Source organism: Maylandia zebra, linkage group LG7 (assembly GCF_041146795.1).
Source record: "Maylandia zebra isolate NMK-2024a linkage group LG7, Mzebra_GT3a, whole genome shotgun sequence".
NCBI lineage: Eukaryota > Metazoa > Chordata > Actinopteri > Cichliformes > Cichlidae > Maylandia > Maylandia zebra.
Window position 1 is genome coordinate 25547275 of NC_135173.1, and position 288358 is coordinate 25835632.

General features: G+C 41.7%; 10 protein-coding genes across 14 annotated transcripts; 4 read left to right on the plus strand and 6 right to left on the minus strand.

Annotated features, from left to right (window-relative positions):
- Window positions 1-1247: 1247 nt before the first annotated feature.
- LOC143419665 (uncharacterized) lies at window positions 1248-4530 on the minus strand. The gene is made up of 3 exons (XM_076887055.1): window positions 4256-4530; window positions 3630-3910; window positions 1248-3192 (listed from the first exon to the last, which is right to left on the minus strand). Exons 1-3 carry the CDS (start codon window positions 4350-4352, stop codon window positions 2674-2676), a joined length of 897 nt encoding a protein of 298 aa, XP_076743170.1. The 5' UTR covers window positions 4353-4530; the 3' UTR covers window positions 1248-2673.
- Window positions 4531-43919: 39389 nt separating this feature from the next.
- dusp6 (dual specificity phosphatase 6) lies at window positions 43920-48721 on the minus strand. Its single transcript, XM_004556325.5, has 3 exons — window positions 47687-48721; window positions 46917-47351; window positions 43920-45619 (listed from the first exon to the last, which is right to left on the minus strand). Exons 1-3 carry the CDS (start codon window positions 48087-48089, stop codon window positions 45306-45308), a joined length of 1152 nt encoding a protein of 383 aa, XP_004556382.1. The 5' UTR covers window positions 48090-48721; the 3' UTR covers window positions 43920-45305.
- A 37404-nt stretch (window positions 48722-86125) lies between these two features.
- On the minus strand, window positions 86126-141384 carry poc1b (POC1 centriolar protein B). Of its 4 annotated transcripts, none has more exons than XM_004556324.6 (12): window positions 140965-141232; window positions 140285-140369; window positions 139710-139766; window positions 139377-139556; window positions 138072-138179; window positions 137589-137704; window positions 137262-137395; window positions 137109-137177; window positions 136847-136999; window positions 136598-136675; window positions 92852-93160; window positions 89634-92109 (listed from the first exon to the last, which is right to left on the minus strand). In XM_004556324.6, coding segments are annotated over exons 3-12 (1308 nt in total). In that variant the 5' UTR covers window positions 139712-139766; window positions 140285-140369; window positions 140965-141232; the 3' UTR covers window positions 89634-91950. The 4 variants fall into 4 exon arrangements, with proteins under 4 accessions (XP_004556380.1, XP_004556381.1, XP_076742252.1 ...); XM_076886137.1 differs by having other exon boundaries at window positions 89636-92109; window positions 139710-139881; window positions 140965-141231; XM_004556322.5 differs by having other exon boundaries at window positions 89637-92109; window positions 139710-139881; window positions 140898-141232.
- LOC112435094 (sterile alpha motif domain-containing protein 3-like) lies at window positions 126542-132937 on the minus strand. The gene is made up of 4 exons (XM_076887019.1): window positions 131417-132937; window positions 131158-131313; window positions 126806-126895; window positions 126542-126721 (listed from the first exon to the last, which is right to left on the minus strand). The coding sequence occupies exons 1-4, from the start codon at window positions 132485-132487 to the stop codon at window positions 126542-126544; spliced, it is 1497 nt and encodes a 498-aa protein (XP_076743134.1). The 5' UTR covers window positions 132488-132937.
- Window positions 141385-141629: 245 nt separating the features above from the next.
- Window positions 141630-149813, plus strand: cep41 (centrosomal protein 41). Of its 2 annotated transcripts, none has more exons than XM_004556321.5 (11): window positions 141630-141783; window positions 142098-142161; window positions 142264-142311; window positions 145052-145113; window positions 145363-145432; window positions 145525-145660; window positions 147316-147482; window positions 147566-147633; window positions 147744-147858; window positions 148113-148328; window positions 148685-149813. In XM_004556321.5, exons 1-11 carry the CDS (start codon window positions 141751-141753, stop codon window positions 148801-148803), a joined length of 1098 nt encoding a protein of 365 aa, XP_004556378.1. In that variant the 5' UTR covers window positions 141630-141750; the 3' UTR covers window positions 148804-149813. The 2 variants fall into 2 exon arrangements, with proteins under 2 accessions (XP_004556378.1, XP_004556377.1); XM_004556320.5 differs by lacking the exon at window positions 141630-141783 and adding an exon at window positions 141873-142017.
- A 4014-nt stretch (window positions 149814-153827) lies between these two features.
- On the minus strand, window positions 153828-171402 carry LOC101466908 (carboxypeptidase A1). Its single transcript, XM_004556319.4, has 11 exons — window positions 171272-171402; window positions 170594-170675; window positions 170284-170418; window positions 170070-170177; window positions 167516-167617; window positions 167125-167226; window positions 166887-166997; window positions 164525-164615; window positions 154629-154825; window positions 154386-154470; window positions 153828-154134 (listed from the first exon to the last, which is right to left on the minus strand). The coding sequence occupies exons 1-11, from the start codon at window positions 171346-171348 to the stop codon at window positions 153947-153949; spliced, it is 1278 nt and encodes a 425-aa protein (XP_004556376.1). The 5' UTR covers window positions 171349-171402; the 3' UTR covers window positions 153828-153946.
- Window positions 171403-172483: 1081 nt separating this feature from the next.
- On the minus strand, window positions 172484-178607 carry LOC101466641 (carboxypeptidase A1). Its single transcript, XM_004556318.6, has 11 exons — window positions 178426-178607; window positions 177485-177566; window positions 177151-177285; window positions 176955-177056; window positions 174779-174880; window positions 174504-174605; window positions 174260-174370; window positions 173916-174006; window positions 173481-173680; window positions 173270-173354; window positions 172484-172819 (listed from the first exon to the last, which is right to left on the minus strand). Exons 1-11 carry the CDS (start codon window positions 178491-178493, stop codon window positions 172632-172634), a joined length of 1266 nt encoding a protein of 421 aa, XP_004556375.1. The 5' UTR covers window positions 178494-178607; the 3' UTR covers window positions 172484-172631.
- A 5388-nt stretch (window positions 178608-183995) lies between these two features.
- tes (testis derived transcript (3 LIM domains)) lies at window positions 183996-196761 on the plus strand. Its single transcript, XM_024803367.2, has 7 exons — window positions 183996-184203; window positions 188460-188545; window positions 190786-191362; window positions 192330-193088; window positions 194335-194550; window positions 194692-194850; window positions 195974-196761. The coding sequence occupies exons 1-7, from the start codon at window positions 184177-184179 to the stop codon at window positions 196163-196165; spliced, it is 2016 nt and encodes a 671-aa protein (XP_024659135.2). The 5' UTR covers window positions 183996-184176; the 3' UTR covers window positions 196166-196761.
- Window positions 196762-264646: 67885 nt separating this feature from the next.
- cav2 (caveolin 2) lies at window positions 264647-269528 on the plus strand. Its single transcript, XM_004556317.5, has 3 exons — window positions 264647-265004; window positions 265261-265448; window positions 266485-269528. The coding sequence occupies exons 1-3, from the start codon at window positions 264855-264857 to the stop codon at window positions 266633-266635; spliced, it is 489 nt and encodes a 162-aa protein (XP_004556374.1). The 5' UTR covers window positions 264647-264854; the 3' UTR covers window positions 266636-269528.
- A 3956-nt stretch (window positions 269529-273484) lies between these two features.
- On the plus strand, window positions 273485-282413 carry cav1 (caveolin 1). The gene is made up of 3 exons (XM_004556316.5): window positions 273485-273812; window positions 274772-274939; window positions 280390-282413. Exons 1-3 carry the CDS (start codon window positions 273777-273779, stop codon window positions 280729-280731), a joined length of 546 nt encoding a protein of 181 aa, XP_004556373.1. The 5' UTR covers window positions 273485-273776; the 3' UTR covers window positions 280732-282413.
- The last annotated feature ends 5945 nt before the right edge of the window (window positions 282414-288358 follow it).

Here is a 288358-nt window from a genome sequence, read left to right on the forward strand (position 1 = left end):
AGACTTAGACTGGATGACTTATTCAATTCCTTTTGAAAAATCCCTCAAATCTTTTTGGAAAAGATTCAAAAAGATTTGAATTGAAAATCTTTTTGAATCTTTTTCAAACTTTATAGATTGAAAAGATCTCAGCTGTGTATATCAGCCAGGCATTTTCCTGAAGCCACTGCAGTATTGTCTTTGACTATATACTGTGCTGAAAGGTGAATCATCTCCAGTTCTAAAGCTCTATGGAGTTCTCAGTGAACAAGGACAACTTAGGTCCAACTCTAGGATGTGTCGTTGTGACTTTATATTTATTTTATTTTATATTTATTGACTCATTGTGCTTCTGATAGCACAACTTTAGAAATAGATCAAATTTTAAAAAGATCCACTCCCATCAGTAACATTATCCAATTATAAAGCTCTGCAGCTAATAAAAATCCATGACTTTTCATGCTAACAGCAGGTTTTATCCAGGCTGAGTAACACAGGGTAGAATAACCCAATCGTGAAGTATCCAAAGTCAAGCTACCAGCCAATTACCTACCTCTTCATGACATGGAAGCTCCTCTCAGGTTTCACTGCAACCAAGCTGATCAGGCACATGAGTCAATACACAAGCACAGCTCAGAAGGACATTGGGAATAACACTAAAAGGCAAAAACACCAGCCCCTGGTTAATAGAGCAGTACACCAGGACTAAGATCAGGAAAATCAACCTTAGTCCTGCCTGCAATGACTACAAGAAAGCCTCCAGCTCATTGTCCCACACATGGATACTAGAATGCTTGGTACTGTATAAGGCTAACAGTGCATTAATAACATTTATCGGGAACTCAGTGGGACTGTGGAAAACGACATTAGATGGCTGCTCTAAGGCAATCGGACCATCAAGTGCCTGACCAGGATTCCCAGCAATGATATCAAGATATTACTTTGACGAGATAAGTGTGGCCAAATGGTTGCAAAGAGAGGGATGGTGATGTGGAGTGAATGTGTGGAATTGCTAGAAGGCAAAATGGTAGACGTAAAACAGCTACAAGTACCCGAGTTTCCCACAGGCCAATGGGAATCATGATAAAGATGCACAAAGGCCACAGCCAAATACCTCCAGAAGGCAGGCTTGTACTAAGAGGTCAGCTGGTATAAGACCTAACACCTGCGCCTGCATTAACACATATGCCATTTAGCCATCAGATACCCAGATTCAGTTCAATTCAATTTTTGAATTCAGTTTTATTTATATAGCGCCAAATCACGACAACAGTTGCCTCAAGGCACATTATGTTGTAAGGTAAAGACCCTACAATAATACAAAGTAACAAACAGAAGAGTAATAAGTTAGCTACTGGAGGAGATAAGTCCCGCTAATGTTAATACAGGCTCTGTGAGCATAGAGAAAGAGGGAGAGTGAGGATTACTTAGTTTCAGACTCACAAACAAACAAGTAGCATATGTGAATGCATCAGAGACACTCATACCAACCCCTAGGGGGTGACACGCACACTGTTTGACTCTACTGAAATTGCTAGCCATATTACATCTTTTCAGCAGAGCCCAAATTAGTTAAGAACAGTATGTTCAGTCTACTTGTCATATGGACAGAATGTTGGCTATTGTGATAAATGTCAATTTCCAATGATTTGTGCATGAGATGTACAAGTGGCTCTTTATGGCCTGAGTATGTCCTTCACTGTAAAATCTAACATTGTGTTTAATTAAAAATATTAAATAGGCTGAACTCAATTTTTATTTTTATAAACTTGAAAAGCAGAAATTTTTAAAAACTGTTTTTGTTGATATGTATTTATTGGTCTCTGCTTTTGATTTGCCTTGCTGAAATATGTGAAATATGAGGACATGGACAAGCATGTGACCAGAAAAGACATTTCTGGCACAAGCTTGTATTTGCGTTTGCTCACAAGCTTGTAGAGTAGATCAGTTCACACCATATATGTATGCAAATAAATATCGAGGTTGTACCATATTTCCTCTGGCGCGGGGGGGTAAAAAGAGCAGGGAATGGAAAACGATGGCTCACTATTCTGCATTGTCCTGCTCTAATCCCCCCTATTTCACAGAATAAAAAAAAGAAAAGAAAAACATTTGACACCTTTCACAGGCTTGGCCAACACTTCCAGTTCCTCCTACACACTTAAGGTTACACAAACTCACACAACACTTGGAACATTCACAGGTTTCAAGTGTTTCCTTACTCTGTTCTCTCAGCATGAAATCAGCTTTTCATTAAAGGTTGGGGGTTCTTGTCAGTCACAGCCCCACTTCTCCCCCACCTCATCTCTTTCATCCATTCTTTATGGCTCCTCCTCCTTTTGGCACCCCATACGGCCTTTGTAAAAATTCATGCCCTGTGCCTAGCAAGGAAGTGGGGTTACATAGATCTTGTAGCAATAAAGAATACAATAAGATTTGATCAAACTTCTTTTTGTTTCCTGTAGCTAACTAGACAATCTGTAATTTACAGGCTCATGAACTCATGAATGAAATATTAAAATTGGAAAAAAAACCTATACTTTAATCTTAATAACTGTACAGTACTCTGTTTTTGTAACTATTGTCCATGATGTAAATATTTTTTCTGTAAAAGTTGTGTGTGTTTCTGTTCTGTGTCCTGTTCTATTTGTATACGTGCTTTTATTCTGCTGCTGTCACAAACAGGACTATGGACTATGCGTCCATAGCATGGAGCAGGGACGGCTGATCCTGAGCATGATGCTCATACACTCTCCACCTCCAAGCAGAGAAAAACTCCTCTATCGGATTGAGGAAAGGAGAGTAAGGTGGTAGGAACCCCATGACCATCCTTGGATGCATTGCAAACCATCCCCTGATGAGTGGGCTATGGTGGAAATTGACGTTGTCCCACACAATTACATAAATGGGTAGGTGAGGCCCTATGAGACCTCTCTCATTTTCAGGGATAAAATTGGTATAAAGGCAATCCAAGAAGATGAGGAGCTTGTGTGTGTTGTATGGGCCAAGACTGGGGATGCGACTGGCCACACCATTTTCAGAAATGGCAGCACACATAGTTATATTGCCCCCTCGCTGACCTGGGACATCCACTGTGGCCCGGTGGCCAATAATATTACGGCCACGTCTTCGGCCCTTGGCCAGGTTGAAGCCAGCTTCATCCACGAACACCAGGATGTGAGGGGTCTCATGTCCTTCCAATGCCATTATTCTCTAAAATAGAGTAAAGAACATAAAATCAGTCATACAGAAGAGTCATATACTACAGTTAGACAATTACATGTTCTCCCCAACAGGTTCAATATACTACAGGCCACTACTCCAGTGGTTCTAAACTAGTGATAGGCCTGAGGAAGTACTGCAGGGGTATTTGATAGAAAGGGGAGTGGGAAATACTGATGATTTACTGAGATGTTACAGTAAAACCTACAGTATTAGATAGATTTGATTGGGAGACAACAAAATAAGGATTATAATGAGAATCGTATCATACAGTAAACTGCAGTTTTCTGTTGAAATTGTTGAAGTCAGATGAAGCAAATACTGATTCTGAAATCAGGTAAAGGAGGTATTGAAACCAAATAAGTGAACTACTGCTTACTGTGATTACAGGTAAGGTTATAATGAGAGACAACCAGTAACTGACTTACATTTACATACTGGTAGCGCAGCTCCTTCACTCTGTCAGAGTTCCTCTCAAATGGTACCCTGTAGATTTGTTTCATTGTCATCTGATGCTTCTTCAAAACCCGGTTTATTGTGGAGAAGCTTATTGTGTTTATATTCTGGAATATATGATTGTCCTGAAGGATGGCATCACGGATCTGTCTCAATGTGATGGCATTATTTGCCATCACCATGTTACAAATCTCTTTCCTGTTGTTCATTGAGCAGTTTTCCTCTGCCACCCACGTGAGGTTGTCGTCCAATCCTACACAAAGAACAGAATACAGTTAGTTACCAGTGTAATTGTATTATTGTTTTACTCAGAGTAACTTCACCACAATCCTAATGCAACATTGCACAGTGACTGGAATACTACTCTAAACTGTATAAATTATGTAATTCCATAGTTTACAGTAATTTGTTCAATATATTTCTTATCATATTTAGTATCACAACATTCCACTAGTCCTCTCCACCTGCTAGTATAGACCTACTACTGTAGGCAGATGCACACAAAATCTCTACAGTAAGTTATACATTTTTTGCCTCACACACAGTGCCCTGTCCTATACAACATATAACTCCATCATAGATTACATAGAGTACATACCTGTTTTCCCTGCGAAAGGTTTGGATGATGGAGGAGACTGTAGAGCAAGGCACATTAGGCTGCACTCGACGACCTGCCTCTGCCATTGTGAGGCCATGGTTTATGACATGGTCTATAATTGTGGCCCGAATTTCATTCGGGACAGCACAGTGTCTTCGCGCACCTCGGCCTCTTCCCCCTATTCCTCCACCACGCATTCTCAGTCCTCCTCCTATTCTTCTTCTTCTTCTTCTTCCTCCTCTTCCTTGAGGAAGAGCTTCCCCTTGTCCGTTTGCTTGGCCTTGTCTATCCATGTTCAGAGATCGGACTGGCTGTGGTCAAGCTCTATATATCTGTGTTTGGCAGCACACAATCATGGAACACACCTGTGTGTGACACTCCCCCTTCGTTAGTCTAGTTTCACCTGACTGTCAATGACTGTCATCAATTTATCAAATATTCAAAGAAATTCATATATGGTATTCATGGTATTATGTTCTTGACCAATTTTGACAATTGAACAGACAGTTGTGCATGCGAGTACTTATACAATGAAATCATGCTGATATGTTTTGGGGGGAATGATCATTAGACTGAGAATCAACTAATCAGTTTAGATCTACAAGATCTATTCATTTGGAAAATGTGCTAAATGTGGGCTAACTGTATAACTGTAGGCTACTTGTACTTAATCATTTGCAAAGATGCACTGAGACAATTGAGACATGTACTAAGGCATTTGCCATTTGATAAAATGAATGAGAAATGCCATTCTGTTGTGAACATTTGCCAAGAGGTTTGGAGGTTTGTCCATGTTATTTTGAGAATGTAATTTCTGTTTCAAGAAATGAGCCAAACCAATGGAGAAAAACTGTAATCACATGATTATTGTGAATATGCATCTTGATGCATGCCCAATTATCCAAGTAAGGATATCACAGAAAGTTAATTCTGTTGATCCGGATGTAACGTCTTCAAGTGTGACAAACTCTTTTAAATTCAGTCTCCCATTTTAAAACACTGAAGGTGTTTTGTTGTTTTACATAAATGTAAAATTGAGTTCCTGCTTATTTGACCCCCTCAGTAATTAACATTATCCTGCTATTTTCACATCTTCTCCAGTGGGCGTGGTAGTTTTTGCAGGTGACGTGTGACCTCAACGACCTTTTGACTGACTCCATCCCCCATCCCCTACTCATGTGGAAAGAATTTATTTTCAGCTTCTTAGTTCCTTTTCACTGCCCCTTTCTCCTGCAGACCCACCCTTTCTATGCTTCCTCCTGGGGCACTGAGAGTGCAGCTGTTGCTCTCAGCCCTCTATTATCCACCCGGAAGGGGTGAGTAGGCCAGGGCAGAGAAGGGTAGAGGACTAGAGCTGTGGAAGGAAAAAAAAGAAATTAAAAAAAATGCAGAGGAAAGTATGAGATGATATGTTCACATTTCTGGGAAGCAGTGGGTGTAGTCCTGGATTACTTGAACAGGTGTTACCCCAGTTTCTTTTATGCTTTGCTCTCCTCTGCTTCCTTAGAAAAACAATAAAATATGCTGGAGTAAAATCCTACAAATGTAATGGATAAAAAGGGGAAACCATTCACTTTGCCTGCAATTTTGGAACAGTGTTATATATATATATATATCACTTGTTTCCGTAGTGACACAAAATAAAATTCAGCTTTTGTGTAATAAACCATATGTTCAGAATTAACTTCCTTTTTTACTGTAAATCTTTATTACTGTGCTTAATATTTAACATACCACTACAATAACCCAACCTTTTTTAGTTAAAACATTAACTATCCAAATCATACTTTATACATCACTGTTAAATACTTGGATACAACAATATCAAGTATCTTTGAAGTCTTTGAAGTCCGTTTTTTAATAATAAACATTAAAAACAACCTGTACCTTCTGTCTTTATTATAGTAAGTAACTATAAGCACAAGTAATCAATATTAGTAATGAATTTAGATGAAATGGTTGTCAAGTTAGTATAGGTAGACTTTTTGATAAAAAGTAAGGAGGTAATGTCATTAAAGTGTCTTAAAAATGAAGAAAAATACTACTTTAAATTCAGGAACTCTGTGGAAAGTGACATATTTGGAGTCATTTTGGAAGGAAAACGTGACTGGCACACACTGTGCATACAGGCGACATGGGGGTTATGCTGCAGAAGCTTCAGGGAAGACAGTTTTCTTTGAAAAAGTCTGAAACTTCTTTAAACACAGCCTGGAACTCGTGAAATCTGTTGGTAACTTTCTGGTTTTGCAGATTCATGTAAACCACAATTCTTCTCAGTGGAGAATAAAAATGTGAACATTTCATAGTCAATTTTTAAAAAGCAATCTTTAACCAATAGCTTGATTTTGGCTTTAAACAGAAAAGGAGGAGAGAAAGAGAGAAAAGGAATACTGTATGACTTCTAACAGTTCACTCTTCGGTCAACCAGTTACTCCATTAAAACATAAAGTTGGTGACAGCAGGCTAGTGTGACTGATATTCACTCCACTAACCAGCTACTTTACCTTGACCAGAAGGAAGCCACCATGTAAACTGAACTCTGTTCCCCCATCAGTCAGTTGACTCACTCGCCATCCTATCCATCTCACTCCTCAGGATCAATTTGGCTGAGTTGAATGGGGGGTCAAGGCAATTTAATGCTCCTCCTGCATTGTAAAACAGGAGAGGAAGGGGTCAGGGACAGGCAGGTGGCAGTCAACTTTGTGTGGGCTGTCTGCATTCCTCTGTGTAAGTGTGTGCATGCTGGGTGATTGGAGGCAAGAGGGTTGACAGGAAGCAGACCACTGCCAGTGGTAAACGCCATCATAAAATGGATTGTTTTGTGTGTGGGACAGTGTGTCTGTACATTTGTGTTAGAGAGTCAGATTCCTCCAGCTCTGAGAGTGAGAACTTGTTTTTGATTTGGGAATAATAGTCAAAAGTCTTAATCGTGCTGCAGTCCAGTTAGAAAATTGGAGCTTAACCAATTGGCACCACAATCTTTAATAATTAGGGCCAGAGGCTTTTCTCTTCTTCTCTTTACTGTTAGAGACATATGTCAAAATGGTCATAATTCTGTGACTGCACTTAGTAACACCAGACATAGTAACACTTGCTTATCACTTTCAACCTAGTAAGTCCACTAGGCTGGACTATAGATTGGTTTTGTGACCCTTAGGAGAAAGTGATCCAGATGATCTTTCAAACATTAGGTAAACATGTTAAGATTAATGAAAGCAACTGATATGTCTGAAATGCGTTCAATACATTGCTGATCAGAATTTTTGGAGGCAAGAAAAACATAGTTAAATGTCCACATTACCTTTTAAAATGTTGTTAAAAAGCAGAAATTCTTGCACAAATTGACAGTTAAACTGGGGAGCTACATGAAATATACTGGCCGATACATGTCTGCAGAATACTCTAAAGTTATCCACTGAGGGTTTTTTGTTTGTTTGTTTGTTTGTCTTGTTTTTAATAAATGTTAATTTTCTTATTTATTACACTGACTGGTCTTGAAATTTTCACAAAGATAAAACTAAGTGATAAAGATAAAATAAACCTAAACATTCCACTGGCAACTTGATGGATGTTTATAGAATTAGAACTTACCTAGTATTCACTAATTTACATTAATTAAAAATATTATTTATGTTATAATGAAGCTCTGTATCTTTGGATATTGTATGAACTTCAAATCACATTTACATCTTTGGTATTGTGGTTGTTGTTGTCTATGTTGTCTAGATGAGTTTCAGTAGGTAAGAAGGCTCTGGATTCAAATCCACCAGCCAGCCAGAGCTTTTCTGTGTGGAGTTAGCATGTTCTCCCTGTGTCTGCATGAGTTCTCACTGAACACCTTTGATCCCACTATAAAAAGACATGGAAATTAGATGATTTGGTGATTATAAATTAAGCATAGATGTGAATGTGAGTGTGAAAGCTGGTCGCCTTGTGCTAGCAGTAGTGACCTATTCAGGGTGGACCTTCACTCCACCATCAAGTGAAGTAGTTAGGAGAATGAATGCATGAATGAATGAGTTTCCAGTATATTAACAGCAAATTTAAATATATACTTTTTGAGGATGCTATATTATTTGCATGCAGATTTTGCAAGTGTGTATTTTAGTCAGTAGTGTTGGTTTCCAGGGAGCAAGGAAGCAATGAGGGGCTGGCCTTCTGGGGTTTCATAGCAATCACCAGTTCAGGTATGAACATAACATCCTACACAGTGCAAAAATTCACAAAAGAGCCTAACCTTAACCAAGCTGGATTAAGGTCTCTTGTCTTTATTTCTGTTGCCTGTTGCCATTTTCCTTTCACAGGGTCACCAGATAACATGTGGGGGTTGGGAAGTTCACATCCACCAGCAAACATCAGCGCTGCAGACAAACGCATGATTTCTGAGCCATTGTTGTTTCCTAGTGTGACAGATGGCTCTACCCACTTACTTCCCCTTTACTGGATATTTATTATCTTGTCATATGGCTGCTACATGACTGCTACACGGTCTGACTCACGATTCTCCGTTTTCTATTAACCAGATGTTAAATAGATAGACTGGCATAAAGGGTTGTAAATGGGAGAAACAGCTAGTCTCGTTAATGTGTACACCTTTAAACCGCAAACTGCAACAAACATTTTTTTAACCTTTTTAAGCTACGGTGTATAATACTAATGATTATAGGTTATTGAAGGAGTACTGAAGTTTGAAGAGAGCTCAGCTAGTTGTTTAACCTTCCTCCTTGTTTGTATGATAAGTTAGTTTAGCTTATCTCTCAAAATGTTAACCAGTTTTGTTTATAGAGGTAGTTATTAGAGCAAAGTCCTGCTTATGTAGCAGACACTGCATACAAAACCAATGCAAAGAAGAACAAGTGTAGCTAAATTTCACGTGCCCTTGGCATAGAAAAGAAATTAGCCAGTTTGATTTATTTATTACCAACGAGATTAATGGTTCAATGCAAAGCTTATTAATGAGCATCAATCAGAAAAAGATCATTCTAGGTCCCTTTGCCTCCTTTTTGTGGAAGCTCAACTTGAACTAACTTGAAAAGCAGAAATCTTTTAACGGAGTCTTCATTAATCCCATGCAAACGTACACCTATCTGGAATAACCCTGACATATTACAAAACAATAATATGATTAATTTCCCAGAATGGAGTTGTAAAGGAATTAAATACTTAGAACATATATTAGAGGGAACAGAATTTATTCCATTTGACAGACTAGTTGCACAATATGGGATCAACAAGACAAGATTTTTAGAATATCAACAAATTAAATCCATAGTAAAAAAGAAATTTAACCTCAGTCAAGTTGAATTACAAACACCACTAAGTGCGGCACATTTTCTTACTCTTAAATCCCCCAAATTATTATCTAAAATATACAGAACACTTTCTAAATTAGATGAATCAATATCCCTTCCTATTGCAAAGTGGGAAGCAGATTTATCAGTCAGCTTAGACCAAAACTTCTGGTCTCAGATTTGCTTAAAAACCTTTAAATTAATTAAAAATCCCAGTCTGCAATTAATACAATACAAAATACTACATAGAGTGCACTATACAGGTCATCGGATGTTCAAGATGGGCTTTACATCTTCCAACAACTGCTCACACTGTCAAGGCAATACACCAGACAATTACATCCACGCTCTTTGGTTCTGTCCACCAGTGCAAAAGTTTTGGCGCGAGATATGTGAAGACTTATCAAAGTGTCTGAAACCTCCCCCCTTAGTGTGTTTACTGGGCAGCTTAGATAATGTCACTTCAGAAAAGAATATAGCCCATATGATTTTCACTGCCCTATGCATAGCCAAGAAAACAGTCCTCATGAACTGGAAAAATAAAAATAATCTTAATTCTAACCAATATAGAAATTATCTATTAGATTACATTAGTCTTGATACAGCCTCTGCCACCACATCAGATCAATTGCTCTGGACTCCTTTTATCAGCTCCATCACCTAGTGGGGGTGGGGGGTCATAATTTGGTCCCGCCTTCACTGTTGTGATTGGTGTGGGGGTAGGGACAGGCTTAGGGCGTCGGGGGGTTCCCCGGAGGCATCTTCCTTGGGGTGCTCAACCCGGGGTAGCGGTCATGTCCGGTTGGGGGCTCTGTTGGCTCTCAGGTGACTGTTTCCTCGCGGCTGCGTGCAGCGGGGCTAGGGGAGGGTCTGTGCTGACGGACGTGGGTTACTGACCTGGTAGCCTGGCTGGCCCTGGGTGGGTCCGGGATGGGCGTGAGGTTCTGGGGGCGCTCCGTCTCTGGGCTGGGGCCCGGGCCGGGCCTCGGGGGCTTGGATCCTGGTGGGTGTGTTGCCGGGGTTGTGGGCTGGTGGGTGCATGGGGGCCCGGCCCTGGAGCGGGGTGCCGCCGGTGCGTCGAACCACCTGGGGGGCTCTTCAACTGGTGGGGGAGATGGTCACATCTTGCAGGAGCTTTCCTCTCTTCAGGAACTCTCTCTGCAGGAGGGGGAGATACAGGAGAGGTGGAGGAAGATCTCAGCCTGGGCGTTTACTGTCTTATGTAGTCTGGAAGATGAGTGGATGGTGGGGTGGGTGCAGTTTTCTCTGTGGTGGGGTTGGGTGGACTGTCCCGGGCTCTGTGGGGCCGGGAGGCGCTGCTGCACTGGGCCACGGTCTGGATGGGCCTGGGCCCCCTTTCCCTGGCGGGTCGCGGAGTGTGGGAGTGCCTACTGGGGTCAGCGGGGGAGCTGGCCCCAGGGAGGGGTTACCTGCCCCTCCCTTCCTTCCCTCCCCATCTCCAGCTGCCTCTCTCTTCCCGCTCCACCACAACCACCCACACATGCAGGGCCTTGGAGTAGGGGTATGTCACCAGGGTGCAGAGGAGGCTACCCCCCCCTCTGTCCCCTTCTGGCTGCCTCTGCCTCAATTTTATCCCACAACTTAGACATTCACATTATTCACACTCTCATTACACATACATATAGGATCTTGGGGGTGGGCACAATCACGGAGTCCAAATTACCATCAGGGTGTACACCTCACCCCTGGCGTCGTTGCCCACCTCTCGATTTTAAATACACTTAGACATTGAGGGCTATCAGGAGGGACTATGCGCTTACCTGCTGCTCCTTGGCAGGTAGCTCCATGCCCTCCTGGGTTTTAATTGCACCTTAGAACACACATGCATTAACACTACAATGAGCGGGTGGAGGGAGGTTTGGAGTCTTCTCCCACCCCCATTCTCTGCGGCCTGCTGGAGCGGGAGGGCTAGGTGGAGTTGGCCGTCCGACTGCGGTCTGGAGTGTGGGGCCTCCCTGCTGCTACGGAGTCGGGGTGGTCTGCCTCTCCCCACCGCAGGGAAAAGGGTAACACCACCTGGGTCTGGGTGCAGTTCCCCCCTCCAGGAGCAAGGGTACCTAGACCCGGTTTGTAGAGTACGCTTGGGGAGTGTGATCGTGTGTACAGCGTCTCTTTATGTCTGTCTCCACGTTGGTTGAGTGTGGAGTGAGTGCATATGAGAGCATGAGGGGGGGAATGGATGTTTGTGTCTGTGTGTGCCTGTATGTCTGTGTCTATATGTCAGGTTGGGTATCAGACGCCACCTCTCTGGGGACACCTCAGGCCCTCCAAGGTTTGGAGGCCTATCTCCACCTACCACCACTTCCCCTGCCAGTGGCGGACTCCCTCAGGTGTCGGTGCGTTGGTGGTTCTTTGTGTCTGGGGGTGGGCGTCCAGGTACACACCGGCTCACTCCTTGGCGGCCGCTTATCGGGGCCTGGAGCCTGGGGCTCGCTCGGGCCCCTTCGGGGGTGGGGTGCCCCCGGCCTCTCGGCCTGGGGCTCGGTCACTCAGGCACAGCTGGCGGCTGGCGGAGCTCACGGGCGCTCACTGCAACTCCCCCTGGCTTCTGCTCCGCGGCTGCTGAGTGAACCCTCATCTGGGACTCTCCTCAGCTCTTACTGGAACAGTGGCGCGGCTGCCCCTCTGTTGGTCTTCCATGGTTTCTTGTGTTCTGGGGGCCTATGGATGTCTGGAGTTTTGATCTCCTCCATACCTGCTTCACACCCTGGAGGACGGGGCTGTGGCCCCCCCACACTCCCTAGCAGATCGTTACATGGAGAAACCTTTGGAATACAAGCGCGCTGATCCACACAGGTATGCACACGGGTGTTCACTGCTCGTAGACCCAAATTACACCTTTCTTGGCTGCTACTTCGAAGCACATCTGTCCTGCGTGCTGCACAACAACATTGAATATTTAGTATTTACTGCTGTTTACACTTAGCTAGATTAATGCGATGGTGTTGTGTTTAGTGTGTTGCTTTGTTTTTTGTTTTTTTTTGTCTTTTTTTGCTTGTTTTCTATTCTTCTCTCAACAGGTGATCCAGGAGATTTTTTATTTTTTTTCTCCCCCCCTTTCTCACTGTCCCTCTCCCCTTCTGTTTTTCCTTTCCTTCCTCTTTCTTTCTCCCTTTTCTATCTCTCACTCATGTCTGTCCCGTCTGTAACATCTGAAAATAAAATATAATAAATAATAAAAACAAAGATCGACCAAATGGACCAATACGGCAATGCCACGATGATCCATTTGGCAAAGTAAATCCATTGGGTATCCTTGTTGGTCTTCAGACAACAATTCTGATGGCTAAAGAACCAAATGGGACAGGCGAAAAAAAAAAAAAAAAAAAAAAAAAGAAAAGAAAAGCAGAAATCGATTGCATTCATTTCCTCTAAGATGATTCTATATGGTGTGTGCATTTTTCTTTTCTTTCTTTTTTTTAAAAAACTGGTCGTAGTTTTCTGGTAAGCTGATGTTACCTGAGAGCTCTTTCCATCAGCATACTGTAACAGCTCTTTGCTAAATCTGTTTAAATCCCTCTTTGCTCGATGGTTTAACATATCTGGATTCTGGCAGATGAGGTGATGCTGTTGACATAAAGAGCATATTTATTTCAGGGAGTTTCTCACCTTACACCTAAGTGTCACTCAAAGAGACAGAGCCTGAGGCTTGGTGATGGTGCCAGGCCTCAGACTTTATGCAACTTCTAAAGACAAGTAGTACATCAGAAGTTGTTTGTTCTTTGTTAAAAGTCAGGAGTCAGTGTGTCTGGTTGATGAAGATAAAGCCTCAAAATTGTAAAACTGCATTTAGGAAAATATACCTGAATTTAATTCATGGTGTGTTTGGAATCACTCTTGCACACACAGTGATATGTACATATTTGGTTACTAAGTGTAGTACATGGAAACAATGCTCAATTAAAATGTTTCCTTGAGGAATAATTTATATTTTCGCCTTTGGACAAGCTGTTCTTTTGGACATAGTCTTGTAAAACTGTGAATTTATATTACTAGAATTTGCTTTGAATTTGCAAATTCTGGCTCTTGTTTTGATCACTTTTATATTAAAAATATTTAAAATTTAAAATTCTGTAACCATTTTTGTTTTGTTTTGGGCTCCAGATGTTTTGCTCATACTTCATGCAAAATGATTTTGGCAAAACCATTTTTGCTCTCACTGGGCCTGAGTATATTTCACCCTGCAGGTACAAACAAATTATATCTGATAAGAAAACTGCATTATTCTTAACAGAAAAGTCCCATTAAAAATAGTCTATAAAAAAACATTCTAACACAAAAATATTTTTACTGCAGTAAACCTGAAAATGAGAAAAAGCTTTATGTGGTGTGTCACTTCTTAAAACAACTCAACTTCATTGGATAAGCTGAAATTATACTTTTGATACAATTTAAAACTTACAACTTCAGGAATGCAATTTTATATGTGACCCTGACCTCTGACCTTTCTCCTTCAGGAGTCAACCATCAAATATTATAAAATGAGGTAAGTAGTTAAAGTTGACTGTTGCATGACTCTTGTGGGGTAGGAGTGAAAGGCGGAAGGTGGACACAGCCTGAGTAAACATTACATTAGGCACACTAAAATATTTACAAGGCTCCATCAGCTCCTGTGCCTCCAGCCGTTGTCAAGTATCAGGGCTCTTGCCATCCGGTGTGGCCCCTCGTATTTACTAATGGACCTCCTCCCCAGGTTTAACAGGAGGAAGTTGTTAGTATTTCAGTTCTGGCTTTCCAGAATGGATAGAGAAGGGTATGCAAAGAATAACACATTTGGAAGTGTTTTATTCAAGCCTGGATTAGTGACACGAGGGAAAGAATGGCTGCATGATTCATTTTATTGCCACGTTGTTGCCATTATATGTGAAAAACTGTGCTATAAAGACACTATGGAACAATGATAGAGATAAATAAACATAAAAGAAATGTAAACTGACATTTATGCAGAGTGAGGAAAGTGCAGGCACAGCTGTGTTAAAGCCATATAAGGGATTTATATTTTTGTCTTTGTTATTTTTAGATAGAAAGATTGGCATTCAGCAGTTAAACTCTACTGTTTTGCAGTAGAGCTGCCCATCTTAAAAGCATGTGTAAAATATGTCTGCTTACATTTAGTTAGCTCCATATAGCTTGTACAGTGGCAGACTTATTGCTGTCTTAGTGGTTTCCAAAACATAATTCTTGTTATATGATAATTACGGGCTTTAAGTACAGGATGCATTTATTTGAGGGTCTGAGCGAAAATATTCACACAAGCACCAGTATTTTATAGTCAGCACAAGCAGCATTTGACCCTTGACTTTAGAATGGGAAACCTCAGGAAGACTGGATAGTGCAGTCACGGTTGTTTGGTGATCGTATTTATATTATTGGATATCTGATGATAACCTTTGACTTCTGTGATGACAGGTTGGACTCGTTTCAAAACATAACTGATAAATCATTTTTCAAAAACCTACAAGAGAAAAAATTATGTTGACAGCACCACTACGATATGTCATCTACTGTATATTTGGGAGAGAAAACATTACATCTTTAGAAAGAAGCCTGTTTCTCATTTGTCGGCAACTCAGTGTAGGGTATATAAATCTCTTTATCAGTGCCACTGACCTACATTTTACAATGCCTTTTCTATAAAGGACAATCCAATAACAGCTCCTATTCTCCTCTTTCTTTTCCTATTCACAGGCAGCAACCAAAGGTTGTTTCAGACCAAGGATAAGGTTTTTTTTTTCAATACACTAGTATTTTTTGTGTGTGTTCTACTTTAAGCCATTGTTAGCTAATGGCCAAATATGATGTGTGACTTATTTATATCAGCAGAGATCCACAACATTTAATGGGGAATAGGCACCAAAGAGACGAAACAAGGTGCCTTTTATTTACCTGTTTTTCACCGGATGAGGAGGATACTCAGCTGCAGAGATACAGACAAGAATCTGTCAAAAAGAAAAGTCTTGGTACAGATCTCCTTACCATGTTGGATGGGAAGTCAGAGTCAAGCTGCAAAAACATCATTAAGAGTGTTTGCTATAATAAAACAGTAAAAAGTTAACAATTTCCCTCTACTTGCCTAAGTCCATTTTACTTAAGTAATCATCCTATACGGAGTAAATAAATGAGTTGTATAACGTATATGTAAAGGGAGATTGTCGGTCAAAATATTGCTCTTTTCAGTCTAACATAAAAGTTATACCTTCTTGAAAAATTAATAGTTTAATGGAAAGAATCAGTCTGTTAAAATTCCGAATTTCATTTACAACTTTGGTATTTGTAATTATACACTACATCTTACTCCCCATACTTTCCTCGAAGATGTGGTTCCCTTTCACTTATGCTTTTTTGTTCTAGTAGCCCACCTCTCATGAGGCAGGTGTTCCTCAACACCACCTGACATGGACCTTAAATTGGGCAAAGGGCAACGTCCAAACTGGTATGGCTTCATTTATCCAGTCTTTAAGTCTGGGGTTATTAGCTAATTTTCCGGGTCCAAACTCTGCTTCAGTTCCCATCAAATGAACACTACAGCAGTGAGAGTTACAAACTGTCTAAATTCTTTCATCTTTAATAAAATGAACAGTGTGCCTGCTCTACCAGGTGTAACAATTAAGTTTAAAATCCAGGCATGAAAACAGGATTTATGAAATTTAACGGAGTTAGAAGATAGCAGGGAGTTAGCTCACTAGTTTCCACCAAAACATAATATAGCATGTTCTGACTGAAGGATTTCTGAAAAAATTAAAACGTACAGCTCTGCTATCATTTCCGACATAAATGAAGACAGAAAACTAAACAGTAGTGACGTTTGTAGGGTTACTGAACTTGGGCTAGCTGGTATATAATGATGTGGCTAGCTATGCAGCTATGGTGAGCGTAATATGAACACATTGAAGCAGGAGGATGAATGCTAACTTTTTTCCACTCAATAAAAGTTAACGCGAGGGTTCCCGATGGTTAGGAACAGAGATGGGCAGTAACGCGTTACTTGTAACGCGTTACTGTAATCTGATTACTTTTTTCAAGTAACGAGTAAAGTAAGGGATTACTATTGCAAAAACGGTAATTAGATTACCGTTACTTTCCCATAGGAACGCTGCGTTACTGCGTTACTAAAACCGTGATTTTTTGCGAGAATGTCTCATGACAGTGACGTAAGCGAGTGCACTGTTAGTGACAACAGCTGTGTGCAGATCAACAATGGATCACATATCGATTGTGGGAGAGAGTATGAGCGTGCAGCGTTTAAAGCTTGGAAGTACTGACCTTACTTTGAGTTCCATAAAAAGTGACAAAAACATTAGCGTCCATCGTGCGTGGGAAGAAAACTTCTTTTTACAGCGAAAAAAACCCCTAAACTTCCAAGCAAGCACCGAGTGCGCTATGACGTAATGGGAAACTCACAGAGAAACTCGCGGATTCTTCCATTGACCGCGGCACACCTGCACCAGCGTAAACCTCCGCCTACCACAGTCCTGCTTTACAGGTGAAAATAGAGCAACAGGACCGCTGAGTCTTTGACTTTATTTATTTTCTGCTGTTTTACTTGCATCTATTTGAAAGAGTGAGTGTAAACACAAAAAAAAATTATTTTATGTGCTGGAATGTGCAGAAAATAGGTTTAAATGTTAAACTAATTTATTCAAGTCAGAGAATGTTGCATATAATTAAATTTTTGCTTGATGCATAAAGTTAAAAGATTAAAACTGATAAAACAAGTTTTAAAAAGAGATTTTTCCATTTGATTACATTTTGTATGATGGATTATGTAGAAAAAGTAGAATTGGGCTGAAAGATCTATCGTTTTATCACCTCTTCAGGTTGTAAATCGTGTTTTTAAAAAGTAACTAAGTAACTAAGTAATTAATTACTTTTGAAAATGAGTAATCAGTAAAGTAACGGGATTACTTTTGGGGGGAAGTAATCAGTAATTAGTTACTGATTACTTTTTTCAAGTAACTTGACCAACACTGGTTAGGAACAAATGCAATCACATGGCAGGATGATGTAGTTACATTGTAAGGTTTTAAAAACAGCTTTTAAATGAATTGTGGTAATAAAAAACAAGGGAGGCCGAAGGTGATCACTGCCTTATTTTAGGGGCTTGTTCAGATTAAATAGAACAAGATACAAAGCATTAAAACATGTTAAAAACACAACAGCTCTGAGTATTTTGGACCTGGAAGCAGGGTTCATACATCATCACTTAAGGACCGGATGTGCTTCTCGCTCGTATTCCAAGGTAGCCTGGAAATTGGCCAAGGAATTACTTTTTCTTTGTATTTGTGCTGTTTTGTTTGTCCTGTTTTGGGTTGTTTTTTTGTTTGTTTGTTTTTTTCTATGGAGTCTCAAATAAAATAGAAAACCTACTTGATTCTGATTCATACTTCCTTAAAATTAGATGTATAATTTGGTGCGGTCAACAGCCATGAGTAGTGATTATTATAGTAGCTCCATGGTATAGTATTTTTTTAAGATTTTGACTTTTCATCAAATTACTTTTCGTTCCTGAAATAACAACCAGAATAACAACCAAGCTGTAATGAGCCAGGAATATCCACAGCATGTGAAATGAGCACAGGTACAGTGGACTCATGTATGAAGTAAATACTGCGTCTATTTTGGTAGATGTCAACAGTTCTGTAAAGGGTTCAGGTCGTCAATCAATACTTGGTGAAGCGTGCTAGGATGTTGAAGTGGTGAATTGATAATTCCTCCCACTGTGTCCCTTATTAGCTCTTTGTCTCCTGCTCTGTCGCTGAAGTGGCACAGTTGTGTCAGCAATGTTACTCATACCTGGGCTGGATACACTTGGCAGCCAGGTCTGGATCTGCCTTAATCACCAATTTCCACTTCCTATTCTTTGCTGTGCCTACAGCCAGCCGTGGGTGGACACTGATGACGGGAAACAGCACAGTCAAACTGCAGCGAAACAGGAGGTAGCACTTCACTAGGATATTATTATAGTTTCGCTAATATAGGGCCAGCAAAGTGGGAATAACAGTGCAAAGGATGCAAAAATCAACACACTGTAAGAACACATACACACATAGCTAAAGGAAGCCATTCTTACGGATTCAAGCATCAGAAAGGCTGCAAAGAAAAAGAGTAGTGCATGATGACCACATGTCACAGTATGCAAACTTAAAGTAAGCAAATTATTTACAGACATTCTTGCTTGTCGACAATTTCATACGGGATGAAAGACATTCCATATTGTTGAACAAGAAGTATATTGATTGAACTGTGTGAAAAGGAAGAAAATTCTGGCTTTGTTATTCTTTATGTAATCTTTTATTTGGGCCAAAATCTAGATTTAAAAAATTGCTTTAAAAAGAATATTCTGCCTGACAGTAGAGAAGAAAAGCAACATGTTGATCGTTTGTTGATATATTCCTGCATTACTGTCAGACTGGCACCAGACAGGTGTTGGACACAACTGACACTATGCAGAAAGTGTAAATGGAGGCCAACAGACATCTCAGTGAAAAAAGAAATCAGCAGCAGTTAAGTGGGACTCATGGCAGGTCTGCATGTGTGGGCAGGATGTGATGTTTGCTCGCCTTGTTTCTTTCATTTTGTAATTTTCAAACCGGCTTTTAAATGATAATGACTATTTATACTCCTCTCGACTTGGCTGCGTGGGCTCGATGGAGACAGCGTGCATGATTCACAGCCGTTAGAGATCGCCTTTTGTCAACCACAGCTTCTCTTTTCTGTGACTTTTCTTCTCTTTCGCTGCCTGATTCTTTCTCTTTATATCTCAGTCCCTTTCTCCTGTAGAGCAATAATAGAAAGATCATTGTTCAGGCAGTGGCTGCATGGGCGGAAGGACACAGTTATTCAAGGTTTATGAAGGAGCCAAAGATAGTTTTTCAAGAAAACATTTCATAAGTCTCTGGAACTCACAAAGAATTTCAAATGGTGTGAGGTGTGTTGGTATTTTCTTTCTAACCTCAGTTTGAATTCATTCAGCATGATTTTTGAAAACATACTGAAATCTGAACACATTCAGTGTGCATTGTAAGGTTATCAGTGTTTGTTTGTAAAAGTGTGGCCTGGGTTAAAACATAGATTAAAATAAAAACATACTAAGGTATGTTACGGGTGGGGGTGAGGGCGGGGGGGCTTTTGTGGATAGTGACGGTGGAGAGATGGACAGGAAAGTGCAGAGCAAAAGAGCAAAAGGCCCTGGGTCAGGCTCAGAACCCAGGCTACAGCTCTTGGGCCATGTGGTATGCGGTTGGCTGCTCATCCACTGAGCTAAGCTAGCACCTGTGAAGTTGATCAGTGTTCTTTTGGTGAGAGTTATTTCTTGATGATGCTTTGGCTGTGTCATGCCTCAGTCTCTGTGGCTTTTAGGCTGTGAAAACCAGAACAATAAGATCCTAACTTGCATATTTGACTGATTTTTGGGGTCTTGGTTTTAATGTGATGCTAAATTTAAAAGGAAAAAGAAAAAAGGAAAATAAAAGCTTGTGGATTACCAGAACTGGAACCAACAATCAAACGTCCACTCTAGCCACCCAGGCTGGTTCTGCCCAGATGCTTACAACGGTAAAAGCCTATTAGGGTGTAAACCGTGAAAATCGCCTGTTTCCTCCATTGCTTTGCCTGTATCTAGGACAGCTGACAGTGGCACGTGCAGCAGACAGCTATATCAGCACCCTGCAAATCCATCTGATGTGCACATGGATCACAGTGGGAGATGGGTGATGAAGGCACTGCAGGAACAGGAAGGTGAATGCTATGAAGTTTGTGCAAATATATCGAAATTATACAGAGACAGTAGCTGGTCAGTTTTTGCCAGCAACTGCGGCACCTGGGTTAAAATGGTTAACTCAGGAGCCTTTTTTCTACACCACTCTGTATTTTTTTATATCCTTTTGCAACCAATGTTTTCCATGTGCAGACCAGAGGATTGTGCTAGTTACTAACTGACATGGTTATAGACTGATTGTCTGCACTGCAGACAAGAAAGGCAGCAGGCCCAGACAAGGTGTGTCCTAGGATGCTAAAGGCGTGTGCTGCTGAACTTGGGGAGCCGCTACAACGAGTCTTCAACCTCAGTCTGCGACTGGGGAGAGTGCCCGCCCTATGGAAGACATCCTGCATCGTCCCGGTCCCCAAAAAGAACCGGCCCAATGAGCTGAATGACTTCCGACCGGTGGCACTGACGTCACATCTTATGAAGACTCTAGAGCGGCTCTTCCTCAACTTCCTCCGACCACAGGTACAACATGCCCAGGACCCACTACAGTTTGCATACAAGGCGGGTGTCGGAGTGGAGGATGCCATCCTGTACCTCCTACACAGAGCCCACTCACACCTGGATGGGGGAAAAGGCACGGTCAGGATACTGTTTCTTGACTTTTCCAGTGCCTTTAATACCATCCGGCCCTGTATGCTTCAGGAAAAACTGAACAGGATGGAGGTGGACCCCTGCCTGGTGGCTTGGATCTCCGACTACCTCACCAACAGACCACAGTACGTCAGGCTGAAGGACATCACGTCTGACACTGTGGTCAGCAGCACAGGAGCACCACAGGGAACTGTGCTGTCCCCTCTTCTCTTCACCCTGTACACCTCTGACTTCTGCTACAACTCTGAATTATGCCATATTCAGATGTTTGCAGATGACACGGCCATCATGGGGTGTATCTGGGATGATCAGGAAGAGGAGTACAGAAGTCTGGTGAGGAACTTTGTCGCATGGAGTCACACAAACCACCTGCAACTCAACACCTCAAAGACTAAGGAACTGGTTGTGGACTTCGGGAGGTCCAGAGAAGGTCCACTGCCGGTTCAGATAGAGGGGGAGGAGGTGGAGGTGGTCAACAAGTACAAGTACCTCGGGCTGTGGGTGGACAATAAACTGGACTGGTCATGCAACACAGAGCACCTGTATAAAAAAGCCCAAAGCCGACTGTACTTCCTCAGGAGGCTGAGGTCTTTTAACATCTGCAGGAAGCTCCTGAGGATGTTTTACCAGTCGGTGGTTGCTGGAGTACTTTTCTATGCTGTGGTGTGCTGGGGGAGCAGCACAGCAAAGAGGGACTCATCCAGGCTGGAGAAACTGATCAGGAAGGCTAGCTCTGTGGTCGGCATGAAGCTGGACACTCTGGTGACAGTGGCAGAGAAAAGGACATTAAAGAAACTGATGGACATTATGAACAATGCTGGGCATCCTCTGCACACGGCCATAAACAATCAGAAGAGTCTGTTCAGTGACAGGTTGCTTCTCCCCAAGACAAGAACTAACAGACTTAAAAACTCCTTTGTCCCACACGCCATCAAACTGTTTAACTCCTCTCTGGAGGGGAGAGGGAGGGGAAACTGGAGGACAAAGGAGGGGGGAACAACTAAGCTGTAGTGCCTCTTCACCTCACTGTACAATACCTTGTGCAATACTTTTTGTAAATAGTCAACAGTGCAATAGACTCAATACTTGAAATGTGCAATTCACTTGTATTTTATTTTTTATTCCTATTTATTCTATTTATCCCCTTTGTATATTTTATTTATATTTGTCTCTGTATTTATATATGTGTGTGTGTGTGTGTGTGTGTGTGTGTGTGTGTGTGTGTGTATATATATATATATATATATATATAACAATTCTGTAACTGTAACTTCGGTCGTTGCTGTGCTTTTTGGAAGTCGAATTTCCCAGAGGAACCCACCCGAGGGATTAATAAAGTTCTATCTTATCTTATCTTAAGAAGAATAAGGTTTATGCTGCTGGTGGTTTCCTTCCTTAATACACCATCTTCCTGTTTCCCAGTTATAAGTCTTATGTTTTATGATTCTACAAAAGTGAGTAAATAAAAAAAGTGTTTAAAAACAATTAAAAACCATGTCCTCAGATGAAGTCAGCAGCATCCCACCCCACTGTAGACTGTGGGAGTAGAGTTTCCGAACTCTTCACAGATCCGAGTTTTTGCTTCAGCTATTTCCCAAGCTGCGTTTCGCTTGCCTGCCGGGACCCTTCAGCTACTTCCAAAGCCCCAACCAAGCCCAATAGCACCTTATATTCAAATATGGTGGATGTTTTGAACAAACTGTTATTTGCACAGAAGTCAAATAACAGAACAGCACTCAGATTCAGATCAGGCAGGTCGTTCTCCCCAATCATACCCCCTGCCTCCAGGTCTTACTATCATTGCTTATGTGACTACTGAAAACTCAGAGTTAAACAACTGAGTCACCAGATGGGGCATCCTCGAGCACCCCACTTAGTGACTCCAAAAAGCTCGGGTACTCTGAACTGTCCCTGACCCAAAGGTGCAAGAAAAAAACCCTCTCCACGAGCAAAATCACCAATGTACATGCAGCAAATAAAGGGGATACAAGAATACAGTTGTGTTTGTTTGTTTTTTCTTAATGTGCTGTTGAACAGATTTTGTAGATGGAGGATGACACATGTCTATCAGTAACACATGAATCTATATCTTGTTTGATTTTACATATTTTTCTGTGCTCTAGAGAAACAGTCTCAATAGGATTGTGAACAAAAAAGAGGAAAGAGCTGCCTTACTGAGGAAAATTGCGTGGGCTAAATGGCTGCGACACAGAACACTGTATTATCCTGTACACACAAGACCACACACTCTCTCTCCCCCTCTCTCTCACACACACACACACACACACACACACAAACATACAGAAAGATAGAGAGAGAGCAAAATACTTTGTCTGAAAAGAATTCTCTTTTTTTCTGACTCTACCCCCTACTCCAGACATTCTTTCCCAGAATTCCACGGTGCGTGGGTGGGATCAAAGGTCCCAGTTACACAAGTACTGAGTCTAAATGAGGGGAGTATTTTAATGAAACTCACACATGTATCTGTGCTCTGTATTTATAAGAAGCTTCAGTGACTTAATTGCTTTCCTCCGTCTCCAGTCTTAGCCTTAGCCTGATTCTAACTTTAACCATACACATGGTCCCTAAACCCTTTAAATTAACATGGTAAGAAATAGGCAGAATCCAGAATCTGAAAGTCATTTTTAGAGTTGATTGTAAATTATTTTTTGAGCAATTATTGATGGTGTTGCTTATGGCTCAGTCGCAATGGAGTAACAGCAAGAATCGCAACCTTGACTATACAACACCCTCAACCTCTGGGCAACTACTTTCAAGTGCAAGGCAGGTCAGACGCAACCGGTCTCCAAACAGTGACAGTCCAACTCGACAGGACCAAAGTCCTTAAGGTTGGCAAATTATTCATAATACAAATTAATAAATTCAGACAAACACTTTCAAATGCAGACACCATTTGCAACAAATGACTTCGCTCAATTCCTTGTCAACTAATTGTCAACTAATTGCTATTTAAAAGCATCGCTGTTAAGCACCTATGATGTTTTTCAGTTAAATCTATGTCCATACAGCAGCTACATTACTGTTTGTGGAGATATTTAAGTTTCGGGGTCAACTCTGAATGTACTGTGAGTAGTTAATGTGAATTTCCATGTATGTAGACAGGAAAGGATTTCCAATGTTTCATCACAGTTAATCACTATTTTATTAAAAATAAATCAATAAAAAAAAACTGTATATATATATATATATATATATATATATATATATATATATATATATATATATATATATATATATATATAAAATTGTCAGCTTGATCTCATTCAATTACAGATAATAGCAGACTGAGCAATCTTGGTGTCTTATCACAGCTTTGGTGCACAAAAGTTACTTTGAAGATGGCAACTAACAGCAGCTGGTGAACAACCTGCTCTCTGTCATTGCAGCAAACATTTCAAAGGCAGCGAGATTGCAAGTTCGTTGTCTGGCAGTCACCGTAATTTTGTTTGTACCACAGTCTCCATTCACATTTTTCCCTACTGTAACTGTAGCTTTACATGTGATATTTCCAATTTGGGGGGGGGGGGGAAATGATTTTTTTTTAGACCTCATGAATGAACAGTGAAGAAAATCCTGAAGTACTGGACATAAAACTATAAAATGTGTTTGTCTTGTGTTTGTTGTGTTTGTTGAAATAAGAAATAAGGAATCCATGTTTGCATGGGAAAAAAACAACTAGAACTGTGTGGTAAACATCCAGTTAAATCTATCTTAAAAGAAATAAAAGAATAAAGAGATGAAAATATAAATATAGACTGGAGGAATATTATGTTAACTATTTTTAGAGTTCAGTCAAGCCCCAGTCAAGTCATTTACACAGTGAGTTATTAACAAGTGATAATTGACTGTGCCTTCAGAAATAGAATGGTAATAGCAAATTCAGCATACTTTTAATGGCTTCTATTTGGCAAAACACAAAAAAGCTTAGAACCATTGTAAAAAGAAAAAGGAAAGGGCCTCGGCAATCCTGGCTCAGTAAAGCAATTTAGGAGCACAAATCTGAAGGCAACAGATAATAAGCAGGGACTGTGTAATACACATGTTAGCAACAGACAAGGGGACTCTGTTGGCAATTTAGGCCATTCTGCATTCCAGTTAACAGACTGAGTCACAATAAAGCAACATAGCTTGGTTGCGTGCGTGTGACCTCACACTTATGATCAGTTGGCAAAGACGCAACAGGTTAGACAGGCAGAAGTATCAGGTGGCCTACGTGAGCAGGAAACTGAAGAAGGCGGGAGAGTGGAGACAGCCATGGCCAATATGATAGCACCTGTAGTGTTAGACGTTTACACATTAACATTATTGGCACAGCAGTATTTGTACAAGACAAGAAAAAGGGATGTGTTGCAATGTGTTTTTATTTTATTTTATCGTGTTTACCATGTTTGTATATTTTCCTTCAAAGGGCTCAGAGCCAACCTCTGATGTAACCTCACCCCACCTTCAGTCCATTTGTCATTCCTACCTATACCTACCTCACCAGTGTCTCAGGTCCATTTACATGTCCAGCACCAAGCTCACACTCTTCTCTGCCCCTCTTGACTCGCTCATATCCCAAAGTAAATATCGAAATTGTTGTGCTATTTTTAAACATGAAGTCACACTGCCGCTCATTGTCTTCTTAACCTAGCTTCAACAACTCTTTCCCATCATACATGCATCATATATATTCCATCATATCACCATGATATGGCTGATCAGCTTTATCCCTCTACAACTCTGCACATCAATAATTAAATTTCTGGACAGGTATAACAGAGTTTTGGATAAACCCATGAATTTATAATGAAGAAAAAGATGCTTCACATACACACTCAAACACACACTGCTAGCAGCTGTGAAAAGAAGCTCCAATTTGCTTTTTAATTAGCAGAGTGCCCACTGCCGAGTTGGAAGAAATTATCACCTGTGGACTTGCAGATCTGCAGAATATGAATGAGAATATATATATATATATATATATATATATATATATATATATATATATATATATATATATATATATATATATATATATATATATATACACTGCTGTCCATACCTGAGGCCTTGGAAACTGCCAAGCAAAGACTCACAGCCTTGGCCAGCCGCTTGAGGAGGTACACCAGAGAGATAGAAGGCGGGAGAATAAACCAGCTGTTCTCCACAGAACCAGCAAAGGTGTACTCTCAGTGGCAAGGGAACAATAAGAGAACAGCACCACCAAGGCTGGAGACGGAGCAATACTGGAAGAGCATATGGGAGAAGGATGCAACCCATAACGGCAATGCTCAGTGGCTAGAGGATCTGAGGGCAGACCACAGCGACCTCCCTGAACAGGGTCCAGTAACCATCACAGTGGCAGATATCCAAGAAAGGGTCTCCAGTATGAAGAGTTGGACAGCACCAGGGCCCGACATGGTTCACGCCTACTGGCTGAAGAAGCTGACTGCACTCCACGAGCGTCTGGCAGCACAAATGAACCAGCTGCTAGTTAACGAGAGACACCCGGAATGGCTAACTGAAGGCCGGACGGTCCTGATCCCCAAGGACCCCAAGAAGGGACCGGTCCCCTCCAACTACCGACCAATAACCTGCCTCAGTACTACATGGAAGCTCCTGTCAGGCATCATATCGGCTAAGATGAACAGGCACATGGGTCAATACATGAGCGGGACACAGAAAGGAATTGGCAAGAATACCAGAGGCGCAAAACACCAGCTACTGGTAGACAGAACAATCAGCCGAGACTGCAAGACCAGACTGACCAACCTGTGCACTGCCTGGATTGATTACAAGAAGGCCTATGACTCAATGCCCCACAGCTGGATACTGGAATGCCTAGAATTGTACAAGATCAATGGGACCCTAAGAGCCTTCATCAGGAACTCAATGGGGATGTGGCGTACAACACTAGAGGCCAACTCCAAGCCCATAGCACAAGTCACCATCAAGTGCGGGATCTACCAAGGAGATGCTCTGTCCCCACTGCTGTTCTGCATAGGCCTGAACCCCCTCAGTGAGATCATTAACAAGACTGGCTACGGATACCGACTACGGAACGGAGCAGTTGTCAGCCACCTCCTGTACATGGATGACATCAAGCTGTATGCCAAGAGTGAACGAGACATCGATTCACTGATCCACACTACCAGGCTATACAGCAATGACATTGGAATGTCGTTCGGACTGGAGAAGTGTAGTCGGATGGTAACAAAGAGAGGGAAGGTAGTCAGAACTGAGGGGATTGAACTACCAGAAGGCAACATTGCAGACATAGAGGACAGTTACAAGTACTTGGGGATCCCACAGGCGAATGGGAACCATGAAGAGGCCGCTAGAAAAGCTGCAACCACCAAGTACCTGCAGAGGGTCAGGCAAGTCCTGAGGAGTCAGCTGAATGGTAAGAACAAGATCCGGGCCATCAACACGTACGCCCTGCCCGTGATCAGGTACCCTGCTGGGGTAATAGGCTGGCCAAAGGAGGAGATAGAAGCCACTGACATAAAGACAAGAAAGCTCCTTACCATGCATGGAGGGTTTCACCCCAAATCCAGCACCCTGAGGCTGTACGCTAAGCGGAAGGAAGGGGGCCGGGGACTGGTGAGTGTCAGCACCACAGTCCAGGATGAGACAACGAACATCCAAGAATACATTGGGAAGATGGCCCCAACTGACCGAGTGCTCAGTGAATACCTCAGGCAGCAGAAACCCAAGAAAGAGGAGGGAGACGAGGAACCATCATGGAAGGACAGGCCCCTGCACGGTATGTACCACCGGCAGATAGAGGAGGTGGCTGATATCCAGAAATCCTACCAGTGGCTGGACAAAGCTGGACTGAAAGACAGCACAGAAGCACTAATCATGGCAGCACAAGAACAAGCTCTGAGCACAAGATCCATAGAGGCTGGGGTCTATCACACCAGGCAAGACCCCAGGTGCAGGCTGTGTAAAGATGCCCCAGAGACAATCCAGCACATAACAGCAGGGTGCAAGATGCTAGCAGGCAAGGCATACATGGAACGCCCGCAGGGGCGTGCTGGGTGTTATAGCTAGCAGCTGGATAGCGTAGTGGTTAGACTACACGCCTTTGGAACAGAGGATCGCAAGTTCGATTCCTGCCTGGGGCGTCTGTATCCAGTAAGGGTCCTAAGGCTAGACCCCCTATGCTAAGCAAGCCTACCGCAGACATGAGCGAGACAGATAAATATGAAGGTATGCCGGCTCGGACGTCGCCCGGATCAACAAGGTCCGCGTCAGGTGTTGAGGAACCAGGGCACCCTGACAAAAAGTGGGCTACTGGAACAAGAAGGCATCAGTGGGCAAGAGACGAAAACAGGGCGTTGTTGGAATGCTACTACGCAAGTAACCCCGGCGGAAGGGGCTACATGAATAGGATGAGGGACCTATGGATTCTTCGATACCCAACATCCACAATGATGGCGAAACAACTAGTAGCTCAGTGTTCCAACATTTGAAAGAAGGGACTGCTTTCACAGCTAGAGATTGACGAGGTACAACACAAATGCTACGGCAAGGAGTGTCAGCAAGGAGGAGTCAGGACGCCAGGTCAGGGCGCCAGACCTGAAAAATAGGATCATGGCCAAGCTTGAAACCTGGATCCCCCGTAGCCGGTTACCAAGATTACGTGAAGTACCCTCAGAAGGTCTGCTAGATGATGTTAATGCAGCACTACGGGCAATACCTACAACCACGATTACCGACACTAACAAGCTGATCTACAATACGGCAGCAGTGATCAGTGAGATGCTTGGCTACAAGTTGAACAGCGACAAGGGGCAGTACCCTCCATGGAGAAGGAGGCTAGAGGGCAAGATCAAAGTAGCACGGAGGGAGGTTAGCCAACTAACGGAGTTGCAGCAAGGTGCGACAAATAAGGTGCCTAAGAAATACAGCAAGCTGTCCATACCTGAGGCCTTGGAAACTGCCAAGCAAAGACTCACAGCCTTGGCCAGCCGCCAGAGAGATAGAAGGCAGGAGAATAAACCAGCTGTTCTCCACAGAACCAGCAAAGGTGTACTCCCAGTGGCAAGGGAACAATAAGAGAACAGCACCACCAAGGCTGGAGACGGAGCAATACTGGAAGAGCATATGGGAGAAGGATGCAACCCATAACGGCAATGCTCAGTGGCTAGAGGATCTGAGGGCAGACCACAGCGACCTCCCTGAACAGTGGCAGATATCCAAGAAAGGGTCTCCAGTATGAAGAGTTGGACAGCACCAGGGCCCGACATGGTTCACGCCTACTGGCTGAAGAAGCTGACTGCACTCCACGAGCGTCTGGCAGCACAAATGAACCAGCTGCTAGTTAACGAGAGACACCCGGAATGGCTAACCGAAGGTCGGACGGTCCTGATCCCCAAGGACCCCAAGAAGGGACCGGTCCCCTCCAACTACCGACCAATAACCTGCCTCAGTACTACATGGAAGCTCCTGTCAGGCATCATATCGGCTAAGATGAACAGGCACATGGGTCAATACATGAGCGGGACACAGAAAGGAATTGGCAAGAATACCAGAGGCGCAAAACACCAGCTACTGGTAGACAGAACAATCAGCCGAGACTGCAAGACCAGACTGACAAACCTGTGCACTGCCTGGATTGATTATGACTCAATGCCCCACAGCTGGATACTGGAATGCCTAGAATTGTACAAGATCAATGGGACCCTAAGAGCCTTCATCAGGAACTCAATGGGGATGTGGCGTACAACACTAGAGGCCAACTCCAAGCCCATAGCACAAGTCACCATCAAGTGCGGGATCTACCAAGGAGATGCTCTGTCCCCACTGCTGTTCTGCATAGGCCTGAACCCCCTCAGTGAGATCATTAACAAGACTGGCTACTAGGGCTGCTCGATTATGGCAAAAATGATAATCACGATTATTTTCACTGAAATTGAGATCACGATTATTTGACGATATTTATTTAACCCTTTAAGACCTACTATAGAACCAAGTCCGCCAGAGCTTATATTATTTTTTTACATGTTGTAGTGCCATTTATGGGAGCATTTCAAGTTGCTATACAACTGTTATAGCCCATATTTTAATAATATGTATGCATTAAGTCCATAGTAACTACATTAATTGCAAAAAAGTGCAATAAACTACAAAAAAAAATTGAAAATCGTTTTTGTTTGTTTTTTTACATATATTTCTACTTGGAGAAATTTAAGAGGTTTATCCCTCAAAACTTTAAATACAAAAAAGTTGCAAAAAATAGTTTACAACAACAGGAAACTTATTTTGAGTGTGTTCATAGTTTTATTTTGGAGATACACCAATTTTTATATACTGCAGGAAAAACAAAAAAACAATCCTATGATGCAAATTTTCAAAGAAAACAGCAGGTGCATCAAAATAAACTATTTCCAGCAGTGCAATTCGAGTTCTAAGCATCCCAGAAACTATTCAGAAAAGTCAAACATGACCAGTATAGGCCTTTAAGGCCTACAAGTAAAAAAAACTACATTTCCGCGAAAATGACGTCACTTCCGGTTTCGGCCAGGAAATGGCGGACATGTGATAGTTCGCGCTGACGCCTGTTTCACTGTGGGAAGTGTTACGAACAGCTGATCGGATCAGCGAAGCGTGTTTCTGGAATATTATGTTTTTGTTCCTGCAAGCGCTTTTTATGCAATTTTTGCAAAGCTATATGTGGAAGGAAACCGTGACCGAGGACAAGCTGATGGCATCAGATGTAAGTACAACTCCTCTGGTTTCATATGCAAAACAAATTATTGCGCTAGCTTACATGGTCCAGGTTCTACAGGGATTTAAAAATAGTTACACAAAACGGAGCGTGCTGCTCTGACGGCTTTAAAGGGTTAACAATGACTTTAAAAAATAATATAAAATAGTGTGCAACACCATTGAAGTTTTTTTTTTTTTACCTCTCTTTTCAACCAACGGCAGTCACTCTCCTCTCCAAATAACTTCTGCTTAGCTTTCCGAGCTTCCCTCGGGTCCTCTTAATCAGCGGTCTCCAACCTTTTTTGCACCACGGACCGGTTTATGCCCGACAATATTTTCACGGACCGGCCTTTAAGGTGTCGCGGATAAACGAGGGAGGGGCTAATAATCGGCTCAGTCATTTTTAATGATCGTTGAAAGCCCAGATCGTAATCGTGATTAAAATTCGATTAATTAAGCAGCCCTACTGGCTACGGATACCGACTACGGAACGGAGCAGTTGTCAGCCACCTCCTGTACATGGATGACATCAAGCTGTATGCCAAGAGTGAACGAGACATCGATTCACTGATCCACACTACCAGGCTATACAGCAATGACATTGGAATGTCGTTCGGACTGGAGAAGTGTAGTCGGATGGTAACAAAGAGAGGGAAGGTAGTCAGAACTGAGGGGATTGAACTACCAGAAGGCAACATTGCAGACATAGAGGACAGTTACAAGTACCTGGGGATCCCGCAGGCAAATGGGAACCATGAAGAGGCCGCTAGAAAGGCTGCAACCACCAAGTACCTGCAGAGGGTCAGGCAAGTCCTGAGGAGTCAGCTGAATGGTAAGAACAAGATCCGGGCCATCAACACGTACGCCCTGCCCGTGATCAGGTACCCTGCTTATGTAATAGGCTGGCCAAAGGAGGAGATAGAAGCCACTGACATAAAGACAAGAAAGCTCCTTACCATGCATGGAGGGTTTCACCCCAAGTCCAGCACCCTGAGGCTGTACGCTAAGCGGAAGGAAGGGGGCCGGGGACTGGTGAGTGTCAGCACCACAGTCCAGGATGAGACAAGGAAAATCCAAGAATACATTGGGAAGATGGCCCCAACTGACCGAGTGCTCAGTGAATACCTCAGGCAGCAGAAACCCAAGAAAGACGAGGGAGACGAGGAACCATCATGGAAGGACAGGCCCCTGCACGTATGTACCACCGGCAGATAGAGGAGGATAAACTGCCCGCAGGGGCGTGCTGGTTGTTGGTTATATATATATATATATATATATATATATATATTTATTGAGCAGCACACACACTCTAGTCCAAACTCTTCATAAACTTTCAAACACAAAAACACTCACTCTTATGACACACTCACAACATCATAACTCTTCACCAGAGAAGTGTTGATAGGCCTATGTGTGAGAGAGTGTGCATGAGCAAATCTGTGAGACAGGAAGTATTTAGGGGTTTGGGTTTTTTTTGGGAGCTGGTCCATCTGTTGCTTCCAACAAGGTTTTGGTCACAACCTGTTCCCTGAGCTGGATTAATAATCTCATCAGAAAGAGGGGAAGGGTGAGCATACAGAAAATGAGAGCGCTGGGAAGTGTGATGTTGTAAGCAAAGAGACTGTGAGGATTGGCGGGGCATTGGAAATGATAGCATGACTAGCATACAAGAGACTGTGTGTTTGCATGTGAGCGTGTTTGTGCCCTTTTATGTCTATGCGTATTGAGTACGAGCCTCCGGTCTACGCGTGTGTGTGCGTGCGCGTGCGTGCGTGTGTGTGTGTGTGTGTGGTTTTGCCGTTTTGGAGCTTGCAACATGATCTGTGAGGGCAACAGGAAATTGCTGGAGTGGATGAGAGGGAAGCAATGTGACATGAGACAGGTGGGTGGGAGGCTGTTGGGGGAGTGGGGGGTGGAATGATGGAAGGGAGATATGAAGAGTGGTGGAGGCTGCTGTCAACACGCTGTCGCTTGAGGGTAAGGGGGACAGGAACCGTTAGCAGAGGATTAACAGGCGCGCCAAGTTTAGCCCAACAACCTCTTGCCTTTATTTTCACAGCCAAAAAGCCAGTGGGAACTGGGACAGTGGCGTTCTATACTCAGCACACAGCCGGATGTTATGTCCATGTTGAATCATAAATTGAATGTGGCATTTTATACACTTTAAGATGTTTCACTTAAACACGTGTTTAGCAAAAACAACCAAAACATGGGGTTTGAGGCTGAGCTACACACAGACTTTGAGTAAGCTGGAGGTGCTATCAGTGCTAGTACAATTGGGTAATTGTGAAGTTCCAGATTTAAAACTTTAAAAAGTTAATTTTAAGTAATTTTTGGTCCATGCTTTGTTTAAGCATAAAAATTCCCCTTACTGGCAAATTAAAGGACATCAAAAGGACAATGGCATTGTCAGCAAGTTACCTGAAGTTGTGACAGATTTCTGTTGCAAATGCTGAATATTCTTATTCTCCAGCCAAAACAACAGTTAAGGTGTGATTATTTCAATGAAGGTATCTGGATCTAACTTCAATTTTATTCTACACTGCAGTGTAAAAAATATGTGTGCAGGTGGAAAGAAACATTTCTGCCACAGCCCCTCCTGGTGACAAGAGAGGTCAGTGTTGAATTGACATTGATAACAAATTGTTATCAGCTATACAGCACGTGATGCTGGAGCTTAATCATTTTCTTTGCATGCCTCTTATGTTTGTCTCTCTTTTTTTAAGTGTAAACACATGCCTTTGCTATGCTTTATGGATTATTGTATGTTGCTTCAACTTAAAAAGGCAAATCTATGTGAACCTATCAGAGGTTTAGCAGCTCAGAGTTGTCTTATGACAGATTTTGCTTTTCATGTATTTTCTTATCTGGGGGAGTTCAAGTCTCTCTGATGTGGCTGCTGTTGGAGCTACTTTGTACCAAAACTGGCCTGAGGATGGCGAGGCTGCACCTAGTGACCACATTAAATTATTTATATGAGAGTGGAGGCTGGATTTTTAAACAGTCGTGTGATGAGCCTAAAATTTAGACTTCCTGAACTAGTACCTTCATCAACACATCCACACCAATGCAACTAATTCTAGTATGGACTTCTGCCTACTTCCACTGCCCTGTACATTTAACTCCTGGCCTATCAGTAATCCAACTAAATGTCTGCATGTTGACCAGCCTGACAGCCCTCACCACTACCCCGCCATATGTGTTTTTAAAAATCCCTGTATGGTCTCCCCTGTCACAGTGGTGATGAATGTGCTGATGGGGGTCAGCCAAACCTATCTACATGCCAGTCTAAAATTAACCCTAGTAGTTTCCTGTACCCTTTAATCCTTAGCTTTAAAGCCACCAATGGCCAAGCCGCAGGAAGAGCAGCCATCAGGGCCCCTCTGTAGCTCTGCATGCCACAGATACCATTGAGCCTATCTGTCAATCATAGTCCTGCCAGCAGCCAATTCTAAGAATAAAAGCTTCCCAGGATAGGTTGTGTTTGATGGATGTTATCCAGTTTGATGGATGTTATCCAGACAATTGAAGGAACTTACACCTTCACCCACAGTTTCACAGGTTTCTCTTCCCAGTCTGCCACAGTTTTCTTGAAAAAACATACTCCTTTGAGGGCATCACTCCTAAAGCCTTTTTGTGTGCTCCTATGTCTCTAATGATATGTAGACTGATAATTGAGTCACACCCTAAATAGTTAATTGTCTGGATAATTGAATCATGGGTTGGATACTTATGGGAACCTTGAGGTAAGGTTATCAGAGGAAATAAATTAAAATGAGCTTTTGCAAGATTGTTACAATACTCACTAGAAAGAGTGTAAATAAGGTATAAAAAAAAAATGCTAAATATCAGTCTGGTGCTGCTCAGAAATCCTAACCCTTTTTAGTTTTATGATTTAATCGTGACTTGATAAAATATAAAAAGAATCTAGTCTTTTTCCCATTATTACTATCCAATTATTCGAGTTACACTGCTATGAATTTATATAGAAAAGATATAATCATCAAATAGGAACTATTTGATATCATAAAATAAAGAAATGGACTAATGCATAATAATGTCAGACCCTGTGGCCACTGTAAGTGTCAGGGCTCTGTGTGCGGGCAGGCAGAGATGAGGATCCAAATGCAGGACTCGGAAAATGGAATGTAACTCAAAAAAAACCTCAGCTTTACTGCTGGCAGGAAAACAGACATGAAGTGAGGACGGAACACTGAGACCAAGAACACACAGGCATAAACTGATGGTACGACGCGACACTGAGCATGGGAAAACACAGGGCTTATATACACAGGGTAGTAACGGGGAAATCGGCAACAGGAGGGAGACACAGCTGGGAGAGATCAGGGCTAACGAGACAGGGGGAACAAAGCTGCACATACTAACATCAGACAGGAACAAGAACCTTCAAAGTAAAACAGGAAACAAAACACACTTTACTAAGACACAGACTAGACAGAGACAGATTTGACACTGACCAAAGGCTACTAAATGATAATCATAATCACAACAGTATCAGATCATAAATCATAATATAGAAAAACACCAAGATAACTGAAACACCAAGTACCAGAGAAACATAAAGGAAAATCCATGATGCAAAAGTACCAAAACATAATGAACTCAAAATACTGGGTCCAACGGACCCAGAACCGTGACAGTACCCCCCCCCTCCAAGGGCTGACTCCCGACAGCCCCAAACAAAAAAAGCACAACAAAGCACCAGGCCAGGGCGGGCGGAGGGGGTCCAGGATGGAGGGACAGAGCCCAAACAAAAAAAACAAGGAGCACCAGAGTCCAAAAAATGCAGGAAAGCATATCAAAAACAAAACGAAACCAGAGCTCACCAAGAGTCTACAAAAAGTCCAGGGGGCCGACCGTGCACACGGCAACGGTGGCGACGTGCGAACAGTTCTGGAGGCCGACCGTGCACACGGCGACGGCGGGCAAACAGTTCTGGAGGCCGACCGTGCGGACGGCAACGGCGGCGAGGAAGCAGTTCTGGGGGCCGACCGTGCGGACGGCAACGGCGGCGAGGAAGCAGTTCTGGGGCCCGACCGTGCGGACGGCAACGGCGGCGGGAATGCAAGCCTGGAGGCCGGCCACGCAGAAGGCAGTGGCGGCAACAGAAGTCCGGAGGGCGGCCACGGTGGTGATGATGCCCAACAAGCGGCCTGGCAGATGACCGACAATGTGGAGGTGGTAGGAGGGGACCCGAAGGCTGCGTGGCCCCTGCAGCCCCAGGCGAAGCGGAGGTTGGATCAGATGAGGCAGAGGCTGAAGCCGAAGCTGGGCCAGGCGACGCTGAAGCGAATGCGGAGGCTGAACCAGGTGAGGCTGATGCAGAGGCGGGGCCAAACGAAGCTGGTGATGCGGGAGCTGGACCAGATGAGGATGAGGACGCGGGAGCTGGACCAGACGACGCTGAAGCGGATGCGGAGCCTGGACCAGACGACGCTGAAGCGGATGCGGAGGCTGGACCCGGCGAAGCGAATGAAGCTGAAGCCGAAGCTGGACCAGGCGAAGCTGAAGGCAAAGCTGAAGGCGAAGCCGGACCAGGCGAAGATGAAGGCGGAGCCGGACCAGGCGTGGGTGATGCTGAAGCCGGAGCCGAGCCAGGCGTGGGTGATGCTGAAGCCGGAGCCGAGCCAGGCGACGGCGTGGACGAAGACACGGAGGCTGCTGCAGCTGGCGTGGACGAAGACACGGAGGCTGCAGCTGGCGTGGATGAAGAGACGGAGGCTGCAGCTAGCGGCGGCGTGGAAGCTGGAGACGGAGGCGCTGCAGCAGGCGGCGGCATGGATGAAACTGCCGCTGCAAGCGTGGATGAGGTTGCTGGTTGAGCAGCTGGTGGCTGGACGGGCTCCTCGGGCCCCCCAGCTGACGAGGAAGGAGGCTGGACGGGCTCCTCGGGCCCTCCAGCGAGAACAGTCTCAGGACCAGTGGGCACAGGGGCCCCTGGAACACACAGGACAAAACCAGCAGGCGCACGGGCCTCTGGCAGGGACAGAACAGGACCAGCAGGCGCACGGGCCTCTGGCAGGGACAGAACAGGACCAGCAGGCGCACGGGCCTCTGGCAGGGACAGAACAGGACCAGCAGGCTTCAGCCGCCCAGAGCATTGACTCTGCTCAGGCAGTGACAGCCGGGTGCAGTCCTCAGCTGGGTTCCTAGCCTCCAGGGGTCCAGAGTAGGCTGAGGGCTGAAACTCAGCCTCTGGGGAGGCCCTGGAGCGCGTCACAGTCTCTGAACTGGCCAGCTTTTTAGGAATGATTACATTATCATGAGGTTTGTTGCTCTGCTTAGAACAAACTGATGAAACACAGTTCCTTTTAGATTGATTTGACTGAGCTTGTTGTACCGGGGTAGCAAGTGACACAGGGTGCAGGGCTAGTGGCTGCTGAACAGGAGGCTGAACTGAGGGTGACTGAAACAATGGTTGGGATGACGACGGTGGTGGAATTGGAGACTGAGCTTGAGGCCGGGCGGCTAACTGAGCTTGAGGCCGGGCGGCTAACTGAGCTTGAGGCGAAAGTGGTGGTGGTGGAGTTGGTGACTGGGCTACAGGCGGCTTCTGAGCAGGAAACACAGGACACTGAGCTACAGGTGGCTGCCGAGCAGGTGACACTGGAGACTGAGCTACAGGTGGCTGCCGAGCAGGGGACACTGGAGACTGAGCTACAGACGGCTGCCGAGCAGGGGACACTGGAGACTGAGCTACAGACGGCTGCCGAGCAGGGGACACTGGAGCTGAAAGCGGACGGGCAGCTGACTGAATAAACATAGCTCCAGAATAAACAGATCCAGACGGAACAGTCTTAACTCCTGGATCTGAAAAAACATTAGGCGCACAGTCTTCTGAACCAATGGGAAAATAGTCATTCTTAAAACAAAAACTTTTATTTTCCCGAACCGGAGAAACACGAGCTGTAGTGTTCATGTAGCTGGCGTTCGCAGCTTTGGGGGAAACAGTCTGTCTATCCCTTGACAAAAAAGGCGAATGAAGGGAGACTCTATCACTCACCCTAGGCGGTTGTTTGAGCTGAATCCCAGGCTCCTGCTGGAGCTGTGAGTGCTGGCTGCGTGTTCGCTGCCTCCCTGTTGAAGAGGGAGCGGCGCTGGCGGAATGTGACGAGGGAGGACTCTGCTGTGGCTGCTCCTGCTGTGATGTGGAAATGCTGGGTGAGTCAGATGGCACGATAATAATCCCTAACATCTTGTAAAAGGCTTGTGCAGGCGTGAGCTGATTGCTTGCAGGCTCGTAGTAATCCTCCCGGGACCGGCTGGAGCATTTTCTGCGAGACCTGGGCGTCTGCGGGGAGGAAGCAGACGAGTGGGCCGAAGGGTAGGCTGCCAGCGAGGAACGGCAGCACGGAGGCCCTCCAAGCGCTAGCCGAGTCCCGTCAAAACGGGAGCTGCGCTTCCACGGTGAGTCCGCTGGATCCATTACTGGTCGCGTCGTTCTGTCAGGGCTCTGTGAGCGGGCAGGCAGAGATGAGGATCCAAATGCAGGACTCGGAAAATGGAATGTAACTCAAAAAAACCTCAGCTTTACTGCTGGCAGGAAAACAAACATGAAGTGAGGATGGAACACTGAGACCAAGAACACACAGGCATAAACTGATGGTACGACGCGACACTGAGCATGGGAAAACACAGGGCTTATATACACAGGGTAGTAACGGGGAAATCGGCAACAGGAGGGAGACACAGCTGGGAGAGATCAGGGCTAACGAGACAGGGGGAACAAAGCTGCACATACTAACATCAGACAGGAACAAGAACCTTCAAAGTAAAACAGGAAACAAAACACACTTTACTAAGACACAGACTAGACAGAGACAGATTTGACACTGACCAAAGGCTACTAAATGATAATCATAATCACAACAGTATCAGATCATAAATCATAATATAGAAAAACACCAAGATAACTGAAACACCAAGTACCAGAGAAACATAAAGGAAAATCCATGATGCAAAAGTACCAAAACATAATGAACTCAAAATACTGGGTCCAACGGACCCAGAACCGTGACAGTAAGTTTTAATACTTCAAATACATGTTTGCTGATAATACCACTATAGTTGAATTCAGGAAGTTTACTTGTATATTTATAACCTCTTTTTTTTTTTGTTGCTTCTTGGATTATGCAAACTCTCCTAGATTGCAAAGAGGCCAATGCCCCACAAAGAAGAAGTGCCTTGATAACAGAGAGCTCCAAAGCAGGACAAGATTTTTAGACAAGGGTTCATTAAAAGAGGTTGGATCAGGATATACTAATACTGGTCAGGTCGCAAAGCTGAAAGGAAGGCAGGTGTTGTATTTAAATCATACAATCATATTGTAAATCATATTGCTCAACATGGTATCCGTAATGAGAACTCAAATGGCGAACTTCTGCTTTCATTATGCTCCCGACACAATCTCTCGATTGCAAATACATTCCTTCAAGTGAGAGACACTTACAAAACCACCGGGACGCACCCAAAGTCAAAGCACTGGCAAAAATTAGACTTCACCTGCAGACAACATGATTCTATGACTTTCATATCACTAGAGAAAGAGAGGTCTGAATCCTCAACAGACTATCTTCTCCTCAGATCCAAGGTAAATCTCCAGGTGAATACAAAAAAAATGCCCCAAGGCAAGAAAGCATCCTCCTCAAATAATGTCAAGCTCTTCTACTCCAGCCTGAGGTATATAGGCCACAACAGGGAAGTGCAGCCCACACCCCGAAACCTGACAAATCACCCATGAAAGATGAGGTGACAGAAGCAATTCCATCATAAATTTTTAAAGCAGGTGGTCAGCCACTGGTACAGATGTTTACTGAATTCCTTTGTATGTGCTGAGAAGACAGCTGTTTACCTGAAGATCGAAAGATATTAATATCTACATTCTCACATCTACATTCTCACTAAGGGTTTTCAAGAGAAAGGATGTGTTCTTGCTCCAACACTCTTCAGATTCCTTTTTAGTGTGATTCTTCAAAGACAGATCGAGGCATCCAGATCATATACAGGACACATGGAGGATATTTAATACTGAGTGACTAAAAGCAAAGACAAAAGTGATGAAATCACTTATTTGTGATGTTCTTTATTGTGATGATTGTGCTGTTGTCACCCATGCGGTGGATGACCTTCAAAGACTGACAGATCCCCTGTCTGTGACCACTAAGCACTTTTGGACTTACAATAAGCACCAAAAGACTGAAGTGATGTTTCAATCTACAAAGGGATCAACAGCAAACATGCCTGAAACAAAGATCAATTGCAAGGTATCTTGATGTCGAGGTATCCAAAACTAGGTTTGAGTATGGAGACAAAATGCGCAGTATTCAGAACAGTAGTCCTAACTGCATTGCTGTATGGTTTCAAGTCATGGGATCTCTGCTCTAGGCATGTTCAAAGTCAAAGTAAACTTTATTGTCATCTCTGCTATATACAGTACAGTATATAGAGAGACGAAATGACAAGGCTCCAGATCCATTCAGTGCAAAAGACTAACAATAAATATAAGAATAGTAAGCATGGTAGAGTAATGTTGGTGTCATTCGGTATAACTATGTCTATCGTCTTTCAGTGGAAGAAACGTTTCTCCCACTGAAAATGCTACGTCCAGATGAACAGAATCAACTTTTGGAGAACTATGTCTATCACTACGGCCGTCTTCCTCTGCTTGTCCACTCCTGGTGAGGCGAGCTACCGTCTGTCCCAGTCCCTGCCTCTCGGCGGCGGCGCCCCCTTGATGCTCTTAGCGGAGTGTCCCGCGGGTTCCGAAGTGTTTACTTTGAAAAAATTAGAGTTTTCAAAGCAGGCCCGGTCGCCTGAATACCGCAACTACGAATAATGGAATAGTACTCCGGTTCTATTTTGTGGGTTTTCTGTCTGAACTGGGGCCGTGATTAAGAGGGACGCCCGGGGGCATTCGTATTCTGCCGCTAGAGGTGAAATTCTTGGACCGGCGCAAGACAGACGAAAGAGAAAGCATTTGTCAAGAATGTTTTCATTAATGTTGGGTTGATTAACCATCACCAGTTTGTCCGTCTGTATCTGGAAGTCCCATATAATCTTAGCTTGGTTATTCTCAACCATCCTGGGGTGTCTATCATTTTGACCTCGGGACTTCCAAGCCATACTCCGCACAGATGTTTCTGGCCTTCCACTTGCTTATGGCGTTCCATGTATGCCCTGCCTGCTAGTATCTTGCACCCTGCTGTTATGTGCTGGATTATCTAAGGCGCATCTTTAAACAGCCTGCACCTGGGGTCTTGCCAGCCTCTCTGGATCTTGTGCTCAAAAGTTGTTCCTGTGCTGCCATGATTAGGGCCTCTGTGTTGTCTTTCATTCCAGCTTTGTCCAGCCACTGGTAGGATTTCTGGATGTCATCCACTTCGTTTATCTGCTGGTGGTACATACAATGCAGGGGCCTGTCCTTCCATTATGGTTCCTCCTCTATTTCTTGGGCTTCTGCTGCCTGAAGTATTCAGTAAACATGCGGTCGGTTGTGAACATCTTCCTGATTTACTCATGGATGTTCGTTGTTTCATCCTGCACTGTGGTACCAACCCTCCATGCATGGTTAAGAGCTTTCTTGTTTTTATGTCAGTGGCTTCTATCTCCTCCTTCTGCCAGCTTATTATCCCAGCAGGGTACCAGATCACCAGCAGGGCATAGGTTTTGATAGCCCAGATCTTGTCCTTCCCGTTCAACTGCTCCTCAGGACTTTCCTTGGTGGCTGCAGCTTTAAGCAGCCTCTTGTGGTTCCCATTGACCTGTGGGATTCCCAGGTACTTGTACCTGTCCTCAATGTCTGCAATGTTGCATTTCGGTAGTGTGGTCCCCTCAGTTCTGACTACCTTCCCTCGCTTCGTTACCACCCTACTACACTTCTCCAGTCCCAGTGACATTCAGATATTGTTGCTGTATATCCTTGGGGTGTTGATCAGTGTCTCGTTCACTCTTGCCATACAGCTTGATGTCATCCATGTAGAGGAGGTGGCTGATGATTACGTCATTCCATTGTCAGTATCAGTAGCCAGTCTTGTTAATGATCTCACTGAGGGGGTTCAGGCCTGTGTAAAACAGCAGTGGGGGCAGCGCATCTTCTTGGTAGATCCCACACTTGATGGCGACTTGTGCTATGAGCTTATAGTTGGCCTCTAGTGTTGTTTACCAAATACCCATTAAGTTCATGATAAAGGTTCTTAGGGGCCTGTAGATCTTGTACAATTCTAGGAATTCCAGTGTGGGGCACTGAGTCATAGGCCTTCTTGTAGTCCAGTGATTTTGGTACAGACAACTATGAAACACAATCTTATTCTCCCTTTTAATGTGGAGTATGCATGTTCACTCAACGTTCCCATGACCTTCCTACTACAATTTAGATGGTAGGATAAGACTAAGCATATGTGTATGGATAGTCTGAAGTACCTCTGCTTTCATCATGTGACAAATGGGTGACTTTTGCATTCAATGCACCAGCAGAGTCATAGGAAACTAAATGGATGAATGGTGACCCTGCTAATAATAAGCATGACACCTCAGGGAGATTTGCCTATTTATCGTGAAGTCACTATGACTCTCTGTGAAAAAAGAAATCTCTATATGCATATAGAATATAGAGTCCTATCTTAGAATAGAATAGAATTCAACTTTATTGTTATTACACATGTCACAAGTACAAGGCAACAAAATGCAGTACAGCTACACGTGGACACCCACTTTTTATGGGCAACACGACAAATTTAGAACTAAAAAGGAAAAACATAATATAGTGACTTTGAACCAGTGTTTCTCATTAGTGTGCAGGCTTTGCTGCCATAGTTCGATCAGTGGTATCTCATCATTATTGTTATGATTATAAGTGGCTACCCAACAAAAGAAAAAGATTCCCTGAAATGGAAAGTGGGAAAAGCAGAGAGAGCTGGCACCTCTTGAAATATGAGTCTTTTTATAAATCACTTGCGTCAGGACATGAATGTGGAGGTCTCACTCTTTATTACATAGCCAGTGATTCACACACTTTGTACAGCTACGCGCTGGGTTGAATTTCCAATTTAAAAAAAGGAAATAAAACATAAAAAAGAGAGATGCCTTACAATTTATTTTGTTCATCTTTACACAATACATATTATTGATAATAAAATCTGTTAATTGCTTTTTTAAGATAATTCTCTTTCTCTATTGTATGCTGTCTTCTGTTAAGATCTATGTTTTATGTATGCTTATTTGCTTATTCTATAGTAAAAGAAAATACTTACAATTCATGTTTTCCATTGTTTACTTTTGATATGGATTATATATTGCATGCTGTGTTTTATTGTAGTTATGTAAAATTGTAGCTGGTTGCTAATACGTTTTGCATTGCTTACATCTTTATTTTGACCAACTCTTAGCAGTAAGAGTTAGGTAAGGATTGTGTCTACTTACACAGTGGAATCTTTCGTGTGTGGGCTTTTACACTGTGTCATACATGCACATCAAGAACTTAGTTGACAAAAATGCTGCATACAAGTCACTGTTTCCATATCCTTTATTGTTAACAATCCTAGCTCTGTCACGATCAAACCTTGTGGTACTGCTTGGCTTGCTCATTTCCACATAGTCCACACACACACAGCAGCTGGTGTTGATGTGGGAATAGTCTCTTCAAACTGTGAAACAAGTTGCTGCTCGCTTGAGAACACGACACCTAAGCTACACCGTCGAGATTATCTCCTGAGTCTCCAGTTCTCAGGGAGTAAACGCCACTGCTCTTCCTATCAAATCATACTTTATCTCTGTACTTTATGCTTCCCTTGATGGTTGAGTGCTGAGGAGCTGCCTTCACAAGTTAACCAAGGGAATGTTTGTTTTGAACCCAAAGACCTCATGGTAGACTAGCACCTGGTAAAACCAGCTGGGCTAGTTACAGCAGGACTGGAATCACTTTGCACCTGCTGGGTAGCTTATTGTAGTTTCTTATTGTCACAGCAGAACAGAGTGTGCACAGTGCTATCTTACACAAGCATCATGTAACAGGACATGCTAACTCTGTACTGGAAAGTAAAGTGGGAAATGTTCCAAGTGCTGTAGTTAATGGAAAACAAGAACTCTGTGAACAGCCTCGTGATTCATTGCGACTCTTTTTTGTCGTGACTTGGCCAGCTGGTTAACACTCAACTGTACTGCAGGTGAGGAGACACTTACATAAATGTGTTACTGTAAGTGGAGACAAAACACCAACGAATGTGTCAATGGAAAAACAAGCAGAAGAAGCGGAACGTGTAGACAAAATAGCAATTTATTAATAACTTATATTTCCTTTACATTCGTAAGAGAGGAGTTTGGAAGGAGTGAATAGAGGGCAACATAGTGGTTTCCTCTACGGGGGGTGTGGGGGCAACTCTCCGAAGTTCTGGATTTAATTTTGTCTCGTCTTGTCAAGTGAAAACTGCATTTCACAGAATTTTCCCTGAAGAAGCGAAGCAAACACAGCTCCCTGCTTTTTCCACACATCGGAAATATTTAACCCACAGATCATGATTTCTTAAATTAACCTTCAGAGACATCCAGTAAATTCCACCTTTGGCCATTTGAACTGCTTGAGTTCTTAAGCATGGAGCCCAATTTATAAACTTCAGCAATAATCGTTCTAGGTTTGGTTGGGGTTTTTTGTAAGAAAACAAAACAAATCTATCTGGGATACTGTAACCAAAAAAAGTACATTTCTCTGAAGGTTAATGTGCAAAAAAAAGGGGAAAGAAATCTTCCAAGCTCAAAAGTAAGGCAAATGGCCAAGGTGACTTTGATTTGTGGGAGGACAGGTGCAAAAAGAAAAGGCCAGCCACAAAGCGCTTATTGAATATATTACACATGTACACAATTCTTGGAAAGCCTACTTGATTTTTGGCATAATCAACTCAAACATATTGATCAATACGCAGTTTGTATGCTTACATAAAAGTAGAATATGAAACAAAGCAAATCTTCAGTACCCACTTGTGCCAAAGGGTATATACTACTAGAGCAAGGCTTTTACCGTATTGTCTTTTATATTAAGATATATACACACCGTATAAATGTTTGAAAAGACTCCACAAATGTAAAATAAAGTCCATTATATTGTGTGCCTTCTAAAGCCAGGGTAGTTGAGCCCCATGCAGGCAAGTCTTCACAGAAGATGAAGGAGACAATGCACCCTGATGTCATGGAGGAACTAGTAATAGACCCCAAAACAAATATACAAAAGGATTTCATTTATCTGTCCACTTTGAACAATCAGGTCTCTTTGGCACACCAGCCTTTGAACTTTGAAGCATAACATACAGCTGTCCAATCAATCACTTTAGGCTTCCTTAGACACACTGAAAAAATACGAAAAAAAAGACCAGAGTCTTACAGCAAAATCTGATTGTAGTAAGTATCTGCACACTTTAAATGATTCGCTTCCTGTCTCTTGTACTGTCTCTCCTCATTTAGTCAACAGCAGCTGCGCTTCGGTCAGACAGCTATGGCCCTTCAGTAACCACACTCAGCAGCTGTCGCCTCAGACCAGCTGTATCAATAATGTCGCACAGCAGACGACGGAAAAAAGAGAAAACATTTTGCAGCTTTTCCAATAGGAGGCCCACAAAACCCCCAATGAGAAGAGGAGTGGTGACAGCAGACCTCACGTGGACTCCAGGGGGTCCAGCTGGAAGACGTTGTGGTTGGTCGGGGTGGTGAAGTAGAGCTGCTGGCTTGGTGGTGCCATGCGGTTATCACATGGACTCTTCAGACCCAGTGTGCGCTCAAAGTCCAAAAGCTGACCCATGAAGTTGAAATTGGGTGAGATGTTGGATTTTTTCATCTTGACAATGTCGTAAGCATCGTTCATGGACAGGTTGAGCTTCTGCATCAAATAGGCCACCGTCACTGTGACAGAGCGGCTAATGCCTGCAAGGCAATGGACCAGGACGCCGCATTTCTGTCCCCGAGCTTCATCTGGTGGAAGAAAAGAAAGGGGTGGAAATTTTGTATCATAAATAAACAACATCTTTAGAGCTTTTCATCATTCCAGATAACTAGGAAAGAGTAGATATCCCAGTTTATTGTTTTGTTACTCTCACAGTCCAAAGACCAAAGATTTAGTCTGCATGGATACTGATCAGAAGAAAAAACATTCCTGACATCTGAAAAGCACAAAGCAGAGAAGCTCTCATTGTTTATGCTTCTTTTAGGCAACTAATCAATAATCAAATCTTTGTGATTTTAAAGTCACGCTTTGTTGGAAATTGAAGCAGGTCCAGGAACTTATTATCCTATCTCCCAGCCATGTCAGTAATTAAACAGGGGCTATGACAGTATTGCACATAAACAGAGCTCACATTCTTTGGTTTCTTTTGGCCTAGAGTAGCCGGCTGGGAAATTGACTATTACGGTCTATTAAACCATTCTTCCGCTTGCTAGGGTTACTCTGACAATGGTGCCATTTGGGCGTGTAAATGTAGGAGTCATGAGGGCACCCTGTCAAGGCGAACAGGATGTCATCAGGCCGTAAATGGCTCCTTTTGTAATGTGGCGGGAGGAGGAGGGGAGGGGGGGCAATGCCATGTCCTAGATTACTTTCAATGCCACTTCCTTCCTGTTGCGCTTGAATTACCGCCCTCCCCTCGCTCACTCTCCCCTTTCTCCAGTTTCAACATCGCCCTTTGTGCTGCAATTTCACAAGCCCTGGGACAAGAGATAGGGCCAGAATGTCTTCCACTGAAGTCAAACCAAGTGCATTTTGCCTGTGCACCATTGGAGGCAGACTTGTGTTCCTCTGCCTCTACACAATGCCTTAATCTGCCTGCTCTGTGTGTCCCTGTCTGATTGACTGATAAGACCACAGCCAGGGACACTTCATCTAATCTCAATTGCACAATAACAACCTAAGAACTTCCTGCCAGTGATAATATATATCACATTTAATACGTTTATGCCCCCAGCTATCTGTTTTTGCCCCTTTACTCTGCCTGCATGCATGTCATAAAGTAGGGAACAAGAACAATACTAATCAAACACCCAACTTTTGAGTTGAATCCTTCTTCAAAATTGTGAGGACTTGATGGTTTTTTTTTCTCTATGTTCTATATTTTGCAGACTGACGCAGTATTACTATTTATGGTCTCACAAACTCAAAAGCTAATTTTGGAGTTTAAATAATTATAAGCAGTACTAAAAAATGAATAAGCATGTACACAACCTAACCAACAAGATTTAATCTGCAGAGCGTTTCCAGTTCTGCGAGATTACTTACCAATAAAGCTGATGGCTTCGGGAAAGAACTGAGAGAGATTCTGGCTCCAGTGATCCGAGATTGGGATCTGCTTGTACTTAAACTCTCCTGCGTTCTCAAAGAGGTTGGGGAGATTGGGAGTCACGTTGAGGATATACTTGATCCCGTACTCCTCCAGCACATCAAGGTTAGTGGAGTCCTTGGCACAGCCCAGGTAAAGGTGCGGCAAGATCTCTACAGGGAAGGAGGGATGCGGGTTGGATAACGGGCTGCCGTCCGAGTCTGTGGCGCTGCTCGGATCCCGGTCGATATCAGACTCGATGTCCGAGGAGTCAGAGCTGATGCGCAGCCCACCGAGGCCCAGCACCTGGGCAGTAGGGGAACTGCTGTGGGACGAGCCATCCAGGTTGGTTTCGCACAGAGCCGGACACTCGGCCTGGAATTTACTGAAGCCACCTGGAAATATATAAAACAGATGCAATGAACACACAGTTTCTGCCTGCCACACAGCAGGCATACGTTGCACACTGCAGACGGCAAATTATTATTTTCTGAGAAAGAAAAAAAGAAGCTTAATACACATAAAATCTGGTTACGCGTCTCTTCGAAGTAAATTAAGACCCTCTTCAGTAATTACTGACGTGCGAGGAGTCAAGTGTAACCTAACCTTAGAGTGATGACTATATATTTCTTTAATCAAAACGCCAGAAATCTACGTCTGCGCGAAAATCTAGCCTGTGAATGAACAGCGGCAGCCGCCGTGCCCGAAAATGTGAATGAATTCCACTCACCCTCCAGATAATATGCCTTATAGCCCTCGTCCTTCATTTTCCTCAGCAGTAAACCCAACACGGAGCCCCCGTCCACGTTCTCGTTCCACTCTCGGCTGTACTCGTCGTACAGCAGGATGGCGTCCGTCTTGCACCTCCGCACAAACCTGTCTCGATCCTCTCCGTTGGAGAGCAGAGAGCGCACGGGCAGATTGCCTTTCTTAAGCCGGCGAAGCATGAGGCTGGGTATGGCCACGTTGATGGCAGTCTCGACGTGAGACGACTCGTAGAGCTCCTGAGCCCGACAGTCCATCACAAGCAGGCCGTCCCTGCGCGTCTCCAGCTGCTCTCGGAGCCAGCCCACCGTCTTGCTGATCGCCATAACCGAGTCAAGCTGGACGACGGGCTTGAGCTTGTCAAGCATTTATAAGCAGGAGTTAAAAAAAGGGGGAAAAAAGGTGTCGAGGAAAAGCGGGGAGCTTCTCGGCTTCAGCAGCAGGCACAAATATCTGTCTGGAATTTCGTTTTCAGTCTGATCTGCTGCTGAGAGGGCCCTCGGCAACACAACTCTGAGAACAACGGCTTAAAAAACTAAATAACGAGTCAAAATAAAAACCGTCACGCTTGTCAAGACTCACTCCAAACGTTCTTTTGGATCCAGTGTGTTGCGGGACGTAGGAATTCCTGTTCCCTTCAGAGATCTCCCGAGAGTAGGTTGCCCACACTGTTCCTCATTCATGCATCTGGTTGGAGAGAGCCTGAGTTATTTATCAATGAGTCATACCGGCCCTGCGACGAGGCTGAAGCTTCCTCTCTTCTTATATAACTCCACGGCTGCTCTTCCACCTCTCTTTCTCTCTGTGCGTATACAGGCTGTGTATCTAATATTTTTATGGAGATCCAGAGCAGAAAGGCGGATTTGTTGCTGTGAAGCATGCGGGGTATGCACCCGTCTCTGCCTGCTGTTGCAGCCTGTCTGTGCTGTAGATCGTTTCTCTGCAGGTTCTGACTCTCTGCGCTCTCTGCGGCGCCAGGCTGCTGAATGGCTACAAACAGGAGGCGTTCCATTGGATACGTTTTGTGGGGCGACCAATCAGAAGCGCGGCAGCAGCGGTCGCCTTAGAAACGGGGGCCGGATAGAGCGGCCTGTGTTGATGAATCGTTAATGAGTTTGTCATTCACAAAAACGGAGAGGAATTTCCGCTCCGGATCAAGTGTGTGCAAACAAACACAAGAACTGCAGGGGGAAGGAAGGAAGACGGAGAGGGCGGGAGCGGCCTCAGCTCACAGTTACACACACACACACACACGAGTTTCAAATAAAGAGCGTTGCGATAATTAGGCTACAACGCAAGTCTGCAACAATGCGGTGTGCGTTTTTCAACATGCTGGAAGTTTTAATTCACTTAGAGCTGTTTGAACCGCTCTAATGCATGCACTATATTGAAAGTCTTACCATTAACCATCATAATATAATAAGTATAATAAGAACCATATTTTTTTTTTTTCAAAAAACATATTACACTGTAATAGCGCGACAGTAAAACCATGCTCAATGTGGGCTTTACAGGCAGAACGCCTTTGGTGCAATTTCATTTTCTTCCTCACTCCGGAAACACAGCTGATCTGCATCCAGTGAGGTCTGGCACATCTGACAGAGGATCAGCGCCCTGTTGAGAGATATGACCTGTAACCTTTGTCTGTTTTTCTAAAAAAAAAAAAAAAGTCTTGTCTTTCAATGCTAACTACCCCACCCTGTGTGATCACTTAGATTGTTTCCACTGGTTTCTGTGGGCATGAATTTAGGATTAAATACAGTGGTGCGCTCTCATGGAAGGAAATTATTATTTCTTTTTCCATAAAAATAAATGTCAAACTCGAAAAACTCAAGCTCCATAAATTTCTGCTACAAATATATATTCTCGGTAGAATAAAGCAGCAGCCAGTTGCTATGTGACAACAAAAAAGTGGCCTTCTGCAATTCACGTTTTTTTCCTGCCCACTTGATGGAAGGCCGCTGAAATCACCTCAGATGAAAAAAAATGTTTCTCTGCGATATTGTGAGCACACAACGGCACTGGAGCTATTTCTGTCTGTGCAGCCTTCACTGGAATGAAGAGGTTTGTTTGTGTGGGTGATGCTGGTTCAATGTCACCGTCTCTTTTTTCTGTCTCGCACTAACTAGCCCGACAGTCCTGTGAAACTGCTGCATGTTCCGAAGATGTCACGTTATCTTATGTAACCCCTGGTGGTATTGTCTTTGTTTTTTCTTCTGAATCATACATTGTCCCAATAATACTACATTTTAGTATCTGTTTGTTTCCCATAATCCAAAGTGCATGAAGCCTAGCCAGTGGCATAGACTGAAATGTTGGACCATTTCACTTTAATCAGACGGATCATTTGACTGTCTTAACCCTCTTTCAGCGCTGACAGACTCACTGTTTCAGGGTTATGTGAAGCCACGAGGGTCGCAGATCGCACACACAAAGGCTTTTAATAGACTACCTGTTAATTTGCACGACCTGTCCAGGCTCAGTGGGGTCCAATTAACATCACACTGTAACAGCAACTTGACACTTTTATCATATAAGAGGAGCTGAAGCCTCGAGCGGAAGCCATGCTACAGCGATATTATTAAAGGACCCAGCAGGAAAACACAAACATGCACAAATCTGCAGTATTACATCTTATAAGGCATTGATGGATTCATTTGAAGACTGATTTGGAAATAAATCTGGATACACTTATGTGGCGAAAATGAACAACACAAATATTTAATTTCTTATTGTTGGCATGAATGTATGATTTAGTGAGGCTCTGGACAAGTCAGTGGAAACGTAATTAACATGGGTGAATATCCCAGCAGTAACTGAAGTGCATCTTTGATAATTAAGGCTAAAAGTGTTATCAGTTTATATGCATGACACTATGGCTCATGACAAACAGGGGAACTATTTACTGAACATTTAATTAGATATGATAATCCTTTAAAGAGCTCAGTGCACTTAAAAAAGACAGTGTGATTTTCTTGTTTCCTGTTTAAATATAGTTGTGTTGTGATAGTGTGTTTATCTCTGTTGCTTCCTGTCTTCCTGACACCTCAGAGAGTAATAAGATAGAATCACTGTGAAGGAGGAGTTTATCAATCAACAAGAGAAACAAGCTGAGTGACTGGACAGCAGATGACTCAGTATTTTTCCATTCGATTCCAGTCTTGGATACTCGAAAAAAGTTTTTGTTGCTTTGTTTTTGGGTTTTCTTTTTTTTTTTCATTGTTGTTGTTCTCTGTGAAAGGATTCATGCCAGCATGTTCACAGTCCCCCACTTTGCAAGATTATACGTACTGTATTCTGCTATACAGTACATGGTTGTTTATATCAAACAGCATGAAATCTGTAAAAGTAGCGACATTGCTCTAAAGACCGTGTGAGTGAAAACTATGATTTTTTTCGGTTTAGTGGAATATACAATAGTATGCTCATGTTTTAAAAATCCTCTTACAATAATGATTCATTTGTTGTCTGGAGATTGTGTTTTATGTATTGTGATCAAGGAGGGACTCCAAAAAGTTGATTCTGTTCATCTGACAGGACCTCTCTCAAATACACTCTATGAGCAGTAAGCAAAAAAATTTGGCTTAAAGTAAAATGGAGCATGTATGCGTTTAGTCTTTAGTGAGTTTCAGTCGTACATAACACTTCCTGTTATGTCAAATATGGCTCATGGGTGTGCCTGTGTTGTGGCTCCCCAGCAGTGTCTCTGCATATGAAGTGTGTAATAGCTCCAGTGTTCATTTTGGCCCAAAGACTTCTGCACACCCCTCCACCTCCTGCAGCCCCCTAGGCATGACAGAAGCCCCTGTGAAAGAAGCCACGCTGTTACTATTCACCTTCAAATGAATTCTATTCTCTTTCAGTGCTCCCTCCTCCTCCTCTCTGGGTTTCACCCTCTTCAGTACCTCTACCTCTTCCCTGCTGCTCACCCCATTCTTCTCCCTCTGCCCCCCTTTTTTTGCCCTTGGCCCCCTTTTTTGCCATTGCCCCTCTCTCCCTTCTTCTTTCACCCTTTACATTTCATTTGTCTGCGTACATGCACATAAAGCACATCAAACATGCCTGAAACCACTAATTTGGGCCAGACATATATAAACGCAGTATGTCAAGACTTTGTGATGTCATTTTCAGACTTGCTCTGATCAGCCTGAATGAAGTGTTTTTAAAAACTTTAATGAGTTAATGTACGAGTCTTTTCTGGCTGGCCAGGTTATTTTCAAAAAGCTCGGTTTTGCTAGCTCAGTCGATTTCACGATGCAAATTCAAAATGACAAGAAGAAGATGCATTTCTAAAATAAACTCATTTGCCTCACTTAGGCACAGTCTCGGCACATAACTGGGCCGCTACACTGTTTTAACTGACATGAAAACACTGTTTATATGCTGAAATTTAATATGAGAGCTTTCATATTTTTTACACTGTCCGTCCTGATCACAACAACATATAAACAGTGTATAAAGGATGGCGTTAGCATCACCTAAATGAGGGCAAAATATGCAGTGGGGGCTGTGCTTTGCAGTGGTGAATGTGTATGTACGCAAAGTATCCAGGTGCCGACTCATTTCTAGCCTTTGATACTAAGCTATGGGCACACACAACCCATGAAGATGAAAGTAGTTCCAATGTTGCTGACTGGCATGAAAACTAAAGTGATCAACCATAAATACAGAGAAAATAAGCTTTGAAGACAAATTGTGGCAGATAATGAAGTTCAAATTGTGTGTCCTCACTTGTGTGTTTTGTGCAGAGAGCACGACACGGGCCATCGTCTCCACGCCTTAATCACTGTTACAGTGTAGGCTGTGGTTGCAAATTGCATTACCAGCACAAGAACCAGTAGCCGTAAAGATAGGGATGACTTCATTTTCAGGCCAACCTGTAAGTTATTGCAACATGGTAGACTAATGTGCCTGTGTTAATTCAGCTCCATATTATTGTGTGAAGTTGCACTGGGTTGGGAGTGGTTTTGTGTGTGTGTGTGTGTGTGTGTGTGTGTCACATTTTTGGTGAGCCAATGGCTGGAATGGGGTTGGACTAATTAGAGGCAGGTGTACTTGATTGCACTGATACACTGGTCTACTTATAGCCCACACTACAAACACTGCTGTGTCATTTTGTCTCTCTGTGCAGGTATGTAATGTGATGAAATCAGATATGTTTGGGATGGATGGGCTTTGCGCTATGAATTTTATACTGAAGGTGTCATTTTGTCTCTCTGTGCAGGCCAGGGCCTATTATATGCCACAGCCTAAAGGTAGCAGAGTTGCAGAGGCTGGAGTGACCACTGGCTATATGCTTGCAGGGTGGTGGGTCTCCAAGGACAACTTCTAACCCTGTTAAAGGCAACACGTGGAGTGCAACTGGTCGTGTGGCATAGCTGGCTCTGGCCTTGGGACTGTGTGTTTTTATACGATTCATAAATGGGACACTGGAGTGTTTTATCTTTTATCTCTTGATATTTTTTGTCAATAAATTATCTTTTAGAATTTTATTGACTGTTATCTTTTTGCCCACGACAGAGACGGTTGGTCAGACCTAGAATCTTTCTTTGGGTGTGTTACATTATCACTGCTCAGTTTACTTTGATTAAAAAGTCAATAGAATTATTCCCATGGGGCAACTGAAGGTTTGTGATACTTGTTTTGTTTAGCAAGATAATCTTCATAAACTGATGTCACTTTTTTTTTTTTTTCTTCAAGCATAAATGCAATGGCCAGAAATGCAGTGTTACCTTTGAACTTCACTATGGTCACGTGACCACCACACCAAGCCTGCTGATGATATCTCTGTGACGAATTCTGGAGTCTAATTTTGCCACTTGTTAACAAATATTGTCTCTGATATGTGTAATAGCTGTCCAAGCTAACCACTAAATAACTTGTTCCTTTCTCAACTCAAGTCATTCATTAACTGTTTACATGCTTAGTCTCGCCTTGTTTGTTACTCATTTCTTTGTTTTGTACTGCTGGAAAATCCCCTGACTCGCCTTGTCAGCTTGTTTCACTCCACTCATTTCCTACAGACCTACACAGACTTATTACACGTCCACTTTGTGGTGTCATGATCTTATCTCTACTATTTACAGTCAGTTGGTTTACATTTCCACACTGAGTGACTTAATGGAGGTCTTACTGATTGTCTTAGAGACTGTAAAGGCAGTGGTAAGATGTTTAAATCACTATACCGGAGACAGGGAGTTTGAAGGTCAGTGACTTCCTTGATTTAATATCTCCTACTTTATTGACGCTAGTGTGCAACTTAAAATTAAGATTTGCACTGTGTATTTTCTTTGCTTTCTTTTTGAATGATGCCAATTGAAACACCTGCAGTGTTGTAGCTTCTGTTTCTCTGGGTGTTTTCCACCATCAGGCTCCCCCACGTCAATCCCAACCCCCTCCACATACACACCACACCACCAACAACAGCAGCCACTCCTTCAACCTCAAACCTCTTTTCTCATTCAGCAACTAATCTTTCCCTCCTTGTTTCTTTGCCACCGGCTGCTCGTCTCAGACGAGGAAATCCTTTGTCCACAAACAAAGACCGTGCACTAATCAGGTCTGGAGTCTCTGCATGGGTGTGTGTGTGTGTGTGTGTGTGTGTGTGTGTGTGAGATGTATGCACATGACACATACTCAGGAAGTAATGTCTTATTGGTGCCTGAGAATGACATGGAGAAAAACTGAGACAAACAGTGAGAAAGTGTCTGCATTTATTACTGCACTGCAAAAAAACTGAAGTTAGCCTATGACACATAAGAAGTCTGCATTTGAACTTGAACAAGGAACTTCTGTTGAGTATTAAAAGAGATACTTACTTGGACAAAAATGCAAAGAAAAAATTTCAAGAATTCAAGAATTAGAAGTCAATAGAAGACTAATTTGGGGTAATTGCTTTTAAATAACTTATATTTTTTTGCTGATTAAAAACAAAGGAAGAGAAACATGACAGCTATGGAAAAAATGGACTGTGGGTGTGGGTGAACCTACAGACTTCCAGAAATAAATGCGTGTTGAAACCAAAAGTCATGTGATCCACAAACTTAAGCAAACAATGCCTTTCGATGCTCAGCTCGAAAGGCAAACAAACAACACACAAATGCAAAAAGTTAATGGAAAAATGTAATGAGGACCTCTATTCAGTTCAATTTATTGTCATTATACTGAGAATGGGTGCTTGTGTTCAGATGCTGAAGCACACTTATGTTTTAAAAAAAATATGAGTGGGTGGTCAATTATAGTGGTATGTTCAGAAAAATATATACCATATTTATATGATGTGTTCAGTAGAGTCTAAGCACACTCACACGACAAAGTACCACGGTGCAAAATGGTCAAAATGCAGCACACTCCAAAGGCAGGCCAACCCTCTGTGAAAGCTGAAGAGCACAGCATTGAACAACAGAAACGCCGTGCATCATGAAGACACGATGAGGATTCTTCTGAAGGCTTTGAGCTGTGGTGGAGGCTCAGATCAGCAAAGAAAAAAAAAAAAGCCAGGAGGCGCTGCCAGGTTTCTGCTAACAGATAACAAGTGCATGGTTTCCTCCCTTATCCACTCTATCTGTACAGGGGCACCAAAGTAACACACAAACACGCAAACTCATAGGTAAACGGCATGCAATGCCAATACATCCTGTTCTCTTGTTCTTTCTATTTTTTTTTACCTTTTGAAGGCAGATGCATTTCTCAAACAACTGTGTATGATAGCAGCTTGTTAGGTTTTTTTTATGCTGGCTATGATGATTGACTCCATGAAAAATGGATTGATGGTTTTGTCTGTAAGAAGAAAATGCAATAATAAAAGAGTCCTCCTTTAATTTAAACGAGGTTCTCTAAAATCCAAATGAGAAAGCTTTATGCTTTATTAGCTGTTGTTGTGAAAGTATGTGTTGGTTTAGGGTCCTATGTTTTTCCTACCCATAATCCATTTCTAAAATCTGTCCTTTGTATGATTTGTGGAAGGGAAAAAAAGGTGAAAAGTGCATTCTCAGATACAGGACACACTCACACTTTGATATCCAGGGAGGTTCCCTCGAGCTGTTTCGTGACAACTCCAGACACACACACAGACACACACCCTAGTCTGAGCTCTGTAAAAGACAATGCTGGCTCCAGTGTTATCAGCAGCTCCATCGCTTTGTCTCTGCTCTGCACCTTGTCACTGCTGTCCTGTTTCTGCATCTGCGTGTGTGTGCGTGCATGTGCGTATGTGTGTGTTAAAACAGACGGGATGGGCTAGGGATTGCGCAATGAGCTCGGTTACCTTCGGCGAAGTGTCACATTCACATGCTACTTGTGTGAGAGACCCACAGAGAGGATTTCCCCTTCACTGTGTGTCCACTTCCCTCTGTGTTTGGTCCAGTTATGTCCGTCACTCTGCATTCAGTCACTTGGATTCAAACCGGTTTTATTTCCTCTCATTCCACAGCTTCAGAAGTACATTTAGAAAGTGATTTATATATCACCTTAAGCTCGACGGCGAAGGTTGCTCCGTGAGGAAACGGGAGCTGCCTCATTACATTCATTATTGTTTGTTCAGAAGGGAATTATGCTGTATATTTATCTGATTCACATGGGCCACACCTAGCCTGCATTCAACCGCCATCAGTGGTGCGCTCGCTACTTTCTGTGGCACAACCAGGATTTCTGAAATTCAGAATGGCAGAAAAGAAAATACCCACATCCTCTACATACTGATTTAACCCTGCTAAAAATTCTATTCAGTCCAATTTATTGTCATTATACTGAGCAGAGCCAGTGTAGAACTAAGGTAGAATAGTGTGGAAATTGGCACATTAGATAGGGTACAGAAAGGCTACTGTACCCTATCTGGTACAGAGTTTGTTTGTTTGTTTGTTTGTTTGTTTGTTTGTTTGTTTGTTTGTTTGTTTGTTTTTCTTACTGATGGACACATGATCAGTGGACATGTTTGGGATTTTTTGGGGTTTATATTTTTAACCAAGGTTACACTTTGATCACCTGATACCATAGTACTTCCTCTCTCTTTTTCTACCAACTCTTAATGGGGGGGAGGGGTGTCAACATAGGAAGTAATTTGTAGTGATGTAGCAATGAAGAGACCACAGAAAGTCAATGACAGTCAGTGACTTCAAGCAGTTTCATCGGAAATATCACATGTAATGCAAACTTTACATTTTCTCAACTTTCAGATGAGCAATTGAAGCGATGACCAATAAGAGTGCAGGATATTGCTGACTAACATATGGCACTGTGGTAAATACATTGCATTTACAGCCTGTTACTACTGTACAGTGTCAAGCTGTAGCATCTTTCCCTGTGCAGATGCCACTTTAAGGGAAACATCAGCTCTTATCAGGTAATCCCCAACTGTGTCTGTCAGCAGTTTGATGTTTTTTAGAGATACAGTATAGTGTGTTGTTATTATTATTATTATCATTATTGAATAATTATGTTGAAAACTTTGAGAGCAATGAGAATGACTAATAACATTGCAAGGAGCTGTATCTTTATTTGGAAATGAGCTTTAAGTTATCACTGAGAGTTCTTTCATTCAAAATGTTATAACTGTAAATGGTTAAATGAGCTAAAGATCATCTGATATACATTAGGCAACAATTCAGATAAATGTCTTCACCATTCAATATTAGATTTGATCTCTAAGATAACCTTGTTATACCTTAATTCGCCCTGGAAAGACCTGATTCCAAAGGTTTTTCCCAAGGTTTATAAATACTCCGGTCTCTTTATCCCATCACATAGGCTTGTCAACCTACCACTCTTTTTTTTTTTTTTTTTGCCTGTCCTGTTTGGCTCTTTTGCCATCAGAATTATTGTCTAAAGGCAAAGAAAGATGCCCAACGGATTTACTTTACCAAATAGACCATCACAGCCTTGCCGTAATGGTCCATTTGATTCACCTTTTATTGTTTATTTTATTTTCACTTGCTGAATACGGGACAGACTTGACTGGGGGAAAGAAGGGGAGAAAGAAAGAGGGAAAGAGAAACAGCTGAGAAGAGGGACGGGGGAGAAGGGCAAAAAACAAAAACCAACAGAATGGGCAGGAAAAAAAATGCATATATCAATCACCTGGATCACCTGTTGAGAAAGAAAAAAGAAAACAAGCAGAAGAGAACAAGAGTAATAGAATAAACAACATCACAATGATATATGGGAATATGACAGTAAATACTAAATATTAAACATTATTGTGCAGTACATAAGATCAACAGAACACAGTGTGCTTTGAGGTAGGAGCCAAAAAGGGTGTAGTTTGTGGGTGTGATCACCCGTGTGTACACCTGTGAGCATGGACGCGCTTGTTTTTTTTTTTAAAAGGTTCCTTCATGTAATGATCTGCTAGAGGGTGTGGGGGGGCCACAGCCCCGTCCTCCAGGGCATGAAGCAGGTATGGAGGAGATCAAAACTCCAGACATCCAGAGGCCCCCAGAACACAAGAGACCAAGGAAGACCAACAGAGGGGCAGCCGCGCCACTGTCCCGGAAAGAGCTGAGGAGAGTCCCAGATGAGGGCTCACTCAGCAGCCGTGGAGTAGAAGCCAGGGGGGGTTGCAGTGACGTGCCCGTGAGCTCCGCCGGCAGCCAGCTGTGCCTGAGTGACCGAGCCCCAGGCCGAGAGGCCGGGGGCATCCCACCTCCAAAGTGGCCCAAGCGAGCCCCAGGCTCCAGGCCCCAATAAGCGGCCGCCAAGGAGTGAGCCGGTGTGTACCTGGACGCCCATCCCCAGACACAAAGTACCATCAACGCACCGATGTCTGAGGGAGTCCGCCACTGGCAGGGGAAGTGGTGATGGGGGGGAGATAGGCCTCCAAACCTTGGAGGGCCTGAGATGTCCCCAGAGAGGTGGCGTCTGATACCCAACCTGACATATAGACACAGACATACAGGCACACACAGATACAAACATCCATTCCCACCCTCATGCTCTCATATGCACTTACTCCACACTCAACCAATGTGGAGACAGACATAAAGAGACGCTGTACACACGATCACACTCCCCAAGCGTACTCTAAGCCCCGGGTCTAGGTACCCTTGCCCCTGGAGGGGGGAACTGCACCCAGACCCAGGTGGTGTCAACCTACCACTCTTAATTCTGAAAAGGTTATGACAAGAGAGCAAAATGTCATTATGAAGTCGTGTCCTAAAATGTGTAAATGAGTTTAAGAAATGGTAGTGATGACAGAGGTTAAGGTCTGAAAGACCAAGAAAAGCCTCAGAAAGAACTAATCAAAAGATTTCTACAAAGGCAGGTTGAAAAATTTTGTCTGGAAAAGATGTTCAGGATGATTCAGTAGAGTGAAGGTGGACTGTTTTTGTAACTGCTCCTGAAGGTTTTTCATGTTCGAAGTAGAATAAAGGGCCATGCTCCAACTGATGTTCAGCCAGTATTTTAATCTTCTTTTCACCAGCAAACACCGTGAAAAACTATGGTGAAATGATCAATGAAAAACACGGATATTACATCAGCAGAACAAAAATTACAACTCAAATAAAACATACACACAAAGTAAATGCACCAACATACCGTGTGCGCCTTTCTACTGAACATTCATGAGCAATTGTAGTCCATATCGTCTATATTTCCACCCTTTGCACAGGCTAGCATTCTCTTTCTGGCTCGAGCCTTCAGTCTCTGGTGACACGTGCGCTTAATTGAGCCTCACCCCAAAGCATGCGCACCACAAAGCGCCACACTCAGGCCCACCAGTAGGTGGCGACAACACAACATGAATCCAGATTAAACACCAAATTTTGAACATTGCAATCACATAATAATTACATTTCAATGCGACGGCTACAGTTTTACTGTCATTAAAAATAATAATGAAATCTCATGGGGGTAGGATGGAGTTTCATAATGGTGAGTAGTGAAAGTGTGTGTCCATATATGTATTTTTATTCTGTTAAAGAAGAAGAGGGAAAAGAATCTCAAAAAGAAGACAAACAACTGACCCTCCAAAGCTCGCAAAAATATGGAAAGATGTGCATGTTTTTATTTTAATGGCATCATTACACACTTTCTAATATTTGTAAGGATGATCAAATTCTCAAATTTTCCAGGAGCCTTTTATCCACCAAGCTTGATTTTTTATTTCACTTTATATTCATGGGGTGATTATTGACTTAATCTTTTTTTTCTTTTTCTTTTTTACGTCAATGTGAATTTTTTGATATTTAAAGTTTAACATTAATTCTCCGCTGTGATATTTTTGCAGCTGACACTGTTTTGGCACATAAACGCAACAGTAATGCCAGTTTCATCTCACAACACTGACAGCTGTCCAGCAGCAAACATGACATGTTTACTGCTGCACCAGCACCAAGCTCTAGTATATTTTGGTAACAGAAGCATATCAACTGTTGCCGGCAGAGAGAGGTAATGTAAAACACAAAAAGGATGTTTACAATGTCAACAACGATCCTCCTGAGTTATGTAGTGTAGTATAGTATGTAACCTTTGAGGAGTGAAATTACACTATGTTTACCATGAGCTCATAATAGAAAAACCTGTGTTTAAGTGCCAGCGTACTATGTATCTACCGCCGTGCATTCTTTAATTCTGTGTTCTAGTGAAAACAGGAAGAGTCACACTAAAGGGAGTCCTTCGAGAGCATGTGTGCAAACAAACAGACTTGCTGGAAACAGACAGTCATGAGGAAAACAGGAAACACGCATGGGGAGGGTATGGAGACTCAATGCTGAGCTGTGAAAGTGTGTGCTTTGTTTTGGTGGCATTTCCATTTAATTCCATATATTTTGTGATTCCATTAAAGAGAACGAAAGACAAGAATCTGGAAAAAAGAGAAAAAGCAAAAACAAAGGAAGAAGGAAGGATTCTGACAGAATAAATGAAACAGTATGGGAGAAAAACTATGCACTCGAATAAGAATTTTTCCAAAAAAAAAGGCCATCACTCCTGCATAGATCCACTTTTTGTCTCTTAAATATCACTCACATTCTTTTCTTTTTTTTTTGGCCCACTTGAAGGAAGAGGGTCTGTTTTACTTTCTAAGCAGTTGGATAGGCATTTAAAGTATAGCTGTAAGCAGTCTACCATCAAAACACCTTTATGCAGTCAGCCTATGGGCAAGTAAAAGCTCTAAAACTTCTTCTACAGTCACATGGTCCCCTGGTCCCCTGGGTAGGAAAGCATTAACTAGCAATCTGTAACATTTGCACCACAATGCTTCACAGTTGCTATGAGTTTCCTCTTCTGAAAAAGTGTCCTTATATGTACTATGTACAAGGATGTGGGTAAATTCCTTTCTGAAACAACTTCACTCCTGATTCCAACCATTCCTAAACACCTGGGATATCATTCATAAAACAGACTCATGAAAACCACCTCATTTGGTTGCTGCACACAGGGAGCACAAATAAAACAGAATGCACTGTTCTACAAAGAGCATTTAAGAAAAAATGAGGTAATCATCCCTATTCTTGTTTCAGTCTTCCTTTACATTGCTGTGTTCTTGTCTTTAAAAAACAATCTATACTAGTGTTGCAAAGATTTTGGTCAAATCCCCTTTTAGATTATCTGAAATTAAATAATAAACTAATTTTATTAAATTATACTATATACTATAGAACCAAAGAGAGCACCAGGCCATCCATGCAGATATCTGCAGAGATCTAATGTTATGTATAATGTCTACATATGATCTACGGGTTAACTTGCCTTTTTTTAAAAATTGCAAAACATAAATACAAAATGACGATTTTATGTGTTAAAATATTAAGTGCAAAAAAAGCCAAAAAGCCAGCAACTATCATGGGAGGCATTGCTATACGGCTATACATACATACAGTTAAACTCCACATGACAGCAGTTGAGGAGATCTGAGCTTCTTGGTATCCAGCACCACATGGCCTCCTCTCACCTTTCACAGTATCCCAGAAATCTCTCCCCACAAAGAAAAGCAACTGCACGTCAGGAAATGAGTTGAGACACACAAGTTCAGACAGGACCTTTCAGTCTGTAACAGCTGTTTCAGTCCTATATACAAACATAGACAGATACTGTCGCGTTGGTCTGGAGCTTCCCATGCAAGTAAGGCTAAAGTATGGGAGGAATGTGGTAAACACTGAGAAAGGAAGAGGCCCTGAAGCACCGTCAGTAATGACCCTACAGAGCAGAGGATGACGGGATGGTGAGCAGGATAAGAGTAATTATGTGGTTGCTTGTTGGTAATTTGCTGGTTGCTGTGTGACCTTAAGTGAGGAGGCCCCTGTAATTGGGCTCCCATTACAGTTATTACCATCAGAGTCAGGGAAACCGGCGTGAGGACTGCGTGCATTTAGAAGTAAGCTCATATGGATTTGAAAAGAAGTCAGAGTTGGAATTTGAAACCAGATGTTATGCTAGTATGAAATATGCACCTTCAAATTCAACTTTCATTTTAGTTTCTCTTTTTTGCTTATCATATAGGGTTTCCCCAAGCAGCACTCTGAAGACTGTTAGGGTTTGGGCACACCTGTAAGCCTCCATTCACAGAATAAATAAATAAATTCTGTCTCACTTCCTCCTAAGATCAACACTTTTAATATTTCAGTCAGCTTGGGATTTTTCAAATCCTATAATTATCATAAACCAGGTGTAACATTGTTTTTAATTTTGGTCTAATTAAATTTTGTTACAATATGAATTAATGTTGAATTTATTTATTTATTTTAAATATTGTTTTATGACTTTCCACTACTGAGTTTGTTACTCAGTTAATTACTTCAACATACTTCTTTCTAATTTTATATGTAACATTTAAGTTACTTAACATAGTCCTTATAGCTGCTACCTGCAAGCTTTAATGGTGGTTAATGTTCTGAGTAACATGTGCATTAAGGAAAGCTGAGCACACACTCAGTGCACACACACTGTCCTGTCGTGGTGGTGTTTTATTGGCCCTTCTATTGTGTTGGACTCATTTTCAGTGTTTATCAAAATATATTTTTTTAAAGATTTATTATTATTTCAGCCTGAGACTCCTTGTCTGTGGCTCTTAAAATAACATGTTGTCACTGACTTCAACCTGTAATGACACTTACCATCTGTGAGCTCCAAAACAAATCCTTAGAGGACAAAAAAGAGGAAAAAACACTATCACCCAACATCCATAACCAACCACTAGTGAATGGATGTAATCTCGTGGAGCCAGATTAAGTTAGATGTTCAGCAGTTGAATATGGGTGTAATAATCAGGTGTCCACATATTTTGTGTCATGTAGCTTTCACAGAATGTGGATTTGACTTGCAAATCTGTAGTTTTGATTTCATTTTCAGCTCAGGCTCTGAGAAGAATAGTAGGTCTTTCGAAGCTGAATAATGTAAAAATTTCCCATGGCCAGGTTTGTTTGTTTGTTTTTTTAATTCCTTTTCAGCACTCATTGTATGCCTGTCAGCTACAGGCAAGTGACGTCGAATTATACACAACATAGCCATTTGTTATAGTTTGATTTGCACAAGATCAATAACAAAAATTATGGCCTATTAATACTGGTTCATTGGGATAAAGTAAGAGAATCGCCACAACAGAGCTGTCAGAATATGTATGCAAGATATGCAAGATATAAAGATCATTAGGAGTGGTGAACTAAACCTCTTTCAACACTACGTCGAGCTCCAGGATTTCCAACTTAAAACTAATTTGTGTATATGTGTACTCCCCTCTCACCCCTGTGGGCGGTCTATCCTTCAAGCTCGGGTCCTCTACCAGAGGCCTGGAAGCCTGAGGGTCCTGCGCAGTATCTTAGCTGTTCCTAGGACTGCGCTCTTCTGGACAGAGATCTCCGATGTTGTTCCTGGGATCTGCTGGAGCCACTCACCTATCTTGGTAGTCACCGCACCTAGTGCTCCGATTACCACTGGGACCACTGTTACCTTCACCCTCCACATCCTCTCCAGCTCTTCTCTGAGCTCTTGGTATTGGATGTCGCTGTCATTTGGAACCGCTACATCGATCACTACGGCCGTCTTCTTCTGTTTGTCTACCACCACTATGTCCAGTTGGTTAGCCACCACCATTTTGTCCGTCTGTATCTGGAAGTCCCACAGGATCTCCCATTTTGACCTCGGGACTTCCACGCCATGCTCGGCACAGATGTTTCTGTATACTATGCCTGCCACTTGGTTATGGCGTTCAATTTATGCCCTGCCAGCTAGTATCTTGGACCCTGCTGTTATGTGCTGGATTGTCTCAGGGGCATCTTTACACAGCCTGCACCTGGGGTCTTTCCTGGTCTGATAGACTTCTTTCTTGGGTTTCTGCTGCCTGGGGCATTCACTGAGCATGTGGTCGGTTGGGGCCATTTTCCTGATGTATTCGTGGATGTTCGCACCTCATCCTGGACTGTGGTGCTGACATTCACCAGTCTCCAGCCTCCTTCCTTCTGTGTAGCATACAGCCTCAGGGTGCTGGATTTGGGGTGAAACCCTCCATTCATGATCAGGAGCTTCCTGGTCTTGATGTCAGTGGCTTCTATCTCCTCCTTTGGCCAACTTATTATATATATATATATATATATATATATATATATATTTTGTTTGCCTGTCCCGTTTGGCTCTTTTGCCATCAGAATTGTTGTCTAAAGGCAAAGAAAGATGCCCAACGGATTTACTTTACCAAATTGACCATCCCAGCTTTGCCGTAATGGTCCATTTGATTCACCTTTTATTGTTCATTTTATTTTCACTTACTGAATACGGGACAGACTTGACTGGGGGAAAGAAGGGGAGAAAGAAAGAGGGAAAGAGCTGAGAAGAGGGACGGGGGAGAAGGGCAAAAGACAAAAACCAACAGAACGGGCAGAAAAAAAAAAGAAAAAAAAATGCATATATCAATCACCTGGGTCACCTGCTGAGAAAGAAAAAAGAAAACAAGCAGAAGAGAACAAGAGTAATAGAATAAACAACATCACAATGATATATGGGAATATGACAGTAAATACTAAATATTAAACATTATTGTGCAGCACATAAGATCAACAGAACACAGTGTGCTTTGAGGTAGGAGCCAAAAAGGGTGTAGTTTGTGGGTGTGAGCATGGACGCGCTTGTTTGTTTGTTTTTTTAAAAGGTTCCTTCATGTAATGATCTGCTAGAGGGTGTGAGGGGGCCACAGCCCCGTCCTCCAGGGCATGAAGCAGGTATGGAGGAGATCAAAACTCCAGACATCCAGAGGCCCCCAGAACACAAGAGACCAAGGAAGACCAACAGAGGGGCAGCCGCGCCACTGTCCCAGAAAGAGCTGAGGAGAGTCCCAGATGAGGGCTCACTCAGCAGCCGCGGAGCAGAAGCCAGGGGGAGTTGCAGTGACGCGCCCGTGAGCTCCGCCGGCAGCCAGCCGTGCCTGAGTGACCGAGCCCCAGGCCGAGAGGCCGGGGGCACCCCACCTCCGAAGTGGCCCGAGCGAGCCCCAGGCTCCGGGCCCCGATAAGCGGCCGCCAAGGAGTGAGCCGGTGTGTAACTGGACGCCCATCCCCGGACACAAAGAACCACCAACGCACCGACACCTGAGGGAGTCCGCCACTGGCAGGGGAAGTGGTGGTAGGGGGAGATAGGCCTCCAAACCTTGGAGGGCCTAAGATGTCCCCAGAGAGGTGGCGCCTGACACCCAACCTGACATATAGACACAGACATACAGGCACACACAGATACAAACATCCATTCCCACCCTCATGCTCTCATATGCACTTACTCCACACTCAACCAACGTGGAGACAGACATAAAGAGACGCTGTACACACGATCACACTCCCCAAGCGTACTCTACGAACCGGGTCTAGGTACCCTTGCCCCTGGAGGGGGGAACTGCACCCAGACCCAGGTGGTGTTACCCTTTTCCCTGCGGTGGGGGGAGGCAGACCGCCCCGACTCTGCAGCAGCAGAGATGATCTACTACAACTAAGCCGTGGAGATCTTCAACTAACATCCGAGTATCTCATCCCCCCGGAGATCGTTAAGCAAGCCCCGGGGCTACCCGCAACAGCAAGCCGCAGGAGGAGACGTTGCGAGCGGAGGCAGAAGAGAGGCAAGCGGGGAGGCCTGTGGGCACGGCTAAAGACTAGTCCGTTTAAACCACCACTCCCGATCATATTCCTCTCCAACGCCCGTTCAATCCGTTACAAACTGGATGAAATACAACTGCAGATCGCCACTCGACGGACTTTTAATAACTGTTCGTGCATGATTTTCACTGAAACCTGGCTGGACAGCGCCATTCCCGATGCGGCTATCGATCTAGCAGGCCGCACCGCCTATCGAGCCGACAGGTCTGCGGACTCGGGTAAGAAGACTGGCGGGGGGCTGTGCATCTATATTAACAACCTTTGGTGCACGAACGTCACGGTAACGGAAAAACTGTGCAGTACAGAGGTAGAACTGTTGGTGTTAAAGTGCCGTCCATTCTATCTCCCTCGGGAATTTTCTGCCGTTTACATCTGCGCTGTTTACATTCCACCAGATGCTAATGCTAAGCTAGCGTTAGCACAATTGAGCAGCAGCATCAATAACAGCCTGGTAGCACACCCGGACAGTGTCTTTATTGCGGCTGGGGATTTTAACCACGCGGACCTGAAATCTGTACTTCACAATTTCCACCGTAATGTGAAGTGTGCTACCAGAGGAGATAGAACGTTGGACCAGGTGTACACCAACATGGCGAATGCGTACAGAGCCCAGGCTTATCCCCACCTGGGTCTGTCAGACCATCTCTCCCTTCTGCTACACCCAATATACACACAAAAGATCAAGAGCACTGGGATTACAACCAAAACCGTGAGAACATGGCCGCAGGATGCTATTCCGATGCTTCAGGACTGTTTCCACTGCACAGACTGGGATGTATTCAAGGTGCAGGACACTGACAATCGTGTCGCATTGGACAGTTACACCTCCACTGTCTTGGACTACATCTGTTTCTGTGTGGACAATGTAACAACTTGGAAACGATTCCGTGTGTTCCCTAATAATCCACCCTGGATGACACACGGAGTTCAACAACTTATTCGAACAAGGAACAACGCTTTCAAATCCGGGGACCAGGAGGCATACAGTGCTGGCAGGGCCAACCTGAGAAGAGGCATCCAGACTGCCAAGCAGCAGCACAGGAGGCGTATCGAGGCCAGGTTTGAGAACAACACAAACCCAAGGCAGGTCTGGGAGGGCATCAGGGCTATCACGGACTACAAAAGAAGAACACCATCACCCTCAGCCGACAGTTCTACTCTGGCTGAGGATCTAAATCTCTTTTATGCCCGTTTTGACAGGGAGAACACCGACCCTGTCCTGTCCCCTCTCCCCTCAACCGACCCTGCTCCGGTCCTGAGCACTCATGAGCTGAGGCGTGTGTTCCGGAGCATTAACACCAGGAAGGCGGCCGGGCCGGATGGAGTGCTGGGCCGGGTGCTAAAAGACTGTGCTGCGGACCTGGCGGACGTCTTCACCTCTATATATAACACCTCGTTGTCCTGTTCACTGGTACCATCCTGTTTCAAAGCAGCAACCATCATTCCCATCCCAAAACAGTCAAATGTCACATGTCTGAACGATTTCAGACCTGTGGCACTCACCCCCATTCCCGCCAAATGCCTGGAGAGACTGGTCATTAAACACATCAGAGCTGCTTTTCCACCATCCCTGGACTCGCACCAGTTTGCATACAGGGAGAACCGGTCAACCGAGGATGCGATCGCCACAGTGCTGCACACATTACTGAAGCACTTGGAACACAGGAACACCTATGCATGGCTCCTCTTTGTAGACTACAGCTCGGCTTTTAATACCATCCGGCCATACAAACTCCGTCCCAAACTCCACCAACTGGGACTTAACTCCTCTCTGTGCAACTGGATTGTGGACTTCCTCACTAACCGTAGACAGAGTGTCAGAGTGGGTAAGAACACCTCTTCCACCCTTGTGGTCAACACCGGTGCCCCTCAGGGGTGTGTTCTGAGCCCTCTGCTATACACTCTCTTCACCCATGACTGTATTTCCTCCTGCGCGTCCAATCTCATTGTTAAGTTTGCAGATGACACCACAGTGCTCGGACTTATATCCAACAATAAACTATAGGACAGAGGTGCAACAACTAGAGTCATGGTGCCACGACAATAACTTGGTCTTAAACACCAAAAAGACCAAGGAGATCATTGTAGATTTCCGGAAGAGGGGTCATAACAACCATCTGCCTCTCTTCATTGGCAGTGAGGCGGTGGAGAGGGTGAGCAGTTTTAAATTCTTGGGGGTAACTGTGACCGAGGACCTGTCCTGGGGCAACCATATCACCTCAGTTGTACGGAAGGCCCAACAGCGCCTCTACTACCTGAGGAGACTGCGGAGCGCACACATTCCCAGATCTCTGATGTTGAACTTCTACAACTGTGCCATCAGCAGCGTTCTGACGTATGGATTTCTAGTGTGGTTCCCAAGCTGCATCAAGGCCGATCAGCAAGCACTCCAGCGGGTGGTGAAAGAAGCTGGCAGAATTATTGGAACAAGTCTGCCAGAGATCAGTAATATCTTCCCCACTCGCTGTCTGAGGAGGGTGCACAGTATCCTGCGGGACCAACATCACCCTGCGCGCCACCTTTTCCATCTGCTGCCCTCAGGGAGAAGGTACAGGTCTATACAGGCCAGAACATCCAGACTGGCCAACAGCTTGTATCCACAGGCTGTGAGGCTCCTGAACTCTCTGCCCCCCTCTCACGGACAATAACCATATCCAACTTCTTAATAGCAATGAACTGGTCTGCATTGGTGCATCATATCTTTATTCTCTTCCCCCTCCTGCCCCCCCCCCCCCCCCCTCTTTCTTAAATAGATAACTATCATATCTGATATCATATCTCACAGTACAATAATATTGAATGGGTTGCATTGTTGTATTTTGTCATGTTTCTCAGGTCTTTGTCTGAATTTCTACGAACATTATTGCTAAGGATTGTCTTATTGCATTGGAGTCACACTGGGTTAAATATGTACACTTGGGTTTTAAGGGGTATTTATTATTTTCTTCTTTTTTTTGGGTTGTATGGAAGCCCCAAACGCAATTTCATTGTTCTTGACAATGACAATAAATAAATAAATACTAAATACAGGGAGGCCCCACACTCCAGACCGCAGTCGGACGGCCAACTCCTCCTCCTAGCCCCCCCACTCCAGCAGGTCGCAGAGAATGGGGGTGAGAGAAGACTCCAAACCTCCCTCCACCCGCTCATTGTAGTGTTGATGCATGTGTGTTCTAAGGTGCATTTAAAACCCAGGAGGGCATGGAGCTACCTGCCAGAGAGCAGCAGGTAAGCGCATGGTCCCTCCTGTTAGCCCTCAATGTCTATGTGTATTTAACATTGAGAGGTGGGCAACGACGCCAGGGGTGGGGTGTACACCCTGATGGTAATTTGGATTCCGTGTATCGTGCCCACCCCCAAGATCCTATATGTATGTGTAATGAGAGTGTGAGTAATGTGAATGTCTAAGTTGTGGGATAAAATTGAGGCAGAGGCAGCCAGAAGGGGACGGGGGGGGGGGGGGGGGGGGGGGGGGGTTGGCCTCCTCTGCACCCTGGTGTCATACCCCTACTCCAAGGTCCTGCATGTGTGGGTGGTTGTGGTGGAGCGGGAAAAGGGAGGCAGCTGGAGATGGGGAGGGAAGGAAGGCAGGGGCAAGTGACCCCTCCCTGGGGCCAGCTCCCCCGCTGACCCCAGTAGGCACCCCCACACTCCGCGACCCGCCAGGGAAAGGGGCCCAGCGCAGCAGTGCCTCCCGGCCCGACAGAGCCCGGGACAGTCCACCCAACCCCACCACAGAGAAAACTGCACCCACCCCACCATCCACTCTTCTTCCAGACTACATAAGACAATAAACACCCAGGCTGAGATCTTCCTCCACCTCTCCTGTATCTCCCCCTCCTGCAGAGAGAGCCCCTGAGGAGAGGAAAGCTCCTGCAAGATGTGACAATCTTCCCCACCAGTTGAAGAGCCCCCCAGGTGGCTCGATGCACCGGCGGCACCCTGCTCCAGGGCCGGGCCCCCATGCACCCACCTGCCCACAACCCCGGCAACCCACCAACCAGGACCCAAGCCCCCGAGGCCCGGGGCCCAGCCCAGAGACGGAGCGCCCCCCACACCAATCACAACAGTGAAGGCGGGACCAAACTATGACCCCCCACCCCCACTAGGTGATGGAGCTGATCAAAGGAGCCCAGAGCAATTGATCTGATGTGGTGGCAGAGGCTGTATCAAGACTAATGTAATCTAATAGATAATTTCTATATTGGTTAGAATTAAGATTATTTTTATTTTTCCAGTTCATGAGGACTGTTTTCTTGGCTATGCATAGGGCAGTGAAAATCATATGGACTATATTCTTTTCTGAAGTGACATTATCTAAGCTGCCCAACAAACACACTAAGGGGGAAGTTGGAATGTTACATTTCAGACACTTTGATAAGTCTTCACATATCTCGCGCCAAAACTTCTGAACTGGTGGACAGAACCAAAGAGCGTGGATATAATTGTCCGGTGAATTGGTTTGGCAGTGTGAGCAGTTGTTGGTAGACGTAAAGCCCATCTTGAACATCCGATGACCTGTATAGTGCACTCTATGTAATATTTTGTATTGAATTAATTGAAGACTGGGATTTCTAATTAGATGAAAGGTTTTTAAGCAAATCTGAGACCAGAAGTTTAGGTCTAAGTTAACTGATAAATCCGCTTCCCATTTTGCAATAGGAAGTGATATTGATTCATCTGTTTTAGAAAGCATTCTGTATATTTTGGATAGTAATTTGGGGGTTTTAAGAGTAAGAAATTGAACCACACTTGGTGGTGTTTGTAGTTCAACTTGACCCGGTTTAAATTTCTTTTTTACTATGGATTTAATTTGTTGATATTCTAAAAATCTTTTCTTGTTGATCCCATATTGTGTAACTAGTCCGTCAAATGAAATAAATTCTGTTCCTTCTAGTATATGTTCTAAATATTCGATTCCTTTACCACTCCAATCTGAAAAGTTTATCATATTATTGTTTTGTAATATGTCAGGGTTGTTCCAGATAGGTGTACGTTTGCATGGGATTAATGAAGACGCCGTCAATTTTAGAAACTCCCACCATGCTGTCAGAGAAGAGCTGATGTTGATGCTTTTAAAGCATTCATGTTGTTGGATGTTTGAGCTGATAAATGGTAGGTCTGAGATCTCTAGATTATTGCAAAGTGCTTGTTCTACATCTAGCCAAGGTTCATCTAAGAGGGTATGTTTTAGCCATCCTGAGATAAACTGAAGCCTGTTGGCTAAGAAGTAGTGCTGAAAGTTAGGCAGTTCTAGTCCTCCTTTATCCTTGGTCTTTTGTAGTGTTTTTAAGCTTATACGTGGGGGTTTATTTTTCCAAAGGAATTTGGACCAACTTATTATCCCAGCAGGGTACCTGATCACAGGCAGGGTGTAGGTGTTGATAGCCCGAATATTGTTCTTACCAAGGCTGTGAGTCTTTGCTTGGGGGTTTCCAGGGCCTCAGGTATGTACAGCTTGCTATACTTGTTAGGTACCTTTTTTGTCGCAACTTTCTGCAGCTCCAATAGTTGGCTAACTCCCTCCATGCTACTTTGATCTTGGTCTCTAGTCTCCTTGTGGCTGTTCAACTTGTTCACAAAAACTGTAACTATTAGAGAATCAGATATTCACAACCTGTGCCATTAAATACAGCAACTTTAATAACTGCTGTTATTTACTTTTTCCTATTTATCTTTGAGTTAATTTCAATAATGCTTTCGTCTAAATTATCAATATGCCTTTTAGACCCACTTAACAAGTATTGCTTAAATAAGTTAAAACATTAATTAATGCATCACATTTAAATATGATGAATCTCTCTTCAAACCACATACCACAGGCTTTTAAGGTGCTCATGATTAACCATTACTTAAAAAGCTCTTACTTGATCAGAAAGACAGAAAGAGAAAGAGAGAGAGCAAGCATGCGAATGTCTTAAGGCAGAGAGAGCAGGTAAATGGCCTGTATTTGTATAGTGCTTTTCTAGTCCCCAAGGACCCCAAGGGTTTTAAACATCCAGTCATCCACCCATACATTCACACACTGGTGATGGCAAGCTACATTGTAGCCACAGCCACCCTGGGGCGCACTGACAGACACTGGCGACACCGGGCCCTCTGACCACCACCAGTAGGCTACAGGTGAAGTGTCTTGCCCAAGGACACAACGACTGAGACTGTCCAATCTTCCGATTACAAGGCGAACTCCCAACTCTTGAGCCACAATCGCCCGTGACTCAGGTGACATGAAGGTGAGTGAGAAAAGGAAATCATTGTTAAAAGCAGTAAAACAAGAAGAGATCAGTTAGTCAAGGGCAACCCCAAAGCCCAGACACTCAAATATATGGTCTTGGTAGATTATACCAAGGCCATATATTTATTATTCGAGCATATGTGTTTTCACAACTAGTATGTGAAAAATCTTACACATGCTTCATATTTATATATTTCACAGTTGGCAAACTCCAGAGTGCACTCAACTGTCCAGTGACCCTTGACAAGAGTCTCAGGATGGTATTGGGTACTCTGCAAATATTAGCAAAAAAAGCAGGGGACTGCTCTGCACACCAAAACAAGAACACACACACACCAGCACCACCACCACCACCACCCACCCTTCCAGTGTAGTGCGGCTGTGGACCACCCAGACTGTCACACACACAGACATACACATACACTGGCTCACTATTGTTCAGATGTCTGGAGTCGATCCAGGAAAACAGGCCTCGCTCCACTCCACCTCCTTTGGAATAATTAGCACAAGGAATGACCTTTGACCCACTGAGCAATAGGGAAGAACTGACCTTTGAGGGACACACAGGATCACGAAGCCCTGAATTGTACATGCCTCTGAAGATAAACAATAACTCGGGTTTTAAAGAAAGTGGTTAATTAGCTTCTGAAAAGTAAATAACTGATCTCCATTTAACTATATCAAAGAAGGCATTGGAATATTTTTAGTGAGAAGCTGAACTTTGAACAACTTGTATTGGGAAATCTTTGTTCAAAAGACAGCAGTACTGTCAACAACTTTATTTATGAGGGTTATCATAAACTGTTCTTCGCTGTCATTTTGTGGTGGTATTAGTCTGCTGGTATGTTTAAGTTATTAACTACACGTTCTCAGTTAAATAATGTTTGAATGAAATAATGCAAATTGTGAAAGTTTTTCATGAGTAATGTGAAGACTGTAATCTAAGATACTGAATAGTTTAATTAAATAAATTGACCTTTGTCATTCTTTGCATAATATAATGTGGATTATCACACATATCAAGCATGAAAAGAGGAATTTAAAGAAACTTCACATTTGAAAACTATTTTAAAAATTAGGTTGGGTTCACCTTAGGCTGCACTTTCTATCACAGCTTAATAATGTGGAAATTAAAAACAAAACAAACCGGTAATAATATGGAAGTTTATCAGTGATGGATAAACCATTTTACTGGCAAAATGTATCTATTTTAAAAAAGCACCTTATGTGCTCAAGTGCTCTGGCTTAAAGACTCACCAGTTTGGCTTTGAGTCATTTTATCAGCTGAGACCTGCAGTATGGTCAGTTTAAATCAGCTGACAGATTTTCTTTCAGTGCTTCACCAGCTGTGACAGTGACACAGAGTGACAGTGAGCAGACGGACGCTTTACGCAAAGAGCAGATAGCTGTTAGCCAACAGCCTGGGATACAGCGATTACCGCTGTCACTGCTCCACAACCTGGGCCACCAACTGTCACTATATTGAGCTACATCACACACAAGGCAAGGCGGCACGTGCCTAGTTACACATGCCAATCTGCAAAGACCTACGATATACAGCCCCTCGTTACATTCTTTACATTAAACCCAAACGGAGCATTTTTTCATATATTGTACCATATGGATGGAGAACATGTACCATATTCTTTAATCCAAGGACAGCCATGTACTTGATTTCCTCTCTACATCTTTTGATAAACACACTCCCACTCCTGTCCTCATCTGTGGTGCCGTCTGACCCAGCCATTCTTGATAATGATGATATAAACATGGAGCAAGTCAGTGTTGGTAATGCTGACAGACCAAGTCAGCACCCACACATCCAGTTGCTCACTTTACTCTCCACTTCGCAAATCCCAATACAAACTAACCCCCACCATAGCCAGCACTCCCTGGCTCCCTCAATCCCATCATCCCTGCGTAGGGCCGGCTGCCCACAGGTCTCGTGCATGGCTATGCCGTCTTAAAGGATCTCCCTACCGTTAATGCCACTTAAGCACAAAGCACTTCAGCTGAGGAAGGCTCAGCGCCGACAGTGCCTCCCTGTAGATCAAACATCACCATCCCACAGCCGGCTGTGTGCTGGCTGGCCCTTTTCCGGCTCAGCATGCTACAGCAAGCTGCTGGAACAGGAAGGGTGGGGGTTACTGTACCACAGCCTGCAATGACTGTAAGGGCTGTGGGAGTTTGCCAGCAGCAGAAAGAACAAGGGAAAGACTGAAAGTTAATGGGATTTGATGTGACCACACAGAGATCACACAGAGGTCCACCTGCTTCTTTTGACTGATGTATATGCACCTTTAAACATTTCTGGAAATCACGTTAAATGCTGATTTAAGAATATGGTGGCTATGTAGTATTCGTTGTGACAGCGTTACACACAATGTCAGGTAATGCAGCCCAAGTAACTAGACATGTTACACAGAATATCAACTTAAAACAAATTTAAACGATATTATAAATAACCTGTAATATTACTCTGTTCTATTACAATACAATGGCAGATTAAGCCAGATATCCGCTGACTGGCTGATACCTCAGAGTTAGGTGTTAAATATTACTGTATGGCAGCTATCTAGCTGACATAATGTCAACATATCATGCATGTGCACTGTTTTAAAACTAACAGCTTTCCAAGGTTTGTGCCATTGCTGCTCTGATTCAGTACAGCGATAAACGGGAGGAACAACTGGCTCACTGAGGTGGGAGAAGTGGACTGTCTGGAACAGCAAAGCAACTGTGTGGTTGCAAATGGCAGTGCCAGTCACCCAGGAGCGCCTGCAAGTCACCATAGCAACAGGAACTGCATCTCTGAGGTATATCTGTGGACTGATTTTCAGTCATTACATTTTGTTAAATTTGGTTCATAAACTGGTGACAAGATATTTTGCGCCCTCCTTCAAACAATTAAAAAATGCTGTGTTCAAATGAAATTAGTGATTACAACATGTGGAATCTTGTACGCTAGCACTCAAATAAAAATTCTAAATTGTGAAGAGCTCAATAAATCAAAACCTAATGTTATAGCATAAGGAGCTTAATTTTAAAATGAATGTAGGTATTATTATATGTTCCTCTCCCAAAGTGATTTTGAGCAGTTGGTCCACGCTTTTATGCCAAGCAGGTTAGACTACAGAATCACTATTCCTTCGGTTAGTTCATAAAGCAGATTCTGTCCCCAGAATTGAGGGAGTTTTCAATTACTGTGGATTCTCTGGAACAAGCTGTCTGCTGACCTGAGGTCAGATACAACAGTGTCTACATTCAAAAACAGACATGAAACCTTTTGAATCTCATAAGCCTACACTTATTTGCTAAGTGTGTATGTTATCTTGTACTTTTTTGAAAAGTTTTTCCATTTTCATTATAAACCTAAATATGTTTTTGTCGTCTGTGTTAAGCACATTAAACACACAGAGTTTGAGTACAATGAAATGTGCTATATAAATAAAATTGCCATTGCAATGAAGTGGTAAAATAATTGTCCTCAGGTAAGCTAAGCTGAAAAAACAAAAACAAATGGCCTGTATTTGTATAGCGCTTTTCTAGTCCCTAAGGACCCCAAAGCGCTTCACACAACCAGTCATCCACCCATTCACACACACATTCACACACTGGTGATGGCAAGCTACATTGTAGCCACAGCCACCCTGGGGCGCACTGACAGAGGCGATAGGCAAACTGTCCAGCTGCATGTCCATTAACCTGTCTTTTTGTTAGTGCCACTGTCTCCAAACAATACATCATAGCAGATCTGACTAACGTCTTATAAACTTTCCCTTTTCACGCTTGCTGCTGTCTTTTTGTCCCAAATCACCCCTTGTCTCCACCCACTCTACTCTGGCTGTACTCCCTTTTTCTTGGGTGGTTGACCCCAGGTATTTAAAGTAACTACCTCTCTTCCTTGCAGCTTCACCATTACACCTTTCTCTCATTCACGTGCATGTATTCTGGCTTGCTTCTGCTGAGTTTTAATGCTGCTGTTTTTTTCCAACATGACAGCTGCACCTTCAAACTCCAAATGTTTTGACAAATTTCAAAGGTTACTCAGTGTTCCTCTGTGTTTTCAGGTCTGACACTCTCTCACAGCATGATAAAGAAGATATGGAAATCACTTCAGTTTGTCATCCAGTAAAAGTGAAATTCACTTCACTGACTGAATAAGAAATTTTACTGATACACAGCAAAAGAAGAGCAGCTGATCAGTATTTACAATGTTTATTTACATATATATTACACATAACATTATGAGTACTGATGTGTGAAGTGAAAAACAATGATTATCTCTTCAACATGGCACCTGTTAGTGGGTGGAATAGAATAACATGGAGGAAGTGAACATTTTGTCCTTAAAGTTGACGTGTTAAAAGCAGGACAATGGACAAGCAAAAGGTTTTCAGCAAGTTTGACAAGTTTCAAATTGTGATGGCTAGATGACATGTTTAGAATACCACCAAAATTGCAGCTCTTGTGGAGTGTACCCAGTCTGCAGTGGTCAGCATCTAATAAAAGTGATCCAAGGAAGAAACAGTGGTGAACCAACAACCGGTGGTGGGTGGCCAAAACTCACTAATGCACGCGGACAGTGAAGGCTGGATCTTGTGGTCCAGTCCAACAGATTGGTTACTGTAGCTCAAATTGAAAAGGTTCATACTGGTTCTGGTAGAAAGGTGTCAGAAGACACAGTGCATCACAGTTTGTTGTGCATGGGGCTGCATAGCTGGAGACCATTCAAGGCCCCCGTGCTGACCTCTGTCATGAATAAGGCATGGTCTGATGAATCATGTTTTATACCACGTCGTTGGCCGGGTGCGTTCATTGCTTACTTGGGGAACACATGGCACCAGGAAGCACTATGGAAAGAAAGCAAGCCAGCGGAGGTACTGAGACGCTTTGGAACAATCTTCTCTATTTATTTAGTTGCGCTGCAGGCTGCATGATGTAACTTTGAAGATAAAGTTTGGGGCTTGGGTGGATATTCACAGTGACTAGAGCTCATCAGAACTGCTGTGAAAATTATTGTTACATGCTTGTCTTTATTTTTTTTGCCTCTTTATTTCGTTTATGTGAGCAAGCAGTTGTACAACTTGCTTCAAAAGTACAGAATCTTTAGTGTTTATGTAAAAAAAACACTTCCTGCCTTCCTGGCGCCTGCTCCTGACTTAGCCACAACACAGCGCCCCCCCCCCCTTCACTGCTTAGGAAAACCGTCTGTGAGGTCATGGGGCTACAGTGTGTTTAGCAGAGGGGCAGTCCACAGAGACTTAACTGAGCACTTCTGATAGAGCATGACAAATTTTTCACAAGTTTAGATCCAATACTGCAAGCTAAAAATGAAAAATGAAAACTCTTATATGGACATAAAACAAGATTCCAAGAAAGAAGAACAATGTTGAACCACCTCTGAGTTCACAAAACAAGAAAATAATGACAATTTTAAAAGGTAAAAGGTGAAAGGTAAGGGGCGAGGCACAGCTGTTGATGGAATGGAGAGCAGACTTAATGAAATCAATCAGTTTACCAAAGAGGGATTCCCCTCTTTTAGTCACTACACTGATAGCTTTCCAAATGGGTGGAATCTGTTTTGTGCTATTAATCTCTGATTGATCTGTGGACCAGCTCTTTGAACTAAAGAACAAAGGCTTCCTATGGGGTTACACAGGTCAAGATTAATGATGCGTGAAATCAAGGCTTCAAAGCGGTAAACCAGGAGAAGACACTTATTATCCCATGGGAAGATTGATGTTTCTCCAATTCATATCTGTCTACAAAATTTCTATGGAATTTTGACAACCTTTTTGTCTAAAAATAATAGAAAATAATCAGGTAAAAACTGAACTTCAACGCAGAGTCCAAGGTTTAGGTTCCTCTGTTGTTGACTAAGCAAGAACAAAGGTTTTTCCTGCATATTTAGGGCACCTGACATTTACAACTTCAGTCATTAATCGGTACAGGAATTATACAGTAATATTTCTGACAACACAATTTGCTCCTTGCTTTCTGTTGTCTGTGACCACTTTCTTCTTGGTCACAGACAACAGAGGAGAGACATTGACAAATGGATGGAGAATAATTGGATGTAGAAGCGGGAGGGAAACAGGAGTGCGGAGTGGAGAGTGGAGAGAGAAAGATGAACCCAGAGGGAAGGAAGCCACAAAAGAGACTATTTCAATTCAATTCAATTTATATAACACAAAATTGTAACTAAACAACCCTCACTTCCAGGCTGTTTAAATTGTATATTGTATGGTAAAGTCCATAATAATATTAGCATAAAACCCCAGTAGTCAGACGACTGCCTACATGCAAGCAAAAGGGGACGGGAAAAACTCCCATTTAACAGGAAGAAACGTATTGAAGAGCAGCCATCTGCTGTAACCATCTCGGGGTTAGGGGAAAGTTAAGAGAGCAAAGAGAGACCGGACAAATATATGGGAGAAAGCCAGAGTTTAATGTTAATTACAAATGATAAAATAGTGGTGTAAAAACATAAAGAAGGAAAAGAGGTGAGTGAAGAAGAAAAAGCCATAAGCTTCTTGGATAGATGAAGCTGTGTATCATCTGCATAGCAATGAAAATATACGCTTGGTTAAGTAAAGGCCTTTTAAGTGGTGGTTTAAACACTGCCACCTTAAAACCCTGTGGTACGTAGCCAAATATGTTGATGGAATTACTGAATACAAGTTAACTCAGAAAGATCAATTGGAGATAAAGAGTCTACATAAATATAAGTGGTTTTAAAGGTTGATATGTGTGTCTGATAATAATGGTCTGTCTGAGGAATGGCTGTGAAATTTTTTTCCACTCCTCTTAAAATTTTATTAAGGACGTCATTTAACTTCTTTAAAAAAAATTAAACTAGTTTATGCTAGTTTAGGTTAAACTCAGCTCAACAGAGCTTTGACTCGATTCAGTGTGGGTACGGTGTTGAATTACACCCAGAGAAAATTATAAACTTTGACATTGTTTGGCAAAATTGCAAACTGACTCAACTGTGTGTCGTTACTGCTCAGATGAATTATGATCTTACCAAATCCACATTTATCCCTAGCCACCAGTTTCAGACCAGTGTCACCTGCTCTGGCCCCAGCAATATAATTAACTAGACAGATACCCTAGAGACACCCACTGGTGATATCTCTAGTTTCAGTTTTTTTGAGTCACCAGTGACCAGATTTTTGTCCTTGTAAGTAGTGTCACAAATGTGAACATATCAGTGGTGTATCGGGCACTTCAGTTTCAGTCAAGCCTCCTTTCACCCAGCTAGGTCTGGCTTCCCAGCTGCTTTCAAACATCTACAAGGGCCTAGCTACCTAGAGGGTTATTTTCAAAGGTGTGGAGCTGTGTCTCCAAAGAACCAAGTCTGGCCTCTAAATTTATAACCTGGCAACATTTATTACAAGTTCCATTAACATTAAAGGAGACAGAGGAGTAACTAAACATTTGACAACCTGAGCAGGAACATGCCGGTGAGACAGTTGCTTGTGCAATGCTGCGGGTGTTTCGATTAGGATCTAAGCTAATAGCTACGCTAAGCTAGTGAATCCCTAAAGACAAAATGAGTGAGTATGTATATAATTTGCTGGGGACTTAAAATAAAGTGAGCACTATTTAAAAGTTAGCAAGTTGTTTAGCAAGCTACACAAATTTCACTATTAAAGTAAAGTGTTTCCTACCGCATCAGGAAACACTTCCAATATAGTAGCGCAGTTAGAGCACCACCGAGCCACATTAGCAACTAAAAATGAAAATAGTGTTTCTTCTTGGAGGCAGTAGAGTAGTCTGCAGTGTGTGGGCCTTCACCAACACCTGGTAGGGATTAGATGAAGGATGATGGGTGGGACTAAAGGAAAGACTCTATTGTTTTGGCAGGTTGCAGATAAGTGTTTGTGGGGAAGAAGGGTTTTTCCAAAACACTTGCTTTGAAGTTTCTATTTCTTAAATAAGATTATCTTAACTTAAACCCCAAATGAACAAACACACTCACACCTATATCTATATGTGGGACTTAAACTTGAGTTTTATGGGGTTTAAGATATTTAGAAGAGAAAACCTTTCAAGTTTAAGCAGAAAATTAGGAGCAACTTTGCTATTTGACATTTAGTGAAAAGGTAAAAAGAAAACAGTGGCATGACACTAGGGCTTGCTTATTAAAATCTTTCCCTTGAGTATTTAACTCTGGCAGGCTAAATCAAAGGGTGAAAAAACATGTGAGCTATAAAAGTGTGTCCAACACTTGCATTTCTGCTTTTGTGCAGATGGTTTGTTATTCATGTGCAGCTGTTTCTCTAAGTTTTGTGCAACAGGGGAAAGGCTTTAATTGCAGGGCTGACAGCTAGTATGACAGGATTAAACTGCCTTATTCGTTATTATTATAATAATAATTATTATTAATATTGTTGTTGTTATTGTTCTTGTTGTATTTTTAGTCATTATGAACTGTCAGCCTGAGTTTTACATTATGTAAAGTTCCCCAACTTTGTGGGTTTTTGTTTGCCGTATTAACACATGTGAATCACATCCAGACCTTTTAAGACAAAAGCTCTGACTGAGCAATGATGTCTAGTTTCTTGGTTATGACAGTGTCAGGGATGTTTATAAATGTAAATCACTTCACCCTTATTTTTGTGTTAACCCATATTTATACTGTATGTAAGAGTATAGTGTAAGTGTAACAATGAACAGTAGCAAAAGTGGTGCATCAACAGCAGGTTGAAAGGCAGGCAGGTGCTATGTAAATCCGGTGAGTAAATATAACGAGGGTGGAAGGATAAGATAGGGTGAAAGGGATCAGAGGAATGGAGTCAGGAGACATCATTGTCACGTACTAGGAAGTGGGCAACACAGTGGTGCATTGTGGGAGTTGACACAGAGGCTCAAAAATGCTGAATAAAGAGCTTTGGTTTGGTGCTGTGTTGAAAGCACTAGAATGTAAAAAGAGGCCAGAAGCATCCATTCAGAATAAAAAAAAACTTTTACTCTGTCCTATTAAATGCTTTAATTTTGCACTCTTAAATCTTATTGACTGATTTTTCTGCCCCTATGTAAGCATGGAAATTTAAATAAAAGTGCATACATTACGATTATTTTGTTAATTATTGATGGTCTAAGATGACAACTTGCTAAAGTCTTAGCTGCTTGTCAAGATTGCTGAAAAACTACATTTTTCTATATGTTTTAGTGTAATTTGGGGGATATTTTTGAACATGTTTTCTACTGAGGATTTACATTTTGTACTGCAACCTTTTAAATTCAAATTCAAATTCAAATTCAAATTTTATTTGTCACGTACACAGTCATACACAGTACGATATGTAGTGAAATGCTTGGACAACTGCTCGTGACCTAAAGAAAACAAAAAAGGAAAAGGCTATGAATAAGATAGGAAATAAATATGAAAAATTTAAAAGGGTAAATTTAACTAGGAAGGAATAAAATATAAATTAAGGTTAAAAATGAAATAACTGTACAACACAAATTAGAATGAAGGGTAAATTTAACTGGGAGAATAAGATAAAATATATAAATTAAAGTTGAAAATAAAATAACTGTACAACAAAATACACAATACACAATATAGAACTATATAAGAATGTATGAAGAAATCTAAATATAAATAAATATATACACAATAACAGCAGCTGTACAAGTATTAACCGGAAATGAAGAATATAGTGACCAGTGTTGTGCAAAACCAAAGTCCAGAAAGTCCAGTGTGTGTGTAAGAACTGTATGTGTGGGTCAGTACTGTGTGGTGGTGTGATTGAGAGACCGTATCGCCTGCGGGAAGAAGCTCCTCCTCAGTCTCTCTGTGTTGGTCTTCAGGGAGCGGAATCGCTTTCCTGACCTCAACAGAGAGAACAGTCTGTTGTTGGGATGGCTGAGGTCCTTCACCATCTTCCTGGCCTTGGTCCAGCACCGCCTGCTGTAGATTGAGTGCAGGTCAGGGAGCTCAGAGCGGATGGTGCGCTCAGCTGACCGCACAACCCTCTGTAGAGCTCGTCTGTCCTGCATGGTGCTGTTCCCGAACCAGGTTAAGATGTTTCCCGCCAGGATGCTCTCTATGGTGCACGAGTAAAAGTTCCTGAGCACCTTGGAGGGCAGTTGGAAGTCTCTCAAGCGTCTGAGGTGGTAGAGACGCTGTCGGGCCTTTTTCACCACGGTGTTGATGTGACAGGACCATGACAGGTCCTGCGTGATGTGAACTCCGAGGTATTTGAAGCTGTCCACTCTCTCCACTGGGCACTCGTTGATGACGGGGGTCTGGTAGTTCCTCTCCTGCTTAGTGCTGAAGTCCACTATCAGCTCCTTTGTCTTACTGACGTTTAGAAGGAGGTTGTTCCTCTGGCACCAGTTCTCCAGATTCCTAATCTCCTTCAGGTAGGCCGTCTCGTTGTTATCAGAGATCAGGCCCACCACGACGGTGTAGTCAGCAAACTTGATGATGGTGGTGGAGCTGGTAGTGGCCACACAGTCATATGTGTACAAAGAGTACAGCAGGGGGCTCAGAACACACCCCTGGGGGGCTCCAGTGCTGAGAGTGGTGGAGGCTGAGACATGTCCGCCCATCCTTACTGCCTGTGGTCTGCCAGTTAGGAAGTTGGAGATCCACTGACACATAGATGAGCTGAGTCCCAGATGCTCCAGCTTGGTGGTGAGTGTGGAGGGAATTATGGTGTTAAATGCAGAGCTGTAGTCTATGAAGAGCATTTTAACATAATTCCCCCTTCTAGTGTCCAAGTGAGTGAGTGATGTGTGGAGGAGATGAGAGATGGCATCGTCTGTGGAACGATTTGGACGGTAAGCGAACTGTAGTGGGTCCAGTGTGTCTGGTAGTGAAGAAATGATGAAGTCTCTGACCAGGCGTTCAAAGCACTTCATCACTACTGAGGTGAGGGCTACAGGGCAATAGTCATTGAGAGAAGCAGGGTGGGGTTTCTTCGGGACAGGAACAATGATGGACTCTTTGAAGCATGTGGGGATCACCGACTGAGATAAAGAGATGTTGAATATCTCAGTGAACACAGGAGCTAGCTGGTATGCGCAGTCTCTTAGGATACGACCTGGGATGCCGTCTGGGCCTGCTGCTTTCCTGGTGTTCACTCTCTTGAAGGCTCTCCTTACTTCATGCTCGGAGATGACGAGCACGTTTCCGGTGCTGGCAGTATCTTCCTGTCTGCAGCCGTTAGCGCCGCTAACACTAGCATTGTTGGAGACCTTAGCTGCAGCCTCGAAGCGAGCATAGAAAGTGTTCAGCTCGTCTGCCAGAGTCACGGCCGCGTTCGTCATACCGGTTGTTGGTGCTTTATAGTCCGTTATTGTCCTTAGTCCCCACCACAGGCTCCTAGAGTCACTCTGTTGGAGTTGTGACTCTAGTTTCCTCCCGTAGCGCTGCTTCGCCTCTTTCACCGCCCTCCGCACGTTATATGACGCGGCTTTGTACGGGTCCATGTCCCCCGTCATGAGTCCCGTGTTGTAGGCAGCGGTGCGGGATCTCAGAGCGTCGCGGATGGTTTTATCCACCCACGGCTTCTGGTTGGGAAACGTTGTGATAGTCTTTGTCTCCACGGTATCATCCGCTAGTTTCCCGATGAATCCCACAACCGCTTCCGTAAACACGTTGACGTCATCGTCGGAGCTGTTTCTGAACATGCCCCAGTCTGCGTCATCGAGTGCGTCCTGTAACGCGGCCACCGATTGATCCGTCCAGCGCGCGACCTTCCTCTGAACCGGAACTTCCTGTTTCAGCCTTTGTTTGTATTTTGGCATGAGGAAGATGGCGGCGTGATCAGATTTGCCAAACGGGGCGCGGGATTGTGCCTTGTAGCCGTCCTTGACCGTAGTGTAGCAGTGGTCCAGTGTCCTTTCACCCCTGGTGGGGCAGGTGATGTGTTGATAAAAGTTCGGCGCTGCGCGTTTGAGGTTGGCGCTATTAAAGTCCCCCGTCACAATAAGCGCAGCGTCCCGGTGTTGTGTCTGGTGCTGTGTGAGTGCCTCATGCAGCTTGCATAAGGCGGTGACCGTGTCCGCTTGTGGTGGAATATAAACGGCACTTACAATGACCGATGTAAATTCCCGAGGTAGATAAAAAGGACGACACATGATGGACAGTAGTTCCAGATTTGGTGTGCAGGAGCGTGTGAGAGGAACAACGTTCGCACTGTTGCACCAGTTGTTGTTCACCATTAAACACACGCCGCCTCCCCTTGACTTCCCCGAGTCCCGTGTCCTGTCCATGCGGTGAACCGAGAAGAACTCGGCCGGCTGGATGGCGTGGTCCAGCACCGCTGGGTTCAGCCATGTCTCGGTGAAGCAGAGGAGATTGCAGTCCCGAATGTCTCTCTGGAACTTTATCCTGGCCCTGAGGTCGTCAAGCTTGTTCTCCAGTGACTGGACGTTGGCGAGCAGGATGCTAGGCAGAGGTGTGCGGTGTGCACGAGCTCTCAGCCTGTTCCTGACGCCGGCTCGCTTCCCTCTAGGCCGCCGCCGCTTCCCTTTGTTCTCCCTCGAGATCTCACTCGGCCAGCTCGGATCCGGAGTTAAAAACTTCGAATTGTGAGTACATTGTATACCAATAGAAACAAGAGTGTCACTGTCATACCTAATGTACCCAATGGTGATGATTTTGCCGATTTAGAAACGCTGAAAACTAACTTAAAAAACAAAGACAAAGAAAAAGTGGTCGGAGCAGTCGTGACGGCAGCCGACCTCACTGGCGATGTGTTTATGTATAATCACACTATCACTGTATGTTTAAACCAAAAATGATTGCCATTATACAGGAAACATTTGGCCTTAAAATTATTACAGGTTGGTACTATAGTAAATTTCCCCCACAAAATGTATTCCATTAGCTTTGATAAGAAACTTGTTGTAAATGATGAAATTTTAATTCCACCAAGCCACTTCAGTTGAAAGGTTTAAGTTGTGTTTTTCATGTACTTTCTTGCACTGTTTTGTCATGCCTCATGTTAACTTTCACACACTGAATCAAATGTGAAGCTTGAGAGAACTTGACCCAGTGTGACAGGGAATGTGGGATGTCCTGGCATCTTCAGGGCCCGGCTGTGACAACAGGCTTAGAGAAAACACTATTAACCAGGAAAGGATTCTTGAGTCGCGAGCCAAACACATGACTAAAGAGACACATGGAGAGCTGATAGGAAAGGAGTAGTGACACAGTTACCACATGAAGAGAGCGTATCACACTTTCAGGATCTGCTAAGCTGTCTGTCAATCTCAAAGATAAAGGCAACATGTGAGCTGTTTGCTTAAAAACTTAAAACAAGAAGCTTTTAATTACACTGGCAGTGTTAAAAATCTTGTCCTTTAACTTGTAATTCACAAGGTAATTAACTGCATAAGCATTGCTTCTACTATTCAGCCATATAAATAAAATAAATATTACACTACCAAATCAGGAGTAACACAGACTGTGTTTTCTCTGGCAGATAGTAGCTAGCTGAAATGGCAAAGGGTGGAACAACCAAAATAATTGTAGAAACTCTGTGTGGTAAAACAATAGGGAAAAGATGAAGGAGGAGAGACCAAGTAAATCACGAGTAAACCTCAGACAAGTATTCATTTGGAAGGAGCTTCAGATTCAAAAGCAACATTTGGTTTCTTATATTTAAATGTAACTCAGCCTACCTAGATAACTACAACTGGGTAACCGTCACAACTTTCTGTATTTGGCAGTGTTACAAGTACCAGCATGTTTGAGATTATCAATGGCAAGGTGCTAAGCATGTCTACCTGACCCGTTAAGCTTCTTATGACATCTGTCAGCTAACAGAATGTGTTCCTGGAGTGCTGTAAATCACTAGTTTAGGGCTGCATGTGGGGATTCTTTTAACTATGGCTTTCTTTCTTTCTTTTTTTAAGTAAAGCAAAAGTCAGAAAATCCTGAAAAATCCACAACTAAAGATTATATATATATATATATATATATATATATATATATATATATATATATATATATATATATAGAGTTAGTTGCTGCTTAAGTGTGCTCACCTTCAAGAAAACTGCAAATCTGGCGTTAAGGTCTTTGAATATTCTTCTGAAACACTGACAAAGTGCAGTGCTTTTCAATAGGTGTGTTTTTCCTTATCAAAAACATTAATGTAGAGGTTGAGATATGAAAAAATCCTGCCAGGAGGCTGAAAAAGTCAATCAATGTTGCATTTTTAAATCATTTTTATTAGTTTAGACATATGAGACGAGAAAGGGAGGAAGAAAAATCTACTACAGCTACAGTGTTGTTTCACTGAGATCAAACTGACATCAGCAGAATACATCATGGTGGAAATAAACTGTTACACTTGGCCACAGCAGCACTGGTAGATATTGGCAGGTATTAGAGACATTTCAGGCTAATGATTCATGCAGAGAGGCAACATTGCCCATTTATGGTAAGATTGTGAGAGAGATTGTGTAAATTGAGTTTTGGCCCAGTCTGTGTTTGTCCCTTACATTGTGGTGTATCTAAATCAGCCTGTAAAAGACTAAACTCCTAATATACTGTATGGATCATTCCTCGCAAGGTGAATAACAGCCAGAAAATTATTGTATTTAGTGTGTGTGTGTGTGTGTGTGTGTGTGTGTGTGTGTGTGTGTGTGTGTGTGTGAGAGAGAGAGAGGGAGAGAGAGAGAGAGAGAGAGAAGGGTTAATAGGATATAGCAGTCAGAGCTGCTACCCACAGCCCAGATGGCACTTCCCATAAATCTGTGTTCCTCTGCATGCGTGCGTACACACACACACACACACACACACACACACACACAGTTTGGAGCAAGTCGCTGCTTAAGTGTGCTCACCAGAACGGCAAATAGTAAGTCAAAAGACAAAGTGGTTTCAGATCAAATGTACTCTGGAGGCTCACCAAGTCGGTTGAGGCAAAGCAGGAAGGATGCGTGTCCCACTAGAATGACCTTCAACCCACATGGCCCAGGAGCAATAACACCCCATGATGTCAGGAAGTCCACCGCTTCCTTATCTGAGGAACTGAGACGACCTGTTCCCACATTGTGTCCCTTACTCCAAAGAAAAAAGAACAGGGGGGAAAAAAACGCTGAAACGGAGCCACATCGGAAGTCCAGCAGGATTTGTGGGAAGGGAGTTGGAGAGATTTATATTCTGCTTTGTTTTATGTTTTTTTTTCTTTCGTTTTCTGGGAAGTCAAAAAAAAGAAAGCTGAGTTTGAGATTAGCCTGATAAGGCAACTGTGAGGTATTCAGGGTCTTCGTCTCAAATTATGATTCCTGTACTTTACAATGTTGAAAAAAATCTTCCTTCGCACTGCCAGAAAGTAGATCTAACAAAATGATGTTAGTCCTGTGTTTTTACAGTCATGCACACACAATATTGAGATTAAGGTTGCATTTGGAAGTCATAGCTTTTTTAAATAGATGAAAACAAACGTTCTAAGCTGAAATATTCCTATAAAGTTTACTTCTTTTAACTTTGCATTATCAGCTATTTAAGAGAGCTGTTCCTCTTTTTAGCTGCACAATGTGTTTACAGGCAGAAAAAAAAGAAGACAACTCCTGTTTAGCAGTTAAATTGAAAGTCTTAACCCAATCTGTGCAAGCAGGAAGCCTTAGGAAGTGCTTAAGACTTGATTATTATGTTTTTCTCTCAAAAACAGCCATAAGAGCTTTCATTATAATTGCATTGTAAAAGCACTGCTGAAATAGTCACCTGTATTAAATATGGGATAAAAATATGTCATGTAAGCACAACTATTTAGGATTCGATACACACTGTGCCCAGGATACAGGAAGTCTGAGGAGAAACAAATTCCATTTTATTGGCACAAAAAGGGATGGAAAAGGCTGAACCTTGTGTACATGCATCTGCGCTTCTCGTAAGTGAAAAAGAGGAACAGGAAGGCTAAAAGACAGACGGAGAGAAACTTAGCTTAGGGATCAAATGACAACAAACAGATCTACAGGTTGCTTTGAACCTTCTCAGTGCGGAAGTAAACTGTTTTTTTTTTTCTTCTGAGCTCTCTTTTTTCATTACGTTTCTTTTTGCCCCCCTTTCTACCGGAGATAAGCTTTAACATGCTAAACCCTGTAAAAACAGGCCTAAGTGTTTAAGCTGAGACCATTCTGCAAAGATATCCTAATTTGTGATGCTGCATCAAGCTGCTGTAGTGTGTGGCACAGGGGGGAGATTCCTAGTTGCATGGCAGAGTTAGACTGCAAATACACATGGCCTTGTTTAAAAAGATGACGGCCCCAAAGGTTGGAGCTCACACTGGAATTACTTTTATAATCAAATTTTACTTGTGGCTTTATTTCCATCATTCCAATGTCTCTGTTGTGACCTCCAGCGTAAGCAACCACTTAAGATAACTTCTTTGCGTATCTGTATTGCCAAGACATATTCCCAAATATTTATGATTCCTTATAAATAAAATAATGAAAATAAACAATTAGTTAAGGTCAGTTCAGAGAATCTTTTCAACACTGTTTTTAAAAACATTTTTTTCATCTTCCTACCAGCAACATGTGTCCTCATTTTTAGATGCTGAACCAAAGGCAGTGATTAAGGGCTGTACAAGTGTCACATCATACAGTAAATGAAGTAGCATGAATATCTTTCTGTGCATGTGCATCTTAAATAAAGTACAATCAGTAACTGTTAAAGCCATATGCTGAGACCAGTGAGAGCCAGTACTATACTGCAACTTAATAGGCGTGGGTGGAGGGCCTCCTTCTCCCCCGCAGTCTTTCTTCTTTTTCCCCTCCTTTCTCTTTTTTTTCTGGCCTCCATTTATCACCTCATCCACCTCGCATGGGTTACCATGGAATGTCTGAAAAGACAATCCCATGTTTTTTTTAGAAATGGTGTAGGAGCAGTAAAATAATAAGAGAAGTTGTTCAGTTGGGCACTAAAGGCGTTTGCTTTCCAGCTTGTGCTGGGTTTGGGGCAACAAGCAGGTAAAATAATATTACATGAAAAAAGGTTTGTGGCAAAGATTAGCATCTGAAAACAGAAGAGTTATTTTAACAGCAGGGCATATTTTAAAGCAAAAACAGAATTATCTTCTTGACATTCTTGAAAAACCTGTGAAACACAGGTTTTCACACATTTGATCTGTTAAACTGCAGGAGAATTTTAAAAACTTTGTGTTTTATTGATTTTTCTTAATGTTAAAGAAAATAAGTGAAGTGAAAACTGTATGTTAGATGTTTCTTAATGTCAGCTTTCAGTGCTGTAAACTTAACGCCTCTGTTGTGCTGGGGTTGACAGTTTATCTCTTAAATTCTGCACAAATAAAGACACCAGCTTTTTTCTATTTTTCTTTTGGGGATTTGGGTTGACAGAACCTTAAAAAGATCAAATCTGAAGGATAAAGATTTACATCCCCGTTTTAAATTAGCTTTACATCCTTTTTTTCTTGACCGGCCACCATATTTACAGCAGACAAAGTAGAGCAGATAAGGCTCATTTAATAATATAGTCAATACTGGTTTGACAAGTCCTTCAAATAGGCATCAGAGCATTGCTTCCGCAAATAATTCCATGTTTAATTAACTGAAGTACATATGCGTACACACACACAATCATCATTCAGTAGTAAACTGTGACCGTGCAATTGCCTGGTGGCAAGTCCGGTTGTTACAGCTCCTTCCTCAATATAAACAGGAAGCCCCTCCTCTAGGAAGCTATTAACATGTTATGGGATCATGTTCACAATGCACTAACAACACACACAGCGCTTATGCTCACTGTAAAGCAAGTTCTGTGTGCACTTAACGAGATCTAAGTGGAAGTGAAGGGGGAAGCTGGTCATTAAATGTTTGCATGTGAGTCTCCTGCTTCAGTGCACAAAAGATTTTGTGACTGCGTTTGTTGGTTTGTGTGTTTTCACTTATACAAAGTAATGAGAGTTGCAGGCTGTGAGAGCAAATTTTAGCAAAGTGAAGTAATTTTCATCAGCCCTCTGGTTCAGTTTAGAGTTACATTCAGTGTTAGGCATCTGTTTAAGACCTAATGCATTTCAAAGGAATCACCACTCAAGAGCCACTTTCTTGCAGTTCAGGAGCTCTTGATCATATTTCACCGTCTTCATTTTCCATTTTTAGCCGTCATGAAACTGAAGATTATTTTAAGGGACTTAAACATTCATCTTCTTGATGAATCACACACTTTTCACAAATGTGTCAGTGAAGGAGATCGGTGAGTGTATAAATAGGGATTTTTACTGGTGAGTGCAAAAGGACATTTGAGAAATTTACAGGTGGAGAAGTACTGAGCAAACCTGGAAGATTTTTCATGTAGAAGTCATTTTACTTCAGATTTCATCAGCACCTATGATACAACAGGATTGAACAACAGGATTTTGACCACTGCAACACTTCACTGTGCTTCAGGTAAAGTGGACCTGGGTTTCTCAGCAGCCTGAACCGCGTTATGTAACTGGAAAGGAGAACAAGGAGCAGGAGGATGAACACCAATGAAGCCAAAGAGGAAGCAAAGGATGTGGTGGAGGGAGCAAATGGCAGCCTCTGATAGCTCCCTCTTTGTGTGGCTTTTTTTTTTTTTTTTTTTTACTGCTTCCTCCCGTCCCAGCCGCATCGCTCACCGCATGGCCTCCGCTGGAACAACATAAACAGCTAGAGACCATAGACTGGGCGAGAGCAAGCCAGAACATTTCAGGCACAGTGGCACATAGAAACAAAATACAGGAAGGGCTTGCTGAACTGAAAGTAAATTATTTTTCAGATACAAGGTTAAAATTGATTAATTATGAGTATATTAATTCAAAAACTTTCAATAGTAAGAAAATACTAATAAAAAATCTTACTGGTTACATATAAATTATTGCTATTTAATATTTGGTAGTACTACGAATGCATGTAGTTGACAAGCCTGAAAGTTCTTAAGTGGCATACTTTTTGAATAGTATGACTGTGTACAGTCTATAGCTGGTAAATATACATTTTAGTCAAGCTGTTAAAGATGTCTTGTGAAATTATATACTAATCCACCAATAGGCCAAATATCCCAGCTTTCCACTAACAATTGAATGCACCATGCATTTGAGGACTTGTTGCTAAGACAGTAAAGAATCAGCACAAATGTATCATCCATAGAGACATATCAAGTACACCTACATTTCATGATGAAAACGAGAGGAACGATTAAAAAAAAGAAGTATGCACGGGAAGCATTTTTGAAAGTGAAACAATCAGTTTCTTTGACACATTTAAAATGTGCATCTAAACATTTATAGACTTTTATTTGCCTATGGAAAACAGTTTAACACATATCCCAACTGTCGGATATTTGAATGGAGATTCAACTCAAAATTGAGCACATCATGTTATATTTTGGTCATCTCAGTTTTTATTTTTGACCATTTTGAGGTTCTCTCAGTACAAGGCTGTCTCCTTTTGTCTGGATACAGTAAGTAATAACCAATTAGTACACCCTGTTGCACTATCTATTCATAAAAATTAAATTTATATTACATGTATTTTAGGAAAAATGCACACAACTTGGGGTTTAAAATGGCATGGCATAGCATTTACAATCAAAACAGATGTTATTCTTGAAGCAGTGAACTGCTAAAACACCTGCAAATGAACAGGTAAATACACACAGCAGACAAGCACTTTTTTTTTTTTTTTTTAATACATATATATATATTCAGCTGCAGCTCTTCTGTGCAGCTGGATGTCTTTAAGAGGTACCGAAAGGCATGGAAAAACTATGTTGGTACTACACACATACAAGCACGCAGTCAGACACAAACTCACTGCAACCACTGATCGAATCCTGATTGACCTATGAGAAAGACCACCATGGAGGGCATTTAAATTGACACACACATCTGGCAATCTGGGGGCTTAGCAGAACAACACACTTCATGTCTTTGTGCTGCTGTCTGAGACGAGGCAAAGTTGTCCTCAAGTGGAATGAACAGAAGATTCATCTGTCCCTTCACTCTCTGTCCTCCGCCTCGTTCTAGATGCTCGCAGGTCTTTCAGAATCTGAGACTGATGGCTTAGACACTCCTTCAACTTGTCCTCAGTCAGGGTGAGACGCTCTTCCAGCACTGAAACAGTCTGCATGAGGTGAAGCGGTGGGGGTGGGAAAGCATGATAATTACAGAGAAGTCAGAGAATAATTATAGATGTAGAAACTAAGCAGAGCAAAGTTCAGTCTGAAATCAATCCTTTCCCAATGTAGAAAAAAACAAAACAAAACACAAAAGTAAATGAGAAATCGTCATGGCTTTCAAATTATCATCATTATTATTATTATTCATTTTGGCCTTGATGCATGAGATAGTCGAGATAGTAGAGACAGCAGAAGTGATTTAAATTTAAATATTTATATTACAAAGATTATTTAATAGTTCATTAGGTGTCATTTGTTTCTGGGAATCAGAAAATGCACCAAATATTTCTTATAGATGATAATGTCTGTGAAACAAAGTACATTCAGCAGCACATTTTTTATTTCTGGAGACAATTCTCATAAAACTGCAGAACTGAAAATGTGTTCAATTTTTTTCTTCTCTGTCTGCAAATGTCATAAAACATAAAATGAGGAAATGTCTCTGTCCATCTAATGGTGACACTTCTCAAACAGACAAAGAAGTGGGCAGCTAAATCAAATATTCTCACTCCACCGTTTGCTTTTCTTTACCTTTTATTAGACCTGTGCAACATAGCAATGTTGAATAGTAAACAACCTGATGCTGGGCTTAAACACTTCAGAGGGAAAAAATTGTCCTCCTTCAATGTTTTTCCACTGCTGTCGATATTGTGAGTTGATATATATAAGCTTTGCCTGATAACTGACCTGTGTGAGAATATCCAGCTGTTGAACAATGTGCCGCAGGGTAGAGCTCACACTTGATGGATGACCAGAGAGAACTTCCAGTGGGTGTGTCTGCGACATCTCTACTTCTTCCTCTCGTCTTCCTTTTCCTTCTTTTCTGTTAGCCCTCGTTTCATTCTCAGCAGTCGATTCTGCCCTACTTGCACTTCCACCCTCGATCCATCCGTCCAGTCTTGAATTGGCAACATGACATGCTGGCAAACCGTTATAGTGGTGACTGTTAGCAGCAGCAGACTGCATGGGTGTCAAGCGGGGCCAACTGTTTAAGAGCTGGAGATGAAAGCAGGAGAAAACGCAAACTGTGTGGATATTGTTTTGTTCCATTTATGTTCCAAATGCACTGTATCACACGAGAAACCCATTTTAAATCAAATCACTCATTGTGACTCTCTGACATTTAATTCAGAACAGGCCACTGAAAACAAAGAACTCTTAAAAAATACAAGGTGTTTCCAAGTGCTTGCTTCAGCATCCTGCTGGAACAGCAAAGGAGTCAGAAAGAAATAGAAAACAGTAGAAGAAACATCTGAATGACGTTAAATGTCAAACTGTTAAAGGAATTAAAGTTTCAGTTTGCAGTGAAATGACTGATTAAGTCACTTTTATTTTTAAGTCTGACATGTAAGCTGAAATCTACCTGATTTTAAAAAAAAAAAAAAAAAAAAAAAAAAAAAAAAATAGGTTCAGGCTGAAATGAAAGTCTTGAAAAATAAAGGCTCGGCCTCCTGTAACTAATTTCATGTGGGAAATTAATTTTTAAGTTGAGAGTTGATAAGATACCTTTGTATCACTCAATCCTCATAGTAAGAATAAAGTTCAACCAGACAAAAGTTTGTGGCACAGGGGATGGTTTAACATTAGTTACAGTGGGCCTTATCTGGGATGCATCAGCGCACTCAAAGAATACTATAAATCATGTCAGAATTACATTCTCTTCCATTATCTGACATCATACACAACGTGCCAAAAGGAGTGCTCTTTCAAGCAAATTAACATTTGGTCTTCGTTAGTCTTGGCAGTCCATGGAGCAGCTTCCCCCCCTTATTTTTGTCTTTTCCAAACACTGTTGGTACCTGGCATCTTCTTAATGACGCTGAACTCATGGCAGAAATCAACTGGAATATGAATTGAAGTATTGGATGTTACCAAAGTATCAACTGGAGTTTAATTGTAACTACTTTTTGAACTTAAAGTTCTACTATACTAGTAGATTACCGTGTTTGAAATATACATGTATCAAACAGTGACAGAAAGAATACATCAGAGGCTTTCATGATCCTGGATGATATGCAATCATAATACATAACACTATGCAGAGATAGCCAACATGCTTGCTATCTCACTGTTCTGTCAGTGAAGGAGGCCTTGAGCCTGTTGCAACTTGGCAGACTGAAGTAGGTGGATGACTCACACTACTGGATTACTGACTGAAAGGCAGACTTTGTGACCACCTGACTACCTTGCTAGCTAAAGACAAGTTCATAGGCTGTTTGCACTGAAGAGCTACAGATACAGAGCAAAGCAGAAAAAAAACTATTTTGTATTTAATGCGACCTTTGATTTTGTATGCAATGTTTGTTTGTTTTTCCTTTCACAAGAAGAACATAACAAGGGAAAGTGAACAATGGAACAATGAGAGAGAGAAAAGAAGGGGGGGGGGGGGGGTCATTATATTCAGTGTAATCAGAGTTAGAGACAGTGCATTCATTACAGCAGAGGCATTTAACACAGTAGCTATACAGCAGATAAATATCTATTCTAAAGAACCAATCATTGCTCAAGGGCAACTATCCTAACTTTTAGGAGGTCGGGATTCAAACTAGCATGTTTTAGTTTTCAAAAGCTTTTGCTTAAAAACCACCATAGCTCCGTAACCTCTTTCCAAACATTACTGTAATTCTGCAGATCACATGCCTTAAGGGGCTAGCAGTGACATTTAGTAACATCAAGTGATGACGGGCAAAATAGCCTGAAGTGAAGTGGGCAGGTCCCTAGTTACAAAATTCAGACGCAAACAACTGAAGCAAATACCAATTAGAACGAAGGATTATGTTAATTTGCCTCGTAACAATGAACCATCAGTGACCCGGGGCAAGCGAATTGTTTCCTGTTTGGATGATTATTCCATTATTTTTCAATAAATCAACTAATTTTAAATAAAATGTCCATACCTCAATCCATATTCTGAATCACTTATCTAGTTCAAGGTCACAGGGGGAATGAAGCCTATCCTACAAGTCACAAAGAAGAGGCTGATGTTACACCGTCAACAAGTTGCCAGTCTAACACAGGGCTTTAAAAAACAAACAAACAAAACACAACAACAACAACCAATAGTTAAAGTTAAGTTCACTCCACAACTAAAACTACAGCAGTGGCATCTTAAAACTGTTTGGTCTTGACAACCAACAGCTTTGGCTAAATAAATATATGAACTGATTTGTTGTTGGTCCAAACAGTTATGTTGTAGAATGGTTATTGCTTAGCCAATCACATTATAATAAAAGAAAAACAATAATCCAGACAAAAATGATGAGAAGTTAAATTGTACTCAATAATAATGTGATGCATGGGTTGCACCAAAGAGAACAAAAGGAGGGGGACGGGGAAGGCAAGGGGATAAATGAGAGATGTTTTAGGAAGATCAAGACAGGCAGGAAGAGGAGGGTTAAGAGGAGGAGGAGGATGTCACACATTCCTAGCCTAATGCATGGAGCAATCGATTCCGGCTTACTTCCTGCATACTGTCCTCACTTCAAAGAGAGTATGGGGACGCAGGAGAGGGTGGAGGGAAGAGAGGAAGAATATACCAGGATGTCTAAAGAAAGAGAGGGTGGGTTAGGATCGACTGCTGGGAGGAGGTGAACATAGCTGTCAGTGTGTGGATGGTGAGTCTCGTGGAGTCTTGAACACCTTTTCACTCCTCGTTGATACATCTTGTCAACATCTGCTCAGCTCATTTACAGTTAACATCCCTCCACCCCCTCCCCCACCAGGCAGTTTGGATACAATTAACGTTTAACAGGCAAGGCACTCCAGTGTGCCAGTCAAAAAACACGCACACACACGCACACACACACACACAGGAAATTTCTTCTAACTATAATTTGTTAGAAGCATGTTAAAAGATGGTGCACGGCATTATCAGGTATATAAAAGATATACAAAATCACGGAAATATGGATTGTTTAATGTAGAGGGGTCAGTGGAGCTAAAAACTCACAGTTTACGATAAGGATAATTTCAGAGATTAAATCGTGTCTACTACGCTTTATGTCAGAGGTCAGTCATGGCAGGAATGTTGCAACAGTTCTGCTGGCAGTGTTTTTTGCTTGATAGGAGTAGCTGGTTGGGTTTGGTTGGTTGAGCCAAGCAGAGCAGGGGAAAAACTAGACACTATGATAATGAGGTGGCAGACTGTGTGAGCTGAGTGTGCTCAAGTGTTGATAGGAAGGCAAGAATATCAACACAGCCTGTACTCAAAGTACATGTGCTTGTCCAATCTATGAAGTGCTTCCTAATTTGGCCACAGTTTACTCCACAAGTAATGAGATACATTTGTGTCTTTTATATTGCGAGTGTCTAATGGCAAACCAGCACTATTAAATGCTAATCATTGATTATTCAACGATATTGTTGATAACTTGACTGCAGCAGATTTACTTAAAAAGGGAAGTTCATTAGAACCACAATCCAGGTTAAAATGCTAACGGCGGCTGTGATGTTTACGATCAAAAGGATCCCCAGGAGAAAACAGATCACAAATAGCCTCACCTCCGCTTCTAAATCAAATCACAGATGTCTGATCAAAAACATCATTTCCATGAGCACCAGAATTAGCTGCGCTCTCTATTGTTGGCAGGAAACCTCGGGCATTGTGACCCTTGTATAACAAGCCATTCAATCCACCAGACAGTTTCATAATAGCTGGAAAAGCACTAGCTAACCTCTTCCTCATTAAGGCTCACTGCTGCATCGTCATCACACAGATGCAGGCATTTACACCTGCTGTTAAAGCGCAAGAAGCCGCTGCGTTACTCTCCTAAACGATAAGTGAAGCCACTCAGATAATATCGCAGCAAACGCACGGATACGGAGGAGAAGACAAAACCAGAAGCCAAGACACTGAAAACATGATTTTTTTAAAGAACTTTGGGGAAAACAAACAAACAAAAAACAAACAAACAAAAAAACAACAACACTTGACAAACAGTTGCAACATCTCCCTCTGTGTCTGTCTCTAAGATGGTGGTAAAAACTGGCATAATCTTACACTCGTGTCTTCAATCCAGGTATGACAGGGGTTGCCGCAAAAATTCCCCCCCAAAAAACCAAGGAGGCGCACAACTGGCTGACGTGCCACAAAGATTGTGTCTCATGACACATGGATGTGAAAATTGTCAGGCAAGACCAGCGATGGACGAGCATAAAAACAACATTAGGATCCCGTTTGGTTCATGGCTCCATTCTTCAAATTTGCCAAGCATGACACATTCACTGGCATTAGTGCGCCTAACATCAATGCTGAATTTGTTGCACACGCATCAAGTTTTACAAGAGTTTCAACATCATCTGCATCTCTCTCATTAGTTTACGACTGCTGTTTTGCATGTACACACTCTCGTACTATATATTAGGGCTGGGCGATATATCGAGTTTTTTAAAAATATCGATATATTTTCATACGAGATATAAGATGTGACAATATCGTTTATATCGATATAGTTTATGTTACGTTAGAATTATACTTGTGGAGCCGCAGGTTTGCCTCTCTTTCGTCCACTTTTGTCTCTACGCAACGTTACTCGGCCTCGCCTCTCCTTCACTGAACCCAACTCCCCCTCCCCCATAACTTCACCTGCAGGCAATGACAAGATAAAAGCGGAAAATCTCCGTTAGCGAGTTACCGTGCGTGGGGCTGGACGGCGTCAACATGTTAGCGAGCTAACCGCGCTAACGAGCTAACCGCGCTAACGACATGCAGCCCGGAGGGGCTGCACGGCCTAAAATCCTTTCCTTTTCTCAAAAATCGACAGTGCGCCTTATGTATGAATTCTGGTTGTGCTTACTGACCGCGAACCGATTTTATGTGGTACACAGCGCTCAGCAATCTGTCAAAAAATGTTTTAATATGACTTTGCTAAGCTACGGAGCTGCACCGCTTGATGGATTGTCGGAGGATTACGGCTACCGAGGAGGAGCCTCGCGGAGTGATACGTACTGTGTGTGTATAAGGACCACAAATGGCACCTGTTCAGAGACGTGGTGCAGCTGTGAAATCTGTCTCTTTGTTATTATGCTCAGCGTCTATTAGTTTACATTTTGACTGCACAATTGTGAGCTTTTTGTTATGCACAAAAACAACATTGTTTTCTTTTATTTATGGACCATGATTATTTAATAAATGCTGATAATTTATTTTTGAGTAATATCTACGCTGTATGTAAATAAAAGTGCCCGTGTGACATCTGGGACACAGTGTGACTAAGAACTCTCTTTTTGTTCTTAACTTATGGCTTTAAAAAAAAAAAAAATCGAGATATATATCTTATATCGCTATCCAGCTAAAAAATATCGAGATAGGAATTTTGGGTCATATCGCCCAGCCCTACTATATATAGCATAACATGTGAAGTTGGGTTTTAAACTGACTGTACATTTGTAGTTATTAAAGCTTTTATCACCAAGCTGAGAAATTTTAGGAAAATTGTAGACAATGAGAAAAAGTTAAACTATACACAAAGCTTTTTGTCAGCCTTTACAAATCTTAAAGAAAAAAAATACAAAGTCTTACTACGTGACATCCCACAGAGTACATCAGTACCCATCATGTAACATTGGCACGCCTTTCCTGTATCACACAGTTTATGAACCACCGATATTTTTCCTGTAATGGGAAGAGAACATTCTGTAGTCACAGGATGCCATGTAATGCAGTTAATAAAGCAGACTCCATGGCAGGAGGAAATCCTTAACCCCCCTCTTACCGTCCTCCACCCTGGTTTCACTTTTTTCACTTTCACACACAAGCAAATGTTTTGCCTCTGGATGCATTATAGGTGGCACGTACACACATGTAGGCCAGCAACTGTTACCAACTCACGAAGATACAGTCACTGTCCAGAAGTCTTCCCTTGACTGTTAACGTTCCTGAAATCCTTGAAATGCAGTGGCGTTGGCACATTGCTATATATAATCAGAATCCTGATTATGGTTTGATATACTCAAGACAGCTAAAAACAACACTATATATTGGGACCAAAGCCAAAACAAATGTACATCTTTTATTGTAGAATGATAAATGTTAATTGTGGTACAAATCCATGATTCAATGGACTGACTCCGTTTAAACGAAGAGGCTTTGTTTATTTTATCTTTTATTTTTTTGTGTCAGATTGCTGCTGGCCTGAATGTGGCCTTAGCCCTGTGTGAAAATCTCATCTTCTTCATTTGAATGAGGCCAGCACATTGACACAGTGAATGCCAAGGATGATTAGCTTTTTCAATAATGACATGAAAATACACACACAAAATAACTCAGTGAAAGGGCGCTGAACTAGCTAATCAAATATGTGGAATTACTACAATTTTGGTTGTTCTTTAATGTGAAGGCTATATGACTCCAAGACAACTGTGAAACCTCTTTCCAGTGATTTGGTTTCTAACGAGCCTTTAAAGTCAGACTAACGATAGTTATTGCATCAGATTTAGTACTGATTGCTGAAAGTGATATGAAATTATTGATTTTTTTCCCCCTCACAAAAAAGAAAACCACTTTTTTAGAGATTCCTCTAAAACTCTTCCCATCTGCCCCTAACATTTAACCTGGCAGGTCATCTGAAGCCTCCATTTCATGTTGGTCCAAGACATCACAGCAGACGACTCATTGTCCTTTCATCTCTGTCACCCCTAACTGTCATCTGACAAGGTGCTCTATACCACACCCACAAAACAAAATTGTGCCTTCTCAAACAAAATTAATGAAATGAATGAATAAAAAAAAAAAAACCCCACAACAGTTAAGTACGTTCACATCCACCTATGAACACACAGTGACGTGTCAAAAAACACACAGAGAAAATAGGCAAAGCACACAGTCACATGAATTAGCACAGATGTTTGTCAAAGGTGTGGCGACACTGATGTTTTTAAAGCACAGATGAGCAGGAAACAAGAGGACATTCATGTGGCTTTGAGGAAGTGCATATATCCACTTGATTTCTCACCCTCCCCCCCCCCCCCTCTCTCTCCTCTGTCTGCCTCGAACATCCGCACAGAAGCCACCCACACACAAACGAAAATATCCTGCTTGCCATTAGATGCAGTGTTTTCTGTCCACATCACACACGCATAAATGGAACTGTAAACACCTCAACCACAGCTAATAGAAAAACCGTAGCTTCCTGCCATGTTTCAGTGGCAGATGACCCAGACACACAGAAGCTAAAAGCACTTGAACACACAAAGCGGGGTAATGTGAAGAAAAAAAGGAATAGTTATGCTGTTACAAATGAAAGCATAGTCATTCTCAGAAGACCACACACACAGAATAACATGGTTAGACCCATAACACCACACAGAATGCACTAAACAGCAGCTTGAAACCTGCCTCACACCAACACATATCTTAAATAGAAATGTGTGATATACACACGGAAGTGATTCTTACAAGAAATGCTCCATGTCATAGCTCAAGCATACAGTACAAGAAAAACAAATTTGATATAATCGTTCTCACACACACACACATACATTGTGTTATTAAAACTGGTGCTGAAATGAATGTGTGCTGCTTTTAAATAAGGTGTGCAGTCCCTTCAAATGCAGAAGTGAGAAAAAAAAAAAAGGAAAGAAAAAAAAATCATCAGTAAGAGAAAAGGAAATAAAGTGAAACACACAAAAAAGGTGAACAGTTCTGGCTGAATGCTCCTGATAAAGAATAAACAGTTTAAGAGTAACCAGTATAAATAAAATGCTAGACTGGCTGAATTTATGATGTATTATTTATGGAATAGCAGAGTCCTTAATAGAGCTATCAAGATCTTTGAAGCTGCACAGACAGAACTGACATGGAACAAGCAGTTCTGGGATCAGATTTCTCTCAGAACTTGATAAAGATCAAAACTGAACAAAAAAGGAGGATGAAAAAAAAAAAGTAAAGGAGGATGAAAGGATCTCAGAAACATGGCACGACATGTGTTGATATTGCTTCACTTCAGCTTACATACTCACAAAACCGTTAATAAGGCAATATTACAAAAACATTGCAACGAAAATGTATTGCAATGCCCACAGTGGACAAGAAAAACAAAAAGAAAAACAAAAAGAAAAACAGAGTTGAGCTAATTAAGAAAAAAAAAAAAAACTAACCTCACCAGCTCATGAAAATCTCACAAATATTATGCAATCCAAACCTTCTGTCACTTATAAGTTGTGGATAGTGTTTGAATAGGGTTTGAGAAGTTTTAGCTTTGTTAAATGTGAAATATGTAGGAGTTGCTTAATGGGTAAAGCACAGCACTCACATGAATAGTGTTTATAGGTTACCACTCATGCTAAAAGTGGATACAGTGGTATCAGAGGACTTTTCATGAAAGCCTCTACCAAAAAAGGTTGTTCAGTGTTCATTAAATATGGTCAAGCACTTGCAGCGTAGGTGTGGAAACAGGCTTTGCACATCATGAAGCAGATGGTTTTTTTTTTTAAACCACAGCACAACAGCAGCTTTGTCACCTGATGTCTTCATTTTTAAGGGTAATGAGTCACAGAGTAAAGCCCTCATTATCATTATCATTAGTCGTGTGGTTCGAACATAAATAACTAATTACTTGATGAATGGACTAAAAACCCTTGACTGGCTTTATTAAAGATGTGTCACAGCAGCAACTCAGAGACAACCTGCAATTTTGTGTTTCAGTGGCAGTGGTTACATGTAATCCTTTGTCTGCCATGTTTTTAAAATATAGTGCTCAAAAACATATACAGTGGGGCAAAAAAGTATTTAGTCAGCCACCGATTGTGCAAGTTCCCCCACCTAAAATGATGACAGAGGTCAGTAATTTGCACCAGAGGTACACTTCAACTGTGAGAGACAGAATGTGAAAAAAAAATCCATGAATTCACATGGTAGGATTTGTAAAGAATTTATTCGTAAATCAGGGTGGAAAATAAGTATTTGGTCAATAACAAAAATACAACTCAATACTTTGCAACATAACCTTTGTTGGCAATAACAGAGGTCAAACGTTTACTATAGGTCTTTACCAGGTTTGCACACACAGTAGCTGGTATTTTGACCCATTCCTCCATGCAGATCTTCTCGAGAGCAGTGATGTTTTGGGGCTGTCGCCGAGCAACACGGACTTTCAACTCCCGCCACAGATTTTCTATGGGGTTGAGGTCTGGAGACTGGCTAGGCCACTCCAGGACTTTCAAATGCTTCTTACGGAGCCACTCCTTTGTTGCCCGGGCGGTGTGTTTTGGATCATTGTCATGTTGGAAGACCCAGCCTCGTTTCATCTTCAAAGTTCTCACTGATGGAAGGAGGTTTTGGCTCAAAATCTCACGATACATGGCCCCATTCATTCTGTCCTTAACACGGATCAGTCGTCCTGTCCCCTTGGCAGAAAAACAGCCCCATAGCATGATGTTTCCACCCCCATGCTTCACAGTAGGTATGGTGTTCTTGGGATGCAACTCAGTATTCTTCGTCCTCCAAACACGACGAGTTGAGTTTATACCAAAAAGTTCTACTTTGGTTTCATCTGACCACATGACATTCTCCCAATCCTCTGCTGTATCATCCATGTGCTCTCTGGCAAACTTCAGACGGGCCTGGACATGCACTGGCTTCAGCAGCGGAACACGTCTGGCACTGCGGGATTTGATTCCCTGCCGTTGTAGTGTGTTACTGATGGTGACCTTTGTTACTTTGGTCCCAGCTCTCTGCAGGTCATTCACCAGGTCCCCCCGTGTGGTTCTGGGATCTTTGCTCACCGTTCTCATGATCATTTTGACCCCACGGGATGAGATCTTGCGTGGAGCCCCAGATCGAGGGAGATTATCAGTGGTCTTGTATGTCTTCCATTTTCTGATGATTGCTCCCACAGTTGATTTTTTCACACCAAGCTGCTTGCCTATTGTAGATTCACTCTTCCCAGTCTGGTGCAGGTCTACAATACTTTTCCTGGTGTCCTTCGAAAGCTCTTTGGTCTTGGCCATGGCGGAGTTTGGAGTCTGACTGTTTGAGGCTGTGGACAGGTGTCTTTTATACAGATGATGAGTTCAAACAGGTGCCATTCATACAGGTAACGAGTGGGGGACAGAAAAGCTTCTTACAGAAGACGTTACAGGTCTGTGAGAGCCAGAGATCTTCCTTGTTTGAGGTGACCAAATACTTATTTTCCACCCTGATTTACGAATAAATTCTTTACAAATCCTACCATGTGAATTCATGGATTTTTTTTTCACATTCTGTCTCTCACAGTTGAAGTGTACCTCTGGTGCAAATTACTGACCTCTGTCATCATTTTAAGTGGGGGAACTTGCACAATCGGTGGCTGACTAAATACTTTTTTGCCCCACTGTACATAGAGTAGCAAATGGGATTATAAATCAGTTAATTACATTAACAGGTACACTAGAAGGGCAACAATGAAACAAGGAATGGTTTTACAGGAAGAGGCCACTGAGATTTTTTTTCCTCTCCTCATTTTTTCTGATTGCTTTTTTCCCCCCACACTAGTTTTACATTTGGCTAGGATCAGTATCACTACTGGCAGCGTAAGGCAATACTTGGAACCTACAGAAGTGTAAAAACCAGTCTAACTCATCCAGGATGGCACATCAATACATGCCATTGCCAGAAGGTTTGCCATGTCTCCCAGGAAAGTCTTCAGACCATGGAGATTGAAAGAGACAGACAGTTACTGTAGGAAAGTCTGACCAGGTCATTGAAGGATGAGCACAGCCAGATCCCATAAAAATGACCTCCAGCAGCCCACTGGTGTCAATGTTCCTGAACAAGCAGTAAGAACATGAGGGTGGGCTGAGGACCCGACATCCTCTAGTGGGCTCTGTCCTCACTGCGGAGCACCATTAAGGTTGACTGGCATTTGCCATAGATTACCAGAGTTGACATGTCTACCATTTGCGCACTGTGCTTTTTACAGGTGAGAAATTAATCTGACGTGAGACAGATGTGAAAGGGCCTGAAGAAGCCATGGCCACGTCACTACTAGCTCCTTCCTGTGTGGGTCCTGTATGATTTTACAGTCACCATAATGTTCTTCTTGGCTTCTCCAGACCTTTTCACATCTGTTACATCTGCTCAGGGTGAACCTGGTATCATCAGTGAAAAACAAAGTGCACCAGTAGTAGGTTTTGATGGTGGGTCAGTGATGGTCTAGGAAAGCATATCCATACAGCGATGCTAAGACCTCTACAGGCTACGCAATGGCACCCTGCTTGACATTAGGGTTCAGGATGAAATCTTTGGACCCACTGTGGGACCCATTATGAGACTCAAGGCAGGCAGTTCCTGGAGGATGAATGAACTCATTCCACTGACTAACCCCAATGTTCACCTGACCTAAATCAAATACACAGCTCTTGGACTGATCCTTGACTGTCTGGACATGGAACTACACCTCTGGTGGGGAAGGAACTCGGGCTAGTGTGTGAGATTGAGAGATACGAACTAGATATAGTCAATCTTACCTCAATGCGCAGCTTGAGTAATGGTACCAGTGTCCTGGACAGGGGCTAGACTCTGTTCCAGTCTGGAGTTGCCCTCAGTAAGAGGCTGCGAGCAGGGGTGAGTATTATATCACCTCGGTTTGCTTCCTGTAAAACGACGCGTTTGCAGCTGAACCTGAGCGGTATTCTGTTACTGGATTTCTATGCAAACACTTTGTCCATAACAAACACCATGTTCGAATATAAGGATCTCCATAAGTGCACGTGGCACGAGGACCCCCTAGGTTGTAGGATGATGATCAGTTTTGTAATTGTATCTTTGGATCTGTGGTTCTGGACATTTGGGTGACAAGAGGAGCTATGCTGTCAACTGATCAGCACGTGGTGGGGATTTTGATCAGGTGGCACGATGAAGGATGCCAGACAGCCCTGGCACACCAAAATGTATTGTGAGGGTGCGCTGCAAAGCTCAGCCAATCTATGTCTCCCCTCTCCTCTGGTCATGAGCACTGGGTAGTGACTGAAAGAATGAAATCACAACTACAAACAAATGAGCTTTCTCCAAAGAGCAGCTGGCATCTCCCTTAAAGATAAGGTGAGGAGCTCAGCACCTGAGAGGGGCTCAGAGTAGAGTCACTACTCCTCTACATCAAAAGGAGCTGGCTGACGTGGTTCAGGCATTTTATAAAAGCGACTCCTGGATGAGTTTTATCAGGCATGTCCCACTGGGGAAGACCCACGACAAGCTGTAGAGATGACATCTCTGGCTGGCCTGATAATGCCTTGGTGTTTCCTTGGATAAGCTGGACGAGGTGGCTGGGGAAAGGGAGGTCTGTGTCTTTGGTTAGGCTACAACACCTGTAGTAGCAGCCTCAGATAGGCTGAAGGATGGATGGACGGACGGAAGGATCTAGACAGTTTTGGTCATTCGTCATATTAGCTGTGGAACTTTAAACCATTAGTGACGCCAAAGAAACATGCTGAAAGAAGCTGGTACTTATTCAGAGGCTGCCCATGAGCTGAAGCAATCCAAGTACCCTGACCTGGCAGCTGAGTGCAGGTAGGCCGGCTGTAATGCTGTAGTATTCCCAGTGGAACTGCGGTGTCGGGCTTCGTCACCTTCTCAACTTCAAATCTACTCCACTTCACAGAAGCAGGACACAGAAGAGTAACCAAGGAACTGGCGGAGGAAGCAGGAAAAGCTAGTTTCTGGTTGTGTTTAAAGAGATGTGGGTACCAAAAAAAACCCCTAAGGCAGCAACAAGGGGTGCCAGGAAAAGATCCTGGTCATCACTCTACCACCAGGAGATGTACTGAGGTTAAAGCAAATCGTAATCGACTGGTGGTCCTCAGCTGATGACCCAATCAAGGCCCTATAGGTGTTTACCGTGGCTCCCCCAGGGTAGTCCCGTCAAAGAGCACTGTTGGAGGTGCATCAGGTAGTGGGTAGTGCTCTGCACTACCCGACTCACTGGACCCTCTACAGTTTGCATACCGCCACAACAGGTCCACTGATGATGCCATAGCCCTGACACCAAACACTGCCCTGTCACACCTGGAGAAGAGAGACACGTATGTGAGGATGCTGTTTGTAGATTACAGCTCAGCATTCAATACCATCGTTCCCTCGAAGCTGGACAGGAAACTGCAGGATCTAGGACTGAGCAGCTCCCTCTGCAGCTGGATCCTTAGCTTCCTGTCTGACAGACGCCAGGTGGTCAGACTGGGCAGCATCACCTCATCCCCCATCACACTGAACACTGGTGCTCCACAGGGGTGTGTACTGAGCCCTCTCCTGTACTCACTCTACACCTACGACTGCACAGCCACTAACAGCTCCAACATCATTGTGAAGTTTGCGGTCGACACTACAGTGGTGGGTCTTATCACCAACGGTGATGAGACGGCTTACAGGGAGGAGGTCAGTGCCCTGACCCACTGGTGTCAAGACAACCATCTCACCCTCAACGTCGCAAAGACAAAGGAGTTGATAGTGGACTTCCGGAGGTGCAGAGAAGTACACACCCCCATCACCATCAACGGCGCTGCTGTGGAGAGAGTGAGCAGCTTCCGGTTCCTTGGAGTACACCTGGCTGAGGATCTTACGTGGTCAGTACACACAAACAAAACAGTGAAGAAGGCACAGCAGCGCCTCTTCTTTCTCAGGAGACTGAAAAGATTCGGCATGAGCCCCCGCATCCTCAGGACCTTCTATCACTGTGCCATTGAGAGCATCCTCACTGGATGCATCACCACCTGGTATGGCAACAGCACCGCCTACAACTGCAAAGCTCTCCAGCGAGTAGTGCGGTGCTCTGAACGGATAATTGGAGGTGAGCTTCCCTCCCTCCAAGACATCTACAGGAAGCGCTGCCTGAGGAAAGCGGGGAGGATCATCAAGGACTCCAGTCACCCCAGCCATAAACTGTTCAGACTGCTTCCATCAGGAAGGAGGTTCTGCAGCATCCGGTCCCGAACCAGCAGACTGAGAGACAGCTTTTTCCATCAGGCCATCAGACTGCTGAACACGTCATAGACACCTCAGCTTCACTACTGGAACTTCAACATTATGTACTCCACACTGTATATAAATGCCACTTGTTTTGCACATATTCAACTCTGTATATTTTATATATTTTATTATTATTATTATTATTATTATTATTATTATTTTATTTTATTTTATTTTTTTACTATTTAATTTGTAAAAATGTGTACACACACACACACACACACACACGTAGGAAAATATTTAGTATACACATCCAGAAATGCATACACTATTATATATTGTACATATATTTATTAGTTTCAGGTTGGCCATTCTTGTATTTTGCTCGTTTGTGTTGTTGTGTTTGCACATCTCTGTTGCTTGTGGGGCTCGCACACAAGAATTTCACTCGCATGTGCTGTGCCAGTGTGCCTGCACATGTGATGTGACAATAAAAGTGATTTGATTTGATTTGAAATGTCCAGCAGGCGTGACACCATCTTGTGTGTTGATCTGTTTGTATTTTCTATCTAGATATAAAGAGCAATGTACCCAAATTTTGTCCTGTAATTAAAGGTTTTTTGTTTTGTTTTAATTGGTCTCATCTAATCAAAGTACTCTATTGTAGAGGTTTTGCGATTTGTTCAGAAGAAAATTTGAAATGCTAAGCCATGCTGTTCTATTTGGAGAGTAGCAGCTTTCTCCTGGATTTTTTTCACCTGGATTTTCCTGCAGTTTCTCCAAGCAATGTACAGGGAGTGCAGAATTATTAGGCAAATGAGTATTTTGTCCACATCATCCTCTTCGTGCATGTTGTCTTACTCCAAGCTGTATAGGCTCGAAAACCTACTACCAATTAAGCATTTTAGGTGATGTGCATCTCTGTAATGAGAAGGGGTGTGGTCTAATGACATCAACACCCTATATCAGGTGTGCATAATTATTAGGCAACGTCCTTTCCCTTGGCAAAATGGGTCAAAAGAAGGACTTGACAGGCTCAGAAAAGTCAAAAATAGTGAGATATCTTGCAGAGGGATGCAGCAGTTTCAAAATTGCAAAGCTTCTGAAGCATGATCATCGAACAATCAAGCGTTTCATTCAAAATAGTCAACACGGTCGCAAGAAGCGTGTGGAAAAACCAAGGCGCAAAATAACTGCCCATGAACTGAGAAAAGTCAAGCGTGCAGCTGCCAAGATGCCACTTGCCACCAGTTTGGCCATATTTCAGAGCTGCAACATCACTGGAGTGCCCAAAAGCACAAGGTGTGCAATACTCAGACACATGGCCAAGGTAAGAAAGGCTGAAAGACGACCACCACTGAACAAGACACACAAGCTGAAACATCAAGACTGGGCCAAGAAATATCTCAAGACTGGTTTTTCTAGGGTTTTATGGACTGATGAAATGAGAGTGAGTCTTGATGGGCCAGACGGATGGGCCCGTGGCTGGATTGGTAAAGGGCAGAGAGCTCCAGTCCGACTCAGACGCCAGCAAGGTGGAGGTGGAGTACTGGTTTGGGCTGGTATCATCAAAGATGAGCTTGTGGGGCCTTTTCGGGTTGAGGATGGAGTCAAGCTCAACTCCCAGTCCTACTGCCAGTTTCTGGAAGACACCTTCTTCAAGCAGTGGTACAGGAAGAAGTCTGCATCCTTCAAGAAAAACATGATTTTCATGCAGGACAATGCTCCATCACACGCGTCCAAGTACTCCACAGCGTGGCTGGCAAGAAAGGGTATAAAAGAAGAAAAACTAATGACATGGCCACCTTGTTCACCTGATCTGAACCCCATTGAGAACCTGTGGTCCATCATCAAATGTGAGATTTACAAGGAGGGAAAACCGTACACCTCTCTGAACAGTGTCTGGGAGGCTGTGGTTGCTGCTGCATGCAATGTTGATGGTGAACAGATCAAAACACTGACAGAATCCATGGATGGCAGGCTTTTGAGTGTCCTTGCAAAGAAAGGTGGCTATATTGGTCGCTGATTTGTTTTTGTTTTGTTTTTGAATGTCAGAAATGTATATTTGTGAATGTGGAGATGTTATATTGCTTTCACTGGTGAAAATAAATAATTGAAATGGGTATATATTTGTTTTTTGTTAAGTTGCCTAATAATTATGCACAGTAATAGTCACCTGCACACACAGATATCCCCCTAAAATAGCTAAAACTAAAAACAAACTAAAAACTACTTCCAAAAACATTCAGCTTTGATATTAATGAGTTTTTTGGGTTCATTGAGAACATGGTTGTTGTTCAATAATAAAATTATTTCTCAAAAATACAACTTGCCTAATCATTCTGCACTCCCTATGGTCTGACCTTGGGGTGAATTTCACACGACTGTATACAGTCGGTTATTTAATGAATGTATTTCAAAGATGAATATATTCACCTGTCAAAGGAAAGAAATTCTTGTCATGTAACTGGTATATGTGTGTGTTTGTCTGTGTCCATATTCTTGTCACCCATGTACCGGTAATACAAGGGTGGCATGCTGTGGCGGAAATAGACAAGCACGAGTGGCAGCCTGGCTACAATGCATGCGAGCAGGAAGCTATTAACATGGCATTACAAGACAACCAAGGGGCAGGAAATTTAATTTTGCTGCCTCTGAGAAGGTCATGTCCAAGCCCTCCCTTACTGTGGATAACTGATTATTAGTTAGTTTTCTATCCACAGCTGTTCTACCTCTATGTGTTTTTATGCATTCCTTTGAACATTCCAAGTTCCCTACATTTTTAATAAAATACCTATTCATCCTCAAGTTTTGAGTATAAAACAACTCTCGCTCTGTTTATGGTCTGTATTAAAAGGTTTCTACAAATTGAACAGTTAGCAAGCAGATAGTGTTAGTGTTACAGGTGTTACAGTGTAAATAATTTCACTTTCTAGTTAAATAGAGGTTTAAAAAAAAAAGTGTAAAAAGGAAAAAATATATAAGTGTAACATTAAATAGCACCACACTGCCCTAAAAACTGCTGGTTGACTGGGCCTAATGGTTTCCCTGATGAAAACCCTTCCTACTGCGTAAATAATGTTTAACATGAATCTTGTTAATCATTAATGCCGAACACCATTTGGTTCCTGCCACGACTTTCTTCACACTAAGATAAGACGACAAAGTCAACATGTCCTCCACTCAACTGAATTATGATGGCAACAACAGAAGGGCACTAAAGGTTTTACACCAAACAGTGTTGATTTTAATCTACTGAGTCAAGGTCATAACAACATAAAAAACACTGGGTCTGTTTTGGTTTTGCTCTTGTGGAGACGACCTCCAATTTATGCTATGATGAAGACAGGCAGGAACATGTTTTCTTGACATGGCTGTAATTCACTCTCAAATGCCCACACAGTAAACATGAATCTGAAATGAGCAGGACTCGCGCACCATTTGTGATGCTTTCAAAATTGAGGCATCAATGGACAGAATCATAAATGATCACACCCATGCAAATACGCCCACACACCATTTCAGTTCTTGTCTTCATGCCAGCAATTGTTATTGCTGTCGGATATGAAGGCACTTTTTCACTTAATAAGTCAGTTTTTTTGTAATGGCTGAATAAGCTCACCCATTACATAACACCTGTAAACATGGTTGAGAGAATTTTTGTCAGTCCATATATTGCCACTTGATGATGAGCAAACTAATCAGAGACTAAATATCAAATTAAGAGACCGACTGATAGCTATAATACAAAAAAAACCTCCAAAATTGACAAGACAACATAACAATTTTAAGACAGAGTCACTGAGAGTTTAAATATATTAGTTGTATGAGCCCAAGTTTTCTATGAATCCCAAGGGATTCACCACAACTGAAGCTTCTAGATTACAACTGACGCTCAGTCAGTGGCCTTTCCGAGACCTCAATATTCATCTCTATTAAATCACCAAAGATCAATTAGTAATAAGTCTTTTTTTTTTTTGTTTTCCCTAGCCGTTGCATACTGTTCTCATTTATGTCAATTTGAAAAGCAAAATCCTTTTTTGAAACTGCTTCCCCTCAGGAGATTTGAAGTAAGAGCCAACAGCAGTACCCATGGGGAAAAAATTTTAAAAAAAATAAAAATCACCACTTGGCTTAAGGACACTTCTGGAGGATGTTTACCGTCATGAGGGCCTGAACATGAAACATAGCTCTCTGGGTTCACTTGTAGACAGATTTAATCAATGCTGCACATGCGGATATCATTAAACAGAGATCTTTTTGCCAAAACCTGAGCTAACAATGCATCGCCGGGCTGAACAGGAGGTACCAACATAACCCGAGGCACACTCATTTAACTAAATCAAATTACAAAAAAACCAAAAAAAAACCCCCAAAACTATTTACGTCATTGATGTCAATGCCAGGGAACAAAGTCAGTTTTCTACTTTTGTTTTACTCCCAGTTCCTTACTTTTCATTGGGTCTTGTAGATCCTATGTATGGGGTGGAGGTGGGGGGGGGGGGGTTGTGTTGTTTTTTTTTTCTTTTTTTAAACTGGATTTCCTCTTTATACTTCCACTTTTCTCTCCGTTACGTGCCAAATGGCAGAGTCTCTGCTATCTGATTATATTGGTACACCCTGTACAAAGATCTGACTAAACAGTGCAGACACTAAAAAGGACCACAAACAGAAATAGTGAGCGCTGTCTGTTTTGACAGTTTCATTGCAGCAGTCAATGGTATCTTGAAAAAAATCTTTGTATGCTATGATTCATCACCATCTTAAGTTTTGAGTTGACTCTAAACCTATATTATTTTAATGCCAAAAATAACATTAGATAAAAATAAAATAACAAATCTAGGAAAATCTCTTTGCAAACCAATCTGAAAACTTTCCATCCTGATGACATACACCTGCAGCTTTCATTTAAATGGCTTTGAATAGGTATACATCACAGCAAAGGTTCCTAAGAAAGACTCTTGTTAGAGAGGAAATTAGCCTTTCACTGAGAAGTTTAGAAACTCATATCCTAACCAGAGGATTGCCTTTGGTTTCTTTCCCACCAAAGTCTCAAGAGGAGGCGAGTGCTTTCACAGCGAGGAAGTGAATGAGCGTCATTGTGGCTTTGCACAGGATTAGCCCATTTTAAAGCCCCTTAGTAAGATTTAACCACATTATTCACATTTTAATGGCCATTCCCACCCACACATACACATGCCGGCTAAAATCACAAATCCATAGGAATGAAATAAGAGCAGAGGTGTAATGCAAAGGAGGAAATACCAATGTTCATTGATCTTACTCAAGTGTAAGTATTGTGTAATTGAAATTATAGCAGTGAAATGATCAAAATGGAGAGGTGTATAAATATTGCAACTACTTTAATCAGAAAGCATAACCATAACAAATGCAGAGTAAACACCAGAGCAATCATTCAGGAAGTGAGCGCACATAAGGTCCTTGGTTAAACTGAATGACCTTCTACAATGGCAGACACCCTCCCCACATGCAGATGGCCTTTCCACAGAAATTCAAAGGATGTGACGTTCATGCTCTTGGCGCTCTTCTGCTCCCTTACAGTAATCCATTAACAGTCACAAATGAGTGGCTGACGGCACAACAGAGAATTCACTCAAGAGTAAAAAAGACAAAAACTTAAACTGAATGTGGCTTCAAATAATACTGACAATAAAGTGTATTGTACTGGCAACAAAAAAATAAATAAAACAATAAAAATTTCATTAAAAATGCATCATGTTGAAAAACAGTTATTTAAAAAACCCCGATTTTAAGTATAAAGCTCTGAGTTTATTTGTACATCCATGCTACATGGAACAGCTGCTGAACAGAAAAAAAAAAAAATCCTGCCCATTACCAGTAATGCAACTGATTACAGTTGCTTCAGTTACAATCACAGATGACAAAGCACAGGACAGTATTCAACAAGGCTATGCAAAGACTTGACATTCACCTGAAGTACTGCTATACTTCACTGAAGCAGCAGTGTTAGGTGAGGATATAAAATTTAATGGTGCTGTGAAAATAAAACCTAACGTAATCTAATATAGTTCAAAATATCGGGCTTCCTTATTGAAATGTCAACAATAATTCACATACAGCTCTAACACTATCTACCCCCTCCAAAATGCCAACCTGTGGGAAACACTGATAGCAGGTGGCTAAATGAATGACAAGAAAGGCCAGCTGATTGTGCTGGAGAGGTCCTCAAAGAGGAAGCAGCTAGTGCTTCCATCAATGTGGAGCAACAGAGGGAGCACTCAAAGAAGGTGGTAGAGCTAGACTGTTTGACTGACTGCTGCAGCAGCAGGGGGTTAGAGGCCGTGCTGTGCCTCTGCCCTTAACGGTACAGGCAGGAGGGAGCAGAGCACTTCCCCCAGGCACCGGCAGCCACAGGTGGGCATTGTGGTTTGTCTTCATGAGCCCTGTAGCACCCAGCTGCCTGTCAACCCTCTATCAAAGAGACAAACAACAAGCAGGCCTTTTCTGTCCACACATGTGTCCATGTATTAGTCAGTGTGTGCATCTTCACAGCAGTCTTTCTTTAAAGATTAAAATTAGCTTCAGTTTTTAGGTAGATGCTCAATTTTTTTGACAGTGCACCAGAAGATCAGCAGCTTTAAGACAACAAACCAGGATTTGAAAAGGTGGAGGAGGGACACATTAAGGTGAACACAGTAAGCAAATAGTGTATGTGTAAATTTGCCGTACATCTTCAGCTATCTGTTCAGGCTAAAGTCCTTTGTAGACATATTTAGGCTGATTTTTGGCTCACACAAAAGCTACATGTTCCATACTGTTTCACTATTCATGTACAGTATATGGACTTATACAGGATCCTGTTCTAACCCTAACCCAATATGCTATACAAACATTAGCTATCTCATACAGCCATTCAGCTAACACAACGTTTAATAGGGAAAATGATTTTTGATTGTTTTAAAACCAACAACATTTGAAAGTAAACTGTGTTAGTTTGTAACATTTTCTATGTTCTTCAGCTTTAAGAACTTTTTACTAAAGTACTAAAACATTCAAGGTTTTTATTATTTAAAACAACTTTAACAAAAAGTTATCAGACACCCTGTGACCTAAAATAAATAAATACTCACTTCCTGGAAAATATTAAACTTCAGATCCCAGTTCAAATAAAACTTCCTCCTCTTTAACAATATTTAATCTGATTAATTTGTCTGTAGTTTTTTAATGAAGCTCTGTCTGCCAGCTGGTAAGCCTGCATTCTATGTGTTTTAAAAGGTTGCCAAATCACAGATTAGTAACTTGGTAGTGTTCCCAAAGCTGATTAAATTCAACAGCAAACATACTGCCTATTTTTCTAAGTAGAACATCGCTTCCGATTCCTCCAGCTACTCCAGACAAACTGAATGGTATAAAACTCAAAACTTCCCAAGAAGTGAGCTATGTATTAATTTCTCAAAAGCAGGAGCAGTATCACAATTGTGTAGACAAATGTATAGGTGTGCTCCGAGTCGAACGGACCTTAATGTGGGTGGAGGAGGTGGGTGAGCAATAAGAATGTGCTTCTTGAATTTCTGAAGATGTGACAGGATTTGTTGGCAGCAGACATGCTTATTTAGTAACCCCAATGACATTCCTGGGTTCACCCAACTCCTCTTAACATCAAAGCCAGGTTTTTATGTAGGCGTCCAGTCTAAATACCAGAGCGGATGGTTACATCAGATTCTGTGTGTCTTGCTAAAATGTCTCGTCCACTTCTGCCTATAAGGCCAGAACAAAAGGTTCTCAGGGTTAGCCTGGTTCTCTGCAAATTTAAGCCTTGGCAATTTCTAAATCACTATTTGATGAGAAATTAATCATTTGACCATTTAAAGTGTGAGTTTGAGTGTGAGTAATAATAACAATGTAATTTTTTTATTTTAGGAGGTACCAGTTATTCTGCCAGAAGGTACGCAAATATAGGGCTTCATCCATTGCAGAGGAGTTAAATGACTCCAGAGGTAGGAACGGTAGGGACAAGGAAAAATTGTAGACAGTTGATTCTTTCTTGTGATTTTATTGTACCACCTCCACATGGGTCAAATGTTAATGTCAAACTAGCCAAACCTTTCAGCCCACTCTCTCCTGCGAAAGGTGATTGTGGAGACCATCAAGTGTTTCCTCCTGTGCAATCCCAAACACCAAAGCTATTGTGTTCTGCAGTGAGTGGTAGGAACAAAGGAAACATGGTGTATTGCCAAGTTAAAAAAAATAAAATCAAACAAAATCAAACTGCGTCAGGCAACGAAAAGCAGGAGAGATATTTTCAGAGAAGAAAAGGACAGGAGCAACGAATGGACTGATTTCTGCACTGCTGAGAGTGAACCCAAACGTGCCACAATTTCTCCATCCGTACAGTTTGTCCAGTCTAACTACGTAAAGCAGTTACTACAGTAAGAAGCCTGGATACCTTTACACAAATAACTCACAGCTATACTAGATAGTTTAACTTTGTAGTTTTGACTGAAGCAAAACCACAAAATCATTTTTCAAAAACAGTTAATCTTCTAACTGTAGATTAACAGACTTTATTCACAACCCCATCAATCCACCTACCCACGCTGCTGCCACTGTACCAGGCAGCAGTACTGACACCATAATTACTATCACTGCAACTGTGGTGCTGCTCAAAGATGGAGCACACAAGTCAGCTGATGTGTCTATACCGCATAAGTTTACCTGGTGCTGATGGTAGTTAACAAGCCTTAGAACATAAAACACACAACCCTACATGAATTCAAGCGGATTTGTAAAGCATTTTGTTTTTGAGGAGACTTCTTGTCAATTGGCTTCACATGAGCTTTTCCAAACATAGCTACTGATGTGTGTCACAAGATGTTCTTGACAAGGGTCCTGGATGTCAGTTTAGACTGGGGCATTTGAAGTGGTGCAGCATTGGGACTTTCTAAGAATAACTAACTGTGGAGAGGAAATAAATGGGCAACTTCCCTTCATTAGGCTCACTTATGAGTCCATATATAGCTGGTCACAAGGGGACTTGCAACCAAAAAGGTGGCATGTGGACAAAATGAGGACATCTATGCTTTTGCTCAAATTAAACAGTTTTATAGACTCTTTTTAATATGGCATTTGTTCATAGATCATGAATTCTATGACACTGGAAGGCTAAATTTGAGGATGTTCTAAAAGAACTCTGAAAAGCAGTTTTAAATTACTGCTATAAAAATGTGGAAACCATGACGCCATGAGTAACTTTAGATCCCAATTTTGTTGAATAACACACACTAAAAATAAATTATAGTTTGGATGTGCCTGCTGTTATGTCACAGAACCCGATTTCAACTATAAGACCACCTCACCACCTTACCATCCCAAGAGATTTTCATTTCTTCTCTCCCTTGCATTACTGAATCTCAGCAACAACAAAATTCCTGAAATATCACAGAAGACAACTAAGTTGTCCCATTAATTTTGAACTTCTGAAAAGAAAAAAAAAAGGGGGGGGGGGGCACTTTTAAGAATTATAACAATGTTTGGACAAACAGTTTATGCAAACTTTTTATAAAACCCCTTGAAATGATGCCCCAAAATCTGCACTTTAATCGCATATTGATTGTTTAATTTGGAATCTGCTGGAGCACAGAGAAAAACCAAAAACATTGGTACTGTGTCCCATAATTGCACTATAGACTATAAGTTCAACAAGCAGCTCAGCAAGCAGTTAATTTAACATCTGTGTTATAGCTGAGAACATCAAACACTGGAATCTGAAAACACCAAAATGGATGAAAAGCCAAGTAAAAAAAAATATGAGAAAACTAAGAAACATTTTCTAAGACGCTTCATAGCATCACTTAAACTTCAGCAGTTACATATTGCTTGCATGTAATCATGCCACATATCCCACTATATATCCTTTTACATCTTAGAAAGTCAACTATGCAGTTGAAAGTTAGAAACCCTGGAGCACTGAATGCTAAAAGCATCATACTGCTAAACACAATTCACACAACTATTACAACTGACGTTTCAAAAGCTACAACTCGCACAGAAACAGCATCGATGGATGTCCACGAGAAAGATTTGATTGAACTGCCTTGCCACATAAATGCCTGCTAATCAGCTTTAGCTCTTAAGCTAATACCAAAAGGACTGCAAAAGCACCTGTGGGAAAGGCATTTGCCATTCAGAACAACCTCACAGCCAATTGCTCATAGTCTCGTTGTAAAACAATGCAACCTCTCAGACTATAGTGGCGACCTAACCTTTCCTATGTTCCCACACATACTGTGTGCTAAGCCTCCACAAAATACTTAAGCGTCTTTAACCAAAATCCCTGCATCTAAACTGTGGCAAACAATTAAAGAAAAATAATAAGATAAATAATACAGTAAAACACACAATTCAACAATATCACTAATAATCACTCTAAAGAAACCACACAGTCACAGCTTTTAGCACAAAAGCTTCATTATGTTTCCTTGCTGTTTGGGTTTAAATTTGATTAAGGCATGACTTTCTCAAAGGATCAAACAGGTATCCCCCCAAAGTCTGGAGACAAAGAGCCAAACAATCATGTGCAACGTGACTGCTGCGAGTGAAAAACTTTGTAGCAAAACGTGACCGGAACGGACGGCAGCAAAAGTTGAGTTAGAATCATCCTGATTACTGGACAAATCCCTGAACCATTTGTCTCTCTGAGGTTTTAATGGAAATCTAATCCATTTCCATTTTTTTAACATGTTTTCTGAGTGAATTCTGGAGTCAGTGCTTGTTTTCCTAAAAACACCCACTATTTTGCACTGTGGTGTGCATGCTTAAAGACATTCTACCTCACATTATTTGATTAGACAGAAGTGGGGGGGAAAATGTCAATGTATAATGTGCGTGAAGATGACTTAAGAGGAAACTGGACTTATGCAACAGATGTGAAAGCTCAATGTATGAAATGTCCATGGAAGACTGAGAAAAAAAACCCCGACATGTGTAGAACAGTAGTACATGGAATAGTTTATAACAGAAGTATTTATAACAGAAGTATTAAGATCTGAGATTAGGTCTGGAAAAGAAAGAGGAAGAGAAGGGTTACATCAAACAATAAAAGCCCATTATTGGCATCAGGGCAACTGTGGCCAGACTAGGGGGATCCACTTATCCCTCTCCTGGGAGCAGAGAGATGAATGACTTCCTCACAGGTGGACTATGAGCTTAACAGGAGGGGGGTAGCAGTGAGAGATGGTGGGGTTTAACCTGGGAGTGACGAGGTATTGGGTTACAGCTGCACCTCCGGAGAGAAACCGTGACCAGTGGCTTTCTCATCTCACAGGAAATGGATTTATTTTCTGAGCCCTTTCCATTAATCCTCCCTTGCAGACATATGCATGGGTGTGCAAAAAATTGCACAGGGGTTCGCATATACAGAGTAATGCGCATACACACCCATGTGTGAATAAAAGACTGGCGCACAGCCACTTTTACAAACATGTCATTCCAAGTTTTAGAATGTTTCCGAAGAACTAGTGACGTTTGTTAGGAATCACTACACTTCCACTGCAGGGATCAAGCTCCAGGTGAATTATTTTTTCCACCAAAAAGTCCTGAACTGAAAGTCCTTATGTGTAGGGCTGATTCTGAGTCGTGCAGTAGCCAGCTTACAACATTTTAGTCATTTCTGCAATAGCTGGTGAAAACCAGTTTACTTACTGAGGTATACTGCATAATTGTGTGTGAGAGAAACAGAGAGAAAGTTATAGCAGTAGAATGAGCAACTAAGTTATCTAAGAGGATGAGGCATTAATGAAAACAGAAAGGTAAATAAGAAAATGTTCTACTGGTATATTTTATAAACCACCCTAGAAGGTACATTTTCTTTGAGACTGTTGTAAACAAAATCAGGCTTCACAAAAACACACCATACGGATTCAGTTAGAGCATTATATTGGGTTTTATCTAAGCAGCCAGTGCCTAACACATTTAAAACTCAATTTCTTAGAGTCCATTCAAAGCACAGTCCTGTTTTAGCTAACCTTGCCCCTAGTCACTCAAGGTCGGCAGGTAGGCCTCTCAATGGGAAGAAGAAAAAAAAAAAGAAAAGAATATAAAAAACTGTTCAGGAGAAGAAGAAGAAAAAAATCAATGTCCACTTTTTCTGCAAGCCTAGATGAGTTATACAGAAATAGACTCGGCCAGCAGCAGAGCCATGAGGCGTCTGATCTGCCTACACAGTTCACCAGGCCACATCCTCTCTGCCTCCACTCAGGGAGAAAATAGCATCAACGTGCAACACAGCCAAACATTAAGGTAGCCTGTTATTTCCACAGACATATGCACTGGTTCTCTTAAATGGGTTAGCTGCAGTTGAGTCCACCACTGTTAGATGAACTTAAATATATTAGATACATTTGTAGCCTGTATTTTCAGTTAAAGCAAATGTGTGAGTGCACATTAGATTCAAGTCAAAGTATATTTCTAAAAATCAGAAATTATTAAACTTTAAATCAATTTTAAATCAAAATACCAATACAATAATCACCTACAACATTAAAACTACCCACTTGATACATCTAGTGAAAAAACATTTTTCACTAGTCTGTGCATCAGCACATTGGTAGTGGATTGCTTGTTCCTCGCATTCCAGGGACACCTGACCGGATCAAGTGACAGCTGTATAGATTCCAGTTCATGGCCTTAAGTTTTTGTTAATTTCCCTAAAGCTGTTTTACAATGTCTTGCTGCTGCCGTAGATAGTGTGCTGGTCAAAGCAATACCAATGTCAAGGAAAACCCACATGAATGCCTGGACCCAAGGTTTCCCAGCAAAACACTGCACTGCAATAAAATATATTCAACAAACTGTGAATGAATCCTTCCCTATTTAGAATTAGCAAGTTTGGAATTATTAAAAAACAAACAAAAAATAAACATAAAGCCTAATAAAAAGTGTAATTAAAGTGCAACTAATGTTTCAATATGTGTTTCCTTCTCCCTTCTGGCCAGATTCTCATTGGAAGGATGACATCATTATCAAATTTGTCCTTCTTTGTCTCATCCAAGTTCTATTTTTATCTCTCACCTTAGCCTCCATTTAATTCTCACAACAAGCAGGAAAATAAAATGCAACACATCTTTGCCTTTCAGGTGTCCTGGTAATACTTGTAATAGACCTCACAGTCTATTCTTAGCTTACTGCAAGGACCGACTGTCAGCACATTCCTACCAGTGGCACCTGAGGATACTGGTGTAACCTTCAGAGAGCATTAAGAAAGCAGAGAGTTAGTCAAACGTGAAGAACTGTTTGAGGTAGGTGGCAGAAAATAAGATGTTTCAAATGACAAAAATGAAAGTTCAGAAATAGTTGTATTGTCCTTGTGGAAAAATGACAATTATAGAATTACAGTTAATTTAATAATAGCAATTTGTACTACATGGATTCTACACAAAATCACCCTTGAAAACGATTATACTGAGAGCAGATATAAACTAGCAATTTACAGATGTTGGCATTGGAAGTAACAGGTTTGTGCAGGGAGTCATCTTTTTAAAAATGGATCTATATCCAGGATGTAGTTGTGCTGTATTGGTATCATACCTTCATCGTACAAATTCATCTTGAACAAAATTAGCCGCATAACACGGTGCACAACCATATTATGAGTTGTTTCATAGTTTGTCCACCAGAGGGCACTCTGCAATGTTTGTGTTGGCAAAAGGTTAAGAAAGCCACAAACAAAACAACCAGCTGATCCAAACAGTGTTGGCAAGTCAACCCAGCGGTTACATTTCTTTGGAGGTGAACCTCAGGTTACGTAGAAGACAACGGCGTAGGGTACAGTGTTCCGGTTATAGTGCAAGTTACAACGTAGATCTGACACAGAAGTGAAAAAATCCAATCAGAAGGACACCTTATTTAATTCAGATGATAAATTAATGATCTACAAGAAAAACCTTTTGCCCTGGTAAGAATCTGAAAAGTCAGTGCCTCGAAAAAAAATGAAACTGTCAATAAAATAAACCTAAAGTAAGTCTAAATACCAAGTAATCGATAATGTCCCAAGCAATATCTAACAATGAAAAATCTTATGCAATTAGTAAGGCAGATATCAAACTTCCTCACTAAACTCCTATGACACATACCGCAACTAAATGACCCATCCAATCAATGAAAAGCACACAGAGCTGAAAATTATCTGACGTAAGAGTACAAAGACATATATTTAAAAAAAAGAAGAAAAAAAAAAAGTATGTTGATTTCTTCATTGAAACCTACAGGAGGCAAAGTGTCAAAAAAAAAGTTCACATTGTAAGAGTAAAGTGTTAATGTCTGTACATGCTCAGCCACATAGTGATTCACATAGTGTGGCACTATGTGAATCACTATCTGTCAAACTGCTCATGTTGGAAAACAACTGTTTGACAAACAGCAGTAAACTGATCATTACATAAGTAGACAGGTTTTAGAGAACGTCAAGTTAAAGCGTGAGCAGACCGTTTACACAGTGGCCTTTTTGACAAAAGCATGTAAATGCTATCCGTAATTGTGGTTATGCAACATATTTAATCTAAGAAACAGAGAAGCAACACCATTTTTATACACAGCAATCAAGAGTTACAAAAAAATGTTTCTTTGTTTGGAGGACACCACAAAGTGCTTCCTGTAAGTCGGTGTTGCGCAAGGTTGAGATTAAAGGCAAGCAGAAAAAGGAAAGAGGGAGGAGGGAAAGAGGAGAGGAGGGGAAAAAGACGTGAACTTGAAGAGAGAACCTTGTGAATTAGTAATAAGGCTTGCCTTTCTCTTGTATTTTTGATGAGGAGGATCAAGTTTTGGGACACTTACATGCAAGCATCGGATAGACTGGAAGCGCCATGGGGAGTCTCGCAGCATTATGTGACGTGTACAGTGTCTGAAGAAGGGGTTCCGCTGTGACTGCATGGAGTCGTCATATGCTCAGGAAGCCTTAAGTAATATTTCACTTGCACAGACTGTGCTCCACTCTGTGAGCTGCATTAGGGAAACTGCTGCCCATATTTGGCCTCTCAAGGCTAAATATGTGACTCCTTAATTTTATGACTATTAATGGTTTACTGACTAGAAGACAGAACAGCATTTAAAAACAAAACATATAAATTAATAAATAAAATAAAAATTAATAAACACAAAACAGGTCAGTATACGATTTTAAATCTTTTTAGCTCATCTCTTAAGAGGAATGCTCCTGTATACATTATGTATTTAAAAACACTGGACACTGGTTTCATTTTAAACACAGTGCTAGTTTACATATGAATAGTGCTTTGTAAAAATGTGAAAACTGCAACCTAAGGGGCAAAAATTTGCACACCTGTAAAGTTCTTAAATTACATAAAATCACACAAATCAAATAATCATTACATGTAAATTTATATTAGGTGCATAAATGTTCTATATTCCTGCATTTTTATCAGTATATCCCTTCATAACCATGTGAGTAAAACACAGTGTGAACCAAACAGACTATGGGAGGATATAGTATGAATGAAAGTGCTTGGACCAAGTGTACAAGAGCACGTTTGCCCAAGTGCAGCAGTGTGTATTTGTGTGTGGGTATGTGTGAATGTGAGGCTGTTATGCAGCCTCTGGGAGTCTGTGTCCTGGTGGAAAGTGAACCCCTCCTCCACCCATTACTATCTTTAGCTCATTTCCGTCGTGTCTTGTCACTCGTGTTCTCCTCTACAGCACTTAAATCTGGTATCTAAACCTCCGGGCCATCCAATATCCTGTACTTCCCCTGCACAGAAAGCCAGAGAGGACTGTAGAGAGGCAGGGTCTTCTGTGTTCTATGCAATCACACAAATGCACATGGCCAACATGTTGAGAATTGACAGATGTTCCTTATAAATTAACATACTATCAATACTGCACACTTATTCACATAGAAGTGTACCATACATGGCTACAAAAGAGGCACATTCCCACACAGATGGTAGGCGGCCTGTTAGTAGAGGACACCTTGTCTGTTTAAACTGGTATTGCTAACGTCTGCAGGAACACTAGAATTGGCACAAGTAACCAAATCAAACCTTCTGCTTTCGATTAACTAATAATAGGGGTGGGGGAAAAAAATCGATACTGTGTAGTATCGTGATATTTTGTTTGCTAATAATGTATCGATACAGGGACAGCAGAAATCGATATTTTGTTACAAAAAAAGTTTTTGTGCTCTGACTTCAGAGCATGTTGATCAGCTCCTTTTTCTGAGCAAGAATCCTGACATTCCTTCACTGTCCAAATGTGTTTAACTTGTTTTTTGGCAGCAATAAACATGACAGTTTACTTATTTTAATTTAAGACATGTTTTATTTTAATTAAGTTTAAAACTTTTTTATTTAATGTAAAATTATATTTTGTTTTAATTTACTTTCAAATTCTTCAGTTGCTGAATGGGCTGCATAGTTTTCATAAATTGCATAGTTCAGAATAGCTATACCAGATGGCTGCATTCAGTTAAGTTGGACTAGACTGTAATACAAACCGTTCAGTTTGTCAACAATAAAACTGACTGAAATGAGAGAAAGACTGAGTGCGAGACTTTGATATTAGATAAAATGAATATTGATAAAGTTTACCTTTATGTACAGAATCTGAATATCGCAGATATTTAAAAAAGAAATCGCAATAATATCGTATCGTGCATTAAGTATTGTGATAATATCGTATCGTGGGATGTATGGTGATTCCCACCTCTAACTAATAAAACATTTGCCATTCATTGTATTTCTTTTACTGCTGACTGGAATCTGTTCAATGGGATGGTAAAACTCTCCATGTAATATCTTGCGCTGTATTTCCACTTAACTATAAGAGACGCAAGGAGGGACTGTGCTACATTTAAAGAAACGTAGAAATATACAGCTGCACCATGCAAGGTAGTTGCATGGTGCAGCTGTATATTTCAAACAACAAAACCAGAGGCCTCTTAGTGACCTCTCTAAAAAATGTTTTGTTGGCTTAACTTAAAAAAATTGAGGTAACAATTTCCACTCAGCTTTTTAAGTTACAAATTTTGCATATTATTAAGTAAATCTAGCAAGAAATTTTTAGGTTTGGCTAACTCAACTGGTTCAACAAACCAACATGATTTACTTTGACCTGCAAACATAGCCATTTAAATTATTCCAACTGATGAAACAGTTTATTGCATAACATTTTCGAAGAAATACACTTCTGTGTCATACAACATAAATCAAACATTACAGCAGCCCTGTAATTATAAATGAGTGGGCAAAAACAATGTATTTCAGTACAATTCCTCCACAAACAACCTCAGCAACAAAAGAAAATGTCCAGGTAATAAACATGTTACAAGGTTGAATCAGAAGCTAAAACATGCCAATTTACTTCGTTTTTCTTACTCCACAATGGTGTCTACAACTTCTGATTAACTGAACACACCATCCAATCAACAGTGTTTAGTTATTAATAGAAACAAGTAGAGCAGTGGGGCCTGATGACTGACTTTGAGAACCACTATAAAGATTTGTAAAGGTATATTAAATAAAGCAGCAAATATATATTTATAAAATCTTCCAAATAACAATAATTTTAAATCACACCCTTCTAAAATACCTCAGAAAACAAACATTGCAACGTAAGGCAATTTGTTTTTGCAAATCTGCTTATTATTAAACATTAACTTTAACCTATCAACTTGGTAAATATCATAGAATCAAGAAAATTACAAAACATTTTAATATTTAACAACGCAACAATCCAAAGGTAAGGTTATACGCATTATGAACTCTCAAAACTACACTTGTCTAAGACTGCATAAAAAACACAAGCATCAGCACATCTGAATATTGCAGCCTAAATTACATTTGTTTTATGACAGAAGTTTGTACTTAAGAGACATTACCCGTGGGCTGGCTTTAAGCCCATCAAGTTCCAGAAACACCTGGAATACCTCTAGAGTGTTCTTTACTTGTTTGGGGTAGCTCAGATTGAGAGCGTATATACAGTGGGGCAAAAAAGTATTTAGTCAGCCACCGATTGTGCAAGTTCCCCCACCTGAAATGATGACAGAGGTCAGTAATTTGCACCAGAGGTACACTTCAACTGTGAGAGACAGAATGTGAAAAAAAAAATCCATGAATCCACATGGTAGGATTTGTAAAGAATTTATTCGTAAATCAGGGTGGAAAATAAGTATTTGGTCAATAACAAAAATACAACTCAATACTTTGTAACATAACCTTTGTTGGCAATAACAGAGGTCAAACGTTTACTATAGGTCTTTACCAGGTTTGCACACACAGTAGCTGGTATTTTGGCCCATTCCTCCATGCAGATCTTCTCGAGAGCAGTGATGTTTTGGGGCTGTCGCCGAGCAACACGGACTTTCAACTCCTGCCACAGATTTTCTATGGGGTTGAGGTCTGGAGACTGGCTAGGCCACTCCAGGACTTTCAAATGCTTCTTACGGAGCCACTCCTTTGTTGCCCGGGCGGTGTGTTTTGGATCATTGTCATGTTGGAAGACCCAGCCTCGTTTCATCTTCAAAGTTCTCACTGATGGAAGGAGGTTTTGGCTCAAAATCTCACGATACATGGCCCCATTCATTCTGTCCTTAACACGGATCAGTCGTCCTGTCCCCTTGGCAGAAAAACAGCCCCATAGCATGATGTTTCCACCCCCATGCTTCACAGTAGGTATGGTGTTCTTGGGATGCAACTCAGTATTCTTCTTCCTCCAAACACGATGAGTTGAGTTTATACCAAAAAGTTCTACTTTGGTTTCATCTGACCACATGACATTCTCCCAATCCTCTGCTGTATCATCCATGTGCTCTCTGGCAAACTTCAGACGGGCCTGGACATGCACTGGCTTCAGCAGCGGAACACGTCTGGCACTGCGGGATTTGATTCCCTGCCGTTGTAGTGTGTTACTGATGGTGACCTTTGTTACTTTGGTCCCAGCTCTCTGCAGGTCATTCACCAGGTCCCCCCGTGTGGTTCTGGGATCTTTGCTCACCGTTCTCATGATCATTTTGACCCCACGGGATGAGATCTTGCGTGGAGCCCCAGATCGAGGGAGATTATCAGTGGTCTTGTATGTCTTCCATTTTCTGATGATTGCTCCCACAATTGATTTTTTCCACACCCAGCTGCTTGCCTATTGTAGATTCACTCTTCCCAGTCTGGTGCAGGTCTACAATACTTTTCCTGGTGTCCTTCGAAAGCTCTTTGGTCTTGGCCATGGCGGAGTTTGGAGTCTGACTGTTCGAGGCTGTGGACAGGTGTCTTTTATACAGAAAAGCTTCTTACAGAAGACGTTACAGGTCTGTGAGAGCCAGAGATTTTCCTTGTTTGAGGTGACCAAATACTTATTTTCCACCCTAATTTATGAATAAATTCTTTACAAATCCTACCATGTGGATTCATGGATTTTTTTTTCACATTCTGTCTCTCACAGTTGAAGTGTACCTCTGGTGCAAATTACTGACCTCTGTCATCATTTTAAGTGGGGGAACTTGCACAATCGGTAGCTGACTAAATACTTTTTTGCCCCACTGTAAGTCCCATCATTAAGGCACACGCTCTGGGCACATCAAGGTCTTCCAGGACAGCTGTTCCTTCAATCACAATTTTAGCGACGGCTGGAAGAGACACTGCTGCACGTCTGGTGACTACGATCTTTACCACTTCTTCTGGGAACTGTTCTTCACCATCCTGGCAAGTAGGTTAAAAAGAAACATGTCGGTATTTTATGTGCTATTTAAAAATATAACACAAAACAATGTGATATTTACCTACCAGCTGTTCTCTGAAGAGATCCTCTTCTTTCTCTTTCAGATACACCATCAGGCAACGGATTGCGACCCCTCTTCTTGTTTCCACCAAACTCTGGAGAATAAAAAAAGTTTACTAGGCGAAAAGTCAAACATATTACATTTATAGGACTAGCGTTTTGCTAATTATTGATTTCATTTTTGTTTTTAACAAATACCCCTCCTTGAATCGCTACCTTATCGTGGTGGAGGGGTTTGTGTGTCACAGGGATCCCAGGGGCTATGTTGTCTGGGGGCTTTTGCCCCCTGGTAGGGTCTCCCATGGCAAATTGGCCCTGGGTGAGGGACCAGACAAAGAGCGATTCATAAGACCCTTATGAAAAGGACATCGAGGGAACAGTTTACCCTGCCCGGGATAGGGTTACCGGGGCCCCGCCCTGGAGCCAGGCCCGGGGAGGGTGCCCAAGGGCGAGCGTCTGGTGGCCGGGCCTTAGTCCATGGGGCCCGGCCGGGCACAGCCCGAAGAGGAGACATGGGCCCATCCTCCCGCAGGCCCACCACCCGCAGGAGGCGCCATAGGGGTCGGGTGCATTGTGTGCCGGGTGGCGGCCAGGAGCGGAGGCCCTGGCGGACTGACCCCCGGCTGCCAAGACTGGCAATAGGGACATGGAATGTCACCTCTCTGGTGGGGAAGGTGCCTGAGTTAGTGCGTGAGGTTGAGAGGTACCGCCTAGATATAGTCGGGCTCACCTCTACACATGGCTTGGGCTCTGGAACCAGTCTCCTGGAGAGGGGCTGGACTCTGTCTCAGTCTGGAGTTGCCCCTGGTGAGAGGCGGCGGGCTGGGGTGGGTATCCTAATATCCCCTCGGCTTGCTGCCGGTACGTTGGGGTTTTTCCCGGTGGACGAGAGGGTTTGTTCCCTGCGCCTTAGGGTCGGGGAACGGGTCCTGACTGTCATCTGCGCTTATGCGCCGAGTGGCAGTTCAGAGTACCCAGCCTTCTTAGAGTCCCTGGGGGGGGGGGGGGGGGTGCTGGTGGGTGCTCCACCTGGAGACTCTGTTGTCCTGCTGGGGGACTTCGAAGCTCACGTGGGTAACGACAGCGAGACCTGGAGGGGCGTGATTGGGAGGAACGGCCTCCCTGATCTGAACCCGAGCGGTGCTCTGTTATTGGACTTCTGTGCTAATCACAGTTTGGCCATAACGAACACCCTGTTCGAACATAAGAGTGTCCATAAGTGCACGTGGCACCAGGATGCTCTAGGCCGTAGGTCGATGATCGATTTTGTAATCGTATCAGCAGACCTGCGACCATATGTTCTGGACACTCGGGTAAAGAGAGGGGCTGAGCTGTCAACTGATCACCACCTGGTGGTGAGTTGGATCAGGTGGCGGGGGAAGACGCTGGACAGACCTGGTGCACCTAAACGCGTAGTGAGGGTGTGCTGGGAACGTCTAGCAGAGGCCCCAGTCCGCGAGATCTTCAACGCACACCTCCGGCAGAGCTTCAACAGCATTCCGAGGGAGACTGGGGACATTGAGTCCGAATGGACCATGTTCAGCGTCTCCATTGCCGAAGCTGCTGCATTGAGCTGCGGCCGCAAGGTGGTTGATGCCTGCCGTGGTGGTAATCCCCGAACCAAATGGTGGACACCAGAGGTGAAGGGAGCCACCAGGCTGAAGAAGGAGTCCTATCGGGCTTGGTTAGCCTGTGGGACTCCGGAGGCAGCCGACAGGTATCGACAGGCCAAGCGGAATGCGGCTCGGGCAGTGGCTGAAGCAAAAACTCGGGTGTGGGAGGAGTTCGGAGAGGCCATGGAAAAAGACTTTCGGACTGCCTCGAAGAGATTCTGGCAAACCGTCAGACGTCTCAGGAGGGGAAAGCGGTGCTCTACCTGCACTGTGTATAGTGCTGGCGGAGCGCTGCTGACGTCGACTGAGAAAATTGTCAGGCGGTGGAAGGAATACTTCGAGGACCTCCTTAATCCCACTGACACGTCTTCCGAGGAGGAAGCAGAGTCTGGGGATGAGGGGAATGACCCGCCAATTTCCGGGGGCGAGGTCACTGAGGCAGTTAAACAACTCCTTGGTGGCAGAGCCCCTGGTGTTGATGAGGTCCGCCCCGAGTTCCTGAAGGCTCTGGACGTTGTAGGGCTGTCCTGGTTGACACGCCTCTGCAATGTTGCGTGGAGATCAGGGGCAGTACCTGTGGACTGGCAGACCGGGGTGGTGCTCCCCATCTTCAAGAAAGGGGACCGGAGGGTGTGTTCCAACTACAGGGGGATCACACTCCTCAGCCTCCCTGGGAAAGTCTATGCCAGGGTGCTGGAAAGGAGAGTTCGTCCGTTAGTCGAACCTCGGATACAGGAGGAACAATGCGGTTTTCGTCCTGGTCGCGGAACACTGGACCACCTCTTTATCCTCTCCAGGATACTTGAGGGTGCATGGGAGTTTGCCCAACCAGTCTACATGCGTTTTGTGGACTTGGAGAAGGCATTCGACCGTGTCCCTCGGGGTGTCCTGTGGGAGGTGTTGCGGGAATATGGGGTGTCTGGCCCATTGCTACGGGCCATTCGATCCCTATACAACCGTTGCAAGAGCTTGGTTCGCATTGCCGGCAATAAGTCGGACTCGTTCCCGGTGGGTGATGGGCTCCGCCAGGGCTGCCCTTTGTCTCCGGTTCTGTTCATAATTTTTATGGACAGGATTTCTAGGCGCAGCCAAGTGGCGGAGGGCTTTCGCTTTGGTGGCCTCAGAATCTCATCTCTGATTTTTGCAGATGATGTGGTTCTGTTGGCTTCATCGGGTGAGGGCCTCCAGCTCGCACTGGAGCGGTTCGCAGCCGAGTGTGAAGCAGCGGGAATGAGGATCAGCACCTCCAAATCTGAGGCCATGGTTCTCAGCCGGAAAAGGGTGGAGTGCCCACTCCGGGTCGGGGATGAGTTCCTGCCCCAAGTGGAGGAGTTCAAGTATCTCGGGGTCTTGTTCGCGAGTGATGGGAGAAGGGAGCCGGAGATCGACAGACGGATTGGGGCTGCAGCTGCAGTAATGCGGACGCTGCACCGGTCCGTCGTGGTGAAGAGGGAGCTGAGTGTAAAAGCGAAGCTCTCAATTTACCGGTCGATCTACGTCCCTACCCTCACCTATGGCCACGAGCTGTGGGTAGTGACCGAAAGAACGAGATCGCGGATACAAGCGGCAGAAATGAGCTTCCTCCGAAGGGTGGCTGGCCTCTCCCTTAGAGATAGGGTGAGAAGTTCGGCCATCTGGGAGGGGCTCAGAGTAGAGCAGCTGCTGCTCCACATCGAAAGGAGCCAGCTGAGGTGGTTCGGGCATCTGACAAGGATGCCCCCTGGGCGCCTCCTGGGTGAGGTGTTCCAGGCATGTCCCACCGGGACCCAGGACACGCTGGAGAGATTATATCTCTCGGCTGGCCTGGGAACGCCTTGGTATTCCCCCGGATAAGCTGGAGGAGGTGGCTGGGGAGAGGGAGGTCTGGGCCTCTTTGCTTAGGCTGCTGCCCCCGCGACCCGGCCCCGGACAAAGCGGATGAAAATGGATGGATGGATGGATGAATTTTTAACAAATAAACAATTTAATTTTTATAACTTTAATTTAATCTGTTACATACTGCCCTGCTTTCAATGCACCCTTTGCTAGCAGTAGGATAAGGTGAGTGAAAGTAAATATAACCTAGATTTGGAGACTATTTCAAACAGTTTTTGTTGAGTTCTATGGATTCAACTATAATAGTTATATGTGAGATATGTGATGCAGAACTGGAAAAAGCCACCTGTGGACAAGTCTTGTAATGATGTGATTAAAACATTAAAAGCTCCTATCTACCCTCTTTAATGTATTTGTGTAACTTGTCTTCCTCATAAACGTTTATTGTGCAGTTGATGAAGATACTTGTAACACTCCAAATTATTACCTCAGTTTTTTCTCCTCACATTATTTGTAATATGACCCATACTTACCTTAATGTATTGTCAAGTTACATGTGACATGGAAAGTACCTATTTAAATTTACCCACCTCAGTTTGCAATTATGTGACCAAAAGTTACATTAATGTCTTTTCATCTCACTTATGAGGTGCAAAATACTTATGCATCTGAGTTTTACTTTTTCTCTTCAATCTGAGTTTCCAAGTTACAAATACATCACTATAGCCTTGACTCTTACAACAAAGAAAACAGACAAATATATTTTGAGTAATGTTTTCTTTAGCAAATTTTTACTCTGTCCACCTCTGATGTTCACTTTTTCACTCTTCAGTAAAAGATAGCCAACAATGCTCCTGCGATAATGAATTAGATAATTAACTTTTAAGGTGTGTAAGATTATCAATTATATTCAGCTTCTTTTTTTTTACCTCTTGCAACATGTTCCTGATGCGCTCAATCTTAATTTTTGCAGCACCGCCTTTTGAAGAGACCAGGGACATTATTCTTGTGGAATACTGGTCCAGTTTTGCCATGAATGTTGTTTCCAAGTTAACAGTGGTGATCCTTTGGAATTCATCATTTATCTGTAAAAAATAAAAAAAAAGACACAATTAAAAGCACAATGTGTTAATGTAATGCACAATGTCACAATTATAAGTTATCCTATAAATTATTTAATAAAATCACCTGTGCTGCATCAAAAAGCGCAGGCCATCTACTTCTGAAATCATTCACAGGTAGTGCCAGATTAACAACTTCCTGTCTGCGATTCGAGAATGTTTTGGCCATTTTTTCACTGATGATCCGATAGTTGTTCCTCTTCTTCACTTCATCAAGAAGTTCCAATCTTTCCTTTTCCAAGCTTTCCTCTGTTTCTCCTTGTGGGTGAGGTGGCAAATAGTTCACCTCAGCCTTTCTTGGCTTTTTGAGATTCTTTGAAGGTGTCTTCTCATGTGCTTGCTTTCTTTTGAGAGAGTTCACATCCAGCTCAGGGCACCCAAGCCCTCTGAGTTTACTTCTGTAATTGCCCATTTTATATTTCAGTCTTTGTTGCCATCCATAGCATCCATTATAGGATCCCGGTTCTTTAAGGCAAGGATGTTGTTGAACAAGTGCTTCAGCTACATCTGCTAATTGTGCAGATGTTGGGTAGGCAACATACTGAAAGATCGTTTCAGCCAGTTTCTCAAGGATGTCTGGAAGAAGTGGAGTAAAGTTAAGTTTAGTTCCATCCTTTTTGAAAGTTTCATTTCCTGAAGCAAGTAAAAGCTCTGTGTCATAAGCAAAGCGAGGAACAGAAAAATTGGTAGGCCAGCGCTGTAAACGCCGACTCAAATGTTCAGGTGAGGAAAGAATGACTGTATCCTGAGATCCAGATGAGCAACTGGTGCCACAGGACACACTTGATGTCTCTGAGACTGATGTCTCTGAAATTGCTGAAGCATTGACCAAGGTCTCTGATGCAGATTTGAAGGAACTGTCTACATCACTAAATGTCAGAGTAATTGTGAGAGGTTCAATAATCTGAACCACCTTAAGTGTGTCCTTGTCCTTGATATCACCTGTTGATGTCAGAGAAAAATATTCTTCTCCAAAGTCAGCATCCTTATAGTGCAAAGTAAACTTCCCATCAATCTCAAAAGTCTCTTTCACAATAGATTCAAGTTCTTCCACTGTTCCAGGGATTCCATGTGGTAAGTCCAGTTTTCGAATGTTATGCTCTTTGAGTATGATCCGAAGTTTAGCAGGATGAGACATTGAGGTACCTATATAAAAAGGAAACCAAAAAAACAAAACAGAATTTAGCTTTTGAATTTTACTCGTGGTGGAATATACCTCCTACCTCCTTGATAAATGGGTTCGCAAGCTATTCCATGTTTTAAATGAGCAGTAACAATCCCAGTATAGACAAGGCATAAATAGTTCACCTTGGCTATGTCTAAGCCTGTAATGCTTTAAGAGCTGATTCCTTCTTGGTGTTTCAAATTTGCAAATTTTGCAAGTCCAGTGCATTTTGAAATTTATTGCAACTTTTGGTAATGCAAAGACTTATCGAGGCTTTTGAGTAAACAAGTTATTTTAAGTATAAAACCTTCTCTAAAACACTACAATGAAACACTGAAAAGATGAATCCAAAAATAATAAAATAAATCTACAGACTGTAGTTTAAAATTGGAAAAATTGTGTCATATCCATATGTGTGAGAGAATTTTCTTTTTAATTATTTGAAGACCACTGTTGACATGCCACAATACCACACTTCACATTATGCTTACAATTACAGAAGGTAACGAAAGCAATTCGTGTGCACACACACAATTTTGTTTTTTCTTGCTAGGTCAACTAACTTTAACCTCAGGCATATTTCACATTCGAGCTTAAAATATCAATACATTTGATAGAAATACTTTTACTCACATAAATACTCTGGCATAAATTCCCCACATTTCACTCTGTCAGTAATTAGTTACCTCACCCAAGACCGTCGAAACACAAATTTACTCTGACACCATGATAAAAATGCAGGCAGCTGCTGACTGGTTAATTTGAACATATACAGGTTCAAATTGAACATGCTCTGCTGTCTGCAAGGTCTATCAGCTAACCAAATGCACCCTGACAAGTGACAAACTTTAAGTATAAGTGGAAAAATTGACAATGTACTCTCATATTTGCGAGGAACGTTTGCTAGCTAAAAGAAAGCTAGCTAACAACTTTAGCATAGTAAAGTTGCTAAAGTTAAACTATGATTAAAACCATCAAATTTAAAGTGTACAAATATAACTTGTAATTAATCTATTTAGAATTCAATGCTTAGTTAACTCACCGAATACAGTCTAGGTGAAACACACCTCTACTCCCACAAAGTGATAAGAATGAAGACAACTGCTACGCCTGTGATGATACGAACATATGCTACGGGGTTACCCTCTGCTGTATGCATGGTCTCATACACATCTATGGCTAACCAAGGTAACCACCAGAGTGACAGATTTAATTGACAGATTTCATTAATAACAGGAAAAAATACAAATGCTTTTACTTTTATAGAGTAACAACTAGCATAACACAGAGTGTCAATTCACATCATGTAGCTGCCATTGTCAGACTAAACTTACGCAATGAATTCCTGTAACTAGTACATATTTATAAAAGAGTATAAAACAAGAAACTTACCAGGTAGTGGTGCCAACCTCTGTTTTTTTCCGTTTCTTCTTTTTTATGGCAGTTGTAATTATTTTTTCGTTATGGTCCAGTTATGGGCAGTTCAAACACGAAGGATGTTCCAACTCACTTTTACATGTTACACAAACTTAATATTTTCTTTTGTTGATTGATGACAAAAGTATTTTGTTCAATATACTAAAACATTTAAGTTAAGGAGGTGTTTATTAATTTCTGTGTTGCACTGACTTTTAACATTGATTAGTCAACTCACTGAAACGTGTACATGTAGACAACTTACTTTTTTAAGTAGAAAAATGCTTTTTTGTTAAGTTCTATCTACAAACACCATGAATATTTTTTAGAGTGTGTGGTTTCCAGACAAATATGAGACCCAGTCCCTGAACAAATTCCACGTTTAGTCGGAAACGTAATGGATAAAGTTACCATGTTAGAAACAGAACTTTGAAACAAGATGTTCATACTTATAGCCTCCTCAATCATACAGAGACAACCAGCAGATGGCAGCTGATGATGATTAGATACATCATTTTGTGAAACTGGTGTGTCTATCAAAGTTTTTTAATGTCAGCTGATAGTTGCTACAAAACAGAGAATGGCCCAGATTCTGACTGAATTTTTGCTCAAAACCTTATCCTGCTAGTGCTGCTAGCTCAGCGCTCAGAATTAGTCATGTAAAAGAGGAAGACGAAACAGCTGATGCCCCAGGAGAGTGATCATGTCATTACTGACACCTGCACTTCCATACAAACATCCTGAAGGTAATCATGCAGAATTGTATAGTTTTGTAAGCACTTTTGCAAAACTACAAACATTTTCACCAGTTAAAAAAAATATTTCGAAAGAGGGGAAAACAACAATGTTATTCAAGTGTGAATAACATTGTTGTTTTCCCCTTAAACACTTGAATGTTTGCAGCTCAGTCAGATTCTCTCCAGGGAACTAATACACACTCAGAATAAAAGCAAACCAAAGTGAATACTAGCAGGTTTAAAGGCCATTAGTCAAAAAAGCTAATAAAGCATAAGTGATAAGAGGAGATGGCCCTAAATTATAGACAGGGAGGTTACCAATGGTAGCAGGAAGGCCAGAGTATAGCAACCTTCCCATGGGGCCACCCATGTAGCCACCTCAGGCAACTTGCATGTCCCAGTCATTTTCTCTCACTCTCTCACTCTCGTTCTCTCTATTTTCGTTTTTACTTGGGCCCATTAGGGCGATGAAGGGGAAACATGGACACAGAGCGGAAGGGAAATCTCTCTGAGGACATCTACAACAGTGAGAGACCAAAGAAACTAACCAGAAGGGAAGACGAGAGGAAAAGAGGACAAGGCAGAGGGGGAGGAAAGATGAGGTTTCTAAGAGATGGCTATCAGGAGATGAGAGCTGACAGGAGGAGTAGCACTGAGGGCTCCCTGCTCTGAACCAATTTAAACAGGAATGGCCCTCTCACACACACACACACACACACACACACACACACACACACACACACACACACACACACACACACCTAGTGACTCATGTCATGTACAAACCCCTGGAGCACGACCACAAACACACACAAACGACTGGGAAATCACTAGCACATTCACACGCTGTAAATGCTCATTCAATGCTCATAAATATGCACATGCATTCATGCAAAGACAACCTGCAGAAGCCACTGAAAAGTGATGATATATTATAATAAGTCAGAAGCTGTGTCTGTGTGTGACATTCATTCATCTTGCCATTTTTGGCAACGATAAAACTGACGTACATGTATAAATTTTGGGTGACATCATGGTGCAGTGATTAAAACTAGTGCATAATAATGCATGCAATGGATTCAGAGGATTGAGGAAGAGTCATTCTTGGATTCTAGTCTAGAAATTAAATTTCCTGCCTTTAAACTATTCTGTTTGAAATCCACATCCAATTCTCACAATAATCTAAAGCCTCGATTTAAAATCAAGCACTGTGCAGTCTTTGACGTAACAGTGGATGAGGTATTTTGCCGCACAATCAAATCAAAATCAGTCGGTCTCAGTTCTGTGAAAATGTGCATTACTACTCATCTTCATTAACATTTCTTCCCATTTATGCAGAATTGAGGAATCATAAGACAAACATTAAAGAGGAGACTTTGGCCCATGATTTTCACGCTTATCAAACTGGTATGCATCCATCACAATCAGGAAGCCTCCATCTAATCTACAGTTTATTTTTAATCATGATATTAACCTACTTTGTCTACTTACAGTATTTGTGTACACTGCACCATTATACTACAGCCTGTTTATGAACAGTTTACAGTCATTCTAATCGTAAACACAAAGCAAAAATAAATAAAACAATGATATACATCACAGCATCCTTAACATCCGCTGAAGCAAGTTTTAGAAAAGCTTCAGGATTTCAAAACTAAACACTGGTCTGCACTGCCACCTGGTGGTGATATGCGCATCCCCTCCAAATGATACAAGTATGAATTAGTTTAAGTCGTCTATAAAATGTTCTCATAGACACTATAAGAACATTTTTCATCAGTATCTTGAGTAGTAGTTAAATATTGCTGTTTCTGTATTTCAATATGTTTGTGTTTCAAGTCATTTTTATGCACACACTAAATAATAATCTACATAGACACCCGACTAAATATCCTACGGTTTAGATGTGTTGAAATCTGCATTAGCTTACCATGTTGCCATGGACAGACTGTCCCAGCTGTATGACATGTGGCTCAGTTGATCTGGTGTCTTTTACTGCTGGACTGACCTGGCAACAAAACATGTAATTAAGCAGCAAGCACTGTGCCTTCCAAACAAAGTACGATCTTTAAATGTTTACATCTGCTGTTTATATCAAAATGGCAAATGTCTAAAAAAATGTTTAATAGCACAGAGTTTTGATGGTCTGTTAGTATTAATGAAGTGAAACAAGACTGACCTGAATGGCTGTAGGCTGTGGGTGATGAAGGTGTGGTCCCCTGGGATGAATGTCAGACAGGTGGGGTGGGGGATCTGGTGTCGACCTCCGGCTGTGTTGAAGTAAGACATCCTGATATGACCTGCTGTCAAAGTTAGTCTTCCACAGCAGCACCTAAGCAACCAAGATGCAACCACATGACCCAAATTCAGCACATTTTCCAACAGTAAAGATATGACCTCGAATGATTTGGGTAATTCATTGTTCAGTCATCGTGCAGAACCTGACTGTCAGCTCCTCCTGAGGCAAAGACATCTCCAGCCCTGGAAAAGGCCACAGTGATCACAGCACCCTAATAAAATATATTAAAGAATGTCAAAGACTACAATCAAACACTATGAAGAACTAATAAAATGGACATTTCTTTAAGCATCACCTTGTGCCCATGAAGAGTGTAGATCAGACGCCCTTCCAACAGGTCCAATATCTTAATAGTGCCATCATTCGAACCACTTATCACATAGTTGTTGGATGGGTGGAAGGAAAAACTGTTGATTCCTGCACTATGAACTGATCCAATTGTACAAAAAATAAGCCACAACCACAAAAATACACATATAAAATTGAATTTTAAATGAAAACTTAAATCAGGTGAATTAATTGTATACCTAGTAATCTAGAAATGCAATTAAAGTCTTAACTGTAGGATATTTTAGACACTTGTTTATACAAGATGAAAGAAAAAAAAAAAGCATTATCGTACCACGATAATGCTGAATAAGCTTGTTGGTCCGTAAATCCCAGATTTTCAAAGTACTGTCAGCTCCTGACGATGCAATACAGGTACCACTGGAGTTGAAATCAACAAATGTTGCTGATCTGGGGTTTAAAAAACAAAAACAAAAAAAGAAGTCAATCAGTGGCCATGAATAGGAGAGCAAAAATAGGCGAGTTAGTTTTCACATCAAATTACATCTAATGATGTTCTGGCCTTTCACCACTTTACAATCCAGCTTCTAAATTTTCAAACACAACCAATACCCTCAAATCGGGATATCTCTTCATTAAGAAAAATATGCAGCTTAATACATTTTTGAAAAGTGTATGCGCAAAATTCATCAAAGAGAAAATGTGACTGTATTAACACAACAAATTGAATTTTGAATTTCAAGTAACTGATGCACAAAACTTATATGAAACATATTGAGAAAAGAGAACACTAGATCAGTTTTTGGAGAGATTTTACCCTCCACAGTCGGTCAAACAGTTGATGCAGTGTTTGGTAGATGTGTCCCAAAGCCGGACAGTCCGGTCATCCCCACAGGAAGCTATGATTCTGCCATCCGGAGAAAATCTACAGGAAATAAACACACAACGATAATACAGAAAAAGTTCAAATCCACTTTTTGCAGTACTGTGCTGTTTCACACTCATATAGTTAAAAACACTCAGTTGATCAGTGAGTTGTTTATACAGTTATGATCAGACGTTTGCTCAATGTTTTTCCTCAATACTCTCAATTCTGGGTTTTTAATGTCTGCTTTGAACTATTCTTTTTCCAGGGTGGAATGATTGTACAGCAAACAGATTAAATTAAGGCAAAAAAACAGAACTGGGTATACATTTATTTTGGATTCATTTTTAAGTGTACAGAAGTACACATACAGGCTTAAATATATACACCTAATCACTTAAATATTTTAATAAGGGGATGCTGAAGGTTCTACAATGTTTTCTAACTTAAAAAGACCAAAACCTATTAACTTACCTATTAACTACAAATGGACTTTTTTGACAGCACTTATTGAACTGATCAATATTAAGAACAATGGGAAAAGTCCAAGTTAAGATCCAATGAGAATGTCATGGATCCATTTCTACACAACTGCAGATTCCAAAATCCTCAGTTCAAACAATTTTGCACAAGCATGGTGGTGGTATCATCCTGCTATGGGGCCATTTTGCTGCCGGCTGTACTCTTAGACTGCAAAAAGTAGATAAAAGTAAAAAATGAAGAAGGAGGGCTACCTCCAATTTCTGCAACTCCGCAATTAGGTATTCCAACAGGAAAATGATTGCAAACACACAACAAAGCTTGTTTTAGAATGGATAAAGCAGGCCAACATTAAGTCACGACCTCACACAACTGAAAAGTTGTCACCTTCCCCTAAAAATCCAGGTCTGTGCCAAAAAACAAGCAAATTTAAATGAACTCAGGAAGAGTGGTGAAACATCTTTGTTGATGACTACCAAAAATATCTGGTTGATGTGCAACTTTCTGAATGACATTCAAATAAATATTGGTCTTCTCTAACCCTGAGTGGATTGGGAAAAAGAACAGTTCAAAGAAATCACTAAAAGACTAAAAGGTTTGCTCAGATTTATGCCAATGAGCTGTATGTAAACTTTTAATCACAACTCTATGTAACATATTAACTTCTTTGACTATATTGGAAATTCAAACGAGCTCAAACATACAAACCAAATGTCAAGTAAGTTATAACACAACTGCATGAAAATAGACTATAGGGATTTATGTGGTCTTTGGTACCTAGCACAGCGCACCCAGTTAGTGTGCTGATTGAGGGAGTAGATGAAGCACTGCCGGTGAACACTCCACACTTTAACAGACTTGTCATCTGATGCTGTCACCAGTCTCTGGCCATCATGGGAGAAGGCAACACTGCGTACAGCAGCTGTGTGGGCTTTGAACACTGTCGACTCGCCTTTCCTATGAGATGCACAGAAAATAACTAAATACAGCCATTTTATTTTTGTTGCCAAATCTCTGCAAGACATTAATTTATACACCAAACTGCATGTTATTGGACCGAGTTTTAATTCACAGGTTAAACATGTCTTGGATAAAGTGACTGATGCTTACATTGAAGGTGTCCACAGTCTGACTGTTCTGTCCTTGGAAGAAGAAGCCACCAGATTGCTAGATGGAGAGAATTGCACCCCAGTGATCACATCCTGGTGCCCAACAAATTGAAAGGCCCTCGCTTTGGGAGCCAAATTCCATATCATCAAGTTTTTATCTAATGACCCTGAGGCTGGAGGGACAAAAGGTAACAAAGACACATGGACACATTTCAAACAAAAAGTGAAATGAAACTCCCGTCAGTACAATCAGTACAGATGGCCTTTGTTAGAGAAATAATGCAAAAACATAGGAAAAATTGGACACGTTCAGGTTAAATGTCCACCCATTAAAACAGCCCTTTTTGGAACACAGGATAGGTGGTTTCAATATTACTTGCCTAGTTCTAAAAAAATAGCTTAAATCTGTTCATTTTAGTTAAAATATTATCAATAAAAATTTGAAATACCTAGCAATGTCAACATGCTCTTTCTCTTTTTTATAACGTTATTTCAAGGTCAAAAGAATGACACAAGACTAGAGCAAATATATGCATGATGTTAAAAGCATGTCTGCATTTGAAAAGTAAGGGTTACCCAGTTGTTTGCGGTTCGGATTGAAGTCTGCACAAGTGACAGCATCTTTGTGTCCCTTAAAGTGCCTCTCCAACGTAGGATCCTCCTTCAATTACAAAGCTCAATTAGTGTAGAAAAATCTGCGTGCATTGTTTTTAAAAAAAAAATCATCTTGACAGGAAAGTAGGCTGTGTAAACAATAAATAATTTCTAACTTCTTCGAACTAGGAAAACTCAGCGATTATAGTAAAACATTTGACTTTGATTTTCGAATGACACTCTGGCGTTGCTCTGCTTCATGAACACTTTCACTCTTTTCGTGTCGTTAGGGACAACTTGCTCAGACTCAAGTCTACTGCTGGATAAGCGTGGTAGTCTTTACTTCCCTGCTTTGCTGCGTGGTCGTCCGACACTACAAACATTACGCTTGGCGAAGCTGAAGAAAGGCAGGTGTAAGCGATGCTTTAATAAGTTAATATAGAGGACCCCGTGTGACAGCCCAATCAGTAAATCCTCTTAGCAGACGTAGCTAAAAGAAACTTGCCGACTCGGCTAATATTAGCGCCATATGACGTTATGTACACAAAGTTTAGCACATTTCTTTTAACGCAAGTTTTAAAACAAATATACTTACCATAACAGACGCCATTGTGTGTGTTGAGTAAAAATGCTAAAGTTGTCTGAAGGAAATTTGAACTAACCCGCTCATCTGCACCTCCATGACTGTCAACACAGCACTGCGCGTCCAGCAACTCGTTCAGACCTGGCCTATCGAACTCAGATATAATAGCTCAACACTTTTTTTCAGTAAGCTGAATTCACGTCGTACTTTATGGTTTCCGAGGTCAAAAATAAACAATGAGTTTCGTTAAACGCATAACAGAATTGAACCTTTCATCTGCAGCGTTAAGCTAAAACGAAAACAAAAAACAACCCGTGTTCTGTAGCAAAGACTGGTGTTGCATTCATGACACATGTTAAAATAGTAAACGTATAAATCTTCACTGGAAACCATCTTTACAAGATAATACTTATGCACAGAAACCATTCACAAATACAGAAAAATCACTCAAAGTGAACAAAATAGTATTGCTGAATTATTCTATTCAAACTCTGGTGTCATATTAAGGATTTAAGGGCTTACTGTAATTACGTGTCGTACAAATATAAAAAACGAGCATAGCATATTGTGTTAAACAACAAAGAGGAAAGACTGCGTAAAAATATCGGGTAGAACATACCAAATTCATAAACCACGGAAATATTCTGCAAACTGTATGTGTTGTGCTTTTGACCTAAAAAAACGAGACCTGAACGCGCCATGTCATGGGTGGAGCGTCTTTGGCTGCTAAGCAACTAGCCAAACCACTATGTCGACAGAGCGCCAGAGTATAACCTTACCTGATTGGTCGCGGAAAAAACATTGACGAATCAAAACTGAGATTGTTAACCTTGAAACTGGACTTTTGATATTGCGGTTTAAAAAGATGTCGCTGAATCGGAGCATCGGCAACGCAGAGGTAACGTTGGGGAAGAAAAACAGCACTAGTTATTTTATTTACACGCTAAGTGGCATTACTGCACTGTCGAAAAATCCATTAACTTAATGCGGCTACAGCATGAGCAACAAAAAATAATGTAGCCCTTCCAAAGAGGTAGCTAGTCGGCTATATTGGTGTCAGTGTTACCGTATCAACGGTAGTGCACCTGTTAAAATGACAGCATTAGCTAGATTACTCACTACTATTGAAAAGGTGCTCTTTATTCTAGACTGTACGATTTGCGTTTAAGCTATCACAGCTAACGCTAACGTGTCGTTCTTTTCTCCCTGCAGTACATGAAGAAAAAGATACCGAAAAACGCAAAGTATGAGCATGTGAAAACGAGGCTTGACACAGGTACATATGCAAGATTTACGTGACTGTGTAGCTTATTTTGACACACAGTTTGAATGCTCTTTAACTTCCTTATATATGTTAATGTCACGGTTTATTTCCCAGGATGTAGTCTCACGAAGTATATGGAAAGACTGGAGGAGATTAAAAAAAGTGAGTAACCTGTCTTTAAGAATTTCGTGATTGCAGTATCCTTATAAGCGTTCTCATAACAGCAGTGTGCATCAATATTAAAAGCACTCTGAATGATTCCATATGTGATCCTTTTGACTGCAAACCATGAAAACAAGCATCCATGCAAAAGCCTTTCTGGACAAACAAACACCCAATAAAAGAACAACAAAAAGGTATTAAACGTGGATCATTAATGCTCTGATACATTTATCTGGCTTCTTAATGACTACCAGTCACTCTCAGTCCTAAAACTCACATATCAGTGTTCCTGCACACAAGTACTCTGCATGCCAACACCCTCATGGACTGAGATGTGCACCTGCTTACTCCACTGGGCCTAAGTGAAACACAAAACATCTGTTCCTCCAGGCAGCTGGTCATAATAGTACAAAATCCCTGTTTAATGTACCGCCCCCTTGTGCCACCTCCCACACAGTTGCATCAAAAATAACAGCTCTCTTAGGCGATAACCAACTATACTTATTCCTTACTCTTTTATTTTCTATAACCGAGATCTATACTTTATCTTTCTCACCAGTTACAATAAAAATCGATTATTTTTACAGTTTCAGTGTCTTCCTTGACAATGGCAACATTTTTGACCCAAGTAGTACAAAACAGTTGTTCTGCCCACTGGTCTGCTAGCCTGCTACTTTTGACTATTGGTCATGTAACATCAGTTCAGCCTTGTGGCAAGTTACAAATGAGGTCTTTTCTTTATAAAGTGAAAACATGGCTCAAATAGCACACCTTGGCAGAACTCTAAGATCCATGCACTTTCCTTAAGTGCACAAGACCTGTTTACTGTACATTCAAGGCAAGATTTCCCAACCTGGCACTCCCAATTTCTTAATAATCAATGGGTGTCTCCTTGCTCTCTGTGTACTGTCAAAAGGTAAAAGAGTGAGGTGCTAACCTATTGATATAGCCCAGTTTATTAAATCAAATTTGTGGACAGTGATTTTTTCTCCTTCTGATTTCTCAGGGGTAAGAGACCCTGATCCCTCCATTCTCTGAAGCAGATTGTACCACTGTTCACATTTTTTCCTCTGCGGGACTGAACCCAGTCTTAAGGGACATACTGGCAAGGTGCCAGCAAGGGTCTTTTGTCACAGTGCGAATTACTGAGGTCTGAATGGTAATAATACCAGCATTAGCTGCACTGATAAAAACAGGCTGAGCAGTTTGATTTGAGCACTGGGGTGGTAGCTTTAGTGGTAAGGTAGAATGGGAACAGACACGTTAGAGTTGTGGCTCTGGCTACGTCCACACTAATGCGTTTTTTCATTTGAAAACGCATCATTTTCTCTGCGTTTTGGCTTCCCGTCCACACTGAGACGGCGTTTTTGCTGAAGGAAAATGCAGCATTTTGAAAACGCTCTCGAAAACGCATACATTTGAAGACAGTGCTTTCGCGTCACAGCAAAAACGAAGACTTTTTGAAAACGATGACACATTTTAGTCATGTGATGCAGTCATGTGGCCAATTAAACTAAGATAGCGGAGGGCAGATGTTTTGTTTGCTCTCAATTTTGACAGCCCTACTAAAGATTAATATCAGTCTGTACATGCTCCAGATAGCTTTTCTTCAAATTCTTTAACTCTCACTCGCTTTTACAACTTTGTACTTTTGTGTTACGCACAGCAACAACTCCACCTCAATGTTAGTCCATTGAAAAAAAACTCGGTGCTTTTCCTCAACATTTTGCCGCAACATTTCAAAGAGCGGCAAAGTAAATAAATGACAAACAGAAATGAGGCAGGCTGAATCGTCTTGCGTTTCACGCATGCGCAATACTGGAACGTAAGCGTTTTCGGCCGTTTACGTCCACACGTACACGGGTATTTTTGAAAACAGAGATTTTCCGTTTTCGTTTTAAAAAATAATCCCGTCCACACATAAAGGCAGAAATGAAGGAAAACGCTGCTAGGAACATGCCAAAGCAGCAGGTGGCGCTATATTCCTAACCGTGTAGAAATGTTGGCCAATCAGAAGTCTAGAAGCCTTGGTGGGAAAAAGTAAACAAAGCTGGGGCATAGAAGCAGAACCGAGTGGTATGTGCGGAGGGACAGTAAATGTGTGTATATATGTAAGCATTTAAACACTGCAGAGAGTACAATTAACAGTAACAGTATTGTAGAAATTCATTTCACCGAAACAATAACGTGGCGCACAGTGTGACGTCAAAAAAGGCGCACATCTTTGACACTGCGTTTTCTCCGTTTTTCTCGTCCACACGTAAATGCAAAAACGGAGTTTTAGAAAATATCCACCCTGGCCGGAGTTTTTAAAAATCTCCGTTTTCAGTGATCAAAAACGCCGTTTACGTGTGGACGAAAGGTGCAAACGCATAGAAAAATCTGCGTTTTCAAAAATACCCGGGTACGTGTGGGCATAGCGACTGAAAACGCTAGTGTGGATGCGGGGCATTTTCAAATCTATCTGGTCCAGTGTGGACGTAGCCTCTGTGAAGCAATGGAAGGGGATAAAGAAATACAGGACCTGATAGACCCAGGTGAATTTGATCTACTAAGGCTGCACGCAGTGGCTAACTCTATTATACTCTTTGGTTCACACTTATCAATTACATTAGACTTCACAGGAAGCATTTACGTTCATCTTCAAGGGTTATTCAAAAAGAGCAGCTATCATCAAGACTGATGGTTTTCAGCGTTGCATATATATTAGATTCATGCATTTGTTTTCTTTCCATTTAAGATTACAGGTATCGAAAAGATGAAATCTTCAAACGATTAAAAGTGACAACATTTGCACAACTGGTAAGCATGAAAATTGACTTTTTCCAGAACTGTAACATTCTGTAAGTTTGGTGTTGCAATCAGTGGAAAGTCTACCGACCAACTTGATCATAGATGGTGATTAAACAAATGGCTCTCTGTTTATTGATATTTCTTCTTTTATTTTCCACAAGCTTCAGGATGTGTATTTCTTTTGTTACACTTTCATTTATAATTTTGTTTAAAAAAATTTCTTCTCCTTTATCTTCAAAATGTTCTTTTCCACACCAGATACTGCAGGTGGCCTCTGTTTCCGACCTGAATGAAAATGAAAAAGATAGTGAATCTCACAGTCCAGAAGGTAATAGTTGCAGTCAGAATTACTTGTTCACTTAGCATGACTTACTGACAGTAGCTGACAGTGTATTGTAATGTATGGTTATTGATTTGTAGATGGTCTGCGGTTGGAGTCTGGAGGAGACTCAGAGTTCGCGTCTGAACACACCAATGGCTCTTTGCTGGCATCAGACTGTCAGGAGACAGGAGATGCCAATGAAGTCTGCTACACTGCTAGGTCAACTCTTCTAAGGTCATTTACAGCACTCCGTAAACCTTTACAGAGTATACCATACTATTTGTATTTGGACAGACAAACTTTATTATGACAAAATTTACTATTATTATTACTGTTTATATTAAAATGTATCCTAAGGCAACAGTAAATATCATTACATTGTATTTCCTTTTTAAAGATTTTGAAACTTTCTCGATGCAGTATCTGACTTCTATATGAAGTCAATTTTCTTTTTCCAGGAGTCTAATTTGTATTTGCAACTGCACTAGCAGATAGATCAGATCTGGATGGGTATTACATTGTGAGTTCACCCATTTCAAGATGTCTTTTGATATCTACCCACATGTATTTCATGGTTAATAGATGGCTTATAAAGTCTTGAGAATTGAACTTTCTATGGTGGCCTTGAGAGGTCAAATGGACTGCAACAAAACATTGAAAAAGCACACAAAACACAACATAAGTTGAATAAAACACAACGGAAGTAGAAAAAAAAACCCAGCAAAAGCTGAATGAAACAACAGAAATAAAAAGAAAAATGCTAAAACATTCCAAAATAAAATGGATGTGTTTCTGGGGACACAATAAGGTGACGGATGAGATACAGAAATAGCAGAAACAAAAACATGCAAAGGATTGCACTGACACTTTTTTTTTTTTAAAGTGATAGGTTTGTTGTCCTTGGATGCCTCCATTTTTTTTCTAAGTGATTTAAATATTGACTTATGTCGTTGTTTACATTTTGCACAACATCCCAAATTTTTCTTCTGGGAAGTGTTTTGTAGAACGATACAAAGAGAGTTTGTTGACAGCCAACCTGCGTTACATTATCAGCCTCTGTCACACCCAGCACATAACAATCGCTACATTAACCCCAAGCACACCTGAAATTTACACCCACTGTTCATTATCTGTTTACATACAACATGCTTTTTGCACCTAAGGGCATCTGTTTGTCCAAAAACCCTACATCCCTGTTTATTTCACACTTAATGACCTCCCTCACTCTGTTCTTAGCATCCCATACTCTCCAATCATTATCATCATTATCATCATCGTGCACTTTAAATAGGAATCCCACAGGTGTAATTCTATCGGTGGCCTCTCTGAAGGAGACAGACTGCCATTGTAATGGGAGTCCTTTGGAGCATACGTCACCCTGTGCTTGGGGACAGATGGAGACAGAAATAAGGGCAGCACTGGGTTAAACTTGTGATGCGCTGTTTGACAAACTCTTATTAGGCCTTCTGTCCTTTATGAGACAAAGTGACTACTCTACTATATTGACTCAACACTGCTGTCACCAGGCTTTTATAGTCATATGTCAGGAGAAGTTAAATGAGTGGAAATGATTTGTAGCCCGTGTTAGACTAAAATTAACTGTAGAGGGTGTCGAGTGGGTGAACTGGGTGAATCACATCAGGAAAAAAGTATAGTGTCAGTATCAGGTTTTAGTCTTTGCCTCAGTGTACAGATAATAATGTGCTCTGTCCACACAATATATACCTCCGATCTTACAATTAAATTATCCGTTATTTTCATATGTTGGATACTCAGTTCTTTAGCATCCCTGAGTTATAAATGTGACAGTTGCCAGACTCAGAAAAACTACAATATAAAATGCAAGAAGCTGCAGACAGTCTGAGGCTCTCCAATCTTTGACCTTTCAGTGTCATTAGTGGTGTGGGAGAGCTGAATATAGACAGGAACAATCAAAAGATGGCAAGTGAGTTGGTGTCCAGCCCAGAGCCAACTGACAGGCCCTACACCGATTGCCCCTACCTGCTGCTGGATGTGAGAGATCGTGACGAGTATGACTGCTGCCACATCATTAGCGGTAGGTAAACATGAAGCTGGATCATTGAACTCCTTGTACAAAAAAATGACATTTTTAATTTCAATTGTCTGTCTTTCATGCAGCACACAGTTTTCCAATTGCCATGCTATCTCGGACAATGAACCCCTACACCAAAGAAGTGCTGGAATACGTATCCTTTTATAGTCACATCGCAAATTTGGCAGCTGTTAATCTTTCATGTTACAAATGTGAATAGCAACACTTAACTACTGACTGTACCTTAACCCACCAGCGGTGTAGAAAAATGCCCCAGGGAAGATCATCATTGTATATGATGAGGATGAGAGAATAGCTAGCCAGGCAGCTACCACCATGTGTGAACGAGGGTTTGAGAATCTGTTTATGCTCAGTGGAGGTAAGCTCTAATATCACTGGAGCCTTTTAAAGTACTTTCTCTAGAAGTAATCCGTTTCATAGCGAACATGTGATATGTGTCCAGGTGTGAACCTGCCAAGCATATATGTTTTCCAATGAACTCAGAGACTGTGGCCAAAATGCACCGTTGCCCCTTTCTGCAGCAGCTCTGGGATGTAAACACTAACGTCTACAATTATTAAAAATAAGTTTTGTAAAACCAAGCCTTTGTCTTCATGTGTCTTGCCTTGCCAGGTCTCAGAGTAATCGCTCAGAAATTTCCAAGCGGTATGACAACAGGCTCCATCCCTGCCTCATGCCTGTCCTCTCCTACATCATCAAAAGGGAAAAAATGCAACGCGTCACATCATCCGGCACGAGCAGCAGAGAAGAGGTGGCGGTTCACATCAGACGAGCTGGCCAAGATCCAGGAACAGCTGGAGGAAATACTCATCCCCAGTAACTCTAACAGTAAGAAGACACTGTTAAAGATTTAAAATCCAACTGGAAATCCAATTTGTAGAACACAGCAGTTGGCAGCCACTTGCTGCATTTCCAGAATTTTCTCCTTTTAAACTATTAAAACAACGGTTTTTGTTCCTGTATTACGGTATTTAAAACCTTATGTCCCATATGCAGTATTTTCTATTTCATAGACTACTGAGGTTGAAGCTAAATACTTATTTGATTGTTCCAGTTGTTGTTGTTGTTGTTGTTATTAATATCATTATTATTATTATTATTATTATCATTATTATTAACAATAAAAATAATAGTATTACCATATTGCTTCCATAAAGTGATGCTATGGCCCATGTTTACTGCAGGTCGAATGTCCAGCCGAATGTCAACCAGCAGTGCCCGATCTACTGCATCAAGTCGTTACAGTTCGTCTACAAGTGGTAGAGGCACTGCGCGAGTTCAGAGCAGTAGATCCTGGAAATAACCCCACTCCTTTCTTAACCACAGATGTTAACAAATATACCTCTAAATAACAGTCCATGTCTTTCAGTTAAATCTAGCATTCAGCTGGATCCAGTATCATTTGTGGAAGAAACTAAATAACTAAATAAAAAGTCAGCTTTCCTCCAGAATGTTCTCTGAATGCTAACATTTCCCTTAAATATATTTCTGTATGTTGGAAATATCATGCTAATCACTTTACAACCAGCACACTAGTAAGACGTTCAAATCTAGATAGTTGTGTGACTCTGCATATAAAAACTATGTTAGGAACAACACAGATGTTTTATTTGAGACTCTGAACGGTTTCCAGTTGATTTCTTAACAGTCTTTCAAAGTGAACCTGAGATCAAAGGACTTTTCTCACACGTATAACACTATTCATCAGTTTTCACCAGCTAATAAATCTGCACAAATAAATCTGTGCATGGTCTGGTCATATTTTGGTATTTCGGCTGGAGCCAGGAAAAAAATGAATGTTAATATGACATGAAGCATATGCTGGAAATCTCTTTATGAAATGAAGTGTAATGTATTGCACAAGTGATGTTATAGAGTTTAATCCAGTTTATTAGGTTTTGAAAAGTTGTGCTGTATTTTTGTAACTTTTGTCTTTCTATTATGACAGTTCACCAACAGTCTTTAACTGCAGTTTCAGCATTTTAGTGTATTTTTTTAATCTAAAGTACTGTGAAATGTTCACATTGTGTGATTAATGGAAACCTTCACACTGACATGCATGACACAGATCAGTCACTAAAGAAAATATATGATCGTTTTTGTCGTGGCCAGAGCATATTTATTACAAGCATTGCCTACATCTTAAGAGCAATATTGTGATTTGTGGCCTGTTGTTTGCATGTTAGTGACTTTACATGTGCTTTCCCTGTCAAGTGCATTTTTTCTAACCATCTTTTCACCATCTGTCTTAAATTGTTTACATGATTTTATTTGTAATGAATATCAAATAAAGGGTAAAATGGTTTTCCTGTACCTTTTTTGTTTGTTTTATTTGACCCACCACCTACTTTCACATAGGTACTGCTGTGGTTTCATCTGAGATGCATAAAATTACCTTTTGTAATTAAAATGTCACATACATTATATGTACTACTGCAGTGGTGAATGTTTATATTAAATATGGCCAAATGGCAATGACAACAAGGTTCAAGCGAGTCTTATTCCACACAGACAATAATGCAGTCTTCACTTCAGCTTAATGCAATGTGTTCTTCTTGTGAATCTTCATGATGCCGGTGATTTCAGTGTTTGATATGACCATTTCAGACACATGTCTGAACTTGAGCATAGTTTCTATTTGCAGCTGGTAGCCAATAACAAACAAAAGAAGTGATCCCACAGGTCCTACCTTGTAGGAATCCCTTGGGTAGAGCCTCGAGGGCAAGCATTAGGTGCTTGGGCCTTGGCCCATGGGGCCTGGCCGAGCTGAGCCTGAAGAAACTACTTGGGTCAGTCCTGCTGTGAGTCAACTACCCCAGAAGAGTGGACATAGGGGATCAGTGATTTGTGAATGGGGCGGCAGTCAGAGGTGGAAGTCCTGGGCCTCTGATCCCCGGTTTCCAAAATTGGCATGTGGCACATGGAACATCACCTCATACAACTAGCCTAGGTGACGTATTCTATTTTAACCTCGGGATTTCCAGGCCATACTCCTCACCGATGTTTCTGTATACTATGCTAACCACTTGGCTAAAGTGCCTCATGTATGTCCTGCCTGATAGCATCTTGCACCCTGCTGTTATGTGTTAAATTGTGTCCGGGTCATTGTTGCACACCCTGCACCCGGGGTCTTGGCCGATGTGGTAGAGCACAGACTCTGTTCATCTTGTGCTTAGAGTTTGTTGCTGTGCTGCTATGATTAGTGCCTCTGTGTTGTCTTTCAGTCCAGCCACTGGTAGGAATGTCAACCACTCCTATCTGACAGTGGTGCATACCGTGCAGGGTATGTACTCCTGACTGTATTTTTGTGCCAAAAACTCTGACCAAGTAAAGATGATTATTTCTGTCTGAAATTGCAAAATGTGAACATGACCTTGCAAATATTAATTACGATCATATTACATCAATAGATAATTTGGATCTGTGTTGTTATTCCACGATGACGTTTTGAGTGAAATAACAATTAAATATATACAAACAAAAAACATCAAATGCAAGCAAAGGGAGACAGCTTTACCATGATTGAATAGTGAAGTACACAAACTTAAACAGAAATAAGATTTTGCTTTAAAAACAGCATTGACTACCGAAATCAACACTGATCACATGATATATAAAAGCCTGAGAAATAAAGTAGTCCTGAAATTATGTAAAGCTAAAGCTTTATATTGCACTGCTCTTATGGAAAAAGCTAAAGATCATAATATTTCACTTTGGAATCACTTAAATAAATTAATAAATAGATCATCGAGTCGGAAGGAAATTAAGGAAAAATTTAAATGGTACAGTTATTACAGATAAAGGTTGTTTCATTAAAAGATACAGGAATTTACTGACATTTACAGCTTTAAAATTTGTCAGTTAGAAATAGAAGATGAAAATGAATGGAAAGGGGTATTAATTACTCCAGTTTTTAAAGGAGAGGACAATGATTTGATATGCAACTATGATCCAATTTCCATACTTCCTGTTCTGTCGAAGATACTTGAGAAAAGTGTCGCTACATACAGTTGATCAATTAGAGACTAAGCGACATCTTCATCCAGTATAGATAAGATAAGATAGAACTTTATTAATCCCTCAGGTGGGTTCCTCTGGGAAGTTTGGTTTTAGACTAAAATGTTTTACAGAAACTGCAAATTTCTACTTTGTTGAAAATATTAAATAATTTTTAGATGATGATAGTGTTGTGGGAGCAGCGTTTCTTGACCTAAAAAGGCATCTGACGCTGTCAGCTATGACATACTTTTCTCTTAATTGTTTTTAATTTGATTTATCAAAACAAGCAGTTTATTGGATTGTGTAATATCATCACACAGGATAGCAGTGTTTGAAGGTTGACCAAGAGATGTCATCTTTGTTGGGAAATAAAATGGGTCTTCTCCAAGAATCCCTCCTGCGCCCACTGGGGTGGGATTGTACTACTAGAAGGCAACATTGCAGACACTGAGGGGAGCTACAAGTATCTGGGAAGCCCACAGGCAAATAGGAACACTAAAGCAGCTATTGGGAAAGCTGCATCCACCAAATACCTCCAGAGAATAAGGGAAGTCCTGAGGAGTCAGTTGCATGCAAAGAACAAAATCTGCGCAATTAACACCTACACCCTGCTTGTCATCAGGTACTCTGCTGGGATAATAAGCTTGCCAAAGGAGGTGACGAGAAAGACGAGAAAGTCCTTATCATGTATGGAGGGTTTCACCCCAAATCCAGCATCATGAGACGTCACTCACTAAGAACTAATGAGTATCAGAACCACTGTCCAGGATCAGAAAAAAAGTACATCAGGAAGTTTGCCACAGCTGACCGTGTGCTTAGTGAACATCACAGGCAGCATAAACCTGAGAAACAAGAGGAGCAAAGGGGGGAACCATCATGGAAGACAGGTCCTACTGCACAGTATGTACCACCGTAAGATAGGAGGAATGGCTGAAATCCAGAATTCCTACCAGTGGCTGGACAAAGCTGGACTGAAAGACAACACAGAGGCACGAATTATGGCAGCACAGGAACAAACTCTATAGCACAAGATGAACAGAGTCTGTGCTCTACCACATCGGCCAAGACCCTGGGTGCAGGGTGTGCAACAATGGCCCAGAGACAGTTCAGCACATAACAGCAGGGTGCAAGATGCTAGCAGGCAGGACATACATGGACCTCCATAACTGGAGGCTGGCATAATATACAGGAACATCTGTGCCAAGTATGGTCTGGAAATCCCAAGGTCAGAATTGTCATGGTCCTGGGCCATGTTGGCCCAGTATTCTTAGTTTTCATGTATTTTTGTATTTTGTTCCTTATTTAGGCCATGTTTCCTGAGTTGCCCTGGTGTGTTGTTCCCTAAGTGTTTTCCCTTCGTGACTCTTACCCCCTGTGTGCCCCTCTGTGTATTCATGAGCCCTCATCTCTCTTTGTGTTTATTCTATGTTTTCCCCAGCCCGTTATGTCTGTGTTTTCCCCGTGCTCTCTCTCCTCCTGTCTGAACCTCTGTACTTCCTGTTTTACTTTGGCCGTCTCCCGCCAGTGTGGTGTTCACTCCTGCTGTGTCTTGTTATGATTATCAGTGTCACCTGTGTTCCCCGTGTGCTCCCACTTCCCTCGTTAACCCTCTGTGTATTTATGTCTGCATCTCCCTCAGTTTTGTGTCGTGTTCTCCCTCATGCTGCGTGGATTTCCCTGTGTCTCTCTGCGAGTGTTAGTTTATGGTTCCCAGTTTAATTTTTGTATTTCCTACGTTCTGCCTCTCCAGCATTAAAGCTGTGATTTTTGAGTTCATCCCCGAGTCTGTGAGTTTTGCAATTTGGGTCCTCCTCCTGCCTGCCACACAGCGATCCATGACAAGAATGGGATATACCCCCTAGTGTTGTTGAGAATGGCCGAGCTAAGATCCTGTGGAACTTCCAGTTACAGACAAAATGGTGATGGCTAACTGACCGGACATAGTAGCAGTGCACACATAATCAGCCTTAGTGATAGACTCGAGTTCAAAGGATATGACTATGTGGATTTTCATTTTTTAACCCCTTAATATTAAACACCTTCATTTAGAAATTGCATTTTGTCTTTATTTGTGTTAACTTTGTCTAATATTTAAATTTGTTTGATGATCTGAAACAATAACGTGTGACAAACATACAAAAAATAGGAAATTGGAAAGGGGGCAAACACATTTTTTCACACCACTGTAAATGTAAAATGTAGTTTAGAAAAAGGTTCAATACTGCCTTTAGTAATTGTAAAAAAAAAATAAAAAAAAAATCAATCTTGCATAAATACTGTATTTGTGCAATAGAATCTAAATTAAATCATAATACATGGAAGTACCAATTTCAATGCATGATCATTTATTTCTTTGTAACTTTCACAATGGCTAAAAATCCACTGAATATAACAACTGTGATTTTAGTCTTGAAGATGATGCTTAAGTGGTTATATTTGTACACAGATCAGTATGGGTTCTTGAGGGTGTGATCCATGATGGTCATCAGAGCCAGCCAAGTCTCCTGAGCGGTGGGGATGATCTCAGATGCAGGGAGGAGGAAGCCATAGCGGCCAGTGTCCCTCAGCTCAAAGGTGTACGAGTACTTGATTCCCTGGTTGTAAGCCCAGTCAATGCTCCCACCACCGGCTTGGTCTACAAACAAGCAGTTTTACCATAAGTACAAAACAGGGATTTTTTGATGGCTAAGTCACTAGTTTTCAATATCTAATAATTACTTTACATTTTGATTTTGATAGCAGTAGAACACAAGTAGTAGTAGTTTTGATTGGTAAGTGTTTTCCTTTCACCAGTCATATTGTAAGACAAAAGCGAGCAAGAAAAAAACATAAATATTCAGTGTGGTCAAACATGTCTCCCTTTTAAGATGTTTTGCAGACACTTACAGATGGCGTTGATGATGCTACCAAATTTGTAGGAAGTACCATACAGGGATGCCAGATCAGTGACAGCCTTTTGTGCTAGGTTATCCTATATCAAGAGACTTCCATCAAACTTTTTCAAATTAATGTTATACATGTTTACATTACAGGCAAACACAAGGTCTAAGAGGTTAAATGACTGGTACTAGACCCAGTTTGATCATGAAAACATTTTTAAGGTTTTCTTTTCTTTATTTATTTTTTTACCAGCTCAGTATAGTCCTTGATCGGAGTCCTGGTGTAGCCATAGGGAAACATGAGCAACTGAGAATAGGAGTGGATGGAGATGAAGGCCTTAATGTTGTGAGAGTTCACAAATCTCACAATGGAATTGACCTCAGACTCAGACTGAGCTCTGGGTCCACGATAGGTCTGTGAACAGGGGTTGCCACTGGAACCAGGTCCTACACATGATGATAAAACAGAAAAAAAAGAAACTATCTTAAAAACGTCTAAATTTGGGTCACATCCTAAGTTTAATGGGCTTTAAAACCTGGTATAGAATACTCTGCAAAAACACCAAAACTTAGACACATTTTCATCCATTAATAAATTCAGTGCCATTTTCATATTGTAAATTATTTTAAATTTTTTTTAAATAAAATACTAAAACAAAGCTGAATATATCAAAACCAATTGACTAACTAAATAAACAAATAAGTAACTATTCCCCCTGAAAAAAAAACAATGACAATGTCATCTCACATATTTTTCCCACAGTCATGAAGGAATTCAAATACATGCACTTCTTGACTCCTTTCCCTTTACTCTCTGGTCCAGCTCATCCCAAAAAGTTTCATATGGATTAAAGTTAGGTGTTTTGTAAGGGCTAGCTCACATGATACAGTGCTGTTTCCTGCTGGTACTTTGGTCATAGAATGGACCGTTCAAGGTTTAAGTTTCCATTGGCCTAATTTTCTTTCTTGTATTTTTAGCTTAAGCAGCACTTGGTTCTCTCAGCTAGGATTTATTTGCGTGGCATGAATCACAAAAAGAAACTCTGGAAAATCCTTATGTGTGCTCTAATCTGAGCTGGTCTGTGCTTTTACAGTGGGGCAAAAAAGTATTTAGTCAGCCACCGATTGTGCAAGTTCCCCCACTTAAAATGATGACAGAGGTCAGTAATTTGCACCAGAGGTACACTTCAACTGTGAGAGACAGAATGTGAAAAAAAAATCCATGAATTCACATGGTAGGATTTGTAAAGAATTTATTCGTAAATCAGGGTGGAAAATAAGTATTTGGTCACCTCAAACAAGGAAAATCTCTGGCTCTCACAGACCTGTAACGTCTTCTGTAAGAAGCTTTTCTGTCCCCCACTCGTTACCTGTATGAATGGCACCTGTTTGAACTCATCATCTGTATAAAAGACACCTGTCCACAGCCTCAAACAGTCAGACTCCAAACTCCGCCATGGCCAAGACCAAAGAGCTTTCGAAGGACACCAGGAAAAGTATTGTAGACCTGCACCAGACTGGGAAGAGTGAATCTACAATAGGCAAGCAGCTGGGTGTGAAAAAATCAACTGTGGGAGCAATCATCAGAAAATGGAAGACATACAAGACCACTGATAATCTCCCTCGATCTGGGGCTCCACGCAAGATCTCATCCCGTGGGGTCAAAATGATCATGAGAACGGTGAGCAAAGATCCCAGAACCACACGGGGGGACCTGGTGAATGACCTGCAGAGAGCTGGGACCAAAGTAACAAAGGTCACCATCAGTAACACACTACAACGGCAGGGAATCAAATCCCGCAGTGCCAGACGTGTTCCGCTGCTGAAGACAGTGCATGTCCAGGCCCGTCTGAAGTTTGCCAGAGAGCACATGGATGATACAGCAGAGGATTGGGAGAATGTCATGTGGTCAGATGAAACCAAAGTAGAACTTTTTGGTATAAACTCAACTCGTCGTGTTTGGAGGACGAAGAATACTGAGTTGCATCCCAAGAACACCATACCTACTGTGAAGCATGGTGGTGGAAACATCATGCTATGGGGCTGTTTTTCTGCCAAGGGGACAGGACGACTGATCCGTGTTAAGGACAGAATGAATGGGGCCATGCATCGTGAGATTTTGAGCCAAAACCTCCTTCCATCAGTGAGAACTTTGAAGATGAAACGAGGCTGGGTCTTCCAACATGACAATGATCCAAAACACACCGCCCGGGCAACAAAGGAGTGGCTCCGTAAGAAGCATTTGAAAGTCCTGGAGTGGCCTAGCCAGTCTCCAGACCTCAACCCCATAGAAAATCTGTGGCGGGAGTTGAAAGTCTGTGTTGCTCGGCGACAGCCCCAAAACATCGCTGCTCTCGAGAAGATCTGCATGGAGGAATGGGCCAAAATACCAGCTACTGTGTGTGCAAACCTGGTAAAGACCTATAGTAAACGTTTGACCTCTGTTATTGCCAACAAAGGTTATGTTACAAAGTATTGAGTTGTATTTTTGTTATTGACCAAATACTTATTTTCCACCCTGATTTACGAATAAATTCTTTACAAATCCTACCATGTGGATTCATGGATTTTTTCTTCACATTCTGTCTCTCACAGTTGAAGTGTACCTCTGGTGCAAATTACTGACCTCTGTCATCATTTTAGGTGGGGGAACTTGCACAATCGGTGGCTGACTAAATACTTTTTTGCCCCACTGTAATTGTAAAATTATGGCTGATATTGCCAATGAACTTATCCTTTGCAACAGAGGTCAGCCTTATTCCTTTGCCTTTTCCAGGGAGCCCCTCTTCAGAGCCAGTTTCATCATAGCATTCAAATAAGTGATAGGGCTTTACAAAATATATATATACATATATATACACACACACATATATATATATACACACACACACATATATATATATATATAAAAAAAAAAAAAAAACACCCAGCACGCCCCTGCGGGCGGTTTATCCTTCAAGCTCGGGTCCTCTACCAGAGGCCTGGGAGCTTGAGGGTCCTGCGCAGTATCTTAGCTGTTCCCAGGACTGCGCTCTTCTGGACAGAGATCTCCGATGTTATTCCCGGGATCTGCTGGAGCCACTCGCCTAGCTTGGGAGTCACCGCACCTAGTGCTCCGATTACCACGGGGACCACCGTCACCTTCACCCTCCACATCCTCTCGAGCTCTTCTCTGAGCCCTTGGTATTTCTCCAGCTTCTCGTGTTCCTTCTTCCTGATATTGCTGTCATTCGGAACCGCTACATCGATCACTACGGCCGTCTTCTTCTGTTTGTCTACCACCACTATGTCCGGTTGGTTAGCCACCACCATTTTGTCCGTCTGTATCTGGAAGTCCCACAGGATCTTAGCTCGGTCATTCTCCACCACCCTTGGGGGCATCTCCCATTTTGACCTCGGGACTTCCAGGTTATACTCGGCACAGATGTTCCTGTACACTATGCCGGCCACTTGGTTATGGCGTTCCATGTATGCCTTGCCTGCTAGCATCTTGCACCCTGCTGTTATGTGCTGGATTGTCTCTGGGGCATCTTTACACAGCCTGCACCTGGGGTCTTGTCTGGTGTGATAGACCCCAGCCTCTATGGATCTTGTGCTCAGAGCTTGTTCTTGTGCTGCCATGATTAGTGCCTCTGTGCTGTCTTTCAGTCCAGCTTTGTCCAGCCACTGGTAGGATTTCTGGATATCAGCCACCTCCTCTATCTGCCGGTGGTACATACCGTGCAGGGGCCTGTCCTTCCATGATGGTTCCTCGTCTCCCTCCTCTTTCTTGGGTTTCTGCTGCCTGAGGTATTCACTGAGCACTCGGACAGTTGGGGCCATCTTCCCAATGTATTCTTGGATGTTCGTTGTGTCATCCTGGACTGTGGTGCTGACACTCACCAGTCCCCGGCCCCCTTCCTTCCGCTTAGCGTACAGCCTCAGGGTGCTGGACTTGGGGTGAAACCCTCCATGCATGGTAAGGAGCTTTCTTGTCTTTATGTCAGTGGCTTCTATCTCCTCCTTTGGCCAGCCTATTACCCCAGCAGGGTACCTGATCACGGGCAGGGCGTACGTGTTGATGGCCCGGATCTTGTTCTTACCATTCAGCTGACTCCTCAGGACTTGCCTGACCCTCTGCAGGTACTTGGTGGTTGCAGCTTTTCTAGCGGCCTCTTCATGGTTCCCATTCGCCTGTGGGATCCCCAAGTACTTGTAACTGTCCTCTATGTCTGCAATGTTGCCTTCTGGTAGTTCAATCCCCTCAGTTCTGACTACCTTCCCTCTCTTTGTTACCATCCGACTACACTTCTCCAGTCCGAACGACATTCCAATGTCATTGCTGTATAGCCTGGTATTGTAAAGATGTCCCAGAGACAATCCAGCACATAACAGCAGGGTGCAAGATGCTAGCAGGCAAGGCATACATGGAACGCCATAACCAAGTGGCCGGCATAGTGTACAGGAACATCTGTGCCGAGTATAACCTGGAAGTCCCGAGGTCAAAATGGGAGATGCCCCCAAGGGTGGTGGAGAATGACCGAGCTAAGATCCTGTGGGACTTCCAGATACAGACGGACAAAATGGTGGTGGCTAACCAACCGGACATAGTGGTGGTAGACAAACAGAAGAAGACGGCCGTAGTGATCGATGTAGCGGTTCCGAATGACAGCAATATCAGGAAGAAGGAACACGAGAAGCTGGAGAAATACCAAGGGCTCAGAGAAGAGCTCGAGAGGATGTGGAGGGTGAAGGTGACGGTGGTCCCCGTGGTAATCGGAGCACTAGGTGCGGTGACTCCCAAGCTAGGCGAGTGGCTCCAGCAGATCCCGGGAACAACATCGGAGATCTCTGTCCAGAAGAGCGCAGTCCTGGGAACAGCTAAGATACTGCGCAGGACCCTCAAGCTCCCAGGCCTCTGGTAGAGGACCCGAGCTTGAAGGATAAACCGCCCGCGGGGGCGTGCTGGGTGATATATATATATTGTGGCGGACCACCAGGTGGCTCCACTCACACACAAGTTGAAGGGAAGTGTGGGGGTGGAGATTTTGGCGCTGACTATATGTGAAGTTCTGTCAGTTAATAAAGTTGTTGGAGTGAGACACTAAGACCTCTCCTGTCGTTGTTACATACCTCCACATTGGTGACCCCTGTAGTGAACATGCTAAGGCTCGACGACGAAGCCAGCTCTGGCCTGGAAGCATCGGCGGCCGCCGGACCTTCACCTCCGCCGATGGCTGCGTTTGCTGTGGCGCTTAAATTGCCGGATTTTTGGCTTCACGATCCTCCTTCATGGTTCATGCACGTAGAAGCTCAGTTTGCTCTTCGTGGAGTTTCAGCCGACGACACTAAATACCACCATGTGGTGGCCTCACTTGACCCGCTGTCAACCCGCCGTGTGATGACTCTCCTCCGGGATCCCCCAGCCCAGGGCAAGTACGCCGCCCTCAAGGGGCTGCTGCTGCGGCGTTACTCCCTCTCTGATGCTGAGCGGGCCGAGAAACTCCTTTCCATCGCGGGCCTGGGCGACGGCACCGCCCTCGAGCTCATGGAGAGCATGCTGTCCTTGCTGGGCGCGGAGGACGGAGGATTTCTCTTCACCCACCTCTTTCTTCGACAGCTGCCGGCTCCAGTGCGCGCTGGCCTTGCCAACTCCCTGCTATTGGCCACGAAGGATTACCGCTCCCTTGCGGAAGAGGCGGATCGCATCCTCCTGGCTACCAGGACTTTCGGCGTCCAGACGGTTATTCAGGACCCACCAGCGTTTTCCCCCTCCCCCTCACCGATGCTCCACGGGCCCTCCGACTCGTCCACTGTGGCCGGAATCGCTGCACGGCGGCACCGCGGAAAGGGGCTTTGTTTTTATCACCAGCGTTTTGGAGCGAAGGCACGGCGCTGCCTCCCGCCTTGCAGTTTCCAGACCCAGGGAAACGGGCATGTCAGCGCTCTGTAGCAGCCGCGACCGCTGGCAACAAGGAAAGGCTGCTTTTCTTAGAGGACTCACGCTCGGGGAGGCGTTTCCTGGTGGACTCCGGCTCACAGAAGAGCCTTCTTCCCCCGGCTGGCTCGGACAGGCTAGCTGAGGGTTGCGGGCCATTGCTAACAGCGGCTAATGGCTCTCCCATCAAAACCTTCGGTGAAAGGTTGGTGACTGTTTGCTTTCACGACCGTGACTTTCAGTGGAACTTTGTTGTTGCTGCTAGCTCTGTGCCTATAATAGGCGCTGATTTTCTTTGTGCTCACGGACTACTGGTTGATGTGGCTAACAGACGTTTAATTGATGCTGTGTCCTTTTCCTCATTACCCTGTTTGACTCGGGGTGCTCAGCCCGTGGTGCATGCTAACTCAGTAGATTCGGGTGACGTTTTTCAGTGTTTGCTTTCTGAGTTTCCCTCACTCACTGTCCCCACTTTTTCGAGCACGGTGACGAAGCATGGGGTAGAGCATTACATAACTACAGTAGGGCCCCCGGTGTTCGCGCGCGCGCGCCGCCTCGACCCCGCCAAACTGGCTGTCGCTAGGGAAGAATTTGCCACCATGGAGCGTCTGGGCATCGTGCAGCGTTCGAACAGTGCCTGGGCTTCTCCGTTACACATGGTGCCTAAATCTGATGGTCGGTGGCGACCTTGTGGGGATTTCCGCCGTCTTAATAATGTCACGGAGAACGATCGTTATCCCATTCCCCACATCCAAGATTTTTCCGCCCATCTTGCGGGGACCTCGGTTTTTTCTAAGATCGATTTGGTACGGGGATATCACCAGGTTCCCGTGCGCGCGGAGGATGTCCCCAAAACCGCCGTAATTACACCTTTCGGCCTTTTCGAGTTTCTGCGCATGCCGTTTGGCCTGAAAGGTGCCGCCCAAACCTTCCAGCGGTTGATGGACTCGGTCTTGCGCGGGCTGCCCTTTGTTTTTGTATATCTTGATGATATACTGGTGGCCAGCAGCTCGAAGGAGCAGCACATGTTCCATCTGCGTCAGGTTTTTCAGCGTTTGGCGGAGCATGGACTGATTATTAATCCGTCTAAATGCCAGTTTGGGTTGCCCGTTCTCGATTTCCTTGGGCACCGTGTTTCCGCCGAGGGCGCGGTTCCGTTGCCTGACAAAGTCCGAGCTGTTTCGGAATTTCCGCGTCCCACGACTGTTAAGGCACTGCAGGAATTTTTGGGGATGGTGAATTTTTACAACCGTTTTCTCCCCAGAGCGGCACATCTGCTGAAGCCCCTTTATGGGGCGTTAAAGGGTAAAAAAGCTAATGACCCCGTTGACTGGTTTCCGGACAGCATCCAAGCGTTTTCTGATGCTAAGTCAGCGTTAGCTAATGCTGCCCTTCTGGCCCACCCATCCCCCTCAGCGCCGATTGCGTTGACCACTGATGCGTCGGACATAGCGGTGGGTGCGGTGCTGGAACAGCGAATCTCGGGTGTCTGGCAACTGCTCGCCTTTTTCAGCCGTACGCTACGTGACAGCGAACGCAATTACAGCGTTTTTGACAGGGAGCTACTGGCGCTCCACCTGGCGTCTCGTCATTTCCGGTTTTTTCTCGAGGGTCGTCACTTTACCGCATACGTGGACCACAAACCCTTGACGTTTGCCATGTCCAAGGTTTCCGATCCATGGAGTGCATGCCAGCAGCGCCAGTTGGCAGCCATTTCTGAGTTTACCACGGACATTCGGCACGTGGCTGGTAAATCCAATCATGTGGCTGACTGTTTGTCCCGTGGGCTGGTTTCTCCCGTCTTTCTCGGCATAGACTACTCTGCCATGGCTGCCGATCAGAGCGGTGACCCGGACATCCTCGCGCTTAAATCCACCCAGACGGGCCTCATACTGGAGGACAGACCCGTGCAGGACGGTGGTCCCCTCCTCGTCTGTGACGTTTCCACCGGCCGCCCTCGCCCTGTGGTTCCCGCTTCCTGGCGTCGTCAAGTTTTTGACTCGGTACATGCTCTCTCTCATCCAGGGGTCCGGGCCTCTGTTAAACTGGTCAGCTCTAAATTTGTTTGGCCAGGCCTTCGCAAATCTGTTAAGGAATGGGCGTCGGCGTGCATTCCCTGCCAGCGCGCGAAGGTTCATAAACACACCAAGGCGCCCCTGGAGCCGTTCTTCATACCCGGCAAACGTTTCGATCATGTGCATGTCGATCTGGTGGGTCCCTTGCCGCAGTCACAAGGTTTTACGCACCTTTTGACTGTTGTTGACCGGACCACCAGGTGGCCGGAGGCGGTCCCCCTGGCGTCCACTACCGCAGCAGTGGTGGCCAAGGCGTTTTTGTCGACCTGGGTCTCGCGTTTCGGCCCACCCGCGGACATTACGTCAGACAGAGGCCCCCAGTTCATTTCCGAGCTTTGGTCGGCCATGGCTGATGGACTGGGGGCTAAAGTCCACCGCACAACCGCATACAACCCGCAGGCTAATGGGATGTGTGAACGGTTCCACCGGTCGCTGAAGGCTGCCTTTCGCGCCTCCTTAAAGGATGGCAATTGGGTTGACCGCCTCCCGTGGGTTTTGCTTGGGCTGCGCTCTGCGGTTAAGGAGGATCTCGGCGCTTCCCCAGCTGAGCTAGTGTTTGGTCAGCCCCTCCGCGTGCCTGGAGAATTCTTGCCTGAAAATCCTCCTCCCTGCTTCGATCCATCGGTGCTCTCTCTCACCCCGCTTTTGCACTCGCTTCGGGTTCCTGGTCCGGTGCACCATTGCGTGCCTGACACCTTTGTTCCAAAGACTTTAGAGACTGCTAAGTTTGTTTTTGTCAGGCATGATGCCCACAGGACACCGCTGCGGCCGCTGTATGACGGCCCGTTCAGGGTTATTGAACCGGGCCAGAAACATTTTGTTTTGGATTTTGGGGGTCGAAGGGAGACTGTGTGTGTTGACAGACTTAAACCAGCACATGTTCTTCCGGACAGTGATGTAGTGCCGGCCCAGGCCCCTCGCCGTGGCCGACCTCCTGCGCTGGGGTTGACAGTCTCTGGTTTTCCCCCCAGGACTACCCCCGGACCACCAACGTTTGAGCCTCCTCCTGCCTTTCCTGCTCGCCTTCACCAGCCTCGTTCACAGGATGGACCTTCCTCTGCCTGTTCTCTCCCTCCCAGGTTCAGTCGTGCGGGTCGTTTGCTTAGACCCAGGGTCCTGGACTGAATGGAGACCTGACTGTGTGTTCAAGGGGGGGTATGTGTGGCGGACCACCAGGTGGCTCCACTCACACACAAGTTGAAGGGAAGTGTGGGGGTGGAGATTTTGGCGCTGACTATATGTGAAGTTCTGTCAGTTAATAAAGTTGTTGGAGTGAGACACTAAGACCTCTCCTGTCGTTGTTACATACCTCCACAATATATATATATATATATATATATATATATATATATATATATTTTAAAAAATCTGATGAACAATATCTGAAACAGGAAGAAATCAAGCAAAGACCTGACATAGGACATGAGAGATGCACTTGACCTTTCAGTTCATAATTCATTAAAATCTCAGCAGAAATGGTCAAATTGGAAAGGTATATTGAAAACCCATTAAAAAATAGAAGCAGGAACTATTCCTCAAGACCACTTAAAGAAATTACAAGAAACTTTGGCTAAGAAATGTCATACTGTGTTAAACAGTGATGGCAGTCATACCAAATATTAATCTTTAAGTTGTTTTTACCATATATACTGTATGTCCGCATAGTGTGTGTTCAATAAATCACTGCACCTATTTCCCACTTTCCTACAAAAATATGAAGAATGAATTGCACAGTACTGTAGTACATACTGAACTATATGTTGTAATTTGCTGCAAAGACATTGTTGTTAATCAAAATAAAGAAAAAATTATATGCATTGTCCAAACATTTACTAGTACTCTATTATTTACAATACTTCATTATTTGTGTGTATTTGCTGATAATTTGTACAAAAAGACAAGAAAGACAAAACTAAGAAATACTTTTTAAAGTCAATTTCTCTTTGTCTGTGGGGTTTTACTAATGTATTGATTTATTTATTTCCATCTTGAGGCTGGAAAAAAGGTGATGTTACTAAAGTTCAAATTTTTTGAAGAACAATACTGAGGAAGTCAGGAATGCCTCGCTCTAAAATGTATTCACAGTAAAAGTAAAACTGCAATAACCTGTTACATGAAAACATGAATACATGCATATTTAGATAAAAGATATACCTCCAAAACCAGCTTTCCAGTTCCTGTTGGGATCAACACCAACACAAAGGGACCCGGGATTAGGTTTTCTGGTCTTACGCCACATACGGGACTGGAAACATCAAAGCATCCCAATATGTGTGGGTTATTAGTTTAATTGTTAGGTATATTTACGTTAAGCTTTGATTTAACTTTAAATAAACACATCCATTATCCATTCAGTCATCAACTACTATGGTGCAGTGGTTAAGACTGTTGCCTCACACACTCTAAAAAGTAATTCAGAGGCTTAGTAAATATCACTATAAATACAGTATAAGTTAGATGAGCCTGATAAAATCTATGAATATTCTTTTAGTAATTATTTGAGTTTGATAAGTTGAAATAAATGTCTAAAATGTTAACTTATATGTTTGTGTTAAATTAAGGTATTCATTTACATTTATCTCAGACAAAAATTCAGCATGTGGTTCACAGAATACCTTCTTTGCATGTACTTAATATTTTTGTTTAAAATTGAATCAAAAGAAATAGGTATCTATACTCATCAGTATCTTGTACCAAAATCATTAATTATTCAAATCAATATTATTTATTGTCAGCAACTACAACTGAAAAGTGTAAGTAAAACACGATATCGTAGAGTAATTGAGTACCATGAGCCTTTTTCATTGTTTTGTTCATTTTGTTTTTTAAATACTCTGAGCTTTTGTGTTTGCTCTCCTGGTTTGCCATTTATCCTTCAAGTATGTAAGGTTTTGAGCTAAAAGGGAAAAGGCTCTTGTCTTTTTAGTGCTTGTTTATTTCGAGTTATTGCCATGTTTATGAAAATTACATTTTCATTTGGAAAAATGTTTAACATGTGGTCATTTTTCATACATGTATTATGAAAAACACAACTACATATTAGGTTGTTTGGTTTTTTTAGACTTAGACTACCAGTGAAATACAATAACATTCATATTTGAAAGTTAGGGGGTGATCAAGAGTCCTCAAGAGATCGTGGCTCAAAGGTTGGCAGTTCATCTTGTAATAGGAAGGTTGCCGGTTCAAGCCCCGGCACCGACAGTCTCGGTCGCCTACTGGTTGCCTACTGGTGGTGGTCAGAGGGCCTGGTGGCGCCACTGTCCGGCAGCCTCGCCTCTGTCAGTGTGCCCAGGGCAGCTGTAGCTGCAATGTAGCTTGCCATCACCAGTGTGTGAATGTGTGTGTGAATGACTGAATGATTCACACACACATTCAGTGTGAATGACTGAATGATTCACACACACCTTCAGTGTGAATGACTGAATGTAGTGTAAAGTGCTTTGGGGTCCATAGGGACTAAGTAAAGCGCTATACAAATACAGGCCATTTACCATATTTAATATTAAGTACAATTTTAATTACGTTCAGTTTACAATATTAAGTAAATGGAACAAAATTTCGGATTAACTGACCATCTCTATTTCAGTTACTTTGACCAAGCATGTCAGTGTTATTTACTCAATTTTTTCATGTTTGTGTAACAACTACAATTATTCATTTCAACTTAACATGTTTAAGCTTTAGTTATATTCAATTGATCAAGTATATTGAACAGATTTGACTGGTTTCGAAACTACTCAATATTTTTAAGTGCAAAAGTGTTGCCTCAAAAATTTTAAGTAAATGTCAGTTTTAGTTTTTAGAGTGCACCAAGGACATTCCTTGTGTGAACTTTACGGGCAATGCTGTGTGGAATTTGTATGATCTCAATTTTCAACTTTTGCTGGTTTCTGCTCCAGTTTCCACCCAAAGACATGTTCATTTGTTTAACTGCAAATTCTAAATCCTGTATATGTGACAGGTAACACAGTAGCTGAGCCCCTCGTGAATGACTGAGCTTCTCAGCCTATCACTAAGATAAATCTGCCCACGGTGGAAACATAGAGTGGCAGCCTCATTTTTAAGCTCAGCTCCTTCTTCACCACAACAGATTGCACCAGTTCATATGTAAACCTCCCGTTTCACCCCACATCATAAGACCCCAAGATAGTTAAACTGTCCATATAAATTGTGAACAAAAACTGTGACAGAGGACAGCAGTGCTGGTGTCCAATATCGGCCAGGAATTGTTGTTTTTTTTTAATTATTGCTGTATTACTGTCAATACAGACCAAGCTCTCACTGCGATTGTACAAATATATAGGATATTACACCTTCTGATAGTACAGAGTTAGGGTTAGAATCATTGTGATGTCCTGGACTTTACAGGGTTTAAACAGCTAGTTTTTGTTTGTTTGTTTGTTTCTTCTAATTATTATTTTTTTTATAGAAGATAATATTGTAAAAATGTAACAAATTCATGTCAGTCCCTGAAAATGAAACTATGATGTGAAAAGTCTAACTATGACAGACTCACATTGGTGTGGGTGAAGGCGTAGCCATCAGGGTTGGTCACAATCTCCAGAAAGATGTCCATCTGATTGAGGACTGCGGTGAGTTTAGGGTCACGTCCAAAATCAGTCACAATCTAACAATAAAAATCAAAAGGACACAATTTTGAGTGTAATCAGTTAGCTATTGGAATTTGAAGAGACAGAGAAGATCAAACAACAACAAAAAAAGTATTGATGCTAATAGCCAGACTGCCAAAACACCTTCTGGGCAAACCATAGTCCGCTGGCCTGGGTGACCCATTCTCTTGAGTGGATTCCAGTATCAATCCAGATGGCAGGGCGGTTGGTTCCACCAGTGCTGAACTAAAACATGGGAAAGGAAAGCATGAGGTCCGTCCATCCATCCATGCACCCAGCTAGCCATTCAATTCAGTTCAATTCCATTTATATTTATATACTGCCAAAAAACATCGACAGCAACCTCAAGGCGCTTTATATTATAAGGTAAATGCCCTACAATAATAATCCATCCATTTCTAAAGGCTAATAAATTTAAAGGTACTTGTTGTAATAACAGGGTGTTTGTTCTTTTTAAAGAGCATGCATTCATTGCCATGATATTCATTCAGTTCTTTTTCAATAGCAGGTTTACCTTGAGCACATTAAGGGGACGGTCCTCATAGCTCTGACCAATCACTATCTTGCTCACCAAGTTGGGGTTCTCAGCCACCAGCATGTCCTGAAAGGAGTAGATCTGAAAGACAAGTGAAGTCTTAATAGATAAGCACCAGGTAATTGTTATACAGTGGTCCCTTGTTTATCGCGGGAGATACGTTCTAAAATGACCCGTGAATGATAGGTGAAACCCGCGAAGTAGCCAACTTTATCATTATTATTATTTCATTTTATTTTTTACATTTATTAGATGTCACTAGACACTTTATACACTTTTCTCAGACAGGCGTGAACATTTTCACACTTTTCTCTCCTGTTTAAACACTCTCAAAGTTCAAACCTTCATAGAAAAATAAGTCCAGTATTATAGAATGAAACCAAAGATCAAACCCTGTTTCCAGGTCCAGAACATGGGAATAGAGCAGCTGCGAGAGAATTCAATATTAATGAGTCAATGGTACGGAAGTAGAGGACGCAAGAAGAATGAGTTGAGTAAAGTTTGACTTATCTGACTGTTTGGTTTCGCTTAATTGGCCTTATAATCCGGTGTGCCTTATGGTCCTTCCTTTAGCATGTTCATAAGTCCAACTTTTTGTGCGATGGTTAGCATCTTCCTCTGTCTTTTGGGTGCTACCGCAGGTGCCTTTGGGCGTGCAAAATGTTTTGTCGACAGTGTTATGTTTGTTGGGGAGAAAACTTACAAACATACAGTACAGCACTTCAGTCACACTGCTAGCGATCGAAGATTTATGCAAATCTGACAAGCTGAACGCATTCTGTACTGTACAGGAGACACGGCACGGAGATTGATTGACAATGGTCTACAGCCGATCAGGACGCAGAACACAATGCACTGTAAAAACAAAACAAAAACAAAAGCATGCAAAATTGCACAAAAAATCTGCGAAACAGCGAGGCCGCGAAAAGTGAACCACGTTGTAGCGAGGGACCGCTGTACATAGCTCAGCACTCAGAGACTCCACTCTGTGACTTTATGTGGTCTTTCACTTTGTGGCTGAGTTGCTATGGGTCCTAAATGCTTCCTCTTTACAATATTATCACTTATCACAACAGAGAATATCTAGGAGGAAAGACATTTTACAAACTCACAAATGTTTTAAAGGCAGACTGCACAGCTAGGCACTTGATTTAATACACTGGTGACCAGAGATGGGCAGTAACGCATTACTGTAATCCGATTACTTTTTTCAAGTAACAAGTAAAGTAAGGGATTACTATTGCAAAAACGGTAATTAGATTACCGTTACTTTCCTGTAGGAACACTGCGTTACTAAAACCGTGATTTTTTTTTGCAAGAACGTCTCATGACAGTGACGTAAGCGAGTGCGACATTGGTGACAACAGCTGTGTGCAGATCAACAATGGATAATATATCGAGTGCGGGAGAGAGTATGAGCATGCCGTGCGTTTAAAGCGTTAAAGTACTGACCTTACTTTGAGTTTGATTCCATAAAAAGTGACAAAAACATTAGTGTCCGTTGTGCGTGGGAAGAAAACTTCTTTTTACAGCAAAAAAACCCCTAAACTTCCGAGCAAGCACCGAGTGCGCAAAGAGGTAATGGGAAATTCACAGAGAAACTCGCAGATTCTTCCACTGATCGCTGCAGCACACCTGCACCAGGGTAAACCTCCGCCTACCCTACTCCTGCTATACAGGTGAAAATAGAGCAAAAGGACCGCTGAGTCTTTGATGTTATTTATTTTCTGCTGTGTTTTACTTGCATCTATTTGAAAGAGTGTAAACACAAAACATATTTTATTTTATGTGCTGGAATGTGCAGAAAATAGGTTTAAATGTTAAACTAATTTATTCAAGTCAGAATGTTGCATATAATAACAATTTTTTAAAAGATTAAAACTAATAAAACAACTTTTAAAAGGGGACCTTTCCATTTGATTACATTTTGTATGATGGATTATGTAGAAAAAGTAGAATTGGGCTGAAAGATCTATCGCTTTATTACCTATTCAGGTTGTAAATCGTGTTTTTAAAAAGTAACTAAGTAACTAAGTAATTAATTACTTTTGAAAATAAGTAATCAGTAAAGTCACGGGATTACTTTTTGGGGGAAGTAATCAGTAATTAGTTACTGATTACTTTTTTCAAGTAACTTAACCAACACTGCTGGTGACAGTTGGAATGAAAACGCCTGAATTCAACTATTGAGCGAAATGGCCAAACATTTTTGTCCATATAGTGTATATGTTGAGAAAAATATGGTAAACATAAGTGAGTAACAAAGTTATTTGCAAGTCTGAAAAAATCATACAACAATAATAAGCAGTTAACGTCACCTTTTCAAAAATCACTGGGCTCCAATACCTGCTATTCTCAGACATATAAGAATATATTGCATATGTTATTGTATATAACCAAGAAAAAAAAAACAATACTCATCACCTTTAGTGCCAAGACTAAGGTCAAAATTATTTTTAAAAAGTTGCTGTCTCAAAATATTTGTAATTATCCTTTTACTTTTTACTTATGAAAAGGAAAAGTGTTTGCTGACCTCACTGAGGTTGTGGTAGCTAGAAAAGTCAAAGTTATCAGTGTTTCTGGGCTCAGGGACATGGGCTAAAGCAGACTCCATTGCTTTTTGCTCCTCATCCAGCAACACCTGCAGGACAGTAGCATAGTTATATGACCTCTATCAGAGAGGTACTCTCAATCTCAAATCCAGGTGCATGAGTCAGTCCAGGTTGATTCCAGGTGTCATACGCTACCTGCAAGTCTTTAATCATGGTGGAGAACTGTATATCGTAGGCTTTCAGGTAACGTTTGACCATCTTTAATTGATGTACTGGAACTCTGATATCCACAGGAAAGCCCACATCACTCACTTCCCTCCAGATGTCAAGCTAAAAGAACAAACAGTCATTATTCCCCAAACTGAGTTGAATTGCAATCAGTTTATTAGAAAAAAAGGTTCGGCATAAAAAAAATGGCGTGTCATGTGACATAACTGAATCTGTTCTTTCTATTTAAATTTTTTTTAGATTTGTCTTGACAGTGATGTCATGGGTGATAAATAACCTCCTGCTCTATCATGTTGTGCAGGTCCTTGATGAGAGACAGATGGCCATCACTCTTTGGAACGAGTCGAAGGACCTGATGCCTGCAAAAAGAGAACCACACTGTTTTACCGTTTTTTACTCAACTCAAGCATTTGCTAAGAAATTGGTACAGAGAGGGTGAAATAATGGTTTCTCAAGCTTGGTGGGTGCTGCTTCTTCAAAAGTTGAACTGTGAGAAATTGTCGTTTGTCGTTTGTTGTTGTTGTTGTTGTTAGTGTTTTCCAATGTCCTAGGCTCTTTCAAGCTGCCATTTTGTATGAAAGGTGCTCTTTAAATAAAACTATTCTGCTTTGAATGGGAATTCATGACTTCCCAGTGTTCAGCTGATTGCATTAGGTTATCAAAGGGGAAGCATTACACTTTAAATAATTAAATGTACAAATATACATATAATATAGCGACAGTACTCTATTAAAGTTTTCAAACGCAAAAATTGCACAAGTGCACCCAGGAGATATGTTGCTGTTTTAAATGCAGTGACTAGTCAGGGTGGTTTAAATCAAAAATGCTGCTGTCATTATTTTTTAACACATCCTTACTTTACTTCTAATGCTCACAGCTTTTACACATTCCCATGTATACAGCTGACTTTCACCCTACTCCAACAGCAGCGAGAGGTTCGGGCTGGCCCACTTACCCATTAAACGTTTCTTTTCCAAGAACAGCCACAAAGAGCACAGCGAATGCGAGGAGCTTCCTCATCGTGGCCAGCATTGTGCGACCAGTTCAGGGTTTAACACCATCTTTTTAAGTGTGCAGAGTCATGTGATCAAGCCACAGCCTTGTTGAAGTTCATGGTTATACATGTTTATCTTTGGCTGACTCACAAGAACGATTGCATCATGGATTTTGACACAGTGAAGTTCTGACCAGTTTGAAAAAAAGGGAAGATTACTCTTTTGCTTTTTTCATTTTATTTTTTTACAGACAGCTTGTGACGTACTACATGGATTATGTGGAAGTCCATCATTATTGATTAATCTGTGGATAAATTGATCATTAATCAGCATCCTGAAATTGCTCATATGTACATCTAAAAAAAAATATCTGACATATCTTGTCATATCTGACAAGCTTGACCCCAAGATAAGCTTTTTCAGTAGAAAGCTATCTAGCTATACGATTAACTAAATAATTAACAGAAAGATCTGCATTCTTTTTAAAGGCCTCTTCATTGCATTGACATGTGGAACAATTTGCAACTCAATCAATAGATTTTTGTCACATGTTTTATTATTATTGTTGTTGCTTTAATAGAATTTATCAGGGGGATAAATGTATTTAAATGCTTTCTTTCATCTGTCAGAATATATTAACAGACGGCATTCACGGGCCTGCCATAAAAAAAAGCAACAGTTTTCGTAGTTCAGAATTTGAAAATATTTTGTCTGGAGCTCAAAATGTAAATAAACTGCTGACCACAAAAGTTCCTGTATATGTCTAATGTTTCATCTTCCTTTTTGCAATGATCACGGTGGCGCTGCAGTTTTGTGTGAGTGGCATAAAGTGCATGAAATACATGGGTTGGATGGTGGTGTGTGGTGGTGTCTCAGCTGCAGAGGGAGAGGTGGAGTGGAAGGTTCGGGGGGCTGTGGAGAGCCTGGCTGGCACAGGTGGGATATGTTTTCTAATTCTGCCTCTCCTATTTATGCAGTAGTGCCCTGGGACCAAGGCGATACAGTATGCTGAGCAGCTGGCAATGATGCTGCAGCTACGCTTTGCAACGTCTGAAAAGTCACATTACATTGAGAAAAATAATAAAAGAAGCACGCAACCCAGCACACAGTGTAGGGACACTCCTGAGGCCTGAATGTGCTACAGTGCAAGCAGGATCACAAAGAAATTCAGCTTTGATTTTGGATTGTGTTTATTTGTCTTGTGGTTTTGAGAAAGTTTGAACAGCCCTCGATCGTGATGGGTTTGAATTACTCTTAGGATGGAAAAAAGGGGGCACATTTCCCAAATGTAGGATTTCCACTTTTATACACGCACACAGATCAGTATGGGTTCTTGGAGGTGTGATCCATGATGGACATCAGAGCCAGCCAAGTCTCCTGAGCGTTGGGGATGATCTGAGATGCAGGAAGGAGGAAGCCATAGCGACCCTCATCCCTCAGCTCAAAGGTGTACGAGTACTTGATGCCCTGTTCGTAGGTCCAGTCAATGGTGTTACCACTGGCTTGGTCTAAAATTAAAATAGGCATTGTTAAAACAATGAAACGGTACTGTAAAAAAAAAGAAAGAAAGAAAAAAATGGAGATCCTGAAAAAGCTTTTAATTTCAAGGCAATAATGTTTAAATAAATAAAAAAAAAAAACCTTGCACCATTTGTACATTTAATTTTAGCACAGTTTATACTTATGCATGAGTGGTGGTTGGTTGGTTCATAAACACCAAAAAACTGTCTGAAGTACAGATCTGTGTCGTTTTACTTTTATACAAATGGCTACAATTTAAAGCAAGTTTGAGATCCCTGCCACAACTTTTTTTGTATACACTATTTAATACCACTATATTTGCATTTGAAGAAATTAAAGTTATAGGAAAAGAAGAGAAATATTCATATATCTGGTCATTATTAGGCAAAATAATGTAAAAGAAGTCTGTACTGGTAAGTAGTGTTGCTTAAACTTACAGATAGTGTCAATGATGCTGCCGTATGTGTATTTGGTACCATACAGGGAGGTTAGATCACTGATGGCCTTTTGAGCCACCTTGTGCTGTAGAAAGAATATTATCATACTTTTTAATAAGGACTTTTGACAGAGCCCAAAGAAGATATAAGAACTATCATAAAAATAAGAATTCTAAAGAAAGAAATTAAATCAGAAAGATCTTTTTTATACCAGTTCTGCCGCGTCATTGGCAGGACTGCTTTTGTAGCCATAGGGATACATGAGCATCTGAGAGTAGGAATGGATGGAGATGAAGGCCTTGATGTTGCCATGAGACTTCACGAAGTCCACAATAGACTTGACCTCAGACTCAGAGTGTGCACTGGGTCCACGATAGGTTTCTGAGCAGGGGCTGCTGCTGGCACCAGGTTCTATTTATTAATATAAAGAAAACCAGACAAACAGACACTGTGGTAAAGCATTAGAATGTAAAAATATGAAAGACATAAGCAATACACACACACACACACACACACACACACACACACACACACACACACACACACACACACACACACACACACACACACACATATGATCATTATTACCTCATACAGTGGCTGTTAGTGGCTTTAAATACAAGTGAATGGCAGGGGAAAATATTACCTCCAAAACCAGCATCCCAGTTCCTATTGGGATCAACTCCCACACAAGAAGAACCAGGATTGGGCTTCCTGGTCTTACGCCACATACGATTCTGAAACAGTAATGTTAGTCTTTGCTTGAAGAAAGATATTTTATTCTATATGACTCTCAAAATTTAATTCATTGTGCAAAACCGACTAAATACACCATTACTAATTCATCTGTATCATCTTGTCAGCTTAAGCTAATTGGGATAAGCCCTGAAAAAAATGTTTAAAAGTAAAATGAAGGTTATAAACAGACATTTGGTTGTACAGCAAATTACTCTAAAACAAATCAGACAGTAGACAGTATGAAAGACTCACACTGCTGTGGGTGAAGGCGTATCCATCAGGGTTGGTGGCAATCTCCAGGAAGATGTCCATTTGACTGAGGATTGCAGTGAGGGCGGGATCCGTTCCATAATCAGTCACAATCTAATGACAGGAAAGCAGAGGACACAATATTCAGTGCAACCTGTAAGTTGTGAGAAGTGGCAGAGACACAGACAAAAGCAACAAATGTTAATAATATTATTAAAGAAAATGAAAAAACAAAACAAAAACCCACCTTCTTAGCAAACCATAGCCCGCTGGCCTGAGTGACCCACTCTCTGGAGTGGATTCCAGTGTCGATCCAGATGGCAGGACGGTTGGTTCCACCAGTGCTGAACTACAAGACAGGAAAGGAAAGTAGCAAACTTCATTACAAATAAAAAATGAAGAGCAGCATGAGGGTGAAAACTCTTGCCAGAAGAGTATAGGAGGTTTTGTCTTTTTTTTAATTTTAATGTTCGTTCAGCTCTATTGTGCAGTTGTAGTTTTGCTTGTTTGTTTTTTTTTTACCTTGAGCACATTAAGAGGACGGCCTTCGTAGCTCTGCCCAATCACTATCTTGCTGACAAAGTTGGGATTCTCAGCCACCAGCATGTCCTGGAAGCTGTAGATCTGAATGAAAGACACAATAATGCATAAGCATCAGTTGAGTGCGACATGATTCTGTACCACTGTCTGGCCTCAAATGTCATGGGGATTGCAACATGATGTAGATCAATAGGGAAATGCTAAATGCTAGGATTGCTATTAACATTCAGTTTAAATGTCACTGAAATATTGAGCACCAAATTTCCAGTGTTGGCACATTACACACTGTACATGGCCCCATACTTTTAGAAATAAATGTCCTTTGTTGTGCTTCAAAAATGTAATTGACATTGTTCACATGAACAGATAGAGTACAAGTAAGTTCCTCCCATAGTGATTGGTGCAGTAGTTAGTACTGTCGCTGCACAGCAATAAGGTTCTTGCTTTGAACCCCAACTGGGGTGTTTGCACGGCCTCCCTATAGATATTCTCGATATGCTCTCTATATGTTAGGTAAATTGATGATTCTAAATTGGCCATGAATGAGAGGTACAATGGTTCTTAAAATGTATAAGGCATTGTATTAATGCATGGTTAAATGTGGCTTGTAATCAGTGTTGGGTAAGTTACTTTAAATTAGTAACTTAGTTACATTACTAGTTACTTCTATCAAAAGTAACTCAGTTACTTCAAGTTACTCGTTACTTTCAGAGTAACTAGTTACTAGGGAAAGTAACTTTGGTTTTACTCAGAATTCTCTTGTTTATGTGTTGCTTCCGTAACTGGATACCCAGCAAGATTGCCAGTCTTCTAGCTTGCTTACTTGCCACAACTGCACTGTGCCACCTACCAATAGAAAGAAAAAAATAATGTGCACATTTCCACGAGAGAAATCCCACACCTGATTCTATCCTGGCCTGCTTTTTACATCCAACACAAAAACTGCAGTCGTGGTGCTTTCGATTGTACTCAGAACTCGGAAATTCTGCCTTCTGAATAGGAAGATGTAGGTAACACCAGACTGCAGATGAGCTGCTTACAGGGCTGGACTGGGACAAAAAAATCGTCCCGGGCATTTTGACTAGATTATAGGAAAAATCATAAAGCCTTTGAATGAAAATAAACACTGTTGTGACAGTGATGTACACTGTTCTGATGGTATATATGTATCAATCTATCAATCGTTTGTTGTAAGACTCAGATAATTATTTTTTTAAAAGTGAGACATTTTAAATGAGAATAAGAAAGTATTTCCTTGTGCCCCCATTTCCCTGTTAATGCCCTACATGGACCCCTGGCAACACTTTGCTAGACCCGTCCCTGCACAGTTACCAGCTGTCAGCTACTTAGAAAAGGATCCTGGTGTTATTTGTCTCTCAGAAACAGTTCATAACTTCCCTTCAACTCATTCATGTTAACTAAAAGGTAAACCTGTTTCTCCATCACAGCTCTGATGATTCAGTAAGGACATCTCCTGGTTTCATCTTCATGTTTCCCTCTCATCACATATCCAAACCGATATCATGACCAACAGGTTTACAGCTGTGGCTCCAGCCAACATCAGCTGATACTAGAAATTAATATTAAATAAATTCTAACAACAGCTGATCAAGCTTAAAAGTGCTAGTACGAGTAACGCGTTCCCGGTTTTAGCATAATAACTAGTTACCGTGCTCGTTACCACAATAATAACGTAGTTACTGTAACGCGTTACTTAATAACGCGTTAGTCCCAACACTGCTTGTAATCTTAAATACTCTCAGTGGTCTCTAAGACCAGAGAATTGCTATAAAAATGCAAGTCCATTTCCTTGCCCTTCCTTGTCAGTCATGCCACTCGCTAGCAAAAACACTGCATAGAATGAAGCATCAGGTTAAGCTGCTTAGCCAAAGATGATAGCTTTTAATCAGACAAAAGGAGATACTGGTAATAGTGTGTGAAGCATCAGAAAGAAAAATGTCACAGCTGAGGGATCCTGACACTCAGTATGCTATATTTGTATGCTATATTTTATTACAAATTTAGCACATTTGAAAAAACTTTCAAAGAGTTTATTTGCTTTTTCTTACTGCTTTGCATGGGTTAGTGAAAGAAAATACACAGTTGGCTACAATCTATTCACTGGATAACAGTAGCCAGAGGAGTTTTGTGTACTTACCTCTTCAAGGGTGTGGTAGTTAGCGAAGTCGAAACTATCAGTGTTTTTGGCCTGAGGTACACGAGCAGCAGCCATCTCCTTCTGCTCCTTATCCAGAATCATCTGCAGTACAATGATAGATTTCATACTATTAGAGTTACTGAGCAAAACTATTAACAGAAAAAACTCCAGGGTGTATTCTGATCTTATAAGCAACCTGGAGGTCTTCAATCATGGCGGAGTAGTCAATGTTCTGTGTCTCAAGGTAATCTTTGACTGACTTCAAGACATGGAAGGGAACTCTGACATCCACGGGATTAGACACAGTAGTCACCCCCCTCCAAAAATCCAGCTGAAAGAACAAAAATATATTAACCAAAGCATACAAAAGAAGTTTCTACTCAATTTAGAAAACTTATAAAGATAAAAATAGAGCTATTAAGGCATTTTTAAAAATTTGTGGTTTTGTTTGTTTTCTTCTTTCTTCTTCTTTTTAAAGTTTATTTTAAACAGTGGTGGCTGGTGATGTCATTTAGTGGCTGATAAATTACCTCGAACTCCATCATTTCCTCCAGATCCTTGATAAGAGACAGCTGGACTTCATCCTTGGGAACAATTCGAAGCACTTTGTGCCTGCAAACAGCAAACAGCTAAGTTTTACAGCCTTCTACTCAGCGTATCTTGCTTGTGCAGAAAAAAGTCATTTATTGTGAAACCAGAGTTATCAGTTTAGGTATCTCAACCAGTTCTCATTGGCAGGCATCAACTGGATGCAGGAACAGTCCAGGTTTTCTAGGCACTGCATATTAGCTATTTCACATACTATGTATATATACTATGTAAAACTGCAAGAAAATTTAGATTTTAGGGTTTTATTCATGCTGTAGCAACAGAGGGGTGTCGGATAAATTACATACATACAGCACTATTTTAAATAACAGGAAGTGAGAAGCCTTAAGCTTCATAAAGTTGGAAGTTATAAAAGACTGCTTGCCAGTGTTTCCTCTATAAACTATTTTTCAGTTTGAGAAAAAAACTGTTTGTCATTCCACACATTGCTGGGACTGATAGCATAAACCTGAATTCTGTTCTCTGATCCACACTTCAATCTGTGTGAGTTTGCAGGCTGAAATATTGGTTTTTGGATCTCTACACATGCATAACCTTGTGTCCTTATCAAAAAATGTATGATGCAGCTTTTCTTTTTTTCCAATCGGGAGTGTCCGAAAGTAAAAAAAAGGTTGAAAGTAAAGCGCTTGGTCTTTCACAGGGACAGCAGCTAGCCACAGCTACAGATACATAGATGACACCTGGGTCAATATCAAAACCCAAGAAGTAGAAGCATTGCTAATGACTGATTAATTCAATCATGACTAATTCATAACTCTTCTTAAGGAAACTGATGATAGTGCCTACGTTTGCTCAAAAACACTGATTTACTTTAGTCTTTACTTAGTAGATAGTCTTAGATTTAGTCGACAGGTCCACTTACCCCTCAAATGTCACTTTGCCAAAAACTGCCACAAGCAGCGCAGCGAACACGAACAGCCCCCTCATCATGACCAACAGTGTGAACGTTGGGCCAGAAACAGACGTTTATGGCTGCCTCTGCCACCTGATATATGCCCAAAGGTTGACCTTGCCAGAGTTCAGAGAGCTCTGTCACCGGCTGGTCCTTTTCCCACACCAGCCTAGAGATACCAGAACCAGAAGTTGCATCATACACACATATTTTGAACAAACTGAATTTATGTTTAGTTTACAAAATAAAAGCACTGGTGCTAAATTCAATCTTAGTCTGACTGAAAACACTTTTTTTTAACATGGGTCCTCATATGGGGACATTACATTTAGGCTGTTCTGCACCTCCTCCTTCATTCTGCTCAACGAAGTGTTTAATACTTTGTTACACAATTGTCCCCATGATTTTTAAAACAAACAAACAAACAAACAAAAACCTTGGAAAGAAATGCTAACCTTTGGTACTTATCAGGTCCATCTAATCCCAAATCGGTAGGAGAAATTACAAATGCATCACAAACAACAACTTAGGTCACAGGAGGAAAAGATTTTAAAAAATCCAATGCATTTCCTTTGCTTTGCTTCATTATGAATGCGTCCAGTGTAGAAAGAGCTCATTAAAACACCAGGGAGAAATACACAGCTTAATCATTTCATGCCTAAATTTGTCACTCTGTAAACTTTCTTTTTATTATTATTATTATTATTATTATTATAAAAAATACTCATGTAAAAAATGCTCTAACATCTTCAAACCATTTATGTTGTCACAAATGCTAGCAATACACACACACACACACACACACACACACACACACACACACACACATACACACACACACACACACACACATATATATATATATATATATATATATATATATATATATATATATATATATATACAATTGTATAAGTCAAGAACTCAAGAAGTTTATTGTAATTTCGTATGGTGACACCCTACCTGAAATGGAATACTGTTTCTCACCAGCCTCTACAGCTTAAAAAGCAAAGAGCATGATAAGAAAAGCAAATAGCAAATCCTCAAGAATTTTGTTTGATGGCTTAGTCGATGTATTAGTTGCTTAAAGATAAAAAAATAAAAAATAAAAATAAAACCTGTCACACTTTTCTTTAAGAGATTTTAACAAGATATTTGGGAAATAAGATAACTTGCTTTCTCATGAGAAGCAGTGAAGCTAGCCAGCTTAGCTCCTCCCATAGTTGCTGTAATGTTGTCATGCAATAACTGGGAACTATGTGCACACACTGCATACGGTCAATGTGCTTTTTTAACTTCCTATTCAGTTTCCTGCATGGCCTATTTATGCTCTGGTTTTAGAATAGAATAGAATTCAACTTTATTGTCATTGCACATGCACAGGTACAGGGCAACGAAATGCAGTTTGCATCCATCCAGAAGTGCTTTAGTGATATAGATATATTACAATATATATTAGCAATAATATAGATATGTAAGTATATTACAGGAATGGGTCTATTATGGTATGTTATAATGTACACGGTATGAAGTATGTTGTGAATGTTCTATAACTATAAGTATGTACAGGCTGTAGTGAGTACAAGCTATGTACAGGCTATGAACAGGATATAAATCTGAAATAAAAAAAACTATACAGAAATCTGAGATATACAGTTATACAGAAATGGGGACTATGCAAGTTATAAACAGTTGTAGGATTAAAAATTATCGTATGTACAGAATGATTATTTACACAGAGCTATACAGTAGTGCAGTTAAGATAAGTGAGATATGTGGATAATTTCTACAGAGGCTATATAAAGTGCAAGTGGTTGTGAGTGGTGGTTCAGTCCATGTTATCATTGTGTTGTGTTGTCACTGATGAGGCCAATCACCGTGGTGTCATCTGCAAACTTAATGATGGTGTTGGAACCATCAGCATGTCTGCAGTCGTGGGTGAAGAGGGAGTAGAGGAAAGGGCTCATCACACAGCCTTGCGGTACACCGGTGTTCATTGTGATTGGAGATGAGCAGTGGTTGTCCAGCTGGACATGTTGGGGGCGGTTGGTCAGGAAGTCCAGTAACCATTTGCAGATGAGGGAACTGATGCCCAGGTCTGTCAGTTCCCTGATGAGTTGTGAGGGGTGTATTGTATTGAATGCTGAACTGAAACAGCATTCTAGCGTATGTGTTGTTGTTGTTTATATGCAAATAGAGGTGATGCTCAGCAGATTTTGCTAACTTTTGATGGAGCGAGGATAGCTGTTTCCACAGATTTATTTAACCTGTGGGTGTTTATGATATAAACTGGCAAAAATTTATTTAATCAAACACTAAGACATCATCATCAGAATACACGGCTTTAATTTTGCTATGAATTTTTTTTTTATTTATGACTTTATTGTTGAATAATATATTTATACAACCATATTTAGTCACTGCATCCTCATTGCTTTTCCCCATTTTATTGTTTGAAAAACAAAAACGGTACTTTATGTGAAATAGACAGATTATTTGGATGAAAAAACAATGAAACATTAATAAATCATAATCCACTATTAGCTGGTATTGAATGGCTGGCTTAAATGCTGTTTACAGCTCAGGAAGGAATCTCATTGTTCAACACAAAGCAGTGTTCTGAGCTTCCTCTCTCTTACTGGTGGAGCAGCTCCACAGATGAACTGCATCAATGAGCTAAATTCAAACCAGCTGCCTGGACACATGTACTGTGAACCCTGCATGTCAATAAAAATATTTCCAGACATGAGATAACTTGTTTTGTAATGGTACAAAAACTTTACATCTGGCGTTTTAGCAGGTGTGAGGCATTAAGAAAAAGACACCTACCAAATGTTAGTTGAATTTTCCCTGTGAAGACAGGAGGCATCAAAATCATTTTTTTTAATATGCTGGGCATCAATACCCAGCTTTTGTCTTGTTTTCTTCCCTTACACAGTCACCTTTAGTGGATGTAGTTCTTGGGAATGTTGACCTATTGAGGAGTAAGTATTGAACAGCTAAGACATTTGACAATTTGAAATGCCTTTAAAATTCCAGCATTCTAGCATCTTGGATTCCTTCTTAATGCCTGATTTAAAAGATATCTATGACATACTTGGGAATTTAAGAATTGAAAGGAAATTTACAAGGTAGCAAAGTAACGTTACTCACTAATGCCACCTCCCTCCATTGGCTGTCTTCTGTCTGCTATCTACAAGTTTTTCCTATGCAACCAAGCTGATAAGCTCAGTGCAGAGGAAAAATAAACAGTAAAAAGCATCTGCAGAATTCACACAGACTTACAAAAACAAAGCAGGCAGTATCTTTGATCCATGTGTCTGTTAAAGTTTCCTTGAACTGAACTTAGCCCCTACCAAAGTTTAGAGAGATAATAAGTGCATGAAATGTGAACTATACAAAAGAGTGTAAAATCTGTTGAGGTCACAGTGATGCAGCACTTTGAGAGTGTACAGCTTCCTGATATTCTTGCGTGTTTGGGTGGGGGGAGCTGAAAATCAGCATGGGAGGGTAAGTCCTTCCATGCATCCATACAGTTATCTGTAGGGTGAAAGGTGGGGCACACTCATTTGAACTTTTTAACTTTAGTTACTCTCTCATTTTATGTGTGTGATTTTTAAAAAGTATTATAGTTGGTGTATTCTGGTTCAGGGTCACTTTTAAGTGACCCACTTTCCATCTTGGAGTCACATTTAACAGCATGTCTTCGGACATGATGCGATTTTATTAGGGTTTGGATGCAGCGATTGAATGAAACAGTTGCCTGAGAGTTTACAGGCATACCAGAAAACATAGATCAGACATCACAGGGAATGAGAGCATCGGCGAAAAAACTGCATCAAAACACGGTTCTTTAACAGTTAACACGACAGATCAAGTGGCCGGGTGTGACAGTGCTGCTTCCACTAAACCAACACACAGGAAGTTGATAACGACTATTGTTTCCTGTCACTGAGTCAAAACTGCAGCTGTTTCGGTTCAAACCACAAACATTAGTTCAAAACACGGACCAGCTGTAAGTCTGCGGACAACGAGTCCTAAGATTATTTCAGTTGCTATATGTGATTAAAAATTAAATTTCTTGTCTTGTCACAAACAAATTACCACACCGTTATCAGTGTATAATTAGATAATTTAATAATTTAGAATGTATTTACACATAAAGATGAGGGTCGGAGGAAAAACCGTAACTGCAGCAGGTTGAATGTGTCAAATACACTCACATCCTTTGTTAGGTAAAGACACGCCCTGTTGTTTCCTGGTTGGCTACCCTGTCCTCCAGTGCCTCTTTTTTGTACTCTTATTGGTTAAGACGGAAAATCTGTCAAAACGGAAGTCCCGCCCTGTTCAAACATCAATGAAAAGTGTACGGGACCTCCCGAGTGAAAGTAAAGTCAAGCTAGAAAGGAAAGAAAGAAGAAATGAGGCAAGTCCGGAAGTAATGAAAGTGTTTTTTTCACAGTAAAAGCGCCAGATGAGCCCAAATTGTTGGAAAAGATTAAATAACTGCAGTGTCGTGACTAGTTAACACCAGGCTCCAAGTAAGATAGTTAAAGCAGGTCTTTCCATCACAGTGTATCTTTTATATGTCTTTGAGGATTATAAATTGATAGACATACTAATTTTGACCAATAATAAGCATACCCAAGTGTTTACAGGTGTTTACAATAAATACTGTTTTGGTTAATTAATGTGATTACTGTGCCCATGTTTACTATTTCATGCCAAAATAAATATATAGTCAACAGAACCAATTATTATTTGTCCAATACCTCATTTTCACTATCTTGGGTTCTGTAATGAAGCAGCCTCATCAATCTTTAAAAGTAAATATTTTTGTTGTGTTTTCCTTTTAAAGTCCTTTCTGAGACCACTTTTTTTGGTTTTACGTCTTTGTTGCTTTGGAGTGCCAGGAGTGCCAGAATGAAATTAATATATACATTGTTAAATAATTATCTGAACGTGTCATTAATTCATTAAGATGGAACTGTCACTTCAGCAGTTGAGCGCAGTGACAGTTTGATTTGTTTGTCTAAAAACACAGATCCCCAGGCTAATTTTAAAATTTCAGATCACATCTTAATATTTTCACATGGAAAACTAGTGAATGGACGACATTGCTTATTTCAGACCAGCACTGGCCACGCCCCAAAATTAGGTAATAATTTTAATAAACATGAGCGCAAGAGAGAGGAAGACACTCTACAATGAGCTGAAACATTCGCTTCTTATTAATTCCTGCATATACAATTTTTATCATTCATATTGTGTCATTTTGTATGTCCCTCGTGATTTCATCGCCCCCTTCACTCTGGCGTGTGCCACTGCAGTAATTTTAGTGGCCACCCCTATGAAAAAATCCTAGAGGCTCCCCTAGAGTTTAAAACAAAAAGTCAATTTGTAATTTATCACATAGATTTTGAAAATACATGCACAAGTATTTAAATACTTCATCATACTGACACAAATAAGACCCGACTCATTAGTGGGCAACGTACGTTTTATTTTGAAATGCCCAAACGGAAACTATCGACTTGATTCCGGCGAAGTTATCACCTGTGCGGAGTAGAAGCAGGACCCCCAAAGGGAAATCAGTGAGGGCAGCAGGATTTGTTTTACATTTTTCCGGCACATTCTCCCTGTTGTCTGTGTTTGGATTCGACAGTTGTTGTTTTTTTTTACGAGAAGCACGTCTGGAATAAGAAAACGTTGAACACAAAAATGGAAATAGAGAGGGAGCTAAAGAAGGTAAGCTTTGCCCCCGTGTTCTTCGTAGATATCTCGCACAGTTCGGGGAACGCCCTTAAGGTGTGCAGAGGAAGGGACAGGTGGCAGAAAAGTTACAGTACTGCAGGTTATTTTACAGTTTAAGTTTCGGTTTTAATTTCGAGATATTAATGGTCTTTATTTATGTTTTTTTTTTCAATTAAAAATCTACTTAGTTCGCTTAAATACGCTTATTTCACATCATTGGGTAGTTGATATTGCTGGAACAAACTCACGTCGATCGGTTTACAAACTTGGAAAACATAGGTCGCGCCCTTTTTAGTTACTTCCCTTTCAGAATAAGTTCCGATGTAAGAAACTGCGTTTGAAATGTGACAAAGTCTCACTCTGCGTATCAACCAAACCCCCAACCTCTGTAACTTAATAGCGGAACAGCTTGACCCATTAACGGACCCATTTTACGTACAAAGTCGTCCTCCTTGTTCAGGGTTTTGATACTGTATTAATCCGCGGTGCTCAGCGTCCTCGGCTCTCTATTAAGTGGAACAAATCACTATGACAGTAAAATGCAAACCAGCTGTGATAGTTAATTTGTCCATAAGTAAATGTTGGCGTTACAGCTGCCGAATTGAGTGTTGAACTGTCAGCAGGGTTTCAAGAATATTAAGGCTCATGTCACTCATAATGCACTTAAGACTGTAAGCCAGATGCATCAAAATCTAATGTTTTTTAAATAGAGTTTGGCCATCCAAGGGAGAAGACAAAAGTTAAGAGTCAGGACAGGCAGGAAACCTTTTTACAGTACACGCTTTGTCTAGTGAATAGTCATTCATTCATCATCATGGATCACTGTAGATACTCGTTGTTGGCATTCACTAGATTCCTCTTATGCACCCCTTCTCCTTAGTTTACTTATGGTCCATAGATAATCTGTATAAATAATTCTGTTCGAGGAATCCAGGTTTATGTAGTGAATACACATGAATATCAACCAGTCAGCATTTTCCATAGAAGCTATTATAACCTCTTAAGTAGTTTAGGAAAAGAAAAATGCATTTTAACATCTGTTAAAGCTTTTGTAGTTATCAGAATCAAACTATATGGATTATTATTATTATTGTTGTTGTTATTTATGGTTATTGACAAGTTTATACACAAACAAGGATTGTGTTTTGGTGGCATGGTGCAAAAACATTGGTACTGTACTGTTAATTTATGCTACTAAGTTAACTTGAGCTTTGGGGGGTCTTTGCACAGACCTGCAGAGATTTGGTAGCAGTGAAGGTGGTTACACAGACTGGTGGTTTGTTTTGTATGAGTTATTAAGCTGCAATTTAATGTCTTCAGCCACTTGTAAAAATATGGTTTACATTTTTCCTGCATTAAATTTCAGAGCTTTCAGCTTCACTCTGAAAAATTGACTAAGAGTGAGAATTTTACAGGGACAAACTGTTTCAGTGAAGATGAGGGAATCCTCTCCTTAAATAGGTCTGAGCAGCTGGATAACCCAGACAGACAGTCTGACATCTGCCTGTAATCCCTGGGGGAGATCAGCCTGCCACCGCTGCAGGATTTCTGTCTGCAGGAGGCTGCAAGTTCACAGAGATGCTGCTGTGATCTGTGTTGCGCTTGTTCAGGAAACATTATCATTGTGTTTAGGTGATATTATACTCAATTAAGGTGCTGCATTCTACTTAACAGAACGTCTGACGTAATAGGCTGTGACTATAGGGTCGCGGCGTACAGCATTGCCATTCTGCTGACTCTTAGAAGTCTGTGGAGGTCTGGCTAGGTTTATTTCTTACCTAAACACCTAAACCATCATTAAAGCTTTCATATGACTTTGTGGTAGAAATAGAACCACACCAAAGGATTTCTCTGTTTGTTTAAATCCTGCAGTGATTACAGTGTTATGAACTGAATTTCAGTTCAAGCCAGTGAATCATGAAACCAATTAAATCTTTGTCTAAAACAGCAGTAAGCGAACTGAAAAATAGTAATATTTTTTATGACCGTATTCCACCTTTACAGAGGAAAGTTTGCCTTAAAAATAGAAAAAGTTGTTCATAAATTTAAGGGTGGTTTGACTGAAACTTCTTTGACACCGTCTGTTATTTAAAGCATTAGAAACAAGATGTATACATGTAAGTAATTGAACATTCTTTTTAAAAATATGTGTTTTACATATCTTACATCATCTTCATGATGTTACAGAAACTGTGTCCAGCGTCTGAAAGTAGCTGGTCAGCTCCAGCTAAAGCGACTACTTCCTTGCCACTGGCCTGCAGCTCTGCCCTTCTCCAGTAAAGTGACTCATGAACTATGACTCACTGGACCTGAATCATAGACTTTGTGTCTAAGCTGGCTTGTAGCAAAAGTGTTGTCATCAAAATTAATCACCCCACAGGCTTAGTCATGAAACAAAGTCATTGATTAACTTGAAGTGTGAATCCAGATGGTGCAGCTGCCTTCCAGGGAAGCATGTATACATGCTGAATGAGCTCTGCCAAAAACAGTCGTCCTCCCTATGCTTGAGATAAATATTTAGGCTTCAACCACTTATCCTGTCCGCCCTTAAAGCATACCGATAAACGTTTGCATTTGCAAAGTTGAAAATGATGTTTTAGTTGGTAGTGTAAAATGACATTTTAAATAATTTGTTCTTTTGTCTCAAAGTTCAAGTACTTTCTGCAAGAGCCTGAACATCTTTGTAGTACCATCTGAAACCCCCTGAGAATCAAGGACTGGAAGTTAGCAATGGATGCCTGCACACCTTTTGTAATCTTGTTTACTTTTTCATAATTCAGGTTAAACTTTTTATTTAGACAACACTGCCTTCCACAAATATTTCTGCATCAGTATTAAAATGCAAGTAAAATCATACACAGTCCTACCCCAAAAGAATCATGCTTAATTACACAGAAACTCTCATCTTCCCTAGTTCCCTGTGACAGGCTACTCCAGGCTGCTCCTTAAGTTCTGTTTAAGCTGCTCATTGCAAAAGACACAGGAGGCGAGTACATCTTACAGTTTAACTAAGATTTACTGATGTGTTTAGTACTTTCTAGGACCATGCTGGAACAACTTATAATTGGGCTTCTTAACATCTCCCAGAGGACAAACGTCTCATTCTGGAAATTGTGGTGAATGTTAAAAGTCTGGCATCAAAGCTTCACTTTTAAACAGGAGCCACTGTCTGTCTGCATTTCTCACTCATGTACACATTAAGCCATTAGGATGGTTTGCGACCATATATAGGCAACTATTCAATAACACTAAGTGGCTGGTGGGATCCCATCAGGCACCCTGCTGTCAAGAGATGTTTTTGACCCAAAAAGACATTCTCTGCTGAGGAATGCAGACAGACAGTGACTGCTGTTTAAAAGTGAAACTTGCAGCAATTTCCAGAGTGAGACTTAATTCCCCTGGGAGATTTTAAAAAGCCCAATTTAAGTTGTTCCAACATGATTTATGGTGGTACTACAAAGTAGCAAAACGTAAATCTCATTTAAGCTGCTCCTGCTCTGTCTTCAGTAGGAATCTCTCTGCAGTGGGATCTACAATCTTCCAAGACCTGAAGTGGGCGTCCAACATAGACAAAATGATCAAAAGGCCCAACAGAGGATGTCTTTCCTGTGTTAGTTCAGGAAGTTCAATCTGCCTCAGGCACTGTTGATCAAAATGTACTCTGCAATACTTAAGTCTGTTCTTTGCACATCAATCATCAAACGGACAGTTGGGACTGCAGAAAAAAAAAAAAAAAAGATTGGCGCAGATTTTCTCTCCATTCAGGATTTCAAGACAAATTCAGAATCAGACAAACATCATACCCTGGACACAACAGGTTCCAACTCCTCCCCTCTGATAGGCATTACAAAGCACTGTACACCAAAACAACCCATTTGTTGTAAATATCTATGTACTTTATTTATTCATATAATATGCTGTCACATTCCCATATAAGTAGACACTTATTTGTTTCTTATTCTTTCACAAGTTGTTCCAACATCGTTGCACTCTGATCTCTTTGCAACAATGCAAATATAAATATGTTAAACATGTTATTGTCTCTGTCATGTTGCTATTGTCTGTTTGTCTGTCCTGTTATTTAAATAATAAATGTATGTGTACATATACTTGGCCAGTGAAGCTTATTCTGATTCTTCTCCCACAAGTATCATCATAAACTTTTTCCCTCATTTAAATACCGTATTCTGCTCAATAGAAAACAAAACACTGACAGTATGTGTCATTTCCTTTGTGTGCTTTATTTACAGGTGACGCTTGGCCATGAGTTTGGTGCTGGAGCTGCCTGTTTGAAATGCAAGGACAAGTGTGAGGGCTTTGAGCTGCATTTCTGGAGGTTTGAACAGTTCCTCTGCACATCATCACAGTTTCACAAGTTTCCTTTTCTTTGCTTCCTGTGTCCAAATTGCTGATTAAAGAGTGAGTCGCTGTTGTCTTGAGCAAAGCTGTGAACGCTTCAGTACGACTTTAGTTTAACAAAAATAAACAAACAAAAAATAGTGTTTAGTAAGGTTCAGTCAACAAACACCATATTTTAGTGCTTTTTGGGCTGAATGATAATAAACAAAATATACCTCCTTATTTTCATGCAATGGGTAAGATGTCTTAGGCAGTAGGCTGCCATTTTCAGTAAACTTGGCAGGAGTATATCTCTTGTATGTCTCTTTCTGATAATTATTCTTTCTGATAATAATAATTCTGATAATTAGTGTTTGACTTCTGAAATGCTTTTCTTGCATTGAAGGATAATATATTTCCTTTGAAATGGAGTTGTTCACCCTTGAGAACTGCAGGCAGCGTATTATTTATAGTGGATGGTAGGTGACATGCCTGCTAACAGACAGGAGTAAGAGCCTGCGCTGAAGATAAGCGCTGGTGTGGTCATGGTCAGCATTTTAGTCATCTACAAGAAATAATTACTGCTTTAGCTGTATCCCATGTTTGCAACATTTTCAGTGCTTTATGTGCTGTTGGAAAACAATGAAAGCAGCATTGCTCCTGTAAAAGCTGCCAAAGTTCTTTGATAAAACACTTTTACCTCATAACAACAAAGAACTTGCTGATTATTTTTGTTGTTGGTTTACTTTGGCATTTATTAAACTCTCTCAGATCCAAACTAACATGTTAAAACACATCGGCACACCAAAAACTCCAGAAACTATTCTTTGTAATGTAGAATCTACTGTTTTAGTCAAATGAGATGGGTGGCTTTGGAAATGAGCAGTTTCTTTCTTTGTTTGACTTATATAGTAGAAATGACATACTGTTTGTTAGCTGTTGAAATACTGGTAATTATAATATTTACTCAGAGCTTAACTTTGAAGCTTAGTTTATTGTTGAGCTTGCGGTGCAGGAGGGCAGTAAATAGAGATGGAGCTGCATGAGATGGTAATTGTAGTAAGAGGAGAAATGCAGACTCTTTACAAAAATTTTGATGCAATATTAAGCTATATTTATATAAAATATTTACTTTCCTCCTGTATCTTATGTAGAAATATATCACTATATATTTTAAAACTCAACTCAGTAATGTTGAATACCATTATGAATCAGAGCCGTCATTTAAAAAAGCATGCTTATTCTGCATGACAACAACATTTCACTCATTGACCCAGTCTGTCAACTTCCCAGCTTGCTTAATTAAAAGGATTCCTATAGCAGCAGGAGCCATCGGCCTAATGGGAACATGCTGTTCTTGAGAATAGAATTTAGTCTAATGCGGCCGGGGCTGAATTTTCAGGCAAAGTTTTTATCATAATTCTATGAAGACGCTATAATTAAAGGTTGTCACCTGCCCTCTAAAGCTACAAGTTAGTTTTGATTGTAGAGCCTGTCATAATCATTTATTATAGTTATAGAGTTTTTTTGTAATTATAAAGTTAATGGGTCTTAAACAATCAAGCTAGGTAAACATAATCTAAACAAAACAAAACTCTATTGTAAGTCATTTCACTTTATGTGTGTCAGAGGATTGCTGTATAATAATACAGCAATCCTCTGACACTTTTTTTTTTTTTTTGTTGCAACACTGATGAAAATACCTTTCATTTTCTTTAAAATATGTTATTTATCCCAAAGTTGAGAAGCTCTTTCTTCATCAGTTTTAAAATGAAGTTAAAAAAACATAAAGAAAAGAGAAGATATTTTTCTATTTCAGTGTTACAGAGTTTTCATCTGGTTACCTATGAGTATTGCTATAACGTATTGCCTATTCCACTAAAATTCTGAAGGCCTGTTTGGGCTGGAGCATGCCTTCTAGTTACAAATTATGTCATAGTTATATCAAAAGATGTGTTGAGGCATGATAAAAATGCCAGTAGTTCAGTTTTAACACAGAACTTATTGTGTTGGTATAATGGTGTAGGAGTTTTTATTTAATATTCTAAAAATAGAGGGAGGTGAATGAAGTGAGGATTTATTCAAATTTATCAAATATACCAGCTATAAAGAAGAATATGTAGTAAAAAAAAAAACTGAGACATTGCTTGTTTAGTTTGAATAAAGCAATGGTAATTTATTAGTATCAAGGTTTAAAAAGTCAAAGTCCTGAACATTTTGTTAAATTCTTCTTTGCAGAAAGATATGCCGAAACTGCAAATGTGGCCTCACAGAGCATGATGTGGCGATGAACTCGGAGGAGAACAAGAAGGTAGGCAAGCTGTTTGAGGACACTAAGTACACCGGCCTCATCGCCAAGCTGAAGACGGATGGGATCCCCAGCTACCAGGGCAACATGGTGACCATCACTTTGCCTAGCCCTACCACTGCTTACACGGTACCACCCAGTGCGACCTCTACTGTTGTGCCCCCTTCTGCCAGAGCCGGCTCTGTGTCCCCTTCTGCCAGAGCCGGCTCTGTGTCCCCGTCTGCCACAGCTGGTTCTGTGTCCCCGTCTGCCACAGCTGGTTCTGTGTCCCCGTCTGCCACAGCTGGTTCTGTACCCTCAGCTGGAGCCTCTGCAGGTTCGACAGGCATTGGGGTTCAGGGTCATGCTCGGGTTCAGCCTGTACCAGCCAGTGCCACACCAGTCAGGGCTAGCAAAGTGCCAGTCACTGTCAGTGCCACATCAGCCAACGTAGTGCCAGTTCCTAAAGATGTACCAATGAAGACTGTCACCTATGAGTGGGCACCACCAGTGGCTAACAAGTACCTGGTAAGAGTTCATATTAGTTAGAAAATAACTTTTCAAGTCTAAATTGAGTTGGGGTTTTTTGTTTTTTCATTCCCCACCCTCATAAAACCCCCAAAAAGCATTTAAGCATTATCATATGGTAAAGGATTCATTGGTATAAAAAAATTAACATATTAATAGATAATATTCCTGCCTTGATCAGGAAGTATTGGTGGTATTGCATCATTTAAGATTTGGTAATAGGCAAAAACACATGAACCATAGATCGATGTAGGTGTAGTCAACTAAAAAAGTCAACCTCTTCCTTTATGACACTTTCCTGTAACCTTGTGCTTGTCTCCAAAGTGAAATTTAAGGCAAGATGTTACCATTTTAACACACTGGAGTGTAGATGGTTAGAATTAGACTTCCTGGCATTGTTCAGGTGCACAGAGAAAGACGACCTTGAAGGGGAGATTAGCCGAATCATTTTTGTTTGTTTATGCCTCCTAAAGTTCAAGGTATTAGAAAACCCTTGGCTAGCTACTGCAGAACAGAAGGTCTGCACATTTGATGTCACTGAATCAACAGTTTTTTGTTTGTTTGTTTTTGTTTAGGTCTTTTTTTTGTTTAAAAGGTCTGTTTCTTCTCAGTAGCAATTTCTTTCAGAAATATGTTACAAAATGTTGTTTTATTCAGTTGTCTTAAATGTGTGGCGGGGACTTTTGAAGCACTGGTGATTACAGTAAAGAGGATGTCATTTTTAATGCCAGCATCTCTCACCACCACATTAATCTTATGTTTGACATTAACTCAACTTTCTCGTCTTTTGTTTAGTCTGTTTTTGTATCTGTCCCATGTATTCCTTGTCTTCTCACTAAAAAACAAAACTTCACTTTCTTTCTGGTTAGTCTATATCTAATCTGTCTCTCTGATCTTCTTCTGGTTGTCCTTCGCATTTTTCTTCATTCCCTCTGAGGTGACTCTTTTATTGTCTGTCTCTCTGTAGGCTGTGCGTTATATTGAGTTGCTCCCACCAGAGAAACGCCCAGTGGTTGGTACAGAGGGAGCTGCTTACCGTCGGCAGCAGATGGCCCGACAGCTACCTGAACACGACCAGGACCCGTCCAGGTGTCATGAGCTGAGCCCTGCTGAGGTCAAGCTGATGCAGCAATACGTTCGCAAGTACAAGGATGAAGCCCTGGGGGTTGGAGATGTCATGCTGCCTGAAGAGATGGCTCTGGTTCAGGCAGGAGGGCTGGGTGGATCTAGTGTTGGGGTTGGAGGGGCACCTAGTGCAGGAGGGGCTGAGTTTGGACCTAGAGGTGGTGCTGCTGCTGGGAGTATTGGTGGGGGTGGAGGTGCTGGCTATAAACCAGAGGCTGGGGTTGCTGGAGTTGGATTTGGTTCAGGGCCTGGAGCTGCAGGACCTGGTGTTGGGGCTGGAGCTGGTGGTGGTTTTGGACCTGCAGCTGGTGGAGCTGGAGCTGGTGGTGGTTTTGGATCTGCAGCTGGTGGAGTTGGAGCTGGTGGTGGTTTTGGACCTGCAGCTGGTGGAGCTGGAGCTGGTGGTGGTTTTGGACCTGCAGCTGGTGGAGTTGGAGCTGGTCGTGGTTTTGGACCTGCAGCTGGTGGAGCTGGAGCTGGTGGTGGACCACTTTCAGGGCCTGGCGTTGGACCAGCTGGAGGAGCCATGGGTACTACTGCCACCGCTGGAGCCATGAGTGTCCCTGGAGGTCAGCAAGCTGGACTACCACAACAGAACTTTGTAAGTTTTTTCCCCCCCTCAGTTCACTGACCATCTGCACTAAAGTTAAATTAAATAAAAATGTATATGGTAAACACATGACATGTCACACTATAACAGATGGGAGGAAAACATACAAAGCAAAAAAAAAAAAATCCTCACTCACAGTTTTGCATAATACAAGATGAAAGTCTTTACCAATAGAACAAGTTCCAAGAACACAATGATATGTTTGACATCTAGTTAATAGATGGAGACAATAATTTTAAGAGGAACTTTATTTAAAAAATATATATATTATTATAATATCATGAATAAAATAAAACATGGTCAGAATACCTGTTCCCTTCCTATCTTCTAGCATACCCTCAAACGGGGGAATTACACATGTTGTAGTTTCATTTAGTGGTTTTCTAGTTTATTTCCTGTGTGTAAGTCAAACTTAGTTTCATAATATATTTTTCCTTTGGTCAGCCACACTCCTCTTACAGTTGCCCTAGGGCTCATCGGGAAGCCCGATCAACACTTATATAAACCCTTGAAATTACATAGCGTCTACTTGTGACCTTCACATCTCATAAGAGTTGGACCCACTCCACCCTGCAATACAAATCACCTATATACACACCTTTATAATATAATGTTTCTATAATTTCACATTTCCTTCCCTTTCTGCTCATCCCATTCATCTGGAAACCCTTTGATGTCTTAAGCTTAGAAATCATGCACAAAATGTTTCTTTAAAGATGTGATGAATTGCTGGTAATATATGAAAAATAGATTTTTAATAGAATATGTAAATAGCCATAGTTCAAGTTAATACATTTGACTAAGTTCAAATCTTAACTTTTGTATGACTTGGTTTATTTATCAGTTTTCAGTCATTTCCAAACTTAACACTAGGTGGAGCCATAGACCAACCATCCCATTTGAGGATGCTGGGTTTTTATTTAATGCAGTACTGTTTTTCTTATCATTACCATGTGCAGTTAATTCTTTTTGTGGATTTTTATTTCATCCTGCTTTCAATTTTACTACAATTCATGTAAAATAAAAACAAACCCAACAACATTCAAAGAGCAAAGTTACCATTGATGGAAACTTGTTATGAAATACTGTGCAGTGATAGTTTGTTCAAATCAAATATTTAGGAGAGGATGTAACAAACTATTCTGATTTTTTTTCTCCTATATAATAAAATATCAATAGAATATATTTTCATAATGAACTATACAGCTGTACTAATGTACTGTACTTTCCCTTAAAGTCATGCCATCAGTGCCAGCAGCCCATGCGTAAGGGTGAGCCAGCTGTCTATGCTGAGCGGGCCGGTTATGACAAGATGTGGCACCCAGCATGCTTCGTCTGCTGTACCTGTAACGAACTGCTGGTGGACATGATCTACTTCTGGAAGAAAGGCAAGATGTACTGTGGACGGCACTATGGAGACAGCGAGAAGCCACGATGTGGAGGCTGTGATGAGGTGAGATGAGGATATGATCATTTGCTTCTCTTTTGATTTTGGTTAAAAAAAATTGCATTTCATACACATCTGTGTGACCATTCATAGCTGAGAGTTTGTTAGCACCGTTGATGCTACATTCTGATGCATGTCTGTTTACAGCTGATCTTCAGTAACGAGTACACTCAGGCTGAGGGCCAGAACTGGCATCTGAAGCATTTCTGCTGTTTTGAATGTGACTGCATTCTGGCTGGAGAGACGTATGTTATGGAGAATGACAAGCCTGTCTGCAAGCCCTGCTACATGACGAACTATGCTGTGGTAAGTCTTTGTTGCTCTGGGTTTCTTTCTTTAATTGGCTCATTGGTTTAAATACACCAATGATCCATAACATTATGACCTCTCAGAGATGCATGTGATGGTCTGGGATACAGTAGAACATAAGTGGGTAGTCTGTTTGCGTAATCAACATTTTGAATATGGCCACTAGTCAGCAAGTCTGATATGCAGAGGCTACAGCTCATTATATACAATACTATAAGAATAATTATGGTGCTGATGTCTTGGGGTACCTTTGAAGTTTTAGCGCAGTGAGCTGTTTTGTTGCACACAAATGAGCACACCAGGTAGAAGGTCATATTGTTTTGGCTGATTAGTGCAATTGAACTTGAAGGATTTGTTAGCAGGGAGCTGTAGCCATACCAAAATTCAGATTCTTGAGTGCATATTTTTGGCCTTAAACACCCTAATGAGCTCTAACAAGAACAACAACATCTTATATTGGACGCCACAGTGGAATGTTATGGTTTGATCTAAAACCAGATGTTTAAAATAGAAGATTGTCACATTTCACTCTGATCACTCTCTTTTGGAGGCCATTATAACACACCAACAATGATTATAGCATTTTACTTGTTACCAAAGCAAATTACTTAGGGATTCTTAGGGCTTCGTGCAAAATCGTCTCACCCAAGTCAAACTTTGTGAAAAATTGATAGGGGAATATATGCTGGCCACCCTAAGCCAAGAATGTGAAGCGCTCGGTGTGTGTTTACTGTGTTTTTTCCAACATAATCCACAGCAAAGCTTATGTTGTCATATAACCAAATACTTGCCTTTGCTTGTAAGAGTTGAGGAATCTCTTTTTTGTTTGAGATAGTAATTACACTGTGCTGCCAAGCATTTTTTAAAAGTTTTTAAACGAAACATATTTCAACGTGTCAGGTATTAATTAGGCACCATGAGGACACCTTATAGTTTAAACCACATACATACATAGTTTGACTGCAGTGGAGGCTAAAGCTGTTAGGGGAAGAAACTACATAGAAATAATATAGAAACTTGAAGAGTTTGAATAATAATTTTAAAATGAATTGTGGAAAACCTAGATATCTGAAACTTAACTTAAAAAAACTTGACATCATTATTTCCTACCTCTTGCCAGAAATGCTCATCTTGCCAGAATGCAGTAGAGCCTGAGGCCCAGAGGGTTTCCTATGGTGATTATCACTGGCATGCCGAGCCACAGTGCTTCAAGTGCTCCGGCTGCTCCAAATGCCTGATTGGCCAGCGCTTCATGGCAGTGAAGAACTTCCTGTTCTGCTCTGTGGAGTGCAAGAAGAAAATCATGGCTTAAAGGGCCAAGACAAGTCCTTCATCTTCTTCATGATCACTTGCGAAACCAGGAATCGTACAGAGAGAACACTGGTACAGCTACAATAGTCTGTTATGGTTCTTTTAACAGAAATAGTGCCTGATCTCTGTAGTATGGAGATCTACTGTAACAGTGAAACCGTTTGAATTCAGGTACTTATTGTAAGTCCAGAAAGATCGCAGCACTGATATATCTTGTAGTCTCAGATAGTTTTAAAAAAAAGGGGGTTTCCACTTTTTTCCAGCCTTAAATTTCTTGTTTGCTTTTCGTGCACTGTTATTATTTACAGATGAGATTTCTTTCTTGTTAAACCTGTGACCACTAACCTATTGCTGGGTTTTTGTTTGTTTTGTTGTTGTTTTTTGCCACCTTTTTACTACTTTATATAAAAACTACTGACATTCCCTTTCCATGCACCAACGTTACTGTCAGTGTTAGCCAGATTTGAGGCTGGTTGAAAGTAAATAATCAATGTAATATCAAACTTGCAGTCTGTAGCTAAATTTGAAGTTTTGATGAATTAAATTTGTGCTTTCAACGAGACATTAAAAGTAAATTCTTCCATCTCTGTCTACAAATGGCATATACTGTCTTGTTTTATTGTCAGCCAGCAATGTTATATCATAGTATTTTCATACTTATATCAAGGCAACAAGGTGTTGCAAATAGCTCCTTGTTAGTTTATTTGTGGTATTAAAAACAGGTTTTTCTAAAATTACTTCTCTCACATACAACAAAATGCTAAAATGGTTAAATTCCTGCCTTTCAAGGTCTTAATAGGATCTCTACAAATATAGTTACAGCTTTAACCTTTGATTGTTCTGCTGTTTCTTCTATTTGGATGACCTTGGATTACAAAACTATTGGATGACAACAATTGAAGAGCACTTTGTTGTTACGGAGTTTAGACTTTAATGTGGCTCTTTTCAGATTATCCATCTGTTCCATGCTCTTGATCACAGTATCTCAGGAGCACCTTGAAGGAGGTTTTGTCACATTTAATACAATGCTTTCTTGGATACAAGGAATGTTGAGGCAACTTGAAACTATCACAATAGTTTATGAGAAATGAAAATCCCACAAATGTCTCAAAGGATACAGTAATAAAGTGTTTACACAAATGAACTGCAGCTTGACTGGTTGTCAGAGGCATTAAGCTTTTAGGAGATAAAAATATCTCCAGAAACTCTCGTTTGGAGTGACTTCATACCTTACACTGAATCTCAGAGGTGCTTTGTTTGTTCACCTCCTACTGTTATAGGAAAAAAAGCAGTTTAACCAAAGTATCCAGGCTGCAATACCCAGAGGTTTTTGCATTATACTTATCTTGTCATGGAAGGGACCTCAGCACCAGGGATTAAAGTGAGCTGAAACTATCTGGAATGACATTGTGAAACCTTCAATTAACCAGCAATTAAATCAGGGTACTGTCAAACTAGTTCATTTTAATGTGCTGCTGCCTGGTGTTTCTTCCAGTGTTGGCATGGAGACGCTTGCTCAGTAATGAGAATATAATAACATCATTTGTTATCACTGTGATGCATTCGTAGTATAGAAAGTTGCAGTACTTTAGCCATCTAGCGGCACAGAAGAACAGCATGCATAAATGGAGTAAAGTATTTTTAAGTGGCAGATAACAAATATCAAAAAAACACAAACTGTTTCTTGTCACACAACGTGTATGCTAGATTATGTACTGTTGCTGTTTTGCCTACATTGAGGAAAAAAAATTAAATTTTAAAGATGAGATACAATGTTCAAAGGTAAGGGCTGCTCTCAAAGTAGAATTTTACACAATGGAATTTTAAAGCCTACATGCAATGGCCCATTTTTTAGAGCTTTTATGTCAGATGTTGGATCTATGTGTTACTGAATTATGTTTTTGTGAGAGGTCTTGCGAAACTATGTGATGTATAATAATTATACGTTATTTAAAGAATGCAGGAAAATGTACTAGGAAGTTTGGTACAGCTTAGTGAAGGCTAAACTGGTTAGGGTGACGCTCACCGTGATGTTGGACTGGTGCAGAGCAGGGTGTGTTGTTCAGCGTTACATTAACCAGTAGCAGACATAAATGTATCTTTAAGGTTATGTTTATTAGATTTACTCACCAAATGCTTCCTTTTATACTAGTTTTAAAGTCTGGGGATGGAAATCAGCTATATAGCTTGTTAACCATCTGCTTATATTGTTGAACTGGGAACCAGGGAGAAAAGGATAGTGTATGACTATATGACTGACCTGGAATGAAAATCGGTGGCAGCAGGTCTTCAGAGTGGTCGATCCAAATTTTAAACTTTTGGTTCAAATCATTGATGACACGTATGGAGGAGGTCAGGAGATGGTGCTTACAGCTATTTGTAAATGTCTAGTGCTGCATTTTAACGAGTGGTATTGGGGATCTTGTCAAAATTGATGGGATTATGAACACAGAAAAGAACAGTCAGAGTTTGCACCACCATTCACTGGAAAGCCTCTGATTGACAATAGGTTCATTTTTCAGTGTGACAATGATCCCTAACACACTGCAAATGCAGTAAAAGCATATCTCAGTCATGGGTTGGTCTCTCCGTGAGCATGGACCTCAACAGTATAAAGTAGACATGGGTGGCTCAAGACTTTTGCACACTCCTGTTTCTCAGCACTTGTCAAAGGTGCATGCAAATGTCCTGTGTAGTCAGTCAGATGAGACATTGATCAGTGTGTTCAGTTTTATGTTTGTGAGTGGCTCTAAAGCTGTATCCCAACTGCATTACAATACATTTTCTGAAATTTATGTGTGAAAATAGCTTTGTACAGCCACATTCTCAAAATTACAGGTTGATCTTTGAAATGTTAAATCATCACAGTGACTCACTAAATGCATCATTAATGCTGCTTACCATAAATTGCCAACTACAGTGATGCTTTTTCTGTGTGAAAAGGATCTTTTAGATTTATTGTCTTGGCCTCGTGTAACTTCCAGCATGGTTTCAAGTACCTGTGGATGCAGATTTACTCCTGATGAAGATACTGTAAAGGTGTTGTCACTGTTCCACACTACACATGTGCTGTACACTAAATGCTACAGTATGCAGAGCGTGATCAGTGTACACAAACATTTAGGAACAGTATTTATCCGCTGTAGGAGAACCAGTATGCAATCCAAATACAGCTCACTTTAACTCCTACAGGACCGATGTTGCTCTCTCTGATGAATCACCTGTTACTCTCTGGGAAGTCAGTGGTAGGTTGGCCATGATGGAAAAAACACCACTGAGGGGCTTGTATTTTCATTTACAATATGGAAAGTGTGCACAATTCAAGGAAGTGCCATTTCTGAGGAGGCCCATTGTCTTAAATGGCAGTCGGCCCAGAACTGTGCTGTTATTTCCCCCCTTTCAGCCACAACTCTACCAGTCTTCATGTGACTGAATTGCCTGGCCAGGGTCACACATTCATTACCTCTTTCCAACATCTTCCCGTGACCTTGTTCTGATTTTCTCATTTCAGAGATTCCTTCCATGGCCACTTCTTCTGTCATAGGAAGTCAGGTCATTGTTGGCATTTCACTGAAGTGTTGATCAAGTTTTGTTTTACGTGGTATCTTGAGTAAGGAAACAGTTAAAACTGTAAGAAGCGGAAAAAAAGGGGACAAGTCACCTTCCTGTAATACGTACAGGATGGAACTTGAATGTGATTTTTTTTATTTTTTTTTATTTTTAAATAAATAACTGAATTTACATGGTGCTGTCACCAGAATTCGTATTAGTCAGTCTGTTTATAGAACCAGCTGCAGTATACTTTAATAAAAACATTTGTGTCTCTATAATAACACATTTGTGTGTTGGAGTATATGTTTAAAAGCTGTTGTCTAGTTGAAGAATAGTTTTGACTCAGGTCTGATTTCCATAATTCAGACTGATTGCTTACAGATCATAAATCCTCAAATGCATGAATGTAGGGCAGCATCTATGTCTATCCAATATGCAAACAGTAAGTCATATTCATATGAGGAGACATACAAGATTGCATCAAGATGAGATTTTATGAGCTTCTTGGAATTGGAGTTTTCGGTTTGTGTAGTTTTTCACCATAGTCCTCTCACTTAACGTGTCAAAAACTAAAGACATGATTATTGATTTTAGGAAGTCCTCTTATAGCTCATCACCCACTATCATTAAAACTGCCGATATTGGGATCGTTGAGAGCTATAAATATCTAGGTGTGGTACTTGACCATAAACTGTGTTTTGAATCTCATGCTGATGCCACTACTAAAAAAGTTCAACAAAGACTGTTCTTTTTAAGGAAAATGAGATCTTTTAACGTCTCATCTGAGATGTTGTCCTTGTTTTATAGAAGTTTTATCGAATCTGTGATGTCTTTTTGTATCGCTGCCTGGTTTGGTAACCTGACGGTGAAGAATAAGAATCGGTTGGGACTTCTGGTAAAAACTGCTAGCAAAATTTCAGGGTGCTGGCAAGATGGACTTTTGGCCATTTACAATAGAAATGTGCTTAGAAAGGCTCATTCTATTATTAATTGTGTGAACCATCCACTTCACAGTGAGTTTGAGTTGTTGCCTTCCGGCCGCCGTTTTAGAGTACCTCCGAGGAGGACTAAAAGACTCCAGGTCTCTTTTATCCCTACTGCGTCTTGTCTCTTTAATGGCAAATAATTGTCCTTGAATTTTCTATCATTATTATTGTTATTATTGTTTTATAGTATTGTTCTGTTTGTTCTTATCCTCCTGCTGCTAAACTAATTTCCCTTTGTGGGACAATAAAGAAATTGAATTGAATTGAATTGTAGAGCGGTGAGGAGAAACACATGGAAAGCACCAGAGACTGTTTGCAACGGAGTCTATGCATAGATTACATTTCTTCAGTTTCAGAAATCGGCATTCTGTAGAATATACTCTAGAGTAATGCTTGAGTCCAGTGGCAAATGCAAGTAAGCGGGCTCAAGTTTAACATCTCTAATTACTGTAAGGAAGCACCTGCAGTATTTCCACGGAGCCACTTCCATAGCTTATCACAAGCCTTCAAATGGAGCTCTTGTAAATGTTTTCCTTAGCTCAGTTAGATAACCCATGCTCACTCTGTTTTTGTTCTCCAGAAAAATTATTCGGAGATATATTCAGATGAAATCTTCCTGATTACATCCATATTTTTAATTTCACACCTCAGCTGCACTGGCAACAAACCTTGAAGTCAAATCCAAGTTCCACTGCCTCATAAACTAAAATTAAGGGAGGAACTATATGAAATGTCAACGAGAAAAAAACAAAAAGAAAAAATAAGCGCCTTAAACACAACACAGGATCTAGACTAACTGTGTAGTTTCACAGATGCCCATCTGGATGAATACCACATCTCAGACAAGTGCTGCTTCTCGTGAGTTTTTTCTTTGAGAGCTAACTGGGACTGCCCCAAATGCGCTGAGGTGAGAGCACCTGAAGATCATCTGATCTCACATTCTTTAGTTCATGTCGTGACTGCAAAATAAAAACCAGTCATTAAACTTAAGGATATGTTTGAGGTAGCAGTTTCTGTATGCAAAACATTTGTTATAACTATGATAAAGAATTTGAGAAGATGTGGAAAGAAGAGACATGCAGAGATACACTTTGATACTTTTTTTTTTTCACTGAACTTGTGGAAAAAATATTGTAAGGATATTAAAAATGAGAATGTGAGACCTTCATACTTCCTATTTAAAAAAGAACATCCAGTTGTGAATAATTCAGGTTGAACCCAGACATACTGCACACAGGAATCTTAAAGCTGAAGATGAGCAGAAAAAGCAGCCAGGGCAGGCATTTTAACCCAGATGGTATAAATGCCAGATACATGAAACTTCGATAACTCACCACCCACATTCCTCCTATGAGGAGGGAGCCAGTGAGCAGGAGTGATTCAGTTTAATGGAATGTCATTATAAAGCAGGCCTGGCATTACAGGCTAACAGCAGCCAACAGGAGCAGTCATGTTTAATCGTAGCATCAGACAAGTTATGTTCATGTGTGGCTCACAAACTCAGACTTCAGTTGAGATTCATTTCACCTTTGCCATTATTGTAGTACAAAAACACAAGATTAAAGGATAACAGGAAATCTGCTTATCCACAAAGGTTATGAGATATCTGCCATTATCCTTGCTAATATGCGTAATAAATAAATCTCATTTAAAAGAAACTATGTTCCATTAAACTAACAAAACAGCACTGATCCTGAATAGGGATTATTTCCATATAATCCATCCAATCCATTTGAGAAAGTAGGTCAAATAATTGGGGAATTGTCAAGCCTGAGTATTTAGTGGCTCGTTGAAGCTAAGACATCCATCTTATTTTTATTTTCCATCCCCAGTTATAGTCATTGCTCTCTTATCTGATCATCCAACCTACAAATCTTCTTTAGTATCTTTGCCACCTTCCATCTGCCCTCACCATATCCGTCCTTCTTTTTAACCTCTCTCCTATAGTCTGTCTGAATATTATACAGATCATTACCATCTTCTCCATAACACATTTTGTAATCAACTTTCAACGTCTTCCTCGTTTTTAAAGTGCTAGAAGCCTCACAGGGTTATTTTGGTGTGAATTACACATGCACAGATACTTCCAGATACATAAGTTATATGTATGGCTCACATGGTTCTTCTTCATGCTAAAATCATCCTTAGCAGAGATCCCAGTTGTGATCAGTCTCACTGAACCTGTTCACCAGGGTGTCAACATTCTGACACTATATGAAGGTAATGCAAACAAAGGTAAACAAAAAACAACCATTCAGCTCCAATATGCTTTCTTTGTATAGCTGCTTAGCTATGTTTTGTAGTTACATATTGTTAAGCATTGTGACTTACATGATTTTATCTATGAATGCAATTAAAATTGAAGTAGAATATAGAGTTCACTGGTACTACTGAACATTTTAGAAGCTCTTACAAATAATAGAACGAAAGACAGGAAAGGGGGAAAAGAAGAAAAGGATGCCTAGGTGAGAAGGAACAAAGATAAACGTCTAAACCATTCCTAAAATTAGGCATTTTTCTCCCAAAGGACATTTTAAGAGACATTTATGGGCTAACATTAGAACCAGTCAGTTTTTTGTTGTTTCCAGCAGGAGTCACTCTTCCCTATAGGCTTGTGCTTTATAATTTGGAGTTTCTCTGTTGGACTAACTTTTTGTGTTGGAAATCCTTTCTTCAGGGAAGGATTTCAAGACTTCAAAGAATGTCTGACAATGTAGGAGCACCTTTTTAGAAAGCGCTTTCTCTTCACAGCTTGTAACATTATCTCCATTATCTCACCTGCTCATCCTTTTTTTCTACAGTGCTGCTCTACCTGACAAGCTTTGCTTTTTGTCTCTAAGATAACAAGTAATTAATTTATTCTTTTGTAGAAAAATAGTGAGTGGAAAGAGCCCTGCTTGTTTTAGCAGGATTATTGGCTCTCAGCTACTTCACATTGAGTCTGGGTTGCTTGGTTACTGTTTGCATTTCACGATAAGTCACCAGTTAATGATTGTGTCTTACAGCTGGCAATATTTGTTTCAGTTACACATGCTGATAAGGTGTGTTTAGAGCCATTCGAAATATGATTTGCTCTGCGAGGACTCGCATGTCTGTGTTCAAGTGAGGTTTCTTAGAGTTGGGTGCTCCCTGGTGCCTTCTGTTTCATATTTAGATAAGATCCGTCATTTATTAAGTCAAATGTCATGGGACTGTTACACATTGTAAGAGGGAGTAAAACTGATACTAGTGAGAAAGCAGTAATTCGAGTTACTGTGGAAATACTTCAGACAGCAGTATGGTATACAGTGCATCCAGAAAGTATTCATAGCACTTCACCTGTTCCACATTGTGTCATGTTCCTCATTTCAAAATATTTTAAATGGATTTTTCACCTCGAAGTTCTTCACACAATAATACTCCATGATGACAAACTGACAAAATGTTTGCTTAAAATTCTTGCAAAATGAAGACATAGTGCCTGTTAATATTTATGTATGTAAGTATTCACAGGCACTGCTATGACGCACAACAATGAGCTTATACTGTTTCCACTGACCTGTCTGATTGAAGTGACTGGAGTCCACCTGTGCACACACCTGTCTATGTAGGGTCGCATAGTTGACAGTGAGCACAAACAAAGCCATGCAGTCCAAGGAATTGTTTGTAGACCTCAGAGACAGGATCGTATTGAGGCACAGATCTGATAAAGAAAAAAATTCTGCAATGAGCACAGTGGCCTCCATCGTCCATAAATGGGCGAAGTTTGAACACCAAGAGTTGCCTGCCTGGATTATGGAGTACTGCGTAGAGAGTTTTGAGGTGAAAAATGAATCCAATCCACTTTGGAACAAGGTTGTAACATGACACAATGTGGAACAAGTGAAATGCTGTGAATACTTTCTGGATGCACTGTAACTGAGTGGGTTTGTACTGCAAAATAAGTTAAGCTGTGCATTTTTTCCACCCTCAGGATAAAGTATAATTAAAACTTTAAGTTATGACCAATTTGATTTAAATCTACTTAGATGCCTACAAGAATGAGATTAAGGGAACAAAATACTAAAAATATAATGAGACATCAAAGTATAGGTTTGCTACCGACACCACATTACAACCAAGAAATTAACATTTACAGTGTCTCCAATTATTTTAAGCCTGCACTGCCATTAATGTGCCAAGCTTCTCAAAACAAGTTTCCCTTTCCTGCCATTGTTAACCACAGACTTCCTCCTTTCCATTCTGCAAGCTCGAAAAGGCTGGAGCTAAATTCTCACAGAGGTAATCAGAATACCACTCAAGGTTATAGTGCACCATGATGATGGTGATAGTCTTTCAGGATTATAGGGCATTAATCAAAACGATGATTTAAAAATGTTAAATTGAGGGCCATTATGTATTTTCTTTTAATTTCTCTCAACAGGTCCTTATGGGTTTGGCTTTCACATATGCATCAATTTTCTGTCTTTGCTAAATGGCATTTTGGAATTTTTAATTTACTGTTGGATAACAGCAGCATTTTGAGAACAAAGGAAGCAGTATCACGTCCTGACTGCATCATTACTTTATGTGCATGACTCATTTCAACCTTATACACATGCCCCTCCCCCCCTTAACACTGACTTTTCATTTAGTTCAAAGAAAGGAGAAGGAAAAGTTGACAATCTGCAACCCTTACTTAATAATACCTGCAAAAGTAGTTTCATCTACATTATTTATCTGCAATTTTAAGGCCACGTCTTCCAGTGGGCTGGGGTTGGGAATTTTTCTGTTGATTCCCCAAAAAACTGTAAGCATATTAGAGAGAATAGGAAGAATAGCAAAAATTATGTTTTACTTATTTACCGATTCGGACCAGTAAAAGCTGTACAGCAGTGTGAAAGACACTTGCCTCTAGCATATTAACTATAAAGTAGTAAGGCCTTACAGGATTTCATCCCTGCATTTTGCAGATGATGTGGTTCTGTTGTTTAATTGAGTGCTGATCGTGTACCGACAGTCTGTGGTTTGCAGCTGGGATAGGAATTGGCAACCCTAATTAGTACTCTGCCAGGAAAAGTGAGAAGTGCTCTCATTTAAAGACAGGATGAGCTTAACTTAACCTGGGTGTCTGTTGTCGTGTGTAGTCTGGGAGATGATTGAATGTTGGGGTGGGTACAGTTTCCTCTGCAGTGGGGTAGGGTGGGCTGCCCCGGGTCCTGTGGGGCTTGGCAGTGCTGCTACCGTAGGCCTCGGTCTGGATGGACCTGGGCTCCCTTGCCTTGGTGGGTACCAGAGGATGGGGGTGCCTACTGGGGTCAGCGGGGGAGCTGGCCCTAGGGAGGGGCATCCTCCCCTCCCTCCTTTTCCACCCCATCCCCGGCTACCTCCCTCTTCCCGCTCCACCACACTCACCCACACAGGTAGGGCCTTGGGGTGCGGGTGTGTCACCAGGGTGCAGGGGAGACATCCCCCCCCCCCTCTGTCCCCGTCTGGCCACCTGTGCCTCAATTTTTTCTCACAATTTAGACATCCACATTACTTACACTCTCATAACACACACACATATATATATAAGGCCTTGAGGGTGGGCACATTAACGGCGTCCAGTGGACGGTCTGTGTACTCAAACCTACCTCTGGCGCCGGTGCCCACCTCTCAATTTTAAATCCATGTAGACATTGAGGGTTCTCGGGAGGGGCCGTGCTAACACCTGCTGCTCTCTGGCAGCAGCACCATGCTCTCCCTTGTTTTAAATGCACTTTAGAGCAACACGTAGCAACACTACACATGAGCGGGAGGAGGGAGGTATGGGGTCTTCACACACCCCCGTTCTCTACTAGCCATCGGGGCGGGGGGGCTGGGAGGAGATGTTGGCTGTCCGATTGGCCTCCCTGCTGCTGCGGAGCCTGGGACGGTCTGCTTGCCTCCACCCCGGGGGGAAGGGTAACATCTCTTGGGTCTGGGTTCTGTTTCCCCCTCTGGGGGCGAGGGTACCTGGACCCGGGGTATAGAGTATGTTTGGGGAGTGTGACTGTGTGTACATGTCCATTTATGTCAATCCTTACGTTGGGTGAGTGCTGAGTGTTTGTATATGTGTGCATGAGGGTGGGAATGCCTGTTTGTCTGTGTCTATATGTCAGGTTGGGTCTTAGACTCCACCTCTCTGGGAACTCCCAGGCCCTCCAAGGCCTCCCCTCACCACACTCCCTGCCGGTGACTGATGCCCTCAGGGGTCGGTGCATTGGTGGTTCTTGGTGTCCGGGGCTGGGCGCTCAGGTACCAGCTCACTCCCGGTGGCTACTTGGCGAGGCCTGGCGTCTGTTGCTCGGTCAGGCCTCCTCCGGGGTGCGGGGGCCCTCAGGCCTCCGGCCTCTGGGCCTGCGGCTCGGTTCACTCTGGCACAGCTGGCTGCCGGCAGAGCCGGCGGGCACGCCGGTGCAGCCCCCTCTAGCTTCTGCTCGGTGGCTACTGGGTGACACCTCGTCTGGGGATCCTCAGCCCTTCCCATGAGGGTGGCACAGATGCCCCTCCGGTGGTCCTCCTTGGGCTCTCGCACTCTGGGGCCTGGATCTCCTCCATGCCTGCTTCATGCCCTGGGGGACTGGGCTATGGCTCTCTACATCCTCTAGCAGACCGTTACATGGGGGAAACCTTTTGAATACAAGTGCGCTGATCCACACAGGTGTGCACATGGGTGTTCACTGTTCGTAGACTTAAATTACACCTTTCTTGGCTGCTACTTCAAAGCACATTGTGCGCTGTCTGTCCTGCGTGCTGCACAACAACATTGAATATTTAGTATTTACTGCTGTTTACACTTAGCTAGATTAATAGAAGAAAGAAAAAAAAAGACAGGATGAGCAGCTCAGTGTAGAGCTGTTACTCCCCCACATTGAAAGAAGCTGGATGGATAGATAGTTGGACGTTCGGCTCATCCATCCATCCTCTGCCGCTTATCCTTGTCAGCGTCACAGCCTATCAATTCAATTGAGGCAGGGTACACCTGGGACAGGTCACCAGTCTGTCACAGGGCTAACACATAGAGACAGACAGCCATTCAGACCTATGGGTGAATTAACCAAACCCAAATAACTGCATGTCTCTGGACTGCGGGGGAACACCAGACTACCCAGAGAGAAGCCACACAAACAGGTAGAACATGCAAATACAACAAAGAAAGGCTCTGGCCTGGTGGTGGAATCAAACTCAGGACACTCAGGACACTCAGCCCACTTGACCAAAATACAGACTTCAGCAAGGCCTTCAAGCTGGAAGTGGATGCAAGCGCTACAGGCGCTGGAGCAGTTCTGTTGCAGGATGGAGTTGATGGCATCAGTCACCCGGTTTCCTACTTCTCAGCTAAGTTCAAGCCTCATCAACTCAACTATTCCACCATTGAGAAGGAAACCCTGGCCATGTTGCTTGCTCTGCAGCATTTCGACGTGTACGTGGGGTCAACCACCACCCCTGTCATGGTTTATACTGACCATAACCCTCTGGTATTCCTAAAGCACATGTACAATCATAACCAAAGATTGATGAGATGGGCGTTGCTTGCTCAGGAGTATAACATAGACATCCGACATCAGAGAGGTGTGGACAACGTGGTGGCTGACGCACTGTCCAGGACCCAGTATTAACTCCTTAACACTTACACCCCCGGAGAGCAGTCATTTCGGGGTAGTACCTTAGACCCCCGCGGAGTCATCATTTTGCGTTTCTACCTTTAAAAGCCGGAGAGCAGTCAAATGCTGGAAGTGGAAGCTAAATTGGCTAGTCATTCATATGTATATTGGGTCGTTACCTAGGAATTCTGGAGGGAGGGGATTGGGGGAGAAATCAACACACATGAGTCTAGGTCCTTTGTTGCTGACATTTATTGATAAAAACAGTAGTTTCATTTCATGTTATTTCCTTTTTCATTTCAAGCAAGGAAGTGGATGTAGTTAGTAAGTAAGATATTTCAGACATTATTCTGACACAGAGGAGGAGATACTGGAATTATAATTAGTATCTATGCATGCATTTGTGATTTTGTTTGACCTTCCCATTGCTCACAATTTGAATTTGTTCACACTGCAGATGAGTGTCTCAGTCCCCAAACAAGCTCTCTTTTTCGGTGGAGAAGCAGTCTCCTCATCCGCAGTGAGTGTGGAGAAATCAACACACATGAGTCTAGGTCCTTTGTTGCTGACATTTATTGATAAAAACAGTAGTTTCATTTCATGTTATTTCCTTTTTCATTTCAAGCAAGGAAGTGGATGTAGTTAGTAAGTAAGATATTTCAGACATTATTCTGACACAGAGGAGGAGATACTGGAATTATAATTAGTATCTATGCATGCATTTGTGATTTTGTTTGACCTTCCCATTGCTTACAGTACAAAAAACCAACCATTTGTACACATATGTACTAATAATAATAAAAAGTGAGTGCAACACTGCAACCCGTCACCCCGTCGTTCAGTGGTCGTTGATCAGTGGTCCATTGTGGCACCATTCAGAGCACTGGTACAATAGTACCAGCAAGATATGGGAAGACATTGCAAATGTACTTGGATTTTAGGTTGCAAGCCACCCAAAACTTGATCCCAAACTTGTCAGGTTTACTTGCAAACACTTGGAGTGTTTCAGTATGCCATCTTAGGGAGAACTCAACACACATGTAGGTCCTTTGTTGCTGACATTTATTGATGAAAATAGAAAAAAAACCAACCGTTTGTACACATGTTTACAAATAATAACAAAAATTGAGTGAGTACATTACAACATTTTCAGCAATCACTCACAATCCTGGCACTGCCACGGTATCTGTCGCCTGCATTTACCACATGTGTACCTGTAGCAGTGAACACATCGCACAGTGGCCTGATTTTTTTTGCATCTGTGTTTGACCTGACACGTGGCCCTTTTTCCAGGGCTCGGTGTGGAGGGTTGTGTCCGAAGCAACTGTTCTTTTCTTTCCTTCTTCGCAGCTACATGAGAGTGAGCCAATTCGGTTGCAAGGGCTACCAGGAAGTCCACCCGTCTTTCCTTCGTCCCGGTGCATTCTTGATACAGCACATGTGCATTCAGTGCTGCCATGTCAATCATGTTATAAAACACGGCAACTGGCCAGCGCCGTGTTCCTTTGCGGACAGTGTACTCCCGAACCATCTGGTCCATCACATCCACGCCACACTTTGTCTTGTTGTAAAGGGTGACAGTGTTTGGCTTCCTTTTGGTAGTGTTTTCGGTCTGAACCACGCTGTGCATGCTGCTAAGAATATATACTGTCTTCTTCCGTTTGGCCGCATACGCCGTCAGCGTGGCAGCAGAGGTTGAAAACACCTAAGAAATAAGATAAATTGTTAATTCCATAGCCCTTTTACACACAATGAAACACATAAACATAGAACCACAAAAGACCTGCAACATACCTGAGTGGTGAATTCATTGCGATCTGTCTGTCTAGTGGATTGAGGAATTTCCCTGCGAATCTTGTTGACTGTGCCGAGGATGGTGGTTTTCCGTCTAAGAAGTTTTTGCGCAAGTGAAAGCGATGTGAAAAAATTGTCAGTGGTAACATTTCTGCCCTTGTCCAGGAATGGTTCCATCAGCCTCATAACTACATTTTCGGAAAGTCTCTCCCCAGTGGGACGATTGGGGTCCTTGCCAAGATATGGGAAGACATTGCAAATGTACTTGGATTTTAGGTCGCAAGCCACCCAAAACTTGATCCCAAACTTGTCCGGTTTACTGGCAATATACTGCAGGAAACTGCACCGAGTTTTTGATGGGAAAAGCTGTTCATTGATGGTGATATGTAGACCAGGGTTGTAGCACGTGATGCAGTTGGTGACAAATGATCCCCACACACTGGAAATTGCTGCGAACTTATCAGTCTTTGCTCGATCACAGCGGGTGGACTTGTCATCAAAGCGTAGGTGTTGCATGATGTCTTGGAAGCGGTTTCGTGCCATAGTTCCAATTATCTGTGGGTTTCCCAGGTTTGCTGACCAGCAGTCATTTACAGATGGAACCCTGTAAACCCCCCGCAAGATGACAATAGCAATAAATGCCATTAGTTCAGGGAGGTCCATGAACCAACAAACATGCTCCGTTTGCTGTGCATGTTGAATAGTCCATTCTTGAATGCTACGAAGCATGTCAAGAGTGATGAAACACAGGAAGCTCTGAAGGCGACTCAAGATACTTCTCCTGGCCTTAGCCGTTGGCTCTCCATCTGCAGCGTACGGTTCTATAGGGGTGAAAGGGAGACGGGTCCCCACATGTTCTTCACGCCACACTGTGCCATCTTTCGCTGTCTCAGTCCCCAAACAAGCTCTCTTTTTCGGTGGAGAAGCAGTCTCCTCATCTGCAGTGTGAACAAATTCAAATTGTGAGCAATGGGAAGGTCAAACAAAATCACAAATGCATGCATAGATACTAATTATAATTCCAGTATCTCCTCCTCTGTGTCAGAATAATGTCTGAAATATCTTACTTACTAACTACATCCACTTCCTTGCTTGAAATGAAAAAGGAAATAACATGAAATGAAACTAACCGGAAGACTGATCAGACAGCTCTGAGTCCGAATCCGGCTGAACTTCTAGGTCTTCTCCATCCGAGTCACAAGGGTCGACTTCCGCCAGGATCATTTCCAACGCCTGCTGGGTGGTGAGTCTTCTCTGCATTTTCTTTCCTTGGAGAGGAGGTCCGTACACCACAGGATTCTTCAGGGCAATGAAGGGTTAGGCTAAGTGCAGTGAGATTGTATCATATATATACCCTTGATCACAATTGATCAGTGGGGTCAGGTCACACTGATCAGCGGGGTCACACCCCCGTCGTTCAGTGGTCGTTGATCAGTGGTGCCACAATGGACCACAGAACGACGGGGTGACGGGTTTCCTGCAGTATATTGCAAGTAAACCTGACAAGTTTGGGATCAAGTTTTGGGTGGCTTGCAACCTAAAATCCAAGTACATTTGCAATGTCTTCCCATATCTTGCTGGTACTATTGTACCAGTGCTCTGAATGGTGCCACAATGGACCACTGATCAACGACGGGGGTGTGACCACATAACAATGCAACCCGTCACCCCGTCGTTCAGTGGTCGTTGATCAGTGGTGCCACAATGGACCACAGAACGACGGGGTGACGGGTTTCCTGCAGTATATTGCAAGTAAACCTGACAAGTTTGGGATCAAGTTTTGGGTGGCTTGCAACCTAAAATCCAAGTACATTTGCAATGTCTTCCCATATCTTGCTGGTACTATTGTACCAGTGCTCTGAATGGTGCCACAATGGACCACTGATCAACGACCACTGAACGACGGGGTGATGGGTTGCAGTGTTGCACTCACTTTTTATTATTATTAGTACATATGTGTACAAATGGTTGGTTTTTTGTACTGTAAGCAATGGGAAGGTCAAACAAAATCACAAATGCATGCATAGATACTAATTATAATTCCAGTATCTCCTCCTCTGTGTCAGAATAATGTCTGAAATATCTTACTTACTAACTACATCCACTTCCTTGCTTGAAATGAAAAAGGAAATAACATGAAATGAAACTACTGTTTTTATCAATAAATGTCAGCAACAAAGGACCTAGACTCATGTGTGTTGATTTCTCCACACTCACTGCGGATGAGGAGACTGCTTCTCCACCGAAAAAGAGAGCTTGTTTGGGGACTGAGACACTCATCTGCAGTGTGAACAAATTCAAATTGTGAGCAATGGGAAGGTCAAACAAAATCACAAATGCATGCATAGATACTAATTATAATTCCAGTATCTCCTCCTCTGTGTCAGAATAATGTCTGAAATATCTTACTTACTAACTACATCCACTTCCTTGCTTGAAATGAAAAAGGAAATAACATGAAATGAAACTACTGTTTTTATCAATAAATGTCAGCAACAAAGGACCTAGACTCATGTGTGTTGATTTCTCCCCCAATCCCCTCCCTCCAGAATTCCTAGGTAACGACCCAATATACATATGAATGACTAGCCAATTTAGCTTCCACTTCCAGCATTTGACTGCTCTCCGGCTTTTAAAGGTAGAAACGCAAAATGATGACTCCGCGGGGGTCTCAGGTAGAAGCCTTCTTGACTTGACTGCTCTCCGGCTTTTAAAGGTAGAACGGTAGAAGCTGGGAATTCCAGTGTTAACCCCAGTAACGGACCTGGTGGCAGTTGTTAAAGGTGTCTGTTTACTGTATGTGATATTTTATGTGGGGGGGTGTTACGGTCGCTGACCTCTAGTGGCTCTCCCTCTGTAGAAGAGTTGTTTTTCTCCTTTTCTTGTGTTGCAGGTCTGCCTCATGAGCCGCAGCTGAGGTGTGTTCCCGCTCGTCAGCCACGGCATATAGGCTGCCATCCTAAACTGCCACACCCCCTGCCATTTTCCCCATGTTTGCCAGAGCTGTGAGCTGTAGAGTTTTGGGCAGCGGGCCTTAGTGTGTATGTGTGTGAGAACTTACCCTCTGTGAACTTTGGTTTTTTCTTTCTTTTATTGTGAGCGAAGGTGTGCCCTTATTGTGTTAATTAGTTTGTCATTGTGGAAGCAGGTAGGGGTTCTCTGCCATTTTTGTTTCACCTGTTTTCTCCTGGTTTGGTTAGACAGGGAGCTCAGCCATTGTATTTTGTTTTTGGTTAGTGAGTACTTGGTTTTGATTTCTAGCTAAAAGGGGGTGTTTTGTTTATTGTTTTGGCCTTGGAGACCCTGAAGAAAAGAGCTTCCCTGTGTTTTTGTACTGTAGTAGTTTTAGGCAATAAATCTTGTATACAGACAGCTATTTCTCCAGTAGTTCATGTGTTCCCTTTCACTTTGTGTTACCCCTCACTCCAGTCGACACTCCGTTCATTAAGTGGGGCGTAACAGGCAACATTTACTTTTGTTCCACTGATTTTGGTCTCCACAACAACTGTTGTCTGCCTGGTACTAACTGGTGCTAAGTAGAGAACATTTGAAATTGTTGCTGCTTTCTGAAGCTGGAAATAGCAACGATGAGAACTCCAAGAAGCAAGTTATAAATAATGATGAAAAAAGTGTATAATCTGTCAATACATATTTACAACAAAGATGTTTAACTTTAAAGCCCACACACTCACACACTCACAGATGAAATGTTGAACCCATGACATAGAACAGCACTGTGATATTGAAGTGTGCCAGTGTGTGGGTGTTAGTTGACAGTCTGGTATCTCTTCATAGACTAGCATGGATTAACCTAATGACCTGCTACAGCATTTGAAATTATTACTTCTTGCACATAATTTAAAATTAAACAAATACTGGTGATGATTAATGATACGCACAGACTGATTGATGATAAAAATATTGAGTACAGACATTTGTGGTCAAGTTTCTTTTACGCATGCATTGAAAACAGGTTTTCCTCAGTATGAAATATGAAGCAAATTTTTAAATATAGAAAATGAAGACACTTTAATAAAAAATTTCCCTGTTTTTGTCTATAAGCATTTTCAGCTACACACAGTACTGGATATTATGAAAGTGTAATAGAACCCTCAGGCAAGGAATTTTTTTATTTTAGACCAAGATTCCCATTAGTCTATTTGATCCCATTTTGTCTCCACAATTATTTGTTCTTGTTAACCTTTAATATAAACGTACTCTTTCTTCCACTACTCATCATGCTCCCATAACTCCCTCCATATACTATGAAAATACTGATAAGAATTCCTCTCTTCACTTTTGGCAAGCACCAGGCTCCAGTTTAAGAGCCTGTAAATGTCCGAGGCAGGAATGTGGCAGCCTTGTATGGTCATAAAAGTTGACTGCTAGTTCTTTTTTTATACTCATGTCTTTTTTTTCCCTCCTCACTGAGGATGGGCTAGTTCTGTTTCACTTTCATGAAGAAGTGGGCCCACATGGGAGGTAAACGAATGCAAAGCAAAGAGGTGTCACCTGACCATTCCCATCACTTTTTCTGGTTATTATATTTATATTTCAAATGAACAGTTAGGCTACCATAAGAAAGTTTTTTTCCCTGCTATTCCAGTTATAAATTCAATAGCTTGCAGTTACATGTATAGGTCTTACAGATTGATATATTTTCTTATTACTTTTCCCATTTTTTTTCCTTCAGCATTCTTCACCATCTATTAATCCCCTCTGCACAAGTCCAAACCATCTTAGCCTGCACCCTCTTCTTCACCTCTCTTGAGCGTTGCGCATTGCTTTGGTTGATAGTTGATCTCAGGCGTTTAAACTCATCCACCTTCACTACCTCAGCTCCTTACAGCTTCGCTGTTACACCTGTTTCCCTCTCATTCACACACATGTATTCTGTCCTGCTTCTACTGACTTTACCACCACCCTCGAAGGCTTTCTTTATACTGCTCTCCATGATGGTTTCACTACAAATCACATTGCCATCTGCAAACATCAAAGTGCACAGACACTCTTATGTCTACCTGTCCATCACCCCTGCAAACAGGAAGGAGCTCAGAGCCAGTCCCTTATGTAATCTCACCATCACTTATTTCTCCAACCACACACTATCTATATTCTATATTACTCCCTCATGCAGTACCACAGCTCCTGTCTTAGCACCTTATTGTATGCTTGGTCCAGATACACAAAGACACAGTGTTACTCCTTTCGACCGTCTTTGTACTTTTGGTGTCTTTTTCATACAGTTGGGAAAAAGATTTGTATAATAAGGAGAACATAACATAACAAGATACCACATAAAGAATGTCTAGGACTTATACTATCCCCATGTAACTAAGTTTTATTTATATAGTCGTAATTCACAACAACTGTTGCCTCAAGTCACTTTATATTGCAAGGTAAAAATCCTACAGTATTGGAAAGAAACCCCAACAATCACATGACCACCTGAAAAAAAACTCCTGCTGCAAGGGGTAGTTGAGGGGAAAAAGAAAAAGCAGAAAGCGACTGGACAAAACACGTCGCAGGCTTTAAATAACACTCACTTTGAACTGGTGTGATGTTGGGGATTCCTAAACTGAAGTGCGGGCCTGTTACTTTAACTCTCAGGTGATTGCCACTCAAAATTATGTCTATTAAAACCTTCCAAAGCATATTCTAACCAATCAAACTGCATCATGCAAACATTACATTGTGGTAGGTGCAGCCAGTCATTCAGTATCAAAACTAAAAACACATTCTCATTTCCAACACTTTTTATTTACATGTTTCTTATTAATTGGCAAACTCTTGGAGATTAAGTATCAGAATTTCAGGAGCGAGAAACACGCTCCTTCTGGTTCTCATCTATACGTGTCCCACCTTGAATTGAATTGAATTGAATACAGTAACAAATAGGGATTGGTTACAGTCGGTGCCTGATTTAGATTAAAACAACAACAGCAACATGTTTAATATTGTCAATCATAAGAATGCATTTATAGAAACAAACCCTCTTTCTGTCTAACTCTCTCTAAAATATTCTGTCCAATTCTTCATCATTGTCTGGCCAATCCTTTTACCCAGCACATAATGTGTCATTTATACATGTAAGTTAGATGGTAATGAGTGTGAGATGTTTACAGATAACTCTAAGATCATGGCTCCATAACACCTACTTCTCTTCTAGTGTCACTATTTACTTTGTCCCCTCCCAGTGCCACGCATGCACTAAATATTCTGTTCCCTAAAGTGAAGACTTAACACTGTGGAGACTTTCCAGTCCCACCAATTAATCATTTTAATGTGACTGGCCAGTATATTTAGCCTCACCACAGTGAGATATATATACTAGATCAATAGCTCTTGATATGGTTCTTGCACAGAATACAGAGCATGTTATACCTGAATCAATGGTGCTATGGATATAGCCATAGAATTTTTACTCCACCTACTTCTGTTTATCCGTTTCCAGATTCAGATGTGTTACCAGAATACCTCAGAAATTTAAGAATGCATTAGGTTCAACAGGCTTAGTCAGGCCAACTGTGTTAATTACACCCATGGGAAACCCCCACCTGAATCCTAACAAGTACAACCATTGCTACAGGCATAAAAGTAACAATATGATCCCTTACACTGTCATCCTGATCAGCAGCGAGAGAGAAGAATACATTTTTGTTGTCTCTGCCCGTAAAAGTACAAACTTGCCAGACTAAGATACAGCTGAGAATGGCAACTTAAAAAAAAAAACTTTTCTAAATCAGCTACTATTAAACAAGCAAATGAGATGATACCACGCATCTTAACAGGAAGGCAGTAGTTGAAAATAAACTTGTAGAATCTGACCTACAGCTTCTGTGTATAGGAGTTTGTTAAGCCTGTGTAGGCTCCCGTCTACTTATCAGATTGTATTGCAAAGACAGTGGAAACCAGTGTACTATTACATTGCTGTTTTTTTTCTTTGTTTTCTTTCACGTAACTCCACCATATAAACAGATTCACATAGATTTGTAGAGCAGTTCTGCAATAATCAGGTGCAATAATTTGTTTAAGGCTTATCCCTGCATTTGACTTTACTTTTACTCTAAAGTGTGTTTGCAATGGTTTATCCCTCTTCACTCGCTGCTTTCACAGGGAGTGGGCCCAGCACTCGCCTTCTGACCTTTGACTACACACACTACTACTTGCTTCTAACCAATGCCAAAATCTTTGCTGCTAGATTTAATCAGCTCCGCTCTTTGACCCAGCCCACACTAACCCAATCCTTCTCCACCAATCATTACAAAGCATCCCCTGCAAACCTCCTCCGGCTGATGCAGTTTTGCACTGACCTGCCAAAATCAGACATCTCCTGTTTGAGTGAGTGAAGATTTCCATGGGCAGCCCTGCACTACTTTCTTCATGAATAGCTGGAGGAAAGCCCACATGCACACTGAGTGAAAAGGAACAAATGAGCCATTCTGTGTGCACTTATCAGCTGTTTGTTGGCAAGTGAAGAGAAATGTAGACGCGGATAAGAAGACATAGATTGAACACTTAGCAATGTAATTGCTTCATATATCTCTGTGGAGCAGCTCATTTTCCTGGCACAAGTAGTGTCTAAAGTCATATCTCTGTAAGAGATTAGTTTTTCATAATTACAGGACTTGCTGAACAGCTTGCAGATGTAGGTGACGTTATCAAAATGATCGACTTGTTTTAACACTGCTTATATTCACGCTTTCCAATGAACAGTGTCTAGATCTGACTTATACTATATGTTTCATGTGTACCAGTCTGAGTATATTGTAAGGATGTTTTCATGGGATCTTAGCGAACACATCAGGTATAAATAACATTGCTTAAGTCAAAAACAGCATCTAGGATGTGGGTTGCAAAGTGGCTTACAGATACTGCAGCGACTCCACACAGTCTAAAGCAATTTACATACCACACTGAGATTCAACTGAGAAGATGTTTACAACTGCAAAACATTCCCATGAAGCTTTAGTTGTTTATGGGCATGTACAAACCTTTAAAACCTGAAACATGAAATAACTCTCAGAAATCTTTAATTTTTTGATAATGGAGTGTTTGTTGAACCTTTAGATAAAATATATAAAAATACTTCAAATTTTAATCAGCATATATGAGTTTTAATTTGTATCACATTTGCTACATAAGCTATATTTTTGCATTTTAGTCACTGAAAATTTGTCATGCAATTTATATTATTTTTTAGGGTAAAACAAAGTAACGCTGATGATGTAGAAGTCTCAAAAACTCAAAAAACACGTATCAAATACGATACTCTTGGCTTTAAAGAGTTAAGGACAAGTTATCTTGCGTAAGGAGCATGTGAAAAGATTACTGTTGCTCCCATAAAAGACTCTATGGAATGTGTTCCATTATAATATACAAATTGATATCAAGTCTGTATTACAAGTAGAGGGGCCTGAGGTGCTTTTTTTTTCACTTCACATCTTTTAAATGTTTCTTAAGTTTTATAAACCGCTGTCACATTGTGGTATTATCTGTTTTGGCACAGATTAGGCTGTTTTGCCAAATACAACAGAAGCTGAATGCTGTACGGCATGAGTCAAACCTACAGTCTCCCAGATACCAATCCTGCTTTATGAGAGCTCCGTAATCTAAATCAACTCTCACACAGGAAATTATTAGATACAGATGTTAATTTTGAATAACAACTGAATTATTAGAGTTATGATTAAAAAACACACACAGGTAAAACACAGATTATCCTCCAAAACTATTTTATTAATGTTACCAGATGCCTCTGAAATTGAACAAGATAACAGTGTACTCTATGTTTTAATTTAATCACTTCAACTTTTACCTCAACTGTCCGGCTCCTGTCAGTTCTGCAACTGCATGTTTCCATTCAAATAATTATCAGCTAAGCTCCATAGCCAGAAAGTTTTGTAATATGAAAATCTGACAAGGTCGTGCATAGGTGCAACATATATGCATACAAACACGCACACAAGCATGACAAAGAACTATACATAAACCTTTGAACTGGTAAACCTAACTATGCTGCAGTTGTTGTCTCACATTCTTATAATTCTCGTCATGTTTATCCGGTGCTTTATAAATCCATGTGTTTAACACTGGCTGTCTGCATCTGGGCCAACCTGCTCTGCATCATCTGTCAGTGCTTCTTTTTGCATAACATTCATACTCAGCAGGTAAAGAAAGCACTCTAGAGGTCACTGACGTAAAACACCACATTTCATACTTGGACCTGTTACCTTCCAGAGAGGAGAGGCATACGGGGAAAGTATATTTACAAAAAACACAGATGTCAGATGACAGTGAAATTCTTAATCTCTGCTGTTTCTTGGCCTGCGCTGATCTCTCGAACAGTTAAGTGTTATGTTTCTGATAAAACTGAGACACATCAAAAGAGTTCCTTTGGCAGCATTTGTCATTTTTCCTCTCGTTCTTTGGAAGTTAGGTAATAGTTAGGACACATTCAGGCTTGATGGGCAGAGCTGAGCATGTCTTTGGCATTGGGAGTAGACAGACATCAGCTTTAAGTACTCATTTAGCAACAAAGCTGTTGCAGGGAAGGAGAAGACATCATACCTTAAGAAAATTCAGAGTTTTGGTGTAACACTCTGAAACTCACAAGAACATCCAGTACAGTACGTTTTATGGTCCCACTTTCTAGGTACATTTGATGTTGCAAACATGTCACAATTTATATGTAGAAAAATCCATTGTCTTTTACTACTTGGGCTTATTGGCCTTGGGCTTGTTGTATGACTTGAAGGAAAACATAACAAGCTGTCAGGCTTTAAAGTAAAGTAAAAGTTAAAAACACTGTGAGTCTTTTGGAGATTAAGAAACATAATCTATAAAATGATGACCTGGACTGTCTAATAAAAGCAAGATTTGTTTAAGTTTGTTTAGTTTGTAGCTTCTAGCTTTTATTGTCTACCTTTCTGAATTTTGTGCTTTTGTAAAATTGTGGACTTTCTTTATTTTCCTATTAAATCTTCATCTTAGAGACTTTGTAACAGCCTTAAATAGACAGCTTGTTTTTCATTCCTGCACTCTGCTTCTCTGCACTTGGGTCCTCACCTCAGCTACACTCCAAGTCATGACAGTGGAAGAAGTGTTATGGTTAGAGTTAGATATGGAATATAAATAAAAGTTAGAACTACACCAGTTAGATATAAAAACAAAACCATAATTTGTTTGCACTCGGCTGTATTTATATCCTTGATTGCTTAAGTGATTTCCCCTTTCTAAATAGATCTCACTCAACATGACAGATTGCTTCACATGTTGATCTGGAGCTCAGATCAGCATCGAGGCAGACTGCTGTGCTGACTGAGCTATGTGTTTCCCTGTGTTGTCCCTGAAAACAAGCATCTATTGAGCCAGCCGACTCATTTTCCACAACTAATTCTAGTCGAAGTGAGACTCTGTCTCCATGATTGGACTCAATTAAAGTCACTGAGGTATGAAAGCACAGCAGCAGGAGAATGAGAATCACACATGTAGCATAATCTGTAGTGCATTACACAAATGCACAAACACAGACAAGGCAGTCATTGTTGAATTTCCAGCTTTCGCTGTATGCCTGGTGATTTACTGCTGTACTTTGGCACCATTCCCAAGAAAGAATGTTAGGAAAATGTGTTTACCTCTTTCTGTGATTGTTCATTACACACATTGGTCTTGCAGCTGGTGATTAAAAGATAAGAAGTGTTCAGTGTAATACACAGGTCACTGGAAAATCCTGTGCAATCTCGCTAACTTTTTAAGAAAGGTATTCCCCAGCCCTACTCGTGCTTTCAAAACCCAGCACACCCTTATCCAAACACGTGCAGAATACCTCTCCCTTTGGGCTCCTCCTTTCTTCTTCTGTCTCCTGGTGGTACTGTATTTTCTTTGCCCTGGTTTAAGGATTGTGTGAGCAGCTGAGTAAGACACTAACATATCTTTATCAGTAAGTAAACAACTGTATGACAAAATGCAACAGTTAAGTCCAGATGAATAAAAGCTGTCTTTCTAATGGCCAGCAGGAGGCAACTTCTCTGACTGCAAAAGTTTTAAATCATCTGTGGATTATTTTGTCTTATTTATCTGGTACCGGTTCACAACATGAAGAATGTAACACCAAAAAGTCTCATCTCTAGCTTCACAACGGGTTGTATATAACCAGTGGATGATGTCACAGTGGCTGTATTCATCTTTTATTTACAGTTTGTGTGTCACCTGGAGATTCTGTAAATAAATTACACCAAAAGATAGATAACCTTCATTTTCGCTTCTCTTTCTGTGCAACATACTGTCAGCTTTTACCATTTACCATAATGTTTTCACTGGCAATGCAGAGATTTATGCCATGAGCTATATCTAAAAGATGAGCATAGGCACCATAGCATTACCGATTAGGTCCCACTTTGAAGCCTTCTTTAGATAAGAAGGATGATCTCTTAGTTAGCGACTTTAACAAGAAGAAACCTCCTGCAGAACTGGGCTCAGGGAGGGGAAACAATCTGCCATGACAGACTGAGAGTGAAAGGTACAAGAAGAGGGTTTGCAAAGGGAGACAGGACAGTTATTATCCCAACTGTAAAGCCCTTACCATTTCTCTTCAGGCAGTGAGTGGAGCCTCAATATTTCTCTCTGCGGCTGTTGGAGAATACACTTGGCTCCGCTCACTGTGATAAATCCTATCTACTAACAATGTGAAGTACCATGGAGCCATGGAAGGAATTAGTGCTTTAGCTCTTCCTGTGGTCACTGTGGCCACACATGTCTCTGTATTTAGCACTCAGTCCAAGTAGATTGTGAACAATGTGTTACTGTGTGTGGACCTGTTCACAATAGTGGTAAATAGTGTTGCGTTGTTTCTGCTCACATAAAGTGCACATTAATGTTTGAACCACCTTGGGCTATGTGTGTGTACAACCTTCACACAGATTGTGTATGTGTGGGGGTTTTTTGAACCAGCTTGTTCTCCACCATTTCCAGATGAACTCAGCAGACTGAATACAAATGTGTATTCCATGATATTATCTGCACTATTGCTCCAGCTGTTTATTTTTGTCTGTTGAAGTTACTCTCCAAAACCATCGCACAGGATACATGTCAAAGAATTTTTTTACATGGAAAGTTTATGCTGTGTGACAGCTCCTCTAATTCCACCTATTGACCTACAGGGGTCTACTTGTATGTTTATAATAGTGTCATAACATATCATAGTGGCATGAAGAAAAGTAGTTATTACCACCACCAATGTTTTTGGTAGCCTTTGCGTGTGTGTGTGTGTGTGTGTGTGTGTGTGTGTGTGTGTGTGTGTGTGTGTGTGTGCGTGTGTGTGTGTGTGTGTGTGTGTGTCTGTGTGTGCGTGTGTGTGTGTGTGTGTGTGTGTGTGTGTGTGTGTGTGTGTGTGTGTGTGTGTGTGTAAGCTCAAAAAGTTTTGAATGAATTCTAATACAGTTTTGTAGAGTGGTAGAGTGGGGTCATGTTAACGATCCATTACAATTTGCCTGATATCCTCCAAGGTTTTCAAGGTCCACTTAATGATTTATTGGTCAAAGAAAAAAAGCCTTAGAAACTTCAAGGTCAGCAAATTAATCTCAAGGTCAAAGTGATAATAATACAGCATCGAGCTATTTAAAATGACAACATGTCCTTTTCCACACAAAAGGCATGTTTGACGTGTATGATTTCCTGTTGCTTTACAGATGCTGCCCTGAACTAGATAATGCCGTTTATGGTTTAATATCTGGTTACAGAAGTTCATGGTTCGCTCTCTCTCTGTCTTTATCCCTCTGTCTCTCTCTCGCTGTCTTTTTTTCCTGTTCCTTTAGTCTGAACTTACACAAAAGAAAAAGCAGACGTTACCCAGCAGTGGAAACCTCCAAATTAACTCCAGATGCTTCATCGCTAGCTATTAAACAGTATTTGGCAAAAAGGAAGGTCAGCTAGGGACGGCAGGCTGAACTTTGATCATGAGCAGAACAAGATTAACCCCTTAAATTAATTAGAAACCTTGGTTGATATGGGCCTGAGGCCAGCTCCCCCAGTTACAAGAGAGAAGACCCAGAGCAGATGTGGGCATACTCTTGTCCAACACTGCCAGTATCACAAACTTTCTCATTTACAACTGCAACTGCTCACTGTACAAGTAATTTACAGAGACGCCCTACTGACACAAACTCAAGTATTTCTTAATATGTGAGTGTGTTTGGTATAATCAGTGCCCTGGTGTAAAACATACTGGTCTAAAGCCTCGTATGTCTGCTATTTATCCTAAATTTAAATTTAATTTAAATTTTGATTGTTAAAAGTAGCAATGCTAATGTTGCAAAAAACGTTAAAAAAAGTTTCTTCCACGCATGTATGCTTGTTTACCTAACAAACATACTTTTAGCTAAATGGAGCATTACTTACTGAATGACTGCACTAAAATAGAGGCACAGATGTGGGGACCAAGTAAACAGGCTGGCCTGTTTTCTGGTTGGTTGTACTTCTACAGAGCCCTTCAGAGGATTCCCTGTTTTCAGGCACAAGAAAAGCTTGTCCAATCACATCAAAGCTTTTCTTGGTAATCTGTGACATGTCTTCCCATGTCAGCTCAAAGGAAAAAGTATACAGTACGGTTTACACCCTCTGGGATCATTTCCTCTATTGTGTTTTCATATTTTCCCTCCTGATTAAGTTGTTAGAAAGAATCCATTAGAGGAGTCTCTGCCAAGTCCCTCCACTGCAGCCACCTCCCCTCCTTCTCCCCCCTGTGGTGACAATACATGGAAGCAGTCAGCAGAGGCCTACTTAGGTAACACAAGAACACTCTCTGGGGTATCATTTTCACATCCAACGCTCCAAAACATTCCGTCATATCCTCACTGCTACGAGGCAGCAGACAACACTCTGACATGGGACAAAGTGAGCCAGAGGATAAGGGTGTATGCCTGCACGGCCGGGCTTATGGACAGATTTACACACATCAAGTAAAAGCCCCATTAGCAAAGAAGTGTTCCACTAACAGACTGAGGAAATCCCTGCTCCTGGCCAAAACGTGGTCATGCACACAAATTGTATTCCATCACGTAGTTCGTGCAGCCATCTGGTTGAAGGGTTGTCCTCAGAAATGCAGGGACTGTGAAGTTCCCAATCTAGACTCTGTTTGGTTTTTTTTGTTTGTTTTCTTTCCTGGGCTTTCCCCTTTAGGTCCACGATTGAGCATGAGGCTGTGTTGGATTCCAGTGTGAGAGCGCATGTGAGGTCACAGGAATGCATATGTTAGAACATTGCGTTTGTCTGTGTGTGTGTGTCTGACTGAGTGAGGGTGTGGTAAGAGGCTGTGGAAGGAATTTCGTGAGATGATAGGGTTTCCCTCTCAGGCTTTTGACCAAATGTACTACATCCCACGGAGTTCCTTTAGATGTGGCAGACAACATTTCTAGTCTTTCTGGCCACTTGTTTTTTTTTCTGATTGTGAGTTAGTTGTGACAAAGCTATGATACTGCAGCCCATCACCGTGGCTCTGAGCTATAAAGACACTGCAATCATTCTCATACTGAATTACACTTCAGCTATTTATGGAGCTAAAACTTGTAGTTCCAGCATCCACACTACCCTGTGATATCCTACAGTTTGCATCACAAAAAAACTTTTTCTTGCCAAATTTTAAAGATACATTCACAATTTTTAAACAAATGCATAAACTGTCAGAGGCTGTCAATTTATTCTGTGGGGTTTAATTTGATGGCTCATTTATAAAGTCGCATTTTTCTTCCTTTATAACAATCCATCTTTCTTTAGTTTTGCAGCTCATTTTCAGTGTGTGTTTTCTATTGCTAAAGTCAGAACTAAGATTTGGGGTTTCCATGCATGACAACATTTCTATTCATTTGAAATTTAAATGATCAAAGTAAAGAAACTCATCAAAATCGACTAAAAACCCACTGAAGTTTGTAGTATTTTTACTAAAAGCATATGTTGAATCCTGCTCTGGTTAAAATTTGAGCCGATTTGAATCACGGTCACAACTATTAAAAAAAAAAAGCAGCAGTTCATTCATGCTTTCTCTCTACAGAACATTTTTTGTGTCTGATGTCTTATTTGTTACCTGTGTTGTCCTAGAGCCCAGTACAGTATCCAAACTTGTCCTGCCCCCATCCAAAATGTAATCTCCTTACCAAAGCAACCTGTTGTCATAGGAACCACTGCTGATGACAGAAAAGGAGAAAGGCAAGAGGCAGAGCAGGGCAGGATGTACGTCAGCTGCAGAGTATTCTGACTGGCTGCATTGTGGTTTCTGACTGTGAGCATGTGTGTACATGAGCTAGTGAGTGCATACATGTGTATCTGAGTTACTCATTGAGTAATTCTGTTTATTTCTAAAGGGATTGGCAACGTGTGTTAGTGCACATTTTTCCCTGGTTTTCGTTGTAGAGAATGTGTGTAGGCATGCTCGTACACACGTAGCCTACTTACCACCCAAGACTCCATAGTGTGGGGATGAGGATTCCCAGTTGGCACAAGTTGGTGAGGGATGAGGGGAAGGAGCTACACATGGCCACTGCTGCTGCATGCTTTGTTGAAGGGTCCGTCCATTAACTAGCACTGTCACCTCCATAAAGTTTTTTGTTTAGATTGTAATGATCCTGTGGATAGTTATTTCACCAAATTACATACGTGTTGTTAAGTTAATCAGCTTTAAATGTTTTTTTAATGGTACGACAAGCACACAAAACACTGGTCAGTCATACAGAGAGAAAGAAGGGAACTTTGTTACTCAAAGGCAAGAATGAGTCAACCCAACTGAGGAGCACCAGAGAAGAAATATGCATTTTTCTTTTACTGCCTAAAATGGCAACACCGAGATGTGTTTAGAGGAAAATGAAGGGGGAACGCTGACGCTATCTCGCTCTATTTCTGTTATTAAGAATTTCAAACATGTATATTGTTATATCAAAGTAAATTTGTTTTCCTCATATTAACTGTCAGGTCAACAAAATCTTATCAAAAAGTTAAATGACGATCACTACATCTTAATGCTTTTAGCTCAAGAATAGTGAGACTTTAGGTTAAGTGGCAACAGAAAACTTTTGCAATTAAGAAATAGGGAGATTGATGAAGCGAGAGAAGGGAAAGCATCCTTGCTGATCAAAATTTGTATTAGTTGCTTGGGTTGAGTATAAACTTGACCTCTGTGTGAGAAATAAAAACACAACTTCTTGTGTTTCTTTGATGGGATACTTAACATTGTAGCTCTGTATATGCAAACATTTTTACACCTCTATTACAGAAGCTGTTGAACTCCCAAACAAATATTCAGTTAGAGAATACAAATCTGAAAAGTTGGGAAAGAAAAGTGATGGAATGGAGAAACGCTAGGACTGGAGAAGAGAGCAAGTGTAATGCAAGACAGAGTGAAGAAGAGAGAAGTGAGGAACACCTCCAGAATGTTGCCTTTCCTTCTCTTGATCATTCAAGTATCTCCGTGTTCTCACAGTATGTCCTGATAACAGAGACGTCGAGGCAGCTTATAAAGGCGTGTGTATTTCCTCTCCTTCAATCTCTGAATGTCTGCGTGTGGTTGTGTGACTGTGTGTTTGCGTGTGTTTTATTATTGTATCCAAGGCAAAGAAGCCGTCTCTAAGTTTCCATCCTCCTCTTCCTCCTCCTCCTTCTCCTCCTCCTTCTTTGGAGCGGCAATTTCCTGAACCAAAGCCAGGAAACTCTGCGTCGGTCAGTTGGGTTGAGAGGCACAGAGGATTGTGGGAAGGGCAAAGGATGGGCGAGGGAGGCTTTATATAGACACTTCTTTGCTGATGTTAGTGGCTAAGCCTTGCAGAAAGAGGGAAAAGGGGAGAAAGGCAAAGGATGATAGAGAAATAAACAGCAAGGAAAACAGAGCATGCTGAGAAGCAAGTGAGCTAGAAGTGCTCTGAAAGAGTGAGGAAATAAAGAAGTGAAAGGTTGATGAATAGAGCAATGGGTGTTAAAAATTGCAAAAGAACAAAACGGCAGCAGAGACAGATTGGCAACTAATGAAGCAAAAGGTGACAGGCTACCCAAAGAAAAACACGGAGAGCTATTAGTGTCCATCAGCTACCATGGCTGAACGAGACTGCCTGACCCCACAACTAACACCCTAAGCATTACTGATGAGAGCGCTTGATTTAACCACCTCCATCACTGAAGAGCTAATGTTTTTTTTCTCCTGCTGTGTAAGCAAAAAAAAAAAGCATTTATATTGTTTTTAGACACACAAATTATCAGAGAGATGCAAAGTCAAATGCATTATATGATTTATAATCATTTCAAGTTGCCTTTGTATATTTGGTTAATTGTGGCACTGTTGTTACCTAGCTAAGAGGGCTGATAATGCTCCCTCTCTTTTACCAAAGCTGCATACAGCTGAAATGAGAATGTTTTAATTCCTTGACAAAATTAGGATACCACTATAATACTGTTTTCTCTTCCTTTAGTTATTGCAAGCCAGTATTAGTGAGGTGACCTTCAGAAGACCTTTACGGCTCTACAGTTGCCTGACCTCTGACCTATGCAGCTCAATTAGAAAATCCCATCAAATCTTGGCAGACATGGAGACCGGGGAGCTGAGAGGCCAAGATAACGCCTGTGACTTCATGTTCAGCTGCACAAAGAAAACAAACCTTGCACTTCCTGGTTGTTATTAATTAGCCTGAACTTAGCCGCTTGTATTTAGTTCATGGCTAATTTGTGTACAGATACAAATACGTGAACATTTGATCTGTACGATGCTCCCTCTTCCCGTTGCCTCCTTATCTGCCTTACACCACTTCCTGAGTGGGATGTTGACGAGGGCTTGTCTCAGTCTGACACAGTGTTTACATCTCTGGCAGAACAAGATACTGTGTTTGAGTGGTAACTTTCTGTTTCGTCAGAGCTTTTTAAATGGAAGTGCCTAATTAATATGTAGCAAATACTGATTTTACTGAGACACAGATTGACTATATCACAGTCCGGAGGACATATCAGAGCACTGTGAGGGAACTATTTATTGTATGGTATATGTAAGGTCCTTGATAGTTGGAAGTGCATTTTAAATGTAGTATTAAGAATAGTTTTAAAGTAGCTTAAAGTGTTATAATCTGGTTGTGTGTCACATACATTCATACACCATATAATAGGGTTTCATAAACGCAGATCTGCACCTGCAGAATGGACTAAAATTGGAAAACAAAAGTTTTTGCATGACAAATGTTCAATAAATATCAGTCCTCTGTGTTCCTTCAGAAGACCCCTTACCGAAATGAACTTTAAACGAGTTAAATAAATTATAAATTTAATTCAGCACTGTCTGACTGACTTGATTTAGTAGTCTTGCAGAAATAACACACCACAAGCTGTGCTGATAAAAAGTAATAAACTCAGCAGAAACATCCACATGGTCCATGATGAATGATTAAGCTCAAGAGGTTCACAGGGGAGTCTCATCTACAAATAATCTCTCTGGAAATGAGAACGTCAACGGCCAAAAGTGAATTGAGTAATTTGAGATGCAAAGCTCAGACATTTGCTCTAAAATTAACAGAAACTGAAAATAAACATGCGATCAGACAAAATTTGATGCACAATGTCAGAGTCCATGTGCACAGTGTCTGCTGGAGTAATTTTCTTATGACAAAGTCATAAAGAATGTCTTCTATAAAAGGAGCTGAATGTTCCAGTTTGCAGCCATTTTACATCTGCTTGCAAGTGCAATAATCCCTTTAAATAATGACTCTCTAACCAGTTAAACTAAACATTCACTAGAGCGAATTAGAAGCCAGATGTTAAGTCTGTGATTGGTGTTTGGGGATGATGTAGATGTGCAACAAATTTTAAATAACACAACACATTTACTAAAAATATATTCTTTCATCTTTTGTCAGGGAAACTTTACTTTTTTTGCCAGACAAGTTTTTTTGAGTGAAAATAAAATATCCTGTGGTCAGAAATGACCCCCAGGACAACACGAGGGTTTAAGATGAATTAACAAAAACTCAGTGTCACTGTTTCTGCTCCAGCAGACAGACAAGAATTGAAGAAGTTCATATCTGACAAGGTCTCGGCAATGAGAGCAAGAGCTAATTAAGGTTAATGTGGATTATTATTATCAGTAAAATTTTGATAAGCAGTTACCGATCATAAATTCTTCTTTGGTGCGGTTACATTTTTAAAAAAAGCACTAACACTATCAGAAATCTTACTGGGAGATAAATAATGGTTGTAAAATTAGGTATTATTGCAATGATGTAGCGTGGGAAAACTTTATTACATGTTAGTTTATTAAAATTATAAAGGTTCAAAAGACCACATAGATGATGTGAGAGCTCCGGTTCAGTAACTTAGTTTGGTTCTTTAGTGGAGAAGCAGCCAAGGAGTGATCAACTTCAAATCCCCATGTGGGTAAACCTTTTAGTTAAAGCAACCTAGTTTCTAACTTTAAGCCTTAAAACTATTCCCCTTCATCCCTCAGCATCGCTGCTATCAAGGAGAAAATTAGTTATAAACCATTATTTTAAAACTAAGCTGTAAAGCTCTAACCCTAACACATAATTTCATTGTGCATGTACAGCGACTAGGGATGGGTACCGGTGTCCGGTGCCATGATGGCACCGGTTCTGACATAAACGGTAGTAACCAGACCGAAAAGCAGCGCACATTTCGGTGCTTTATTTCGGTGCTTTTTTTTCCTGAGCTGTGATACACTTCTAGCCAATAATTTTACGTTTCCGAGGATAGTAGGCGGGGCCAGGTACGTGCGTTCTTTTAGAGCAGAGCTACAGATTAAAAATGCCCAAGGCGAAGCGGTCAAAAGTCTGGCTGTACTTCACAGCAAAATATGCAAACTCAGCAGCCTGCAACAAGTGCTTTAAGCTGATACTGTGATACTGTCAAAGGAGGTAACACCTCAAATCTGATGAAACACCTGGAGACGCATAATGTTTTTTTTTTAAAAGCCCAGAAATGCGCCGTATGATAGCTTGCTGCAAGACCTCACACCGAGCGCATCTACTGTGCGTGGGTTGCCTGTTATCTGACCCGGAGTTAGCAATATCCCCCAAAAACCCCGAAGAGGAGAGTCCTGGCCCCTAGCCCTGCCAGTGTAGCTGAAATGATGAGGATGATGATGGCAGCAGCAGCCGTTCTTCTCTGCGTGAGTAGCTTAATGTTCGTGTGTAAGTTACGTTGAGTAGGCTAACCACGTTATTACATTAATGCATGTAAGGTGAACTAGCAAACATCATCATAACTACATGCGGCTGTCCTCTTGTTTGATGGCAGATACTCCCTTCACCCTGGCCAAAAAGGCTAAAATGACCAAGGAAAAAGTGGAAAACAGTTAAACATGAGAGGTTTTGGACAAAGTTTGTGTTTTTTCCATTGATTAAGCACTGCTTCCAGCCAAGAGTGATACCATATATGCCTCATAGCTGCAGAAAAGGCTAACATTGTTATCTTTTTACAAAAAACCAGCTGAACATGAGAGGTTTTTGGACCAATTTTGTGTTCTCCATTCTTTAAGCACCGGTTTGAGCACCGGCACCGTTTCAAAAGTACCGATTTGGCACCGGTATCGGATAAAACCTAAACGATACCCATCCCTAACAGCGACAATAAAGGGCTATTCTAGTCTATTCTAAAATACTCAGCTTCATCATTCTCCTGTCACCAATGACCATTGCAGGAACTGCAGTTTTTGCCACTTTCATTTTTCAGATCTCGAGGTTGCTGGTTGTCATATCGTGTACCCTACGATGGGTGGGCCACTATGAAGGATGGTAAGAAAGGGATTTGTAAACTTAATTTGGTAATATATTTATTTATAAGCACCTCTTTGTACTTTGAAAAAAACACAGACCTGTGTTTTGGCTAATACGCAGGTAAGTCAACTCCTTCACATGGGAAAAAGTTCAGTAAATGCCCAAGTACGTTCAAGGCAAAAGAAACACACATTGCTTGTGTGTCGTGGGTTATTTCTGCCCAATAATGTGCAATATTTTTTTTAATGGCTATTTGCTTATTTTATGATAGTCATCATCTTAATTCCTGCCAAAATGATTGTGCTAAAATCCCATCATTCACCTTTCAGTCTGATCTGATCCACTGATTGTTTGTAAGACTGAACCAAGTCTTGAGTTCTCTTTTGAAGTATGACAGAATTTCCCATGTCCTTCTTATTTATTCCCTCATAATCTTTAACTAATATATTATTCCTTTATTCAACACCGATGAAACATGCAGAGACAACAAACTGGTGTGTCAACAGCTGCAGCAAAAAAAAGATGTAATACTTCCTAAAGGCACTCTTTTCATCAGTATCTTCCCACCATTCCAGATGAACAAAATTTATTGTTACAGCTTTTATGAAATGTGTATGGATTTATAGTCTTTCATTTTACATTCTTCCTCTTTTTTTTTTTTATCTCCACCCTCTGTCTCTTGTCACCTTTCACACCCCTGAAAGGCTGCTGCTTGATGGCTCCCTCTTCTCTTCCTCTGAGTTATTCTCACCACATGTAATCTTTAAAAATGAGTCAAACACATTCAGTTGCACTCTGCAGGTTGTGGTGTGTGGTCTCTCTTTCTTACACTCCCTTTTTTCTGAGAATGTTCCTTGTCTGCACACATGTGACGATGAGACCCAAAAGAACACAGTCCAGCCCTCTAATACAAAGCCTGGCTGACCTGTGAATAGTGACTGACATTTAATGGATGTTAATGATGTCACCGAGCAGTTCCAGAAACCTTGTTAAGGTTTCTCTGGCAGATTTAGCATTTACTTACAGTTTTAGATAAAATCCCATTGCTTCCGTTACTTCAGAGGAAAATAAGATAAGGATTAAAGTGTATAGGATAGCCACTAGGACAGGATATTCCTAAAAGAAAACAAAAATCGGATTCTTGAAGTTGTCGTTAAACAGCATTTAATGTAGTTTGACATATATTTGGTGGTAATTTGGGATAAATAAATATGTAGAATTTATGATGGATGATCATTTTTTGCTTCCACGTGTTTCTGGCATTAGATTCCTCACATTATCCAGCAGGCACTCCAACTGGCATTCTGAAATAAGGCTCAAATTCAGTCCAAATGGTGGCAGATTTCTAACGGCTCTCCGCTGCTCTGATCTGGTCTTCATCTCATCGTCTGTTGATGAAGAAAGCAAAGCAAACAGCTGCACTTGGTCAGTAGGCTGAACTATGCGTGCCAGATGAGGCCGTAATGAGTGAGTCAATTGAGTTTTCCTCCTCCAGAAGGGGAGTGGACTGCTTATTTGTGGAGCAAGGTGGAAAGAAAATGGGAGGGGGTGACCCCCTAAAAATATCATCCAGAAGCTATTTTGTCAAGCCTATCTGATGGTGAAGAGAGAGCAGCTAGGGTAAGGAAGAAGGTAACAGAGGGGGCAGTGTCTGGGCTTGGATGATGTGAGATTACAGGGGAACTGAATGTAAGCGAGCGAGAAATCAGGCGTAATTACATACGAGTCAGGTTTAGGAAGGGAACTCCGTGCACTAGTGAGAGGATGGGGGGGAGGTGGCCTGTGACTCAGAGAAGGGATGTTTGTTTGACTGGCCCTGTGGTTGCTTCCCAACATAGCAACCGTCTGTTTGCAGCATAGTAACCACTCAAACCAGTTCACCACAGGGAGATTCCTCAGCAGAACGTACCATTGGGATTAAATGGGAACCAGACACTTGTCCTTATCATTCGCATCACCCTGGCAGTGAGCTCAGCTTCCCAGGCTATTTAAATATACAAAACCTAGATGTAAATGACACGATAGCAAACAAACTGTACTCTGCATGGTACTTTTGTCCTGTATATTCAAATTCTGGATATATGATGGTTTTCAGAAACATTGCCAATTTCACACAAACCATCTCTTTTACTGATCATTTGTAAATTGCTACTGAATGTCATGGTGTTATTCCTATGCAGAAAAATTGAGTCAGCACGTGAACTCAACACGTAAGACTGCAGCTCTTCAAGTGTCCACTTGAGGCTGTCTCAGAAAGCAGATACCTAATGGCTTTTTTATCAGACTTGAGGGGCCTTTCTGTTGTTTTTAGTGCAGTCATTTCCCTCGTTGCCGGGTTTCAAAAATGGTGGTTTTGATATTTGTGAAGGCAACGCTCTCATGAGTCATTGAGTGAGCCCACTGACGAGTCACTCGGTGCTATGCAGTCTGTTGACCTCGAATCGCCTCAGGTCGCTTGGAATCCCGGCCGAGTAGACACTAAAAAAGTATCTGGTACCGGGTACTAACACCTTATGGAAAACCCTGAAAACGCGAGGGGCGGAGCCAACCCAAGTAGGGAGTAGTGGAAAAAAGCTATAAGTGTGATAAATTTATTTGCAATTTTTTTGTAAGCTGAGCAAGTACAAGTCTTAGGTGTACTCTATACTACACATGGTTTACAGAAAAATGTAACTATTTAAAACAACAAACTGGAAATAAGCTAAATTCAAGTTGCTCCATGTGCTTTCATGGAGCAGATGTCAAAGTTGCCAAGCTAGTACAGAGGAGGGAGCTAGTACAGATAAGCTAATGCAGAAGAGAAAGAAGGCCACTGAAAAAAATAAACCTTTTCTTAGGTAATGCATTTGTTTCTCTGAATTCTGATTTTAATCTTAGAATTAGTGCTGTCAACATTAACCTCGTTAAAATGACGTTAACGCCATAACCGCATTAACGCAGCAAATCTCTGTTAGCGAGTTAACGCGGATATCCCAATGCGTGGAGCTGCACGGAGTCAGCACGTTAGCACGTTAGCTCGTTAGCGCAGATAGCTCGTTAACGCATTAGCTGTGCAGCCCACACACACAGGGCAATCCGCGTTATCCTGGTTATGGCGTTAACGTCATTTTAACAAGATTAACGCTGACAGCACTACTTAGAATTTATTTTTCTTTCTTTTTTTTTGTCAAATGTTGAACTTTAAATCAGACATGGCAATTTAAAGGGTGCTAACACAGGTGTCTGCAGGCCATAGCTGTTTGCCAGGTATCTTCTCGGATAATTCCAGTCAGAGAAATGAACGCCTCATTTGCAATTTTGTTGCCTTAAGGGTAATTTGAATTAAATTATCTCACAAATATAATGGCAACCACTCCAAGAGGTTTATGCTCCAGTCTTAGAGTGGGAAATTCTAGTCTTTATACTGAAGTTTTCCTCAATTAGCAGGGATCTGTGTCTGTCCAATGTACCCACATGTTCTGTGATACACATTTCTTACAAATCTTGACAGTGCAGCTTTGAAAGTGTTTCTATGCGATTCATCAGCTCTAACTTTAATTCTCAAAAATAAGATCGGGAGCCTGGACTGTGGAGCAAGTTCAGGATAACCAGGATGTCTTTATCTGGCTTTAATAAACCTTACATCAGCAATACATGGACAAAAACTTTATGCTCTATCTTAAAGTAGGCTTTAATTAGGGACACAAGTGCTGGTGTTCTGGTTTCTTCAGTAAATGAGTAAGTCTGATAAAATTCCACCTTTATTCCAGCTTTATACTGCCAGTGCTGGAAATTAGCCACGACAACTGTAGTAACATCTGCTCATAGCTCATTGAATTCACTTAGATGAATTCACAAAGAGCATTGAATCTTACAGCAGCAGCAGCAATATAAGTCAGCTGATTACACTCAAAATTTACAGGCGCTCACAATAGAAATTATAATTCTATTATAACAAATGCAAATTATTATGTCAGTTGATTTGAAAAGATTCTTTTCGCTGCACTGCTACACACACCAACTATCACTTAAACCACTGTTGAAAACCTGCCGACCCTGCAAGAATCAGAAAGACTTTATTTATCCCCAAGGGAATATTAACATCCGTGCCCTGAGGTCCATTGGCTTTCACTAGAGTCGACCACTACAGTGATTTCACACGTAATAATCTCTGATCTTGAACATAATCTCCTCAGTGCACGTTAGGTGTGTAGCCTAAGTTGCCATGGTAATACACTCAGTTAGAAGTGGACCACCCGAACGTTAATGCCAAAGTTATCTTGCTAAGCCCCAAATCCTGCTTTGTAGTGCAGTCTTTAGAAGATGAAGTAAGTAGTACACGAGTTTAAGTTTATGAAATGTCTACTTTCGATCACTTCACCCAACAGACACAAGTGATAATTTTCCATACTTTTGATTGTTTTTTCCTTCCTGCAGAAACTTTTGCACAGTTTTCAGAGCTTCACCTTATTATAACAGGACTGCATTAAAAGCTCCATAAACTCTGCCTCTGGATCAGTTTCACCAAGAGAAATTCCTGCCAGAAGATTTACTGGGCATGCATCAAAGACTTAGACTTATCAAAGTCTTTTTTTTTTTAAATCAAAGTCTCAAAGTCAATTTTATCTACTTTTAATAAAAGGTTAACAGCCGGGGCTCAGTGTGTGCACACAGCGAAGACAATGGAGCGCTGTATTTGTGAAAGTTACGCAGGTCGCATGCTATGTCTTAAGGGGGAAACCCTCTCGCAAAGTAGCATCATTAAAACCAGAGATTCCCCCACCGTGTTAAAAAGAAAGCTTTGTAGCATTTTGAAAGCTGTCCAACGGTGGCCATTTTGTGTGAAAGCATCATTCACATCTCAAGGGTTAGATTTCTCTGGAAAACTACCGGAGAATGTGTGTGTGCATGCATCTATGTGTGAGTGAGCCAGGATGTCTATTGGCTCATAACTCCTCAGCTCACCACACCCTCCATGTGTGTATCAGGTGTGGAGTTCTTCAGGAATGAGAATACAGCACATTGATAGCAGGGAGCCTTACATGGTAGGTGAAGAATGTGTTTTTAACAGTTTATCTGCTGCATTACTGACCCACTGAAGCACTTGGATACATTTATTATCAAAAATGTTGCTCACAATCTAAACAATATAAGTCAGAAACTCAATTAAAAAAAAGCACATTTGTTCAGAATATGACATCCTGTAAAGGTTTATCTCCAGCATTATTGAACTAGTAGGGCACTTAGCTCCTCATCGCCATAACAGTAATCTTTATCACAATGGCAACAGAACAAAAAGGTAATTGTTCTGTGCAGTCTGAGGTTTTAAGGGTTTATCTGCAACTTTGAACTCAGGTGGTCTCAGGTGGTCTTGAGACTCAAGTGGTCTCAAACTACTACTCCCATAAATCTCAGCAATCTCAACCCACCGTGGCCTGAAAACAGTCCACTGCAATCTCACCTGCAGTCATATATTTTTTAGTTTAACCAATATTTTGCAGCCGCCAAAGAGAATAAAAATAGGATCTAAAAACCACTGTTAACATTTTGCAACCCTGTTGAAAATTCTTAGAAATGAGATAAATATCAGACAATACCTCATTTTTCAGTCTTCAAACACTCACAAAGGACAAGGCCGGCAGAAGAATTGGTGTGGTGTATAAGCTACACATAGTTAGCATAGCATTTCATCTCTGAAGTATTTCCCTACTCTTAACCAAGTGTTTTATTGCCTAAAGCTAAACTATTTTTGTGCCATAACTGTGATTTTCATTAACCTTCAACATGTAATGCTAGTTGCATGAATGTTATCCATTAGTTTGAATGGTGGTGTAGTGGTTAGCACTGTTGCCTCACAGGAAAAAGGTCCTAAGTTCAATTCCAAAACCTGGCTAAGGCATTTCTTTGTGGAGTTTGCATGTTCGCCCCATGTTTTGTACCAAATCGTTGTGATTTGCAGCCCATTTTTAGTCCAAGGACTACTGACCAATCATGTTTGAGTAGGCTCTTGTTTACAGCCTATGTAGGGAGCCAAGAGGGAAAACATTTTTGCTCATATTGCCAAAGTGCAATCTTAAAACTATCAGCTACTGTCTGGGAACAGTTTAGGTTTTTGGTATATAAACAATAACTTGCAGGCAGAACAGGAAGTCATGAAGTCTTTGTGATCAGATTTCAAGTCATCAAACGCTTGCAGGTCATTTTCCAGTTTGAAGTGAAAAAAAAAACAGAGAATTTTCATGACTAAAGCCGTATTTGGTTTTTTCAATATGTATTCCCCTCCAGGGTCTTTGAGTGCCACAGTCTACACAAATGCAGGTCTTTCGAATTAGAAACCCCAACTTGCCTGTAGCATTAAATTATTTTTATATTTGATTAATTTGTATGTGTTCAAGACTGCCATGATAATGAACATTATAAGCCACATTTTAGCTGATGAATATTCAGGTTTAATGATATCAGTTCTATTCTTTGGCCTTTTTGGACGCTTTGTTTTACAAATCTCTTGGAGCTTTGGCATTTGACATAAACAACCTTGTGTTAATGAGCATAATGACAATTCCTCTGCCAAAAAAATGAGTTTGCTGTGTGTTTTTGTTATATCCTTCAGCTGCATAGTTTCTCAAATCTTGTTTTTGCCAAGTAAAAGCCAAGCCCTCACATTCCTCTGCATAATGGAGTGTGATGGAGCACACACAGCTAAAAAAAAGAAAAGAAAAAACAGACATCTTTAAACGGTTAATCAGAGCTTCCAGTCAGAACTGCTGTGGTTTGGGATACAGTACGTGGGATGGTGTGTGTGTGTGTGTGTGTGTGTGTGTGTGTGTGTGTACGTACATCTTGAGGAGGATGTGCTGATTCACATGGAAGAGCCGGGTGTGTCAGACCAGCCTTATACTTGTGTCATGGTTGAAGCACGAGTAAGACTTTATGGTTGAAAGAAGTGTAAACCTCCTGAATGATGAAGTTCACATTCTAATTCACGGAAAATTTGCAACGACACATTATTATCCATTATAAATGTTAGAAATATGAGATTGTGGAATTGTTTTTTACTTTTTAATTAGAGTAGATATGCTTGTGTCTAGCTGGAGCATAAACAAGGTTCATGTATCAGTTCACTCCTTTTGTACAAGAGATGGCCTCCTCGGTGGCTCTAGTGCACTCCCAATGTCATTCCATGTACCTCACTGCATCTTTTGTACAACCCAGCATCATCTAAAGACCTGTTTAATTTTTCAAAAAATTTTTAAACACTTTTAGCATTTGGGGAGCAAAAGAAAAGCTTAGATTCGTGGCGATATGATGGAGACATGTTGAGTCTTTCAGCTTTCCTTTGACCAACAAAGAAAAACAACAGATACAAATCTTCTAAGCACGCTATGGTTCCAGCATGGACCTCTAAGAGATCAAACTGTATCAGTGGTGATGACCTTGAGACCAAACAGCAGTCTGAAGCCTGAAGGTATTCGATCAGACATGCGCTTTTTGGTTTAGCAACATTCATGGGTCTATGCTGTGTGATTTTTTCTTTTGGGTCAGATTTTAATACACTTTTATTGTTGCTGAAGTATCTAAAGACAAAATTAAGGTGTCATGCAGATGTTCTATTGCAACACCAACACGGAGAATGATGTCTTATGCACATCGTGGAGGTACAAGTCCATGTGCGTCCATGTCATAATGGGATTTCCAGGGTGCAAACTAAAAATGGTTTCTTGGGCACACTCAAGGGTTTCTGATTATATCTTGTTTTATTATGCATTACCGATTATGAAGGATGTGTTCAAGACAAGGAAAAAGAAAGGGCGGAAGAGGCTGTCTAGTGTATTTTTTTGTAAATAACAAGTGATTCAGAACAAGAGTTAAAAAGGTGGCACCATTCATGGCCACAGTATTGTGAAAAGTTTCCGCTGCACAACTGAGTGATTTCACATTTTCACCTTTGGTTTAATTTGCACAAAGATTTCTCTGTCTGGATATGAAGTCTGGGATTCTGCACTATCAGGAGGATTGGATCAGCTTTGGAAACATAAGATGAGAAATCATTTGACTTTAAAAAGATTAGTAGATTGTGGAAGACTGATATCTTCCACGCTGAGAAAATTACCATGAAACACTCGTAAACTGATGAAGTTAGAGTAAATGTTTTCTAAATTTTGAGCAGGTCTGTACTATTTCAAGAGTTTTCAGGGGGGGGAAAGGTAAATTTATAATAATGCATTTCTAAAATGTTTCAAATTAGGCTTTAGCAATCTGCATCATTAAAACACTGTCAAACTGTTAATGTATCAATATCACTTTAGGTACTGTATGTGATTAGCCACCTTTCTCAAACATACTTCTCAGTGTCAGAGTCTGGCTCAAGTGCCATGACAAATAATGGGAGAGAACACAATTAAACCAAATTTTAGCGATTTATCGACCAGATAATTTGGAAAACCATAATACTCCATGAGGTGTGTTAATCAGTTATCAGTGTGTCAGTAGTTGGATGCTCTCATGTATCGCTGTGCTGAAGGCAGGTTTTGGACTCTAAGTGCAGGACGCAGGAGACAGGATGTGAAACCACTTTAACTTTTATTACTGTTAACTTACGAAATATAAAAAATACATAAGCCAGGACAGAGCTGGACTAGGAAACCAGGAGCTGAGGGTTACACAGCAAGAGTAATGAGGAATTCAAACCAAGAGTTTAAATACACAACAGGGAGTAGGGCAAAGTGGAGATACCTAGGAAAAAACAGCTGAGCTGAATACAGTAAAGAGACAAGGGAAAGCAAAACTGAACACGATGCACAAAGGATATGAGACGATCACAATACAAAGGGAAACATAGAGGCTACAACACATGAACTGACATGGACAACAAGGGAAACAGACATGGAGACATGACTGACTGGGGAAAAACAACACAAACTACAAGGCACAGACAGAACAGACAGACACGGGGACACAACTGCATTGACAAAGGGTAACAGACACAGAGACAAGTCTAACTTCACTATTGAGACTCAGGACAAGATACAGAGAGACAAGGATGGACATGGGAACATATTGAGGCAAGAAGGGGACTCCAAGCAAATCAAATAGACTTAACCTATAACTAAAACCTGGAACTAATAATTCAAATGCCAAAACATTAAAATCATCAGTTGAAAACACAGAACGCTGGGGCCAAAACCCAGGAACATGCCAGAATTACTAGAAATATTAAAGTGAACAAAACCAGAGAGTCCATAACACTGGGTGTATGACCCAGGAACCATGACAGATGGGCGATGGATTGTTAAGTATGCATAGTGTTGTAAAACCTCAAACAACTAGGCCAAAGCCAAACCAACAAATATGTGATAGATAAATGAGAGACGAGGACAGTCTGTTCTTAAATGCTCCAGAGAGACTGGCCAGGTGCTCCCAGATGTACTGATTAACCCCGCCTACCAGGAACATGGAAGACAACACAGTGACAAACAGAAAGGGACAGCAGGCCCTGCCCAAAGCAGAAGGCCGGCACAACAGTAACATTCAAAGATGGTGTAAGAGAAACACAACAGGGGTGTCAAACAAGCACATGCATTTTATATGTATACCAATACTAGAGCTGCTCTAGCAGCTGGACTTTCAGTAAGCAGCTCTGCGTGTTTGATTTTGCTTCTTTTTTTTACACCACATATGCCTTCTAGAGCAAGTTCAAAGGGATTTGTGTCGTCTCCTAGCACTGAACCAGTGATGTTTCTCTTGTTTGGCAAACCACTAAAGCAGTTCATTAGGCATAAAGAAAGCTCAGACAGGACCACTCGAGCTTCAATCCGAGGAGACTTGTTTATACCCCACAGACGGACAGCATTTGGGCAGAACGTCCTCTCTGTTAAGGGTGGCCATCTGTGGAACAGTCTTCCTCAACCCATTAGAGAATGCTCGACATTCAATTTGTTTAAGGCAAAGGTTAAAAACTGGTTATGGACAAATCAAGTGTGTGATCATGTATGAGTTGTATAGTTTTAAGGTTTTATTTGGGAACAGAATGGTGTGTATGTGTGAGTTTGGTGATGGAGTTTTTATTATGAATGAATGATGAATTTTTATGAATTATTATGTCTATTTTTATGCTTAAGGACAACAGATGGAAATTAGCCCTTGGCTATAATCTGGTATGTTTACATTCATGTAATTTTTTTTTACATTTATGTTCATTAACATGCACTGTCCTAAATAAATAAATAAATGTGTAAACCATAGGTTAGTGGTTCGATTCCTGGCTCCCCCTAGTCTGCATGCCAAATATCCTTGGGCAAGATACTAACCCCAAATTGCTCTCCGATGCATCCATCGGAGTATGAATGTGTGTGAATGTTTGTTAGAAAGCACTAAGAAAATGTGCTGGTATGAATGGGTGAATGCAAAAGTTGTGTAAAGCGCTTTGAGAGCTCAGAAGAGTAGAGTAACCAGTCCATTTACCACTACATAAGGAGATGTTGCGTTCCAAGTAATTTATACTAAAAAACCAGCTAGGAGACAGCATTCTCTTTAATCTACTCTTTAAGAGCAGAGACAGCCGGGTACTCAAGTATTCTTGCAGTACTATTCATTGTGTCATTTTCTATAACATCAGACACTTTAACAATGTATTTGTTAAAAATAGTTTGTACCAATTATATTAGGCTTAAAGATCTAACTATGCACAGTGTCAAAATGATCAAAGTGCATTTACATATCTACATATCAATCTAATCACATCAGTTTCTTCCTGACTAAGAAGGACTTGATCGTTATCTGGCCATAATACACAGTGCCAAATTTGGTGAAAATATATTATTAATATGTTAGTAAAAAAAAAAAACTTCATACCAACTAGAAATCACTGTAGTGGAGGGCTGATTTGGACTTGTTTTGCAGCCACAGGACCTGGGTAGCTTGAATTCATTGAGTCGACTATGAACTCTTCTGTATACCAAAGTGTTTTGTAGTTAAATGTGATCCCATCTATCCGATAACTAGCGCTTGACCTAAATTGAGTCATGCAACAGGACAATGATCCCAATTTCACCAGAGAATCTACAACAGAATGGCTGAAAAAGAAAATAATCAGGTTGCTGCAATGACTCAAAGTCCTGACCTCATCCTGAATGACATGTGCCAGAATCTTAAGAGCTGTGTATGAGTCCCTGCAAACCTCAATGAACTGGAGCAAAAATCCTCAACAATGATGTGAAACACAATACCTTGAAACAATTACTTCAAGGTATTGCTGCTAAATGTGGTTGTACAAACTACTGAATCACTTATACCCTGTTAGTCAAAGGACTAGTCTTGTAAAAACATCTTATTGACAATCTAATCAGCAGCAGTTTAACTAAAGTAAAGCAGACTTAGAAGAAAAGTTATTTATGAAATGTATTACTTTTAACAAAGTAACCAGTTGTAACAAGCACAAGTCTGTATTCTAAATATCTAACTTGGTTACTGGAACACTTGCAACACTCTTTATGATTAAATTAATTTCACAAAAATGGCTGGAGGGTTTGCCAGTCGTTTGGTGTGTCTTACAGGTCTGACTCAACACTGCAAACAATGTACCAGCGTGGTACTGTGCATGAACCAACAGCTGCTCTGCATACCTTCCAGTGCTGTCATCCTTAATATTCACGTGACCTGCAGCCAAAAAATCTCAAAGAGTAAAAAGTATCACTGTCTTCTACCTGGCTGGAGCCAGCACCCATCACTTATGAGAGTAATTCTTTGTCTGCCATCCATGAGAGGAAATTACATCCCTTTGGCACAAGGCGTGAAATCTCTATCAGCCCTGGGATGACAGGGTGTTACCATAATGATTAGAGGGAATACAGCTCAAATGATGTTGTTGCTGCTTTCTCTTTACATTGGTAACTTTGCTGCCTGTCTAAATACAAGAATAATAACACACACTACCAAAGAAATGAGCAATCGTTTTCCCCCCTCAGGACGTTCTGGGTGTTTATTTTACAGCACGGGAGAAAAAGCAGTGACAGGTGCACATCATTCTTCTGCTCAGTGTGAGGTAATATTTTCCACATTTGCAAATATGAACCCTTTAGGGTGATGACACAAGAGGTTCACCGCATAAAGGTGGCAAACTCAAAGGTGGTGAAAAAGCTGTTGAAATGTTTTCCTGGCAATAATAGTTTCCATCAAATGTGGTCAGAGATACAACGGTAAGTGTTGTGTGGTGCGTTTTCTAAACACGTTTCTTACTATTTTGATGCATTTCATGTAGAACATCATCATCATTTTTTTCTGTCACACGCATCTACATAACACTGTTTTTTTGCTTTCTGTCAGTATCACATGTTTAATATCAGCACTTTTTCTATTTGAATAGTTTGCCACACTCCTGCTGGTGGATCTTTTCCTTTTTGCCACAGGTCATAACCCAACAATATCCCTTTTATGTGATCATACTTACAGCTACACTGGGAAGCACTGGGGTGACTTATTAACCTGATAAACACCTTCTAATGTCCATCCTTGCTTCATATTACACACTCTTGGACACATGGAATTTGATAAAGCAACAGCTATTTTCAAATCCAGCTGCTGTCCTTGCACGCTCTAAAATGTATTTCTATTTGAACACATGCCTACTGTATTGTGTACAGAATGACTCATGTCACTAACATTACAGACATGGACAATGTAGCTCAGAGGCAGCGCCTGGATATCCCAACAGCTTCAGTAAGTGTAATAAACCCTTGAAGTTTCAAGTGTTAATATGTCCTCAATCTCCCAGCAACAAAATCCCTCATAAACACATGTTTAAAACCTGGGGTTAATGACTTGCGGCATGCTGACGGTTGTGCGTGAATTAGCTGTGATTTATTGGGGAGGCCTATGTAACAAACCACTCATCCTGAGAGAAATATTTACAGGTTTCAGTCTGCTCCCTGCTCACTTCCTGGTTGACAGGCAAACACATGCAGGACTTTCAAACTATTTTCAACCAAAATGCTGATCCCATCAGCTTTTATGATGTTTGCTTTGAACTTATTGTGGCAGCAGATGGTCTCTACTCATTTCCTACAAAACAAGACAAAATGCTGTCCCCGAGAGAGCTCATGGTCATCACTCGTCAAGGCAACAGTGCTACCTCTGTAAAGGATGCATAATTGCATCTGGGAGGCAGTCTTGTTTTATCAGTTTCTAAATGTATCATAATATCTTTTCTTCTCTGATTTTACAAAGCAATCACAGTTGCCCACCCAATAATATCAGTTTTTATTTCTGTCCTAATTTTATCAGTAAAATTCTGGTATAACAGCCTGAACAACTCAGGCATGCGGAGACAGATAGGTGTGCCGTAGACTCTCAGCTGGTTTCATTTTATTTGGTTTCCAGAACATTTTTTTCAGAGTCCACTAAAGAAGACTGTCCTATCCGAGATGACATAGAGACAACAGACGAACATTTACCTCAATGCAGAGAAAGGCATGTGACACAGAGAGTTTACATACGGTGTCCAGCACATTGCAAGATAGATCTGGGCTATTTTGGAAAATGGTTTGAGGGGCTTTCAAGCTTGCTATGAAGATTTTCCACCACTCATAACAAATGTGACAGTCGATGCCTCAATATGCCGGGGCCTGTCAGGACATTCCTCCCTCCAAAACCGATATCCTCATTCTCCCCTTCTCATCTTCATCCCTCCACCTCCTCTGTAAGGTAAGCAAGAAGTGAGGTGCAGAGACAGAAGCGATTTATCTGTGACTTCATTCATGCCTACTGTAAAACGAGGATGTTGAACAACTAATAATCAATAAATGCTGAGGTTTCGTCATCATATAGATTTGATTAATATAATCCAAACACCCGTTTGTTTGACATTCTGAGACTTATTTATTTTCTAATAAATATCAGACAATTGTCAAATAACTAGAATTGGATGTCTCGAGACTGAGTCTCATGACCACTTTTACGTGGTCTTGGTCTTGTCTTGGTCTCGCTGTCTGGGTCTTGCTGTCTCAGATCGACATAGTGGTCGGGAGATTTGGAATCAACAGTATCCATGACACATAATGTAACGTTCGATAATGTGTCGTGCGCAAAAGCATCAGCTCTAAGAGCCGTGCTTAGAGAGAGCTTTGCAGTGAATCAGAAGAGTCAACTCCCATTGAGCGGCTACCCACTTAATTTCTTTTCGCTGCTCAGCTCTCACACAGTGTCTCAGCTATGCTCCAATCCCTCCATGTCTTATGAAGCATAAAGCAATTTTAACAAATTTGATCCATAGTCTTTCACATTGTGTACGAAAAGAAGAAAATTACAATTACCTGCTTCTTAAACTGACTTTGGCCAAAGCAAAGGTTAAGTTTTAAAAGGAAGAAATGTCAGCATGCATAATTAAAAATTAGTGTAACTCCTCAGTAACATATATTATAGTTTTGAAAATAAATACTTTAAAAGATTCTTTTCAAGATTTACTTCCATCGTGAAAGATCAGGGTCTTCTTTCTCTGGTTTCTTTGCCCTGGGTGATGATGGGTGTGGCCTCGTAGCATTTCTTATAGTGCTTTATTATTATCTGATGAAAGCTCTACAGAATAAGTACCTGCTTGTTGACTTGTTTTAAAATAGGAGAAATATGCAGTGTACATAAGGTTGTGTCTTTTCTTTTTTAATTATCACTGCCACATTAAAATTAGTAGTCAAAGCTTACACGAGTCCTTTGTTCAAAGAACTTTATCTCAGAAACATACAAGGCTTACTATGATTCAGCCAGGGTCACTGTTTTTTAGGTAACAGACCCATTTCTACCAGCTGCTCTGTGCCAGGAAGCATTATACATTATTAGTGGAAAGAATTTTGAATGAGTCACAAGCAGAAACAACACCATCAGAGAGAAGCGAAAAAGGGGATGCCAACAGACTAAAACCAAAAACATTCTAGGGGTTGATCCGATACATCTAAGTGAAAGAACTGTGGAGCAAACCTATTACCCTCAAGGTAGAGCATAGTCAGCAACCAGTAGAGCAACAAGCCTGAACTGACAGAAAGGAATACACATACAATACATGTGCATACCACTCTGCAGACATTCATTAATAAAACAATGATAGAATTTACATTAAACTGACAACCTCAAAGAAACACTAATTGGATAAAGATGAAGATATCGTAGGGGTCATATGCCATGCGTGTTCTCACTCACTATAGACAAATGATTATACTGAACTTGACCCAGCCTCAGTATTTATATGTTTGGATCTGTATTCTCTGCCTTTCCTGTTGTGATAACCCTGTTTGTAATCAAATAAAAGCTTCCTAAATACATTTAACCTTGACAAGCTCTGTTTCATTTGTTGCAGTGATGGAAAGTTTGGCTTCAAATGTATAGCAAAATTAACCTGGGGCTAATTTATGATTCATTTTTGCAGTGTTTGTGGTTTATCATGTCATATATATATATATATATATATATATATATATATATATATGTGTGTGTGTGTGTGTGTGTGTGTGTGTGTGTGTGTGTGTGTGTGTGTGTGTGTGTGTGTGTGTGTGTGTGATTTAGAGAGCTTTAAGTCAAATCAAAAAGCCTAGAACAGGAACATAAACATTTTTAAAACATAGTACGGGGTCTTTGATTAACTCTGTTGTTTTCTCTGATTTTGCTTCTATTTTGGTCTTTATTTTATTCCTAATCTTAAAAGATATTGCTGGAATCTGAGATTGAGACAGAACACATTAAATTAAATCTAAACACTGGAATGCAAAAACACATCCTCAGACAGAGAGAGAAGGAAAGTTTGAGTGTTTCCCATCTACACCCATAGGCCTGCACCTGCACAGGGATAAATGGGTGGGCACACTTGTAGAATACATATTATTCATGCCTGAATGAAAATACAACCACAGATTGTATTCACATGATAAAAAGTGCACACCTTTCATTCAAGGTGGTGTGTGTTTCAAACCACTGATGAAAGTTCTTTGGGTACAACAGGAAATCCCTGTACACTGTGGGTGCTCTGATATCATTGTTCCCTCTGGAAACTCCTGGACAAATAGGCATTTCTTCCTCATGAAGTCACTGGAAGTTCTCCAAGCTGCAGCTCAGAATGCATATCTCCAGGGAATGTTTGCCTGGATGTCCTGTGGCTGTTTGTTGCATTAATTCAATTTAATCTATGGAGAATCAAGAGGCTCAAAGGACAGAGTAAGGTCAGCCAGTGGTGACTGCTGCAATATTCTTCACCTGCATGCTAAAAGTAGCATATGCAAGCTTTATCATTAATAGTACATGAAGCAATAAAAATGTGCCACATGCTACCTGCTGCAGTAATTGTTCTTTGAGACACTTTGTACAAATAGACAGGGCAGAATCTAATAACTGAGGAGAGATGAGAAGATGGTTACTGGTTATAAGCTGTCATACCAGATGTCTAGCACTCTTCTGACTTGATTATTTGCAGAAGATCAAATCATCTCAGCTGAACCAACTAATACAATAGGAAACATTCACATAAACTTAAGATGAACTTGTAGAGTCTTTCATGCTTAGAAGGTTGACCTCGTCTTTGCCAGTATAATTCCATCTGTCAGACCGGAAAGGGCCACAGAGATATTAAATCTATATATATTACGCAGGATTTGTTGGTTACTGTCTGTAAATACGTTTTCAAAGTCTCCCTCCCTTTCCCTGTCACTTCATAACAATGTTGGTGGCAAGTAATGTGTTAAAAATATGTGCGAGGACTGTCTGGGTTATGTTAATGCCTGTGTTGAGTGGGTAGGTACTGCAGCTTTACGCCATCTGATATGCTTTGCGGCAGGGCTGCCAAGTGGCAGTTTTTACTCCTAGCTGTCGCACCCGTTGTTGTGCCATTAAAACTGATGCTGAACATACGTTCAATAAAGCAGTGTTATAAGGAAAGCTACCGAGGGGTCATTCTACATGGTGTCAGAAGTAACCCGGACCATCGCTGGAATAACGCCATAAGGGAGGAAACAACAGAATGGCTAAATTTAATCCCTCGACAAGCTTCCCCTTCGATAAGCCAACGGAATGGCCCGATTGGAAACAGCACTTCGATTTGACAAAACTGAATAAGTCTGTCAAAAGAGAGCGCTACATCTTGCCTACCCCTGAGGAAACAATGTGGGGCAACGGTCTTCTCCTCGCTGGATGCAGCCAGTGGATTTTGGCAGATCCCGCTGCACCACGAGACTTGCAGACTAACAACATTCATCACCCGTTTGGCAGGTATTGCTTTAAGAGGCTGCCCTTTGGGATAACAAGTGCACACGAGATCTTTCAGCGAAAGATGTTGGAGACCTTAGAGGGGCTTGAGGGTGTAGAGGTCTTTATGGATGACATCCTGGTCTATGGGGCCACAGAGCTGACAGAGCCAGCTTCGCTTCCAAGGGCACCTGATCAACTATTCTGGGGTCAGGCCAGACCCTGAAAAAGTGAAAGCCATTCTTCAGCTGCTATCACCAGAAAATGTGCAAGACCTCAAATGGATCCTAGGAATGGTTAATTACCTGGGCAGATATATTCCTGCTCTTGCCACAGTATGCCAGCCATTGTACGAGTTGCTTAAAAGCAAAAAGATTTGGACCTGGGGCCACCCACAGCAGGCAGCCTTCGAGAACATCAAGAGAGTGCTTACATCAGCACCTATTCTTGCCTTATATGACGCCAACAGACCCACAGGTGTATCCACTGATGCCAGTAGCTACGAGCTTGGGGCTGTGCTGCTTCAGCTTCATGGCGCAGAGTGGAAACCGGTTGCCTACTGCTCTAGACCCCTCATGCAGGCTGAAACAGGCTACGCACAAATCGAAAAGGAGTGTTTGGCTAGTGTGTGGGCCTGCAAGAAGTTTGACAAGTATCTATGTGGCTTAGATGGCTTCAGTCTTGAGACCGACCATAGACCTTTGGTGCCCCTGGTCAAGAGCTGGGACCTTGACAATGTTCCATTGAGGTGTCAACTCCTCCTGATGCAGCTCATGAGGTACAAGCCGGAGGCCGTCTATGTCCCTGGCAAAACGCTTGTCATTGCCGATACGTTATCACGGAGTCCACAGACTTGGGCTGAGGATGACACTAGCACTCACAGTGAAGTGGACTGCTATATAGCCACTGTGTTACCGGGCATTCCAGCATCCCCAAGCCGAATGGAAAGCATTAAAGCAGCCACTGCAACTGATGTTGAACTACAGACTGTCATCACATACATACGCAGTGGTTGGCCTGCATATGGAGCTAGTGTGCCACCAAACATCAAAGTGTACATGAAAATGAAGAATGAGCTATCAGAGGCCAACGGCCTGGTCATACGAGGCTGCAGGATTGTCATTCCAAAGTCACAAAGAACAGCCATTCTAAACAAACTACATGACGGGCACCAAGGCCTCACCAAGTGCAGGGATAGGACTAATTCATCTGTTTGGTGGCCGGGGCTCTCCACTGAGCTAAAGAACGCAGTGCTGCAGTGCCACACCTGTCTGGCACAGAAGCCAACACAGACAAGGGAGTGGCTCATCTCCACACCTTTGCCGGATCGTCCATGGCAAAGGATAGCCCTGGATCTCTGTGAACACAACCAGAATAATTACCTTGTTGTGTCGGACTACTACTCACGTTTTCTGGAAATACTGCACCTACCATCCACGACCAGCGGTCAGGTTGTTCAGAAACTGAAGTCAACCTTTGCTAGGTTTGGGATCCCTGACGAGGTGGTAAGTGACAATGTCCCTCAGTTCTCCAGCTCTGAGTTCCAGGCCTTCACGAGAGCGATGGATTTCGCCCACATAACATCTAGTCCCCACCACCCGCAGGGAAATGGTCATGTGGAAAGGGCAGTACAGACTGCAAAGAAAATCCTCCGGCACGATGACCTACTGATAGCACTAATGTGCTATAGGTCTACTCCCTGTACCACTACAGGCTTCGGCCCAGTGGAACTCATTATGTGGAGGAAGATCAGGACAAAACTGCCCACCTTGGAGAAGAATCTTCAACCCAAATGGTCTAACAAAAGAGAGGTTAAACGAAGGTACACTAGTCAGAAGGCCAAGCAGGCGTTCTACTACGACCACCGCCATGGTACTAAGCCCCTACCTCCACTCCATCCAGGGGATGCTGTCCTTACTAAGCTTGACTAGGAGAAGACTTGGGCAACACCTGCCTCCAAGGAGAGTGTCACTCCAAGGTCTTATCTCACCCAGGTGCGGTGCTGCGATAGAACCGCCGCCATCTCCACCTCGAACCATCTCCACAGGCTACGCCATAACCCCTTCCACCACCCACTGCGGACACTGAGGGGCTGCCATCCCAGTGCGTTGGTGTCTCCACTCCAGAGACCCCACGTTTAGCCCCTAGTCTGGCCCCAACGCTTGCACCCACTCACGCAGACGTACCAGATCAGGTATGCACGAGGTGCAGTTGGGTACGCAAGCCAGTGAAGAAGTGGTCATCAGAAATGTACAGACTGATCTACACAGGGATTTCAAAAAAAGATTAGAGACACTGGGTATGTCCAGTGAGTGATATTGGTGAGAGTGTTGCCAAGTTGTGACTTGAACAGGCTCCTTTCCAAAAGTTGGGGTGCCAAATTGCTTAGTGAGCTCGTTAGCCAGGAAACTTTGCTGTCCCCCAGAGTCTACAAATGCTTGAAGAGACAGTATTCCTTTCACAAAAGATTTTAGCAGTGATCATAATACTTGGTAGGACTGACTCAGATGAAATCTTTCCCACCAGCATCCCCACCTTGGCTGCTGGGTCTTTTGGTCACAGGGACAGAAATGAATATCACAATACAAAAATTCACCAACCTCAATTCTTTTTCACTTTTCTTCCAGAGCAGGTGAATTTTTCTAGTTGAATGGGTTCAGCTTTAGCATCACTGCCAACTATTCCTCTTCTCCTCGTTTCTTCTAGAGGATTACCCCTCTACAAGCGGAAACAGAACAGAGATGGGCCTCATGGGAGTTTAGACTATAACGACACTTGCAAATGTAGTCATCCATCCTAGAAACAAGTGAGTCAAGAGAATGAGGCAGGTCTCTTAGCAGCTAATTTATCTCTCGTGTAACTTTTAAAAAAAAACTCAAAGGAAAGCTTTTTCCTGTTAACCAGCCTCATCTGCCAAAATCCAGCAGTCCACAGAGTAACCAGTCACACTCCTATTTCCCTGTCGCAGACTGATCAATCTACATTATAAGCGACAGCATCTGGGTTCATTGCTAGGGGTGCAACGATACACAAAATTCGCGGTTCGGTTCGGTTCGATACTTTGGTGTCACGGTTTGATATTTTTTCGATACAAAAAAAATGTTCATGCCTTTTTAATTTGTCATTTATTAAAATTATAAATATATATTTTAACTCAAAAGTACAGTTTTTAAATTTAATGTTGCTGAAACAACAAAGTAATAAAAATAAATAAATCTATCTGATTGAGGAATCACTCATCTTTGGAAAAGAGAGTTTATTACAGAGAAATGGCTCTTTCCAAAATAAAAGCTATACTATACGCTTCATCTGGGCTATATTCTCAGCAGCATATTAAACATATCAGGTCCCATAAGGAGAATCATGTGCTAACGGCTGTCTAAATGACTCGGGTAAAGTTTGTAGCATGCGTGCTTGTTGTTTTTGTCTGCTTCCACTTGTCTTTGCACTAGGATGATGTCGGCGTAAATGTGCAGTCATATTCGTTGTGTTCCGACTAGTGCTGTCAGCATTAATCTCGTTGAAATAACGTCACGCCACAACACGGCAAATCTCCGTTAACGAGCTACCACGGATCGCCCATTGCGTGGGGCTGGACGGCCAACACGTTAACGAGCTAACTGCGCTAACGCACTAATTCCCACCAATGTAATTGAGCATTGCGTGGCACATCATACATACTGTTTTACTTTTGTCCATGACGCGCTTACCTTCAGGGTCATACGTCACATGAAAACCCAAATAGTTCCAAACGCCAGATCTGAATGAGGGTGGGGGAGGTTTGTCACTACCCGATCCGTACCGGAAACCCGATCTGTACCCCGCATGCGCAAATCTTACATCACTTCCTCTCTTTGCCAACATTGCGACATTCAATATATTTGAATGATACGGTTAGCGCCCAGTTAGCTCCTAGCATTTCTAAACAGCTCTGCCTCCTTTTTGACTACTGGGACATTTAAACAATGGATAATCCATATCCGCAACAAATTTTTGCTTTTCTCCTCAACAGAGAGCGTTCCCCGATTGAACAACAGCGCCGATTGAACAACAGCGCCGCGAAATAAGATGAATGGTGCCTAATGACAGAGTCAATAATACAGACTTTATAATATGTCACGTGAAGATTCAGCAGCCAGATGAAGTGTTTACTGGCAATTGACAGTGATAGCGGACATTATGATCACTTTTCCAACAATCCTCTCCACACAGACAAGCATAAACACACTCGATTATCACTAAATCTGTTAGGAGGTGGTGGGTAGGTGTACTGTTGTTGTTTGGGTTTTGTTTTCCTTTTGGTTATAGGTAGGCGAGGCGGGGCTTGATGGCATTCCAACACACCTGCGACGCATCGGACGTCATCAGTGAGCGCTTTTAGGGAGCAGAGTCACGGACGTCTGGTGTCGGAGTATTATCGCTGTCACAAGTGGTAACGAGTTAGCACAGGCTGCATCTGTTGATTTTACGCTGTGGAGCTGTATGTTTTAAAGGATCCACGTTTCGCCTACTTTTCTTTGTCTTAGCCTGTTCCATCACCTGCCCGCCTACCTAGGATTTTGTGTTGGCTATTCTGGATCCGCGACGGAGTGCTACGTACCATCAGGCGGCGATCACCGCAGCGGCTGTGGTTTGGGTGGTCAAGTAAGCTCTCCAACTCTCTCCGTCCACTTGTGTTTAACGTTCGGCTATCAACGGTATGCCATAAACCCTGTTTTGTTCCCTGTTGTCAGGTAGCTCCGGTGCGTCTGCTACCTACCTGTATGCTTCGGCTCCATCTCATCGCCTCGGTGTTTTCCTGCTGGCACATTTTTATTTATCACTGTATATAGCCCCTTTCCCTTGTAAATATTTCCCCTTACTTGTGTATATATAAAACTTGCATCACCAACTATTCTGCGTCCGTGTGTGTTTCTGCCACGTAATCCATCTGTGTAATCCAGCTAACCTAACAGAATACTCCGACCATTTTTGATGGATTCGGCAGAACACACAGGTCCCGCGTCCGGCGATTTACTCCAGAAACACGAGGAGTCTTTGTCTAGTTTGTCTCAGCAGTTGGCGGCGTCCGAGCAATGGGCAGGCCGAGTTAATGAGACCCTGTCGGCCATTCAAGAGACTTTGGCTCGGCTAGTTCCTCCTACTGCTCCCGTTGTTCCTGCTCCCCCGCCCGTACCGTCTGCCTCACTGAGTGTGGGCTCTGTTCGTGCCTTTTACGGGAGAGTTGGGCCGTTGCGGGGGTTTTTTGATTCAGGTTTCTTTGCTTTTTCAGCGTTATCCCCAAGCGTTTTCCAATGATGCTGTTAAGATTTCTCATGTTATCGGTGCCCTTCGTGATCGTGCTTTGGACTGGGCCGAGGCTTATCTCGCTTTGCATCCCGTGGAGACTGTCACGTATGAGCAGTTTGTTCAGGATTTTAAGGTGGTTTTTCACCATCCCCTGCGCTCGGATGAGGCCGCGCGGCAACTGCACGGGCTCCGCCAAGGGGGCCGGTCGGTGGCGGAGTTTTCTATTGATTTCCGGGTTAAAGCCGCGGAGACGGGGTGGGGGGAGGACGCGTTGCGCGGGGCTTTCGTCATTGGATTGGACGATCGCATGAAGGATGAGCTCGCCACTCGTGACGAACCGGAGAGTTTCGAGGCTCTAGTTAATCTGGCTATTCGTATCGATAATCGCCTTCGCGAGCGTGAGAGGGGTGGCTGGGTCTGTGCTGGAAGTGCTGAGCGCGCCGCGGTGCGCACAATATTCCGTCCTCCTCCTCCCGGTCCGGCCCGCGCACGGTCTCCTCCGGCGTCCGCCACTGAGGAGCCTATGCAGTTGGGTCGTACACGGCTGACGCTGGAGGAGCGTCGGAGGCGGTTTGAGGGACGGTTGTGTTTGTATTGTGGCCAGTCGGGCCATTTTGTGTCCACCTGCCCGTTGCGGTCAAAAGGCGGTGCCCACCAGTAACTGTGGGGGTACTGGTGGGTGGCACTTCCTCTCTTTCCCAAATTCCCCGCATGCAACTTCCTGCTGTCGTGAATGCCGCGTCTGGCGCTTTCTCTACTAACGCGCTTTTGGATTCTGGCGCTGAGCAGAATTTTATTGACGGCGGTCTCACGAGGCGCCTCTGGATTAAGACTATACCCTTGCGGGTTCCCGTCTCTGTTGTGGCTCTCACCGGTCAGTTACTGCCCTCCGTCACTCATGAGACTGAACCGGTTTCGTTGATTCTTTCTGGTAATCATCGTGAGGTTCTTCGTTTTTTTGTTTTTTCCTCCCCGGAGTCTCCCATCGTTTTAGGTTATCCGTGGTTCGAGCGTCATAATCCTCATATCAATTGGTCCTCCCGTCGCATTGAGAGTTGGAGTAGCCACTGCTTGTCTCACTGTTTACAGTCTGCTCTTCCGCCTTCGCCTGCCTGCTCGTCTAAGCTGGCGCCCGAGGAGGTGGATCTTTCGTCTGTACCCGAACAATATCATGATCTGTCGGCAGTTTTCAGTAAACGCTGTGCGCTCTCGCTTCCTCCCCATCGCCCTTATGATTGTGGCATTGAACTGTTACCTGGAGCTCCTTTGCCCACCAGCCGGCTGTATAACCTCTCTGGTCCAGAGAAGGCAGCCATGGAGAGGTATATTACGGAGTCACTGGAGGCGGGCCTGATTCGTCCATCATCTTCGCCGTTGGCGGCGGGTTTTTTCTTTGTGGATAAGAAAGATGGATCTCTCCGACCCTGCATTGATTTTCGGGGTCTTAATGACATTACTGTGAAGAACAAATATCCTCTTCCCCTGATCTCTTCTGCTTTTGAACCTTTACAGGACGCGGTCATTTTTACGAAGCTGGACCTTCGCAATGCGTACCATCTGGTGCGCATGCGCCAGGGAGATGAGTGGAAGACGGCCTTTAACACTCACCGTGGACATTACGAATACTTGGTAATGCCTTTTGGTCTGACGAATGCGCCGGCAGTGTTTCAGGCGTTGATTAATGATGTGCTTCGGGACTTTTTGAATCGGTGTGTGTTCGTTTATTTGGATGACATCCTTGTTTTTTCGCGGTCGTTTGAGGACCATGTTCAGCAGGTGCGCAGCGTTTTGCAGCGCCTCCTGGAAAACAAACTTTTTGTGAAAGCGGAGAAGTGCGAGTTTCATGCTCATTCTGTGTCGTTCCTGGGCTATGTCTTTGCTAAGGGGCGGGTGGGGCCGGATCCTGGCAAAATCAGGGCGATTGCGGATTGGCCAACTCCTTCCTCGCGCAAACACCTGCAGAGGTTTTTGGGGTTTGCTAATTTTTATCGCCGATTTATTAAGAACTTCAGTCAGATCACCCTTCCGCTCACCCGGCTTACGTCCTCGGCTCGAGTTTTCTGTTGGTCTCCTGAGGCCGAGCAGGCGTTTGCTCGGTTGAAGGAGTTGTTTTGTTCCGCGCCCGTTCTCGCCCACCCGGATGGTGCCAGACAGTTTGTGGTGGAGGTGGATGCTTCTGATGTGGGTGCGGGGGCAGTGTTGTCGCAGCGCTCGCCCGATGATGGCCGTCTCCATCCGTGCGCATTTTTTTCGCGGCGGTTTTCTCCGGCTGAGCGGAACTATGACGTGGGTAATCGTGAGCTGCTGGCGGTTAAGCTGGCTTTGGAGGAGTGGCGTCACTGGTTGGAGGGGGCGGAACAGCCGTTTGTGGTTTGGACGGACCATAGGAACCTCTCTTATATTCGGAGTGCGAAGCGGCTTAACTCCAGGCAGGCCAGGTGGCAGCTGTTTTTTAGCCGGTTCCATTTTACGATCTCGTTTCTCCCGGGTTCTCGCAATGTTAAGCCGGACGCTTTGTCCCGTCAGTTTTCCCCCGCGTCTGAGTCTACGGGGGTGGTTCCGATCATCCCCTCGTCTTGCGTGGTGGGGGCCGTGACATGGGAGATCGAGAGCTTGGTGCGCCAGGCACAGCGGCAGGATCCGGACCCGGGTTCGGGCCCGCAGGGTAAACTGTTTGTTCCGGCGGCCGTGCGCGCGCGTGTCTTGCACTGGGCGCACGCGTCTCGTTTTGCTTGTCATCCTGGCGTGCGTCGTACGGTTTCCCTGCTACGGCGCTCCTTTTGGTGGCCCGCTTTGGCGAGGGATGCCCGCGAGTATGTGCTGGCCTGTGACACTTGCGCGTGCAATAAGAGCCGTCACCTGGCCCCCCCCGGGTTGCTGCATCCCCTGCCTGTCCCTGGTCGACCTTGGTCGCATATTGCAGTTGACTTTGTTACCGGGTTGCCGCGTTCCGCTGGTCACTCGGTGATCCTCACCATTGTGGACAGGTTCTCCAAGGCGGCGCATTTTGTCCCTCTGTCTAAACTTCCTTCTGCCCTGGAGACTGCTCGCGTGCTCGTGGATCATGTTTTTCGGTTACATGGACTTCCTTTGGACATTGTGTCGGACCAGGGGCCTCAGTTTGTTTCTCGGGTGTGGAAGGCTTTTTGTACCGCGTTGGGAGTGGGGGTGAGCCTTTCCTCGGGCTATCACCCACAGTCTAATGGACAGACTGAAAGGGCCAATCAACAGCTGGAGTCCGCCTTGCGCTGTGTGGCCTCCTCTGACCCCGCTTCCTGGAGTGGTCATCTTGCTTGGATTGAGTATGCTTATAACTCTCTGACCTCGGCAGCTACGGGGTTTTCTCCATTTGAGGTCTGTCTGGGATATCAGCCGCCGTTGTTTCCTTCTCAGGAGGCGGAGATTGCGGTTCCGGCCGTGCGGGATCATCTACGTCGCAGTCGGAGGATTTGGCACCGGACCAAGGCGGCGCTGCTCCGGACCGTGTCTCAGACTCGCCGGGCTGCTGATCGGAGGAGAACGCCTGCGCCTCCATACACCGTGGGCCAACAGGTTTGGCTGTCCTCTGCGAATGTTCCTTTGAAGTGCGTGGCCAGGAAGCTTGCCCCTCGCTTCCTGGGTCCTTTCACCATCCAACGCATCATCAATCCTGTTTCTGTGAGGCTGCAACTACCGGCTTCTATGAGGATTCATCCTACGTTCCATGTTTCTCAACTGCAGCCAGTCTCTCACAGCCCGCTGTGCCCACCCGTGGAACCTCCTCCGCCCGCCCGGGTGGTGGACGGGGGTCCTGTCTATTCAGTCCGGCGGCTGCTGGATGTGCGCCGTTGTGGCCGAGGTTTCCAGTTTCTGGTGGACTGGGAGGGGTATGGCCCGGAGGAGCGCTCTTGGGTCTCGAGGGCCTTCATTGTGGACCCAGCGCTTATTGTGAATTTTTACAGGAGGCATCCTGACAAGCCTGGAGGACCGCCGGGTGGCGTTCCTTGAGGGGGGGATACTGTTAGGAGGTGGTGGGTAGGTGTACTGTTGTTGTTTGGGTTTTGTTTTCCTTTTGGTTATAGGTAGGCGAGGCGGGGCTTGATGGCATTCCAACACACCTGCGACGCATCAGACGTCATCAGTGAGCGCTTTTAGGGAGCAGAGTCACGGACGTCTGATGTTGGAGTATTATCGCTGTCACAAGTGGTAACGAGTTAGCACAGGCTGCATCTGTTGATTTTACGCTGTGGAGCTGTATGTTTTAAAGGATCCACGTTTCGCCTACTTTTCTTTGTCTTAGCCTGTTCCATCACCTGCCCGCCTACCTAGGATTTTGTGTTGGCTATTCTGGATCCGCGACGGAGTGCTACGTACCATCAGGCGGCGATCACCGCAGCGGCTGTGGTTTGGGTGGTCAAGTAAGCTCTCCAACTCTCTCCGTCCACTTGTGTTTAACGTTCGGCTATCAACGGTATGCCATAAACCCTGTTTTGTTCCCTGTTGTCAGGTAGCTCCGGTGCGTCTGCTACCTACCTGTATGCTTCGGCTCCATCTCATCGCCTCGGTGTTTTCCTGCTGGCACATTTTTATTTATCACTGTATATAGCCCCTTTCCCTTGTAAATATTTCCCCTTACTTGTGTATATATAAAACTTGCATCACCAACTATTCTGCGTCCGTGTGTGTTTCTGCCACGTAATCCATCTGTGTAATCCAGCTAACCTAACAAAATCAAATTTAACACACGTTTGTAATGACGCTAATTCAGTTTAAAATAGGGTTCATTCGCTCAGTCAGCAGGTGGCGGTATCCTCGTACACTGGGGACTACACTGCCATTAAACGAACAGAAGAAGAAGAAAACCCCTGCACATGCGCGGTACGGATCGGGTAGACCCGATTTGTACAGTCCGACTTTACACATGCGCAGTAAGGATCGGGAGTCCCGATCTGTCACTATCTTTTTATTTTTTTTGTTTTTGTCTACATTATATTAAATGTTTCATTATCGGAAACATTTTAAGAGATACTTGTTATTCTTAATATCTTAACAGATACTCTGACTGACCTGTAACTATCGTAAAATGCTTCGACCGGAAGTAGACACCTTTCGCGCATGCGGTGTACCGATCGGGTTTCCGGTACGGATCGGGTAGCGACAAGGTTCAATTTGCCATGTTGCAAGGAGAGCTTAACTTCTGTCTCACTAGCTTGCCCTGCACTCAGTGAATCTGCGTCCAACTACTCCGCCTAGGCTGCACTGTTGAGCGCAGATCCACTGAGCCGCTCAACACAGACAGCATCGTCAGAAGGAAAGTTGATAAAATAAATTAAAAATTTTGTATTGTTCGATAAATATGCGTACCAAACCGAAAGCACTGTATCGAACGGTTCAATATCGATACGAGTATTGTTGCACCCCTATTCATTACATTGTTTGGTGGAACTGTCTGAACATTAGTGCGAATTAAGTGAGCAAACTATGGCTTTTATCTAACTCCCTGGAGAAGGCTTGCTGTGATGGAAGGGCTTTTTCCAGAGGGTGCACCATAAATGGAAAAGTGGAGGCAGTGGAGCTGTGGGTTTCAGACAGGTGGTGGAGGCACAGCTGGAGATGATTCAGATTGTAAATAAAGAACCCGAAATCTGCCAGGTTCACTTTTCCACTCTGAACACTCAAAGCTCTTTACACAACTTTCCTCATTCACCAATGCACTTTTTTTCTATGCTCTAAATACTTTCTAACATTCACACGCATTCATACTCTGATGCATCAGAGAGCAACTTGGGGTTGGTATCTTGCCTGTGGATATGTGGCAGACTGGGATCGAACCCCCAGACTTCTGATTAGTAGGTGGCCTGCTCTACCTGAGCTATAACCACCCCCTGAAGCATGATGCCTTGTTGTGAGGAGAGAAGACCCAATTGTATTCACCAAGTTGAGCTCTGTGTCTGGAGAGGGCTCTCCTGACTGAGTCTTTTTCTGCCATCTTTGTGGCCAAACTGTTCTGTCAGGCTTTTGACTCCTGGATACAAATACAGGACACAAATGTAAAAATGTAACAGTTTGGGGGGGTTTCTTTGCTAGCTTGGAGCAAAACAGAGGTTTATCCAAGGAAGTTATTTCAGAGTTGAGCTGTTGGAAGAGCAGGCAGGATATCCACAGATTTCCTTCAAAAGTCCACAGATGCTGTTACAGGATTCTCCATAAGCACAACAATCTACCATCCACTGAGGGATTTCTTCAGCCAATTACTCACAGGTAAGTCAATTGCCAATTGCAGTGTTGGGAAGGTTACTTTTAAAATGTATTCCATTACAGAATACAGAATACATTTTGGGGAATGTATTCTGTAACGTATTCCGTTACGTTACTCAATGAGAGTAACGTATTCTGAATACTTTGGATTACTTAATATATTATCATGCTTTTTACAACTACGTGAATGTACTATTGCTGTGATTTATTACTATTACTGAAGGTCCGCGGCTCCGAACCGTAGTAAAGGGACCTCTGGCTAATACCGTGGGTTCCGTGTTGGGCTCGTAGCCGAAAAATAGCTTTACTTTGTTGTGTGGGTCAACTTTGCTTGCGAGAGACAGAGAGAGGCGTTGAAAGGCTGCTCCAATGGAACTTATTGATTCGGAGGAAAACACGAACACAGTGTACAGTCGAGTCTTAATAGCTTACTTACAACTGGGCTCGTCAGGCACTCTTCTTGGCTGAAGTGGTTATTATTATATTTACATGCTTTCAGCTCCCGTTTCTGCTCGATGACAGCTCGTACTTTTCCACTCGCCTTTTTCTCCCTCCTCGCGCTCACAGACACATAACGAGTATGGCAGTCCATTCTCCCAGCAGCACGGACTACACTGCCCATGAGGCTACATTAGAGCCATACCTGTAGCTTAGCACAACAACAAAAAGGCGCTCTCTTACCCAGGAAACACGCAGAGAGAGAGCGTCACCCTGTAACCGTGGCAACCGTAACGCTGCCGCCTGGAACAACAGAACATCACAGCTGTCAAACAAAACCCAAACACTCCTGACCCACCACATTATGAAACAGGAAAGTACCGCCGTGTAATCCATTTATTTCATCAAAGTAACTCTATTCTAAATACCACCTTTTTAAACGGTAACTGTACAGTTACTCATATTTTGTATTTTAAATACGTAACGGCGGTACATGTATTCCGTTACTCCCCAACACTGGCCAATTGTTTCCAGGTGTGTCACGGTGGAGGTCGAGAACCACGACAGAAACTGTTGCCAGACATAAAGACATGAGTAGTTTTTACTTGTTTACAGCAAAATTGCTGAGCTGGAATTAGAAATAGAGCATGTTTGAGTTCAGTAATGTAAAGCACAATAATGCTTGAAATAATTTTAGTAAGCAAAAAACAAAGGCAATATGTGTAGCAATTCATATATAATTTACCGATAACAATATAATAACAAAATTCTATGATATTTTAGCCAGAGCTTGCCATCAGAGAAAGGTTCTCTGTTATCTTCAATTGACTTAGTTTTGCCATATTCAGTGGCACATGATTTTATGAGTTGGACATCATGCTGGCACAAAGCAAATATTTTAAAAAGTCATCACATAATCATTAGAACCTTTGAACAATTGAGCCAATATTTATAATATCTTGCTCTTGGACAGAACATTTGCATCCTTATTAGGCTGCTGCATAAAAGTCTTGTTACAGTATCATCATACCATTGGAATCCAAACTGTAATACAAACCAAAGATAATAGCTTCCTCTGCTACTCTTTCATAAACTCACATACTCTCATGTCAACACTGTCCTCCCATCCTGCTTTGCCCTCCACCTAGCCAGCCCCTCCCCTTGCTGAATGCTTGTCTGTCAAAACTGTCCACTGTGTGTTAATCCAGTAGGATTGTGTTGTTGTATTGTCACAGTGCCAGGAGCCAGGGGTCACTTTGATTGCTCTGAATGCTCAGCATCCCTCTGTTTTGCCTGATGTGTTTCTGCTTTGCTGTCTGACACTGTCATGACCTAGATTTTTTTTTTGTCCCTCTGTTTAAATTCCAGGCCAAGGTCTCCAAACAAGGCATGTTGTTGTTTAGTTTGCCCACCAATAGGCAGGATCCAGCACCTGCCCATTAACAAATGAGATGCAAAGTGCAGGCAGTCAACAGTTTAGCTTTCTACTGTAGTACAGCCCCATTTTCAAAGAAGTAGGTAAAATGTGTGTAAAGTGTGTAAAATGTAAATAAAAACAGTATGCAATGATTTGTAAATTTCATTAACCCATTTTTATTCACAACAGAAAATAGAAAACTAGTATGAAATCAGTGCGAGGGCTTCAGAACACTTCCAGAAAACTTTGTCTAAAAGGAAACAGACCATCCAACTTGTTTTCACTGGTTAAAGGCTGTTTTCACTCTAAAGGCTGCATCTCTGATGGCACTAGTTCCTATGGAATTGGAATTGGAAGCTCTAACATCTGAAAAGTCATACAGGTTTTAGAGCAACATATACTCCCTTCCAGACAACATCTTTTTCAGCAACACAATGTTAAACTCCGTCCTGCATCTCTTACAACAGCATTGTTTCATAGTAGAAGAGTTCGGGTGCTGATACTTTCCTCAACTATAAAAAACAGAGAAGAAGACCCAGGACTGTTGAGCAGCTAGAATCATCAATCACACAGGAATGTCTCATTGCAGCACTGTTGGACACTGTCCCTCTCCCAACAGTCCTGCAACTGATGTAGAAAAGTACCTGTTATGTTAATGAAACTTCATTACCCAGCATTCCTTGTTCAGTCATGTGATTGCATCCTCTCCTAGGCTAACAGAAGCAGGGAGCTGTTTGGGAGTTAGGAATAGCCCATCCTTTATTTGTTAAGGCTGGTGTGCATCACCTGTGTTTGAGGCAGCTTATGTAGACCTTTTGTCCTTATTTATATTATAATGTGTTTTGTTCCTGTTTGCAAAAACTACAGCATACCTATCCTTCATATACTATCACATTGAACATATATGCAATAATTTCTATTTCTTTTGTTTACCCCTTTAAAATCACATAATCCATGCTATCACAGCACGATCCGTCAATTTTCCAATGACCTTCAGAAATCTTTGGTTTGTTAACTGAGGCTGCGGTTAAGTGACTGTAGAGGAGAGTCCACCACAGTCAGCACTCTTTAGTCTTCTTTGGTCATCAAGTGACTCCTGCAATAGTAATCCTTTTTCCACAACAAAGAAGAGGGTGGAGTAGGTATTTGGACAAAAAAGTTCCACTTCTCTTTGGTAAGAGTGGTGTCGATTAATTGCAGGTATAAGACTCAGTAGGACACAAAACACTACCAAACTTCAATATTGCCAACACTGTGGTTTACTTTGGATTTGGCTTTAATACACTTTGGTATCATTCTGTCTTCAGTTTGTCTTCTATATATACACCTGTATATAATATACCTTTCTATTATCGCCACTACTGTCTGACATTTATTGGTAAATAACACATTTTTCTGTATTTTTTTCCCAGCCCACTCCAGAGCATGTTTTGTTTTCTCTAGCAGTTTAGAAGGCACTTGTAATAATCTTGTTCTTACAGGACTTTAGCTGATTGCATCCTTGGAAAAGAAAAATACTTAGAGCATCTTTTTTTTTTAGAGATAAGTGCATAGGAGAGATTAAACAATCAAATCTGTCTCAGTTTCTGCTTCTGCTTCTGAAAGCTCATTGGTAGATGTACAATGCTACCACTGATACAGTAGCGTAATTTCATGTCTTTCGTATCCTGAATATTAACATTTAGTTGGGTTTAAATGTTTCTTTTCCCAAACATTCAGATATTTTCACGGTTGAAGATATAACAAACTGAACACACTGAACTGTTTAAGAAAACTGTCATGTTTACTAACTCCAGAAAACACAAGTGTGTAAACAGACTGCACTTTTCTGCTTTGGTCAATTTGTCTCTTTAATGCAAGTGCTTTCTAACTAATATTCACACACATTCATACACTGATGGACGCATTGGAGAGCAACTTGGTTAATATCTAGCTGTTTGGCATGCAGACTAGAGCAGCCAGGGATTGAACCATACAATTAGTAGATGACTTGTTTTCCTTCTTGAGCTACTACCACCCTCTTGTCCTATTATGATTTGATAACCATATCTTCATATTTTAACTGCAGTTTAGCAGCATCACAAGCATCACAAAATGACTCAAAGTTAACCCCTAACCAACTTTCTGAAGTTGTTGTCACGGTTTGCCGGGGCAAGCCGTGTGAATAATAATGGATCCAACTGCAGGCTGCTGAAGTGGAGGGTGAGTTTATTTGCAACTAAAAGGTACAACAGACAGGGTGGCGAGGAACAAAACGGTGAAAACTCTAAACTGGGAAAACTAAATAAAACACTAACCGGAATACAAACGTGACATGCAGGGAGAATGACCAGAGAATCAACACAGAAGGGTGGAAGGGAAATAACACAGACGAACCAGCAACTACCATGACAGAAGACACAACTTAAATACACCCAGAGAACACAGGGAGATTACACGCAGGTGGGGAACACAGCTGGGAGTGATTATCGTGACGAGACTAGGGAGGCAAACTGAAAACACTCACATAAGACGCAGACCTTCACAATAAAACAGGAAACACATACACGCAATGACATAACACACCAACTAAACACAGACTGGGGGACACAGAACATAGGAACATGAACAGAAGAATACAAACACCCAAGGTAACCAAAACCACAGAATACTAATAGACTAAACATAAACACGGAGTCGCAGACTCCGGACCATGACAGTTGTAAAACTTTTGTCTTCAGAAGCGAATTCTTCTCCAACCGCCTGAGGAGAATGTCTTCCTGTTGTTGTTCCTCTTTAGACATCTGAAGACCTGCAGTTATTCTAACAATGTTGGCTGGTGGGTTCAGAGCATGAAAGAGTCAGAGGGCAATAAATCTATGCAGACCAAAAACCAAAAGAGAAAATATGTGGTAAATCAGCTCAACAGGTGGAACATTGTGCTCAACAATAATAACCAGGCTTTGTACATTACAAATTATTGTGGCAATAAACATCTCGGTGTACCTTTCCAAAATAAAAGGCCTGGAGCAAAGCAGACATGGAATGTAGGTGGATGCATTTCCCAAAGCATCGCTGTTTGTTTTGGAAAAACTTCACAAATAACAAACCTTTTATATATATAAATATGAGTTTTGGGGCTGTGAGAAGAAAAGCCTTGCAGGCTGTGTAATAATCGCACTCAATCACATGTCTATAAAAGGCTAGTTTGTTTAGCCAGTAATTAACCCTGAGGACTGTTGGGACTCAATGGCTCATGATACAAGTCCAGTAAAGTGCACAGTGGCGTCTCTCATTGCTAAAATGTTGAAATGCTCCAGGGAAGTGACTTTGGGCTTGTTGTGTCTCCTCTGCTCCACGCTGCGCTGACTTCCGTACGGGGCGGGGTGCCACTGAGTCCGGCGCACAGCTCACAGCGCACCGTCACCAGCCGCTCTCCCTGCACCGTCTCCCGGCCTGACTCGACAAAATGGGTTTAGAGAAGGAGAAATTGGATACCAGGATAATTATGGACGAAGATGAGTTCAACAGATCGATAGAGCCCATTCTATCGAACAAGGGGAAAGTGTATACAGCGTCACCCGACAGAGATCCAAACGATATCAACCCACATCTGAAGGTAAAGTCTGTGCGATGTGTTGGGTGATACTTTGAAATTGAAACTACAAAAGGTGAAGGCTGTCCAGATGAATTATTTGTATAGCCTATTGCACTATTATTGGATGGTTTTTGTAGTCCAGCAAGATTGTTAATCTGCAGTATGAATACCTGGAAGTCGCTGCCTGCGCATTAATCCATCACATTCAAACACTTTCCTGCCTCTGTTTACTTATTATGTTTTTATTGCTTGCCCTATGACTTTTGTGACCTAACAGGTGGGCTTTGAAGATGTCATCGCGGAGCCCATTTCCACACACAGTTTTGACAGAGTGTGGATTGGAAGCCACGCCACCTTTGAGCTGGTCAAATTCGGTTTTTACCGCCTGTTGACTACTCTGCTTGCTGTGCCCGTGGCTTTCATCCTGGGGATAGTGTTTGGAGTGCTCAGCTGTGTTCACATCTGGTAAGGAGTTGTTCTCAGGCAGCAAGGTCCCGATGTTGTGCTAAACAGTATTTTCAGACAACAATATGTGAACACACAAATGATCCCACTGTAACAAGTTAATGTTGAGAAGCAGTGAACTTACAGTAGATTAGTAGAATATTTGTAGAGAAGACATCTTAATTCATAAAGATTAACTAGTATGCAAAATATCAACATTTCCAAGAGCGTTACGTTAATTATTACCTTATTCTGTTTACCTTGTTTAGATCATCGCATCAACATTATGAACTCCTGCGGCTTTCCACTATATTTGTTCTGTTCTTTAGGCAAACATTGACACAGGTTATTTTTACAGTCAACATCATATCCAGTGTGGCATTGAAACATTATGTCAGCAATTTGTTCTTATATTTGGAAAATTATGTCATGCTTATGTCAGCTCTATATGTCTGCAGCACCCAGGTGCTGCTAGGTTTTTAGCGCTCATGAGCTTCAACCAAAACCCAAAGAGTCTATTTGATGAAACAACATTTTATGTGGAGTAATGAACACCTTATGGAAAGTTGTGAGGAACATTGAGTTCCCCTAGTAGTGATGGAAAAAATGTCCTATGTCCCATGTCAGTTAGAGGGTGCTCTAGCAGCATTTGGAGCCTGTTTTCAGAGCAGAGTGGGACATTCTTTAGATGTGCACGGAGCACTGTAGAGTAATTTGTACATGACCTTTCACCTAACTGAGCTCTCTTGGGGCTTATAAGCTTAAGAGAAAGTCAGGCACAGGTAGGCATCACCAGAACAGGGCAGTGTATCAGGAGACCATACACAGGGGGTGTTAGTCCAAGGGAGGAAATAGCTTCACAATACACTGAAACAAACTTCAAAATGCAGTATGATGACCATCTTTCATCTTTTTCCTAGACAGGACCTATAAACTTTTTTAACAGCTGAGACAATAACAAGAGCAACTGTTCTGGCAACACAAATTAGTTTAAAACAGAAATCTGTGATGAAACCTCCATGCCTAGAAAAGTGACCCTCTGACCTTCTTCCTCCAGGGTGGTGATGCCTATGATCCAGAGCTTCATGATGCTCTTACCGTCTATCCACATTGTGTGGAGGAGTCTGACGGACATTCTCGTAACACCGCTTTTCCACAGTATGGGGAAAATCTTGTCCTCCATTCAAGTCAAGGCTACAGAAAACTGAAACTTCTGTCCCTGGGGAGAAAGAAATGTGCCGGGGGGACTGGAGTCAGTGACGAAAGAGTGACTGAAGCAAGTCGGATACATCAACTCTAAGTGAAATATGATATCCTGGTGGATGTTATTGCAAAGTAATATTCTGTAGATTTTTTTTTTTTTTTTGAAAAATGTGGCCATGAGGGCTAAGTTTGTCAAACATATAATCTGATCTGCTTTTTCTCAGAACACATCAAATGAATGGTTTGAAACAGCAAAAGCACACCTGTGTTCAGTCTGAGCGAAACAAGGTTAAAACATTAGAAAATTAGAAATTTAAGATATGCTATGAACATATTTCACTAACCCTTTTCAGTGTATCAAGCAAAGACACAATGCAAATAACATGACTTGCAAATAAGCAAATCTGCACATGCAGTCATCTAATGAAACCCTCATATATTTGCACACAGCTTGTGTGCACCACCCAAAATGGAGTTGTTTTGCTGATTGTGACCAAAAGATGTTTGTCATTCCATTCCTTTGTGGGTGGCAGAGTTGTAAAAATTGTTGCTGTTCAACCTAACATATTGCTGACTTGCTAAGAGATGTAATATTTTTGATTTTTTATCTATATATATTGTGTATATTATTAAGCATTCAGCTGGAAGTTTAATGTAATGAACCGAATAGTTTGCTCAAGAGCAGTTTATTGGAATATTAAGCGCTATGAAGCAGCTTGTTGCACATTTGCAGCCTTATTTTACTGTATCAGCAATAATAATGGGCATTTGCTTATGTATGGAGCATACAGTTATTTAATTATGTTATATAAACAGGATTGTAGATCATTTTAGAAGGGCCTTTCTAATTTATTATTTATGGGACAACTAGTTCTTGATTGACAGACACTGACATCAAAAGACTTTACTACAGTGTGATGAAGGAGTTCCGTATTTCATTCGACTGAAGCCTTGGTTGAGCTGAGTGAGACTGTGGTACATGCATTTTGGATAAGCTCTGTTTACTGCAGCACAGCAGCTTAGTGAGCTGGGATTTGGAATACTTCTACAGCTGGAATTCATTTAAAAAATGACATGATTTTTACCATTTTGGAGTGGTTTTGATAAATGTTTAATTTGAAATATAAGCTTGCACAGCTCCTACTTGCAATGATCTGCACAGTCCAAAGTTTAAAATGTGTTATTGAGAGCATCAGTGCAGCAGTCAGGTCTGCGTGTCAGGTACATGCTTATATGTCTGTTTGCTTTTGTACTGTTTTCACTGTGCACTTCTGTCAAGTGCAAACCCACCTTAGACACTCACGGTCTAAAACCAAACTTTGGTATAGTTCGCACATCCCTTCTCATTCCCAGACCGTCAAAAGAAATTATTTCTGTCAAAGCCACTGACAGAACTGAACAACATATGTTCATTCCAGTAATGAGATGGTTGTTACATTTCCTCTTCTTTAGAAATCTGTGACTACTTTTGTAACAACATACAGGGAAGCACAGTGGGTAGCACTGTTGCATCGCTGCAAGGGATATGAATTTGCTGGCCAGCTGTGGCCTTTCTGTATGCAGTTTGCATGATCTCTTTGTGCCTGCGTGGGTTCTCTCCAGGTGCCCGGCATCCTCCCACAGCCCAAAGACATGCATGATGAGTTGCTTAGTGGTTCTAGATTGGTTGTAGGTTTGAATAAGCCTGGATGACTGTATGTCTCTGTGCTAGCTCTGGGGTGGACTGGTGATTTATAGGATGTACTCTGCCTCCCACTCTATGACAGCTGGGATAGACTCCAGAACCTTTCCACCCTGCAGTGGATGGATGGATGGATTATCACACTGAAAATTCAAAATAGCCTTTAAGGTTTTGCATCAGCTCTCATAAAAATACCTGATTAGGATTCCAACTAAGGAAACGCTAGGTTATTTGCTGCCATTTGGACTGATCTTCAGAGCTTTAGTTTATAATCTTACACTACCAAGCAGTGAGTGATGGGTATACATTTCCAGCTATACCTCCTGTTTGGTGCCTCGGGATGAGAATGTATATGTTGTTGCTTGGTTAGTTGCTTTTACTGTTTGAAGTCTGAAAAACTTGACAGCAAGCTAAAACGCCTGTATACCTCTCACATACTGTATTATCTCACTGTTGTGGCTCATGTTATAAACAGATGCTACATCCAGGTGACACTGACCAACATTTCCACATATTTGAGTTTCTGCAGTCCTTTGTAGTCTTGTAACAAATATCAGAATTTTTAAGTAGATGCTATAGTTTCATTAGAAGCTAGTCGCTAACGTTGTAGTCTCTTGTTGGAGATAGTAAAATGGGTTCATCCGAAAGGGACACACAACAAAAGTTAAACGTGTTCAGTGCAATTAAGTTTATAGTAGATCACAATTCAGATTTTTCAAGGAAGATGAATCAGTTGAAATAAAAGCTACATTGGCATGTACTGGTGGTTGCACTGCTGGCTAACCTGCTGAACATTTAAATCAAAAAGCTGAACGCTGTATGATGCAATGCTTTGTTTCAATGCATTTTGTTGGGCTTTGTGGTCAGCTCTCGGATGACCATTAAAGTAGAGTTGTACAACTGAAGGTGGAAGACAGTTGTGTGCAGCAGCAGCATGAAACCACAACATTTTATCTGGGCTTTTTAGTCTAGCGCAGGCTATATATTCATTAAAGACAAAAAGGTTATAATACTGTAAGGTATTCACTTGTCACTAAAGTAAAACTACTTAAACTACTTTACTTTTAACAGTAATGATGCTACTTTTATGAGTTTGATTTTAATTTTTGTAGTTACTGTTTTACACAACATTGACACATTTTGGAATGAAACTCTTATTTTAACAATAAATATGTCCTTCATGACAAAAATAAAGATCTTTTTTTTCCTTAAGGTAATTCTTCTGTGTGTGGTTTCTTCTTTCTGTCACAGTAGATGAGTGTGGTTTTGATGTGCAGGTGAGTGCCAAAATAGTCTCATAAATCACTTTGCTGAGATTTCATAACACACTTTCCTATACAAAGATGAGCTGTGCATTGATGGAACATGACCTGAGGCTTTAGCTGTTAGATTTGCACGCCTGCGTGGCATTAACACTCATAATGCTACACAGAAGTTTTTTGTTTGTTTGTTTTATGAAGAGTAGTCTCTTATCCAGACATTCATGATGTTCCCCTTTGACCAAATGAAGAGACTCAAACACAGTTCTCTCTTGAACTCTGTCCATCTAAAGCTGAGTTTTCAAATTATAAAATATTTTGAGGTGCAAGTTGAGCTGTTGTGTCTGGCATTTCTCTTTTTGTCTGATAAATAGCTTCAGCTAGCCAATCACAGCCCAGCCTGAAACACAACGCTGTATTATTGTATAATTACAAGGAAATTAAAGGAACGTCTGAATGCAGTGAAATTTTTTTCTGGCGTGTTCCAGCAACCAGTGCCAGAAACAAGCCAAAGAGTTTCTTCGCTTTGACCTTTTGACCTCCAACTCTTGTTCTTTGTGGATTAAATCAACCCAGAACATAAGCAGTGTAAAGACAGATAAGCACTGATGCTCATATCCACAACTACAACCACTTATTGCATTTGTCTGGACTCTGGAAGGAAGCTAGAGCACCCAGAAGAAAATCCACAGGGACATATGGAGTTGAACATGCATACTGCACACAGAAAAGCCCCACCTGGCTGTTGGATTTGAACCCAGGACCTTCTTGCTCTGAGGTAATGGTGCTAAGCACCACACTGCTGTTGCTGCCCTATGCATATCATGCAATGTAAAAAATTTCATTTCATATATGTTTAAAAAAGCAATAATTTAAAAAATGATCCTGCATTAACCTGATACCCTTATGGCTGTTTATTCTCCTATCACAGTTAACTCCGTCCTGATACTCAACAATGTCTATTAGTATTGTTTCCACTTAATTTTGCGCAAATGCAAATTATAATAAGTTTGCTTGTAATTTCTAAGCAATTGACACTAATGTGTACTGAATCCAGTTCCTATTCCATATCCTCATGACTTTTTACCTCTGGCACTGGTGCTGGATGAGTTGTTTGAGATTCTGTCTTCTCAGTGTTCTGAGTGGCAATTAAGTGTTTTTAATATTCTCAGCATCAACTTAAACTGCATCATCTGAAATTTGCCACAGTTCACAATGTTTTTTGCACCTCAGCTTACATAAACAAAGTCATGCTAGTGCACAATGTGCAATCTCATTTGCACAAATGTTACTTAAATTTGCTAATATTTTCCACAGTGTTAGTAGCAGATTGTGTAAGCTTCTCTTCCAGGCTTCAGCAAAGTAACATCTTTGTTTGAAGCAGGTGCTCATTTGGTTATTTTGATCTCACTTCAGTGCCACACCCAGTGAACTCAAGGAGGCTAACCAGGTGTTTATTCATAGAATAGCTTTCTAAAAAAGAAAAAGAAAAAGCATTACAGTACTTCATAATAAATGAAAGCAAGAAGAAAAATGATGCCTACACAAGACTTGTTCTTTTGCAGAGACAATGAAGCAAAATGCAAACAACTGAAGTCTACAAAACCTTCATTGGTGCACTCTTTTATCTTAACATTATGCACTAAGGAAACATTAGTGCTTCAGGTTTTTAAAAATAATTTTATTTGGTGTCTTGTATGACATTATACGTCTGCACTTTACTGTAATTGTATTAAACTGGAACCAACACAGTCCTGTATCCCTACATGGCGCCATGTTCAAACGTGTCCACTTGAACTCATTCCACTTGAATTTATTGAAGAAGTTTATACACCTGCTCATTGAAATGTTGAGGAAAACAATCAAATTGTCACTGGTGAGTTTGGTCAAAGCTATTTATTCACTTCCATACAGATTTGAGCATTTATGCATTACTTTTAGCCTTTTCAACAATTTAGACATATGCTTATACTATTTAACCTCTAAATGCATTTTAAACATTTCTGTAATATTTTCTTTTTTTTTTTCTTTTTTTTTTTTGTGTCCCGTTTGGATCTTTAGCCATCAGAATTGTTGTCTTAAAGCCAAGAAAGATGCCAAGCGGATTTATTTTACCAAGTGGATCATCATGGCCTTGCCATATTGGTCCATTTGATTGACCTTTATTATAATTATGAATTTATTTTATTTTCAGTTGCTACAAATGGGACAGACATGACTGGGGGATTCTGAAATATTTTCAGCTTACAGTATATATTTGTCATGGTTCCAGCGTTTTGAGTTTTGGCATGTTTTGAGTTTTCTGTGAGTTTGTTTTGTTTTGGATTTTGTTCTTGCATCCAGTCCTTTCAGCATAATGTTTCCTTGTGCTTCTTAGTTTCCCTTTCTTTCCAGTCTGTGTTTCTCATAAGATTATGTCATCTTTTGTTATCATCTTTTGTGTTCCCTTTCTCCTCAGTCAGTCATGTCTCTGCAGTTATCTCCTGCCGCTGTGTGAAGTTCACATGTGTTGGTCTCAGTGTTTGTTGCTTCCTGCTTTATTCTGATTGTCACTCATCTCCTGTAGGTTGTGTTAGTTAAGCTTCCCATTGTCTCCTTAGATTCCATTCAGCTGTGTTTCCTGGTGTTTCCTATCTCCGTAATTACCTGGTGTGTAAGTTGCCTGGCTTTCCCTTTGTCTTCTGCCAAACTGTGTGTTTCTTTCTCCTGTGTCTCAAAGTTAGGTTTCTCCCTTTGTTCATTCCTCGTGTTATGATTCTCAGCAATAAAGCCACACAGCAATATTTTCTCAGCTATTATGTTCAACTAATAATTTTTCAGTAATGGTTAGGTCTTGTAATAATTCATCAATAGCTTTTAGCCTTTAGTTTTAATCATTCATCACTTTACCTACTTCCACTGTGTGGAGATACTATTAGCTATTACTGTTATTAATACAATTGTTTAATTACGAGAAAATATTCATCCATTTTTCCCAATTACTCATCTACTTTAATCATTTTTGCCTCCCTTGTTTATAGATAACTTTCAATGAATTAAAAATGGTTTTAATTTTTATTAATTTGTATTATTTTCTTTCTTGCTCCTTAAGTTCATTCATGTTGCTATCACAAACAAATGCACACCAGTTTTGTTTGTAATAGTTTATTGGCGCTACAATCATCAATAAACAATTGAAATGAAGTTCCTGGAGATAGAGTAGATAGCAAAGTGTTTAAATTAAATAACAGAATAATTACAGGATAAAGATAGTAAATGAATAGCCCAGAGTTAATAAGAAATAAGGTGCTCCTCAAAATAAACAGCAAAGAGGAGTTACTCTTCCTTGAACTGAGATAAGCTTTCACACTGAGGAAGGCAAGGGCTGACATCTCTGTGCATGTTGCTCTAAAACTAAAAGCAAATGAGAGCTTTGAAAAATGTAAAAACAACTTCATCATTGTGCCAATCCGTTTCTTTTATTGACACGCCAGTGAGACGCACCTAAAATTTGTTTCTATTGCAGTCCCTCTGGCTGAAAACAGCAAGGTGCCAGCTGGCGTCTCTCCACGATGAGCTGACACAAGAATGTAAACAGACCAGAGTGGCCAGCACGACTTCAAAACCTGATGAAGCTGACACCTTGAAAAACTGGGTTCACTAACCAAAATATAAATGTGATCTTATGAAGCAGCTGATGACAGGCGTGACTTTAGATGTGCTGAAATAGCTGAACTACATATTTCTTTCTTCCCTCTATCCATTATAACCACTTGGATTTTTCCCCGTAGGCTAAGGTATGGCAAGTGTCCACACCTTGCCAGGTTCAATTAACTCCCACGTTTCACTGAACAAAAAACTTATTATACTCTGCTGTGATCCCTAAATATGAAATTCCATGCCGGCTACAAACACCCTTTCAGTCTGAGATCACGTCAGTCTCTCCTCCAGCCGAGCAGGTTCCAGGGTGGCTCTCCTGTCTGCTCACTGGTGACTCCCCAGCTGCGCTCTGCGGTATCCGAGGAAACACTGGAGGTTTCCCCGTACGCGCTTGTCCACTGAATTTTAGTCACGTCCAACAAAAAGGGCAGGAATAACTTCACTATACAGGACTCTGAGAGAAAGACCCCGTCCTCCCAGTTTGCATCCACGCCTCCCTCTCTGCTTCCTATATTATCTTTTTTTTGTCTGTTTCAACGTGCTAATCTCTCCAAACGTGAGGACAGCATGACAGGAGGACCGAAGGACGGCGAGACAGAAGAGGTACAGTATAGCTCTCAGCTGTAGTTCTTTTAATTTGTGGTTGTTTGTTTGTAGCTGACATTTACTTTTCTTACAGAAGCTGATTATCCCCCCCCCCCCCCCCCCCCCTCAAAAAAAGAGAAAAAAAAAAGAAAAGAATGCGTTCACGAGGGGGAAATGAGTGCGCTATGTTTCTGTCCTTATCTTGCGCTCTGGCACCCAGTCATGAGCACTTCTCCCACACAGGCTAAGAGAATGCGAAGGTCGATGCAGTTTACATTAGAATGTGGGTGTGAGGATTTTACCTGTTAGGTCCTCTTTCAGCACAGTAACCGATTATTTACGCACAAACGTTTAAACTGTACATTTCCATGCGTTATACAAGGGGGAAACAAATCCATTTTTTTACCGTAAAATTCTGAATTTCAGTCACAAATCTCCCCTGTCCTTTAATGCCAACTGAAGTCGTGTGGTGTGCGTAATAACATAAGGTGCTTGACTCGTAGGATTGAGGAGGCTCATAGAAGCCAAAGGGGTCTTTACGCATTTTAAATGAAGTTTTTGCATACGTAATGTGAACATATTACAAATGACATTGCAAATATAACTGAATTCGTGATTTTCTTTACTTTCTAAATATATATTTTTCGTGTAGGAAGAGTATTAATTGGAGATTCGTTCATATTTAAAAAATAACGCCTTTGCACGTTTCTTAAAAGTGTTTCCATTGCCATGGGTAGACAACACGTTGAATCAACTGTATGTCATGTTAACATACTGGATTAGTGTCTGGGTGGTGAGGACCCCTTGCGGCTGGATGAAGGGGTGTGGTACTTTACTTTCTATTCACTTAAACCCATCCCTGTTTGTGGGGAAGCCTGGTAACTTGCAGCTCCAGTCGCTCTCTCTCTCAGCGCGCTACACACTATTCCTTCTCCTCTTCACCCTCTTCTCCTTCTGTCTCCCCCGGCTCTTTGCAGGAGTTTCTACATTCGCCGTTTATCCGAAAACAAGGGAACATATATAAACCCAACAACAAAGACATGGACAACGACAGTCTGAACGAGAAAACGATGGAGGATGTCCACACCAAAGAGATCGACCTGGTCAACCGGGATCCCAAACACATAAACGACGACGTTGTTAAGGTGAGTTAAACTTCAAAGACTGGTAACTTCTGAACTTTATGTTTTCGTCCATGGCAACCGAAACCACCTGTTCCCGAGTTTACACAGGGTTTACCTGTATCACAGGCGCTGCAAACTGAAATAATCTCTAATAAACGATGTCCATTTTATTTCTATGAGCTGTCAAACAAGTTATCTGCGCGTCGGACACGCATGCAGTTTTGCGCACCTTTGCTATGCGCCGTGTCAGTGTTACCACTCAGTGTCTTCCCCTATTAGGAAGAAGCTTTGCAAACGTATTAAAGATCATTGAGCTGCAGCGATACAATGGCATGCAGTCCCCTTGTGTGGAGTGGGCTTGAAACGTGAACGTCCCAACTTCGCTCCAACAGAGGAAACATAACCTATTTCCTGTTGTTGGAACACACATTTCCCACAGTCCTCGCTGCACACGCCTGTCTAATGGGAAAGTAAAATTCTGTCCATAACAGAGAAGTCTCGCCGGATAAATACTCAGTACTTATTTTTGTTAAAAGCACAGGGAGAGATGTTATAGCGGCAAAGGAGTGGTGCGCTGCAAGCCACCTGATTCATCTGTGTGGGAGAGAGGAGCAGCAGCCGTGTGCGCCCGGCTGTGCTCTTCTCCAGCTGGTGCATCTGGCTACATCAGAGTGGGGTCAAGCAGCTCCCTGCGTGTTCAGGAAGGGTCAGATCTTTGAAATGCCTGAACTCTGCCTTGTTAAAACAGGGAAACACCCAAGTGGGCGATTAGTATGAGGGGATCCCTCACCACTCCTTATCCTCCCTTCTTTCCTCCCATTCTGCCACTGCCCCCTCCGTTTCCTCCCCGCATGCCTATAGTTGCGTCAGAGGAGTGAGTCCATTTGTTTCTTTTTGTTGGCAAATACAAGGTTTTCAGTAGAAATGAGTGCCTGTCGCTGCTGATGTAACTAATCAGACCATAACTACTGAATATAACCTTTCTCTTTAAAGAATATATAAATGTGGTAAAGTTTCATCCCCTGCCAAATTGACTGATGAAAACATACTGACAGAGCATTTTGATTAAAACAACCATAATACACATATACAAGGAATCCATTAAAAATGTTGTGCTCATTTAATTTTCTGTTATTACATGACACTCGTTTCACATACAACCTGCCCAAAAAGTACATTTTGTCTTCTATTTCTCGTTAAATATTTGAAAACACTTCGTTTTTATGGAGTTTATCACTGTCTGAGAGGCATGTGTGTCACTGCCAGTTTGTGCATTTTTCCCATATGACGCACAAGTCTATATAAAATGTGCCATGAACACAATGATTTCACATGTTTGTATGAAAACACTTTTACAAAATATTTGCTGCTGGGTTTGGAAAGAAAAAGACTCTCATTCTCTAGTTTTCCTGTTTGCTGCTTCTATCCCAACTTCTTCCACCACTCTCTGGCTGCTCTCTCCCTGCTCTCTTCCATTGTGACAGTGAGTCAGACTCTCCTTCCAGTCTCAGAATAGAATGCAGCTTCACGATTGTCCCACCCCTCGCTAATCAAGCCAACAGACTGCTGCTGAAATGACCTGACAACACATGTGCATACACTGTAAAAATGAACATGCTATAGGCAGCGTTTAACGTAAGACGCCTGAAACCGTTCAGCTTTTAACTAGCAGTAGTAAACATCTATTGGTAGTAATAGATGTTTACTAATAATACAACGTAAACTGATAGTAATACTTAATACCTTGTCTTCTTGCGACATAGAGACAGTATCAGAATCCTTCTTTGTAATAAATTATACTTAAAAAAAAGACTTTCATATTGAGTTAATAAATCCCAACAGAGAAGCCTCTGGGTATATTTTATAACGAGAGGCCCTTAGGTACTCATCGCCTCCCTCTGGATTTTGAGAGTAAACACTGATAAGTTTGTACAGTGTGCTGTATACAGCAGCTCTGAGGTGCTTTGAGGTCAGTGAAACAGCTCAGCCAAGTGGAAGCGTGCATTCAGTATGCCCCGATGAAACACACAAGCAGGGAATCCCTTCCAGCGACGCTCGCTCTGCAATCCACCATGACCACACGCAACCCTCAAATGCCGGACTACCATATAAATCTGTAAAGCACGCATTCAAACACACTGCTTAGATAGCACACAGACGCAAACACACAAACACTGCATTCTTATAATCAAAGGTGCACTCCTGTTGCTGCTGCAGCTGGCCTCAATCACCTGGCCACATCAAACAAGTTCCATTACTGCCATGCGTTTGGAGTTTCTCCTGCAATGATTTTTTTTTTCCATTTGGAGGAGTTGTGGGATTTTATATGGGAGAGGAGGAGCTTAGGCCCAGCAACGAGAAGACTGAAAATGCCCCCAGTGGAGAAAGTTTTTTAGAGGGAGTTGTGAAAAGTTTGAGCTCTGGCAGCAGATCTGAAGTCTCTATGGTAAAACTGAAAGGAATGAAACACTCCCACTAGGACTGCAAAGTCCATTATTGGTCCACTCTTAGTGGTATTTTTACTTATCTGCCTCATTCTGGGATTTTTAGTTGATTACAGATGCCTCTGGGTATGGGATCTTGTTGTATGTAAAGCTCACATGTCCTGCTTTGATAATGTCTGTGCTTTTTATTAGCCTGCGCACTCCGCTGTGGGCTGAGACATCAGGCGCTATTAAAACCTTTTTGAACTCAGTGTAGATTTGTTTCCGTGCAAATGGCATGCAAATTTAACAAAGCGTGTAGAGCTATGACAATAAATACATGCAAAAGATTCCGTTTTATTTTTACTCGTGTGGCGCCAAATAATAGCAATAATCATTCCAAGACACTTTTATATTGTGGTATAAGCTTGTGTTTTGATCCAAAACAAGTCGTGTGTAAATCATTGTGTTCTGCCACCTAAAATCAAACACACTGACCACTAAAACCCTGCAAATAGTTCTGTAGAGCACTACACTCTGACCTTCTTCTCCTGGAGCCCACTTTGTCTATTCAAGCATAGTCGACAGCCTTAAGACAGAGCTCCAGAAATAGAACATGACCTTATTTACTCAATAATACAGTTGCCTTGCTGACTGGTCACACACTGGTCTCGAGACGCTATTGTTTCATATCAAACTTCTCAATGGAGGTCCCCTTTTTTATTTAGCACAAAAGTGATATTTTCTTAATGTGACTTGCTTATTTGCTTATTGAACTAATGTTCTTCATTCAGGAACTGCTAATCCCTAATCCTTCTTTAAACATGTAAATAATTAGATTAAACTGCCTAACATAACTGGATAACAGATGTTTTCTATAAGGGATGCCCATATCACTTTTGGACAGTCGGAATTCAAACAGCATTCTTGCCAAAATCCCACTTAACACTCGAGTGGCTTACAAAGGAAGCCTCTCCTGAATTACAGCAAAGGTAGTAATGATAACTTTCCTCAGAATTGCAAATGAATAACAATACTTTAAAAAAAAAGAAGAAGAAGAAAAAACCCAGGAAAAACACCAAAGAGCACCGTTTTATGTCAGGAACTCCCCACCACCCTGCTGTGGTTGTTTGTGCCTCTCTGAAGAAGGCTCTCATTTAGTCTCAAAGTTCTGGAAACTGGCGCCGAGTTGGCCCACTTTAAAATTTGTAGCTGTGGAAAAATTAAATGGACGGCGGGCTGGTTTTGTGGCTGCAGTCAGTTTTATATTATAAGGCTGTAGTGAGCTTCGCCAGTTGGTGTTGTGAGAGACGCTTTGTGCTGCTTTCAGGATAAAAGAATTGGACTTACAAGCTGATGTTTCAAGGCAAGAAAAAAAGGCTGGATGTGAGGAGTCCTTTTGCTAGGACTGTAAAAAATATTACATTCACCCCAACATAAAGAATAACAGCATGGCATGAAGTCCTAAGACACTCACTGTTATGGACTTCAGTGACTGGTATGTGATTTGGAGCCGTGCATTATATTACAGATTTCTGATGTATGGATGCTGTTGCAAAATTAGAATCTTCAATCCAGTTTATTTTTTCCAGATTTTATATAAAAGTTGCACTCTGGTTGCTGTTATCACATTATTTGTAATACAAAATATTACATAATATTAAATCACTTGGAACATTCTTATTATATTGGCGAATCTTAACCGATTGCTGACAGTCTGCAAATTTACATTACATGTAACATAATAATGGCAAGAAAAGGGAAGATTAAAAGCAAAGTGAAAATATTAAAAAGATTTTTGAGGATAAATATTTTCAAGTTGACTGGTAGAAAATAGAAGGAAGGAGTTGCAGGAGAGCTATTTTTTAGATCTAAATTTCTATTTCATGCTACTTTAAACAGGAGACAAAGAAATGCATTATTTATTTAGCTTATACCAGTATAGCTCTCTAACGTTCTATATGTATTTTTTTAAATCTAAAAATTACCAGAAGGTTATATATTGTCAGCTCTGGATTAAGGGCAGTTACATATACTATTGCTATTATCAATAAATATCCCTATAGAGTAATGAATACACTGCAGAAAATCTGTATCACTTTTTAGTAAGATCTGAAAGTGGTCAAGGTCAGACAGTTTGTGTAAGCAGGAGTCACATCTTCCAGATGGTGCATCTCCTAGGAATGAAGCACTTCACTTTTCCATTTCATTGTTAGTGTAACACTAGATATTATCTGCTTGACTTATTGGTATTGCAGCTATTAGCCCTCAGTAGCCCAACTACTTTGACATGACACAGTCTCCAAGTAACTGTAAAATAAATATTGATTTGGGGCTCAGAGGCCTAGGAAGAGGCTGACCGGGAGAGGAAGGTAGGTTGAATAAGCATTGAGATGCCACTTTTCCCTCCATTCTTTAAACACCAGCAATCAGCCTGTGCACACTTGCATTGAGTTTCCTATTAAAAAGAAACCTAACAGGAGATGGAGGATGTAGCAGAAGCCCAACAGCCCAACAGTTCATCTACCAGTAACATTTCCTATTTTTTCTGTGTGTCCGGTCATTTCCAATGTAGGAGGCACGGGAGAAAAAAGCCCCTGGGCTGATTTTCAGAAATTGAAGCTGATACCAGAGATAGCATTTGTGCAGTCAGTGTATTGGGTGGGGCAGATGCTGGATTGCGTACCAGTCCCTGCTAGGAGAGGTATAAATCTTGTCAAGAATCCCACCCTCCAACTCTGCGAAGCTGACATATTAACAGGGAGTGAAGTTGATTTGTGTGGAAATAATGAGCTTGGATTTGACAGCGTTAAAGTTTCCATAGTGGTTTCATTTGCGCCATATCAGAACTCTTGTGAAACTCTGTTGGCAGGGGATGAAGGTATTTAACAAGTCAGAGTGTTGAGTTTCAGCTGAATGCAGTGCTGATATGTTTTTCTGTGTCTTAAAATTCCATTTTTCACACAGGGATAGTTCACCGAAAGCTTTGTATTCTCATACAAAGTTTTTACCAGCAATTTCTAACTCGTCTACTTTCATCTTCCTTAGGTTGAATTTGAAGATGTGATTGCAGAACCCGCAGGGACCTACAGCTTCGACGGTGTGTGGAAAGCCAGCTTCACAACCTTCACTGTCACCAAGTACTGGTGCTACCGCCTGCTGACGGCACTGGTGGGCATTCCCTTGGCGTTGATCTGGGGAATTTTCTTTGCCATCCTGTCCTTCCTGCACATCTGGGCCGTGGTGCCGTGTGTCAAGAGCTACCTGATCGAGATCCACTGCGTCAGCCGCGTCTTCTCTATCTGCGTGCACACCTTCTGCGACCCGTTCTTCGAGGCCATGGGCAAGTGCCTGAGCAGCATCCGAGTCAGGATGACCAAGGAGGTGTAGCATCCCAAATCAGGAGGAGGATTCAAAAGAGGGCCAGAAGAATGGGCGCAATGGAGATGGGAGGGGAGTCAGAACAACAACAACCAAAAAAACCGAAAGAAGACGAAGAAAATAAATGGAAAATGTGTTGAGACTTTTCCAGAGTGGGGTGGGGGCTGGGTGGTTGTTTAGAGGTAAAGGGGTGCTGTGACATGGCACCTAACCCCACCTTTTTCTAACAGCTGTTTTCTCCTGTTTTTTCTTTTTCTGTCTACGTTAGTATTTTTTTTTATTTTTCACTGTTAAGTTTGTCAAGCAGGCAGCCAAGCTCCATATGTTGTTATTAATTTTGCTCCATCATGTAAATTCCTTCCATTCTTACTCTTTGTAGAGAGCCTTTCAAACGGATCGATCCGTGCAAAGAGGGGACGTCAGCATCTGCTGTAACCTCTCACGCTCGTGTTTGTTTTTTGGAGCCGTAGGGCAGAGTAGGATAGTCGGGAGGGGGGGGGATGCTGGGGTTGCATACGTTCAAACAGGGAGAACGAGTGAACGCTGCCAAATTCTGTCTGACTCAGCAAAAAAGAACAACCACACAGATCCAGCAGCACAGAAGCACCCCTCCCTATGCCCCACACGCCCACTAAAGTGACCTCCCACCCCTCCCCTCTTTGCCCTGCTTTCCAGCAGTCTGACACACTGAACCTGCCCCCGTTTCTGCATGTACCTGCACCGCCATGCCAGCAGCTCACCGTCCACCGCGCCCGTGACACAGCCTGACTGAAGCTATCTGCATCTTCGCTCACTCGCTCTCTACACCAGCTTTTTGCTTCGCCTCTGCCTCAAATGAATTTTCTCAAGTCTGACAGAGAATGTCTGAACCTTACAGAACCTGATTTGATGTTTTACTCTTTTGTTAGTTTTGTTTTGTAAGACAAATTTAGACTTTTTATTTTTCATTCAGGCTCCACGTTTTATCATCATAGCTCCATAGTGAATGAGGTTTTTTTCTCTACACTATGAAAATGAAGAACTTGAGGAGGCTTGATTACAGTGCCATTGTTTTGATATCCTGTATGTACTGTGTGGGTGTTTATTCATAAGACAAGACTTCCAAAATGATTCCAGTGCACTAATCTATAGAAAAGTATTGGTAGTGAACAGCACTAATGAAAGTCTCCATGTTCCTCCATTTCCTAATACAGCAGAGTGCAAGCAGTTAATTTTGCACACTGGAGATTAACGCTGTGCAGTGAGGAGCTCGTGTGGAGATGTTCACATATTGTGGTACTTAGGTTAATGCATTGGAATAAAGACAATGTTTGGTGAAATGTGCCCACTCCCCATTTCGGTTTGCTTTTTTTTGTTTTTTTTGTCTACAGTTTTGTTATGTGGCCTTGCTTCTTGACTGTGGACACAATGCTAAATAGCATTAAAACGACACCTCCCACCCCAGGATGGGTGAATTTGTGGATGGGTGAGAATGGGGTGGAGAGAGGGTTGTGTTTAACTGAGACACTAAGCTCGCTTTGACTATATCACCTTTAGTCTACCTGCTGTTTTTTCACAGGGATGATAATATCAAATCGAGATGTTTTTTTTAAAGCTCTGAAGGTGATATTTTTGTATAAGAAATGATTTTTTTTTCTTCCTTGCTTTTACTGTACCATATCACGCTGTGCACATTAAAATTTAATATAATCCGTTGTGCATTTGTTTATGTTTTATTACCTACAGTTTTACAAGCATGGATAAAGTGATCACTAGCATGTGCTTCCCCATGAAAGTCAGAACCTAACAGTGGGCTGCTTGTTCTTTTATACTTGTGATATTGAGTCATAGCAAATCTAATTGTGTAATGATTCACAGTAGATACTCGGTGACTGGTTTCATTGATGTGCAGTGCAGAAACCAGCCAGCTGGGATTACTTTTGTGGAAAAAAAATACATACAGTAAGAATGAAGCTGGAGTGAGAGTGGAACAGAAAAATCATTTCCAGCAGCAGTGCCCTGCAAACCCTCTCTAGTATTTATTTGTATCTCTGTCTCTGTAAATAAGGTCTAATGCCTCCAGTGTTGCCCATAAGCTGTTTTTCTCCAAGAGCCTGGCACACCATTTCCATGGTTACTTGGAAAACAAATAAAGTGTTGAGCAAAGCTCGTGAGACTTGAGTCCACTCTCTTAAATGTATTCAAGTTAATTTACAGTAAGCAAGCACATAATTATGCTGCCCGAGGCAGACCTGGATTCACACTTTAAACAGTATTGTTCAGCAGTTACATCTGAGGAATGAAGTCATGTTAACTTAACAGTGGTTCATTGTTTTAATATGTTTTAAGTTATTTTTAAACATGAAATTAATATTAAAAAAAGGAATCACTGATGAGCTGCTTAATGCTGCTAACAGCTCTATAATATTGCATCACAAAAGTATGTGGGCAAACAAACAAACATTACATGCCATGAATCTGCTGCTTTTAAAGCCTGTTTTCTACTTCCAGCACATCTTAGAACTCAGCTGCAGGGATTCAGCCACAACACTGGAGAAATAAGCCCCAGAGATGCTGGATGGAGTTAGGTCAGGGGTTTTCATCTTTCACTCTGTCAGGTTTTTCCACACCAAACTTGGAAGCCGTTTCTTTGTGGGCCTTTTTTTTGGGCACAGGGCCACTGTCCTATTGACAGACCTAAGACCTAACAGACCTAAGACCTAAGCTAAATCATGTTCCAAGCTGGATGTACATTAATGTCTTGAATAACACTGACAGAAAAAGTATTAGGTTATCATATTAGAGTTATGGAGAAAGCTAGATCCCCTTCATGAACCCCAGTAGAGTCGTGCCTTGTCCTTCACTTGTTAGGTAAACATGCAAATCATTACATTATTTAGCCACACAGGGATTGTTAAAAAGCTACAAACCAAAAAAAAAGAAAAACCCCAAAAAACATCCATTCGCTACCGCTTATCCTTTTCAGGGTCGCGGGGGGCGCTGGAGCCAATCCCAGCTGTCATAGGGTGAGAGGCGGGGTACACCCTGGACAGGTCGCCAGTCTGTCGCAGGGCCAACACACAGGGACAGACAACCATTCACATTCACTCGCACATTCACACCTAGTGGCAATTTGGATTATCCAATTAACCTATCCCCACAAACTGCATGTCTTTGGATGGTGGGAGGAAGCCGGAGTACCCGGAGAGAACCCACGCAAACACGGGGAGAACATGCAAACTCCACACAGAAAGACCCCGGCCTGATGGTGGAATTTAACTCAGGACCTTCTTGCTGTGCGGCAACAGTGCTAACCACCGTGGTACCCCAAAAAAACAGAAAAATAATATAAATATATTTTAAGTTTAGTCTACAAATTTACAATTGTCTAACAGTACATCATCATAGCAGGGAGAGGATGGTAGAACACAGAGACTGGGGCATTGTCCCCCAGCACAAGCCCAGTGCATCTCTGTGCAGCAACAACAAGTTTATCTCTGATGTGTTTGGTGAAAAAGTGTTAAATTAACTGTAGCAGGTAATTTGCATTTTAAACTTCCTGTGAATCTCAATTTCATTTACATTTAAGATTTACTCTCTAGGTAGAAGAAATTACATTCAAAACCCTAAAATGCAAAAGCATGTTTTCTGAATATCTTTGACATATGTACATATAATTTAAATGATTTATAGGTAACATGCTTAAATCTGTTGAAACATCAATATTTAATTGAACAGGTATATTGGCTGATTCTTGCATTGTCTGTGCCTGAGGTTAAGATGGACCCCCATATACAGTGGGGCAAAAAAGTATTTAGTCAGCCACCGATTGTACAAGTTCCCCCACTTAAAATGATGACAGAGGTCAGTAATTTGCACCAGAGGTACACTTCAACTGTGAGAGACAGAATGTGAAAAAAAAATCCATGAATTCACATGGTAGGATTTGTAAAGAATTTATTCGTAAATCAGGGTGGAAAATAAGTATTTGGTCACCTCAAACAAGGAAAATCTCTGGCTCTCACAGACCTGTAACGTCTTCTGTAAGAAGCTTTTCTGTCCCCCACTCGTTACCTGTATGAATGGCACCTGTTTGAACTCATCATCTGTATAAAAGACACCTGTCCACAGCCTCAAACAGTCAGACTCCAAACTCCGCCATGGCCAAGACCAAAGAGCTTTCGAAGGACACCAGGAAAAGTATTGTAGACCTGCACCAGACTGGGAAGAGTGAATCTACAATAGGCAAGCAGCTTGGTGTGAAAAAATCAACTGTGGGAGCAATCATCAGAAAATGGAAGACATACAAGACCACTGATAATCTCCCACGATCTGGGGCTCCACGCAAGATCTCATCCCGTGGGGTCAAAATGATCATGAGAACGGTGAGCAAAGATCCCAGAACCACACGGGGGGACCTGGTGAATGACCTGCAGAGAGCTGGGACCAAAGTAACAAAGGTCACCATCAGTAACACACTACGACGGCAGGGAATCAAATCCCGCAGTGCCAGACGTGTTCCGCTGCTGAAGCCAGTGCATGTCCAGGCCCGTCTGAAGTTTGCCAGAGAGCACATGGATGATACAGCAGAGGATTGGGAGAATGTCATGTGGTCAGATGAAACCAAAGTAGAACTTTTTGGTATAAACTCAACTCGTCGTGTTTGGAGGAAGAAGAATACTGAGTTGCATCCCAAGAACACCATGCCTACTGTGAAGCATGGGGGTGGAAACATCATGCTATGGGGCTGTTTTTCTGCCAAGGGGACAGGACGACTGATCCGTGTTAAGGACAGAATGAATGGGGCCATGTATCGTGAGATTTTGAGCCAAAACCTCCTTCCATCAGTGAGAACTTTGAAGATGAAACGAGGCTGGGTCTTCCAACATGACAATGAGCCAAAACACACCGCCCGGGCAGCAAAGGAGTGGCTCCGTAAGAAGCATTTGAAAGTCCTGGAGTGGCCTAGCCAGTCTCCAGACCTCAACCCCATAGAAAATCTGTGGCGGGAGTTGAAAGTCTGTGTTGCTCGGCGACAGCCCCAAAACATCACTGCTCTCGAGAAGATCTGCATGGAGGAATGGGCCAAAATACCAGCTACTGTGTGTGCAAACCTGGTAAAGACCTATAGTAAACGTTTGACCTCTGTTATTGCCAACAAAGGTTATGTTACAAAGTATTGAGTTGTATTTTTGTTATTGACCAAATACTTATTTTCCACCCTGATTTACGAATAATTTCTTTACAAATCCTACCATGTGGATTCATGGATTTTTTTTTTTTTTTCACATTCTGTCTCTCACAGTTGAAGTGTACCTCTGGTGCAAATTACTGACCTCTGTCATCATTTTAGGTGGGGGAACTTGCACAATCGGTGGCTGACTAAATACTTTTTTGCCCCACTGTACGTGGTCATACATCCTATATGCTTTTTCCTTTTTTTTCCTGCCCAATGCATCATTTGAGTATATGCCAATTCAAAAGTGTAAAATTAATTTAAAGTTCTTGTGAGGATGATTTTGAACGGTTTGGTTTTACATGTAGGTTGATGTCTCTCCACTCACTTTGTGAGGAGCATCACTCAGCTTTTAAAATGCAACAGCCTCCTCTAGTGGAAAACACAGAGAACTGCATATTCGCAATGTAGACAATCAAACAGGAAACGCTCTGCACCTTTATAGTGTCTTCAACCTTAACAGGACTTAATAATGATGTTGTTGGACTTGTCTTTTTTGTATGGCCTTTATTTTACTTTTGGTTTTTCTGAAGTTAGTTTCATGATTTTTTTTTTATCCTGATCTATTATTGCACTTTGTATTACAATTAACATAAAGTGTTAAATAATTACAAAATATAATTTTTTTGCCCCAGTTATTTTGAGACATGTTGGTTCCATCAAATTCAAAGTGTGCCAATGTTTCTCTTAAAGTGGTAGATATTCTCAGTTTAAATATTTATATTCTATATTCAGCTGTCAATAAAATATGGATTTATGAGATTTGCAAATATTGCACTGTATCGTGTGTCTTTTGTCGTGTCTCCCTCCCCTCATCCCCAATTGATGCTCAACAGGGTTTAAGGAGACATGCTTGGCCAGTCAAGACCCTTTACCCTCAGTTTATTGAGCAAGGCAGTGGTCATCTCAGGGGTTTGTTTGGGGTCATTATCATGTTTAAATACTGCTCTGCAGCCTAGTTTCCGAAGGGAGGAGATCATGCTTTACGTCAGTATGTAAAATTACATCCCGAGGTTCATGGTTTCCTCAATGAACTGTAGCTCCCCAGTGCCGGCAGCACTCATGCAGCACTACCATGACCATTCACCTGGTTCCCACCACCTGAAACTAAATAAGTTTATCTTGGTCTCATCAGACAACAGTAATCTATGTCCTTAGTCTGCTTGTCTTCAGCAAACGTTTTTTGCCTTGTTTCTCTTTCTTGTGCATTATCTTTAGAAAAGGCTTCCTTCTGGGACTACAGCCATGCAGACCAATGCATGCAGTGATGCATTGTGCAGTGTATGGTCTGAGCACTGACAGGCTGACCGCCCCACCCCTTCAACCTCTGAAGCAATGCTAGCAGCACTAATACATCTATTTTCTAAAGACAGCCTCTATGACACTGAGCAAGTTTGAATGTGAGAGCAATAAAACCAAATTTAACACACGTGGTCCCCATTCACACCTGAGATCTTGTAACACTAACAAGGCACATGACACCAAGGAGGGAAAATGACTAATTGTTTAACAAATATGTCCTCAAACTGTTTAAGGAGGTCAGACTTCCCACTCAGGCACATAACATACAAATTCCACACGAAAGGCCCAAGTTGACTAGAAAGTTCAAAGAGGAACCTTGTTGCTGTATAGTGACAGTGCTAAATTTTGCACTACCATACTGCCTAAAACCATGAACCATCCATTGCAAAAAATATGTAACGGAGACAATACAAGACAGAAAAACTGCAATCAGTCTATCAATTGTCTATAAGTGGCGTTCACACATGTGTTAAGAACTGAGGTACCAATCTTTTCACTTATATTTACAACATTCTATGTATGTATCTGTATTATTATGAGAGTGGCCTCTAGCTATTGCCTGATGCATTTTCCCACTTGAATTAGGTCATTACTGGCTAAGCATACATAAACTTTTTTTCAAAGTGAGAACTGCAGCAGAAAAAAAATGAACAGCTGTCAGTAAGCTGTAAATGAATGAGGTATCAGACATGACTTAGACATGAGGTTCAGTCTCCTCTCTTCTCCTCAGGTCAGAATGACTAACCACCATCACAAGTGTTTGTCAGTTGAGAGGTGGAGACCAGGTGAAGTAAACCACCTGGAGGGCTGGAGAGTCAACAGCTGTTTCCTATCACAGCATAAAGTCATTGGTGATTCTGTGATTTGTTGGATATATCAAGAGAGAGACATTCAGCTTCTCTGAAGATGATATTTTGATCTCTACACTTGTTTACATTGAATCTTTTAAGACTCTTGGCTGCAAAAGTGCTACACCTTTAGGGATTTATACTGAAATAAACATACAAAGAAGAGTTGTTTACTTTGCATTCTCCTTTAATACCTTTAATACTAGCAAATAAGTGACATTTATTTATATAGTGCTTTCGGGACGAGTAACAAAACACAAAAGACTTCAAA

Excerpts from the sequence above, each read along its gene's own strand:
- poc1b (XM_004556322.5), bottom strand. Across the intron at positions 137,396-137,588 it reads GCTTATTCAGCATTATCGTG|TTCATAGTGCAGGAATCAAC; the intron begins GTACGATAATGC and ends CAATTGGATCAG. Across the intron at positions 137,000-137,108 it reads CAGGAGGAGCTGACAGTCAG|GTGCTGCTGTGGAAGACTAA; the intron begins GTTCTGCACGAT and ends TTGGTTGCTTAG.
- tes (XM_024803367.2), top strand. The coding sequence starts at position 184,177 with ATGGAAATAGAGAGGGAGCTAAAGAAG. Across the intron at positions 191,363-192,329 it reads CAGTGGCTAACAAGTACCTG|GCTGTGCGTTATATTGAGTT; the intron begins GTAAGAGTTCAT and ends GTCTCTCTGTAG. Across the intron at positions 194,851-195,973 it reads ACATGACGAACTATGCTGTG|AAATGCTCATCTTGCCAGAA; the intron begins GTAAGTCTTTGT and ends ACCTCTTGCCAG.
- cep41 (XM_004556320.5), top strand. The coding sequence starts at position 141,979 with ATGACAGCATTAGCTAGATTACTCACTACTATTGAAAAG. Across the intron at positions 142,018-142,097 it reads TACTCACTACTATTGAAAAG|TACATGAAGAAAAAGATACC; the intron begins GTGCTCTTTATT and ends TTCTCCCTGCAG. Across the intron at positions 145,114-145,362 it reads TGACAACATTTGCACAACTG|ATACTGCAGGTGGCCTCTGT; the intron begins GTAAGCATGAAA and ends TTTCCACACCAG.
- cav2 (XM_004556317.5), top strand. The coding sequence starts at position 264,855 with ATGGGTTTAGAGAAGGAGAAATTGGATACCAGGATAATTATGGACGAA. Across the intron at positions 265,005-265,260 it reads ATATCAACCCACATCTGAAG|GTGGGCTTTGAAGATGTCAT; the intron begins GTAAAGTCTGTG and ends GTGACCTAACAG. Across the intron at positions 265,449-266,484 it reads CTCAGCTGTGTTCACATCTG|GGTGGTGATGCCTATGATCC; the intron begins GTAAGGAGTTGT and ends TTCTTCCTCCAG.
- LOC112435094 (XM_076887019.1), bottom strand. The coding sequence starts at position 132,487 with ATGTCTCATCCTGCTAAACTTCGGATCATACTCAAAGAGCATAACATT. Across the intron at positions 131,314-131,416 it reads CGCTTTTTGATGCAGCACAG|ATAAATGATGAATTCCAAAG; the intron begins GTGATTTTATTA and ends TATTTTTTACAG. Across the intron at positions 126,722-126,805 it reads ATCTCTTCAGAGAACAGCTG|GATGGTGAAGAACAGTTCCC; the intron begins GTAGGTAAATAT and ends CCTACTTGCCAG.
- cav1 (XM_004556316.5), top strand. The coding sequence starts at position 273,777 with ATGACAGGAGGACCGAAGGACGGCGAGACAGAAGAG. Across the intron at positions 273,813-274,771 it reads AGGACGGCGAGACAGAAGAG|GAGTTTCTACATTCGCCGTT; the intron begins GTACAGTATAGC and ends GGCTCTTTGCAG. Across the intron at positions 274,940-280,389 it reads TAAACGACGACGTTGTTAAG|GTTGAATTTGAAGATGTGAT; the intron begins GTGAGTTAAACT and ends CATCTTCCTTAG.
- LOC143419665 (XM_076887055.1), bottom strand. The coding sequence starts at position 4,352 with ATGGCCTCACAATGGCAGAGGCAGGTCGTCGAGTGCAGCCTAATGTGC. Across the intron at positions 3,911-4,255 it reads ACCTTTCGCAGGGAAAACAG|GATTGGACGACAACCTCACG; the intron begins GTATGTACTCTA and ends TTCTTTGTGTAG. Across the intron at positions 3,193-3,629 it reads TGCGCTACCAGTATGTAAAT|AGAATAATGGCATTGGAAGG; the intron begins GTAAGTCAGTTA and ends ACTCTATTTTAG.
- LOC101466641 (XM_004556318.6), bottom strand. The coding sequence starts at position 178,493 with ATGATGAGGGGGCTGTTCGTGTTCGCTGCGCTGCTTGTGGCAGTTTTT. Across the intron at positions 177,567-178,425 it reads GGCAAAGTGACATTTGAGGG|GCACAAAGTGCTTCGAATTG; the intron begins GTAAGTGGACCT and ends TGCTGTTTGCAG. Across the intron at positions 173,355-173,480 it reads CCAATGACGCGGCAGAACTG|CACAAGGTGGCTCAAAAGGC; the intron begins GTATAAAAAAGA and ends TTCTTTCTACAG.
- dusp6 (XM_004556325.5), bottom strand. The coding sequence starts at position 48,089 with ATGCTTGACAAGCTCAAGCCCGTCGTCCAGCTTGACTCGGTTATGGCG. Across the intron at positions 47,352-47,686 it reads TAAGGCATATTATCTGGAGG|GTGGCTTCAGTAAATTCCAG; the intron begins GTGAGTGGAATT and ends ATATATTTCCAG. Across the intron at positions 45,620-46,916 it reads CGAAGCCATCAGCTTTATTG|ATGAAGCTCGGGGACAGAAA; the intron begins GTAAGTAATCTC and ends TTCTTCCACCAG.
- LOC101466908 (XM_004556319.4), bottom strand. The coding sequence starts at position 171,348 with ATGCTGGCCACGATGAGGAAGCTCCTCGCATTCGCTGTGCTCTTTGTG. Across the intron at positions 164,616-166,886 it reads ACGCCTTCACCCACACCAAT|TCCCGTATGTGGCGTAAGAC; the intron begins GTGAGTCTGTCA and ends TGATGTTTCCAG. Across the intron at positions 154,135-154,385 it reads TAGCATCATCAACGCCATCT|ACCAAGCCGGTGGTGGGAGC; the intron begins GTAAGTGTCTGC and ends GCTTGTTTGTAG.